Below are 288,358 nucleotides of genomic sequence, written 5' to 3' on the forward strand. Positions count from 1 at the left end.
CACACACATAGGCAGTCACTACCCATTTCTCCCTCCCCCAGCCCCTGACAACTACTAACCTACTTTTTGTGTCTATGGATTTGCCTATTCTGAACATTTCACAAAAATAGAAAAATTCAACATATGTCCTTTTGCAACTAGCTTCTCTCGTTTAGCAAAATGTTTCAAAGGTTCATCTATGCTGGAGCATGTATCAGTACTTCATTCCTTTTTATTGAAAAATGATGTTCCATTACATGAATATACTACATACTGTTCATCCATTTGTCAGTTGATAGACATTTGGGTTTTTTCTACTTTTAGCTATTATAAATAATGCTCCTGTGAACATTCATGTACAAGTTGGTGCCTAACTCTTTAGGCATTTGAATCTTTCCTGGCTGTGCTCCTGGGCAGATAAATGGACCTGCAACAACACGTCTCTTTTAGGCTCCCCTAGCACTTTCTTCTCCATCGTACTTTTTCAAGGAAACAGGTTCATGCTCTTTGCTGGTCTCCCTGCCTCTAAGCTCTCTCCAAGTCTAGTTCTCCACACATTTTGACATCAGGTATATTTTTATTGGAATTGATCTTTATGGCATCAATTCCATGCTCAAGAGCTTTGGCTAACACTCAAAGCCTAGAAGCCCCTGCCTCTTCACACCACTAATCCCTATCTTCATTCAATCTCTGTTTATCAGGAGTCACCTTGCAAATCTCTCTGCTATCTTATGCCCACCTCATCATTTCTCCAGCAAACATTACTGAATTCCTAGGCACAGTGCTGAGCACTGGAGGCATCAAGAGATGACTGGAAAAGATCCCTAGCCTTGAGTTTATTTTCTGGATCTGAGTGGAGTAGGGGGGGTGGGTGGTATTGGAAAGGGTGAGTAGACATGTTAACGGAGAACAAATAAGCAATATGCAGAAATGGACTACTGGTCCAGTCCTGTTGGTGACTCATCCAACCCTCTTAGAATCTTTTTCTAACTCCAGATGAAGTTTTTGATAAAACTTTCTTGGCACAGGATTTTTATACCTGAAATTTTGTGAACACTTTTTTATTGTATTTGCACAAAAATACAAAAAAAAAAAAAAGAGTAAGCAAGTAAGCAAGCCCCATTTGTCCCAAGTGATGCTGAGGCTAGAAAGTGGGAGGCATTCTCAGATTGCCCTGAACAGTCACATCTGCATGTTGTCAGGATTATCAAAATTGCCATGACAATGACCCAAAGGTTCTTCCTCAGATAAACCCTGCAAATACTCAGCAGATTTCAGCCAGACTCAACTGCATGCCCTTGAGGTTTGCAGTTTGCATGCTGTAAAAAAAGCTGGAAGTGGCCGTGGGAGGGTGGAAGGAGGAGGTAGGATGTGAAGCAAAGGGGAAGAGGCCAGCTGAGGCTGCACAACCTTGGAATAAAGTTTAGCTCAAATATGAAGAGAGCTTACTTGATATCCTGACTTTGTCTTTCTTTAGAAATGCTCAGGTAGAGCTTTAAGCAGCTTCAGGTCAAACTGTTAAGTGTCTAAAAGTCTCAGAATTCTTCCCCATCTATTGACCAGAGGAGGATGGACCTGTGAAGAGGGAAGATGTGTATAGTGTTTTGTTCCCCAGAGAGTCTTCCTTAGACCCTATACCTAGGGCTTGGCCCCTTGACAAACTGTGATATCATTATATTTTGTCTTCAGAGTCCTGGCCTCCAGTTTCTTGACTCTCCTAGCCTCATTTTCAGCCCTGATTCAAATGGAGACCAGTTCCTCTCACTGGATGAACACATTTAGGCCCAGAACATGAAGAGACTAAATGCTCTTCAGTTGGGGATGCTATAGATGAAATACTTTCATCAAAAGAAGGTTGGACAAGATGATCCCTAATTTTATTCCAGTCAAATGTTCTACAATTCTAAGATTTACCCAAAGGGACCCAGCTATTTTGAGGCAAAATTTGGACCAGATCCCAGGTCTCTCCCCTCCCAATCCAGAAGCCACTGAAGAATGAGCCCCAGTACATCTTTGAAGATGAGCTTATCACCAATTTAGATTTTTAGCTCAGATCTTAAACATCTGTTAAGTACCATGTAGACATTATCTTCACAATTTTCATGAGAAGGAGGGGGTGCATGGAGGGGTGAAAGGGGAACAGAGCAAGAAGACATGCAGAACTCCCTTTTTACAACTGATATTTTCCCTAAAAGCTGAAAACACAATCACATTCTGCAAACCAAATTCCATTTTCAAATGAAAGTTCAACTGCCCTATAAGTGGATATTACTGTGAGTTTTTATAAAGGGGGCAATCCTATCATTGTAAAGAAAATGACCACTCCTTAATGTATTCATGTAGGATATTCAGATGTTTGTGTTTGGTCTTGATTAAAGCTCTGCCCATATTCTTGTAGTCATTTTACCGTAAAATTAAGACAGTAAAACCAAGCTCCAAAAAGACGTCATGTCTTGTCCGAGAACGCCCTAAGACTAACTCCACACTATCATGACTCAAATCCCTTCCCTAGTCACCCAGTTCCACAGCCTAGATCTCTAAGGAACTAAGGGACTTGATCTGATCTCTTCACTTTGCCTACATCAGATCCGAGAGCTCCAAGTTGGGCATACCTCAAGATTTTTTTTTAAGCAAGGCTTTCAAACAACCTTGTGCTGGATACTGGCGTGGAAGCAGAGGCTCATGTCCCTGACATACAAAGTCACTCTGAGTTCCCCTAATTCCACAGCAATTCTCTGCCTGCTGGGTCTTATTGCTTAACAGGAACATAAGCTCCTCTGACACCAACCTGGACAAGTGCTGCATATTTGGGAAGTCAGGGGAAAAGGCAAGCACAAAACATCTTTGAGCACATTACTCACCTGCCTGATTTCTGCAGGCTGTTCCAGTGGCCTGACTCCCTACTCTGGATGGGGGACTCTTGAGACCACAGGCTCACAAAGCATGGGAGTGGTGAGCTGCAGAAATAAACTGCTCCTTTCCTTAAAACAATCAGCCGGTGGCTCATGCCTGTAATCCCAGCACTTTGGGAGGCCGAGGCGGGCAGATCACGAGGTCAGGAGACTAAGACCATCCTGGCTAACACTGCGAAACCCTGTCTCTACTAAAAATACAAAAAAATTATCCGGGCGTGGTGGCGGGCGCCTGTAGTCCCAATTACTCGGGAGGCTGAGGCAGGAGAATGGTGTGAACCTGGGAGGCGGAGCTTGCAGTGAGCCGAGATTGTGCCACTGCACTCCAGCCTGGGCGACAGAGCGAGACTCCATCTCAAAAATAAAAAATAAAAAATATAAAAAAAATCAGCCCTGCAAACTCACTCTTAGTAAAACAAAAGACATTACATTCTTATTGTTTTTCTTTTTTTCTCTCAATTTCCTTTAATATGATAGCAGCTGAACTCACTGCTCATTGACCAGGCCATTCATTTACTAATTAGGTACAGGTAGTAGTTCGGTTTTTTGGGGGGGGTTTTGTTTGTTTGTTCGTTTTTCTTTTTTTCTTTTCTTTTTTTTTTTTTTTTTGAGACGGAGTCTCACTCTGTCCCCCAGACTGAAGTGCAGTGGCACGATCTCGGCTCACTGCAACCTCCCCCTCCCAAGTTCACGCCATTCTCCTGCCTCAGCCTCCCGAGTAGCTGAGAAGATAGGCGCCCGCAGGTGGTAGCTCTTAAGTTGTTATCAGACCCTGATGGATTACCTCTTGTAAGAAATTAACCTCCTCCTACCTATTTGAATATTCTGTCTCCAAGTAGGCTACGTGTTCTCAGAAGACTGAGGCAGGACCATATAAGTCTTTGCTTTACCCACAGAAAGTCTTGCTAATGTTCGGAGTAAAGTTGGCACTCAGTAAACTCATTAATCTACAGATGATAATTTTTAAGTGCCAACAACCATTATGAATCTCAGTCTCCAAACTGGGATATGCCAAAACAATTCTCCCTCTTTATTTTTATTAAATCAAATTAATTTCCATTTTGAGTTCACATGCTCCTAGAACTTGCAGGAATTTCAATGTCAGGCATTTACAGGAGACTTCTTTCTCCTCAAGGTCTCCCTAGAATCCAGGGGGCTTCCACGGTGCTCAGAAAATTAGGGTTAGGGCCTCTATTTTCTTGTCCATCATAGTCATTGCTGCCCATGATGAACCCTGGTATCTCTCTGCTGATTAAAAATAAAAAAGTACCATTGGGAACACAGGGACCTAAGGTCAGGCCTCCCTAGGTTCACAATTCGCCCCCTCTCTGAAATCTTGCTAGGTTAACTAAGCACATTAAAGAGGGGACATAGCATCCTCCCACACCAAAAAAGAACACAGTACTATTACCAAATGAAGAGGATACTGGGTAGGCAAAACAACTAATGCCTATCACAAACAGAAGACAGCATTCCAGGTAACAAGTTGCCAGGAGGAGAGCAAAACATCCTCAGCAATATTATTTGATGCTTAAAATGAACTTGGAGCATTTGCAGATACAAATACCAATAACTGACTGAAGAAAAGTGATACAAGCATTAATATAAAGAAATGACCAACCCCACAGAAGACAGTGAGGGAAGAGAAAAGTATGAGCCATATCCTAGATAATGAAGATAAATGGGAAAGAAAACTGTAGAACAGATGATAAAGAGGACTGTTTTCTTAGGAATCAAGATTGTCTCAGTTATCTTGAAAGGAGCAACTTGAGATTTATTCAAGAATTCCACTTCAAAACCATATGTCACTGCTGTATAGAAGTATGTCTAGGCTAACAATGTAGCAAAATCTACATACTTCTCATAATAATGTGTGGGCTTAATTATCATTGACTATTTTTTATGGTCTTCAAAGTCCCTGGTTAAAGAATTCTTCCTATTATTAAATATGGATACCTTAACTAGATACAATTCCAGGAAAGATTCTTAGCACCAAGTAGGCAAAAACCAGCTAAGCTGTGCTGATTAGAGATGATGTCTCAAGATTTATTTCTCTGTGTGTGTGTGTATACTGCACATGGATTAAGTCTGAAGTGCAGAGTTTTAAAAACAAAATAGCTATGTCAGGGCACCATTTCCCAAACTGGTATCCCACAAATTAGCTCTTTAAGATTCTGTTTGAGGGAAAAAAAAAGGAATGAAGTTTTATAAGTTAAGGGGAGTAGAAATTAGAGACAGAAGTGTCCTATTAGAAGACCACTGAGGTAGTTCACTGGCCAGGCATTAAGGACTGTGATAAGGAAAAGTGATTATGGGGGCAGGGGAAGAACAGCTGAGTGAGGCATCCATCCAAGAAGTAAAATCATCAGAAGAGTGTCTAGTAATGACCCAAAAACCTAGAAGTCATAACCCTTTGTTGTTAACCATAAGCTTGTCTTTCCTCAAGAATAAGTAGTTCAGCAATGACATAGATAAATCTTAAAATAATTATGCTGAGTGAAAGAAGCCAGAAAAAAACGTGCATAATGTATGATTCAAATTATATAAAATTCTAGACTATGCAAACTAATCTCAAGTGAGAGAAAGCAAATCAGCGGTTGATTGGGGCTGGGAAGCTGAGATGGGTGGCCAAAGGAGGGCAGAATCACAAAAGGGCAGGAGGAATCTTTTGGGAGTGATGGATAGATTCATTTTCCTGATTATAGTGATGGTTTTACCTGTAGAGATGTCAAAAATCATCAAACTGTACGCTTTAAGTATGTACAGGTTATCATATATCAATTATACCTTTATATCTGATACAACTGTTGAAAGAAAGAAGAAAAGGAAAGGAAAGGAAGAAGGAAGGAAGGAAGGAAGGAAGGAAGGAAGGAAGGAAGGAAGGAAGGAAGGAAGGAAGGGAGGGGAAGGGAGAAGAATATGTACTCCATTGAATTTTATCTATAGCAGAACTTCTCAACCACAGCACTACTGACATTTTAGACCAGATAATTCTTTGTTGTGGGAAGGAAGCTGTCCTATGCATCTTAGTATGTTTGGCAGCATCCCTGGCTTTACCCACTATATGCCAGTAGCACGACCCACCAGCAGTGATGACCAAAGATGACTCCAGACACTGCCAAATATCCCCTTGTCAATAGAAAAGGAGAGAGAAATGCCCCCAATTGAGAACAACATGTCTGCAGGGATTTAGCAGGTTACTAGGAGGTTAAGGAAGAGAGTAACCTGAGTTCATGTAAGCCAGGATATCCATTCAAACCTAACAATTAGTGCTGAGGATGGAACAGAGCTGCAAGCTAGATGCAGAGGGAGGGTGCTGGAGGGCTGTGTGGCTCCTGACAGAATGCCATGCCATTCCTCTTCTACAGCAAAGCCAGTGCTGTAGAAAAGGAGGATGAAACTGTGGCAAAGCAAAACTCAAAGGAAAAGAGAGAAGTATTTAAATAATAACTTCAATTTGTTTATAGTTCCCAGAGTACTTTTAGTCATATTATCTTATGAGGTTTTTACAAAGTCCATGTGAGGAGGAGGGGGTAGATATTGCTCTCCTCATTTTTCAGATGTGGAAACCAAAACCTACAAGGAGTATCCATCAGCCTCTGAGTTACTAGGTGTCTGAGCACTCTGTTAGACTTCTGAGTCTCACCAGTAAAGGAGGGTCAGATAATCCCTCACCATGTTAGATCTTCCAGATAAAAGTTCTGAAGGGATGTGATTAAGAATTCTTCATCTCTGATGGCAATCCAGTAAGAAACAAGCTGTAACATTGCAAGTGAGGAATTTAGGAAGTTTGGCTTAAAGAAGTATTTCTGGGGTAAGTCTTGTCAGAAAAAGAATGTCTGATTGAGGGATATTGAAGAACATCCTCTTCTACTGCTTAAAAATAGGAGATACTTACTTCATTGGAATGATTTAAAGTCACTGATGGAGGGTAGGAGGGTAATCAGAAGACCATGCCCAGCCCCTTAATTCCTTACACCAATAAAAGGAAGGGAGAGAATTCAGAAGTGAGGGATGGAAGATCATTTGAATTGAGAATCTAGATTTAACTTCATCATGAGTAAGAAGGGGCTAGATTTCAAGTGTACCCAGACTCTCCTTCCTGCACCCTTTGTCCTTCATAGATATTTAAACTCTTCATTTAGAAAGACATAATCCTTTACATATAGTGGGAAGATCATGATGCCTCTCCTCAAACAAAGAAAAGCATTGCTCCCCAGAAAAAGAATCTCAGGCCTGTGAAGGAGGTAGAGAGAGATTTGGCAAAGGGGCCTTCATGAACCACACCAATATTCCAGTTGGAAGCTAGTTAGTTATCAGAATGTAGTGACTATCCGTGTGTGTGTGTGTGTGTGTGTGTGTGTGTGTGTGTGTGTGTCTGTGTACAATGCAATTATACTTTGATGGCCGTGATTGCATTTTGGAGTGTCTTTCTTCTAGAGGAGCTCAAAGAAAATTCCATATGGGTTTTTAAATTTTGTAATTATATATTTTAACAACTTTATATTGAACTATAAACAGAATCATGAAAAAAGAAAAAATCCAGCCCTCCTTAACACAAAACCTAAATGAGAATCAAGATACAATGGTCTTCCTTGCCTTAATATTGTAAGATATAAATTTTTCATAATTGCAATAAACATGCCTGTATTATTTTAAGGTTTTATTTCACTCAATATCACATAATCTATATTTTTCCATGTCTCAACTTCATTCACATATTTTTAAAAAGCAATGTGATATTCAAATTGTTAACGCACCAGATTATTTAACCAACTTGCTACAGTTTGATCATTCACATTGTTTTTCACTGAAAGAAAAAAAGTCTCAATGGAAGTATGATAGTTCTCTTCCATTATTTTGCTCATTCATTCATTCCTTCATGGAACATGATAGAATGAAAAGATGGAAGCATCCTGAATCCTTGGCAGTAGCTTATTGCCGTTATATCAATGCTAGACTGCCTACCTCCTAGACCCCTACTTATTTAAGCCACAATAGTCAATTTCCTGCTTCATGCAGCTAAGAGATATCCTGATACACCACTGAGGCATCCTTAGGTCCGCATCTCATTTCTCCTATGTTTGAAGGAGAGATGGCCCTCCTGCTTTTTGAACTAGCTCTCCACATGCATTCCTGACCCCATTTCCTCTTCTGCCTCCTTTTAGGCCATGTTCTTACAATCGTGTCCTTTCTTGTTTGCATACTCAATCTTTCCCTCCATTCTGGCTCTTTTTTATGTTCACTAATAAACCTGTTAGGAACTTCTTAGCCTAAAAAAAAGAACTTTTCCTTTGAAATATGTTTCAAAGTACCAAGCACACCCCTAAGTTAATGCTGTCTTGCTTGTTCTCCCTTTACTACCAGACTTCTTGGCAGACTGGCCTATATCTACTTACTCTTTTATATCTACTCAGTCTCTTTCAAGCTGGCTTTTACCCCATAACAGTGGAATCAGCAATAAGTTCACCAATAACCAACCTTCTAACTAGCAAGTCACATAAGCTTTCTCAGCCTCCATCTTCCCCCCACTTTCTGCCTAACACTTCTGATCACCTTCTTCTCTTTTAAACTTTATTAAAAAGTATAAACATATTACAGAAATGTTGAAGGAAAATTATTTTAAATAAAATAATTTATTTAAGTAGTTACTAAAATTTAATTTATCTAGTAAATGAATTAATTTAAATATTTATTAAATATTTTAATTTATTTTGAAAACAAATAAACATTGAAATGTAGCCATTTATTTCCTTTCCTTTCCTAAACACAACTAAAATATTTTTCTTTAAAGAATATACCCTCCCCCACAAAAAAGGAACACACCCAAAAGATAAAGAGAGAAAAAACAATCTTTGGTTGCCATGAGACTACTCATGCCCCTATCTATGGGAGTGGAATTGACCAAGGATCCCCACTGCTGGGCTCTGAAATCCTGCTACATCCACAGCTGATCTTGACCCAAGCCATGCTTCCCTAGGGCAGCTCCCAGCCAATCATTACTCAATGAGTATGCCAGGGAAATTGAGGCAGGTCCATTCCCAGGGTCCAACAGCCAGCTTTGACTCAAGCACTCTTGTCAGCCTTGTTGAACTTTCCTTAGACTGCTGTGTGGTCTAGGACATTTCCACTCAGCATTCGTTTCTTCTCTCCTTCATTCTCGTTTCAGTCTGATGCTTTCCAAGTCTTTTCTGGCTCCCCGCCACCCACCATTTTCTCTCACACAGGCAGTTCCCTAATAAAATCCTTGTACATTTAATATCATCTTCGTATCTGCCTCTTGGAGGACCTGAACTAACGCACAACTGTAGGTGAAAGATCTTAACAAATATTTGGAAGGTACGCAGACAGAGGAGCAGTAGTCAACGTAGCAGGATGGCCTGAAAGCCCTACAGAAAGAATTTGTAGGATCTGATAAGTGTTGAACTGGATTAGCAGAAAGTCTCAGGTCTTGGAGACTCAAGTTATCGCAATAAGGTAGGGGTAGAGTGTGGAGCTAAAAACAGATCTATTAATTGAAAGTCTGTATGCAGAGAGGTTAAACCAACAGATCCTTGCCCGTCCTCCACCAGCTAAGCTTCACCAAACTTCTGATCTACGGAAACTGTGGAGGCAAGTATTATATTTTTCACTATTAGCTTTTTTTTTTTAAGACAGGGTCTCACTCTGTCACCCAGGCTGGAGTGCAGTGGCATGATCATGGTTCACTACAGCCTTGATATCCCCAGCTCAGATGACCCTCCCACCTCAGCTTCCCAAGTAGTTGGGACCACAGGCTTGTGCCACCAGGCCCAGATAAATTTTTAATGTTTTGTAGAGATGTGGTGTCCCTGTCTTGCCCAGGCTGGTCTCAAACTCCTGGGCTCAAGCAATCCTCCTGCCTCAGCCTCTCAAAGTGCTGGGATTACAGGTGTGAGCCACCACACCTGACAATATTAGCTTTTAAAAACTATTTGGCTAGTTTTAGCATGAACATTGCTTTGGTGCAAGTTTTCATAAGTAAAAACTTAAACAGAGGTACTTTTATTACAGGGCTGTTAGAGTGGGCTTCAATAGCTGAGATTGTCTGAAACTGGGAGAGCTGGTCCAAGCAATCTGAGAAGGAGGTAAAAGGAGTGTGAAAGAACAGATGCTAGTATAAAGTACAGAGTCATAGACAGCATCCTAAACCAGACAAAGAGAGAAGAGTTGGGAAGAAGAGTTGGAAACCAAATCAACAAGGAGAGGATGGGATTTAGGACACTTACACAGCTATTTTGGCCATCTGAGCACCTTATAACTGCCAAGAATACCAGTTGGTATCCACGGCTTGCTTTATAGGCTACCAGGTAAATGGTACATATACTTAACTGACTTAAAGGTAGAAAATTGGGACAAGAAATTACTTTCCTTTTCTTCCTCAAAAAAACATACTTACATTATCATATTTACAATATAAGTTTTACTTAGTATTCTAAGTTTTTCAATATACAACTTTTTCTATATCTCTAAATTAGCCAAATTGTCATTTTAAATTTTTGCATACTTCATTAAGTGAATCATAATGTCATCGTATCACTGTAATGTTGCTGAGTATTCAGGGTATTTCAAATTTGTCATATAGATACTGCTATAATGAACATTTTCATTCTTATGGCTTATTTACTGTGTTCAGTTATTTTCTTTGGAAAGTTCTCAGTGCTAGAATCACTGGATTGTGGGATATACACATATGCCTGGCTCTAGATGGGAATTATCATATTGCTTTCCAAAAGGCTTAAATCATTTTAAATGCATGAGTGTGTGTTTTATAATTGTTTCTCTGCCATTTGGTGCTTCCTTTAAGTGACTTTTCTCTTGGCTAATTTAGGAGTAAAGTCATACATAAGGTTTTCTTCAATTTTCATGTCTCTAATTTCAAGGAGGAATAAACTTCTACTTTGTTTTCGCCTGTCCTTTGTATTGTTTCTTAGGTGGATGGTCGATTTCACTGCATATTCCACTCTCCTCATATCTCTCTGATGGCCCCTACTCCACCTTCTTCCCCGGCTCCTCCAATTCCTCCTTTTCCCCAGTGTGGGCACAGGCATTCCCATGGTGCCGTCCTTAGCCCGTTTTTCTTCTCCATGGGTTTCTCTATCAATGTGGAGAAGAATTTTCCAGAAGGCCCTTGGGGCCCCTTCTCCCTGCATAAAAGTCACCTCGGACACTTTTTAAATTCATGTTTCCTGTCCTGACATCAAGTATACAGAAGCAGAATCTTCCAATGCGCCCTCCAAATCCATCTCTTAAGGAACTTCTCAAAAATGATTCTTAAACTTTGAGAACCACAAACGTAGGATTCCCAAATTTGTCTCTCCCATCTTAGTGTTTCTCTTCCTTTACGTGAGCGTAGTTCAGCTGCCTCCTGAATCTCTCCAGGCAGATGTCACCTCAACTCTGCACATCCAAATGGCGCTTCTGGTTTTGATCACTCCCATCTCTCTCAGGCATGCTCAGCACTTCTGCAAATCAGCTTCTCCTTTTGCCGAAAGAATTCTCATTTCCTGAAAACAGGAGTAGTATTCTTACAGACTGTCAGCCCCACATGCACAATTCAGTACTGCCTGCTATTTCTAAACTATTCTTTGAAGGAGATTCCCCTTTTGATAAGGGCCTTACTAGCCGTAGGGTAATGACTGGCCTCTCTGTCTGCATGCCACATGATGTCCAAAAGGCATAATTCAATGTGACAGATATTATCAGCAGCAGGCCTTAAGATAATGCATCTCCAATAGAGCTGGCATCCAAGCAAGCAGCATCTCAGTGTGCCTGAAAGCAGACCGTATACAGGCTGAGGAGGAGGATGAGAAAAGGGGGCCATTGCATCCACACAAAGCAAGCCACTCCCCCTAATCTCTGGGTTCTGAATGCATCTGAGAGCAAGCCATATGTAGGGTCTACTTCCTGGCACAGCTTTGATGGGGGGAAGCTTCCTATGGGGATTCCTCCCTTCCCTCTAGAGGGCCTACCTCCTATGGTCTACGTATCCAGTATCCTCACACCACCCTGGGGTCTTCCAAACTTATTCTAAAAATAAATAATTCAGAAGAAGATACAATTGACTCAAAGTGCTCCCACCCTGTGTTGTATTTTCATTTCAAAAAGGAGCCTGGAAAGGGCAATGCCCTCAAGGAATATATTGATAACATTGGAATTTCTAGACCTTAAATATCTGGATTGAGGTATGGAGGGGAGAAGAATAGGGGTCCAGATGATCTTTCCTATCCTCACCAGGCCCACACATTAGTCTGCTAAATCGATACTAAGGTCAGCTCTGACCTCCAGATCAGTGAAGGGGTTCTTTGCCATAAAACCCAAGTGCCTGAAAATTTGTGAATAAGTTCATTTTCTCAAAGTGTATTCCCAAGTCAGTATTCTTAAAGTTTCTTAAAGAAACACCAGGTTGGTAGCTGGCAAGATGGCTGAATAGGAACAACTCCAGTCTGCCATTCGCAACAAGATTGATGCAGAAGGTGGGTGATTCCTGCATTTCTAACTGAGGTACATGGTTCATCTCACTGGGACTGGTTGGACAGCAGGTACAGCCCACGGAGGGCAGGCAGAAGCAGGGTGGGGCATTGCCTCACCTGGGAAGTGCAAGGGGTAAGGGGATTTCCCTTTCCTAGCCAAGGGAAGTCGTGAAAGTCTGTACCAGGAGGAACAGTGCATTCCAGCCCAGATACTGTGCTTTTCCCATGGTCTTCGCAACTGGCAGACCAGGAGATTCTCTCCAGTGTCTGGCTCAGTGGGTCCCACCCCCATGGAGCCCAGCAAGCTAAGATCCACTGGCTTGAAATTCTCGCTGCAGGTCTGAGGTTTACCTGGGACTCTCAAACTTGGTGGGGGGAGGGGCATCCACCATTGCTAAGGCTTGAGTAGGTGGTTTTACCATCACAGTGTAAACAAAGATGCAGGGAAGTTCAAACTGGGTGGAGCCCACTGCAGCTCACTGGGACAGAGCACCTGGGGGAGGGGTGGCTGTGCGTGCAACCTCAGCAGTCTTAAACATCCCTATCTGACAGATATGAAGAAAGCAGGGTTCTCCCAGCACAGCGTTCGAGCTCTGATGAGGGACAGACTGCCTCCTCAAGTGGGTCCCTGATCCCCTGACTCCCAGTGTATCCATACTGGGAGACACCTCCCAGTAGGGACTGACAGATACCTCATACAGGAGAGCTCTGGCTGGCATCTGGCAGTGCCCCTCTGGGATGAAGCTTCCAGAGGTAGGAACAGGCAGCAATCTTTGTTGTTCGGCAGCCTCCACTGGTGATGCTCAGGCAAACAGGGTCTAGAGTGGACCTCCAGCAAACTGCAGCAGATCTGCAGCAGAGGGCCCTGACTGTTAGAAGGAAAGCTAACAAACAGAAAGGAATAGGATCAATACCAACAAAGACCAAAGATAGATAAATCCACGAAGACGGGGAGAAACCAGCATAAAAAAGCTGAAAGTTCCAAAAACCAGAATGCCTCTTCTACTCCAAAGGATCACAACTCCTCGCCAGCAACGGAACAAAACTGGATGGAGAATGAGTTTGATGAACTGACAGAAGTAGGCTACAGAAGGTGGGTAATAACAAACTCCTCCGAGCTAAAGGAGCATGTTCTAACCCAATGCAAGGAAGCTAAGAACCTGGAAAAAAGGTTAGACAAATAGCTAACTAGAATAACCAGCTCAGAGAAGAAAATAAATGAACTGGTGGAGCTGAAAAACAGCACGAGATCTTCGTGAAGCATACACAAGTATCAATAGCCAAATTGATCAAGCAGAAGAAAAGATATCAGAGATTGAAGACCAATTCAATGAAATAAAATGAGAAGACAATATTAGAGAAAAAGACTGAAAAGAAATGAACAAAGTCTCCAAGAAATATGGGACTATGTGAAAAGACCAAATCTAATTTTGATTGGTGTACCTGAAAGTGATGGGGAGAATGGAACCAAGTTGGAAATTGCTCTTCAGGATATTATCCAGAAGAACTTCCCTAACCTAGCAAGGCAGGCCAATATTCAAATTCAGGAAATACAGAAAACACCACAAAGATATTCCTTGAGAAGAGCAACCCCAAAACACATAGCAAGGCAGGCCAACATTCAAATTCACGAAATACGGAGAATACCACAAAGATGTTCCTCGAGAAGAGCAATCCCAAGACACATAATCGTCAGATTCACCAAGGCTGAAACAAAGGAAAAAATGTTAAGGGCAGCCAGAGAGAAAGCTCAGATTACCTACAAAGAGAAGCCCATCAGACTAACAGTGGATCTCCCAGCAGAAACCATACAAGCCAGAAGACAGTGGGGGCCAATATTCAACATTCTTAAAGAAAACAAGTTTTTGTTTTGTTTTGTTTTGTTTTGTTTGAGACAGAGTCTCGCTCTGTAACCCAGGCTGGAGTGCAGTAGCGTGATCGTCACTCACTGCAACCTCTGCCTCCCAGGTCCAAGCAATCATCCTGCCTCAGCCTCCTGAGTACCTGGGACTACGGGTGTATGCCACAATGCCTGGCTAATTGTGTGTGTGTGTGTGTGTGTATTTTTAGTAGAGACATGGTTTCACTGTGTTGCCCAGCATGGTCTCTTATCTCCTGACCTCGTGATCTGCCTGCCTTGGCCTCCCAAAGTGCTGGGATTACAGGCATGAGCCACAATGCCCAGTCAGAAATGATTTTTCAACCCAGCATTTCATATCCAGCCAAACTATGCTTCAAGTGAAGGAGAAATAAAATCCTTTACAGACAAGCAAATGCTGAGAGATTTTGTCACCACCAGGCCTGCCTTACAAGAGCTCCTGAAGGAAGCACTAAACATGGAAAGGAACAGCCAGTACCAGCCACTGCAAAAACATACCAAATTTTAAAGACCATCAATGCTATGAAGAAACTGCATCGACTAGCCAGCCATGCATAATAACCAGCTAGCATCATAATGCCAGAATCAAATTCACACATAACAATATTAACCTTAAATGTAAATGGGCTAAATGCCCCAATTAAAAGACACAGACTGGCAAACTGGATAAAGAATCAAGACCCATTGGTGTGCTGTATTCAGGAGACTCATCTCACATGCAAAGAGACACATAGGCTCAAAATAAAGGGATGGAGGAAGATTTACCAAGCAAGTGGAAAGCAAAAAAAAAGCAGGGGTTGCAATCCTGGTCTCTGATAAAACAGACTTTAAACTAACAAAGATCAAAAGAGACAAAGAAGGGCATCACATAATGGTAAAGGGATCAATGCAAACAGAACAGCTAACTATCCTAAATATATATGCACCCAATACAGAAGCACCCAGATTCATAAAGCAAGTTCTTAGAGACCCACAAAGAGACTTAGACTCCCACACAATAACAGTGGGAGACTTTAACACCTCACTGTCAATATTAGACACATCAACGAGACAGAAAATGACCAAAGATATACAGGACTTGAACTCAGCTATGGACCAAGCAGACCTAATAGACATCTACAGAACTCTCCACCCCAAATCAACAGAATATACATTCTTCTCAGCACCACATCGCATTTATTCTAAAATTCACCACATAATTGGAAGGAAAACACTCCTCAGCAAATCTAAAAGAAAAGAAATCACACCAAACCATCTCTCAGACCACAGTGCAATCAAATTAGAACTCAGGATTAAGAAACTCACTCAAAACCACACAACTGCATGGAAACTGAACAACCTGCTCCTGAATGACTACTGGGAAAATAACAAAATGAAGGCAGAAATAAAGATGTTCTTTGAAACCAGTGAGAACAAAGACACAATGTACCAGAATCTCTGGGAGACATTTAAAGCAGTGTGTAGAGGGAAATTTATAGCACTAAATGCCCACAAGAGAAAGCAGGAAGGATCTAAAATCGACACCCTACCATCACTTTTAAAAGAACTAGAGAAGCAAGAGCAAACAAATTCAAAAGCTAGCAGACGACAAGAAAAAAATAAAGATCACAGCGGAACTGAAGGAGATAGAGACACAAAAACCCTTCAAAAAAATCAATGAATCTAGGAGCTTGTTTTTTGAAAAGATCAACAAAATAGATAGACTGCTAGCAAGACTAATAAAGAAGAAAAGAGAGAAGAATCAAATAGATGCAATAAAAAATGATAAAAGGGATATCACCACCAATCCCACAGAAATACAAACTACCATCAGAAAATACTATAAACACCTCTATGCAAATAAACTAGAAAATCTAGAAGAAATGGATAAATTCCTGGACACATACACCCTCCCAAGACTAGACCAGGAACAAGTCAAATCCCTGAAGAGACCAATAAGAAGTTCTGAAATTGAGGCAGTAATTAATAGCCTGTCAACCAAAACAAACTCAGGACCAGACCGATTCAGAGCCAAATTTTAAGAGAAGCTGGTACTATTCCTTCTGAAACTACTCCAAACAATAGAAAAAGAAGGAATTCTCCCTAACTCATTTTATGGGGCCAGCATCATCCTGATAACAAAACCTGGCAGAGACACAACAAAAAAAGAAAATTTTAGGCCAATATCCCTGAAGAACATCAATGCAAAAATCCTTAATAAAATACTGGTAAGCCAAATCCAACAGCACATCAAAAAGCTTGTGCATCATGATCAAGTCAGCTTCATCCCTGGGATGCAAGGCTGGTTCAACATATGCAAATCAATAAATGTAATCCATCACATAAACAGAACCAATGACAAAAAACACATGATTATCTCAATAGATGCAGAAAAGGCCTTCGACAAAATTGCCTTTCATGCTAAAAATTCTCAATAACTAGGTATTTATGGAATGTATCTCAAAATAATAAGAGCTATTAATGACAAACCCACAGCCAATATCATACTGAATGGGCAAAAACTGGAAGCATTCCCTTTGAAAACTGGCACAAGAAAAGGATGCCCTCTCTCACCACTCCTATTCAACATAGTATTGGAAATTCTGGCCAGGGCAATCAGGCAAGAGAAAGAAATAAACAATATTCAGTCAGGAAAAGAGGAAGTCAAATTGTCTCTGTTTGCAGGTGACATCATTGTACATTTAGAAAACCCCATCATCTCAGCCCAAAATCTCTTTAAGCTGATAAGCAACTTCAGCAAAGTCTCAGGATACAAAATCAATGTGCAAAAATCACAAGCATTCCTATACACCAATAACAACCAAAGAGCCAAATCATGAGTGAACTGCCATTCACAGTTGCTGCAAAGAGAATAAAATACCTAGGAATCCAACTTAAAAGGGATGTGAAGGACCTCTTCAAGGAGAACTACAAACTACTGCTCAATGAAATAAAAGAGGACACAAACAAATGGAAAAACATTCCATGCTTATGGATAGGAAGAATCAATATCGTGAAAATGGCGATACTGCCCAAAGTAATTTATACATTCAATGCTATTCCTATCAAACTACCATTGACTTTCTTCACAGAATTGGAAAAAACTACTTTACATTTTATATGGAACCAAAAAAGAGCCCTCATAGCCAAGACAATCCTAAGCAAAAAGAAAAAAGCTGGAGGCATCATGCTACCTGACTTCAAACTATACTACAAGGCTACAGTAACCAAAACAGCATGGTACTGGTACCACAACAGAGATACAGAGCAATGGAACAGAACAGAGGCCTCAGAAATAACACCACACATCTACAACCATCTGATCTTTGACAAACCTGACAAAAACAAGAAATGGGGAAAGGATTCCCTATTTAATAAATGGTGCTGGGAAAACTGGCTAACCATATCCAGAAAGCTGAAACTGGATCACTTCCTTACACCTTATACAAAAATTAACTCAAGATAGATTAAAGACTTAAATGTAAGGCCTAAAAACATAAAAACTCTAGAACAAAACCTAGGCAATACCATTCAGGACACAGGCATGGGCAAAGACTTCATGACTAAAACACCAAAAGCAATGGCAACAAAAGCCAAAATTGACAAATGGGATCTAATCAAACTAAAGAGCTTCTGCACAGCAAAAGAAACTATCATCAGAGTGAACAGGCAACCTACAGAGTGGGAGAAAATTTTTGCAATCTATCCATCTGAAAAAGGGCTAATATCCAGAATCTACAAAGAACTTAAACAAATTTACAAGAAAAAAACAACCCCATCAAAAAGTGGGCAAAGGATATGAACAGACATTTCTCAAAAGAAGACATGTATGCAGCCAACAAACATATGAAAAAATGCTGGTCATGAGAGAAATGCAAATCAAAACCACAATGAGATACTATCTCATGCCAGTTAGAATGGCAATCATTAAAAAGTCAAGAAACAACAGATGCTAGAGAGGATGTGGAGAAATAGGAACACTTTTACTTTGTTGGTGGGAGTGTAAATTAGTTCACCCATTGTGGAAGGCAGTGTGGAGATTCCTCAAAGTTCTAGAACAAGAAATATCATTTGACCCAGCAATCCCATTACTGGGTATGTACCCAAAGGATTATAAATCATGCTACTATAAAGACACATGCACACATATGTTTATTGTGGCACTGTTCACAATAGCAAAGACTCAGAACCAACCCAAATGCCCATCAATGATAGACTGGATAAAGAAAATGTGGCACATATACACCATGGAATACTATGCAGCCATAAAAAAGGATGAGTTCATGTCCTTTGCAGGGACATCAATGAAGCTGGAAACTGTCATTCTTAGCAAACTATGACAAGAACAGAAAACCAAACACTGCATGTTCTCACTCATTAGTGGGAGTTGAACAATGAGAACACAGGGACATAGGGAGGGGAACATCACACACCCAGGCCCTTTGTGGGGTGGAGAGCATGGGGAGGGATAGCATTAGGAGAAATACCTAATGTAGATGATGGGTTGATGGGTGCAGCAAACCACCATGGCACGTGTATACCTATGTAACAAACCTGCACGTTCTGCACATGTACCCCAGAACTTAAAGTATAAAAAAAAAGAAAAAGAAAAGAAACACCAGTCTCCTGCATACACTGTGGCCCTCTTGGAGATCCAGAATGCATATTAAAAGTTCTGAGAGGCCAGGCACAATGGCTCACACCTGTAATACCAAAACTTTCAGAGGTCAAGGCAAGAGAGTCGCTTGAGATCAGGAGTTCAAGGCCCACCAGGGCAACAAGCAAAACCCTCATCTCTACAAAAAAATAAAAAACTAAGAAAGTTAGCCAGGTGTGGTCCCAGCTACTTAGGAGGCTGAGGCTTCAATGAGCTATGATCACACCACTGCACTCTAGCCTGGGTGACAGAGTGAGACCCCAACTCTAAAGTAAAAATGAAAATAAAAAATGTTCTGGAAAACTCTTTAGTAAAGAACCTCGTTTAACTTTTTTAACCCAATTTTCCTCAAATTTCTTGAGTTTTGGTCCCTTTCCCCTAAATACTGCTAATTAGCCTGACAGAAAAACAGTATCCTGTGGTACAGGGATTCCCTAACCCCCGGGGCCTGGACCAGTACCATTAGGTGGCCTATTAGGAACCAGGCGGCACAGCAGGCGGTGAGCAATGGCCAAACAAGCATTACCGCCTGAGCTCTACCTCCTGTCAGATCAGCAGCGGCATTAGATTCTCACAGGAGCATGAACCCATCATGAACTGCGCATGCAAGGGATCTAAGTTGCATGCTCCTTATGAAAATATAATGCCTGATGATCTGAGATGAAACAGTTTCACCATGAAACAAGCCACCCACCCCATCCGTGGAAAAACTGTCTTCCACAAAACCAGTCCCTGGTGCCAAAAATGTTGGGGACGGCTGCTGTAACACACACTTTAATTAATTTGACACTGATTTTAAACAATCAAATCTTGTTTCTTTGTTGATTTATATCATCATTTCAGAAAACTTTCTCACTTTCCTTGTATTGCCTCTGTCTAATATTTTAGCTTGAAGTTTAATTGCTAAACCAAGGTTTCAGTAAGAGGCCTTCCCTAAAAGAAAAATGATATTTGGTAAATTATGCAACAAAATGCAGTTTCTCTATAAAGAGGAATAACGTGATTCTACCACACTACTTCTTTGTGCACTCATTCATTCGTTCATTCACTCATTTGACTTATTTATTCCCAGAAGTACGGTGATAAAGGCTGTCAGTGCAAAGGGGAAAAATTCACTATGGCTATAATGAGTCCTATGACAGAGATAAGAATAGAAAAGCCCTATTTCTCTCCTAACTGGGAAGGGATGAGAGAAGTTGGCAGGTTAAATAAAGTTGACAGCGAGGCTGATAGTAGAGATGAAGAATTTTGGTTGCAAGTGAGAGAGACTCAACTCCAACTAGATTAAGCAGGAGGGGAGTGTGTCAGCTTGTTACTTAGGAAGCCCAAGGGTAGAGCTGGCCTCAGGCATGACCAGTTCCATGAAGTCAAAGGACATTAACAAGACTGCTTGCTCCCTTCTATTTCTCATCTCTACTTTTCTCTAGTTGTTGCCAGCACAAATAGGCTTTTTCCATGAGACAAGAAGGACAGCAGCCCCTAATTCATTCACATCCTTCCAGCAACATGACCAAAAAGGCAAGGCCCCTTCTCCAACTCTCTCTCTCCATCAGCCTTAGAGTAGGATTCTCATGCCCCAGACCAATCATCACATTCCAATTACCCCCCCAGCTGCCTATCATCCTGCAGCTTCAAACTCCTCCTCAGGCCCACAAGAACCCCAGGGCTGTGTGGGAGGTGGCACAGATGATCACAGCTCTGATTTTACATTATGTAGACAGTGAAATGGAGATGAAATTTCTAAACAAGCAATAAAGAACTTGCATGAAATTTCGGAGTGTAACTTTCATGGATTGACTTTTTTGTTCTCCTTATTTTGTTTTGTTAATTTTTTTACCCCAGGTAAAAAGGTGAACAGCTCAGAGATGTAACTGTATTTTTCTTTTCTTAAGCAATTTTTTCTTCCTCTGCCTACATTCACCTTTTCTTCCAAGGCAAAGGTAAAATTACTGCTTTTAAGTGAGAAGAAATATCAGATATTATACTAACAGGGTATGTGTTCAATAATCAAAAAACCTTGCCTATTCTACTTAAGGTTTTAAAAATTACTTTGCTAACCCCATTACTGGGAACGTACCCAAAGGATTATAAATCATTCTACTACAAAGACACATGCACATGTATGTTTATTGCAGCACTATTTACAAGAGCAAAGACTTGGGACGAACCCAAATGCCCATCAATGATAGACTGGATAAAGAAAATGTGGCTCATATACACCATGGAATACTATGCAGCCATAAAAAAGAATGAGTTCATGTCTTTTGCAAAGACATGAATGAAGCTGGAAGCCATCATTCTCAGCGAACTAACACAGGAACAGAAAACCAAACACCACATGTTCTCACTCATAAGTGGGAGTTGAACAATGAAAACACATGGACACAGGGAGGGGAACGTCACACACCGGGGCCTGTTGGGGGATGGGGGGCAAGGGGAGGGAGAGCATTAGGACAAATACCTAATGCATGCAGGGTTTAAAACCTAGATGGTGGGTTGACAGGTGCAGCAAACCACCATGGCCCATGTATGTCTATGTAACAAACCTGCACGTTATGCACATGTATCCCAGAACTTAAAGTAAAAATTTTTTTTAAAAATTACTTTGCTAATGTCTTTCAACTCCAATGTGTTAATGTAACTTCAGGTGCTACTGAGTTTTGACCTAGGATGGCATAAAGAAAATAGATTCCATGATATTGCAACATTGCTCATTCCATAAATAAATAAATAAATTTCAGCAATATAACCAATTAAATAATTTTAGACATTTAAACACATGTACACAGAATATATTATTTCTATGCTTATACTTATATACATCAAGGTTTCTTTTAAGATGCATCAAAATTATTAGGCTTCATTCGAAGTTCTTAATAAAGATTATTGAGCTTTGTCTTCTTCAGGCAAATTTAATTCTAGAATTTCCATTTTTGTATTCCTCAAATTATGCTCCAGGACTACATGCATCAAAATTACATGAGAAAGCTTGTTAAAATGCAGATTATTGGACCCCACTCTATATCTATTGAATCAGAATCTCATGGGGAAAGTTCTAGGAATCTTCATATTTAAAGCTTTGCAAATGATATTTCTGCACCCTAAAATATGAGAAGCTCCATTCTAAAACTTTGGAGAGTTTTAATTGCAATTTCTGAGTTACGATGTCAGATACTATGTTTTTCTCTCTCTAAAGTAGGATAAAATATTTGAGAATTCTGTGAACTTTATTTTGTCATTAAGATGTAATTAGCAATCTTTGTGGGTCATGCTGGTTTGAAGTTCTCTGACAAAGTAGCTATAAGCATAGTTAATGAAACAAAGTCCTTTGGATTTAAAAATACTCACTCATAATGAGTATTAATGAATAAGATAGGTAAATTCCATTGTAACAAACTTTTGTGATTATAACAAATGAATCAATATGATTTTATTATAATAGTTACATTGCAAGAACTGATGTGGTAATTAAGATCCAACTGAAATTAATCTAGATAGTAAAATTTTATGAAAACTCATTACCGTTGTTAGCTTTCTTCCAAACGAACCACCTCAACTCCTCATAAACAGGATTTTATTTCCAATCCAAGACAAGTTATAAGAAGTCAATATATACAATCCAGTTCCTCCCACTAGCAATTCTATAGGAGCTGCTTAGAAAGTCCTTGCATCTTTAGAGCCAGAAGAGCCTTAGGGATAGTGAACTTCAACCCTTCTTCTTACAGATGAAGAGACTGAAGGGCAAATCTCATGATTGACAGCAGAAACAGAAGGAAAAGCCTAGTGTTCTGATTGCCTAGTCCTCCTACTGGAGTACAGAATTAAATGATTCTTCTGGAATACCTATCGTTATCAAAGATTCAGGGGTGGGTGGGAGCAAACTTTTTTTATATATAACAGGTATGCTACAGGGTTAAAAAAAAAAAAAAAGTCACGTAAAACATGAGACTTGAAAGAAATGCCATTCAGTCACCTTGAGTTATTCATTCTTTCTCTCCTTCCATTCAAGACACATGGTGAAAACGTTTAAAAATCCCAGTGCCTACCCCAACTTCCCTACCAAAATCTGACAAAACTAAAAGAGAACAGAGAACATGACACCCAAAGTCGTCATGTATAATTACTTTACACATATCCAGATAGATCCAATGTGGTTGAGAATAAAGCAAGTGAGGGTATTAAGCTCTTCTCAGATAGTTTACTGAGCATCTACTACAAATCTGGGCCTCACTTATTCACTCTATTATTCAACAGACACATATGGAACCTACTTGGAGCTAGAAGCTATGACATGCTCTGTTGATATTAAGATGAATAGAGAGGGGAAAGCAAGATTAAACCCACAATTACAGTGTGTTAGATTACAGGCCGTAGAACCAGGTATTATGGCCACAACTACTCAAATAGGATGACTCAGAGAAGAATCAAAGTGGATATGACATTGGGCTGAGTCTTGAAGGACAACTGGCAGTTCATCTAATGGAATAATTGAAAAAGAAGAAAAAACAGTGGGGACAGCCCATGCAGAGGTATTAAAGGGTGAGGAGTCATCTATAAGCAGTTGAAGAGAGGATCCAGAGAAGACAATATTATAGACATGAGCATTGTTTTTGTGCCATCTAGCACAATGTGGGCAAAACCAAGCAAGTTTTTAAAATAATAATAATCTATCCTCCTTGAGCAACAGACTGTACAATGGTGAATGAGGGAGCCCATCCTTAAGAGCTGGCTTCAGAATGAAAGAAATCTATTCTCATATTTCCTCTCTTTAAAGCCTTAGATGCCATCCCAGCTTTCAAAGTCCACCTCTTCCAGCAAAACTGCTAGGATTTCCAGAACCCAAACAGAATCCTTGGAAGGAAGGAATGATCAAATCAAAGAGGGGATATTACGCATCCCCATGATTACCATAAAATTTTGTCTCCTTTCTAAGTTCCTTGGTATGTAGATCATAGCAGTTTTTTGCATTGGTGAGAGATGGTAGGTGATAGACATGAGCTCCAGGTTTCACTACTTTAAACCCGTGTGACTTCAGGGAAGCCACATACCTCTTGGGACATTTTTCTCATCGTAAACACCCTGCTAGTTCAATGTGGAGCTTAAAGATGATGTGAGGCAGAGCACCCGTTACAAAGTCTAGCCTATCCTGGGCCTTCTATGGGGCAGCTGCTACCACTATTATGCAGTTTCATTCATTCATTCAACAAATCTTTACTGAGGACTTACCATGTAGAAGCCAGAAGGAATACAAAAATAAATCTGAATTGGATTTTGCTCTCAAGGACCTCCCAATCTATAGAAGAGATATAAGACCAAGCCAAATAGCTATACCATAAAGAAGAAAGCATTTACCACCAAGAGAAATTACTGGGGTAGTTGGGAGGATGGGCAGAGATTACTTGTAGAGTGGAGGGATTTGGTAAGAGAGAAGGGGAAAGGATTAGGGGTTGAGGATAAAAGAGAGGAGAAATGTCTGAGCTAGGCACTCTTACGCCTTCTGATGTGGGTATAGCGAGTATCCATTGGACCCTTTCACAAATGAAATTAAAGGGGTTCCGGGAAGTGTCACAACTCAACTCAGAACTCCCCACCTCTAATCTAAAACATTTGCCATTAAATCTCTTTACCTCCTATAGCTAGGGCCATTTGCAGATGGAAGGGGACAAGACAGGGGAAAGTAGCAGGAAGGAGGTCATGGGGTCACCGGGCACTGTCGCAGGTCAAGGCAGAGCAGACTCAGCGGGGTGCGCGGTAAGAGGGGGAGGGCAGGGGCGGGCCGGCAGGGAAGGGTGTGTGGAAGGAAGGGCAGCCAAGGGGCGGGGAGAGGGGTGCGGGCCACACTCAGAGGCCGTCCAAGACACTGGCAAGCCGCAGAAGCCCAGTTCGCCGGCCATGAAGCAGCGGTTCTCGGCGCTGCAGCTGCTGAAGCTGCTGCTGCTGCTGCTGCTGCTGCAGCCGCCGCTGCCACGAGCGCTGCGCGAGGCGCTCTGCCCTGAGCCCTGCAACTGCGCGCCCGACGGCGCCCTGCGCTGCCCCGGCCCCACGGCCGGTCTCACTCGACTGTGAGTACACAGCGCTCCCGTCGCGGCCCCCTCGATGCAGGACCCTCCATCGCTCTATGCTACCTTCCCTCCCTACTCCTTTGGCCCTCTTTCCCTGGAAGCTTGGAGAAAGACGCTTTGCCCTATCAAATTCCCCCCACGTTTTAGGGTGATGAGAACCCAAAGCTTGGTGGTTCTTTTTACCACCCCATGCCCCTGAGAGCCCCAGCCCCGCTCTTTCCCCCTGGTTGGGGCTGCGGCCGGGGGGGGGAGTAGAACTATTCAGGAGCCTCAGGGTAAGGCCTGCCCTCTGCCGCTGCTTGAAGGGAATATGGGTGTGACGCTCCTCAACTCCTCTGGCAGGGGTCTCTGCCAGAGAGAGAAGTCTTACAGGCCTTTGAGCCTTGGGCCAGCTACGTCAGGGAAGGTGAATGTGGGCTCTGGCACCCTGTGGTCCTCTAGGAATGGAGTGCTCAGGCCCTATGGCCAAGGGTGACCTAACCTGTCAACTGACTGCTGGCGGTCACACGGGCATCTTAGTGAGCATACAAGCCGCTGCTCGGCCGTGCCCAGATGTGCTTGAACTTCAGTCTCATGGTCTAATGGACCAAAGACCCTGTGCCCTGCCGCTGGCACCCGCGCACCACCTCCACACTCACAGGCCTGACTGAGGGATTGTATACATCAGCAAGCAGGTGGAGGGCGTTATTTCTGGAGTAATGGGGTAAAGAGGAGAAGGGGAGCCTTTAGTACCAGTCTATCAGGGTGTCATCAGGTCTCCTTTCTCCCATTTAGGAGAAAAAGTACCACGTATTTTACAATCCTATTTACATGAAATGTCCAGATAAACTGAAAGTAGATTAGTAGTTACCAGGGCTGGGGAGGCAGATGGGAGTTACAGTAGGTGACTACTAATCAGTGGGTATGGGCTTGGGGAGGTGATGAAATTTTTGTAAAATTAGATCGTAGTGACAGTTGCGTGTGAACATATTAAAAACCATTGCATTGTCCACTTTAAATTCTATAGTGTAGAATTTACATCTCAATACAGCTGTGAAACGAGAAAAGGAAAGAAAAGAAAGGGAAAAAAAGACAAAAGACAAGAGTATCTAAAAGGCTGGTAGAGGTCTTGATCATGTCCTAACAATTAGAGATGATGGAATTCTGTGCTGGGGAAGGAAGGAGACCACCCTCTCTGCCATTTCCTTTGAGCCCCCAACAGTCTGTCACGGGCCCGTTTCATAGAGGAGACTCACCCTCCCTGCCAGGCCAGGCTTCGTGTGGAAAAGTTAAAGGCCTTCTGGGAATAATTGTGGTTGAGAGATACAGTTTAAGGGTTGGGGGGTTTATGTTAATTAGTTTCCATTAATTATCTTGTCAGCTCCATTCCCTGAAGGAATGGACCATGCTGATAGAATTTGTTTCAATCAGTCCACAAATCCATGCAACAGGCCTTCCAAGTTCCAGCCCTGGTCCGTTCCCGACAAGCATGCCGTGTTGCTCTTAAGAATGACTGCACTACTAACAGACTTTCTCACTTGCCTGCTACTTATCATACAGATTAGAAGAAACTGAGATCCAAGGAGAAGGAATAACTTGCTCAAGGTCCCACAGCTATTGAGTAGCAATTCAGGATTTTATCTATTAATTATCTTTTTAAATTTGCTCGTCTTTGTAAGAAAAACTACCACTTTGTTAATAAAACACACACAGACACACACACAGTTTCTCCAAAATTAGTACTGAGCAAAGAACTTCCATTGGGGGCATAAATGGGTGGGCCAAGTCCCAGTTCCTTTTCAATTTCGGCTTTTCAGGAAGATCTCGCAAGGTCTGTTGCTGCCACATGCTGTTCTCAGGAGGGGACCCCCTTCCCTGGAAAAGGCTGAAGTTAATTTAAAAAAAAATCTTACTTTCTCCTGCTGCCTTTCAGCAGGGTTTCAAGAATCCTAGAACCCCTCAAAAATATTTGATAGGGCTGACCAGGTTTGGGGGTAGAGACCCTGAGCATCCACCACTAGGAACATCCTCTGCCAGTCATTTAGCGTCCTTAGCCAAGCGTGGTGACCCTCACAAGGTTTCATTTCCTGAGCACCAGATGGTTGAGAGATGCCCTCGTCTTTCAAGAGATGCCCTTGTCACTCTGTGGAGGTTGAGCCTATGCAGGCCAAAACAGGGTAACTTTTGGCACAACATAGTGACACCAACATCCATATGACAAGAGAGGTGCATGTTAAGCAAAGGGAGGGTTCTTACTTCAAGGCAATATTTCTCAAAGTATGGTCCTAGCCCAGCAGTATGAACATCACCTGGGACATATTAGACTGCATATTCTCAGGCCTCACCCCAACCTACTGAATCAGAAACTCCAGGGGTGGGGTCCAGCAGGCTACATGTTAACAAGCTCCTCAGGTGATTCTGATGTATACTAAAGTTTGAGAACCAAGGCACAGCTCTCCAGGGAGGTATCATCTTAGAGAGGAAAAAGTATATTTTAAAAGTCCTTGTGCCATACACTTCCCTTCCCCACCCACCCCCAAACATGCATAACACCTATTTATTGCAAAAAGGCATAAAATTAACATCCTAAACCCAGAGGCAGATGGAAAATAAGCAGAATTGAGGAAAGTTTTGGTTTTTTCCTCAAAGAGGACTGCAGGAAGGAATCCATGGAGGACAGACTGAAGATACAGGGAATGAGGGAGGAATGTTAATTGTCAGATCTCAGTGGGGGTAGGAGGAGAGCATCAGTCTAACAACATAGGGGAAAGATTAATCTTAGAAAGAATAAGAATACTTTTGAGTCCTGAGGGAAGAAGACCTATGGGTAAAGGAATAACTCAGTATTAAGACAAAGGACAGGAAAAGTGGACAGGTTCATACTGAAATCCTCTTTTCTTGATGATGAATGCATGAAATGATAAACAGTAATTATGAGACAGAAAACTGCCATGATGGCAAGTTATCAGTTCATAAAAAGAAAAGAAAGCTTAAATTATGAGGTAAGGCTTCCAGGAGGAGAGGATGTGGTCTTGCACTATGTTGTCATAGACTTTGCCTCTGCAGAGAGAAGGGGAGCACTCCAAATTCTCAGGGCTGGAGGAGGCAAGTACCACAGAGCACCTTAGGATTCAGCATTAGTCCCTCAGTAGATGTTAGTTTATGCTTTAGTCATTTGGGGTCCTAGTAAGCTTACCTTCTAAGACCTCCATCCGAAGTCCACTATTTGGTTTAAGAAGAAGAAAAAAAAAAAGAAGAAGAAAAAAAAAACAAGGTACATGGATTATAGCTGCTTATCACTGACAAGCCTGCTGCTTACAAATTTTGAAAATGGCATCGTTCAAATTTTTCCTCCCCTTCCATATTTTATGAAAAACATAGGTATTTAAAATCTAAAATGTGATACAAAAAATAACGTCCCACATTTCACTCATTTTAATTGGGAAAAAAATGAAAGAAAAAAATTGATATAAAAAATTTCCTTTCCTTTCTTGTTAGTTCCAGGCAACTGGAAAGAGGAGAAGAAAAAAAATCTCACCTTGCCCATGGTTACATAAAGATCTTTGTCTCTATGACAACAGAAAGGTTGATCTGCTTGATATGGAAACAGCTTTTGAAAAATCTGTTAGTAAGAAAATGCTAATAATAATTAAGGCAATTTATTTTTTGCATGTTGTCCCTACTGAACAGAAATTAAACTTTTAGACTTTGTTATAAGACATAATCCAGAGGCCTTGGCAAGATATTGGCTTGGTACAAAAGTAATTGCCATTACTTCAACGGCAAAAACCGTGATTACTTTTGCACCAACCTAATACAATGTTCATATCAATCCAGCATTACTCTTTCCTGATGCCTTTCTTGAGTGTCTTCCTCTTCCTCTCACTTGCAGTGTAAATCAGGGTCCAAAACAGTGTTCAGTGCCGTAGTGTCCTTGAGAAGCCCACAATCTAAGTGGAAACACACCCCCAAGAGACTGGTATAGGTGTAGAGAGAAAGACAACAAGGCTCTAAGGAATTCACAGAATGAATTAATTACTATGAACTGAAGTCTCCAAGGGAAGGCTTCACGGGCCAAGTGTTAAGAAGCTGAACTGTGAAGAAGGAAAGAGGGGTCCTGGTGGAAGAACCACAGGTTAAAGTCGACTAGAGATTCCTTGCTGAGAAGCAAGGAAGAAGGTTGAATAAATTCTTCCCAGGCTTTGGGGGGGAAATATTTCTTAAGAGAAGACATAAAGTTATTAGAGAGCTTTGACTACTCGAGTTTGCGCAAAAAAAAAAAAAAAAAAAATCCCAATATGTAGTTCTTGACTAATAAGCTTTCAATGAAAGCCATTATTTGATGATTGGTTGCAAAGGCATTAAGTGAAAACCATGACTAGGAGTCACTTCCCCATGAAGCCTTCCCTGATGCCCACTGCCCCATCCCCACTCCACCTCCAGCTTCCCCATCCACATACTCACTTCAATATCCTGGGCTTACATATATTTTTGTACATATCTCACCATAACGCAACCATTTGTTCAACATGTGCCTCTTCTGCCAGAGCAGGTTTCTAAATCTTAGCAATATTGACAATTGACAATTGGGGCCAGATAATTCTTTATTATGGGAGCTGTTTTGTACCTTGTAGAATGTTTTCCAGCATCCCTGGCCAGGAGCACTGCTTTCCCAAATTGTGACAACCAAAAGTCTCCCTAGACATTCGGCAAATGACCCCTGGAGGGGGCAGGGGGAAACTCCTCTCCACCCCTTGGTTTTGAATCATTGTGCTAGAGTAAGAACCACCTGAAGAAGTGTCATTCAACTCAGGGTTCCCAGAATTTCACATGTAGTGTAATTGAAGTGTTTACTGATTTTCATGATTAAACTGAGATAGCTGAATAGGAACAATTAACTCATGCAAAAAAGAAGCATGCCTACATTAGCTAGCATGTATTGCAGCTAAATGTCATTTTTTAAGTCTCCGTTTTAGAAAATGGGGAAGTGAGAAAATACTATAGGTTCTGAAGGGAGTTATTTGTGTTATGTCAGCATTCAGGTCCTATAACAGAATCTGTAGGCTTCCAATCTATCATTTGAATGGGAAATAGCAGACATATCAACTTCAGGGAAGCAAGACCTGAAGCTTACCTATATTAGTATATTCCATCTAGATTGTTTTCATTTTATATTTTTTAGACTCACTCAGTAGGGAAGAATCAATCCCCAGCCCAAGATTCCTTAATAAAAACAAACTGAAAACAAACAAAAACCGCCAAGCAGCCTGAATTGAGACAGATGGGCTCCCGGTGTAGGACACAAGGTAACAGCTCCCGGGAAAGAATCCGTAGACAGAAAGAGGACTACCACACTCTGGCAAGTAAGACAACTTGGCCCTACCCTCAGCTTTCCTAAATCTGGGCCAGCCAAAAAATCTCAGAATTAAGAAAGTTTATGTCCCACCTCCCTAGCCTACCCCCACCACCACCACAACCACCCCTAAAGAAACAAAGGCCCAAGGTTGAGGTTAATCTTGAACCTTAGTTCTGACTCAGCTCTCCCAGCCATGCCTTCAAGGCAACTCTTAAACCTGACCTTGCTGATACACAGGCTCCTCGGGAGAAGCTCAGGAAGGACTAGATTTTATTTGTTTAAAAATCACCCTGTTGGGGGAAGTGAATGATAGCCCCTAGCAAGACACTAAAAAACAAGCAACAGAGTTCCCAAAATCTCAACGCAAGTGTAGAGCCAAAAGGTTCACACACAGATCCCTTTGGCATTGGACCCAGCTCCCTCCTTGGAGAGCAATAATTCCTCGGGTTTTTCTTCTTTTTTTTTTTTTATTTCAAAAGCAGTACATCGGATTAATTCAGGGCTCCACTTCTGCTCTTTTGCCCACCTCTATCTTCTTCCTAAGCCCCTCAGTTGGCTTCTTTTCATGTCTTGAAATGAGGCAACAAAGGTCTCTTTCCAAAATATAATCTCCCAGAGTGGCTACACCAAATGGTGTCTTGGCCATGTGTAACTCTGATCTTATACTTGAGGTTTTAAAGCCAGTTGAGTCACAGTGGTGAAGAGAAGCCCTGCTGCTCACTTCCACAGCTGAGAGGGCTGGCTCCATGGGAGCATATGTGCTTTGTTCCGGCAGCTCCCCTTGGCTGCAGAAAAATCATATTTAATGCAGATTTTAGCAAATTCCCACCCAGCTTTTTTTCTTATGAAAGGAATTAAAATAATCCCTCCCACCAGGCAGGTGGGCTTTCTGACTTGGTGGGCAGCTTCTAGCTGCTTCTCCACAGGGTCCTCATTTACTCCCAGCCTCTGCCTCAGTGGGAGATGACACCACCTCCTGGCAAACCACTCACAGCTGCTCTCTATGTGGCCCTGAACCTCAGCTCCTTAATGCCATCTCAGCCAAATTCAGAAAAGTACAATTTATAAATAAAACTCAACTTTCAGAATGAGGATTTAATCCCTTGCTGCTGTTACATTTGTCCTTCACTCTGATGTAATGAGGTTACGCTACTCCTGGGTTCCTAACTGCACCTCATGAGTAGCAGCAGACAGCATTTCTGAGCCCACAGAGGTGGGGATGCTGTGGTGTGACAGGGTAGGGTCCAATGCAGTCCCCAAATTATTCAAACTGATCAACAGGACAGACTGGGCAGAACTGGGTTCTAGCACCAGGTCCCCTTTCCCTAATTTGCACTGTAGATATTGGCTCAATGATAAAATCTCTTTGCTGTCTGTAAAAGGGACATGATGATTCCTGTCCCTGAGTGGGACCAGATATAGTGAAGATAAATGAGATAAAAAAAACCCCAAAAGTATGGAAATAAAGTTTTCACATAGCTACAAGGTATTATTGTAATAATCTGATGATGCAGAGAAGACTAAAAAACCCACAGCCCATATGTGAGGTTGAACAGTAAATATCTGTCATCCAAGGGGCAAGCATGATGGAACAGTTTTGTTCCTGGGAGGTGTTAATTAGAGAAAATGACCCACTAGGTCTTCTCAACCTGGAAAGTGAGTAAGTTAGAATCCCAAAATAGCAGAGCTCATCATTGCCTTGAGTCTAATTTCTGGCCTTTTCAGCCCAGACTGAGCTGCCTCTGACACATACCTCCTAATACCTGATTATCAGTTGTTTTTGGTCCTGTCTGCCCAGCTACAGCATCCAAGCCCATTCTGGATCTTTTCCTCCCCGCTTTCCTCATCCCTAAGCCTCAGACTGGACACATAGAAAGCCTTCAGGTGAGACTTGTTGGCCCCTCAGGAACTATGTACTGAAATGTACAAGATAGCATGCAGGATCCAAAGACACCATCTCTGCCCTCCAGGAGCTTATAGTCTTCCAGATGTAGAAGAGTTATCTTCTTCTCAAATGACTACAGGGAAATGCAGAATATGACAAATGCTAGATAAAGATTACAAACAAGATAGGAGTTCAGAGAAGGGAATCATCTCTTCTAGCCAGAGGAACAAAGAGGCCTCACAGGAAGTGTCATTTGAACTCTGTAGTGTTTTAAGGCTCACTCTCTATAGAGGCAGCTGGGCTAACATGGTTATCCCCTAAGCTCAGTTCTGGCCAGCTTAGAGAGACCACTGAGGAATCACTATTCAAAGCCTTCGGTCCTCTCACTGAGCACCAGCATACGCCCTGTGTTATGGACTGTCCATAGAATAGTGGATTACTTCAACCTGGAAACCTTGGGTGGGGCTCTGGGTAAGTCTTTTTTCATTTGCAAGCACCAGAAATCAATTCTGACCATTTTAATCATAAGAGGTTAACTTAATAAAAGGATAAGGAGGTAGAAGTATGCTGTGAAGATGTAAGGAGAATATCTGGCATCTTAGCAAAAGGAGCTCAGGGAGCTTCTCCCTAGATTTACAAGGAGTCAGTTCCAAAAATGACTCTGCTCTGTCCCTCTTTTATAAACTTCAAATTCCCAAAAGGAGAATCTGACTGACCCAGGCACACCCAGCATAGAATCAATCTGCTCAGTCAGCAAGATTCTTCCACCATAATGTGGCGAGCTCTGAGGTACTGCCAGAGAAGGGGGCATTTTTGATACAGGCAACCTCATAATGGTCGCTACCAGAGGGGATAAGTTAGTAAAAAGTGAAGGCACACATCCCAGTAATTTCAGGCACTTCAAACCCATTCTCAGGCACAGTGGCTCACGCCTGTAATCCCAACACTTCGGGAGGCTGAGGCAGGTGGATCACTTGAGGTCAGGAGTTTGAGACCAGCCTGGCCAACATGGTGAAATCTTGTCTCTACTAAAAAATACCAAAAAATTAGCCAGGCATGGTGGTGCTTGCCTATAGTCCCAGCTACTTGGGAGGCTGAGGCAGGAGAATCCCTTGAACCAGGAGACAGAGGTTGCAGTGAGCCGAGATCGCACCACTGCCCTCCAGCCTCGGCAACAGAGTGAGACTCTGCCTCATAAAAAGAAAAAAAAAACGGTAAAAGAACAAATAATAATAAATAAAAGTATGTAGTATATCAGTTGCAACCAGCTTTAACACATTTACTTTAAAAAAAGTTTTTAAGTGTTGGGAAAGAGGTGCTTTTAATGACAGAGCTTCCTGAAGCATATCTGCAATGTCACTGCCTTGGCAACATAATATTCTCAGCTTCTGAAAAATATTTTCAAGAAATCATTACAGGTGATGCAGACATTCCCCAGGGAGAACCCAACATGTAGTTTTATTTACCAAAGTTATTCTTGTCATGTTATATTATTGCTAGACAAATTCTAGTTTAAGGAGATAGAGATTGGGTTATTTTGCTTTGTTTCTTTAGAAAACATTAAACGGGTTTTGAGTAAGGGCTTAGATATACTTACCATTTTCCTCTGAGGCTGTATATTTTTAATTTACTTGTTGCACAAATGACTTGAAAAATCCATTATCCAGGAATCTTCTTAACATCTTGGTTCACATGATAAGACATAAACTCCTCACACCTTCTTGGGTGCTCTGGAGTGGCTGTCTTAGAGGAGAGTCACTCAAATTGCACTTTCCAATGGGAAAGTTTCAACTGACTGATCATTAAAACAATCAATGCTCAAATGCAAAATCTGCAGAGTGGCTATCTAGAGTTGAAATATTTAATAGAAGGTTGTTCTTTATCACTTCTTATAAAGGCTATCAGACGAGGCCTAAAAGAGATATCTGAGCCCAAAAGAAAGATACCAATTGAGAGTATTTGTTCTCCCTCTCAGTTGTCCTAATCAGAGGAAAGTCAAGATTTAGGAACAAGCCATTGGCATGCTATAGAGTTCAAGGTGACTGACCCATGACAAACAGAAGAATCAATTCCAAAGTATGGAACTTATCCACCCCTACCCCCTGCCAAGGAAATAGAGATGTCATTAAATGTAGCCTAGGTGGCCTAAATCTTTCACAGTAAGCAGCTGTGAATTATTAAAAAAAAACACTTATTGAATCTTTATCTTGTACTGCATGCTATATTAGTATTAGGTAAACATAGTTTTTTTAGATTATACACATTTTATAGACGTGAAATGAAATTTTGATTTGAACCCAGGCTGGCTCCAGAGTGTGCACTCTTAACTACCACACTATGTGGCTTCAAGAGAGAAAGCAAGTGCCACTGGTGATGAAAACCCATTCCATAGAGTATGTAGTACCTGAGATGCACCTTTTTTTTTTTAACTTATACTTTAAGTTTTAGGGTACATGTGCACAATGTGCAGGTTTGTTACATATGTATACATGTGCCATGTTGGTGTGCTGTGCCCATTAACTCGTCATTTGACATTAGGTATATCTCCTAATGCTATCCCTCCCGCCCTCACCCCCAGCCCTCAACAGGCCCCAGTGTGTGATGTTCCCCTTCCTGTGTCCAAGTGTTCTCATTGTTCAATTCCCACCTATGAGTGAGAACATGCGGTGTTTGGTTTTTTGTCCTTGTGATAGTTTGCTGAGAATGATGGTTTCCAGCTTCATCCATGTCCCTACAAAGGACATGAACTCATCATTTTTCATGGCTGCATAGTATTCCATGGTGTATATGTGCCACATTTTCTTAATCCAGTCTACCATTGTTGGACATTTGGGTTGGTTCCAAGTCTTCGCTATCGTGAATAGTGCCGCAGTAAACATACGTGTGCATGTGTGTTTATAGCAGCAGGATTTATAATCCTTTGGGTATATACCCAGTAATGGGATGGCTGGGTCAAACGGGATTTCTAGTTCTAGATCCCTGAGGAATCGCCACACTGACTTCCACAATGGTCGAACTAGTTTACAGTCCCACCAGCAGTGTAAAAGTGTTCCTATTTCTCCACATCCTCTCCAGCATCTCTTGTCTCCTGACTTTTTAATGATCGCCATTCTAACTGGTGTGAGATGGTATCTCATTGTGGTTTTGATTTGCATTCTGAGATGGACCTTTAATCCAGGGTAGAATTTGACCAGCAGAGAAGGGAGATGTGCCAAACAGTAGGAACCATGAATGACATCAGGAAATTGTGAGTCAAGTTCAGGAAGTACAAATAGTTTGATTTGCCTAGGGAGGTGCTGTTCAGTAGAAACATAACGTGAGTCACACAAGTAATTTTCAATTTTCTAGTGCCCACATTTAAAAAGTTTTCAAAATGTGAAATTAACTTGAATAAATCATTTAGTCTAGTATGTGTAAAATATTCTCATTTCAATATGTTATCAATACAAAAATCACTGAGATATTTTACATTCCTTTTTCTTACCAAGTCTTCAAAACCTGGTATGCATTTTATACTTACAGCTCATCTCAATACAGACTGGCCTATATTTCAACTGCCCAGTGGCCACATATGGCTAATGGCTGCCATATGAGATGGTGCAAGTCTAGTGTATTGGTTACACGAGGGCAAGAGTGGGTGATACAACTGGTGAATAAAGATTGAGCCTTGAACACAAGGCTGAAATATTTGTAGATAGGTTGGCCAAGGGGGAGGCACAGAAGCTGTTTGACATGAGAATGACATAGCAGGAGTTGTCAGGAAGAGTAATCTAGATTGGTCAGGGAAAGCAACGATGGAGTGACAGGAAACCAATTAGGGGACTCTAGAATAGTCCAGGGGGAGAAAAGAATGGCCAAGAGTAGCAGTGGGTAAGGAATAAAGGGGCTGGAAGCAAGAGACAGTGTGGAAAGCAGAATCTACCAGAGACTGGGTGTTCAGTGGGAGAACAGAGGAAATGTTCACGCATGGCATCTGGTAAATTCTCAAATAATACTGAAGGGAAAAAAATAGTGCAGTAATTAAGTGTAGAGGAGGATAGAGGAAGAGAAAAAACATTCTGGTAGGCTCCAAAGCTTCATGGAGAAGCAGGGATTTGAGCTGCATCTGGAAACTGAGCTATGTCCTCAAGAAGCTGATGGCTCTTTTCAGGAGGCTAAGTTTTCACACAAAAAAAACAGGATCATGTAGTAGAGTGTATCAACAAACATCCAAATGAACAGTACTGATGTGACTTGATTGTTGGAGGACAACAGCACCAAACCAGGAAGGAAGAAACCAATGCTTTAATCCAGATCTGCCTCTGAATTGCCATGTGGTTTCAGAAAAGTCATTTCCCTTTTCCTAAGTTAAGATTCTTTCTCTGTAAAGTGAGGGGTTGGACCAAATGACTTTTAAGCAGCCCTTTCACTCTGACTCCTTGAGCCTAATACAATAACTGCAGGGAGCAGTCAACGATAATCAAAACCACCTGGATGTATTTTTAAAGCCTGTTCCAAAGTTTTCTGGTGTAAAGCTTAACATGTTGGATGTTCATCTATACTGACTTCACATTTCAGTTAACATTGAAGCCTCAGCTCCCTCTAGGTAAATGCTGAAGACAATAGGCCAATAAGTGAAGACATTCCCTGTAATGAAGCCACCAAATAGACCGATGCCTTTGAAAGCTCAAAGATTTAAAATCATTTGAAAGGAGGAAAGCTATTTTTATTTTATTCTAAGATGAAAGCAAGTTTATTATAATTGTGAGCAGCTTTGAAAAGAACACAGAACTTCTTAAGACACTGTTAAGTGTAGAACAAGATCTTAATGAATACAAAAACACCAAATTCTTTTGAATTTAAATAATTAAATAAACCTCCTCCCATTTCAACAAGTTCATTAGGCAAAAAATTTTAACTGTCTCTGATTTCTCTCTTTTTTCTCTTCATCTGATTTTGTAATGTTTTAGAATTTAGGATGTAGCTCTAGCAATAAACTCATTATCTGTGGAAAATGAATGGATGTTTGTAGCTTTCTTAAATCAATAATATAGTTGGCATTTTTAACAACAGTTGGAAGGTAGTGAATAAAAACACTTCACTTCTGCCATGTGTTGGGCAGAAGGAAAAGTAAAAGCTCTGGCAAGTGACCAAAGACCCTATACGGTCTTTGGAGAATCCAAATTGGTGCTGTATTTCTTCCCTGGCTCTTCTCTCCCTCTGCACCTCCTCAGCCTGAGGGCCTCAGAAGGCTGCCCTGCCCTGGAAAACATATTATACTCAAGCTCTGAAAAACCAAGGGGAGGTGAGAAACCTACTGTTATAATTTGCTTTATGCAATACCTGTCCTTAAAAAGAGAGAGTGTGTCAATTGAACTCTATTTTCCATTCACCCAGGGAGTTTGCTATTTAAAGCAACCCTGCAGTAAATCCGTCTATAGAACGAAGAAATCTTTGATAGTGCATATGTCTCCCAATTGATAGGTTTTTATAAGCAAGGATTTCCAGATATTTTTAAATTTTTTAGTACATATAGCATACAAAACAAATCTTCTGTTTTCTTAAAGGAGGACACTAGAGCCCTCCTGACTGAAGCTCTCCAGGTAACATTACTTTGAGGATTAGTTAACAAAAATTAAACTGGACAAATTGGCTCCTTCCAAGGCCATCTGTGTTATTAACTCAAAAGAAAAAAAAAGAGGGGCCCAAGCCCCAATCCTGGGTACCCAGGAGACATTAGAAACCACTAGGGAGGACATGATAAGGTGGCGTTATCTTCTTTAAGGTAATTAGATTTATCTGGGTGCTGTAAATTTTCCTGTTACTGGACTCTGACACAGCTGCACTGAGTGCTTGGCAATTGGATCTGGCTGGGAAAGGGATCAAGTCTGGGCCCAGGTAAGAATTGATAAGAAGAAGCTCTAAAGATAGGATGGTCCTTCTGAGTAGTCCCACCTGGAGGCAAGGGGGCTGGGCCTTTAGTCTATATACTGTCCAGTCATTGGATGAGGGCTGCCCCAAAGAGAAGACATAATCCTGGGTAAGGTAGCAATCTTGGTCTGCGTATTGGTCCATTCTCACACTGCTATAAATACCCAAGACTGGGTAATTTACAAAGAAAAGAGGTTTAGTTGGCTCACAGTTCTGCAGGCTGTACAGGAAGCATGGCTAAGGAGGCCTCAAGAAACTTACAACCATGGCAGAAGGCAAAGGGGAAGCAAGCACATTTTCACGTAGCCAGAGCAGGAGGAAGAGAGAGAGGAGAGGTGCTACACACTTTTAAACAACCAGATCTCATGATAACTCACTCACTATCAGAAGAGCAGCAGCAAAGGGGAAATCTGCCCCCTTAATCCAATCACCTCCCACCAGGCCCCACCTCCAACATTGGGAATTACAATTTGACATGAGATTTGGGTGGACACAGACCCAAATCACATCAGTCTGTAAGCATAATTCTAGGAGAGCAACTCAGCTGAGAGCTTCAGCCACCCACTCTTTCCTAGCAACTGGGGAGACTGGTGTGTCAGTACTAAAGAGTGATTTCAGTAGCCCAACACAGTATCCACTACAGAAAGTAACCCAACTCCACTGGGTAGTCCCAACACAGGATCACCATCTATGCCAAAGGGCCCAGTTTGAAAGTCAGAACTAAGCAGTAAGAGATACTAGCTTGATCCTAACCAGACAGCAACCAGGAACTGTTCTAGGGCAGCAGTGCTCCCTAAGGGGTAGAAATACAGGGATCAGGATCTGGTGATTGAGAAAAAGAGAAGGCAAGAACTAAGAGAAGCCCTACTCCTAGATGGATTCTGGGGAGACCAAGCAAGCTACAGAATAAGAAATCGAGACAAAAACAAACACCAGCATAGCATGTGAGAAGGCACTGCAGGTGCACTCCTGCCCTCCAAATATTAATATTATTGGGTCCAGTTTAGACGATGCACAATCTTCGCCAGAGTCATGACCAATCACAAGATCCCAGCACTAGGGTGAATGACTTAATTCCAGCCCTAAGGAGTACAGACTGTTTCGATTTCAACTTTAACCCACAACTAGAAGGGTTGGGGACCTGCAGATGAGATTAATGAGTAGATGGAGGTTCCAAGCTGATGAAGCTAATGCAGCCTTTGTAATCCAATTGAAGCATTTGTTTCGACATCTGTGGCAAAGGCATGTGGGCAAGGTGCCACCTAAGTTGCCTCATCAGTTTATTTAAAAACAAAAGTTCAATACTGCAAAAAAGACTGTGAAAATATAATAAATTTAAGTAGCTGCATAGTTCTACAGCCATATTTTTCCACAGCTGTCTCACCTTTCAAGAGAGAACTCTGCACCCTGCAAGTTTAACCTCATATTTGCCCAGTTACCCTAATTCTTTACCACCCATTTGAGGTGCATAGTTGTGGTGTATCACCCTCTTTTGCTGAGACAGAAAGGGCTCTGTCCTTCCTTTATTTTCTTTGTTTTATGCATAGCTTTCATTCCTTTTTTGACCCTGGACAGCAGAGCTGCTGAACTGTCCTTGCCTTCGGCATTTTTGTCCTCAGTTCTCCTTGGCTTCTGCTCTATATCAAATGATACCGACTAGACCTTTCCACAATAGTTCACAAAACTATTGGAATACAAGTATGCCTAACTTCAAAAAAAAAAAATGAAGGAAAGGAAAGGAAGGAGAGAAGAAGGGAGAGAGGAAGGAGGAGGAAGAAAGGTAAGCAAGCAGGCAGCCAATACATCCATTTTTTTTTTATTTTCCATTTGTCTCTCTAGTACGGAGGGTTAAGTTGGTCATATTTCTTCATTCAAGTAACATTTTCACTAGTCCATTCAAAGTCCCTCTCTGTTTTTAGTTATTTATTTTATCTCCTTCTCCCACTTCTGTTCCTCTCAACTCACCTTAGATAACAATCCTAGTGTATGTTCATGTGCAGGAGGAGGTTAATGTCTAGTGTTTCTTTTTTTTTTTTTTTTTGAGACGGAGTCTCGCTCTGTCTCCCAGGCTGGAGTGCAGTGGCGCGATCTCGGCTCACTGCAAGCCCTGCCTCCCGGGTTCACGCCATTCTCCTGCCTCAGCCTCTCCGAGTAGCTGGGACTACAGGCGCCCGCCACCACGCCCGGCTAATTTTTTTGTATTTTTAGTAGAGACGGGGTTTCACCATGGTCTCGATCTCCTGACCTCGTGATCCGCCCACCTTGGCCTCCCAAAGTGCTGGGATTACAAGCGTAAGCCACCGCGCCCGGCCATAGTGTTTCATTTACATATATTTTAATTCTGCAAACAGTATATTATATCTCAGTAATTTCTGGTTTCTCTCAGTCCCATGATTTGAAGATCCACCCATGCTACTCTGTGTGCCTTTAGACTCTCACTTCTACAGGCTCTCCTATTCAGTTAGGTGTGCACTGTCCAAATTTTACCTACTCCCTCACCTAGTAATGGGCACCCAGGTTGCCTCCAAGCCCCTGATGCCACAATGCTGTGAAGAAAATGTTTGTACAAGATTCCTTTAAGTATCAGTTTGAGAATTTTTCTCAATGTATACAGGAGAGGAATTGCATGGTTATTAAGATCATTGTTCACATTGCTAAAAGTTTCTGGCATCATGGAAAGAATCATAGATGCATCCACTAGAGAGTGGGGCACCTTCAAAGGGAGTACATTCAAACAGTTATCAACAAATCATAAACCTTATTAATAAATTCTGGAGACAGACACTTGAATGCTTAGGAACTGCTACCAATCAAAGATAAATCAGCAATGAAGATGTGACATTTCTGAAATAAAAAATATAAGTCAGTAGGGAAAATGGTTTTGGATTCACAGGACCACATTCTCTGTGTTGCCTCATGGGAACACATCTGTTGTGAAAAGCACAGTGCACCTGCCTAACCCCACCTATCTCCCCATTCCCTGGTCCCCAGGACTCTTTCTTGACCCAGCCATATCCACAAAGTCACCTGCTGTTCACTTGGTGTCTCTTTTATAGAGGAGGCTCTAGTTTCACTCTCCCCACTGCTGCCTCTCCTGCTCTGCAGCATCAACATCAACTCTGCAAAACTTCAGCTTGCACCAGGGCTGTTTCTGTAGCCACTGGAGACTGCCATTGCATGATCTACAGCTTCTTGCACTTCTGTCCGACCTTTGCTCCTCATCCCTCCTCCCTACATCAATCAAAAGCTCAGGCAACCTCCCTGGCCAAATCTGAACCAAACTGCTCCTCTGGGAGGCACACCATGCTCCCATTTGGAGGAGGAGGCTGCCTGCTGAGAGACTTCTGCTTCTGGGCTCCATTTGCATGAATGAACAGCTCTGAAGGGTTCTGTTGAAGCTTTTATGTAAACACTCTCCAAAATATGTTCTGCACTGCATTATCCCCAGCAATAAAGATTCTGGAATCAGAATTTGGCTGTCAGTTTTATTGATGCTGCAAGGGGTACAGTGGAATACGGCTTTCTCTTCTGGAAATTTATTGGTTTGGCAGTGCAGAGAGCAATAAAACTGTGTTTTTAATCAGGAAGCCGAGCGAACATGATTCCAGAAAAAATATAGGAAGCAAATATGCCATCACAAGAAGATTTCTCCCCACACTGTCCCTGTTCTTCTCGGATCCTTTGTTAAATAAGTTTAGGTGTTAAACAATGTCCTTGGTGGGAATGTCTTCGGGAATAGAATCAGAGACCAAAGTTGGATTACTTTCTCTGGGTTATATCATTTCTAAGAGATTATTGAGTGAAAACATTTTTCTGAAATGAAATTTCCTCCCCATTAGCACCTAGGGAGGAATGGCTGGTAAACTGCTTTGCGGAAGAAATAGAGCGAATGTGACATGCTTCCTCTCAGGAGAAGCAAGGTTGCAATGTCTGTCCCTCCACCTTGCTCACCAAGACATTGGATTAAGAATGACATGCTTTGGCCAGTATTGCACAGGGAAAGGATGTCTGGAGTCATTCTGCCTGGTTGTAACCTTGTTCAGGTTACTTAGTCTCTTTGTGACCCAATTTCTTCTGCTATGTAAGGAAATACGCACCTTACACCATTGTTGAGTGAGTAAAAGAAGGTCACAAATGGGTGTGTATAACTCACACAGCAGCTTACAACTGTACCAAGTCCCTTCTGGGACTGTAAGAAATCTTATTTTCATCTGCCCATCATGGAGGTGTTCTTTCCTAGCAGCTTAAAGCAGTCTGTGCTGCATAGACATGTTAAAAACAAGATAACTTCTCTCACCTTTGTTCTCATATTCCTGATACTCACATACTCACTTCCCACCTGAAATATTCTTGCCCACTCCCTTCCTCTCTGCCAGTCCTTGCGCCAAAACATTAAACCATTGTAGATACTCAATAAATGCTGGCTGCATGTTCATCCCTGCCTTGCAGTTGCTTTCTCCTGAGTTATCTTAAGCTCCAGTTCCTTTAGCATTCACACATCATCCTATACTGGTTTTGCATTTCTGAGTGTCAACCTTTTCTCAAATCTTAAGTACAGCATAGCTTTTATTTCAATTTCAAGAATATTTAGATTGTTCCTGTGGGCATAAGTGAATGCCTGAAGGAAATGATCTCATAGACATTCCCCCCAAATGACATGAGATGCCCATGTGAGTTAACCATAGGATCAAAGTTGTCTCTTTGGGATAATATTGAAATAGGCTACCTGGGAAAGATAGTAGAGATCAAGATGGGAGCATGGTCTTAATGAATCTTCTGTTTTCTTGCCTGCATAATTTCCAATTGTATTTTCACCATTAATTTCTCCACTCTATTCAACATAGTTTTTGTACATCTTCCCAACAAAGTCTATAGGATCACTCTACAACTATTTAACTATATACTTCGTGCCAAACCCTGTTCTTTACATGGATTATCCTAATTAATCATCACAATGACTCTGCGAAGCAGGAATTCTTATTGCAATTTTACAGACAAAGAAACTGAGCTGGAGGGCTTAAATAACATGCTTAGAATCACATAGCCAGGTAGTGGGACAGCGAAGATTTGAGCCCAGGTATGTCTGATCTCAACGTTCACAATCTTAACCACAAAATATTACACTCTTTGATAAAGACCAAGAATAAGTCATGGCACATCTCTTCATTGATTTAAGTTAGAATCCTCAGCCTGAATCCAGTTCTTGGGAACTCTGAAGTCTCTGTCTCTCACACACATACACATACACACTTTATTCATGAACTCAAAAGGCACTCTATCATAAATCTTAAACTCTTGGATTTCCTTTTTTCTTTTCTAGATCACTTGCCTACCTCCCTGTCAAAGTGATCCCATCTCAAGCTTTCAGAGGACTTAATGAGGTCATAAAAATGTAAGTAAGTTACTGCATATCAAAAGACATTCATAATTGGAATACTGAATTTTTTCTAAGAGAAAACACATTTGAAAGGGTATAATTTTTCTAGGAAAGAAATTGTGTTTAGGATACTCACATATTTTTATCTTTGTAATACAAATAATAACTAGAGACCTTTGAAGAAAAGGTATGATTTTTAAGAGTCATTAAAATCCAGACAATTAACCTTGCTTCAAAGAACTGAATGCATTTTATAAGTGATGATATATCTTTTAAGGGGAAAAAAAGATAGATTCCAATCATAAAAATTCTCCTTCTGCTAGAGCAGCTATTCCCTTGTGTCGCATTTTTAGATAACACCCACATAGGAAAAAAATGTGTTGGAAGTTTATTGTGCATCAGAAGATAATCTTTATATCTAAAAGATATGACAAAAACACGGTATTTATAACTATATTGATGAAAGGCATTTATCAAAAGTGTAAAGCACCTGGATAATGCAGTATGATCTCATGTTTGTCAGACATAACTTCGATCATTTGTCCCTGGGTTTCAGCTTCTAGGACCAAAGTTCCCATACTTGGAGAGAGAATGTTCTCAAGGGCCCAGTATTCCAGCATCTTTCTTAATATTCGCCTGAGTCAAAAGACCTCATCGCCATTGAGTTCTCACAGTGCATCTCTAATCTTAACAATCCACTGGACTTTGGAAGCAGATTTGCATCTCTAAAGAAGATGCTACAGCATCGATCTTAGCTCCTTTGAGAGCCTCCATTGCCCTTTAGGGTATTAGTAAGCAATTAGCATATTTAAAATAATTCCTCAAGAATTACTGCGTATTATAGGAAATTCACTGCAGGTTACAGACTTGTCAGTTTACTTGAGCTTAACCCACACTCTTCTGCTCTCAAGTTGGAATGTTAAGTTTTGATAACCTTTAATGCATTAAGACCTCCTACTGAGAAAAGAAGCTACAGTTAAATAAGCAAACCAACAGGTAGGAATAAGATGAATCAGCCAAGAACAATCCATTCCTGTGTTGTTCAGAAAAGACGTTAGCTACCTTAGGCTCTGCCTTTCTGTGGGCTAATGCTCTCATCAGTCTGAAGTCTTCAGTGAGCCTTAACCTTAGAAATAAGCAAATGTACAGTTCGTGAATTTGAGACTTTGTTTTCAACTGGCAGGAAATGGTAGCTTATGTTGGGATTTTAGGGTAACACTGGCATTACCTACATGCTTGCGAATCATATATGACAAAACTGGTTCCTTTATTTTTGTATTGTTTTCAAAAAATTCAATTATTCATTACTCCATTCACTTATTCATTCATTCATTTGTACTCTTAACTCTGTGCCAAGCAACATGAAGCCACCAGGGATTCAGAAGTGAATAGAATATACTCCTTGTCCTCAGTTTGCTCACAAGTGAGAAAATCAGTCAAGTAAGTAGGTGACTGTAATTCAGGACGGATACCATGTGCAGGAGTTGACCACCTTGCAATAGCCTCAGCACGAGATTTTGGGAAACCAAGGGTTAAGAGTTATGAAACAATTCAACCCATATTAAAGCCTCACTAGAGTGACAGAATTGGGACCCAGAGATCCAGATCCTAGTCTTGAACCTTACTATAAATACTATTTGCCTCTCCTCTCAGGGCCTTAATTTCCAGAGCTGTAAAACAAGGGAATCTGACTAGATTTTCTCAAAGGGCCTATACAGTTCTAACAATCTATGGCTCTGAGTCAAAGATAAATAAGAGAAAAACTTGTCACATAAACAGGGGCTACTAAAACTTGCATTTCAACTGCACCTGGGTTGTAGGTGCCCATCAGTGCTCCTAAAGGGAGATGTTAGCACTGTGTGATTTGGGGACAACTTGCACATCCTTGTTCTTTTCAGGGTGACACAGTGGTGTCCCCAGTTGTTGGGTCACACACTTAGCTCATTGTCATGCAGACACGGTCATTTCTTTCATGTTTCTTTCTCTTTTTCCCCCCCTCTCTTCCCTAGTGAAATCTCTCAGATTGATTCCCTGGAAAGGATAGAAGCTAATGCCTTTGACAACCTCCTCAATTTGTCTGAAATGTAAGCATCAGCTAATAGACAGTTTACTGCTGTACACTATTACCCTCGCTGGCTGGAGCCCACTTGGTATTTGTATTCAAGCATCCACTGCTAGGAATCCAAGAGGAAAAGACTACAGCAATTACTAGGTCTGGGCAGGCACTAATTTTTCTCACTGCAGTGGCCTGTAGGTTGCTATGGTGACAACTGCTTCTCCCTGGAAGCTGTATAAACTCCGAAACATCACAACACAAAGATAGAAATTAAAATTGACATTGTGAAGTCCTGCCAAGTAGCTCTTGCCTATGGAGGGTATGGAGTACTTGGGATAGTAGGAAAATTTGGAAAAGAGCTTAGAGATCATAAATTGGTTCATTGGGGGCTGTTTTGGCACATTCACTCATTCAGTAAATGTTTCTTGAATACCTACAGTGTAAAAGCTGTGTAATAGGCATGTGTGCGTTGGGCTTGTTGGGTTTTGTTGTTGTTATTGTGATGTTTTGGAATTAACTCTTAGAAACAACTCTTGCCAAAGTATCATTTCCCCAAAAAAATCACAAAAAGGATAGGAAAAGACTGGTTCCATTCTGTTTTCAAGTGATGAATCTGTGGCCTACAGAGGTTAACTTACTTGCCTGACATCACACAGCAACTTAGTGTCAGAACTGAAATTAGAAATCAATGCATATGACTTCTACACCACGCCCCCTACTGCTGCTTTGTGTGGTCCAAACCTGAGTTTCCAGAAAAGCACTCAAACTTTACCTACTTCAGAGTTTCAAAAGTTAGGGAAGGGGAAAAGTATTAGCATCAAACATTTTTTGAGCTCCTGTGCTTGGCATTTCTTCTATGTTGTGTCATTTAATCCTCACAGCTACCGTGCAGAGTGGGAGTAATTATCCCTTTTGTCCAGGGGAAGGAATGGAGGCTTGGAAAGGCACAGAAACTTGACCAATGTGACACTTTAGACCAGGGGTATCCAATCTTTTGGCTTCCGTGGGCCACAGTGAAAGAAGAATTGTCTTGGGTCACACATAAAATAAGTTACACTAACGATAGCTGATGAGTTTAGAAAAAAAAAAAACTCATAATGTTTTAAGAAAGTTTACAAACTTCTGTTGGGTCTCATTCAAAGCCATCCTGGGCCACATGTGGCACACAGACTGTGGGTTGGACAAGCTTGCTTTACACCAAGGAAGGACTGGGATTCAATCCCAGACTGTCTTTCTTCAGAGCTCCTGTATTTTCCACCACAAGGTCCCCCTATAAATGATTCAATGAATAATTACCGGAAGAGAATAATTAATTGGTAAGTACGTGAGCAACTACCATGTGTCCAATACAGGGCCAAATGCTGTTGGAATACAGAGGAGATAAAATATAAATGTCCACCATGAGATAACAGTGCAGCCAGGGAAGTGAGACTACTCACCAATTACAGAGAAATCCAAAATAATGAATAAGCACAAAAGACATAGTCTGGACTTAGCTGAGAAGGAGAATCACACGGGGGGCTCATTACAATTACAGATGACAGTCCTATCCCAGACCTGGAAAGCTGCAGTTTTAACAGACTTCCCAGGTAATGCTAAAACACAGCTTATATTGAGAACCACCAGGGCAGCTAATGATAAGTAAAGCTTCCCGTGATGCAAAGCAACATTCATCAACAGAAAGAAACATAAAGCACTCTCAGGGAAAGTTTATGGATTCCCAAAGAAGGTCCTAAGACTAGCATGCTAATTCCATGAAGGCTCTTTTTGCTTTGTTCACAGCTGTATTCCCAGCACATACAACGATGCTTGCCACATGTAGGTGCCCAATAAATGTTTGTTAAATGGATGAATGACTGGGCTAAGGTCAGGCCCCAAAATTCTTTTATTAAATTTCTTTTAATCTTTTTTTTTTATACAGGGTCTCACTGTGTTGCCCAGACTGACCTCAAATTCCTGGGCTCAAGTGATCCTCCCATCTCCTTGCCAAGTAAATGGGACTACAGATGCACGCCACCACACCCAGCCCAAAAGACCTTTAGAGATAAAAGTCCCTTCCATCCCACCCACATAAGGCTCTATATGGCCTATGATTGCTTGACCCAGTTGTTGTAGAAACAATTACAACAAAATATCACTCACATCTGAAGAATCAAAAGGGCTGAGAAGATGGAAACAGGCACAAGTGGTGGGTAACTGTAGTGTGGTGGAACAAGCACTAAACTGAGAGTCAGAAAAACTGGATCACATCCAAGTTCTGCTACTTCTCAGCTGTGTGACCGAAGACAAATCATTCAGCTTCCTAATTTCAGCAAGCAACTATTATAACTATCGTTAACCCTGGTTGAGGCCTTACTATGAACCAGACACATATATTTATTCCTCAAAAACAACACTATAAGGAAACCACGACACAGAGAACTTAAAGTGATATATCTAAGGTCATATGATTAGTAAAATCAGAATGAAAAACCAAGTTGACTCCAGAGCCCATCCTCCTAACCAGTACACTACATTCTCTCTATAGAACAAGGTAATTATTATTTCCTCAGGTGGCTGTCACCTGGATTAAGAAAGCCAAAGGCATTTACTGGCCTTTTATTGAATACAAAGTAGACAGGACTTAGCAATGGTGACTACTTTTTGTAGAGTCACAGTAATTAGGGGAATGAGGGAGTTGGGTGGGGAGGGCAATAACATCACAGTTGTGTATGGCTGTACTTTTATACTTTGCAAAGACCTGCCTCATATTATCTCTACCTATTCTATTACTTAAAACCTACTAACCCGTGAGGCAGGAAGACTATGTAATATTATTATACCAATTTTACAGAAGAGACACTAGCTCAGGGAAGTTAGGAGCCTGGACATCATGACACAGCAAATTATCTTCAGCATGAGTATAACATCCCCCAAATTCAAGCCTCTGGCTTTTGCCCTGTGCCATTCCACAGACTGGTGCCCCTCGGTATAACTGCTCATGTGATTGCCGGCCAATATGAAGAGGACGAGTTTGCTTACAAGGGAGAGTAGGTAATTTGCTCATCTCTCCTGAGAGGAATCTCTCATCACCCTCAGGGTCCACAGTGGGGCAGAATCTACTTGGCCAGGAGCCCTGGATGTCGGCGCTGTCTGTGGTGGGGGAGGGGGTGGGAGGGTGCAGAGACAGACTCCCTGCTCTGATCCTTATACCCGCCTCTTTAGAAGCTTGAGAGCAGTGCTTCCTGGAAATAGAGAACTAGCTCTCACCAAGCCATTTCCATCCCCAGAGTCGCTAGGGGTCCTCCCAAGCATATGAAGGTCACCTGCTTTTGCTGATACCATTTTCAGCCAGCGACTTCTGGTGACCATGATCTCACACATTTCAAACAATACACATCTATTAAACAGCAGCTTTTTTTCCCTCTCTCTTTACAGACTGATCCAGAACACCAAAAATCTGAGATACATTGAGCCCGGAGCATTTATAAAACTTCCCCGATTAAAATACTTGTGAGAAATTTTCCTTTTTAAGCAATTGGGGAGGGGAAGATGGGCATCTGATGAAAATCAAAACAAGGAAAAGGTTGGAAAGATTTTGTTTAACCATATACATGGCACTATTTACATGTTCCTCTTCAGCCTTCTGATGTAAATTTAATTGTCATTTCTCGTCAGCCACCGAGCTGGGTGCTTTTGCATACATGTAAGTGGTTCCCAATATTTTATCAGTCCTAAACACCTGGGAAGAACATCACCCCTTTGTAGTGATTTTCAAGGTTGACAGTGGGTATGGGAGATGGAGGTCATAACACTTTAAAAAGGGTAAATCAGAATCTCTGAGGTGAATAGAGAGTAGGTGAAAGTGAGAGTGGCAATTCTGATTTGACTCTCATCACTGGTTAAGAATTACTGACCTCCTTTATCTCATTTTTTTCATTTGTTCATTAAATGAAAACTTTTTAAGTATTGCCTTAAGGTAGACACTGTGCCATAAAAACTAAATCATTATTTTCCACTTCCCATTAAGTCTAACTAAGTCTATCAGTTAGCATTAGAAATTGAGTACCACTGTAGCCTGCCACAATCATTGCCTTGTCAGCAATACCAAAATTCCCGAAAGCTATGAATTTATCACTATGGATCTTCTCACATATCAATTCATCCCTATTCACAAAGAAAAATTTAAGTCTCCCTAAAACAGACATCCCTCTTTGTTCTTTAAATTTCATAAACTCCTCAGAGAATGTAAAGTCCACCTCCCATCACTGCCCCAAAAAAGGAAAACAGAGAGAAGGTACATCTCTCTGGTACTTCACGTCATCAGTCTTGCTCTGGGGCCTTCTGCAAGAGCTGCTACCGGAACTGGCATAGCTCCTTTGTTAAGTCTGACACTGAACAATTCCAGACTCAGGTGTTCTGTTTTTCCAAACCTCCAGGGTGTCTATAGGGCACATAAGCATACGGCAGCATCAACTACTTTGAAAAAACATAAGAAAATCGCAGAACCAAATTTGACCACTGCAGCCTCTTATTATCTAAGAATCATTGTCTTTATTAGGTAGCATTTTCATCCAAAACTGTGATATTCACCCAACCCAAGTACACATTGCAGTCTAATCCCACACTGCTATCCCCAGCTGTAGACAGAGCAGAGATCCAGTGTGACCTGGGCTTTTGGATAAGAAGGAGAACCAGAGAGAGCCAGAGGAGAAACCTGGCTTTGTTTCATTGTCACGAGGGTGACGGACAGTTCGCATTAGTTGTCCAGAGCCCATGACTGGTGAATCTAAAACTCCAGTGTGGAAATCCAGATGCATAGACTCTGAGGGAGCCCCATTCTTGTAATAAAATATTCTTCAATTTCACCTATCACTTAAGCCTCTCTCCTCTTCAGAAGCTAAATAAAAGGTGGGAGGAAAAGAAGAGCCTTGAATAGTTCGAAACACCAAAACAATGTTTAGTGATTTCAATGAGATGCAAAGAAGAACTTCCTGAATTGCGAGGTAGCTACATAAGGGAAGATTTTTTAATAATGAGCAATATGGATTTATCATAAAAGATTAATTTTCTTGAAGTATTTGAATCAAAACCTGCTCCAAAATTTAACGATGCTTTCTAGAACTATCAAGAGCATGTAATAAACTAATAACCAAAAGAAAGTGGAATGCAATACAGGAAAATGTGATTAATAAGAAAAGACAGGCTAGAAATATAAATTTAAAAGACCTTTAAATTTGGCCCCAGTCCCCAGATCTCTAAATAGGAGTCATTAGAGCATCTTCTCCCATAGCATGAGGGACTTCTGAATTGCAACAATCTTTCTCAGCTAAAAGTAGTCCTGATAACACCAAACTCAATATTTTTAAATTTAATGTGAAAGTTGTATTTGCAAAATGCCTTTGTACTCTCTTTTATCTTTCTGTCTTAATGACAATCACTTTTACCCACTCTCTGCCCACACCACTACCTTGTCCCTAATCACAGGAGCATCTGTAACACAGGCATCAGAAAGTTTCCAGATGTTACAAAGATCTTCTCCTCTCAATCAAATTTTATTCTGTAAGTACCGAGCTGATTGCTATGCATAAGTTTCCTCTTTGCACCTAAAATTTAGAAAGTAAATATTTCTCATTTCTTTCCTCAAGGGAAATTTGTGATAACTTACACATAACCACCATACCAGGAAATGCTTTTCAAGGGATGAATAATGAATCTGTAACACTGTGAGTAAACTCCCAGATTTGTGTTCTGCCATACAGCCTCCTGCTAGTCTCACTACTAGGTTGGGGTGAGCCTTTTCTCGTGTTTTACCACATTCCTCGCTCACTGGTGACATTCTTCCTAATCTAAAATGCTAAGGGTGAAGGGAGTTGTGTAAGATCACAGCTGGGTCATATGTTCACATGACAACCAACCAACCAATTCAATTTAACCAAACAGGCCCTGAGGATTTTTAGTGACTGAGTCTCAAACTTATGAAATTGTTCACTGCATTAATGAAGAATGCTCTAAGGCTAGGAAGACACAGTCTAGAGAGGAGTGGCTTTCCTGGCTAAAAAAGAGCACAGAAATTTCAAGATTTCAACAGAGAAGAGTTTGGAAGGATATTCTCCAAGTAGGAAAAGTAGTTGATCAATGGACCTTGCTCTGACTCTCTCATTTTCGCCTTCATCTTGGGTCCCTCTCACTTTGTTTCTGAAGCAACACTATCTATATTCATGCTCTCTATTCCTTAATGCTTAAAAATAATGTGTTTTTATTTGACAGTTACTCATCAGGTTACCAGGCTATCCCTTTCATGGTGTTTCCTAAGGCCTCACTATTCAAAGTATGAGCCATCATCTTCAGCATCTTCTGAGAGCTGGTATATAAGTCCATTCTCACATTGCTATAAAGAACTACCTGAGACTGGGTAATTTATACAGAAAAGAGGTTTTAATTGGCTGACAATTCTGCAGGCTTTGCAGGAAGCATGATTCTGGCATCTGCTCAGCTTCTGGGGAGGTCTCAGGAAACTTACAATACTGATGGAAGGTGAAGGGTGAGCCAGCACCTCACATGGCCAGGAGCAGTAGAAAGAGAGAGAGCAGGGAGGTGTCACGCACTTTTAAACAATCAGATCTCATGAGAACTCTATCACAAGACCAGCACTAGGGGGATGGTGCTAAACCATTCATGAGAAACCACCTCCAGGATCCAGTCACCTCCCACCAGGCCCCACCTCCAACATTGGGGATTACAATTTGTAATGCGATTTTGTGGAAACACAGATCTAAACCATATCCTGTAGTTAGAAATAGCTCACCACAGACCTACTAACTCAGAATATGCTTTTTACAAGATCCCAAGTGATTCACATGTACATTAAAGTTTGAGGAGCACTCCACTAAGATAACTCAACCCATGTTCTTCACAGGACACTTGCCAGACTTCCTTCCCTCTGGAATCCCTGCCATACATCTTCACATGGGAGCCCTCCACTGCCGTGCCATTCAGAAGCAGCATCCCAGGCAGCATATTTTATTTTACTGAAACTGAGTCTCACTCTGTCACCAGGCTGGAGTGCAGTGGTGCAATCTTGGCTCACTGCAACCTCTGCCTCCCGGGTTCAAGTGATTCTCCTGCCTCAGCCTCCCGAGTAGCTGGGACTACAGGCGTGTGCCACCACACCCAGCTAATTTTTGTATTTTTAGTAGAGACAGGGTTTCACCATGTTGGACAGGATTGTCTCGATCTCTTGACCTCATGATCTGCCCTCCTCGGCCTCCCAAAGTGCTGGGAATACAGGCATGAGCCACCACCCCCCGGCCTCATTTCTTTATACCTAAAGCCCAGTGACCCTGACTTAATTCTGCTCCTAAAATCCATATCCCTCTCACTCTTTCTGCTTTGGTTACAGCCCATGGCAAAATTGTGATGAGGCAATAAAGGAGCTCACCCTTAAAGAAAAAAGAGAAAACATGGATTGGAATGACTCTGAAATGAAGAGATAGATGTGAAGCAAAAGAAGAGATCATCTCAGAGGACTCTCTTTTATATCACTGGATTCTAAAAATTGGTATCCTTGGTGCACTGCCTTTGTATAGTACTTTTACTTTGTGTAGGTGTAATTTTACATGTATAATTGTCATGTTACAAAGCTGTAACCATGTAGCTTCATCTCAGATTACTGCAATCAAAAGAATACAGAGCAGCAACCAAAAATAATTTCAAAAATAACCCATATTCTTTACTTGCAACTCTTGAACACAGGGAAAGAGACTCTGTTGATCCTAGAAATATTTCTCAACAGTCTCTCCACTCCTGCCACTTCCCTGACACAGCACAGCTCTACCGGCTGCTTCTAAAGTGTTTTCAACTCACCACTGCATAATGGATCTGGAACTACTCATTCATCATGTCCCCCACCAAAAACAAGGTATTCAACAAACAAACTCCGAATGAGGTGATATCACATGACTTAGGATTTGGGGTCTCCCCACACGTCTATATCAAGAACACAAAAGACATAGGATTAGATTCATGTCCTCGAGAAGCTCATAGTCTCAATGAGGGGGGAAACATAAAATAATAAAATAATAATACAAGCTAGTAGATATTCACTATGAGAGTGTGTGGTACCTAGAAATAAGATCTTAGAGATGTCCTTTGGGGCTGGGGAAGTCAGAGAGGCTTTATAGTAGAGCCAATAGATTTGAATTAGACCTCATGGAATCAGTAACATTTATATGGGTAAATGTGAAAATAGCAGCTAATATTTATGTAGCCGTTATTAAATACCTGCACTGTTTTTAAGTACTTTTTAAGTCTCATAGCAACCTTATGAGATAGGAACTATCAATCCTACTTTTAGATGAGGAGACCAAGGCATCAAGAGGTTAAGTATCTCTATCTCAGGTCAAGATTTGGTCCCAGACAGTCTGGCTCCAGAGTCATGTTCTTAACCATTATGTGGTACCACAACAAACAGAGAAAGGCAGAGTAAGGAATCCAAGTGAAGAGATGGAAGGAGCAAAAGTATGGCAGGAGCAAAAGTATGGCAGGAGCAAAAGCATGGCAGGAGGAGAACAGGGTGAGGCTACTACTTGGGAGTAACCATGCTGTTTAAGGAACGGAAAGTGAGTTTAGATAGCTGGCTGAGATGGAGAGGACACTGAATTGCAGAGACCCTTAAGTGCCAGGACAAGGAGACATTGGAGGTAACTCTGGAAAAAGTAATAAAATAATCTATTCAATAGAGTAGGTTTTATTCAAAGATCACAAATATCCACGACTCCCTTCAACTTTGATCTAAACCTAAAAATAATCAGAGACCAATAGGTACTCCTCCCAGGTAAATGTACAATGATGGGAGTGGAGTGAAGTAGGAACGAAAAGGCAGAAGACACGGAGGAGGGTGAAGAAGAAAATCAATGATGCGATAATCCATAGGTAACTATGAGCTCACAAGACTGGGCCACCCCACCAGACTCAAAGAGTAACAAAGATTCCTTCTCACACATCATACTTCAGTATGTGCACAGAGAGCTTCATGGTTTTCTTATGACAGGGACATTAACTTATGTTGCTCATGATTTTAAGAAAAAGAGTGCATGCCAGTAGGGTGTAATTTCCCCACTCTGAAGTTAATAAAGATTGAGGCTCTGTCTCTGCCAGAGAGCCTGTGGGACATTGTAGTTCCATCCCCCTTCTCATTCTTGGCCCTTCATCTGGAAGGGGAGTGATTAGTCATTTGCCTGGCACTTGTTCTCTGCTGAATGGGCCCCTCTGTAAGCAAAGGATCGTGTGGAGCACCCTGCTGGAAAAAGGGTATTATGCTTAAAGAGGAAAGCCTTATTTTCTTAGCTATAAAGTTCAACTCTCTAATTAGAAAATAATGAAAGCAAGCCTTCTCTTTTCATTATTAGGGGTATTTGAGATTTTGCTTTTTGTAGAACCTGTCTTGCCCTCCCCCTACCCAAATCTTTACCAACTGTGAGCTCATTTAATGAAAACAAAACACTTCACTTGATGCTGGAGAAACTCAGTGGGACTAATGCTAAAACTATGCATTATGCTTTTATATCCCTTTATAGCCACTTTGGTTGTTCATTAAATCTCCTCAAGAGGCCACCTTGAAATGCCCCTCCTTCCCAAATTAAGCAGAATTTAGCTGCACTACCTTTAAAATATTCTAGGTGATTGGTCATACCAGTCTCAAAAAAAGAGACAATCTTGATTCATATCTTAACTCCACAAAGAAATGGAAAGGTCGTAGCAATTAATTTTCTAAGACCCTACAGAGAAGTGATGTCTGGAAAGGCATGACGATTCCAGGCTGCACCCATGACAAGCCACAGTAGAGAGACTGCTGGGTCTCTCTACTGTGTTGAAATAGGGAGTCTGGGCTTCAGTCCCGGCTCTGTGTCTAACCAGCCAAGCAGCCTTAGTCAGGTCATCCCACTTTGACATACCTCTGTCTCTGTCTATTCAAAGGGATTACTACCTCCTTGTGTGAATCAAATCACTTTGTGTCAACTACACAATCACCACAATTACAATTAATCACAGTTAAAACCTCATACTTAGAAACCTGGAGCAGGCCAGTTGTTTTAGACCATCTTGAAAACATCACATCTCATCATCTCCTTTTAAATGTTTTTTTTTTTTTTTTGAAATTTTTAACTGACAAATTGAGGCACTTTCCGTTTGTCTTTTAACTGACAGATGGAAAGAACAGTATGATGAACACCCTTATACACCTTATGTAGATTCATCAACTGTTAGCAGCTTGCCACACCCACTCTATCTCTATGTATGTGAGTATATACCACACACTGCCCTTTTGCCAAGCCATCCAAAAGAAGTTTATAGACATCATGATATTTCATCCCTAAATACTTGAGCATGTATCTCCCTAAAATATGGACATTCTACAGAACTACAATGCCATCACACCTAAGAAAATCAACATGAATGATATTATCTAACCTACAGTCCATATTCAAATGAAAATATCTTTTATAGATTTTTTAGAACTAAGAATCCAATCAAAGTTTATACATTGCATTTTTGCTACTATTTCCCTTTGTCCTCCCATCCTCACTACCCACATCTTCCCCCATCTCCCAAACTGTCCAGCTTCCTTCCTCTGTTCTGTATGACACAGGATCCTTTGAGGAGCCCAAGACAGTTGTCTGGATTCAGCGGACTATATTGCCATGACTAGATTCAGGTCAAATATTCCTACAAGAACACTGTAAAGGGGGTGCTGTGTCTCTCACACTACATCAAACCAGGAAGTACATTATGTCACACTGTCCCACTATTTGGCCGCTAGCTTAAGGCAGTGACTGCCAGATCTCTATTGTAAGAGCACATTTTCCTCTGTCATTAATAAGTAAACTATGGTGGTACACTTTGAATTTGTGTGACTATTCAGTTAGCCAACAACTTTTCATCCAATGGTTTCAGCCTCCATTGATTATTCAGTTGTTACAAAGGGAGTTACAAAATGGTAGTTTTTACATGCTATCATTCTTCTACATGTATTAGCCAACACCTTTCTATAAAGAAGATGCTCACTTTTTTCCCCCTTTCCCTGTTCTCTCTTGGTCTGTCTCTTTTTGAGTATCACTATAGAATGTGAATTTTTCAAAAACCTTATTCAACATTTTAGAATCCGTTTTTTTGGTTTTTGGTTTTTTTTTTTATTTTTGTTTTGTTTTGTTTTGAGACAGAGTCTCACTCTTTCACCCAGGCTGGACTGCAGTGGCGCTATCTCGGCTCACTGCACGCTCCGTCTCCCGGGTTCATGCCATTCTCCTGTCTCAGCCTCCTAAGTAGCTGGAACCACAGGCGCCCACCACCACGCCCGGCTAATTTTTTTGTATTTTTAAGAGAGACGGAGTTTCTCTGTGTTAGCCAGGATGGTCTTGATCTCCTGACCTTGTGATCCGCCCGCCTTGGCCTCCCAAACTGCTGGGATTACAGGCGTGAGCCACCGTGCCCGGCCTAGAATCCTTTATTGGTATCATTCTGTCTGATGCCTGTCACCCTTTTTATTATTACATATAGTAAAGACATATAAGTTGGCATGAACATGGCTGAGGTAGAAGGAAACATGAAAACTAAGTGCTGCTGAGAGACAAGAGGCACAGCAATACAGGGAGAGGGATCCATTGCTATAGAGACTATGAACCCCCAGAATTGGGGGGACCCTGATTCATAATTAGGGTTACAGCAGCACATAGTAGTAACCAGGTCACAGTTACCCATCTAACAACTGCCAGCATATCCACTAGAGAAGTGTCTTCATACATAAGGAATTATTCAGCTATAAAAGGACTTCAACAAAGTTCCACATAGGGAAGAAAGTGGTGAATTTAGGATTTCCTTTCTTTAGAATGCTGTTTGTATAGTCATTTGAAAAAAAAAATTTGCTTACAAATATACCACCATATTTTCTAAAAGATATCTTCTACAATGGTATGCTTTGCCTTTTAGCAATGGGTACACTTTTTTTGAGACCCTGAGTATCTGTAAACATAAATTAAGCTTTCTTCTTCGAAATCATCCAGAAACCAGGTGATCCAAAAGGAAACTGTAGAAGAATGTCTAATACCGTTAATATTAGAATCCTAGAAATGCTTTTAGAGCCCCAGGAATATTTGGGGTTCATTATAAAGCAGCATTCAGAATTAGAGTATCATCTGTGATTAATATCTAAAGCCCAAATATTATTTTGAACAAAAAGGTGCCATTCTGTCTGATTCACAATTACTGACATTTGAGTAGAGAACCTAGACAATGCTTTACAGTTAGGTACAGCTATTGTAATAGAGGAGAAGTTGGGGGAGGTGAGAAATCTTCGTTTTTGTGCCTGTGACAAAATCCTCAAAGTAAAGCAAAGGAAGCCTTCCTCATTTAATTCTGACACCATGATGTTTTGGAAAAAAGTTATCTGAAGTGACTCTCCAGATGTTTTTTTAAGGGCATTAAAAGCATTGTGCAAGACTGACAGCATGAGGTCTCCCACTCACATTTGTAATTTCTCCAAAGTAAGGAAGCTTCTCTTTTAATCACAACAAGGCAGCACATTCTATTGTGTGTGACCAGTAAGAAAAGAGACAAGAGCAACTGAAACAGTGGGCCACGTTGTTCAGAAAGTTGAGACAAGCAGGACTGACACTATTCAGAAAAAAAAAAAAAAAAAAGACATGGAAAATGTCTAAAGGCAAAAAAGTCCATGATGCTAGTACAGACCAAAGGTGTTTGAGAGCCTTCGGCATGTGAGTACATTTGGGGCAGCCCAGGCCACTGACCTGATTTGCTCTGCCCAGGAAGAGAAAGACCCCCTACTTTATTGGAGAAGGATGATAGTTTAATTAAACAAGATGCCCGTATTTCACAGAAATCCTGTCCAGAGCATGGAAAGGGAGATCCTTTACCTCTGTCCTGGTCAGAAGGCTGGAGGCTACTGAAAAATCTAATAATAATAATAATAATAAGACCAACACATTAAGTATTTATTGTATTCCAGAACCTACTTGTAAATGTTTAACATATATTTACATTTTTAGTCCTTACAATAGCTTTATGAGGTTGATACTATCATCATATTTTCAGATTAGGAAACTAATGTACAGAGAGGGTAAGTAAGTTGCCCAAAGTAATTCAGATTGTAAGCGGCAGAGCTGGGATTCAAGCAGTTGGGTTCAGTGCCTGCAGACTTAACCACAAGGGTACACTTGTGACACTGTGAGTCTAACAGAAAAGCGTAAAATCCTAACATGTATCAAACAAGGATCAGGGCAGCATGCAGCTGTGACGAGTAATGGGCATCTAGACAACTGTTGGCAGATTTGGTGAAAACAAAGCAAGGGCTATCTTTTCTTCATCTACTACACGTGTAGTGCGATCATCACTTAGAAGGTAGAGAAAGCAATTCAGGGACTAGACTCTGGACACAATTCTAAGCCAACGACCATCTGACTTGCCCCATGGGAATGATGAGAACAGTATCATCCTATGATAGACCCTAGGGCAAGGGTTCTCAAACTGGCATACTGAAGGCTCACTGGGAGAGCTTGTTATAAAAGTGCATATTTTTGGATACCACTATTAGTTTCTGATTTAGTAGGTCTGAGTCTGCATTTTTGACAAGCAACTCCAGGTGATTCTAATTCAGTGGATGGAGGAGAAAGTTTTCACAAATACTGGGTGAGAGTCTAAGAAATCAAACTTAAGGAAGTTCAGAAAAATGGGTGTGATTCCCTTATCTAAAAGAGACTGCTATAAAGGAATTCAACGCCTAAAATGGCAGGAGACTGCCAAAGACTAATATCCTAGGTGTAAAATTTTTAAAAATTCTGGTGAAATTGAGCTTCTAAGGAGGCAACAAGGTTGTGTATAATTATGCAAGACAACAGGCATCAACCCTGTACCTATGTTCTCAGATTCCACAATATAGAAGGGGAAGAAAACTACTGAGAGTGGCGTCCAGTAATCCAATATGGGAGAGCTAGTATGTGAAGCTGATTGGCTTTGCCTCCATTGCTTTATCATCATCTGACCCATGATTATATTTTATGTTTTTATTGTTTACCTCCTCCAGAGAAACATATCCTCCTGTATCTAGAACAGTGCCTGGCACCTGGGAGTATTACAGTAAATATACATTAAATGAATGGGATGACCAAATGAGAATATGTAAGATGAATTTCTTACCATAAATCATAACCAAACAAGTTTGAAGGCTACTGACTTAGATGGAAATATAAGTTATTTGAGAAAGGCCTGTGGTGTGACGTAAAGTTAAGCTCCTTGTATCTGCCAAGACCCTAGCTTCTCTTTGCAGGGTTGCTGGAAGCTGGCCAGGGACAGGCCGTGGGGTGTAACTTGAGAAGTGGTTCGGAAACATGCTTCAGATTCTACAATATAGAAGGGGATGAAAACTATTGAAAGTGGCATCCAGTAATCCAATATGGGAGAGCTAGTATGTGAAGCTGTAAACTCCGAAGAATCTCAGAAGAAAGCATATGAGAGCCTGGGAAACCATGGAAGCCTCTCCTTCCCGGGGAAGGGCAAAGCCGCTGCTTTACCCAGGCTATTGACTGAGCTAGGTACCAGGCATTCTGTGAGGCCCCGGGAGTTTAAGAAATGAATTAAATATGCTCCCCTGCCCTCTTTGAACTGAATCTAATGAGGAGACTTAAGAACTATTTTGTAATCTCATTTCAGAGTTTAAATATTATACTTCAATATGAGTCACACCTTTATTTATATATTGGTTTGTCTCGGATGTGTTATGGGTTGGTGGAACGAGACCATACATACATACACACAGAGTACATACATGTTGTTGATGTTACACACATACACACACCCCACAAAGTGAAGCTCCATGCTCATTTTGTTTAACAAAGACTAGAGAGGCCTTGCAGACAACAGCTACTTGGAGCAGGAACAAGTGAAGCATGTTTCTGAACCATTTCTCAAGTCACACCCCACAGCCTGTCCCTAGCTAGCTTCCAGCAACCCTGCAAAGGGAAGTTAGGGTCTTGGAAGATATAAGGAGCTTAACTTTACATCACATCACAGCCCTTTCTCATGTGGGTTTTACATCATCATTCACAAAGAATTTATACAAATATTTCTATCTAAGTCAGTAGCTTTCTATGATTTATGGTAAGAAATTCATCTTACATACTCCCATTTGGTCATCCAATTTATTTAATATATATTTACTGTAATACTCCCAGGTGCCACGCACTGTTCTAGATACAGGAGGATATGTTCTCACGGAGGAGGTAAACAATAAAAAAGTAAAATATAATCATGGGTCAGATGATGATAAAGCAATGGAGGCACAGCAAATCAGGGAAGGAGTATAGGGAAAGTGGGGGGAAACAGGAAATTGGTGTTTTAAATAGGGCAGCCAGTAAAGGCCCCACTGAGAACATGACATGAAATACAATCCTGCAGGAAGAGGATGGGTAGGCCATGAGGATATCAGCGGAGGAAAAGTAAAAAGAATCAGCAAAATTGATGTGCTGGATGTAGCCCCAGACAAAGCATATCTTAGTCCCATTTATGCCAGTTGTGGGCTTTAGACAAGTCACTTTCCCTCACTGAGCCTATTTCCTTCTTTGCAAAAAGACGACGTGCTGCTTGATTCCCTCTAGACTCCTTTGTGGCTCAAACGTTTCCCTGTACTGTGTTCTAAGGATCCTCTTATGTCTTATTCTGGGTAGAAGTATATATGTATGTATGTGTGTGTGTGTGTGTGTGTGTGTGTGTGTGTATTTATAGGTATATACCATAAAAAATGGTGGGATAAAATTTCATAAACATTAATACCCTAATTACTTACAAAATGCTCTAATACTTTTTATTTTTTCTATGTAGTTTTTTTAAAATGCTGGTTATGCCCAAGTAAATTGATTCACTATCCACTAATGGTCTTAAAGAACTGTTTATAGACATTGAAATCTTCTTGGTTGTGGAGCCAGATCTGACATCAGCAAAACCACATATTCATCCAAGAAAAAAAAAAAGTGGGCTCAGTGCTGGAGGCTTCCTCTGCCCTCAGCTTTCAACACCCAGAAAACCCATATGCCCACAAAGGCCTGCAAAACCAGAGGAAAGGCTTAAGTGTTAAACAGCTCTGGCCTTGGATCCCAGCTATGCCACTGTTTTCCTTTGACATTAAGCAAGCTACATAACCACACTGAGGCTTAGGTTTCTTGTTGGTATAATGGAAATGATGATGAGGATTAAATCATAAAATATACATAGAGTGGCTGATGAAGTATCTAGCACTTAATAGACACTTAATAAATTGATGGTGGTGTTGATGACGGAGAACTAGATATTATGAATGCCTGTAATAATCTTAGTAATATATGTTACAGGAGGAAAAATGTGTTTCCAAACTGTTTCAGTTTCTTCCCATTCCTAAACCCTCTCCTCCCTCCTTCAGCAAACTATATGGAAATGGATTTGAAGAAGTACAAAGTCATGCGTTCAATGGGACAACACTGACATTACTGTAAGTATTTGCTTATTTCCCCAGCTCACAAATAAAAATGAAATATTACTCCGGCTACAAGATCACACTCAATCTTCAGCAACTAACTCAGGGCAAAAATAAACTTTCAAGTGGCTAGCCCTCAGTGTTTCATGCATGTTACTAGGCAACTGGCTGGCTAGAAACCCCAGAGCACCCTGATTTCAAAGACAGATGCAGCCCGGATACATTGAAGTTGACAGTTTACTGCAATATTCAACACCCTACTTTATGCCTCCACCAACTCAGTGCCTCCCTCTCTAGCCCCCTCACTCAGGTTGATGGTGTGTTAGAGGAAGCAGAATTTCAGAAAGAAATTCTTCCCCTGGCCCCACTGCAGAGAAATCAGATAACACCACCATTTACCAGTCTAATCAGCCACAACAGACCCACTCAGAGAGTCCCATCTCTGTACTGCTAAAGTGGGAGGAAGCTCATTTTCCACAAGGTACGGAGCTTTGTGTCTTCACCACACCCTACCCAGTTCTTGATGTTAAAAGCCTTTAACTCAAGAAGAGCATCGCTACTGTTTCCCTCACTGTTCTCAACCTCTCTTTCCTTCTATGGATCCTCTTCTAAAAGACTGGCATATTCACAGAGTTGTGGGGCTGGGGACATTTGAACCATAGCAAGTACAGGGTGAGGTCACAGTCACCCTACAATTTGTGCATAATAAAAACCAAGAGCACACGAAAAGTTCAATTAAAGCCAAAATTAAGGAAAATAAACAGAAAAGGCTTTTAAAATAAATAAGTTTTATAAACCATGATCTATACTAATGCTTCACAAATTTTTACACACCTACGAAAAACCTGCAGATTGTTAAAACACAGATTTCTGGGTCCTACCCCCAGAAACTTGGATTCAGTGGATCTAGGTAGGGCCTGAGAATTTGCAATTTTAACAAGCTTCAGGAGATGCTGATGCTGTCAGTCTGAAGTTGGGTAGCACACTCTGAAGTTGGGTAGCAAAATTCTGTACAATATGCTATTTATTTTTAATTATAGATCTCTAACCAAAGCCTCTATTATATTGATACGTGCTATATAGTTTGGTGGCTAAAAGAATAGACTTCGGAGTGAGTAGGACTCAAACTCCAGTCCCACTATTTAACAGCTGGTATGACCTTAAGCAAGTTACTTAACCGATCTAAGCCACAGTGCCTTCATTCATAAAATGGACCCACTAATAGGCTTGTTTTGAAAATTTCATATCCCCAGTACTTAATGCTGTGCCTGGCATATAGTAGGTGCTTATTTATTATATACTATATAATAAAATTAATTATAAATAAACAATTAAACAAGATTATACTTTTGTGCGCTTAGCACAGCATAGTAGCACATACTAAGTGTTCAAGAAATTGTAGAATTTTTAAAGTTGTTCTCCTATCATGGGGTGAATTTGCTCTCATGTTCTTTTTGACTTGATGACTTAATGAAAGGTTCATTAACAAAAACCCTTAAGTTAATGAAGTGTTCACTCTGGCCAATTAAATCGATTTCTGACAAACTTAAATCAGAGGCATTTATATCATCTCCTGGCACAGTTCTCTCAGATGCCTCATTCCATTATTCACTCTACAAATGTTTACCAAGCATCAGCTGTGTTTGAAGAAACAGGCTATATTTTGAAGGGAAATGAAGATGATTAAGTCCTAGTGTCGCCCTACAGGAGCTTACAGCATAGGAAGAAGCATCTCCAAATGGTGTATAAACTGCACATTGAGTACTAACTAAAACAGAAGGCAAAGCATGAAGCCTCCCCAGAGAGAGGTAAAGTCCTCTGGCATTTCAAAAGAGGAGGAAAGGAAAGTATGGAAAGCCTCTGAGAAAGGTGGGCTTTGAGCTGGGCATAACTTAGGCAAAAAGAGAGGAAAAATGCCTTCCAAGCCAAGGACAGCCAGAAGAATGGTCCAGAGGAGGAAGTATAGGATGTGTTCATAGACCAGCAAATAGTACTGTCTAGATACAAGTTAGGGACAAAACAGGAAGGGTCTTAGATGCCATAGTAAAGAGTTTAGACTCTCTTCTCCAGAAAATGAGAAGCCATTAAAAGTTCCGAGATGGAAGTATGAGATGAGTGCTTAAAGAAGGTTCGTCTGTTAGCAGGAAGGACGGAAGGCTGGAAGGGGTAGGGCAGGGCTAGAGACACAAATGCCAGGGGCATCTGAATAGAGGGGATGGCTGAAGTCCTGTGTGGCTGAGGTCACCTGAACAGGGGGAAAAATAAAAGAACTGAATATTAAATTAAAGGGAAACAAGATGAGCAAGAGAAGCAAGAGCAAAATAAAACAGATGGGAGGAAAACCAACACAGTATGTCTGTGTGAGGTCAGGAAAAACAAATTTAGGAGGAAAGATTTCAGGTGGTCAGCAGTATTTCAGCTGTTACAGAGATGCCAAAATGGACATGAACTGTGAAAAGTTCAATTAGTCAACATTCTGTATACCCCGTATCTCACTGTTGCAAGAAAGAGGAAATCAAGAACATGAGTCAGTTTGCCAAGAACAAACTTAATTTCATTCAACAAACATTTATTAAGCCCACTGATATACTAAGCACTGTGTTAGGTACTGAGTCTGTGATGGTAGAGAGGTCACAGTCCCCGCCCTTGTGAAGTTTCTTTTCTATCAGAAGAGACAGACAAAAAAAAGCAAATAATAGATAAAATTATTACAAGGGTAATATATACTATGAAGGAAATAACCTGTTACTGAGATCTGAGAGAGTATGAGGGGTGACCAATTTAGGCAAGGTACCCAGGATGGCCTCACTGAGGACGTGATATTTAGGCTGAGCCTGAAGGATGACAAGGATTCCACTGTGTCAACAGTGAGGGAAGCACATTACAGAAAGAGGGAGCAGATGTGCAAAGGTCCTGAGTTGGAAAAGGAACTAAGTTGGTAAGTCCCAGGAATTGAGAGGAGGCCACTATGGCTGGAGGGTCTTTAGCAAGCGGGAGACTGGAGATGAGGGAGATGGAGCAGGATTGAGCAGCCACAGGAAAGGAGTCTGAATTCTCTTCTAAGGGCAAGGTCACCCATTAAAGAGTTTAAGTAGCAGGGGAGGAGCAGTTTTCAAAACTGTCAAGCAAAATTTTCAAACGATACATTCAGCCCTTCCTCATAAATAGACCTGTCCAAAGTTGTTCAGAACACAATGACACTGAAGTCCTGCAAAGTTCACAAACACCTGACTTACTAAGGCAGCACAGGAAAGACAGGGGCAGCCACAGAAGGTGGCCCTGAGGCACCTGAGGGGTCTAGGAGTCCGTCCCTACTGTTCCAGAGCACTCCAGCTGGGAAAACTGGTGGAGCTTGTGGGTTCTTCCACTGTGCTTCAAAAGGTCATCCTGCCTGTGCTTCTCACACCTGCAAGGTCACGTCATTGGGAGAATTCTCAAAAGTGACCCCCAGGAAAATGTGGGAAATTGATTTATTTTTTGACCAAGTTGCATAATACAGAGTTATCAGTATACAGAAAGATCTGAGTTTTAATAAAACATGTGAAATGCTCTGTCATGAAATTTGAACAATTAATCTGACTGGGCTGACACAAGAATAATTTGCTCACAGAGCCCAGTTTCAATGATTTATAACCATAACTGAACATAATTAAAACAAACCAAATCAGGAAGAAGAGCCATGGAGGTTTAGGAAGAAAAATTTATTTTGATTTAGATTTTAAACAGCAATTGATTCTGACAATCTCATCTCTTTGAAAGGAGAAATACACCCAGGGGATGGGACGATGGGAGACTGACAGGTGGATTCTGATGAAAGGGCTGAGGGTTTCCAAAGAAAATGCTTAGTAGAAATGTGGAAAACAGCCACCCAGAGAGTGAGATGCAGGGGTTTTTGCCGTTCTTAAATGGCAATGAAGGTAGGGAATGGGTGTTAGTATGTTTGTTTTGCTGTGTACACTGTAATGTGGTAAGAGAATCATGTTCCCACGCTTGAAATTGTCACATCAACAATAGATGCACACTGTTCCCACCATCCAGGGTTTTCCAGATGCTCTGTGAATCACAACCATTCTCTTATACAGAGGAAGTGCTCAAAAGAAGGCTGGCAGACTTGAGCCCAGGGATTCCTCTTCTAGCTCTCTCAACTACTCAAAAAAGGGCCTGTGCTTAGAGATACCAGTGTCAGGGCCCAGAAAGGAGGCTGCCTAGGAGGACCAGATTGTGCTGCTCCTAAGGAGTTTAGCCTGAACGACTTTGAGCTCAAGGCAGCAGAGCCCTCAGGGAGCTACTTCCACAGCAGCGTTTGGCTTCTTCCACAGCCTTGAGAGTAGTGGCCCTCAATACTTTTTCCGTGACACACACACACACCTAGCATTGATCATTTACACTGCACAGCCCCATGGGGCAATTTTCTACAGAGGCTGTAAGTCCTCCTCTTTCTCACCCACTGAGAAATGCACATCTGAAAGAAAAAGAATGCAAATTACACTACAAAAGGGATAACATTGAACAGACCCTACTTTTTCAAGTATTTGCAAACTTCATTGTATTACTATTAGCACACTCTGAGACCTCCAAGGTCACAATGACTGAGAGGCTAACAAAGAGTAGGCTGCACTTCAGCCCTTCAGTCTTGGCCTCTTGAAGCAGCATTTTCATCCTTACCCAGCTGTCTGGTGGTAAACTTTCATAACTCCAAGACAGGAGGGGGTGAGTACTTTAAGCTGTAGGACAAGAGTTCTACCAAGTGAGGGGGGAAATGGAAGAAAAAAGGTGTGGCCAACACACATGCCAGCAATTTCGTAATTTCATTAAGAACTAGCATGTCTTTTTCCCACTCTCCCTCCACTTACGCTTTTTCCCCCTTCTAACCCTATACATCATGCACATAGGTTAGTCTAAACGTGTATATGCAGCTATGAATGCTTACACATGAGGTACAAACTCCACTAAGGAAAATGTCCTTCCCCACAGGGAGCTAAAGGAAAACGTACACCTGGAGAAGATGCACAATGGAGCCTTCCATGGGGCCACAGGGCCGAAAATCTTGTGAGTAGAATGGTGCTGCCTCCCCTTCCTGCCCAGTGTACCCCAACAGGACTACTTAGGGTGTCCCTCCACATCATCCCCAAGCTGGTATGTGAGACATCAGCCTCTACGCCTGAAAAGGCTGCTGTTGGAAAGAGAAAGTGTATCACAGCTGCCATAATAAAGTACCCCAAACCCAGAGGCTTAGACAACAGAAATTTTGTCTTATGGTTCTGGAAGCTAGAAGCCCAAAATCAAGGTGTCAGCAGGGGTTGGCTCCCTCTGAGGGCTGTGAAGAAAGCATCTATTCCAGGCCTCTCCTAGCTTGTGCTAGTTCTTTCTGGTTGTGGCAGCATAACTCCAATCTTCACATGGTACATTGTGTATGTGTGTGCGTGTGTGTGTGTGTGTGTGTATCTCCAAATTGCCCCTTTTAATAAGAACAGCAGTCATATTGGATTAGAGCCCTCCCTAATAACCTCATTTTAACTTCATTACCTCTGTAAAGACCCTATCTACAAATAAGGTCTGAGGTACTGGGAACCTCAAGATACGAATTTTAGCTGGAGGATACAATTCAACCTGTAACACCAAATATGGGGGGTGGCCTCATGTGCTGGCAAAGAGGCTGGCTACCCACCTGGAATCCACTCATGGGAATCTAAGGCCAAAGATCTGGCATGCCCCTGGCACTTGGCTGGACAGGGCTGAGCTGCTGTCAGACTCTCTGAGGGTGCAAGGATTAGGGCCAGGCTCTCTCAGTTAAAGGGGGTTTAAAGGATACATGGGAAATTGTTTCCAAGACAGCCAAATAGGAACAGCTCCGGTCTGCAGCTCCCAGCGAGATCAATGCAGAAGATGGGTGATTTCTGCATTTCCAACTGAGGTACCTGGTTCATCTCATTGGGACTGGCTGGACAGTGGGTGCAGCCCACAGAGGGCCAGCTGAAGCAGGGCAGGGCGTCACCTCATCCAGGGAGCACAAGGGGTCCAGGGATTTCCCTTTCCTAGGCAAGGGAAGCTGTGAGAGACTGTACCTGGAGGAACGGTACACTCCTGACCAAATATTGTGCTTTTCCCATGGTCTTCGCAACCAGCAGACCAGGAGATTCCCTCCCGTGCCTGGCTCGCTGGGTCCCATGCTCACAGAGCCTAGCAAGCTAAGATCCATTGGCTTGAAGTTCTTGCTGGTAGCACAGCAGTCTAAGACAGACCTGAGATGCTGGAGCTTGGTCGGGGGAGGGATATCCACCATTGCTGAGGCTTGAGTAGGTGGTTTTATGCACACAGTGTAAACAAAGCTGCCAGGAAGCTCAAACTCGGTGGAGCCCAATGCAGCTCAGCAAGGCTGACTGCTTCTCTAGATTCCACCTCTGTGGGCAGGACATATCTGAACAAAGGCAGCAGCCATAGTCAGGGAATTATAGAGAAAACCTTCATTTCTCTGGGAAAGAGCACCTAGGGGAAGGGGCAGCTGTGGGCACAGCTTCTGCAGACTTAAACGTCCCTGTCTGACAGCTCTGAAGAGAGCAGTGGTACTCCCAGCACAGCATTCAAGCTCTAACAACAGACAGACTGCCTCCTCAAGGGGTCCCTGACACCCATGTAGCTTGACTGGGAGACACATCCCAGTAGGGGCTGACAAACACCTCACACAGGAGAGCTCTGGTTGGCATCTGGCAGGTGCCCCTCTGGGACAAAGCTTCCAGAGGAAGGATCAGTCAGCAATACTTGCTGTTCTGCAGCCTCTGCTGGTGATATCCAGGCAAACAGTGTCTGGACTGGATCTCCAGCAAACTCCAACAGACCTGCAGCTGACGGGCCTGACTGTTAGAAGGAAAACTCACAAACAGGAATAGCATCAACATCAACAAAAAGGGCAACCATACCAAAACCCCATCTGTAGCTCACCAACATCAATGACCAAAGTTAGATAAAACCACAAAGATGGGGAGAAACCAGAGCAGAAAGGCTGAAAATTCCAAAAACCAGAATGTCGCTTCTCCTCCAAAGGATCACCACTCCTCACCAGCAATGGAACAAAACTGGTCGGAGAATGAGTTTGACGAGTTGACGGAAGTAGGCTTCAGAAGGTGGGAAATAACAAACTTCTCCAAGCCAAAGGAGCATGTTCTAACCCATCACAAGGAAGCTAAAAACCATGAAAAATGGTTAGGCTAGTGGCTAACAAGAATAATCAGTGTAGGAAAGAACATAAATGACCTGACGGAGCTGAAAAACACAGCATGAGAACTTCGTGAAGCATACACAAGCTTCAATAACCAATTGGATAAAGTGGAAGAAACGATATCAGTCATTGAAGATCAAATTAATGAAATAAAGCAAGAAGACAAGATTAGAGAAAAAAAAGTGAAAACGAACGAACAAAGCCTCCAAGAAATATGGGACTATGTTAAAAGACCATATCTACGTTTGATTGGTGGACCTGAAAGTGATGGGGAAAATGGAACCAAGTTAGAAAACACTCCTGGATATTATCCAGAACTTCCCCAACCTAGCAAGGCAGGCCAACATTCAGATTCAGGAAATACAGAGAACACCACAAAGATACTCCTCCAGAAGAGCCATCCCAAGACACACAATTGTCAAATTCACCAAAGTTGAAAGGAAGGAAAAAATGTTAAGGGCAGCCAGAGAGAAAGGTTGGGTTACCCACAAAGGGAAGCCCATCAGACTAACAGCTGATCTCTCAGTAGAAACCCTACAAGCCAGAAGAGAATGGGGGCCAACATTCAACATTCTTAAAGAAAAGAATTTTCAACCCAGAATTTCATATCCAGCCAAATTAAGCTTCTTAAGTGAAGGAGAAATAAAATCCTTTACAGACAAGCAAATGCTGAGAGATTTTTGTCACCACCAGGCCTGCCATACAAGACCTCCTAAAGGAAGCACTAAACATGGAAAGGAACAACCAGTACCAGCCACTGCAAGAACATACCAAATTGTAAAGGCCATCGACGCTATGAAGAAACTACATCAACTAACAAGCAAAATAACCAGCTAGCATCATAATGACAGAATCAAATTCACACATAACAATATTAATCTTAAATGTAAATGGGCTAAATGCCCCAAATAAAAGACACAAACTGGCAAATTGGATAACAAGTCAAGACCCATCAGTGTGCTGTATTCAGGAGACCCATCTCACATGCAAAGACACACATAGGCTCAAACTAAGGGGCTGGAGGAAAATCTACCAAGCAAAGGGAAAGCAAAAAAAAAATCAGGGGTTGCAATCCTAGTCTCTGATAAAATAGACTTTAAACCAACAAAGATCAAAAGGGACAAAGAAGGCCATTACATAATGGTAAAGGGATCAATTCAATAAGAAGAGCTAACTCTCCTAAATATATACGCACCCAACACAGGAGCATCCAGATTCATAAAGCAAGTTCTTAGAGACCTACGAAGAGACTTAGACTCCCACACAATAATAATGGGAGACTTTAACATCCAACTGTCAATACTAGGCAGATCAATGAGACACAAAATTAACAAGGATATCCAGGACTTGAACTCAGCTATGGACCAAGCAGATCTAATAGACATCTACAGAACTCTCCACCCCAAATCAACAGAATATACATTCTTCTCAGCACCACATCGCATTTATTCTAAAATTGACAACATAATTGGAAGGAAAGCACTCCTCAGCAAATGTAAAAGAACAGAAATCACAACAAACTGTCTCTCAGACCACAGTGCAATCAAATTAGAACTCAGGATTAAGAAACTCACTCAAAACCGCACAACTACATAGAAACTGAACAACGTGCTCCTGAATGACTACTGGGTACATAACGAAATGAAGGCAAAAATAAAGATGTTCTTTGAAACCAATGAGAACAAAGACACAATGTACCAGAATCTCTGGGACACATTCAAAGCAGTGTGTAGAGGGAAATTTATAGCACTAAATGCCCACAAGGAAAGGCAGGAAAGATCTAAAATCGACACCCTAATATCACAATTAAAAGAACTAGAGAAGCAAGAGCAAACACATTCAAAAGCTAGCAGAAGACAAGAAATAACTAAGATCAGAGCAGAACTGAAGGAGATAGAGACATAAAAAACCCTTCAAAAAATCAATGAATCCAGGAGCTGGTTTTTTGAATTGATCAACAAAATAGATAGACTGCTAGCAAGACTAATAAAGAAGAAAAGAGAGAAGAATCAAATAGACTCAATAAAAAATGATAAAGGGGATATCACCACTGATCCCACAGAAATACAAACTACCATCAGAGAATACTATAAACACCTCTATGCAGATAAACTAGAAAATCTAGAAGAAATGGATAAATTCCTGGATACATACACCCTCCCAAGACTAAACCAGGAAGAAGTCGAATCTCTGAATAGGCCAATAACAGGTCCTGAAATTGAGGCAACAGTTAATAGCCTACCAACCAAAAAGAGTCCAGGACCAGGCGGATTCACAGCCGAATTCTACCAGAGGTACAAAGAGGAGCTGGTACCATTCCTTCTGAAACTATTCCAATCAATAGAAAGAGAGGGAATCCTCCCTAACTCATTTTATGAGGCCAGCATCATCCTGATACCAAAACCTGGCAGAGTACACCACAAAAAAAGGGAATTTTAAGCCAATATCGCTGATGAACATCGACGCAAAAATCCTCAATAAAATACTGGCAAACCAAATCCAGCAGCACATCAAAAAGCTTATCCACCATGATCAAGTTGGCTTCATCCCTGGGATGCAAGGCTGGTTCAACATATGCAAATCAATAAATGTAATCCATCACATAAACAGAACCAATGACAAAAAACACATGATTATCTCAATAGATGCAGAAAAGGCCTTCGACAAAATTCAACAGCCCTTCATGCTAAAAACACTCAATAAACTAGGTACTTATGGAATGTATCTCAAAATAATAAGAGCTATCTATGACAAACCCACAGCCAATATCATACTGAATGGGCAAAAACTGGAAGCATTCCCTTTGAAAACTGGCACAAAACAAGGATGCCCTCTCTCACCACTCCAATTCAACATAGTATTGGAAGTTCTGGCCAGGGCAATCAGGCAAGAGAAAGAAATAAAGGGTATTCAAGAAAAGAGGAAGCCAAATTGTCTCTGTTTGCAGATGACATCATTGTATATTTAGAAAACCCCATCGTCTCCACCCAAAATCTCATGAAGCTGATAAGCAAATTCAGCGAAGTCTCAGGATACAAAATCAATGTGCAAAAATCACAAGTATTCCTATTCACCAATAAGTAACGAACAGACAGCCAAATCATGAGTGAACTCTCATTCACAATTACTACAAAGAGAATAAAATACCTGGGAATCCAACTTACAAGGGATGTGAAAGACGTCTTCAAGGAGAACTACAAACCACTGCTCAACAAAATAAAAGAGGACACAAACAAATGGCATTCCCTATTTAATAAATGGTGTTGGGAAAACTTGCTAGCCACATGCAGAAAGCCGAAACTGGATCCCTTCCTTAAACCGTATACAAAAATTAACTCAAGATGGATTAAAGACTTAAATGTAAGACCTAAAAACATAAAAACCTAGAAGAAAACCTAGGCAATACCATTCAGGACATAGGCATGGGCAAAGACTTCATGACTAAAACATCAAAAGAAATGGCAACAAAAGCCAAAATTGACAAATGAGATCTAATTAAAGAGCTTCTGCACAGAAAAAGAAACTATCAGCAGAGTAAACAGGCAAACTAGAGAATGGGAGAAAATTTTTGCAATCTATCCATCTGACAAAGGGCTAATAGCCAGAATCTACAAAGAACTTAAACAAATTTACAAGAAAAAACAAACAAACCCATCAAAAAATTGGCGAAGGATATGAACAGACACTTCTCAAAAGAAGACATTTGTTCAGCCAACAGACGTGAAAAAGTGCTCATCATCACTGGTCATGAGAGAAATGCAAATCAAAACCACAATGAGATACCATCTCATGCCAGTTAGAATGGCAATCATTAAAAAGTCAGGACACAACAGATGCTGGAGAGGATGTGGAGAAATAGGAACACTTTTACACTGTTGGTGGGAGTGTAAATTAGTTCAATCATTGTGGAAGACAGTGTGGTGTTTCCTCAAGGATCTAGAACTAGAAATACCATTTGACCCAGCGATCCTATTACTGGGTATAATACTACTAAAGGATCATGCTACTATAAAGACACACGCACACGTATGTTTATTGCGGCACTATTCACAATAGCAAAGACTTGGAGCCAACCCAAATGTCCATCAATAATAGACTGGATAAGGAAAATGTGGCACATATACACCATGAAATACTATGCAGCCATAAAAAAGGATGAGTTCACGTCCTTTGCAGGGACATGGATGAAGCTGGAAAGCATCATTCTCAGCAAGCTATCACAAGGACAGAAAACTAAACACCGCATGTTCTCACTCATAAGTGGGAGTTGATCAATGAGAACACATGGACACAGGGAGGGGAACATCACACACCAGGGCCTGTCGGGGGGTGGGCAGCTCAGGGAGGGATAGCATTAGGAGAAATACCTAATGTAAATGACAAGTTGATGGGTGCAGCAAACCAACATGGCATATGTATACCTATGTAACAAACCTGCACGTTTTGCACATGTACCCTAGAACTTAAAGTATTAAAAAAAAAAAAAAAAGATACATGGGAAAGTTAGGAGGAATAGAACATTGAATCTGACAAACCTTGAAACATCCAACATGAAACATCCAACATCCTGCAGAGAGCTGAAGCTGCAGTCAGGCTTCAGGGAGAAATGCAACAGAGTTCCAGATACTGTGCTGCTCTCACACAGGGCGACCAGTTATCCCATCATACAGGCGGCAGTCCACGACACCCTACTCTAGCAGATGTTATTTATCCAACAAACATTGATTGAACCTATCCTGTGTACCAGGCACCGTGGTGAACAGACAGTAGTAAGTCAAATAGCCCTGGTCCTTGCCCTTAACAAGATGACAGTCATATAAGGGAGACAACAACAAACGCAAAGCAATAAACAGGCATGTCATTTTACAATGAGAAAAGTTCTAGAAAAATGGTGAGCAGGGTAACCCAGTTCATTTGTTTGTTTATTCATCCGTTTATTCACTAACTCTTATGAACCCATACTATGTGGTAGTCACTGGATTAGGCATCAGAGAAATGGCAGAGAATAAGAAGAGACAAACACTTCTGCCTTCATAGGATGGGGAAGACAGACAAGGATCGAATAAGTAAATAAGATATGTAGTCGTCCAAATGCTGTTGGTTGTAGAGGAGAAAACTCATTTGGTTGGGGGGAAAGAAGTTCTGGAGAGGGGGAATTACTATTTTAAAGGGGATGGTGAGGGAAGACTACCCTGAAAAAGTGTTGTTTGAATGAACACCTAAAGGAACTAAGAGAGCAAGTTACGTGATTATCTGCAGGAAAAGTGTTCCAGGAGGGGGAACAGCAAAAGCAAAGGCCTGAGACAGATTCTTGCTTTGTGTATTTGAAGAACAGCAAGGAGGCCAATATGGCAGAGTGAGCAAAGAAGGGAATCACAGAATATAAGGACAGAGACGTGACAGAGAGCTGGATCATGGCGGGGCCTGTGGTCACTTATATGGACTTTGTCTTTTTTTAAGTGAGATGGGGAGGTTTTGGGGTTTTGAGCAAGGGAAGGAAATGAGCTGTCCTGGTTTTTCTTCATACTGTAGATCCTGCCAAGATCAATTCATGGCTCTGTCTAATTTCTGTTTCCACCATTATAAAACCCAAAGTCTGTCTACTTCCTAGCTCCTGCCACTATCAGCCCTTCACTCTCTATTTCCTAACTCCTTCCTGCTATCCACTTTTGACTCTCTACTTCCCATTCCTGCCACTGTTGAGCCCTGACTATGCTAGTTCCTAGCTCCCACTGTCAACTCCTGATTTCACCTATTTCCTAGCTCCTGCCACTGTCCAGTTCTCACTCTGTCTACTTCGTAAGTCCTGCCATTATCGACCTCTGACTCTACTTCCTAACTCCCACCACTAAAATTCCTACATCTTTCTGCTTCCTAACTTCTGTCATTGTCAATCCTAACTCCCTCCAATATCCACTCAACCCCAGAACTTCTGTTTACTTATGATTTCCACTACCTTGTGGCTCCTGCCCACTGCTTTCTCTGCTCTCAACTTCTGGCAACTTTATCCTAGGGGTCTTTTTCTGCATGTCTCATATGCAAAGCATACCAGACTCCGAATCTTGTAGGTTGGCTGAATACTCTCCAGTTTAGCACATCCTGTAGGCAGAGCTGTTACAGCAAGCTGGCCATCTACTTGGTCACTAGGCAAACAAAGAGAGCTGCCTCTGGCTCAGATGCAAAACACAACCAACCCACTGTGTTCCCAAGACCCCTGCATGACAGTATTTGCTTGAAGAGCTGCTTGGTTAGCTCCTCAGAAGTGACTGTGGGCACTATAGACCCCTACACTCTCATGTCCAAAACACTAGCACCAGACCTAGGTCTCTTCCTTCCCAAGGGGTTGTTCTCATTATACCCCTAGGATTTGAATCGTATCTAAAAGCATCCACTCCACCCTTACTCAAAAAGTATTTCTCCCACTAGTCTGTTACTAAGACTGAAAACCCACTATCAGAGGTTCACTCCCTTGTAATGAGGCCTTACCATTTCTAAGAACCTAATTTTAAATGTACCCACTCGAAAGACAAACAAAAAAGCCACCAGATCTTCAAAGAGCTCAATCCCTAACATGTCTGAGATAAAAATCCTATAAAGCAGAATGAGAACCCTGGTTACCTAAATCAACAGGGACACAAAAGCAGGAAAGTCTGAAGCCCCTGAGACAAATTTTGCTGCCCTAATTTTTCCACTGAGGGCCTACACCATCATCATTCCATGTCGTCAATTTCATCTTCCATCAATCACCTATTGGTCCCCTCCCATGTGCTGAACACCAAGTCTTGGGAATGATTGCTGAAGGGAGCTGTGCTGCTGGAAAAGTTTTCTGAGGCATCAGCAGCAGCCACTTAGGAGATGAGCAGAATTGTTTAATTCCCATGGACTCTTTTCTCCTAACACTTAATGTGTTTGGAATTTTCTTGGACATTGCCTCAAGTCTAGTAAAACCAGAGTTCAGGACCCTGTTGACAAAGCCTGAGCTTTTCACACAGTTCGGCTTGCAAGGCTGAGTGTTTGCTTGCTTTGAACAGATGAATCAAGTTTGCATTAGAGAACATGCATTCTGCTTCCTAGGTAGATGATGGCTAATGCCACACAGCAGCTCTTAGTACGTAACCAGGCTATGCTTCATGAAAACCTCTCCTGCAGGGCTTAATCAATCAAAGACTGAGGCATCTGAAGCCCTGAATAATTTCCCCTGGGGTAGAGCACAAAAGTTGATGTAACTGCATGTGCTGGCTATCTCATAAAGCAAGTGGTTATTTCACTTCTGCTAAGTGGAGAGAAGTGGAGGAAGACAGAGGGTGGGGAAAAGGAGTTGGAAGAGGGGAGAGAGACAGAAACGCTAATAAATGTATGGTAAGTGCAAAGAGTTATACTTAACCTTGAAAAGAATAATGAGTCGCAGATGAGAAAAAATACAGAATCGCTTTTCTGAATTCAGATCTTAGTGAGAGTAATTGAAATGGAGAATTAGGGGGAAATCAAGATGGAGAAAAGATTCCTCAGAGCCTATAATGATAATATTGTTGAGGGGAGGTTTCATTCTCTGAATAAAATATATAAAATATGGCGGGGCGCGGTGGCTCATGCCTGTAATCCCAGCACTTTGAGGGGCCGAGGCGGGCAAATCACGAGGTCAGGAGATCGAGACCATCCTGGCTAACACGGTGAAACCCCCGTCTCTTAGCCGGGCGTGGTGGCGGGCGCCTGTAGTCCCAGCTACTCGGGAGGCTGAGGCAGGAGAATGGCGTGAACCCGGGAGGTGGAGCTTGCAGTGAGCGGAGATCGTGCCCCTGCACTCCAGCCTGGGCGACAGAGCAAGACTCCGTCTCAAAAAAAAAAAAAAAAAAAATGTATCAAATAAATAAATAAAAAGCATTTCTCCCCTTTATTGTTCAGGGATATTTCTTCCACCAAATTGCAGGCCCTGCCGAGCTATGGCCTAGAGTCCATTCAGAGGCTAATTGCCACGTCATCCTATTCTCTAAAAAAATTGCCATCAAGAGAAACATTTGCCAATCTCCTGGAGGCCACGTTGACTTACCCCAGCCACTGCTGTGCTTTTAGAAACTTGCCAACAAAAGAGTAAGTAAAAACCAAAAGGTAAAGCCTACCCAAGCTGTGGCAGAAATTCAGATTTCAAAATAGTCAATGAGTAGACAGCTCCACTCCCCTTCACTCCCTGCCTTCTTGGCCAGCTCCATAGACATGGGGTTACTTTCAAATAGATAAGAAGAAAACAAACTGTTCTGTTTCCTTGTGGAAACTGCTACCAAATAGTTGATTCACCCTGCAGCTAGAAGACCTTTGTAGCCAATTCTGGGTAAACTGAATTAGAGGCCATTTTAGCATTTGCAGAATGGAGTACAAAACTGGCATCTCAAAGAATTTGTTCTAATCCTTATCAGAAAGCATCATTTTTTTAAGTGGAGGAAGAAGCCTCAGGAGGGCAAAATTTACCTGATGTTTTAATCTTTAATTTAAAAATGGACACAAAATACTACAGAAAGTTTTCAAAACTATTTCTCTCCCAGTAGACGAGCATCTTCCATTTCAGAACAGAATTACAGCTAAAGATAAGCTTAGTATGGGAACAGAAAGGGAATGAGAGCCTGCATGATTTGCATCCAGTGGTGGGTATCTGATTCCGTTCAGTCCAGGATGGGGGACACGGTGGGAGAATTTCATTCTTTCCTCAGAGCACTGTTTTCCAGACTTTTTTGACTGAGATGCATAGTAACAAATACTTTTGTATTGCAACCCAGTACATGTCACATATGTAACTGAAATAAAGCAGAGTGATACTTAACTTTTTAATATGTAATATGCTGATATTTTCTTATTTTACTCTATTGTATTTTATGCTTTTTTTATTTTTAATGCCAGCCTTGATGCACTCTATTGTTTTCATGACCCACCAATGGGTCACACAACTCACAGCTGGAACAACACTGCCCTAAAGGGTTATTATTGCAGCCTAAGGAAGTGGGCTCCATTCAGTTAATTAGATAAGGCACTGAGAGAGTGACACCAGATGCTGCTGTCTTTGTTTGGAATCAACCAAAATGAATTATTTATAATTAATCAACCAGTATGTATTATTTGTACCTTGCATATAGGAGGTTCAGCTCCACCTGAGGCTTTTGGGGTAGCCGAAAAGACAAAACATTTGCTGTATTCACAGAGTCATGCACCATTAACTGAGCTTCCAAAACATTAACTGAGCACTTACTATGTTTCAAATACTGTGTGAAGGTACACAGATAAGTCACAGACAGCTGTATGGGGGCAACACACAAGAGAGCCAATATTTAAGTCCAACACAGCAAATGTTATGACAGATGTGAGAACAGAACAGAGTGTTCTGGGAGCACTGAAGAAGAGTTTGTTAATGGCAGCAGGGATTATGGAAGGCTTCCTGAGGGAAGTGATTTATGCTGAGTCTTGAAGAACAGGCAGGAGTTGCCTAGACAGAGTGAGAAAAAGTAGGCAAAGAAGACAGAATAGCTCATGTGAAGACACAAAGGCAAGTGATAGTAGGTGAAACTCAGAAAAATTGAAACAAGGACACATGGAAGAAGATGAGTAAGAAGAGGAAGCCAAGGAGATGTGGGCCATGATGGTCTGAGTGCCAGGCCCGATTGTTTAGAGAATGGGGAGCCATGAAGACTTTTAAGCAAGATGACTCAAATTTGCTTTTATAAAATACCACTTTGCAGCAAGGTAGAGGATGGTTTGGAGGTGAGCAAAGCTGGTGAGAGACCAATTAGGAAAATGACAGAGATACTGGTTTATGATAAAGCTGATTCTGGATACCCACATTTTTTGGCAAAGAAATCACATCCCTTCTGAAATTACTGGCATGTGAAAATTTTAGTTCAGGGATTTTTATTCCAGTAGGTGAAAGAGACAAAGTATTCCTGAGAGGAAAGTAAAAGTATTCCTACAAAGGAATACTTTGTCTCATAAGTATTGTAGAAGAATAATACATAGAAATGTCAATTTGAATTGCCTCATTTATCTTTCCTCATCAGTAAAGGTTGAGGCCCTCACAGCCTGCTCTCTTTTCCCATTTTTCTTTTTTCTTGGCGAGGGCGGGGAGGAGGTGTGGCTTATTTTCATTTATTGACCTGACTAATGGGTATGTAGGTGGTCATTCTGTGAGAAATCATTGAGCTATACATTCATGTTTTACCTGCTTTCTATGTGTGACAATTCAATTTTCTGATGTTTTACAAATCGCTATTACAATATAAGTCTATTTGAAACTTATGAAAAGGAAAATAGGCAAATGTCATATATCTTTTCTGGTTGCGGCCTTGCACCCCACTGCCCTCAGGGAAACTTGATCTGACTTCAAGTAGCCTTTTGGAATTAGTCCCTTCTGAGCCTGTCCTTTTCTATAATGTCCAAATGCTTAATGAATGCAGTTGATAAACCTTGTAATAATGTGTCAACAGCATGATACTTCTTTCATAGAATATGCATGAACTGTGCAGAAACAATTCATTGTCCCATCAGAGAAGATGCAAATTTCATTCTCTATGAAAACAAAGATGGACTGTCATGAGAATGCCATCAGGGCAGTGAATATGAGGAGAGAAGAAATAAGAGACAATCACGGGCGTTTGTAATTATGAAGAAACCACTGTTTTGTTTTTTTTTTTCTGTAGACCTCCTCTGTGGACAACCATTATTTTTTTGATTCAACTTTTATTTTAGATAAAGGGGGTACATGTACCAGTTTGTTACATGAGTATATTGCATCCAGGAAGTGAGCATAATACTCGATAGGTAGTTTTCAACCCATGCCTCCCTCCTTCCCTGCCCCCTCTAGTATTCTGCAGTGCCTGTTGTTCCCATGTTTATGTTCATATGTTCCCAGTGTTTAGCTCCCTCTTATAAGTGAGAAGATGCAGTATTTGGTTTTTTAATCCTGAATTAATTCACTTAAGATTATGGCTTCCAGCTCCATCCATGTTGCTGCAAAAGACATGATTTTTTATGGCTGCATAGAATTATATTGTATATATGTACCACATTTTCTTTATCCAATCCAGGCACCCACGTTGATTCCATGTCTTTGTTATTGTGAATAGCATAGCAATGACCATACAAGTGCACGTGTCTTTTTGGTATAATGATCTATTTCATTGGGTATATACCGAGTAATGAGATTGCTGAGTTGAATAGTAGCTCTGTTTTAAGTTCTTTTAGAAATCTCCAGGCCGGGCGCGGTGGCTCACGCTTATAATCCCAGCACTTTGGGAGGCCGAGGCGGGCGGATCACGAGGTCAGGAGATCGAGACCACGGTGAAACCCCGTCTCTACTAAAAATACAAAAAATTAGCCGGGCGTGGTGGCGGGCGCCTGTAGTCCCAGCTACTCGGAGAGGCTGAGGCAGGAGAATGGCGTGAACCCGGAAGGCGGAGCTTGCAGTGAGCCGAGATCAGGCCACTGCATTCCAGCCTGGGTGACAGAGCAAGACTCCGTCTCAAAAAAAAAAAAAAAAAAAGAAATCTCCAAACTGATTTCCACAGTGGAAATCCACCCACAGCGGATGAACTAACTTACACTCCCACCAACAGTGTATGAGCATTCCCTTTTCTCAAACTGTAAAAATCCTAGAAGAAAACCTAGGAAATACCCTTCTTGACATCAGCCTTGGCAAAGAATTTTTAGCTAAGTCCTCAAAAGCAATTGCAACAACAAAAAAAAAAATTGACGAGTGGGACCTAAGTAAACTACAGAGCTTCCACAGAGCAAAAGAGATCATCAACAGAGTAAACAGACAACCTACAGGATGGGAAACAATATCTGCAAACTATGCATTTGACAAAGGTCTAATATCCAGAATCTATAATGAAATTAAACACATCAACAAGTAAAAAAATAAATAACCCCATTAAAAATGGGCAAAGGGCATGAATAGAACAGCATTTTTTCATATGTTTGTTGGCTGCTTGTATGTCTTCTAAAGAAAAAAAGCTCATCATCACTAATCATCAGAGAAATGCAAATCAAAACCACAATGAGAAAAACAACAGATGCTGGCAAGGCTGTGGAAGAAAAGGGAATGCTTATACCCTATTTCTTTATTCATTTGTATCTCCCTTAAATTTCATCCCTAGGTAAGTGCTCCCTCAGGTGAGAACAGGCCTCATTTCATTTTATTGGTATTTCTCCCCTTTCCATAGGCTAAACTTCTTAGAGGGAAAGATGGAGGAGTAGGGAGCACCCACATATGTTTCTGCACATAAGAAAAAATAACCTGAAATTCACATCATAATGTCAGGTCCAGCATCTTCAAATCCTTACAAAAAAGATGCCCAGTTACAATTCAAAACCATGAACACAGAATGACTATTTGTTAAGGCCAATGTGGAAAGGAGAGTGGTAAGGAGCAAACCTTAATATATCATAAAAGTAGCTTTTAGTAATCATTGAAAAATCCTTGATTCAATATGACAAACTTAAGTTTTTTCATCTCTAGTGCCCACACAAAACGCTTAGTATTGAGAAGCATTTTATCTAAGCCGGAAGCACTCTAATGACAATTCAGAAGCCTTTACTCTCTCCTCAGGAAGCATTTCAGTTAGGACAATGGTGCAGAACAAGATGCTGGTGTAATAGGTAAAGAATTTGCATGAACAAAGCATAAATAGACGCACAATCAGGTTTAGCTTGAAGACCAAAATCTCAAATGCTTTTTTTAACCTCTTCTCTTTCAGACAGAATTTTTCACATTCCATTTCTGAAAACTTTTCCAAACAATGTGAAAGCACAGTAAGGAAACTGAATAATAAAACACTGTAAGTATTTGCATGCAAGGAAACTCAGAAGTCATATCTTGTTCTGTGTGCACCTTATTATCAGCATTAATTATTTTCTTTTGATACAAGTCTTGGTTGGGGAGCTGCTGCAAAGCATCTTTTAATAGTTTTAAAATGGGAATTTTTTCTTTGCAATTGGCATCAAGTTGATCAGATACGTCTTTCAACTGTTTAAAAAAACTATTTTAAAATGTTCCTTAATATTTATTCTACAATTATATTAAAGCCTCCTCAAAAATTAAAACTTTGCAGGTATGTTGATGTCACCAAAGGCTGATATAACTGATAGCTTCATTTGTAAGGATTTTCCCTAGTCACATGGTCAACATTCCACAAAGATTAACTAACTGCAAACGTAGCTTAAAAGTAGCCACTTCCCTTAAAGGAGATTTAGGCTACCTCGACAACTATGCTCCTGAGCTTAAAATTAGTCTTAATGCTATCGCTACCACATACACTGGATGGAAGCTACATTTCTGTTTTACTGACTAACTTTTAACACTTTTCTGCTATAAATGCTGGCTGCCTTGGCATTTCACTTATCTTCAACTGTAAAAGAGCATGCCTCAAAAGATAATCCCAGTGTCCCTATGGCACATTTACTAAGATTTAGAAGTTTTATTATGGCCCCATGAGTCCTCCAGACTACAAAACTAGATGTCCCTCGAAGATACTTTGCCAATCTCTTTCTGAAATTTTCTCTTCTTTTCTTTTCCTATCAATCTCCAAGTTAGACAGATGCTTCAGGGTGGTACGGTGGAATGACCCTGGACTTTGGGGTTCCATTCCAAGGATATGAATCTTTGAAAGTAACCTTCCTGTAACAATATCACTGGCAAAATTTATCCCTTTTGAGACCTTTCTCCTCATCTGTAAGGAACAGCAGAAATACCATTTGGCTTTCAGAACCATGAGAATGAAGGAAGTTGCTAAGCAATGCGACACCACCAAGGGTAAATAAATATTACTGTCTCCTTCTTTTCCTTTTCTCGCAGTAGGTCTGGCACCTATATCCTCCAGTGGCCTTTTCTTCACCCTTCCCACTCTTCTTGCTCAGTATTCTATCAGCAACCTTCTATGTAACTCTTTTGCAACCACATGACTTTATTCTTATCATCAAGAAAACATTTATGGATATAGTTAATAATAGCACCAAGGAGTGGTTTGAGGGGAAGGAAGACTTTAAACCATCCTCAATATAATCTTCACCAGTCCTCACCATAAACCTTCTCAAATGAGCATATACAACCTTAAGTTTGCTATGCTATCACTGCTTTAAGACAAGTCCCTAATCTCTAGCATCTCCAAAACTAACTGAAATTAACATAAAATCTAAGTAAAAACAGCATTCTCCTTGTGAAAGCATTTTATGATAAATCTGCTACCTCCTACCTCCCACCAGATAGCCATTTCTCAGTCCCTAGAGTTTAGAAATTCTAGAGCCAGCCACTAAGCCTTACCTATTCTCCCCAAGATAACATGTCCTTACCGCTATGGCTGGCCCTATTGCCCTCCTAAAATTCCCATCTTTTCTCCTTTCTTTCTTGTGACTGGAGCAGCGGTGCTACAGCCCTCCTTCCTCTGATTCAATATTACTAAGCCCATGCGAGTCCATTCATACTCCCTGCATAGCTTCTAATACTAAAGACAGCTCTGTGCTGGGCTTTGTCAATAAGCATGATGCTGCCCTCAGGAGCCATCCCAGGATACAAATATAAGTAACAGCAGGTGGGCATTTAGTCTGAAGACAAATCACCAGGGAGAAAAATTGCTAGACATATGCCCAGTAGGGCAAAAAAAGAAAGGACAAAGGACCAGACAGCAAGAGGAAGTGAGAAAACATGTTTGACCTCTTATAGATATAAATTTAATCAGAAATCATGGCAGAACTTTCAGAAGTTTTACAATAGTGCTTCTAACAGCTGAAGTAGTTTTGATAAGGGGAAAGGAGTAAAGGAAATCAGGAATAGCTGGACAGTTTTCATCTAATTTAACAAAGGCTATTATTTTGTAGGAATCATCCAGAGAACTTACTTAAAATGCAAATTCCTGTGCGGTGTCTCTAGAGATTTTTTTTTTTCAGGGTTTGGCGTAAAGCCAGGAGTCTGCATTTTAACAAACAGCCTGGTGATTCTGATGGAGCTGATCCAACGACCACACTTGGAAAAACAATGAGAGAGTGAAGTTAGGGGAAAGGTCTCTGAACTGTGATTATGAAGACCTCATGCTGCCACTGTCACTATCCCCAAGAGACCTTGGACAAGTCACTTACCTCCTTCAATCTTGGTTTCATTACTAATAAAATGAAAGGATTCAATGAGATGGTCTTTAAAAACCTTTTTTTTTTTTTTTTTTTTTACCTAGGTTGGAGTGCAGTGGCACGATCTCAGTTCACTGCAACCTCCACCTCCCGGGTTCAAGCGATTCTCCTGCCTCAACTTCCCAAGTAGCTGGGATTACAGGCGCATACCACCACGCCTGGCTAATTTTTGTATTTTTAGTAGAGACAGGGTTTTGCCACGTTGGCCAGGCTGGTCTCAAACTCCTGACCTCGGGTGATCTGCCAGCCTCAGCCTCCCAAAGGGCTGGGATTACAGGCATGAGCCACCGCACCTGGCCTTAAAACCTTTCTAATGCTAAGACATTTATGATCTATTTTCTTTAATAGTTCTTTATAACCATCTCCTCCCTTTAAAGATTAAAAAATGATAATTATATTGATGTCTGTGAGAAGAGGACAAACAAATGTGCTGGTTATAACAATATTTAATAATAAGACACGAGAGGTGCCTATGCAGTCTTCTGTACATAGCAGCAGCCCTTCTCTAGTTCCAAACTGGGCTCCACAATACTCTAACATATTTTCGGAGTCCCAGGTCACAGATTTTTTTTCTTTTTAAAAATCTGTGTTCTTTCCCTTCAGTATTGTATTCTTCCAATTTATTATCTCCTCCACTCACTGAACTAGGTATGCACTTAAAATACAAAACATAGGAAGTTAGCTTTTGAGAGTAGAGAAAAATATCCTTTTAATATGTAGGAACCATAAGGTTCCTCATGTATTACACAAAAATGTATTATAAATACATATATGTAATGGCCTTGACAGAAAAATTATGCCCATTTCTCCAGTTCCTAAGATTGTATTAGCAGAAGATGGTTAAAAACAAAAATGTCTGTTGAGCCTACATGCATCATGCTGTGTGTTCATTGTCCCTGTATCCTCTCAGTTCCTTTCAGAGCTAGAATCATCCTGGTTTAGAATTATTAACTCTACAAACATGTGTTGAATGAACACTCTGAGCCAAAACTGTGCTAGGCACTGAGATTTCAGAAATAAGTAAAACCTAGTCCTCTGTTTTCAAGAAGTGAATAGACAATTAAAGAAGATAGACACGCATCATCACTTAATTGCAATATGTTTTGATAATTGCAATTGTACTAAGTGCAGCTCTGGCAGGGGGATAAATAATACTTGGGTAGTATAATCAAGAAAGCCTTCATAGAAGAGCTTATCTTTACAGATGAGGAGGAATTCACCAGAGAGATGAGGAAAGGAAGAAAATTCTAGGCGGAAGTACGTACAAAGACAGAGGAGTGAAACAGTAGAACTTATTCAGAGAGCTACAAGTCATTTTACGTGACCAAAGGGAAGGTTGCCCAAGAGATCTGCAAGAGCTAATTTTAAGAATCCCTAATATTGATTGCTAGAAGAATTATTCTAAACATTCTACAGGTATGAATGCATTCAACTCTTAGCACAACTCTAACATAGAAGGTATAATTATTATCCCTACTTGGCAAATAAAGAACTTGAGGCACACAGATATTAATTAAGTCTCCTGGGATTACACAGCCTGTAAGAGTCGTGCTAGGAATGGATCCTGGCAGTCTTGCTCCAGAGCCCCTTCTCTGAATTCTGCAGCACTACTGCTTCTTAGAGATGAGGTTGGAGAGATAGGCAGAACCCAGAACAAGGAAGGCCTTGGAAGTCATCACAATGAGTTTGGATTTTATCTCATAGCCAATGAGAGCCTGGGGCATGTTTGAGTTCGGTAAGTGAAATTAGTAACTTTGTATTTAGGAAAGGCCATTCTAGAAGGAACATACAGAATGGACTAGGGAGAGGGCTAAAATTGGAGAAAGGATATCGGGAAGAAAACTAACTGCTCCATAAGAGAAGACAAAAACCTGGGCCGGGTGTGGTGGCTGATGCCCGTAATGCCAGCACTTTGGAGGCCGAGGCAGGCAGATCACGAGGTCAGGAGATGGAGACCATCCTGGCCAACATGGTGAAATCCCATTTCTACTAAAAATGCAAAAAATTAGCTGGGTGTGGTGGCATGCGCCTGTAGTCCCAGTTACTCGGGAGGCTGAGGCAGGGGAATCGTTTGAACCTGGGAGGCAGAGTTTGCGGTGAGCCAAGATTGTGCCACTGCACTCCAGCCTGGTGACAGAGTGAGACTCCATCTCAAAAAAATAAAAGAGAGAGAGAGGAAAAGACCCCAAACTCAGGAAGTATCAGCGGGGTTGGAAGGGAGTGGCAAAGGAAGGACTGTTCTTTCACTAGGGACAAAGTACCTCTTAAGCCTCCCTCTGTCTTTGACACATACCCCTAAAGAGCAATGTTTTCACCATCTCTTCCTATTGTCCACAACTATATTCTTCCTCTGCTCCCAAATTTCTAATAATCTATCCTTGGTTTCTATTTCTCGATTGGACTATTTGATTAGCTAGGGACTTAAGTGCAAACAAGTCCACCAGTAGCTAATGACTTTCAACAACATGAGCCTTCCAATTCCATTTGTGTTCTACTACATACAAACAGCTCGGTAGCAGTTTGGTTGGCAACTAAATGAGAGATAAATAGCTAAGAAAATGCCAAGAAAGGATTATTTTAGATTTACCAAGCATAGATTGTCTTTCTAAACTTGTTTTCCAAAGAAAGTCATCCTTTGTAAACAGCTTCATTAAGTTTTTGTATCAATGTTTTATATATATATATATATATGCATGCATATATAGTATATATGTGTATATATGTATATATGTGTATATATGTATATATGTGTATATATGTACATATATGTGTATATATGTATATATGTGTATATATGTATATATGTGTATATATGTGTATATATGTGTGTGTGTATATATATATGTATATATAGTCTAAATGGCTTTTCATTCCCTTCTTAAGGTACTCCTACATCAAATCAGAGTTCTCAAATAATTTAACAAATAAATGTAAGGCTGAGGCTATTATGGCTTTGTTTCCTTTTGTTTCTTTGGCTTTAAAGAAACAAAATTCTTGAATTTTTTCATACTCAGGGAAAATCTCTTACCTCAAGCCAATAATTCTTCTTACAGTTCTTCTGCCATGCCTGCTGAGAGTGAACTGAGTGGCTGGGACTATGAATATGGTTTCTGCTTACCCAAGACACCCCGATGTGCTCCTGAACCAGATGCTTTTAATCCCTGTGAAGATATTATGGGCTATGACTTCCTTAGGGTCCTGATTTGGCTGATTAATATTCTAGCCATCATGGGAAACATGACTGTTCTTTTTGTTCTCCTGACAAGTCGTTACAAACTAACAGTGCCTCGTTTTCTCATGTGCAATCTCTCCTTTGCAGACTTTTGCATGGGGCTCTATCTGCTGCTCATAGCCTCAGTTGATTCCCAAACCAAGGGCCAGTACTATAACCATGCCATAGACTGGCAGACAGGGAGTGGGTGCAGCACTGCTGGCTTTTTCACTGTATTCGCAAGTGAACTGTCTGTCTACACCCTCACCGTCATCACTCTAGAAAGATGGCACACCATCACCTATGCTATTCACCTGGACCAAAAGCTGCGATTAAGACATGCCATTCTGATTATGCTTGGAGGATGGCTCTTTTCTTCTCTAATTGCTATGTTGCCCCTTGTCGGTGTCAGCAATTACATGAAGGTCAGTATTTGCTTCCCCATGGATGTGGAAACCACTGTCTCACAAGTCTATATATTAACCATCCTGATTCTCAATGTGGTGGCCTTCTTCATAATTTGTGCTTGCTACATTAAAATTTATTTTGCAGTTCGAAACCCAGAATTAATGGCTACCAACAAAGATACAAAGATTGCTAAGAAAATGGCAATCCTCATCTTCACCGATTTCACCTGCATGGCACCTATCTCTTTTTTTGCCATCTCAGCTGCCTTCAAAGTGCCTCTTATCACAGTAACCAACTCTAAAGTTTTACTGGTTCTTTTTTATCCCATCAATTCTTGTGCCAATCCATTTCTGTATGCAATATTCACTAAGACATTCCAAAGAGATTTCTTTCTGTTGCTGAGCAAATTTGGCTGCTGTAAACGTCGGGCTGAAATTTATAGAAGGAAAGATTTTTCAGCTTATACCTCCAACTGTAAAAATGGCTTCACTGGATCAAATAAGCCTTCTCAGTCCACCTTAAAGTTGTCCACATTGCACTGTCAAGGTACAGCTCTCCTAGACAAGACTTGCTACACAGAGTGTTAACTGTTACATCAGTAACTGAATTATTGAATTGTTCTTAAACCTGTAAAAAAAAATTACCTGTACCAGTAATTTTAACATAAAGGGTTGGATTTAGGAAATTATTTGTTTTTAGGTACATTGGGCAAGAGACCTCTACCTAGTAGAAAGTGTAGTCTATAACCACTGCCATACTAAAAACTATTTGTCATTGATACATGGTATAAATACCGAAGTTGAGAGTGTTCAGAAATTTTTATAGAAATTTTGACACAGTAATTTTGTTTGATGAATCTTTTAAAAAACTGAGGAGGTATTTTGCATATCTTTTTTTCATTTTTGTAATTTGTATTGCATTCTATAAAAATATTAGTTCATAACAGATCAGAAATGTAAAATAACTGGACTTTTTCCTCAGGTAGTTTCAAAAACACACTCTAGAGATGCACTGTCCAATCCGGTAGCCACTGGCCACATGTGGCTAAATTAAAATTAAATAAAATGAAAAATGTAGTTTCTCAGTTGCACTAGCCACGTTTCAAGTTCTCAATAGCTACATGTGACTAGTGCTTACCATACTGGACAGCACAGACACAGAATATTTTCATCACCACAGAAAGTTCTATCTGTTCTATTATAGAGACTTTTATCTATCCCCTATCTGGATTCTACTTATTTATAATTTAAGGTAAACATCTAAAAGCACATTTCAGCCTATTTGCTTAGTGAAACATTAAGCTGTAGATTGTAAACTCCTCGTGAGTAGGAACCCTGTCTCAGTGCATTTTCTTTTCCTGCTTCCTACCTCAAGATCTTGGCAATGGTACACTACAAATGTGCTGAATTAGAATTACTCTGAAGTTATGAAACACATAATGAAAACAATTTTTTCTAGAGCTTAGATTTTTATTTGAATGAAATAAAATGTTTAAATATTTAAAAATAATTAAGTTTCATCATTTCTATCCTTTGGAGAGTATAGGAAAATACATTCAATATTTGCTGGAAGATATTTTTACTTATTAGAATTGTCTCTTATAGGACAACAAAACTATGATTTTAACTACAGTGTTTTTTTATGCTCCTTTGACTTTTTTAAAGTAACTCTTATTGAAAGCTAGTTCTATGCCAAACATCTTGAAAAACGTTATATAATGTAACCCATTTAATCTTCATAAAACTCTATGATGTAGATATTATTCACATTTTATAAGAGAGCAAAACCTACAATTTGTCAAAGTTCTCAAAACAAATAAAAGATCCAACTAATAGAATTTAAACTCAAAGCTCTGATTCAGGACCCCAGCCTCTAATCACTGTATTTTACTGACTCCCATATTGGTAAAACAGTCATCTAAGGGTTTAATATGCATTCAAAGTTCCTTAAATGTTTCCCAACATTTTATTATGTTTTCAAGTGTGCAGAAAAATTGAAAGACTTGTACAGTGAACACCCATACCGCACCACTTAGGTTCAATAATATTTTACCATATTAGATTCATTACATATGTATATAATTATCTATTATTTATCAATTCATCTTATTTTTGATGCATTTCGGAGTAATTTGTAGACATCAGTAATTAGCCCTAAACATTTTAGCACTCTTATTACTAACCAAGATATTTACGTTTCTAGATAAAATTTACATATAATGAAATGGACAAATCTTAAGCATACCATTTAATAAGTTTTGAGAAATGCATACACCATGTGACCCAAACTTCTGACCCAAACTTCTATCAAGGCATAGTAATATAATATCATCACCCTCAGAAAGTTCCCTCATACTCCTTGCCAGTTAATTCCTGACCCCCCGCCCCAGAGGGAAGGATGGTTTTTTATTTTTCTCCTACCAACTAGTTTGTCTGTTCTAGAACTTCATATAAACAGAATCATATAGTATATACTCTTTTGTATAAGACTTCTTTGACTCAACCCAATGTGTTTGCTACTTATCCATGTTATTGCTTGAATATTGCTGATTAGTATTACATTGTATGAATAGAACATTGTTTCTATTCTTCTATTAATGAATATCTGTGTTATTTCCCATTTTTAGCTTTGAGATTTTATTATATAAATGTATAGACATAACTAGACACTCTACACATCCAATCTGTTTTCGATCCTTATGCCACTGTGCAAAGTGATTCAGAGAGATCATAACATTATAAATTTTATAAAATCTCTTCTCTGTACTGTGTTTTTCACAGTTCTGATTTTTCTGCTGCATAACAAGTTACTTGTCTTTATTCAGATGCAGGCCTCTCTCATAAGCTAGTGTTCTAAAATTTGTCTCAGTAATATAACAGAATACTAATTAGTCATGTTGCTGTATACCTAACACAAACTTTCTGTTTCATATATAAATCCCAGAACCAAAACAGCTAAGTAAGCAAAAAAAGCACAAAGGAAAAAAAGGGAAATAAAATCTATTCTTGTGGAGAAACTTTAAATTACACATTCAAATGCAGTTTGAGACCAAGCTACTTGTACACATACTCTGACAATAACTTTCATGACCTTTGCACAAAAACCGATGTTTATTTTCTACATTATAAGTTTTAACACATGGAGTTACAGTTTATTGCCTCCCTCATTCTCATTCCCATATTCTTCAGTTGCTAAGATTTACCAGTTATTCTTTTGAATTGTCTTCTACACCAGTTTATATTCCAGGGCCAGGCATGGTGGCTCATGCCTGTAATCCCAGCACTTTGAGAGGACAAGGCAGGAGGATCACCTGAGGCCAAAAGTTCAAGATCAGCCTGGACAACATAGGGAGACCCCATCTCTACAGAAATTAAAATTAAAAAATTAGCCAGGTGTGGTGGCAACATGCCTGTAGTACCAGCTACTCAGGAGGCTGAGGCAGGAGAATCACATAAGCCCAGGAATTTGAGGTTGCAGTGAGCTATGATCATGTCATTGAACTCTAGCCTGGGCAACGAAGTGAGACCCTGTCTCAACAAAGGAAAAAAAAAAACTTCCCACGTAAATGTAAACTGGAAAAAAAATTGTATTCCTATTGCCACACCCACATCTCAGATCATTTTCCCCTTACTCCTGGAGTATCTCCCTAATTTTTATTCCTATCCAATCTTTCCCATGTCCATATGCTCATACCTACTACCACTGATTAATCAGCATAAAATCCTATTTCACCTTATTATATACCTGCAAAAAAATCCTGAGCAATTCATCAGACCTATAAACTTAAATTTTAGAGCTTAGCCTAACATTCAGAGAGCTCTAACTTTATTTCTACTGATCTACTTTAAATCTACTAACTTTATTTCCTGCTGATTTTCTACATGAAACAAACTGCTCTAATCACTTTTCCCTAGCCATGCCCTATGAATATCCATGCTGGAGCCCATGCCATTCTTACTGTCTGAATACCTTACCCCTTACCTGTCCTTCCCTGCATCCTTTAAGGCCCTAAAACAACCATAGGTTCATCTTTTGTATCTTTTTTCTTAAAAAAAAAACAAAAACAAAAACAACAACAACAAAAAAAACAACCAGAGTCTCACTGTGTAAGCCAGGCTGGAGTGCAGTGGTGCGATTAAGGCTCACTGCAGCCTCTACCTCCTAGGCTCAAGTGATCCTCCCTCCTTAGCCTCCCAAGTAGCTGGAACTACAGGCATGCACCACCATGCCTGGCTTTTTTTTTTTCTTGTAGAGATGGGGTTTAGCCATGTTGCCCAGGCTTGTCTTGAACTCTAGTCTTCAAGAAATCCTCCTACCTTGGCTTCCCAAAGTGCTGAGATTACAGGCATGAGCCACCATGCCCAGACTTTTTTATTTTTTAAAAATTAAACTCTCTTTATTTTCTCCTTAATCTACTATAGTCAAGACTTCCTCTATCCAAAATAAAGTAAGGCATAAATAATGTATAACCCACAATGGTCTCTCTCTTTGGACTTTTTTAGCATTTGTCCTCTGCATCACTCATTTGTCTCTTACCCTACACTGCTGGGTATTATTAATTATCTTTACAAGCACACCTCTTACCCACCTATGATAGGAGTTTTTTTAGTGATACACTCATCTCTGTTTCAGACTATATCTAGAGTCTTACACATCATAGATGATTAATAATTTTTTAGCTGATTCACTTTTATAACTGAAAATAAAATTGTCCTAGTTAAGAAGCATTTCCTATATGAGACGGTCTCATAGAAAACATGTGTATCCTTATTCTGTATAATCTCTCATACCTAAATCATAAAAATGCAATACTTGATAAATTTATATTTCTATTTTATATTTTTAACCAACATTTGATATTATCACTGGTAGGTTGAAAAATGGCTAAGAGGGGTTAATTCATCTGGAATAACTCATCTAAATTTACAAAATGATTTTAAAAGGCAATGGTATTTTTTCCTCCATTTATAACATTTGCTGTAAAAGGCATGATTTTGGTTTCCTCAGATTGTAGTAAGTCCACATGTAAATTAAGAATCTCTGTGACAAAGAGTTCAATAAATGTGTTTATAATTAGAAATAATGTTTTCCTCAAAATGAGCAATATTTTTATCTTTTTCCCCCTAAAATTTATTACCTAGGGCTTTCTACTTATAATTTAGCTGTCTAGTTATAAATCACAACATTCTCACCTGGCTTAGTGTGTATTTACATGAAAACCAGGATAATATTAACCTACTAATATGAGTCAAAATAAAATCTCCCACTAAATCCCCTCCCTTTTTACCCACCACAATTAACTGATGCTATTCACTCTAAAAGTTATTCTTTTTCCTACACAACCTAAGTGACTGAAACTGAGCATGTCAATTAGATTTCTTGCTGCTCTATGGAGACTGAGCTACAGAGGTGATTATTTACATATATTATAGCCATGACTGAGGTGTTCTGCACATCGAATAAAATAGGTAAATGTACCAGACAAGGTCAGTTGGTCAGTCCCTGAGAGACTAACTGTATGAACTCAGCAAGATCTTCTTAGTCTACAGAGAGAAGAAGAAAGTATGTAAGAAAGAGCTACAGCATAGGCCAGGCGTGGTGGCTCACACCTGTAATCCTGGTACTTTGGGAGGCCAAGGCAGGCAAATCACTTGAGCTCTCAAGTTCAAGACAGGCCTGGGCAACATGGCAAAACCCTGTCTCTACAAAAAATACAAAAATTAGCCGGGCATGGTAGTGCATGCCTGTAATCCCAACTGCTTGGGAGGCTGAGGCATGAGGATCTCTTGAGCCTGGGAAGTGGAGGTTGCAGTAAGCCAAGATAGCACCACTGCACTCCAGCCTGGGTGACAGAGCCAGACCTTGTCTCAAAAAAAGAGAAGGGGAGGAGAAAGGGAAGGGAGGAGAAACGGAGAGGAGGGGAGGAGGGGAGGAGGAGAGCAGAGGAGAGGAGAGGAGAGGAGAGGAGAGGAGAGGAGAGGAGGAAAAGAAGGAGGGAGAGAGGGAGGGAAGAAAGAACTACAGCATACTAACAAAAATACTTGAGAAATTCTCAAAGTATACTGACATAGAAATTTCTCTACCCATAAAAGAGCTTAGAAATGACATTTGCCAAGAGACTGCCTTTATAAGAACTTAAGAAACTTAGAGTATTTTGTTATAAAAATGCAATAGGAAATGTTTACCTTGGACATAATAAAGAGGTTCCTGAAAGTAAAAGTAGTATGATATCAAAGCCAAGTCTCAGGTAAACTCTCCTGACTTACAGGGCTTAAAGAATAATTTTTTCTTTTAAAATGAACTAGTGTCTCACCCTATCTTTACTACACAGGTTAAAAATGTAGGTAGTGAAATCAATTTAGTGGGTCAACACCATCAATTTTTTAATGAAACAAAACAGAATCAAATAGATGATGTCGGGAAGGCTATCATATGCTAAAGGCAGCATGATTTTCTGAAACCTTTGTTTCATTTGTGTTATGTGTGTCAGTAGACATGCAAATATATACTGAGTTGTTAAATTGTATTTCTTAGTGTAGATTCTGGCCAAAACATGTTAAAGTCACTGTTCAGATGTCTTCTCAAGAACTAGGATTTTTCCTAGCATTATCTGAGACTATTAAAAAGGTAACAGATCCAAAATAATTTAGTGATCTCTTAATTCTCTCTGTAGTCACCAATGAAACTATGTAATTGGTTTATGTTAGCATGTAAGGAAAATTATTATTGTTGTTTTGTGATAAGCATACATTTAAATTAATTTTTTGCATTTTTAAAAGATGAGGGGCATGAGGGCAAGCAGAGAAACAAATGAAACAACCATGACTTATTCTTTAATGATAAAGTATACTACACAAATAAAGAGGCCCAATATAATAACAGTATTTGTAATATACCATTTAAAAACTCACTTAATTAAAATGAGATTTTAAAGTTCACAGTGAAAAAGAGGAAAAGAATTTTAGAAACAAATATTATTGCCTCCCCCAGGCACTTGAACCAACACATTAATTCCCAGTTCCCAGGTGTGCACACCTTATCAATAAATTCAGCCCTTAATTTGCAATAAAATTTGCCTGGGGAAAATACAGAATGACTGGGTGGGCCTGAAAGAAAACAGGAAGAAGAAAGTACACTCCTCAGCCCTGGAGTGGGTACATTTCAGAGACAGATGCAAAGGGCTCTCTTTTTGCTTCCCATGTAGAGAATACAGACATTTCATGGAAGGCAACACCCTTGAAAAGAACCCACAGCTCCTGGGAGTTCTCAAGATCCAGAGAAGGATCTGGAATAGCACTGGTAATAAGGAAAAGGTCAATCACTCTAAGGATGAAGAGGGCCTAGTGGGAGAATACAGTTAGGGGACCAGCCCACTCACTAGCACTAACTGAATCCTCATGTAGCTGCCTACTTTAGGCCGAAGAAAATACCCCATCCACGTTGCCCAGGGCCCAGAGGAGATCCATCCAGATTTCGAGAAGATATACCAATAGCTGAGCCTTCTGAGTAGGACAGAAAAGTGTTGGAAAAAAAATTAAACTCCCCAATAGGGTTGCTTTCCAAAAAGATATGGGGAATTTGCCCTGTAACCAGTCAGATCCAGGCATCGAATCCTTAAGGAGCTTTAATAGGCCATAACTTACTCATCCCTGCACTGCTTTTTGTGTGACAGTTACTGTCCTTAAAAACACCATTCAGGGATAAAAACAGAGCTCCTAGACTTACAGACCATATGTGCCCCACCTGTTAAGAGCAGCAGAGTAATGGGGAAAATGTTTCTTTGACAGATGTGAATCTACTAATGAAAAGAGTATTATAGAATAACTTATCGGAATATTAATTGGCTTTGGTTTTTATTGCTACAGGAAAATGAGGGCTGTTTATCTGATGTGATTTCAAGACAGTTATCCAGTCCTCTATATCTCAAATGAGACTGCCAAAGCAGAAGTTCCTGAAAAGAACATCTCTTCTTGACTTTTGTTTTAGAAAGCCTAAAATCAATGAAGGAGATCCCTGTTAAGAAAAAGAGAGTGAGGTACTGCCTTTGAAGGGGAAAGCGTTTGCAAAGGGGTCTTCCACTGCACGAAAAACAGAAAAAGTAGGGAGAGAGAAAAAAAAAATCCACCATGGTTAGGAAAAATACAGAGGTATGAAATTTCAAGAAGTAGAACAGGAACCTAACCCACTTCCTCACAATTCCCCAGAAATATAAAGAAGAATGGCCTAGCCAAATGGTAAGTCCAGAGAGGCTGATCCTTAGCTACAGGGATCCTAGCCTCAGCAAAGATTTTCATGTTCAAATAATAGTATAGGCATCTGCCTCCAAGGGACTATCTGGGCTTAAACAATCAACATATTTCCAGTGATCAGTACAGAATTAAGTGGGGTGTGGGGACGGGGGAGGGATAGCATTAGGAGATACACCTAATGCTAAATGACGAGTTAATGGGTGCAGCACACCAACATGGCACATGTATACATACGTAACGAACCTGCACATTGTGCACATGTACCCTAAAACTTAAAGTATAATAATAATAAAATTTTTTAAAAAAACCCAAAGACGCCTTCTTGAATATCCCACTACTTAAAAGACTCCCAAGGACATTCTATAACATGGTTTGGTGAGAGGTGGGAGGAATGCTGATCTCAATCTAATAACTGATACTGACTTTACCATGGAGGGGAACTGAAGTGTGATTTAAATTTTACTTCAAGAAAAAAGAAATGTGATACTTCTTCACGTTCCATTATCCCGATGTATCTATGCTTTGTAATGGTACAGAATGAGAGTTTTAAAAAACCCTGTTAAGACACAAAACAAAATACATATAAAATTGTGTATTTGTATCTGCATCTGAATTATAATTTTATTAAATTCCATACAGTGAACTAAAAATTTGAACAGCTCTGTGCTGGACTATATTTAAAATAAAAATGAATTTCACAATATGCAATATAGTCCAACTGATGTTCACAAAATAGATGTACTGAGCTCACAAGGTTTACCACTCTGCATCACCAATGGCTTTTGCAAATACATAGTCTCTCCCTCCAAAACACATAACACCATCTTTCAAATAGAATTTCCATTTATTCTTGCTTCGATGAATCTGGAGGGAGAAAAGTAGTTTACATTAATTAATTTTACAAGTTAAAGAATCACCTGCATTTCTTTGCTACAGTAAATGGGATTATTCTCCCCCTAAATGTGAGTGCCTTAAAACTAAAACCTCCTCAAGACAGTTTATTCATCCCATAAACATTTGAGTTCCTATGTGTTGGACACTGTTTTAGGCACTGGAAATATATTAGTTTAAGATACATATATTTCTATACTGTATATATTATATATAAAAACACACATCCTGTATATGTAAAACCAAAAAAAAAATTCCCTGCCTTTTAAGAGTTTACATTTTAATAGGGAAGGAGAGAAACCTAATACACAAGTAAATTATATAGAATATTAAGCTGTCATTTGAGGTGACACTTGAGCAAAAACTTGAAGAAGGTAAGGAATAAAGGCAGGCAGATATTGACTCAGGAGCATTCCAGATAAAAGGAATAGAAGTGAACAGTCCTAAAGAGGGGCATGCCTGGATTGTTCAAGAACAGCAAAGAGTCCAGTATGTCTGCAAAGGAATAAACAGAGAAGATGCAGCCAATATTATCAGAAGTGAAAAAGTGATACTTCATTGTGAGGAAGAAAGTCACAATAAAGCACAGAACAAGGTCAGAATATACAGCTTATAATCTGTTAGACTCTGCTGGCTGTTTTCTAGATTCCATGAATCAGCGTAGACACAGACAAAATTAAAAAATAAGAAATTTTACTACTTCAAGAGGTAACAAGCCATAAAATCATTGCTACCTCTAGGTAAACTGCAAGTGACTATTTAAAAGCCCTAGGAATATATGATCTGAGATCAAGAGTAAAATTTAAACCTAGTTGTTGACTACAAATAGTCAAATCCAGGAACAAAGGCTATGACTGGTATTCAGATGCATTTTCTGAAGCATAAGAAAACACGCAGGATAAACCCCTATTTTTGTGGGGGGGTTTTAAAGTCCTAATGAATTTTTTCTGAGTTTTATTCCCAAATTGTCTTGCACAGGCACTTGCACATGTCTTAAACATCTCTTGGGAATACAACAGTGACAACAAAAATCCCAAACTCAGCACAGGTAATAAAATATAACCAGAATTAGGAGAACAGCAGAAGCCAACAACTCATTGTGGTACCTTTATCTAGTTACTATATTTTTTCTAGATATACAACAATAGTTCAAAGTTAGGAATTTATTAATATAAAAATCATATTACTTGAGTTACTGACAAATCATATAATCACCTCTAACCATGTTGAAAAAGTATTTAATAAAATATTTAGAGGCTGAGAGATGTGATTGCTGATGAAAGTCATACTGTGATCATATTGCACATAGCTCTACATTCTGATTTGGGGGATACACAGTATTTTTTATACTTAATAAAAATTTTAAAAATAAAAAACTATTGCATTTTAGATTTTTTAAAACTCAAGAAAAAAATATTAAAAGACTGTGTATTACACACACACACACACACACACACACACATACACATACACATACACATACACACACACACCCATCTCAGCCCAAAAGCCAGTGACACACTTAGTGGGAAAAACCCTGAAAGCATTCTCACTAAAGTCAGGACACAGACAAGGATATCCACTATCACCCAACTTCTTAAACACTCTACAGGTACTAGCCAATGCAATTAGACAAGAAAAAATAAGTAGAGATATAAAAATTGAGAAGGAATAGATTTATAAATACAGTGACTGCATGTCTCAAAAATCCAAAATAATCAATGAAAAATTACTAAGAATACTGATATAAAATTAATATACAGAAATAATTCATAGCCTTCATGCATAGAAGCAACAGAAGACATTCTAGAGGAATAAGCCAATTAATACCACAACCAAAGAGATAAATAGGAATAAACTGAAGAAATACATGACCTACTTGTAGCATTCAACACTCTGTCCTCTTTGAAATATTCTCCTCACTTGGCTTCTAAAACCCCCTGGTTTTCCACTCTCTGGCCACTCCTTAGTTTCCTTTACTGAATCCTCCTTATATCTCTTACCTCTCAATGTTCAAGTATTCCAGGATTCTTATTTTTGCTTATATTCACTTTTGGTGATCCTAGTCTCATGACTTTAAACACCATTTATATGCTGTTGACTCCAAAAATTTATGTCTAGCTCACACCTCTCCCTTAAATCCCAGATTCTCATTCAACTGCTTCAGCATCTCCTCCTGAATGTCAAGTAGATATCTGAAGCAAGTTTAAAACTATGACACTTATATGCTCTTCCCCAAACCTCACAATCTTCCCCATCTCACTGGGAAATGACCACTTATTCTTCTAAGAGCTCAAGTCAAAAATCTTAAGAGGTATTCTTTATGCTTGCTACTTACATCCCATATCCAGATCCATCAGTAAGTGTTAGTTCTACCTACAAAACATATTCATATTCCAAAAACTTCTACCACTTCCACTACTGTTACTCTTATCTCAGCCATCATCTCTTGCCCAGATGAATACAATAGCCTCATAACTAGTTCCTGTTTTTACCCTTGTTCCCTGATAACACCCACTTTCAGTCTACTATAAACAGGATACCCAGAGTGTCTGCTAAAAACATAAATCAGATGTCATTTCTCTTCTCAAAACTCTCCAGTGACTTCCCATCCAAAAACTAAAGTCCTTAAAATGGACTACGAGATCCTTCATTTTTCGTCACTTACTGCTCTGGGCTCTGCACTATTCCCTGAACAGACAGGCATACTCCTACCTCAGGACTTTTGTATTTCTTGTTCCTTCTGTCTAAAATGCTTACACCCTAATATCCTCACAGTTCATTCCCTTACCTCCTTCTGATCTTTACCCTATTACATTCTCAATAAGGCCCCCCTAGACACTCCGTCTAAAATTGCAATCTATTCCTCCCCAGCATCATTCAAATAACAAATGTTGTTAATTTAATGTGATCTCAATGAAAATACCAACAGGGTTTTATTTTGAACCAGACAAGTTGATTCTGGAGTTAATATGAAAAACGAACAAGAATATTCAGGAAAACTCTGCAAAAAAATTAGTAAAGAATTACTAGCCTTACCAGATATTAAAAATCTTAATAATTAAATCAGAGTAGCATAGACCTATGGACAGACAAACCAATAGAACAAAACAGAAAATCAATAAGTAGACCCAAATACATTTAGAAATGCAGTAGCAGATGATGAATCATTTCTTAACATTAGGGACAAAATAGATTTCTTAAAAAATATTAGGAAGATTGAGTAGCCACCAGGAAAAAAAAATAAAAAGTTGAAACCATATGTTACATTATACACCAAGACAAACACCAAATGAATCAAGACTTGAATATATATAGATATACAGATATAGATATAGATGATATATATAGATATAGATATAGATATAGATATAGATATAGATATAGATATAGATATAGATGAAATGCTCGAAGAAAACATGAGCTTCCCTTTAAAACTCTGAGGTAAGAAAGAACTTTTTATTCATGGCTCAAAATTCAGAAGACATAAAATTAAAGATTGACAGATTCAAAATCTGCACATTAAAAAGAAAAAGCAATGCAAATAACTGAGTAAAAAGTACTTCTGTGTATAACAAAAAGCTCATCTTCTCCAAAATAATATTGAGCTCTTAGAGATCACTAAATATAAGACCAAATAATCCAATTTTTAAAAAAGACAGAGGTTATGAACAAACAGTTCACAAAATGTAAATACAAAAGGCCCTTTAACATATGGAAAGCTAAAAATTCCAACAAAGTATCACTTTTCATCTTTCACAATGGCAAAATGCTTGTAGAGAGCATTTTGGGAATACCTAACCACGTACATTTGCCCTTTGACCCAGAATCCCATTTCTGGGGATCTAATAGATACATCTGCACACATTATGAAAATGTCTTATGTACATAGTAATTCAAATCAAAAGACTGAAAAATCACAAATATCCATCAGGAGAGGATTGGTTAAATAAATTTTAGTAATCCTACAATAGGATATTATACAGCCATTAAAATATCATCACAAAGAAAGCTTCCTTATATGGGAAGATCTAAGAGATACGTTGTTTAAAGAAAAAAAGCAAGGTACAGAATATAGTGTTATCTGTGCTATCTTTTGTATTTGCATTTGAATAAAGAAATTCTATGAAAACTAATATAACTACTTATTTGCATTCAAAACAGGAAAAGGAGCTACTAATAGAAAGCACAAATGGTGAAGGAATGTGAACCAGACTTTTCATTGTATACCTTTTCACAGTATTTTGAATTTTTAACCATGTGTATGCATTATCTATTCAAAGAAGGAAATGTACATATATACAGATTATTATATAGAGAGATATATAGATAAAGAGACTATATATATACACATATATACATATGTCTCTCTGTATATATAAAGAAACCATGCTACACACCTAGAAATTAATCATTGTATAGCATCTAAGGGATAAAGTCAGCTATAAGCAAGTCTGCTAAACTGTCAAATGAAAATATAGGATATTCAAATGGTTTCACATTCCACTATAAATAGGGTCCTATTTGTAGCACAGAACACCTCCATCTGTAGTAAAAGGTTTCATTTCACCATTAATTTTTCCCTATAATATCTTAATTATCTAAATCTTTATATTAATTTTAGACATTCTCGAGGCCTCTGAAACAAAATATCTATAACATTTAACTAATTCTCACCAAGTATGTAAACCAGTGGCCTTCATTTAGCCCTTTTCCACTGTACATATTTATATTTTCAAAGTTTTCCCCCCAATTGTTAACCTCTAAATTTTAAAGATAAATTCCATCTGTTAATCATATCCAAATAAAATATACTAAAGAAACCAAACAGTGCTTCTCAAAATTTAATAGTCATACAAATCATTTTGGAGTCTTGTTAAAATGTACATTCTTATCCAGTACTCTGGAGTGGGACTCAGGATTCTGCATTTGTAATACTTACCCAGAGGAACTGATACTACCTGCCTTTAAAACAAGCTGAGTAAGTTAGCAGAATGGCACAGCAAAAGCGTGCTAAGCCGATAAAACACACCAAATTAAGTAAAGCTCTAAAAAAGACTACTCAAAGTTCTTTCCATTCACTTGAGTTGTGTTACATTCAATACTATTTGAAACCAATCAACCAGTGACCAGCACTGGAAAGTTTTTCTTTCATAAAGATTCACTGTAACAGTGTTCCTCACCCCACTTTGACCTTATAGATACATTCTTTTGGCTATCTTCTGACTACATCACTCCCTTTTTAAAATGTTTCAATGGTTCCCCAATGCCCTGCCTTCCATTAATTTTTCACCACTGTTCTTAAAATATTCACTAAGTGTTCTCGGATACTAGATTTGTTAGCAGCATATATTTAATATCATCTCTATCTATTCCATAAGGCTATTATAAGAAACAAAAGATAATACATGAGAAAACACCAAAAAAATACAAAATACTACAAATTAATTACAAGCTATCTCCCACATTGCAGCAAACAAAGGATACCGCATCCATAATGGTCTAGAAAATTCTTCATGAGACTTTATGGAATGTATATATAATTAAGTGCCTTATAATTTTTTTAACAGAAGGCAATATATTGTTTATAAGAAACAAACAAGTTTCAAACTAAGAACTGTTCCTTTTCTATCCCCTATTCCTTCTTATGTTTATATTTTTATTCAGCATCTAAATTGCTGTTTTCTATTTGTATAAAATGTTATAGGGGAGAAAGTGACCTTATTTTCAGAGAAAAAGATTTATTTTTGCAGCAATTCAAAACATTATTCTTTGTTTCCCCCCAACTATATTCAAATCGTGACTGGAAAAAAAGGCTAAATATGTAAATATGCATTAGTTATCAGGGAAACACAAATCAAAACCACAATGATATACCATTTCACACTCATTAGAATGGTTAGAATTAGAAAGTCGAATGGATCATGGCCAGTGCTGGCCAGGATGTGGGGAAATTGAAACCCTCAAACACTGCTAATAAGAATGTAAATAGCACAGCCACTTTGGAAAATAGTCTAGTAGTTCCTTAAACTGTTACCACATGACTCAGGAATTCAACTCCTGAGTATACGCCAAGAGAGATGAAAACATATGTCCATGTAAAAACTTGCCCAAATGTTCATAGCGGCATTATTCATAGTAGCAAAAAGTTATCTATGGGGTTCAGAACACATTACCCCATATATGTTCTGGCATCCTGACATTCGAAAAAATGGCAGAAGCAGGTAAGTCTTTCTGACCTTGCCCTCGCCCTTCTCCCCTGAACTAGGCATAAAAGAATTATCTGACCTTCCTTTAAAGTAAGTCATAAAACCTTTATTACAGAGGTCCCTACCCTATACACAAAGGAAAATAAGTATCCTTATCTCTGAAGACACAGAGACACAAAAATTTGAACAAACAGGCCTTACAGTTTCCTCCAGTTTATTGTCATTAGGTCATATCCTTTTTCCCTCCTGTCATACTTCCGTATGACTGTCCAGAAAAATAGTGTTCCCTGTTTCTTTGTGTCTTCATTTCTAAAGATTCCTGTGTCAGCCAGGCGCGGTGACTCACACCTGTAATCCTACCACTTCCGAGGCGGGTGGATCACGAGGTCAGAGAGAGACCATCCTGGCTAACACAGTGAAACCCCATCTCTACCAAAAATACAAAAAATTATCTGGGCATGGTGGCAGACGCCAGTAGTCCCAACTACTTGGGAGGCTGAGGCAGGAAGATCCCTTGAACCCAGGAGGCGGAGCTTGCAGTGAGTCAATCTCGCGCCGCTGCACTCCAGCCTGGATGACAGGGCGAGACTCCATCTCAAAAAAGAAAAAAAAAGTTTCCTGTGTCAGTAAAATGTACATTAAAATAAATTTGAATGACCTTCTCTTGTTAATCTGTCTTTTTTATAGGTGCCTCAACCAGGGAAATAGCAATGGGTGAGGAAAAGGTCTTACTTTTTTCTCCCCTACAGTGGAAACAACCCAAATGTCCATCAACAGACAAATGGAAAAAGAAAATGTAGTATATCCATTCAATAGACTATTATTCAGCAATTTTTTTAAAAAACGAAGACCTGATATATGTTACAACATGGATGACTCTTGAAAACACTGTGCTAAGTGAAAGAAGCCAGTAACAAGAGACCACATATTATATAATTTCTTTCATATGAAATTCCAGAATAGGAAAATCCATAGAAATAGAGAGTAGATCAGTGGTTTCTTAGGCCTAGGGGCTTGGAGTAGGGGAAATGGGGAGAATACTGCACTAAGAATTAAAAAGTATGGGGTTTCTTTTTGAGGTGATAAAATGGTTCTAAAATTGACTGTGATAATTGTTGTACATATCCATGAATATACTAAACAAACCATTGAATTTTATACTTTAAATAGGTGAATTGTATACTACGTTCATTATATCTCAAAGCCACTTTAAGAATATAAATATTCATGAATTAAGGACAAAAACTCCCCATTTGACTACATAATCACAGCTGTAGTGTTTTTTAAAAAGCAGTATTTTTTTTAGTTGCTAGAGTTAAACTGCCATGAACATAATCTTTAGGCTGGAAACCTGAGAGACACCTTCAACTAAAGACCAAGTCCCACCAATTCTTCCATCATAACCTCTGACTTTTCCATGTTCTTACACTGCCATCCTCCATCTCGGCTCTGGGCACTTCATGTCTGCCCTACCCACTTTTACCATTTGCTTTTTCCAAATCAAACACATATAGCTTTTAAACCCAATTACAATTTTCTCAGTAACCTTCTCAGAAGGCTAATGTCCCTCAGACCAAGTTCAGATTTTTCCTGCTAGCATTCAGGATATTCTAACCTGCTTCCGATTCTGTCTCCCAATCAGCTTCACTTCCTAGTACTATACATCCAATAAGAGAACACTTTGTACAAGCCGCAGCTATCTCTTCGGTGTCCCTTGTACATACTACATCCATTCGTTTCTCTGCTTTTTACTGGGCTATCCTATTCTGATGCTTATTCTCCATATTTACCTGTATCCTAGAAATCATTCAAGGCCCATTTCAAAACCCCACATCACCCATGAAGGATTTGTGGGGAACTCCAACTACAAATGATTTCTTACATTTCCTAGCCACTTCCACAGCTTACTATCTGTGCTGCATATCTTAGCATTTGATTTACGTTCCACATATTTTAGCATTTGATTTACCTGTCACATATTTTAGCTGTTGATTTACCTACCACCTCATTGTATGTCTTTCTAGCTTTCCAAAAGAAACATCTTGTTTCAATAAGATCATTACTTCCTTAAGGACTATCACTTTTTCTGGTATCACTGAGACCACATAGCACAGTGCTAGATCCAAAATACACACTCAGAATTTCCAGAATTAAAATGCTGTTTTGATTAATTGTGAAGTATAACTCTTCATCTTATTTCTCATCATTTTACATACCTTTCTACTATAAATGCAGTTAATAAACCCAAAGTCCAAAAGGTAAATACAGTACCTTATCATACTGACAGACGATTACATTATCCGTGTCAAACAGGTCTGGCACATCCTGTTCACTAACATCATCTCCAGAATTTAAAGGGTCCTAAAGATGAAAGATGATCACATTAAGGAATTTTATGATGCTTTAAATTTTTTAAAGATAAAGAGACATATAGAAATAAAGGAACTTGGCTCGGCGCAATGGCTCATGCCTACAATCCCAGCACTATGGGAGGCCTAGGCAGGCAGATTCCTCGAGGCCGGGAGTTCGAGACTTACTTGGGCAACATGGTGAAATCCCATCTCTACCGAAAATACAAAAAATTAACTTGGCATGGTGGCACACACCTGTAATGCCAGCTACTCGGGAGGGTAAGGCAGGAGAATCATCTAAGCCCAGTAAGTTGAGGCTGCAGTGAGCTGTGATCGCACCACTGCACTCAAGCCTGAGTGACAGAGCGAGACTCCATCTCAAAAACCAAACCAAAACAAAACAAAGAAATAAAGGAATCTAGAGCAGCAGAATATAATTGTACTAAAAGTCAAACAGCCTGGGTTTAAATCTCTGTTTGAGCTGGGTGGAGTGGCTCATGCTTCTAATCCCAGGACTTTGAAAGGCCAAGACAGGAGGATCACTAAAGGCCAGGAGTTCGAGACCAGCCTGGCCAACATGGTGAAACCCCATCTCTACTAAAAATATAAATATTAGCTGGGCATGGTGGTGTGCCTGTAATCCTAGCTACTCAGGAGGCTGAGGCATAAGAATTATTTGAACCCAGGAGGCAGAGGTTGCAGTGAGCCAAGATCACACCACTGTACTCCAGCCTGGGCAACAGAGTGAAACTCTGTCTCAAAAAAATAAAATAAAAAATAAAAAATAAATCCCTGTTTGGCCATTTAATAATTACAAGACTGACCTTAGGCAAGTTACTAAAACTCTCCATATCTCAGTTTCCTTGCATCTAAAATCAGGATAGCAATAAGAACCATAGGACTTTGGGACTATTAAGATAAGGCAGGTAAGACTTAATATGATGCCTGGCACACACGTAAGGCTACCATAAATTATAGCTAATACTACTTACACACTTTTTGATAAGCACACTCTACCTGGATTTTATGACATTTATTAGAATTAGAACAGATACTACATGTTTCTACCCAGGCTGCCTTCTTTAACAGCCACTCCCATTCCCTAGATCACCTAGTACCTCTAGTCAAGACCAATACAGAAGCCCATCCCCAAATACTAATTATTGGTTTTAAATTATAGTTGAAGATTAAAAGTTTAAATCCAAGCATATAATAAGTCTTTTTTTTTTTTTTTTTTTTTTTTAACAGAGTCTTGCTCTGTCGCCCAGGCTGGAATACAGTGGCACTTCTTGGTTCACTACAACCTGTCTCCTGCAATTCTCTTGCCTCAGTCTCCTGAGTAGCTGAGTTTACAGGCATGCACCACCATGCCCAGCTCATTTTTATTTTACTAGTAAAGACAGGGTTTCACCATGTTGGCCCAAGCCGGCCTCGAACTCCAAACCTCAAATGATCCACCCGCCTCAGCCTCCTGAAGCGCTGGGATTACAGGCGTGAGCCACCATACCTGGCCCCAAATAAGTCTTATTTCAAAAGAGTAAAGAAAATATTAATCTTGCTATTCCTTTTGGTTCCAAAGCATAATAAAGTAGAAATGTTATAAATTAATAAAGAAAGTCTCAGCTCAAAAGTCATTCTCACCTCTTCCACAATATCTACTTGAGGGTCTTCATTATCACTACTGTTCGTGACTGAATCCTCATTTGAAATACTGTCAGCTTCTTCTTCAGGTACCTTCAGATCTCCCCCATCAATAATTCCTAGAAATTCATTCTCATCTACATCTCTTGTACTTCCTATTTCTTCTTTGGAAGATGTATCGCCAGTTCCATCTATTTGAATTATTTCATCAATATCATCATCAGTAACCTGAATGCTTAAATCCACCTGAGAATTAGAATCCTAAAAAGAGAAAAACAATAAAGTTCTAGTCAAATAAGGTATATAAAATATTGAATCCAAATTTAAAATTAACAGACATTCCACAAATGGTCACTTCAAGCAAATTTCTGTCTTATGACATTAAAATCTAACTTTGATTTTTAGAATAAGCCTAGCATTTCTATGTAACATAGGAATAATTTTTTAAACTATAAATAAAGTAACCCACTTACAATCATAGGGAGACAGCAAATGAGTTCATTACTTTCAGATAATATTTACCAGTTTTTACACATACCATCTTAAATTTATATAGTACCTATTAGGATTTTACTATTTCACTTGACTTTAAACAATAATTCAATGAAATAGAAAAGACAAATGTCATTGTGCTTAACGGATAAATAAAAATGTAAAGGATTACACTAAGTGAAATAAGCCAAACACAGAAGGATAAATCTTACATGATTCCACTTATATGAGGCACCTAGAATAGGCAAATTCATAGAAACAGAAAGTAAAATCGAGGTTACTACAGGATATGAAGAGGGGAATGAAAAATTATTGTTTAATGAGTACAGAGTTTCTGTTTGAGAAGATGAAAAAGTACTGGAAATAGAGAGTGGTTATGGTTGTACAACATTGTGAATGTACTTAGTACCCTGAAATGTACACCTAAAAACGGGTAAAATGGCAAATTTTTATGTTATAGATAATTCACCACAACAAAAGTAAAAAATATGTAAAGGAAATTTAGTAATCACCTGTGGTCACGTAGATGGCTATTATTTTATCATTACCTTCATCCAGCACAGTTAACAAATAAACCCCCCTGCTAAGTATTTTATAGGCATTTTCTAATTTATTTATTTTATTTATTTATTTATTTATTTATTTATTTATTTATTTATTTATTTATTTATTTATTTATTTATTTATTTATTTATTTATTTATTTATTTATTTATTTTACACTGGAGGCTGGAGTGCAGTGGCGTGATCTCGGATCACTGCAACCTCCAACTCCCGGGTTCACACCATTCTCCCGTCTCAGCCTCCCGAGTAGTTGGGACTACAGGCGCCCGCCACCAGGCCTGGCTAATTTTGTTTTTGTATTTTTAGTAGAGACAGGGTTCCACCGTGTTAGCCAGGATGATACAGATCTGCGGACCTTGTGATCCACCCGCCTCAGCCTCCCAAAGTGCTGGGATTACAGGCATGAGCCACCGAGCCCAGCCTGCACTCTTCACTCTTCAATGTAGGCTTCTATATTGGTCATACCATACTACCCACCCCAACCCATTAGTTTGTCATAGACAGGACAAAGATCAATAAAATGTCAAGTTCCTTAAGATCAGGGGCTGTTTTATATGATTATATATGCTACAGAATCTATAGCAGTAGTTCTTAACCTCTTCGGAAAAGTCAGAGGCCCCTTGAAAACTTGGTGAAAGCTCCAGATGCTATAACGCTGGTTGTTTTGGAAACCCATACATATATTGACACACATAATACATAAGCAACAGGTTACATTAGCTTTAAGACTGGAGTATAGAAGTGTAGCCCAAGCAAATGGAAAGGATGACTTTCCATCCTTTACAATCAGAAATATAAAGGTTATGGTGGGGTGGAGCCAAGATGGCCAAATAGGAACAGCTCCAGTCTACAGCTCCCAGCGTGAGCAATGCAGAAGACAGGTGATTTCTGCATTTCCATGTGAGGTACCGGGTTCATCTCACTAGGGAGTGCCAGACAGTGGGTGCAGGACAGTGGGTGCAGCGCTCCGTGCGTGAGCCAAAGCAGGGCGAGGCATTGCCTCACTCGGGAAGCGCAAGGGGTCAGGGAGTTCCCTTTCCTAGTCAAAGACAGGGGTGACAGACGGCACCTGGAAAATCGGGTGACTCCCACCCTAATACTGCGCTTTTCCGACAGGCTTAAAAAACGGCACACCAGGAGATTATATCCCGCACCTGGCTCGGAGGGTCCTATGCTCACGGAGCCTCGCTGATTGCTAGCACAGCAGTCTGAGATCAAACTGCAAGGCTGCAGGAAGGCTGGGGGAGGGGTGCCTGCCATTGCCTAGGCTTGATTATGTAAACAAAAGCAGCCAGGAAGCTTGAACTGGGTGGAGTCCACCACAGCTCAAGGAGGCCTGCCTGCCTCTGTAGGCTCCACCTCTGAGGGCAGGGCACAGACAAACAAAAAGACAGCAGGAACCTCTGCAAACTTAAATGTCCCTGTCTGACAGCTTTGAAGAGAGCAGTGGTTCTCCCAGCACGCAGGTAGAGATCTGAGAACGGGCAGACTGCCTCCTCAAGTGGGTCCCTGACCCCCGAGCAGCCTAACTGGGAGGCACCCCCGAGTAGGGGCAGACTGACACCTCACACGGCTGGGTACTCCTCTGAGACAAAACTTCCAGAGGAATGATCAGGCAGCAGCATTCGCGGTTCACAAAAATCTGCTGTTCTGCAGCCACCGCTGCTGACACCCAGGCAAACAGAGTCTGGAGTGGACCTCTAGCAAACTCCAACAGACCTGCAGCTGAGGGTCCTGTCTGGTAGAAGGAAAACAAACAAACAGAAAGGACATCCACACCAAAAACCCATCTGTACATCACCATCATCAAAGACCAAAGGTAGATAAAACCACAAAGATGGGAAAAAAACAGAGCAGAAAAACTGGAAACTCTAAAAATCAGAGTGCCTCTCCTCCTCCAAAGGAACACAGCTCCTCACCAGCAACGGAACAAAGCTGGACAGAGAATGACTTTGACAAGTTGAAGGAAGAAGGCTGCAGACAAATTACTCCGAGCTACAGGAGGAAATTCGAAACAATGGCAAAGAAGTTAAAAGCTTCAAAAAAAATTTAGATGAATGGAAAATTAGAATAACCAAGGCAGAGAAGTTCTTAAAGGACCTGATGGAGCTGAAAACCATGGCATGAGAGCTACGTGATGAATGCAGAAGCCTCAGTAGCCGATGCGATCAACTGGAGGAAAGGGTTTCAGTGATGGAAGACGAAATGAATGAAATGAAGCAAGAAGAGAAGTTTAAAGAAAAAAGAATAAAAAGAAACAAAAAAGCCTCTAAGAAATATGGGACTATGTGAACAGACCAAATCTACATCTGATTAGTGTACATAAAAGTGATGGGGAGAATGGAACCAAGTTGGAAAACACACTGCAGGATATTATCCAGGAGAAATTCCCCAACCTAGCAAGGCAGGCCAACATTCAGATTCAGGAAATACAGAAAATGCCACAAAGATACTCCTCAAGAAGAGCAACTCCAAGACACATAATTGTCAGATTCACCAAAGTTGAAATGAAGGAAAAGACGTTAAGAGCAGCCAGAGAGAAAGGTCGGGTTACCCACAAAGGGAAGCCCATCAGACTAACAGCGGATCTCTAGGCAGAAACTCTACAAGCCAGAAGAGAGTGGGGGCCAATATTCAACATTCTTAAAGAAAAGAATTTTCAACCCAGAATTTCATATCCAGCCAAGCTAAGCTTCATAAGTGAAGGAGAAATAAAATCCTTTACAGACAAGCAAATGCTGAGAGATTTTGTCACCACCAGGCCTGCCCTAAAAGAGCTCCTGAAGGAAGCACTAAACATGGAAAGGAACAACCAGTACCAGCCATTGCAAAATCATGCCAAATTGTAAAGACCATAGAGGCTAGGAAGAAACTGCATCAACTAACGAGCAAAATAACCAGCTAACATCATAATGACAGGAGCAAATTCACACATAACAATATTAACCTTAAATTTAAATGGACTAAATGCTCCAATTAAAAGACACAGACTGGCAAATTGGATAAAGAGTCAAGACCCATCTGTGTGCTGCATTCAGGAAACCCATCTCATGTGCAGAGACACACATAGGCTCAAAATAAAAGGATGGAGGAAGATCTACCAAGCAAATGGAAAATAAAAAAAGGCAGGGGTTGCAGTCCTAGTCTGATAAAACAGACTTTAAACCAACAAAGATCAAAAGAGACAAAGAAGGCCATTACATAATGGTAAAGGGATCAATTCAACAAGAAGAGCTAACTATCCTAAATATATATGTACCCAATACAGGAGCATCCAGATTCATAAAGCAAGTCCTGAGTGACCTACAAAGAGACTTAGACTCCCACACAATAATAATGGGAGACTTTAACACCCCACTGTCAGTATTAGACAGATCAACGAGACAGAAAGTTAACAAGGATACCCAGGAATTGAACTCAGCTCTGCACCAAGCATACCTAATAGACATCTACAGAACTCTCCACCCCAAATCAACAGAATATACGTTTTTTTCAGCACCACACCACATCTATTCCAAAATTGACCACATAGTTGGAAGTAAAGCTCTCCTCAGCAAATGTAAAAGAACAGAAATTATAACAAACTGTCTCTCAGACCACAGTGCAATCAAACTAGAACTCAGGATTAAGAAACTCACTCAAAACCACTCAACTACATGGAAACTGAACTACCTGCTCCTGAATGACTACTGGGTACATAACGAAATGAAGGCAGAAATAAAGATGTTCTTTAAAACCAATGAGAACAAAGACACAACATACCAGAATCTCTGGGACACATTCAAAGCAGTGTGTAGAGGGAAATTTATTGCACTAAATGCTCACAAGAGAAAGCAGGAAAGATCCAAAATTGACACCCTAACATCACAATTAAAAGAACTAGAAAAGCAAGAGCAAACACATTCAAAAGCTAGCAGAAGGCAAGAAATAACTAAAATCAGAGCAGAACTGAAGGACATAGAGACACAAAAAACCCTTCAAAAAATTAATGAATCCAGGAGCTGGTTTTTTGAGAAGATCAACAAAATTGATAGATTGCTAGCAAGACTAATAAAGAAGAAAAGAGAGAAGAATCAAATAGACACAATAAAAAATGATAAAGGGGATATCACCACCAATCCCACAGAAATACAAACTACCATCAGAGAATACTACAAACACCTCTATGCAAATAAACTAGAAAATCTAGAAGAAATGGATAAATTCTTCGACACATACACCCTCCCAAGACTAAACCAGGAAGAAGTGGAATCTCTGAATAGACCAATAACAGGCTCTGAAATTGTGGCAATAATCAATAGCTTACCAACCAAAAAGAGTCCAGGACCAGATGGATTCACAGCCAAAGTCTACCAGAAGTACAAAACTGGTACCATTCCTTCTGAAACTATTCCAATCAATAGAAAAAGAGGGAATCCTCCCTAACTCATTCTATGAGGCCAGCATCATCCTGACACCAAAGCTGGGCAGAGACACAACCAAAAAAGAGAATTTTAGACCAATATCTTTGAGGAACATTGATGCAAAAATCTTCAATAAAATACTGGCAAACCAAATCCAGCAGCACATCAAAAAGCTTATACACCATGAACAAGTGGGCTTCATCCCTGGAATGCAAGGCTGGTTCAACATACACAAATCAATAAATGTAATCCAGCATATAAACAGAACCAAAGACAAAAACCACATGATTATCTCAATAGATGCAGAAAAGGCCTTTGACAAAATTCAACAACCTTCATGCTAAAAACTCTCAATAAATTAGGTATTGATGGGACGTATCTCAAAATAATAAAAGCCATCTATGACAAACCCATAGCCAATATCATACTGAATGGGCAAAAACTGGAAGCATTCCCTTTGAAAACAGGCACAAGACAGGGATGCCCTCTCTCACCACTCCTATTCAACATAGTGTTGGAAGTTCTGGCCAGGGCAATTAGGCAGGAGAAGGAAATAAAGGGTATTCAATTAGGAAAAGAGGAAGTCAAATTGTCCCTGTTTGCAGATGACATGATTGTTTATCTAGAAAACCCCATTGTGTCAGCCCAAAATCTCCTTAAGCTGATAGCAGCTTCAGCAAAGTCTCAGGATACAAAACCAATGTGCAAAAATCACAAGCATTCTTATACACCAATAACAGACAAACAGAGCCAAATCATGAGTGAACTCCCATTCACAATTGCTTCAAAGAGAATAAAATACCTAGGAATCTAACTTACAAGGGAAGTGAAGGACCTCTTCAAGGAGAACTACAAACCACTGCTCAATGAAACAAAAGAGGATACAAACAAATGGAAGAACATTCCATGCTCATGGGTAGGAAGAATCAATATCGTGAAAATGGCCATACTGCCCAAGGTAATTTATAGATTCAATGCCATCCCCATCAAGCTACCAATGACTTTCTTCACAGAATTGGAAAAAACTACTTTAAAGTTCATATGGAACCAAAAAAGAGCCCGCATCGCCAAGTCAATCCTAAGCCAAAAGAACAAAGCTAGAGGCATCATGCTACCTGACTTCAAACAATACTACAAGCCTACAGTAACCAAAACAGCATGGTACTGGTACCAAAACAGAGATATAGAGCAATGGAACAGAACAGAGCCCTCAGAAATAATGCCACATATCTACAACTATCTGATCTTTGACAAACCTGACAAAAACAAGAAATGGGGAAAGGATTCCCTATTTAATAGATGGTGCTGGGAAAACTTGCTAGCCATATGTAGAAAGCTGAAACTGGATCCCTTCCTTGTACCTCATACTAAAATTAATTCAAGATGGATTAAAGATTTAAATGTTAGACCTAAAACCACAAAAACCATAGAAGAAAATCTAGGCAATACCATTCAGGACATAGGCATGGGCAAGGACTTCATGTCTAAAACACCAAAAGCAATGGCAACAAAAGCCAAAATTGACAAATGGGATCCAATTAAACTAAAGAGCTTCTGCACAGCAAAAGAAACTATCATCAGAGTGAACAGGCAACCTACAGAATGGGAGAAAATTTTTGCAATATACTCATCTGACAAAGGGCTAATATCCAGAATCTAAAATGAACTCAAACAAATTTACAAGAAAAAAACAAACAACCCCATCAACAAGTGGACAAAGGATATGAGCAGACACTTCTCAAAAGAAGACATTTATGCAGCCAAAAGACACATGAAAAAATGCTCATCATCACTGGCCATCAGAGAAATGCAAATCAAAACCACAATGAAATACCATCTCACACCAGTTAGAATGGCCATCATTAAAAAGTCAGGAAACAACAGGTGCTGGAGAGGATGTGGAGAAATAGGAACACTTTTACACTGTTGGTGGGACTGTAAACAGTTCAACCATTGTGGAAGACAGTGTGGCGATACCTCAGGGATCTAGAACTAGAAATACCATTTGACCCAGCCATCCCATTACTGGGTGTATACCCAAAGGATTATAAATCATGCTGCTATAAAGACACATGCACACGTATGTTTATTGCGGTGCTATTTACAATAGCAAAAACTTGGAACCAGCCCAAATGTCCAACAATGATAGACTGGATTAAGAAAATGTGGCACATATACACCATGGAATACTATGCAGCCATAAAAAATGATGAGTTCATGTCCTTTGTCGGGACATGGATGAAGCTGGAAACCATCATTCTCAGCAAACTATCGCAAGGACAAAAAACCAAACACCGCATGTTCTCACTCATAGGTGGGAATTGAACAATGAGAACTCATGGACACAGGAAGGGGAACATCGCACACCGGGGCCTGTCGTGGGGTGGGGGGAGGTGGGAGGGATAGCATTAGGAGATATACCTAATGTTAAATGACGAGTTAATGTGCACAGCACACCAACATGGCACATGTATATATATGTAACAAACCTGCACGTTGTGCAAGTGTACCCTAAAACTTAAAGCATAATTTAAAAAAGGAAGAAAATAATGGATTTGAACCCTAAATTTATACCATCTACCAAAATTAACTCAAAATGGACCAAGGAGCTAAAGATAAGAACTAAAACTATAAATCTCTTGGAGGAAAACACGTGGTGAAAATTTCATGACATTGGATTTGAAAATAATTTATTGGATATGACACCAAAAGCATAGGCAACAAAAGAAAAAAATAGATAAAATGGACTTCACGAAAATCAAAAACTTTTGTGCTCAAAAGACATTATTAACAGAGAGTAAAGGCGACTCATGAAGTGGGAGAAAATATTTGCAAATCATACATCTGATAAGAGGTGAATATCCGGGACATATAAAGAACTACAACAACAACAAAGCAAACAGTCCAATTAAAAAAAAAATGGGCAAAGGACTTGAATAGACTTCTCTGCAAAGAACATATACAAATGGCCAGAAGTACATAAAACAACGTTCAACGTCACTAATCATTAGGGAAATACATATCAAAACTACAAGATACCACTTCAAACCCCTTAGGGTAGCAATTATTTGAAAAAAAAAATAAGTGTTGGTGGGGATGTGGAGAAATCAGATGCTTGTGCACTACTGTTGAGAATATAAACTGGGTCAACCTCTATGGAAACTGTATGGCAGTTCCTAATAAGATTAAAAGTAGAATTGTCATATGATTTTGCAGTTCCATTTCTCTATATATATCCAAAAAAAATAAAGATGGGGATTTGAAGAGATATTTGTACACCATGTTTACAGCAGCATTATTCACAATAGCCAAAAGCTGGAAGCAACCCAAGTGTCCACAGACACTTGAATGAATAAACAAAATGCAATATATACATACAATGGGATATTATTCGCCTTAAAAAGGAAGTAAGTTCTGACACATGCTACAACATGGATGAACCTTGAGACATTATGCTAAATGAAGAAGGGCAAATACTGTCTGATTCCACTTATATGAGGTAACTAAAGTAGTCCGATTCATAGAGATGGAAAGTGGAATGGTTGTTTCCCAAGGACTGGGAGAGTGAGAAATGGGGTGTTACTGCTTAATGGGCATGGAGTTTGGGAAGATGAAAAATTTCTAGAGATGGGTGGTGGTGATAGCTGCACAACAACGTGAATATACTTACTGTCACTAAGCTATACAGTTAAAAATTCTAAAAATAATTTAAAAATAAAATAGCTAAACAGTTAATTTTATGTGTATTTTAGCACAAGAGAAAAATCGAATTTTTAAAAATCAGTAGTGATACACTACTATACTATGTGGCAAAACTGATCAAAGTACTGGTGGCAGGAAAAACTGGCACAACCTCTTTTAAAAATATTGTGGCAATGTATTTCAAATGCCTTAGAAATTTTCAGTTTTTTTACCTTTTAAAAAATGTATTTTAGGCTGGTCACAGTGGCTCATACACCTATAATCCAAGCACTTTGGGAAGCCAAAGTGAGACAAGTGCTTGAGGCCAGGCATTTGAGACAAACCTGGATAACACAGTGAGACTCTGTCTCTACACACTAATGAATTAATTAATTAAAAATAAAAATATATTTTTAAAAATGCAATGCAAATGAAGCTTAAAATAAGAATAAAAATGTTCCTGATGGCATTTTTAGGTACCATTTATAACAGCACCAAAAACCATGAAATATTTAGATAAAAATATAACAGAATATGTACAATATGTATATGCTAAAAACTAGAAAATATTAGTAAGAGAAGTCAAAACCCTAAATTTAAAAAAAACTTAGGTCCATGAATTGGAAGACTCAATATTGTGAAGACGTCAATTCCCCTTATGGATCTACAGATTCAAACAACCCAAATCAGTCTTAGCAATTTTTCTTTTTAGAAATTGACAAGCACATCCTAATATTTATATGGAAATATGAAGGAATTAGAATAGCCCAAACAATTTGGAAAAAAGAACAAATTTGAGAGATTCACACTCTCTGATTTACTACAAAGTTACCATAATCAAGACAGTGTGACTAGCAAAAAGATAGTCACATGAATTAATGAAACAGAATGAACCTTCAGTAATAAACCAACACAGATATAGTAATTTTCACTAAAGGTGAAGTGCTTTAGATACTTAATGTGCACAGACAGCTAACTCAGTGAGACAAGGCAGTCTTTTTAACAAACAATGCTAAAACAATTGAATATCCATATGTAAAAAAAAAAAATGAGCCGTCCAGGCACGGTGGCTCACGCCTGTTTCCCCAGCACTTTGAGAGGCTGAGGCAGGTGAATCACCTGAGGTCAGGAGTTCAAGGCCAGCCTGACCAATATGGTGAAACCCTGTCTCTACTAAAAATACAAAAAAATAGCCAGGCATGGTGGTGTGCACCTGTAATCCCAGCTTCAAGGGAGACTGAGACAGGAGAATCACTTGAACCCAGTGAGCTGAGATCACGCCACTGCACTCCAGCCTGGGTGACAGAGCGAGACTCTGTCTCCAAAAAAAAAAAAAAATGAACCTCCATCTAACATTGCACCATATACAAAACCAACCCAGAATAGATCACAGGCCTAAATGTAAAACCTATAACTGTACAATTTTTAGAAGTAGAAAATCTTTGCAGTCTTTGATAAGACACATGAAGCAGAAGTCAAAATAATAAACTAGACTGGAAGTCAAAATAAATAAACTGGAAAATAAAAATAATAAACTGTACTTCATCAAAATTAAAAACTTCTCCTTACCAAAAGATAGTGTTAAGTACTAAGGATGTGGTGTACCAACAACAAATCTTATACATTGCTGGTAGAAATACAAAATTCCACCATATATTGCTGGTGAAAATACAGCCACCTTAGAAATGAGTTTGACTGTTTCTCATAAGCATACATTTATCATCTTATCTAACAATCCCACTCCTAGGTATTTACACATACAAAACCTACATATAAATGTTTTCAGGACTGTTTCTTTTTTTTTTTTGGAGACACAGTCTCACTCTGTCTCCCAGGCCAGAGTGCAGTGGCATGATCTCAGCTCACTGGGTTCAAGCGATTCTCTCTCATGCCTCAGCCTCCCAAGTAGCTGGGATTACAGGCGTGTGCCACCATGTCCAGCTAATTTTTGTATTTTTAATAGAGATAGGGTTTCGCCATGTTGGCCAGGCTGGTCTCGAACTCCTGACCTCAAGTGATCCAACTGCCTCAGTCTCCCAAAGTGCTGGGATCACCCAGTGCCCGGCCCTTTCAGGGGCTTTATTCACAAATACCAAAAACTGGAAACAACCCAAATGTCAAACTGGTAAATAAATGTGGTACAACCATACAATGGAATATACTGATAAATGCAACAACATGGATGAATCTCAAACGTATTGTGCTAAAAATGCATGCTACATGATTGTGTCTAATATTTTGGAAAAGGTAAACCTATCCCAAAAGAAAACAGGTCAATGAGTGACCGCCAGGAACTGGGGGTTGAAAGAGGGTATTGACTACAAAGGCACATGAGGAAACTCTGAGGTAATGAAAATGTTCTCTATCTCAGGTAGGGTTGTATAACTTCATGTTTGTCAAAATTCATATTGTACATCGAAAAGCTACCTTTTAAAAGATGAATTTTATTGTATACATATCATGCCTCTTTAAATTTATTTTACTTTTCTTTGAGACAGAGTCTGGCTCTGTCACCCAGGCTGGAGTGCAGTGGCACGATCTCGGCTCACTGCAAGCTCGGCCTCCCAGGTTCATGCCATCCTCCTGCCTCAGCCTCCCGAGCAGCTGGGACTACAGGCGCACACCTGGCTAATTTTTTGCATTTTTAGTAGAGACGGGGTTTCACCATGTTAGCCAGGATGATCTTGATCTCCTGACCTCGTGATCCACCCGCCTCGGCCTCCCAAAGTGCTGGGATTACAGGCATGAGCCACCGCACCCGGCCTAAATTTGAGTTATTTTAAAGTCAATTAGTTCGAGACCAGCCTGGCCAACATGGTGAAACCCCCCTGTCTACCAAAAATACAAATATTAGCTGGGCGTGGTGGCACAGGCCTGTAATCCCAGCTACTTGAAAGGCTGAGGCAGAAGAATCTCTTGAACCTGGGAGAAGAGGGTTGCAGTGCACTGAGATCACACCACTGCACTCCAGTCTGGGGAACAGAGCGAGACTCCATCTCAAAAATAAATAAATAAATAAATAATAATAATAAAGTCAATTAGTATAAGATTTGTCCTAGGCCTAAACCATATGTTGAAATTGGCTTTTTGTTTGTTTGTTTGTTTGTTGTTTTTGAGATGGAGTCTCGCTCTGTTGCCCAGGCTGGAGTGCAGTGGGACGATCTCGGCTCACTGCAACCTCCACCTCCCAGGTTCAAGCGATTCTCTTGCCTCAGCTCCCGAGTAGCTGGGATTACAGGTGCCTGCCACCACACTCTGCTAATTTTTGTATTTTTAGTAGAGACAAGGTTTCGCCACCTTGACCAGCCTGGTCTCGAACTCCTAACCTCAAGTGATCCATCCGCTTTGGCCTCCCAAAGTGCTGGGATTACAGGCAGCAGCCACCGTGCCCGGCCTGGCTTTTCATTTTAATAGCAACAAGTACTAAAAACCTTAAACCACAAGATCTTTTGTTGAAAAATGAATCAGAGCTTCTGTGTTACTTTGCCAGATGAGGATAAGCTTATAAAGGAATACTGAAGATTCCAGGACTCTTATAGTTGAATTTACATAGCCTCATACCATTTTCCTTCAGTCAGTGAGGCCCTCTTTACTCTAGGAGAGGATTAAAATTACAAATCTAAATTTAATTTCAAAACAGCAAAAGAGTTATCATTCTCAACTTTTTTCTTCAGAAGCACTTACACCAGGCATTGAAAAATTCACATGATTATCTGACTCCAATCTCTTCTGAAGTGGTAATTTGACCAAAATAGCCAGGAGTTGTGTAGCAACATCCATAACTGATACCACAGGACCATGAAAAGAAAGATTTAAGTCTTTCACATAGCCAAACATCCACCACATAGATCATCAATGAACTCCTCTAGGTCAAACTGTTATGAGGGGGCTTTTGCTCCCTCTCAAAAGTAGGAAATGTCTCCCCAAGGATCAAGCAAGGGCTTCAAGCATTGCCCTTTGAAAAGCCAGAAAAAATCCGCATGAAGAATTTAATATTCTGCCTACATTTTTTGATAAATGTCTTGGGAAACACAATAATTCAAAACCTTGGCTCTAATATATTTGAGTTTTATGTCAGCAGATGAGACTTCTTTTAGAATTACTGGCTGTGTCTTAGCACTAATGCATGCCATGTGCTGAAATAGACAGCAATGCTTTCTTTACTAAAGCAGCAAAACCATGTTTGCCAAGCATCTCAGGAACTCCAATGGTATAGAGTACCAAATTTTACTAACCAAACTTTTCATTATTACAAAGATGTCAGTTTCCAATTTAAAAAAAAAAAAAAAGAAGTCACAACATAAAAATTCTTTGATGGTATCAATGTACAAATAATGATTAAAATCAGATGTTGGCAGCCCGAAGAAACACTGGTATTTTTAGTCTGTTGAATGTTAAAGGAAAGTCGCTGCTGATACTTCTATGAATTCCAGCCAAACGTGAAAGAAATGTCAACATTTCTAATGCAGATGATGTCATCTGACACAGGAAATGCTTCCTTTTTTTTTTTTTTTTCTCTGCTCTAAAACAAACCAGCTCAATAATGTCCAATATTCTCAGCTTAACCAAGGTGTCTTTGATTGTATGTGGTTTCTGTGACTCGGTAGTACAATAAGCAAGTAAATAGGATGCTTCATGATAAACCTTTGTTTGCCAAATCCAGCTTCCAGTCTTTGCAATTTAAGCTTCCCTCCAATGAAAGAACCGTATTTTTCCAATAGCTAGTAAAAATTTGCAGAACTTCATACCCACATGTGGGGATAAACATAAAACAAGATAAGCCTAATCTACAGTACACATTCTTTTCACATTTTCAACGTAAACTATACCAAATTCAGTGGTCTAAAATTTTAATGGCAGGGCATATTTTCTTTAATTATTAACAAGAATTTATTACAATATAGTAACAATGATAACTATATATTGCCTGACCACGTAGAGTAGCATCCCATGCCACTCCACTCTTATTTGGAATGAAATATACCTTAATATATTTTGACAGATATAAAAAATTATTTTGTTAAATTGGCTTTCTTCTTATAATGAAGAAAAAGTCACATATCTGGTTTAAACATCTCTGATTTTGATATGTTAATTTCACAATGGCATATAGAGACTCAAAAAGTATTTACTCAATTTAAATGAATTCTAAAGTCAATTATTGATAGGACATTTTATCTTTTGGAGGAATATGTGTGGACTGAGAAGAAAAATGAAAACTTTTTTTTTTGGTTTTTTTATTATTATTATTATTATACTTTAGGTTTTAGGGTACATGTGCACAATGTGCAGGTTTATTACATATGTATCCATGTGCCATGTTGATTTCCTGCACCTATTAACTTGTCATTTAGCATTAGGTATATCTCCTAATGCTGTCACTCCCCTCTCCCCAACCCCACAACAGTCCCCGGAGTGTGATGTTCCCCTTCCTGTGTCCATGAGTTCTCACTGTTCAGTTCCCACCTATGAATGAGAACACACGGTGTTTGGTTTTTCATCCTTGCGATAGTTTACTGAGAATGATGGTTTCCAGCTTCATTCCAGTTGATCGCATCTGCTACGGAGGCTTCTGCAATCTTCGCGTAGTTCTCGAAACTTGGCTTTCAGCTCCATCAGCTCCTTTAAGCCCTTCTCTCCATTGGTTATTCTAGTTATCCATTCTTCTAATTTTTTTTCAAAGTTTTTAACTTCTTTGCTATTGTTTTGAATTTCCTCCCGTAGCTCGGAGTAGTTTGATCGTCTGAAGCCTTCTTCTCTCAACTCGTCAAAGTCATCCTCCATCCAGCTTTGTTCCGTTGCTGGTGAGGAACTGCGTTCCTTTGGAGGAGGAGAGGTGCTCTGCTTTTTAGAGTTTCCAGTTTTTCTGCTCTGTTTTTTCCCCATCTTTGTGGTTTTATCTACTTTTGGTCTTTGATGATGGTGATGTACAGATGGGTTTTTGGTGTGGATGTCCTTTCTGTTTGTTACTTTTCCTTCTACCAGACAGGACCCTCAGCTGCAGGTCTGTTGGAGTTTACTAGAGGTCCACTCCAGACCCTGTTTGGCTGGGTGTCAGCAGCGGTGGCTGCAGAACAGTGGATTTTCGTGAGACCACAAATTCAGCTGTCTGATAGTTCCTCTGAAAGTTTTGTCTCAGAGGAGTACCCGGCCGAGTGAGGTGTCAGTCTGTCCCTACTCGGGGGGTGCCTCCCAGTTAGGCTGCTCGGGGGGTGAGGGACCCACTTTAGGAGGCAGTCTGTCCGTTCTCAGATCTCCAGCTGCGTGCTGGGAGAACCACTACTCTCTTCAAAGCTGTCAGTCAGACAGGGACATTTAAGTCTGTGGAGGTTCCTGCTGATTTTTGTTTGTCTGTGCCCTGCCCCCAGAGGTGGAGCCTACAGAGGCAGGCAGGCCGGCCTCCTTGAGCTGTGGTGGGGTCCACCCAGTTGGAGCTTCCTGGCTGCTTTGTTTACTTAAGCAAGCCTGGGCAATGGCAGGCGCCCCTCCCCCAGCCTCGCTGCTGCCTTGCAGCTTGATCTCAGACTGCTGTGCTAGCAATCAGCGAGACTCTGTGGGCATAGGACCCTCCAAGCCAGGTGCGGGACACAATCTCCTAGTGTGCTGTTTTCCAGGCCCGTTGGAAAAGTGCAGTATTAGGGTGGGACTGACCCGATATTCCAGGTGCCGTCTGTTACCCCTTTCTTTGACTGGGAAAGGGAACTCCCTGACCCCTTGCACTTCCCGAGTGAGGCAATGCCTCGCCCTGCTTCGGCTCACTCACAGTGCGCTTCACCGACTGTCCTGCACCCACTGTTTGGCACTCCCTAGTGAGATGAAACCAGCACCTCAAACAAAAATGCAGAAATCACCCATCTTCTGTGTCGCTCAGGCTGGGAGCTGTAGACCAGAGCTGTTCCTATTCAGCCATCTTGGCTCCACCCCCGAAAAATGAAAACTCTTACTTAGAAGTTATATATTCTCTTATCCTCTCACTCCATTTTTCACTCATACATTGATTCTGAGCTACATCAGTGGTTCTTAGCCTTGACTATATATTACAATCACTCCAGAAGCTCTTAAATATTGATGACTAACCCCCATTCCAGATCAATTAGATTTAAATCTCTTGGGGTAGACCTGCACTTTCTTTTAAGGCCCAATGATTTGATCATTCAGCCAGGATTGAGAACCACTGAGCCAAATAAACTAATTCTAGATCCTATCCTTAAAAGCTTATACTCTACTACACACGAGTGTGTACATATTCTTAGATTACTGCATATACAAAGATAAATGTACCTGTCAATGCAAAGGGAACATATCAATGTATCTTTGAACTACATTATGACAGACATGCTTCAGGCGACAAAACAGAAGAGCTACATCCAATTTAATAATGAAGGAAAAATCAGGTGGAGAAGTACTGAAGATTTCTGGAAGAAGTAATGAATAAGCAGGAATTAACCAGAGGAAAGGATGGTGGGAAGAAACTCCAGGCATCAAATAGATGGGATAACAAAAAGCAAAGAGAGAAGCAGGAAATAACAAGGTTAAAAACCAAGAATCACTCACAGTTTGGTGTTCCCAATAAAGTATATTCATGTGAGGAAGGAAGAGTAAATAGGAAACTTTGGCAGAGAAAGAAGGCGTAATATGCTTTGTATATGTATAGTAAGGTGCCTGAAGTTTATTTATTATAGGTGAAGGGCAGTCAGTGATGTGTTAAGTGGAGAAAAGACACAATCAGGCTGCATTTGGTACAGATCTCTGGAAGCCACCAGGAAGAGAGGGCTAACATGCACTGAGCATTTACCACGGTGCCAGTGTGCTGCTGAGCACTTTACATTGATTGTCTTAACTAATCCTACCACAATTACATGGTAGATACTATTATCCTTATTTTACAAATGAGTAACTTCTCTAAGTCATACAATTATTAAGGAATAGAGAAGGGATTCAAAACAATTCTGATCCCTGAAGCCTAGGCCTTTGACCTCTAGGATAGATGGATTGGCAGGAGCAGAGTAAGAGGTAGAAGAGACTACACACTGATAAATTAGTTAGATAAAATTATCCCACACGAGAAACAATTAGGGCAATGGCACTAGGAGTGGAGAAGAAGGAACAGATTCCAGGAATATTTACAAAATTTAAAAATTGTCAAACTCACATGATTCAGCCTTAAAAAGGAATGAAATTCTGACAAATGATACAATATCGACTAACCTTGGAAAACATTATACTAAGTGAAATAAGACAGTCAGAAAAGGGCAAATATTGTATGATTCCATTTTTAAAGAACCTAGAAGAGTCAAATTCAGACAAAGAAAATAGAACAGAAGTTATAAGGGGCAGAATCAAAAGCTATCAAGAATATATTTTGTGAAACAGAATGATCAAACCACATAGATCCTTACCTCTTAAACCTATAGATCCATAAACTCTCCAGTAGTTTACAACACAGGAAAAGTAAACAAGTAGAGTTGATTATAACCTGCTTTAAGTTACTTATAAAAAGAAAAACTACTTGTAAAGTCTTTGAAAATTAGTTCAGCATAAACCTACCAAACTGCTTACTATCTTAAAGGTAACTTACAATAAATAAATAAGCATTTTACATATACTCTTGTATGTTTGGATTTTTGTGTTTTAGATATAGACCTTTTTTAAAACTAACAAGTTACATGAAAAGTTACCCAATATATTACAAGCTCACAGAGCATAATAGCACTAATCTAAAGCTTACTATGGTGCCAGAAGCTTTAAATACTTCATATATATTATCTCTGATAATTCTCAAAATTAAAAAGTTGGTATTAGGGGCCAATTTAAAGACTAAAATTGAATTTCAGGGAGTAATGTTACATAGTTTGCTTTCAAGGAGTGAACCTAGAATTTGAAACTCCTGTGGTTTCAAAGCTTATGTTCTCAACTACTACCCCCTAATGAACACTTGATTAATATCCCTTAACTAATCTATTTCCCCATATCAGAAAAAGTACATGATGACATACAATACATAACAGTAGAATAAGTCCTTGACTCAATCACACCAAACATCTGCAAAATTCGCACAGAATCCAGGTAAAAAGTGCCTCCAAAAGTAGTAGTGATGAAAACAAACATTTCACATTTGTAGTTAGTTTTACCTCAAAACCAAATGTTTCATAATTATTAGTTTAGCCTACATTTATTTACCAAGTGTTAAATATTACGTAAAAAAAAAACATAAAAAACACTCAATAAAACATTTTAATACGAACACTTATAGCAAAACTAAAAACAGATTTGCTCAGAGATCTTGAACAGGTTTCAATGAATATCTGAAACATTCTAAAACAGGTCAAATAGTTTCTGATTGTCATTTTCTTTGTTCATGGCCTTTCACTATGCCCTATGTCTTTCCCTAACTAACAAAATTTAAATATCATGAAGATAAAATATTAAGGTGGTGCTTAACTATCCATTGCTACAGATTTGTACAGTGGCTCTAGATGATGGCTAAACCACTAGCTGGAGCAAAAACCTGTAAGTATTTTTCACATGTCCTGAATTGTATAAATAGAATTAGCCACAAGATGTACTTTATATTTGTAAAAAGGGTGCAATTTTTTTAATTTTTATAATCCAAAATTCTCCAGGAATCTTTCTGCCATTAGTATTACTTCCTTGAAAATTAAAAATTCAGACCTATTTTCAATATCAAAAGTTAACTAGAAGCTAATTTTTAGTGGTTTCAATACCAAAAGAAATTAAGTAAAACTAGTATTTTAGTAGGCAGGGAGAAACAAAATTACTAGCAACATAATCCCTCATGTAGGGAAAAGTTTCCATATAGGAATTCAGAAAAATTAGGTAGAGCAGGAAAAAAAAACTTTGTGGGCTTCTTTTGTATATTACATTTGATAATTAATTATCTCAAAACATTCCATAAACTACTGGTCTAGATTTCTGGGTCTTTTAATTTTTATCTGCAGACAAAAATAAGTTTCCCAATGTAAGAGACTGGTAAACAGATTACCTTTTAAAACAAACACATTTTCTCTGAAGAAGTATTCTAATTCATTTACTGAAATGAAAAATTTAGAAATGCTAAGCATGAATATTTTAAGAACTGATGGTTATATTAAAAACAACAATAAAGAAACAATCTTCTTGGTTGTACCACATGTGAATGTATATAACACTACTGACCTGTACATTTAAAAATGGTTAAGTTGGTAAATTTTATGTTACGTGTATTTTATCACAATTAAAAATTGTTTAAAATCACTAGAAAAAAGAAAGAATCTTCTAAAGGAAAAAACAAAATATATATAATTCTGATTAACATTACAGCTTGAAAATATTCAGGATATCCAATCACTGGCCACTGTCTGTCCCCTGATACCAACAAGTTGGACACAGAACTATACCTTCTCTGATACAGATATGTTGCTAGGTTCCTCTATATTTCTTGGTTGCTTTACAGAATCACATCCATACATCCTATTTTGAAGAATATGAAGCTGAATATCAGTCACGTGCTGGTGCAGAGCCCCATGAGGGCTGGTGGAGAGGGACTCATCATGTGGATTTTGAGCCATGCTAGCTGAACCACTGAGCACTGACTCCAAATTAGAATTTGTTTGAGAGACCTGTGGAGAAAATACAACACCTGGAAGACTAATATACTGAGAACTTTCCTGATGACACAACAAAGCTTCAGGCACGATTTTATGGTCATTTCCAGGAGATACAAGTATATCACTGGTGGCATTTTCTAAGTGTTTCCTATCTACTGGCCCAGAAGGTAGAATTGTTGGTTGCTGTAGCACAGTTTCAATTCTCTGTGATTTTTCAGTAGTTGCTTGAAGACAGCATGGATTCAATTGTGGAACACTAGTTTGTATTACTGAAGGCTGGCCAAGCTGTTGAAATACTTGCTGAATTGGATGCTGAAGAATACCTGCTCTTCCAGAAGTCTCTGTCACCATAATCGGTACATTGACTTCATAAAGGTGACCTTAAAAAGGAAAAAACAAAATTATAAGTATAATATAATTAAAATTTCCTTTGACAACCACCACAAAAAAAAAATCTCATCCACAAAGGCTGAAAAAAAATATACCAATATGTTAATGGTGGTTATCTCTAGGGGTTTTTCTTTTATTCTTCAGACATTTTTGGATTTTCTACAATCAATATATAAATTCTTATTTTTTTAATTACATATGTTTTGCTTTAATTCCAGACTTTTCCCACAATTGCTTATATGGCACATTTTGAGATACATAAAGGCCACCAATATTTAATCCATGAACCTCTTCCATTGTTTGATAAATTAATGTTATCAACCAAAAAACTGGATTTTAACAAACATAATCATGTAAAATATACTTCATATATTTAAAATATCATATAGCAAGACAATGCTATCCAAAAGAGAGTTAAATGATTTCAAAAGTAATCAAATTTCTTCTCCTTTCTTCCTTTAAAATAACACTACAAAAGAAAAAAAAAAGGCCAGGCGCGGTGGCTTATGCCTGTAATCCCAGCACTTTGGGAGACCGAGGCAGGTGGATCACGAGGTCAGGAGATCAAGACCCTCCTGGCTAACACGGTGAAACGCCATCTCTACTAAAAATACAAAAATTAGCCGGGCGTGGTGGCGGACACCTGCAGTCCCAGCTACTCGGGAGGCTGAGGCAGGAGAATGGCATGAACCCAGGAGGCAGAGCTTGTAGTGAGCCGAGATCGCGCCACTGCACTCCAGCCTGGGCAACAGAGCGAGACTCCATCTCAAAAAAAAAAAAAAAAAAAAAAAATAGGACTTATTTTTGAGTGTTGAGTTAGGTGCTTTACTTAAACTTTACAACAACCCAAAGAAGAGGTATGATCCTCTTCAAAATCAAGAGATGGTGCTCTGAAAAGCAGAGACTGGTTAACCTCCAAACTATTGGATGTTTTATCAGACCATGCAATCTCTAATAAGAAAGGGGGCAAAGGTTGATCAACCTAATCTTTAATCCGTAATTAGAGCTAGCAGGAATGCAGGTAAGTTATTTTATTTTGTATTTGTTAAAATTTAGAAAACTGACTCGAATTAGAAAAAATATATACAAAGAACCCCTATACAATGTTGGGAAAGAGAACTGGGAATGAAATACAGGACAGGCCTAGTACAGTGCCTTTTGTGGTAGATTGTCTCCATAACAATAAAAACCACCATTTATCATTACTTTTAAATCAATTTTATTAAAAGTTCTTATAACTTCTGGTATACGTTTGTTTAAAATCATGAAGCTTAATGTCCAAAAAATAGTACCAATGCTAAAAACAAAAATATTCTTAGAATATACTCTCACCAGATACAGTCTGTAGTGTCACACCTGCTGGTACATGAATGGGATAACCAGGAAAAGTAAAGTTTGCAGTGGAGTTTGAAGTGCCCTAGATATAAGAAATTTATGTTAGAAAGTTAGAAAAGGACTTTACTTTATTTACTTCCCTGATCTCACAGGGAGTCAAAAAATCTGATTCTGGACAATAGTTTGACAATACTTAACATTTAACATTAGGGCTGAGTTCTTTGAATAAAATAGCTTTTCAATATTGATCATCCCATTAAGGATCAAGAGGAATCCTATTCTACAGTTATTAGCAACGAAGCCAGTAAGTCCCAATGAACAGTATAAACATTGACTCGAAAAACTTGCCCAAGACATAGCTTTGCAGGGCCATTGGTTCTCAGACCTGCAAAAATTTGAAAGATTGATAACATCCAGTGTTGTTGAGAATGTGATAAAAATTGGTTCTCGCAAACCACTGTTTGTATGAATGCATATTGGTACAATCCTTTCGGAGGATAATTTTTGCAATATATATATACCAAAATTGAAAATACAAATGACCTTTGACCCACGAATTCTACTTTTAGAAATTTATCCTGATTATCACGCAAACACACAGACATATATACAAGCATAATCAATGGAATACTATATTAGAAAAATGCTGGAAATAATTTAAATGTTCACCAACAAAAGTTTGTTAATTAAACTATGTTACATCCACGAAGGCCAATTTGTACTAACTGAAATTGAAAGCAGTCCATCAGGCCGGGCGCCGTGGCTCACGCCTGTAATCCCAGCACTTTGGGAGGCCGAGGCGGGCAGATCACAAGGTCAGGAGATCAAGACCATCCTGGCTAACACGGTGAAACCCCGTCTCTACTAAAAATACAAAAAATTAGCCGGGCGAGGTGGCGGGCGCCTGTAGTCCCAGCTACTCGGGAGGCTGAGGCAGGAGAATGGTGTGAACCCCAGGGGGCGGAGCCTGCAGTGAGCCGAGATCGTGCCACTGCACTCCAGCCTGGGCAACAGCGAGACTCTGTTTCAAAAAAAAAAAAAAAAGAAAGAAAGCAGTCCATCTATATTACTAAATTAGAAAACAGAAATTACAGAAACAGTAAAAAGAGTATTCCTACTTTTTATCCCGAAAACTAATATAGCTTTCATGAAAGAAGTGTGGATGAATAAACATCAAACAGTTAAAATATTTATTCTTGCAGTATAAGACGACAGAACTCTTTCTTTTATTTATAAACGTTTTGCCTTTTTATTTTTAAGAGACAGGGTTTCATTCTGTTGCCTAGGCTGAAGAGCAGTGGTGCAATCATAACTCACTGTAATCTCCAATTACTAGGCTCAAGTGATCCTTCCGCCTCAGCCTCTCAAGTAGCCAGGACTACAGGCACACACCACCATGCTTGGCTAATTTTTTTTTTTAAATTTTGCACAGGCCGGGCACAGTGGCTCACGCCTGTAATCCCAGCACTTTGGGAGGCCACGGCGGGTGGATCACTTGAGGTCAGGAGTTTGAGACCACCCTGGCCAACATGGTGAAACCCTGTCTCAACTAAAATACAAAAAATTAGTTGGACATGGTGGCAGGCGTCTGTAATCTTAGCTACTCAGGAGGCTGAAGCAGAAGAATCACTTGAACCTGGGAGGCAGAGGTTGCAGTGAGCCGAGATCATGCCACCGCACACCAGCCTTGGGTGACACAGTGAGACTTTATCTCAAAAAAAAAAAAAAAAAAAAATTGTAGCCATGTGGTCTAGCTATGGTGGCCAGTACCTCAGTCTCCCAAAGCACTGAGATTATAGGTGTGGGCCACTGTGCTCAGCCTATTTTTACTTTTTATTAATACAAGCTTATTATTTATTTAAACAGGAAAAAAATATTTCTTTGAATTCCAAAGGCAGAGGTATTTCTTCATTGGTCTCCTATCAAAAGCAGCACCATTCTTTCCAAAAATCCTATTAAGGTGTGTGGTTTTGGCTGTTCTTAGTGAAGAAATGGAAATAACTAGCCCCCTAAGCATTTGCCGTAGAAAGGCAACCTATGGGCTGAAAGAAAATTAAAAAACAGTTAGTAGATTATATACTCTCAGTACCACGGAAGAAAGATAAAAGTGAAAAGCTGCTATTCTTCTCTACCTGAAAAACTACTTGATTTTCTATGTTAACTTGTAAATTTATCTTCTGCCTTCAAGTACTAAGGGGAAGAATATAAACAAGCTGTACTTCACAAAGGTACAAAATGACAAAAATATTCCAGTTTAATTAAAGTCAAAACTATGATGTTGATCCATTCTAGAGGGGAAAAAGTCAGTAAAAAAAAAAACCTCAAAATTATCTATTTAGGATGTAACCAGCATATAACATTATATAGTATATTAAAACCCCATACAACATAACTTCAGACATTTCCTAACCTTGTACGTATAGTCTTAGAAGATGCTAACAACTGCTCTGAAAGACAGGAAAACTTGGCAAGAAAATGTCAATTCTGGAACTTCTGAGTTTTATTACATCTATGCTATAGATGCTATTCTGTCGCCCCACTCTTTACCACATCTTTTTTTTTTCTTTGAGACAGAATTTCACTCTTGTCACCCAGGCTGGAATGCAATGGCACGATCTCAGCTCACTGCAACCCCCGCCTCCCAGGTTTCTCCTGTCTCAGCCTCCTGAGTAGCTGGGATTATAGGCGCCCATCATTATGCCCGTCTAACTTTTGTACTTTCAGTAGAGACAGGGTTTTGCCTGTTGGCCAGGCTGGTCTCAAACTCCTGATCTCAGGCAATCCACCTGCCGCAGCCTCCCAAAGTGCTGGGATTACAGGTGTGAGCCACCACGCCCAGCCACATCTTTTCACTTTCAGCTGGAGGGTAAGAAATTACATCTATGTTCAGCATTTTGCCACCACTCACTAACAGTGGGACATGTCTTTTAAAATATATTTTAAGTAAGCTACGTACCAGTTCTGCTGTGGTAAAACTTGGAAGAGTTCTACCAGCAGGAATAACTAATGATGCTGCATAGAAAACAAAATAAACATATATTCATTAGAATTTACCAATTTAATAAAATCACTAAATATAGCTTATTTTTAAAAAATATTTTCTATCACTAACAGGTTAAACCTTGGTGAATTCTAAACTTCCTGATTCCAAGTGAGGTAAAAAGTAATTACACTTTTTGCCACAACTTCAGATAAAGACTTTACAAATAAAATCCTTTAAATGCTGAAAGGAAATATCTCATTGTAATCAACTATACTGTACTTTGGAAATCCATAACGAAACACCTAGATTGTCCTTAGTAAGTCAAGTAATATTTATTAAATATTTATTAAAGTGGCACATTTCCGAGAGACTATAATATTGGGCATAAATATGTAGCCCAACATAAACCCATTCTAAATTGTATAGGTTCAAAATAAATTCCAATTCATTATTTTATGAAAAGTTATTTACAGTACTTTGGTCAAGTAAGCAAGCACACCTGAATAGTTTTAGGAACAAATGAATAAGAACATGTCTCCTCAAGTCTCTGCAATAAAACAGGTACAATTGCTAAAAATATATAAGAAAACAAATCCTCAGAATGACAACTCGACCTACATTAGACCTACAATCCCATATATCTTTCCTTTATTATCTACCAGTTTTCTATGCTAACCAGCCTTTCATTTACAATATATCTCAAAGATTGACCAGCTAACTGTAAATGTAATCTATCATTTAAAAATAAGCAAAGGAAAAATAATAACTAGAGGGATCCTGGTTGATCAATGTAACCGTATACCTTAGATACTCAAGGTTCATTTTACCTGAATATGACTAAATATAGCTGTTAGAATGTCACTTTCCCTCCTCTTTAATAAAAACACAAAGTTTAGCATGTTTATGTGTTAATGTAATATTTATTATGGCCTGTTTTTCACATACTGCATTAAGGAAAATTGCCCCAAAGATCTGTTCCTGACATTAGAATGGCTCCATCACATAAAACAAACAACTCATAAAAGCAAACATTTTTTTAAACTAACCATTCCTTCCACGTTAAAACAACAGAAGAAAGGCTACAGATTGATGGTTAATGAAGCACAGAATTATTTTTATCCTCTGTTCATCTATGACTTTGCTTATTAATAGGCATTATTTTAGAAAAGCTAAATTAGAAAGAATTGGACTGGCAGAAACACAATGGTATTAGTCCTCATTAGCAGAAGTGAGCAAAGTTTAAGCTGCTACAGCTTAAGTAATAGCCTGAGAGGAAACAAAAATCTGTTAACACATTGTCTAAAGCAATTAAATGAATTCCTTGAGAAAAAATAGCAACAATCATCCTCTTTTAGGTAACCTGCAATAAATCCTGTAAGATAATTCTCTATATTTAAATAAATCAAACAGTACTATAAAAGAGTTTTTAAAGTTTCTTTATAGACATTGGAATAAAAGCATTGAACAGTTTTATAATGAAGTTTCATGCAGCTCCTACTTAATTTTGATACAACTTTTATACTTGAACATATAAAAATAAGTTATTTTTATATGTTCACAAGTTATACCTCTAAATGTGAGTGAAACAAATTTTAATATTCAAGAAGGTTTTAATAACAAAGTACGTTTTAAATGAGTATGTATTTTTACTCAAACTAAAAGTGTCATAACTTTGGTCTTCACGTATATGTTCTAGAAATACTAATTTTTTTTAACTTTTATTTTAAGTTCAAGGGTACATGTGAAGGTTTGTTCCACAGGTAAACTCATGTCACAGATTTTACAGATTATTTTGTTGTACAGATTATTTCGTTATCCAGGAATTAAGCCCAGTACCCAGCAGTTATCTTTTCTGCTCCTCTGCCCCCACCAACCCTCCATCCTCAAGTAAACCCAGTGTCTGTTGTTTCCTTGTGTTCATGAGTTCTCATCATCTAGCTCCCACTTGTAAGTGAGAACATGCAGTATTTGGTTGTCTTTCCTGCATTAGTTTGTTGAAGATAATAGCCTCCAGCTCCATCCACGTTCCCACAAAGGACATGATCTCATTGTTTTTTATGGCTGCATAGTATCCATGGTGTATATCTACCACATTTCCTTTATCCAGTCTGTCACTGATAAGCATTTATGTTGATTCCCTGTCTTTGCTATTGTGAAAAGTGCTGTAATGAACATTTGCACGTGTCTTTATGGTAGAATGCTTTATACTCCTCTGAGTATATCCAGTAATGGGATTGCTGGATCAAATAGCAGTTCTGCTTTTAGCTCTTTGAGGAACTGCCATACTGTTTTCCACAATGGCTGAACTAATTTACACTCCCACCAACAGTATATAAGTATTTCCTTTTCTCTGCAACCTCACCAGTATCTGTTAGTTTTTTACTTTTTAACAACAGCCATTCGGACTGTTGTGAGATGGTACCTCCTTGTGTTTTTGATTTGCATTTCTCTAATGATCAGTAATATTGAGCTTTTTTTCATATCCTTGTTGGCTGCATGTATGTCTTCTTTTGAAAAGTGTCTGTTCATGCCCTTTACCCACTTTTTAGTGGGACTGTTTGTTCTTCTCTTGTAAATTTGTTTAAGTTCCTTATAGATGCTGGATATTAGACCTTTATCAGATGCACAGTTTGTAAATATTTTCTCCCATTCTGTAGGCTGCTTCCTCTGTTGATAGTTTCTTTCACTGTGCAGAAACTCTTAAGTTTAATTAGATCTCACTTGTAAATTTTTGCTTTTCTTGTGATTGCTTTTGGTGTCTTTGTCATGAAATCTTTGCCTGTTCCTATGTCCAAGATGGTATTGCCTAGGTTGTTTTCTAGGGTTTTTACAGTTTGGGGTTTTACATTTAAGTCTTTAATACATCTCGAGTTGATTTTTGTATGTGGTATAAGAAAGGGGTCCAGCTTCAGTCTTCTGCATATGGCTAGCCAGTTATCCCAGCACCATTTATTGAATTGGGAGTGCTTTCCCCATTGCTTACTTTTGTTGACTTTGTCAAAGGTCAGATGGCAATAGGTGTGCAGCCTTATTTCCTGGCTCTCTATTCTGTTCCATTGGTCTATGGGTCTGTTTGTACCAGTACCATGCTGTTTTGGTTACTGTGGCCCTGTAGTATAGTTTTAAGTCAGGTAACATGATGCCTCCAGCTTTGCCCTTTTTGTTTAGGATTGCCTTGGCTATTCAGGCTTTTTGTTAGTTCCATATGAATTTTAAAATAGTGTTTTCCAGCTCTGTGAAGAATTTCATTGGTAATTTGATAGGAATAGCATTGATTCTGTACATTGCTTTGGGTAGTATGGCCATTTGAATAGTATTGATTCTTCCTATCCATGAGCATGGGATGTTTTCCCATTTGTTTGTGTCTTCTGATTTCTTTTAGCAGTGTTTTGTAATTCTCATTGTAAAGATCTTTCACCTCCCTGGTTAGCTGTATTGCTAGGTGTTTTATTCTTTTTGTGGTCCTGGTTTACCTCTCTGCTTGGCTATTGTTGGTGTATAGGAATGCTAGTTATTTTTGTACATTGATTTTTGTATCCTAAAACTTTGCTGAAGTTGTTTATCACCTGAAGGAGCTTTTGGGCCAAGACTATAGAGTTTTCTACATATAGAATCACGTCATCTGCAAATAGGAACAGTTTGACTTCCTCTCTTCTATTTGGATGTCCTTTATTTCTTTGTCTTGCCTGACTGCTGTAGCTAGGACTTCCAGTACTATGTTGAATAGGAGTGGTGAGAGAGGGCATGCTTGTCTTGTGCTGTTTTCAAGGGGAATGCATTCAGCTTTTCCCCATTCTTTATAATATTGGCTGTAGGTTTGTCACAGATGGCTTGTATTATTTTGAGGTATGTTCCTTCAATACCTAGTTTCTTGAGAGTTTTTAACATGAAAAGCTATTGAATTTTATCTAAAGCCTTTTCTGCATCTATTGAGATAAGCATTCGGTTTCTGTCTTTAGTTTTGTTTATATGATGAATCACATTTATTGATTTGAGTATGCTGAGCCAACTTTGCATTGCAGTGATGAAGCCCACTTGATCATGGTGAATTAGCTTTTTGATGTGCTGCTAAATTCGGTTTACAAGTATTTTGTTAAGGATTTTTGCAGTGATGTTCATCACGAATATTGGCCTGAAGGTTTCTTTGTTGTGTCTCTCCCAGGCTTTGGTATCAGGATGATGCTGGCCTCACAGAATTAGCTGGGGAGGAGTCCTTCCTCCTCAATATTTTGAAATAGTTTCAGTAAGAATAGTAGCAGCTCTTCTTTGTACATCAGGTAGAACTCAGCTGTTTATCCATCGGGTCCTGGGCTTTTTTTGGTTGGCAGGCTATTTATTATTGATTCAATTTTGGAGTTCCTTATTGTCTGTTCAGGGAATCAATTTCTTCCTGGTTAAGTTCTTGGGAGGGTGTATGTGTTCAGGAATTTATTCATCTCTTCTAGGGTTTCTAGTTTGTGTGCATAGAGGTGTTGTTCACAATAGTTTCTGATGGTTAGTTTTATTTCTGTGGGGTCAGTGGTAACACTCCCTTCATTTCTAGTTGTGTTTATTTGGATCTTCTCTCTTTATTAGTCTAGCCAGCAGCTAGACTGATGGTTTAAGATGGTTATTTTTATTTCTGTGGGGTCAGTGGTAACATTCCCTTCATTCCTAATTGTGTTTATTTGGATCTTCTCTCTTCAGTAGTCTAGCCAGCAGCCTATCTATTCTATTAATTTTTTCAAAAACCATCTCCTGGATTCATTAATCTTTTGAATGGTTTTTTGTGCCTTGATTTCCTTCAGTTCTGCTCTAATTTTGGTCATTTCTTGTCTTCTGCTAGCTTTGGGGCTGATGTGTTCTTGCTTCTGATTCTTTCAATTGTGATGTTACATTCTTAATTTGAGATCTCTCTAACTTTTTGATGTGGGCATTTAGTGCTATGAATTTCCCTCTTAACACTGCCTTAGCTGTGTCCCAGAGATTCTGGTATATTGTATCTTTGTTCTCATTAGAAATAGTAAATTTAACAATAAATTTTAACATAGCAAGAATTCAATTCCACAAACATAATTTTAAGAATGTTATAATACACTAACATGGCATAACAATATCCACATTCATAAGTGTATTGTTTCTTATTCACCATCAAAAATTCTTTGATACATTGTGGCAGTTATAGTTTTATGATTCTTGGATCTTCTTTGAACCAATCCAAATCTTAATAATAAAATTACATGATTCAGGAAATACAGAAACAGGTGAATTTCTTCTTTGTGAATACTCATTAGCATAAAAGATGTCTCCTGATGACCAAACAATATTCTAACTCTCAAATCACCTAAAGAACCAACCACATTGCTGAAATTTTCAACACAGCTAAGTTCAAGAACAATCGGACATACAGTTTACACCTATACTTCAGGAGTTTTAATGCTCAAATATAAAAGCCACCAAAAACCTCTCAGTGTCCCTGTTCCTCCCTTCCCTTCCTTCCATCATGACTGATAGTATCATTTTAAAAAGATCATGTGACATGAAGACCAAATACAGAAGCTGACTTGAAGACCCCTAGAAAAAAGGTGACTACACATCCCAGTTTGCCCAGGCCAGTCCCAGTTTACAACTGTTATTCTGAGGTAATTATTAATAGAATCCTATTTGTCTCTCTTTCAAAACTAGATTATAAATTACATATAGTCACCCTACGTGCAGAACAACAGTTCTCGGAGTGTAATATACAAACCACTGAGGGTACCTAAGGCCATTTTCAGGGTGTTCATAAGGTCAAAACTATTTTCATAATACCAAGACAAAGTATGCCTTTTGCTCATTTAGTATTTTTATTTGGTTTTGCTGACATTTGAACTGATGATGAAAAAGCAATAACAAGTAAAACTGTAGACATCTTAGCATGAATTAAGTTAGTAGCACCAAACCTTGCAAGTGGTCACTTTATGCTCAATTGCTACTCACAGTTAAAAAAACACAACAGACAAAAACAGCAGGAACAACCACAAAAATATTTCACTTAAGAAAGTCCTTTGCATAATCTAAGAATTATTAATTATACTAAATTTCAACTAGCAAGTATACTTCCTTTTAATATTTTATGAGATGAAATAGAAGGATAAAGCATTTCTGCAGCATACAAAAGTACAAGGAAAAGCATTTGTGCCATTGTTTAAGCTGGGAGTTAATACAGCCTTTTTTTCCTAAGGTGGCAGATTAATGCCTGTTAGCAGGCCTCCACCATTTGGAAATAACAAAATAGTAAATAAAGATCAATGGTGTGAGCTTTAATTCAAGAAGGAAAATGAGAATCCAGTGGAATCATGCAGGATACTCCAAATCCCAGAGACGAGAATCCCGCCAAACAGCCACTGTGATGGCATTTGGCTGATAAAAGTAAGTGAAGCCCCAGTATATGAGAGAGAAAGACAGCCTCAATCAGTGACTCACCTTTCCACTGGAGATCAGAGCAACTCAGGCTGAGGGAGAACTTTTTTTTTCTCCCAATCCCTGAAGCTAACCTGGGGAGAGGGTTGGAGACGCTGTGAGGGAAAAACACTAGGAGAAGCTGCAGACACTTTCCCAGACAAAGGACCAAGCACAGGAGGCCATTTTTAATATGGGTGCGTACAAAGTCAGCCATTCTAGGCAACCCAGCTGCGTGGCCATACAAGCATTTTACTCTTGGGCCAGAGACAGAAGCACCTGCTCTGGAGCAGGGTAGTAGCCTCCACAGCCTTCACCACTTCTGAGGTGGAAAGCACCTCAGAAGTAGGTACTGGAATTATACTCTTCCCTGTTGCAAGCCTGGAGTGGGAGGAGAGCTGCTACAGTTGCAGTTTCTCCTGGGCAATGAGACTTGCAGCTAGGGCCAGCTTGGCAATCTGAAACTGAACTGCATGTGCCATCACTTGGTGCCCCTGCCTGCTCCCCTGGGATCGAGGTGAAGTGGGGTCCCCTCTGCTCCACCCCCAGGCAGAAATCCAGGCATTCAGGGCACCCACTTGCCTGAACCAGCAGCCTGAGCCACTCATCTTTCATGGACAGAGATCATGCTGCAGAAGGGTCATCTCCACTCCATGCCCAGGCAGATGTCCAGACCTTTGGAGCACCCACTCACCTTGATTAACAGCCTGATCCACTCCACCCTTCCTGTGCAGAGATCCTGGTGCAAGGGGGCCCTCTCTGCTACACACCTAGGCAGATTTCCAGGTATTCATAGCACCTGCTTGCCTGGTCCAGTAGCCTGAGTCATCCCACCCCTCCAATGCAGAGATCTTGTTGCAGGAAGGCCCTCTCCACTCCATGCCTAGGCAGATCTCCAGATATCTGGAGCACTCACTACCCTGGATTAGAATTTTTGGCTGCCCCTCATCACTGTGCAGAGAACTTGGGGCCAAGGAGGTTTCCCAGTTCCATGCCTAGATACACCTTTGGGCACCTGGTGGCTGCCCACTGGATTCTCCCTCAGCATCCGTGCTTGTACCTGCCACTGGGGGACCTGTAGATGGATGTGCCCAATCTAGCCCCACTCTTCGTGGCTCCTGCCCTCCCAGACTGTCAAAGGTCAATGCTAAAGAAAAAATCTTAAAGGCAGCTAGAGAAAAAGGTCAGATCATGTACAAAAGGAAACCCTTTAGGCTAAAAGCAGACGTCTCAGCAGAAACCTTACAAGCCAGGAGAGACTAGGGGCCTATTTTCAGTATTCTTAATGAAAAGAAATTCCAACCAAGAATTTCATACCTTGCCAAGTTAAGTTTCATAAGCACAGGAGAAATAAAAGCTTTTCCAGACATGTAAGCATTAAAGGAATTAGTTACCACTAGACCACCAGTACAAGAGCTCCTTAAGGGAGTTCTAACCATGGAAACAAAAGACTGATGCCAGCTACCATGAAAACACACTTAAGCCCACAGACCCTATAAAGTAACCACACAACAGAAACTACAAAGCAACCAGCTAACAATTTCATGATAGGATCAAAACCTCACATATCAGCCAGAGACACAGGGGCTCATGCCTGTAATCCCAACACTTTGGGAGGCCGAGGCAGGCAGATCACTTGAGGTAAGGAGTTTGAGATCAGCCAGCCTGGCAACATGGTGAAATCCCGTCTCTACTAAAAATACAAAAATTAGCCAGACATGGTGATGCTCGCCTGCCATCCCAGCTACTCAGGAAGCTGAGGCAGGAGATCTCTTGAACCCGGAGACGAAGGTTACAGTGAGCTGAGATTGTGCCACTGCACTCCAGCCTGAGTGACAGAGCAAGACTCCTTCTCAGTAAAAACAAAACCTCACATATCAATATTAACCTTGAATGTAAATGGTCTAAACATTTACTCCACTAAAAAGGCACAAAGTGGCAAGTTAGATAAAAAACAAGATGTACATAAAACACCCATAGGCTCAAAATAAAGGGCTGAAGAGTGATCCACCAAGCAAATAGAAAACAAAAAAAGAGCAGAGGTCACTATTATTACATCAGACAAAACAAACTTTAAACCAACAATAAAAAGGTCAAAGAAGGCCATTATATAATGATAAGCATTCAATTCAACAAGAAGGCTTAACTATCCTAAATATACACTCACCCAAAATTGGAGCACCCAGAATTACAAACAAGTACTTCTAGACCTACAAAACTCTTATACAGCCACACGATAATAGTGGGGGACTTCAACACCCTACTGAAAACATTAGACAGATCATCGAGGCAGAAAACTAACACAGAAATTCTGAATTTAAACTTGACCAATTGGACCTCATGGACATCTACAGAATACTCCACCCATTGACCATAGAACAATACTCTTCTCACCTGCACATGAAACATACTCCACAATTGACCACATGCTCAGCCATAAAGCAAATGTCAATAAGTTCAAAAAAATTATCATACCAACCATACTCATAGACCACAGAGGAATAAAAACAGAAATCCCGTTTTCCACCCACTCCTCCCACCCACCAAGCACTGCTCCAGCTGCATCATGTTCACTCTGATCTATGGAATCCTGCTAAGCCAGCACCACTGCATCTCCCTTCAGCTGCCATCAAGATTATCTACCCGGACCTTATCAGCCATGATGAGCTATTCTCCAACATTTACAATATCCGGGAGATTGCAGACTGGCTGTGCCTGGAAGTGGGACGGGGGGGTGGGGAGGAAGATGGTCAGTAGGACAGAGGGTAACATTGACAGAAATGCCTACACAGAAGGCCCTGAGGGTGAAGGTACCGAAAGCACATTAATCACTTATGTTGATACTGTCATGAACCATCACTTGCAGGAAACAAGCTTCACAAAAGAAGCCTACAAGAAGTACATCAAAGATTACATAAAATCAATCAAAGGCCAACTTGAAGAACAGAGACCTAAACAGTAAAACCTTTTATGACAGAGGCTGTGGAACAAACCAAGCACATCCTACTAATTTCAACAACTACCAGTTTTTTACCAGTAAAAACGTGAATCCAGATGGCATGGTTGCTCTACCATGAGGATGGTGTGACCCTGTATATGATTTTCTTTAAAGATGGTTTAGAAATGGAAAAATGTCAACCAATTGGCAATTACTTTGGCTGTATCACCTGTCATCACAACTGCTTGCTGCCTATCACCCACATGACACAATGACTTAAGATAAATTGGACTGATGTCATCTTGAGCTCTTCATTTATTTCGACCATTATATCTTTGGAGTGGAAGCATTGTTTTTAAGAAAAACATGTCGGCCAGCATGGTGGCTCACGCCTGTAATCTCAGCACTTTGGGAGGCCAAGGCTGGTGGATCACAAGGTTGGGAGTTGGAGACCATCCTGGCCAATATGGTGAAACACCATCTCTACTAAACATACAAAAATTAGCTGGGCATGGTGGTGCGTGCCTGTAATCCCAGCTACTCGGGAGGCTGAGGCAGGAGAATCGCCTGAACCAGGGAGTCAGAGGTTGCAGTGAGCCGAGATCACACCACTGCACTCCAGCCTAGTGACAGAGTAAGACTCTGTCAAAAAAAAAAAAAAAAAATTGTCAGGTAGGTTGTCTAAAAATAAAATGCACTTAAACTCATTTGAAAGAATCCTTTTTAGTTTAATATATGTTTATGCTAAATCCATCCTATAGTGTTCCTGGAGAGGTTAGAGCCTGGTTGTAAGCCACTACTAGGATGAATAAGACTATCATTAGATAACTTCTATAGAGGGAATTACTTCTGGGACTGGAATACAAAAAAGAATCAAGTTTTAATTCTCAGTTGAGTAAAGGAAAAGACCATGCTCATAGCAGTATCAATATCTGAAGTAGAGCCTTATACATTTTTATCACCTACAACAGAAGTAGTTAACTCTGGAAGACATTACCAAGAGAATAAAAAGACTAACATAGTTGGAAGCAAAAAACAACAACAACAAAAACAAAAACAAATCTATATCAATATTTCTCCAAATCACACAGTTACATGGAAATTTTAAAACTTGCTCCCGAATGACTTTTGGGTAAACAACAAAGTTAAGGCAGAAACCAAAAAATTCTTTGAAATAAATGAAAACACAGACACAACATACCAAAAATCTCTGAGATGAAGCAAAAGCAGTGTTAGGAGGAAACTGTATAGTACTAAATGCCTACCACAAAAAGTTGGAAAGATCTCAAATTAACAATCTAACATCACACCTAGAGGAACTAGAAAAACAAGAACTAACCCTAGAGCCAGATGAAAAGAAATAACTACAATCGAAGTGAAACACAACAAAATTGAGACCCAAAAATCCATACAAAGAATCAATGATTTTCTGACAGTGATCATTAAGGGGGAAAAAAAGAATCAGTGAAACCAAAAACTAGTTCTCTGAAAGGATAAACAACATTGATAGAACACTAACTAGATTAACAAAGAAAAAAAGGGAAGATTCCAATAAGCACAGTCAGAAATGACAAAGATGACATTACAACCAATCCCACAGAAATACAAAAGATCCTCAGCGACTATTAGAACACCTCTACATACACAAACTAGAAAATCTAGAGGAAATGGATAAATTCCTAGAAACATAAAATCTCCCAAGATTGAATCAGGAAGAAATTAAAACTCTGAACAGACCAATATCGAGTTCCAAAATTGAATTAGTAATAAAAAACCTACCACCCAAAAAAAGCCCCAGACCAGATGGACTCACAGCTGAATTCTACCAGATGTTCAAAGCAGTGTTGATACTACTCCAAATATGCTGAAAACTATTCCAAAATGTTCAGGAGAAGGGACTCCTCTCTAACTCATTCTATGAAGCCAGCATCGCCCTTATACCAAAACCTGAAAAAGACATGATAAAAAAAGTATAGTCCAACATCCCTGATGAACATAGAGCAAAAATCCTCAACAAAATACTAGCAAACTGAACCCAGCAGCACATCAAAAGTTAACTCACCACAACTAAATAAGCTTCATTCCTGGGATGTAAAGTTGGTTCAACATACACAAATCAATAAATATGATTTATTGACAAATACAATAAACAGAACTAAAAGCAAAAACCTATGATCATCTCAATATACATGGAAAAAGCTTTTGGTAAAATCCAACATGACTTCATGATAAAAGAAAAACCCTCAAGAAACTAGGCATTGAGGGAACATACCTCAAAATAATAAGAGCCATCTATGACAAACTCACAGCCAACATCATGCTAAATGGGCAAAAATTGGAAGAACTCTCCCTGAGAACCAGAAAAGACAAGGATGCCCAATCTCACCACTTCTATTCAATATAATGCTGGAAGTATAGAGCAATCACTCAAGAGAAAAAGAAAAAGGCATCCAAATAGGAAAAGAAGTCAAACTATCTCTCTTCGCTGACAATATAGTCTTATACCTAGAAAACCCTAAGGACTTCGCCAAAAGACTCCTAGAACTAATACATGACTTCAGTTAAGTTTCAGGATACAAAACCAATGTATAAAATTAGTAGCATTTCTTTACAGCAACAACGTTCAAGCTGAAAGCCAAATCAAGAACACAATCCCATTTACAATAGCCACACACAAAAATAAAATACCTAGGAACACATCTACTCAAGGAAGGGAAAGATCTCTACAAGGAGAACTACAAAACACTGCTGAAAGAAATCATAGATGACACAAACAAATGGAGAAACACTCCAAGCTCATGGAATACAAGAATCAATATCATTAAAATGGCCATACATCCTAAAGCAATCTACAGATTCAATGCTATTCCTATCAAACTACCAATGTCATTTTTCAGATAACTAGAAAAAAACTATTCTAAAATTCATATGGAACCAACAAGCAGCCTGAACAGCCAAAACAATCATAAGCAAAAAAGAACACAACTGGAGGCATCATATTACAGAACTTCAACCCATACTGTAAGACTATAGTAACCAAACAGCATAGCAACAGTACAAAAACATACACATAGACCAATGAAACAGAATAGAGAACTCAGAAATAAAGCCACACACCTACAGCCATCTGATCTTTGACAAAGTCGACAAAAATAAGCAATGGGGAAAGGACTCCCTATTCAATAAATGGTGATGGGGTAACTGGTAGCCATATGCAGAAGAATGAACTAGACTCCTACCTTTTACCACATACAAAAATTAACTCAAGATGTAACTGGGCATCTTAACTTCAAAATACATTTTAAAACTTTTTTTTCCTTTCCCTTTGGATTCAAGACCTAACCTTGAAGCAAACTTCAGAAGCCTTTTCCCTTAGCCTGAAAATAGACTTCATGTCCTTCCCTTTCTCACGGCATATACTCCCTTCACATTTATCTAACTGTATGCTAGTATCTAATTATGTGCCTAGTCAGAAGTTCTAGGGGCTAATCTTGAGACAAACAGACCAAGCCTGGGGACCCAGTTGCAAAACTGCAGTGATAAATGCAAGGCAGCTAGTCCACAACCTTGCCATTGTTGAGATGACTCCAGCCCATGCTCCAGGTGGACTGGAACCCAAGAAAGCCAACAGAACAAGACACACAGACATTGTACTCAGTACAATTCTTGCATGCCTTCCATATCAAGTTTTACCTTTTTAAACCCTTGCCTTCCCTCATCAAAATTCAAAGTGATTGCTTTGGACAGGAATCAAGCCACTTCCACCTTGACAGCTTTGGAAATAAAGTCACTTTTTTTTTTTTTTTGAGACAGAGTCTCGCTCTGTTGCCCAGGCTGGAGTGCAGTGACATGATCTTGGCTCACTGCAGCCTCTGCCTCCTAGGTTCAAGCAATTCTCCTGCCTCAGCCTCCTGAGCAGCTGGGATTACAGGCACGCACCACCAAGCCTGGCTAATTTTTGTACTTTTAGTAAAGACGGGTTTCACCACGTTGGTCAGGCTGGTCTCAAACTCCTGACCTCATGATCCACCCACCTCGGCCTCCCAAAGTGCTGGGATTACAGGCATAAGCCACAGCACCTGGCTGCAAAGTCACTTTCTTTCTACCACACCTCCCTCTTGTTAACTGGACTCTGCAATTAGTGAGTAACTGAACTTGCATTCAGTTACAAAGATGGGTTAAAGATTTAAATTTAAGACCTCAAACTATAAGAATCCTAGAAGAAAACCTAGGAAACACCATTCTAGAAATTGGCCTTGGAAAATAATTTATGACTAAATTCTCAAAAGCAATTGCAATAAAAACAAAATTGACAAGTGAGACCTAATTAAACTATAGAGCTTCTGCACAGCAAAAGAAGCTATCAACAGAGTGAACAGACAACCTACAGGATGGTAGAAAATATTCACCAACTATTCATCTGACAAAGTTGTAATATCCAGAATCTATAAGGAACTTAAACAATTCACAAAAAATCAAATAACCCCATTAAAAAGTGGGCAAAAGACACGTACAGACGCTTCTCAAAAGAAGATATAGAAGTGGCCAATATATGAAAAAATGCTCCACATGACTAATCACCAGAGAAATACAAATCAAAACACAAGAATATACCACCTCACACCAGTCACAATTATTATTAAAAAGTCAAAAAACAACAAATGCTGGCAAGGCTGCAGAGAAAAAGGAACACTTGTACACTGTTGGTGGGAATGTAAATTACTTCAGCCACTGTGGACAGCAGTTTGGAGATTTCTCTAAGAACTTAAAATAGAACTACCATTTGACCCAGCAATCCCATTACTGGCTATATATCCAAAAGAAAGAAATCTTTCTACCAAAATAACACAGGCACTCCCATGTTCATCACAGTACTATTCACAATAGCAATGACATGCAACCAATCCAGGTGCCCATCCATAGTGGATTGGATAAAGAAAATGTGGTATATATACACCATGGAACACTATGCACTCATAAAATCAAAGAAATCACATCCTTTGCAGCAACATGAATGCTGCTGGAGGCCAGTATCCTAAGTGAATTAATGCAGGAACAGAAAAACAAACACCACATATTCTTACTTTCAAATAGAAGCTAAACATTGAATACCCATGGACATAAAGATGCCAACAAGAGAAAATGGGCACTACGAGAGGGATGGGGGTGAGAGGAAGGCAAGGGTTGAAAAACTAACTACTGGATACTATGCTCAGTACCTGGTGGTACTATGCATTTGTACCCCAAACCTCCGAATCATGCAACATACCCATGTTACCAACCTGCCTGTGTACCCCTAAATCTAGAATAAAAGTTGAAAAGAAAAAAAAACATGGCGTCTTTTTTCAAGAAACACCATTTTTACTTGAAAGAATAACTGACAGCAACTATAGTTATTCAAACTGGGTATCTGGCAGACATTTTTTTAAACATAAACTAAGCATGCCCATCACTTCAAGAAAAACTGACAGCATGTATTTGCCAATGATAAAACTCAAGTTTTCAAGCAAAAATTTAATTTTGGAAAATTCATATCAACCACAATGGATGAGAGGCTTAGGTATATCAATGAATATGATTTTTTTAATCTTGTATAATGAACAATGTTTCAACTGTATGACAGCAAACCAATTTTTCCAAATAACCAATGTATGCTGTAACATTACATGTGTTAAAAAGCCATTCAAAGTGCAAGGTATACCAATAAACCCTAATGAAATATTCCAAAAAGTTCCTTGTGGTTCCAGATTCCATCATGCAGCTAACCTCTCAGAAACTACCATTTGTTGAGTTTTAGTGTAGTTATCAATTATCTGAAAATACTATTAAAATGCTTCCCTTTTCTCCAACTATGTATCTGTGGAAGGCTAGATTTTCTTCCTATACTTTCACAAAAACAACATATCACAACAGATTGAATTTAGGAACAGATATAAGAAATAAAGAGATCAAGGTAGTAATTAAAAACCTCCCAACGTAGAAAAGCCCAGAACCAGATGGCTTCATGGCTGAATTCTACCAAATATTTAAAGAGGATGAACTCAGTAAAGTTGCAGGATACAAAATCAGCATAAAAAATCAGTGGCATTTGTGTACACAAATAACTACGTATCCAAAAAAACATAAAAAACAATCTCATTTACAATAGCATCTTAAAAAATAAAATTCTTAAGAATATATTTAACCAAGAAGGTGAAAGCTATGCACACTCTAGGAGGCCAAGGTGGGTGGAATGCTTGAACTCGGGAGTTTGAGACCAGCCTGGGCAGTATGGAGAAACCCTGCCTTTACAAAAAATACAAAAATTAGTCAGATGTTGTGGCACGTGCCTGTAGTCCCAGCTACTTGGGAGTCTGAGGTGGGAGAATGGCTTGTGCCCAGGAGGTGGAGGCTGCAGTGAGCCAAGGTTGCGCCACTGCACTCCAGCCTGGATGACAGAGGAAGACCCTGTCTCAAAAAAAAAAGATATGTACACTGAAAACTATAAAACATTGATATAAGAAACTGAAGGACACAAATAAATGGGAAAATACCCATGTTCATGGACTGGAATAACTGATATCATTAAAATGTCGATACTACCCAAAGCAAAATATGGAGTCAACAAAATCTCTTATCAAAATTCCAATGACTTTCTTTATAGAAATACAAAAAAAAATTCTAAAATTCATATGGAACAACAGAACACATCAAATACCAAAGCAATTCAGAGGGGGAAAAAAACAGAGTTGGAGGTATCACATTTTCTTGTTTAAAACTATATTACAAAGCTGTAGTAATCAAAACAGTATGGTACTGACATAAAAACAGACACAAAGACCAGCAGAACAGAATAGAGAGCCCAGAAATAAACCCAAACACATATGGTCAACTAATTTTCAACAAGGGTGCTAAGAGGACACAATGGGGAAAGGATAGTTTCTTCAATAAATGGTTGCTGGTGGGAGAAGTGAATTTCCACACACAAAAGAATGAAATGGACTCTTATTTTTATACTGTACATAAAAATCCATTCAAAATAGATAAAAGACCTAAACATAAGACCTTAAACCATAAAACTCCAAGACCAAAACACAGAGGAAAACCTCTTTGACAATGGCCTTGGCAATGGTTTTTTGGATATCACACCAAAAGCTCGGGCTACAAAAGCAAAAATAATTAAGCCAGGCACAGTGGCTCACATCTGTAATCCCAGCACTTTGGGAGGCCGAGGCGGGAGGATTGCTTCATTCCAAGAGTTCAAGACCAGCCTGGACGACACAGCAAAACCTGGTCTCTACAAAAAATTTGAAAATTAGCCAGGCATGATACGGTATGCCTGTAGTCCCAGTTACTCATGAAGTTGAGGTGAGAGGATCAATTGACCCTGGAAGGTCAAGGCTACAGTGACCTGTGATTGCTCCACTGTACTCCAGCCTGGATGACAGAGCAAGACCCTGTCTCAAAAAAACAAAATAAAATAAATAAAATAAAATAGAGACATCAAATTAAAAAGCTCCTGCACAGCAAAGAAAACAAATAACAAAATAAAACAGCAGCCAACAGATTGGGAGAAAATATTTGCAAACCATATATCTGATAAAGGGCTTAATATCCAAAATATATTAAAAGATTTACAAAACTCAATAACAGAAAAACAAATAACCTTTTCAAAAATTGGCAAAGGACTTGAATAGACCTTTTTCCAAAGACAACATAAAAATAGCTAACAGGTATATGAAAAGGTGCTCAACATCACTATTCATCAGAGGAATATAAGTCAAAAGTGCATTAAGATATCAACTCACACCTGTTAGGATGGCTATTACCAAAAAGAAAAGAGACGACAAGTGTTGATGAGAGTACAGAGGAAAGGAAACCCCTGTACTCTGTTGGTGGGAATGCAGAATGGTCAGCCATTGTATAAAACTGTGCAGAGATTCCTAAATAAATTAAAAATAGAATTACCACGATTCATCAATCCTTCTTATGGATATATACCCAAAGGAAATTAAACTACTATCTCATAAAAATATCTACACTTCCATGTTCATTGCAAGATTACTCACGATAGCCAAGATTTGTAAACAACCAAAGTGTCTACAAATGGACAAATGGATAAAGAAAATGTGGTAGGTCTGTATACACACACACACAGAGACACACACACACACACACACACACACACAGAGGAATATTATTCAGCTTTTTAAAAGGGGGAGAGTCTGCCATTTGTCACAACATAGATGAATCTGAAGGACATTATACGAAGTGAAATAAGCCAGACACAAAAAGAAAAGTATTGCATAATCTCATTTATATGTTTAAAAAAAAAACCCACAGTCAAATACAGACATAGAGAATAAAACAGCAGTTACCAGGGGCAGGAAGGGAGAAAATGAGAAGATGTAGGTGAAAGGATACAAAGTCACAGATACACAGGATCAATAAGTCTAAATATCTAATAGATAACATGAGGGCTATACTTAATAATGTTGTGCTGCACTTGGGATTTTTGCTAAAAGAGAAGACTTTAGGCATACTAAAAGTACCTAAAATGAGCACCTATGTGAGACGACAGATATGTTAATTTGCTAGACTATACCAACGTCTTCACTATCTATCTATCTATCTATCTATATCAAACCACCATGGTGAACGCCTTAAATACATACAATAAAATTTAAATAAATAGAAATAGATAAGAATCCAGCTCATTTCTGCAGATCTCATTAAGCCAACATTAACAAGACTTGCAGAAAAGTAAAACAATGACACTCTTCTTACTAAATATTTTTGTTCTTGAAGAATTATTACTCATAAATATATGCTATTATGTTAACATGTAATTAAATTTTTAAATACACCAATATTTTTTAAATTTTTGTTTTAATTTCCAATATAGTAAATAGATACTTACAACCCACATTTTAAAAGCTATTTGGGGTCCTTAATTTTTATGAGCTTAAAGGGGGCCTGAGACCAAACAAAGTTGAGAACTGAAGATACAGGAAATTACTACACAAAAAACGAAGAACATATGATAGAGCAAACGAGTTTCTGGGTTTAGATTCAGGGGGTATGTGTACAGGTTTGTTATATGGGTATATCACATGATGCTGAGGTTTAAGCTTCTATTGATCCTGTCACCCAAATAGCGAACACAGTACCTGACAGGTAGTTTTTCAACCCTTCCCCCTTCTTTCCTTCTCTCCTTTTGGAGTACCCAGTGTTCTCATCTTTCTGTCTGTATGTACCCAATGTTTAGCTCCCATTTATAAGTGAGAACACGCAATATATGGTTTTCTGTTCCTGTGTTAATTCACTTAGGATAATGGCCCCAGCAGCACCCATGTTGCTGCAAAGGACATTTCTTTCTCTCTTTTTTAAGGTTGCATAGTATTCCATGGTACATATGTACCACATTTTCTTTATCCAATCCACCATGTATGGGTTGAGTTGATTCCATGTCTTTGCTAATGTGAATAGTACTGCAATAAACATACAAACGTGGGTGTCTTTTTGTTAGAACAATTTATTTTCTTTCAGGTAAATGCCTAGTAATAGAACTGATGAGTAATGGTAGCTCTAAGTTATTTGAGAAATCTGCAAACTGCTTTCCAGTAGCTGAACAAATTTACATTCCCACCAACAGTGCATAAGTGGTCCCTTTTTTCTGCAGCTTCACCAACATCTATTTTTCAGTTTTTTAATAATAGCCATTCTGACTAGTGTGAGATGGTATCTCATTGTGATTCTGACTGAGCAAACGAGTTTTAAGATGGAACAGACAAAGGCAAATGACTTATTGAATTATAGATTTAATTTGAACTTGTTATCAAAAGAGAGAAAAAACTCTCGAAGTTTAAGTTATTTTAATCAGGCTTTTAAAAGCATACCATGAGAAGATACAATTAAGAAGTACTTCAATTTTATGAGACTCTTTAAGAATCTTATTGTTTGGTACCTAAAAATGAAGAGAGACAGGAACAAGCCTATAAAGCACTTTTAAGGGATACATGTACTTCCTCTGAAACCTCTTCATTATAAATGATGTAGAAGAGAATAAGGAGAAAAACTATTTAAAATGTAATTATTTCTATTATTCTAACTGCTAAGATACAGAATAAGGTGCTGAGTAAAAACAAACTCGATACATTAGTTGCAAGACTATTTTGTTATTTAAATCACCGGTAATATTACCATCTTGCGGCAAAATCCAGTATTGCAATTTTGAATGACAGAATCTTAGAAGTGTTTGCCATGCTTTTTTTTTTTTTTTTTTTAAGATGGAGTCTCACTGTGTCGCCCAGGCTGGAATGCAGTGGCGTGATCTCAGCTCACTGCAACTTCTGCCTCCCAGGTTCAAGTGATTATCCTGCCTCAGCCTCCCAAGTAGCTAGGATTACAGGCATGAGCCACCATGCCTGGCTAATTTGTGTGTGTGTGTGTGTGTGTTTTTTAAGTAGAGACAGGGTTTCGCCATGTTGGCCAGGCTAGTCTAGAACTCCTGACCTCAGGTGATCCACACGCCTCGGCCTCTTTTGATAAAAGACAGTCAAGTATTTTCCTCTTCCATACCCACCACACCCACATGCCAACCAGAAGTTAAAAAAAAAATCTTTAGCATTCTGTAATAAATAAAACAGAGATTAAGAAAACAGAAGACCAAAGGAATGTTATTTAAACAGAGAAGGGGATGTCCCAATGAAATAGTAGTTTAAAATTAAGGTATAGCCAAAAACCCAACTGATGAAAAATGTTTCAATGTGTCAACAATTAAAACTGCCAAGACTAATTCTTACAGAGCAAGATTATACTTTATAAATGCAGTATTTGATAAAACTTGTATTTGGTAATTCAACATTCATTGTTAATTTATTCATTTTTATATGTTAGAATTGCTGCCACATGTAAATTCTCACACTTTGTAACAGAAGAAGTACAAGCATCCTTACAATGTTCTCTTCACCTTGGCCCATGTAATTTTCATGTGAATTTTCCCAAGCACGCAAAGAACTATCTACTTATTACTGATAATCTAATCCAAAATCTGCCCTCGCTTCTTACAGACTATTCTGCTGAATTTCAGCTAAACCCAGTAAAACTTGTTTCTACGTGAGTATACATTTATATATACACACGAGTAACATAAAGATAATAAGAATCAGAGGAGAAAGAAAGGAATCAAGCATACAAGGATAGAAAACTCTAAGTTTTATCCTTTATTAGCTAGTCCCTTCCAGTTTAAATTGATACGCATAATGTGGACAAACATTTCCCTTAAAAGCAGAAGTCTAGATTTGCTAAGTCCAAGAATAAAGATAAATGCACATGATCAATTTCTAGCCATCATTTTATATATCCAAAACAGTGAGGTAGCCTGAATAATCTCCATATTCTGAACTCTCCATTTTGCTCCCAATACATCAGATTTATAATACACACAAAAAATAAGAGAAAGAGAACACACAAACTTGCAAGCACTCACCTTTCCCTCTGCCACTTCTAATCCTTGACTAGACCCAATCGAATTATCTGAAATTACCAATGGGTGCTCCCAACAGCTGACAAACTATGTAACTTTCCTCTAAAGAAAAGCTTTATCATCTTTGTAAAATTTAATATTTAAAATAACAACTAGTTTGAATAACCTGAGTTTTTAATCAATAATTACATGGGGCAATGATTTATGCTGTGTTCATTTAATAGAAATGATTTAGATGTCCAAGCCTTCTCACCCTAAGAACATTACCCTGTCTAACTGAAAAACATTCCCAAATGAGAATTTGTTCTGAAAATACTAACAGTACTCATTTACTAATGGTATCCAACCTGTTGACGATTGCAATGTTTGGTGCAAGCTGTGTGGCACCTGAAGAGTAAACAGAGGTGATTGGATGCTATTTCTGAAGAAGTCTTTTGTTGCTTTAGACTGCAAAACCTTGGTTTCCCAGAGCTGCAAAGGAAAAAAAAAAAAAGTTTACTTTAAAAAATATATACATATATAATGATACTTCTCTTTTTTTCAGTTTCTTAAAAACTAACTTGTTATCCTGATGGCACAATGAATGGGTAAGTACTAAACTATAATTTGAGAGATCAGAACTATATCAGTTTTGTATGCTGAAAAAAACAACAAAAGACAGGAAGAAAAAGTTGTATCGGCTACAAACCTGCTTCAAGTCTTTTAAAACTTGTTCCTGTAGACCTTCTTCAGCAAATAGATTCCGAACTCTTTCAATTACATCTTCAATTACAGATCTGTAGAGTTGAGGCTACATAAAAGCAATTGTTAAAGTTTTATTTTATTGTTATTTATTTTTTGTTTATTTATTTATTTATTTTTGAGATGGAGTCATGCTCTGTCACCCAGGCTGGAGTGCAGTGGCACAATCTCAGTTCACTGCAATTTCCACCTCCCGGGTTCAAGCAATTCTCCTGCCTCAGCCTCCTGAGTAAGTGCGATTACAGGTGCATGCCACCACGCCCGGCTAGTTTTTGTATTTTTAGAGAGACGGGGTTTCACCACGTTGGTCAGGCTGGTCTCGAACTCCTGACCTCGTGATCTACCCACCTCGGCCTCCCAAAGTGCTTGGATTACAGGCATGAGCCACCACACCCCGCCTGTTAAAGTTTTGGCTTCTCAAGTTTGAACATATTTGGCCTTAAAAGATATGCAGTGTATACCTTCTAGTCTTCTAAAGTCACCATTAAAACTTTTACTATGTACATTCCTATTCCCAATATAGTCTTAGCTTTCCATAAATTGTGTTAGCTTCAGACCCATAGTCTCAGCCTATCTACAAGACTGAATTACAGGACTACAATAACATATGAGCTAATAATCTCAAAGACGTATGGTTACTGTCATGTTACTTGCCTTTTGTGTCAGTATTTAACCTCCCCAACTCCTTTTAAAAGGGAAATTAATGTAAGCCAACTAGAAATAGACCTTCTGTTTTCAATTTACCTTTTTATCAAAGTGGCCAAAGGAGAATTTTTTAGGGTTCACTATATTATTTCCACAAATATAAATAAACTCCGAGCCAGAAGACTGGGGTAAGCACTTAAAATAGAGCAATTAAAGCTCATCTCACTTCCAAAACACGTAAAGTCCAAAAAATATATATTCTGGACCATTGTCAAATACAACTGCTCCAAAACGGATTTCCTACCAGAACTTAAGAAGGGCATCCTTACCCATCCACAGTGTGCATACTGAAGAGAGGAAATAACACGTTCTAAAATACCTCCTAGTCAAACATGCCATGACAATGAAATTAAGCAGATTTCTACCCAGATTAAACACTAATTATAGCAACAAAAAAGAGGGTATGTGAAAAAACTCAGCCCTTCAAATCTATATAAACTATGCCCCCAGGCCAAAACTGCAACGCTATGTGCTGACAATATTGACTTAGTGGAAGTTCCACGGGCAAGAAACAGCAAAGCAGGAATTTAGTTGAGTTGCTCTTATTTCAAATTGCTTCATCAGGCCAAAATGAAAATTGTGGCACTCTAGGATTGCCATTTCACACTACCCACTAAATAAATACTCTTAAATATTCCTGTTCATGCCAAGAGTAGCTATGCTTTTTTTTAATTTTATTTATTTATTTTTTTTTTTTTTGAGACAGAGTCTTGCTCTGTCACCCAGGCTGGAGTGCAGCGGCACAATCTGGGCCCACTGCAATATCTGCTTCCTGGGTTCAAGTGATTCTCCTGTCTCAGCATCCAGAGTAGCTGGGACTACAGGCGTGAACCACCTCACCTGGCTAATTTTTTGTATTTTTAGTAGAGATGGGGTTTCACCATGTTGGCCAGGCTGGTCTCGAACTCCTAGGCTCAAGTGATCTGCCCACCTCGACCTTCCAAAGTGCTGAGATTACAGGTGTAAGCCACAGTTCCCAGCCCCTAAGAGTATTTAGTATTTAAAGCTATGCTTTAATCCTTCTAAAGACCCAGGGTAAGCCTATATGAATAGGCCAATCAGTAACATTTAAATAATGTTATTCACAAGCACATGCATTAAGACTAAATGCCCCTAAATTAGTTGCTTCTTCTAAAACAGTTTATCCTGATAAAGGCATACTAAATTGATGCTTCAGTGGTAGTCCCAGCTAGTGTGATCAGGCTTAACACCGAAGGAAAAAACTCCTAGGGCTAAAAAATCTTAACACAGCAGTAGTCAAAAAGTACCCATTAGAACACAATTTTTCAAAAATCAAAATAGGTATTGAACATATTTTCTCCTCTAGGACCACAGACTTTGTATTGCTTTCCCTGTTATCTTTATTAAAACTATGTATAGTCCATCTTAACTCCTCTATTTAAAACACAGACACTCCTTCATAGAATTCACAATCAGATAAATTGGCATACCTAGTAAGCTTATATTCAGTCAGAGCATAGGTATTTTATGTATCTTAAAACACACTGTCATAAAACAGATATAATTAAAGTAGCATGTCTCTAAAAATGGAGTTTTTATACTGCATATATAATACCCCGAACCCATAAAATTATACAGATCTGGACAAGCACATTGCCTTTCACGAAATGTGAAGTCTGTTGAGATGAATTGGTAATAAAGATGAATTCTTGATTTTTGTTCTTTGATTCAGGTTTTTATGATTGATGATCTCATAACTGCCACTGAGACTAGAAATTCTCACTGTGCAAATTAAGTGTCCGTTAGGGGTAGGAGGGTAATGTAGGTTGTACACTTAAGCATTAAGTTGTTAAAGGACCATGAAATAGGCGGGTAGGCAAAGACACTAAAAACATTTGGGGAGGTAACATGAGATATCACAGTGTTATTTCAAGCAGTAAATAATACAGCTTGGAATTAACAATGTCCACAGTAAAATTAACACAACCAAACTTGGAGGTTTTCTAGTATCTAGGAAACGGGCAGGGTTGAGGATGAGTTCCACCTCTAAACACCCCAACTAGATAGCCTCAGTTTGGGTGAAAAGAGAAAAAGGGCACTTGTTCTTTTGGCGGGGCTGACCCAACTTCCTGCTGAACTACTGGCCCTCATCAGCATCCTCCAACACAGAGGTGAGGAAGAGCCCCAGCCCCTAAGGAAGAGAGAGGGTTTATGACAATCTGTAAAGTGTCAGGGGGAAACAAAAGGGTGTGCAGGGTTCGGCCGCCGTGAACCCAGAGTCCCAGGGCGCTCCCTCTGCACAGAGCCTGAGGTCCTCCTTACCACCGGGTTGAGGTAGGCCATGACAGCACCTCCAGCACCTGGCCCTTTGCGCCTGCGCGGCACGCCGTGCACGCGGAGGGAAACACTGGGCACTTTTTGAACGATGTACGTCAGGTGCGCAACCGCGGAGAACGCCGAGGGCGTGGCTGGGCAGAAGAGAACGTTAATAGATGGAGCGGGCTTGAGTGGAGGAGGGGATCAAGGCGGAGAGGCGGTCGGCCTGTGTCGGAAAAGACACCCGCTAAAACGCATGGTTAGGTTGGGTCTAGCCGGCTTTAGCTCGTTCACAGGTTGTTTCCTCAAATCTGTGAAAGATGAAAATCGAGGAGGGGCAATGCAGGGGTAGATCTCTGTCTAACTTCAGCTTTGAAGAAGATGGGGAAAGAAAAGAGGGGAGACTAGTGATATCTGTCCTCTGCATTTACCAATTTTCATTCCTCCCCCTACACCCCACTCACAGCTGAACTCCATTTTTTGTTGTATAAAAATATAACGAGCTAAATTTTTCTAAGACTTGTCAGCGTGGTACAGCAGCATCAGCAGCATCTGGGAACTTGTTAAATATGCAAATGATGGGTCCCACCCCAGCCCTCCTGAATCAGACTGAAGGATGGAGCCTAGCATTCTGTAACTTTAACATGCTCTCCAGGTGATTCCAATGGGCGCTGAAATGAGACCCACAGACCTAAGACAAAGAGTCTCAATTTTCGGTGCACATTAAAATCACCCGGGGAGCTTAAAAAAAAAGTTTAGTGCCTGAATCCCACTCGGCAGAATCTGATTCTAATATGCAGCCAAGGTGGAAAACCACTGCTAAAATAAAGTCAGCAGCTAATATCTTCCTGTCTCCTTTTCCTCCTTAGGCAGAAATCACCAGCTGTCTACCTACAATAATTCTCTCTTCTGAAGGGCAGAGCATCTTGGGGCATACCTTACCTAGCTAGGGCTGAGGGAAGATGTAAGCATAGATAACCTGGAGGATTAGAAACGGGAAGAAGTCACCCTCTATTGCCACAACTCTGCCTTTTTTTTTTTTTTTTTTTTTTGGCAGGGTCTCACACTGTTGCCCAGGCTGCAGTGCAGTGGCATGATCACAGCTCGCTGCAGCCTCTACCTCCTGGGCTCAAGCAACCCACTCACTTCAGCCTCCCAAGGAGCTGAGACTACAGGTGTGTGTGCCACCACGCCCAGCTATTTTGTGTGTGTGAGTGTGTGTGTGTGTGTGTGTGTGTGTGTGTGTTTTGTAGAGACAGGGTTCCACCATGTTGCCCAGGCTGGTCTCAAACTCTTGGTCTCAAGTGATCCACCAGCCGCAGCCTCCCAAAGTGCTGGAACTATAGGCATGACTCACCGCACTTGGCCACAACTCTTCTAAACAGCCTTTATAGCCTGCAAATAGGTCTTGACCTAACCAGATGGATAAGTTATTTGATGATTAAAAACCCTATTATATTTAAAATTGGCTATTTATTTATTTATTTGTGCAAGTAAGTGCAGTAGAGCTGTTTATTCCCTACCACTCTGTATGTGATTTGCCTGGGTCAGGTACCTTATGGTTTGTGAATTTCAAGTAGCTGATTTATATGATACCCTTTAGAAAACTTTCCTACATTGAAAACTATAAGAAATTTCTTTTACAAAAAGCCAAGAACTATATATGGTAATTTTAATGGTTATATCTCTCTACCCGGCAATTTACTACCAGGAGTGTTCAAAGTGACTTATCTTTCACCCAAAGTAAGAAAGCTAAAAGCAGTCATTGATTCCTACTGATATTATAAAATCCAATTAAATTATTCAAGCTGGGAAATAAGAAAGCTAAAAGGGTCTCTTGTTTTCCATCTTTTTCATAGCAAGGTTTTAAAGCTTTATTTCTAAATGCTTAGGATTGGTAATCACCTAACTTTCTGTGACAGCATACTGTTTTACTTTATTATACATTCTACCCTTCTCAGAACTATACGTAGATCATATATATTTTTTAAATTATTCTTGGATCTTCGTACCCATAAAAAGTGTAACTAAAAGTTGAATTGTTATTTCTTAGTACACTCAGTATACTCAAGCTATGGAGAAGCTATGTAATGTTAGCAGAGAAATGTCAGCAAATTTCATTTGCCCCTTGCAGTCTGTCTGAATGGTCACTAGTCATTTCTTCCCAATAACAGGCAACGACTACTAGAGGAGGTATGCTTTAACACAAGTTCTAGGTAAATCCAAGTTGCAAATCTGCCACATGGACCTGTGGTAGCCAGTTTTCAAGATGGCCCCCAATGATCCCTGTCTCCTGGTATTGACCACTTGATGTTGTCCCCTCCTACCTTGTACCATGGTAGGTTTATTTTACTGGTAAAATAGCGAAGAAGTAGTAGCGTATCACCTTTGAGATAAGGTTATTCATAGCTGTGGATTCTTTCTTGGGCTCACTCTCTTATTTTGGAGGAAGCCAGCTGTCATGTCATGTCATGAGCTAGCTTATGGAGGGGTCTATGTGGCAAGGAACTGAGACTCCAGCCCACAGTCAGCAAGTATGAGAAACCTGCAGTCACATAAGTAAGCTTGGAAATAGATCCTTCCCCAGTTGAACTACCAGATGATTGCAGCCCTGATAAGCTTGACTACATATCTTTGAGTTATCTTGAACCAAATCTATCTTCTAAGCGTCTCCTAGATTCCTGATCCTCAGAAGCTGTATGAGATCATGAATATTTGTAATTTTATTTGCAGTTACATTTTGGGTAATTTGTTACACAGTGTGAAATAACTAAACCAGCGCCCATTCTCTGATTAGACTGTCCCTCATTGTAATCTCAAGTGTCTTGAGTGCCCTCACCAGTCACAAGAGCATTGAAAAGTATGTAAAAGAATCTTTTAACACATTTGATAGCTTATCAAATTATCATGAAACATGCAGAATATTATAGTTGTGATGATTACATTTCTTTTGTCAATTTTTTAAACTCAGAGAAGAAGTATGTTGCATACACAAACCACTTTTTTTTTTAGAGAGAGAGACAGGGTCTAGGTCTGTCACCCAGGCTGGAGTGCAGTGGTATGATCATACCTCACTGCAGCCTCGAACTCCTGGCCTCAAGCAATCCTCATACCTCAGCCTCCCAAAGTGCTGCCATTATGGGCATGAGTGACTGCATCCAGCCCACAAGATATTTTTGATGCTAAAATTGAAATTTCAAGATCCTACAGCCTCAGTGAGGCAATTTTACAGTGACTATTTTTTGTTAGTAAATAATGAATAAAAAAGAAATGCCGAAACTTAGTCCTTCTTTAAGTACCTATTCCTTTGAAATTATACCTCTGCCAAAGCATGAAGCTCCTCCTTAACTGGCCAACACAATTTGGAGCACCAGATTTTCATTTTTCTCCTACTTTGTTTAGAGACCATAATATACAATATATATATATTTATTACTGATAATCAATACCAGTTTTTGCAACATTTAAGCAAATCTTAATAATCAGATTAATTTTCCTCCCCATATGTTCTCACTACTTTTGCCTGGAGGTGTTAGTGATACTCTTCTGAAAGTAAAGAAATAATTTCACTTTGCTTATTGTGAGCAAAGGCCATATTTATGAAGTCCTTTTGTTGGATAAAAATGTAAAGAAAGGCCGGGAGTGGTGGCTCACCCCTGCAATCCCAGCACTTTGGGAGGCCGAGGTGGGCAGATCATCTGAGGTCAGGAATTAAAGACCAACCTAGCCAACATAGTGAAACCGTCTCTACTAAAAATACAAAAATTAGCCGGGTGTGGTGGTGCACGCCTGTAATCCCAGCTACTCGGGAGGCTGAGGCAGGAGAATTGTTTGAACCTAGGAGGCAGAGGTGCAATGAGCCAAGATCATGCCACTGCACTCCAGCCTGGGAGACAAAGTGGGACTCCGTCCCAAAAAAAGAAAAAAAGTAAAGAAAAATAATTTAGAGACAGCCCATTATTTATTACATATTAAACTTTACAGTCAAATACAAAGTATTTCAATAATTGTATAGACTCTAAATAATTATTTATTGGTGATTAAAATACAAGTTAGTATTTGAGCATATGACTTAAGGCAGCAAATATTCATAATTAACTTCTGAACATTTTGCAACCAATGCACTAAACCCAGCAGTATTGTGTTTCTCTGACCCTGTTTCATCCTTTGCATCTTACAGGAAATGAAAATCCACATAATCTCTGCCTCACCCCGTAACTTTGAAATGGTTACAGTGTTGGCAGTTCTGATTTATTTTATACTCTGCACTTTTGTAACATTTTCAATGTTCTAATACAGCTCCAAAATCAACTTGCTTTATTTGAATATCAGATTCTATTCCACCATGATAAATTCCTCCTCCCACGCCAACAAGATTTCAGTTAAAATTACCGTGTGACACAATGCAATGGAACACTGTTAATGAGTATATGACTGCCTACTTCAAAATATTTTAATATTTGAGAGATGTATATGTTGTACACATATTACCAATTATAATTAACTCATAAAAGGTATGTAGAATGACTTCAACACAATTTTCCTCATCACTACTTTTTCAACATTCTCATCAAGGTCTTGATAAGGATTCAGTAATTTCCTAGCTAACAAATGGTTATGCTTTCATTTCTTTAATCATAATGCGTATAATCATACATGTAGATAAAATATGAGCAATGATAAGGTTTATTGTCTCCAGTTAATTCTCCAACCTAGACAAGGTGGAGATAAAGACAAATAATTTGAGCTTAAGGCTATGACCTGCAGAAAACCAACCAGCTTTGTTCCCTCGATAACTGTGCTTTTCTTTTCTCCTAATTTGTCTCATTTTATAAGAGGTAAGTGGCAGCATCTTGACTGTTCTATTCTATTGTCTTAGATGCTTCAAATGTTGGGAGAGGCAGGGACAACATAAAATAAACACACTTCTTCCTATTCATTCTGCTATGAACAGCTAAAATGTTATATATCTAAACAAACATAAGAAGACTCTGAAAAGTGGGGAGAATATGGCAGGCCAATTATGGACCTTGCAATCCCAGGAGACACATAGCAGTGAGTTCTCTGATTTTCTTTTTGCCTCCCATATCCTAGATTGGGTGCTGGAGAAGCTGGCAACCCAGAAATACCAATGGTCAGAGAGGAAACGTAAAAAACCTTGTTTTTTCTAGCCAAAGGACCAAGACAGGGTCATCAAGACAGAAAACTTTTACACAATAACCACTGTATTCTATCCAAACAGCACAGAAAACTGCTGTGGCCCCTTTCCTACCGCTATCATCCCTACTTGTGATTGCATTTTCTTTCGGCTTTGAAAGTGGCAACGTCATGGTCCCATAAATTTAAGTACACTGCAATTTGTTCAGTTTCATTTATTCCCTAAGTTGTAGTACCTAGGATTGTATTGGCCACATAAAAGGTTCCTAACAAACATTTGTGTTTGCTTATATGTGTTTACATGGGATGAGCTAGTGAATGATTCTTTATGTGAATGTTTTTCATTTGAAGTTACATTTTATTTACGTGGACAGATCAAGGAAATTAAGCACGGGATATTGTTTCAAGTACAAGAAAAAAAGCCATGTACAGCCACACAAGGGTTCCAAGATACCTTTAACAAGAGAGATGTTTTCATTTCACGATGAGAAATAACACTCCTTGGCCGTGCATGGTGGCTCACGCCTGTAATCCCAGCACTATGGGAGGCCGAGGTGGGTGAATTGCTTGAGTCTGGGAGTTCAAACCTGACCAACATAGTGAAACTCTTTCTCTACTAAAAATACAAAAAATTAGCCAGACATGGTGGTGCATACCTCCAGTGCTACTTGGAAGGCTGAGACACAAGAATCACTTGAACCCGGGAGGGGAAGGTTGCAGTGAGCCAAGATCAGGCCACTGCACCCCAGCCTGGGAGACAGAGCAAGACTCTGTCTCAAAAAATAAAAATAAAAAAAGAGAGAGAGAAAAGTAACACTTCCTTTATAAGTTGCTGGGTATTAAATGAGAAAGCACAGTCCCAGACAATAGGTACTAAAAAGCTAAGGGTGCTTCCTCTCCGCTTTTACCAGCTTTCAAAAACAAGATTAAATCAAATTTTAAAACAAATATTTTAATATTTTTCAACTCCTTGTATATGTGTGTGTGTTTATTTTTTTAAAGGACATTTGCAACCATAAGTGTAATAGATTTTAAATTTCTTGAGGACTTAGGCTGTGTATTATTCATTCTTATATGCCCCTTGAGTTCCTAGCATAGTACCTCAAATATGAAAAACATTCATTAAAAGTCATTGATATGAATTTATTCTTAAGCTGTTATAAAATGGAATTTCTAGCCTATAGGTGGGAGAAAATTAGGGATTAAAATGCAACTGTCATAGGAAGAAAAGTAATGCATTTATCTAAATTGATCCGATCATTCATTTATGTAGTGTTTCTTATTGAACACATAGGTCATAATCTCTGGCCAGGGGATTAGCCCCCTATCACTGGCATTGCTCCTACCATCACATACCACCACCCCTGCAGATGGTGCTCTTCCCAGAAAAAGAGAAATAACTGGGCAGAGCCACCACAGTCAAAATCCCAAAGAGGGTGGGCAAAAAGAAAAAGATGGAAGTAATTACAATATAACAGGTTTAGTACCAAAAAAAAAATACCTGTGAGGTTCACCTAACCTGAATGGGGAGGGCAAGGGAAGGCTTCTTAGAATTGGCCCCCTAAACTGAGGTCTGTGGAATGAGTAGGGGACAGAGGAAGGGGGCAAGGAAGAGTATTCCAGGGAGAGGGCACTGTATCAGCCAAAACTTGGGACTTGAGAACATGCAGCGTTTGAGAACATGATGGGTTTGAGGAAATGAGAGCAGTTTGTTTGGTTTGGCTAGAGGATAGAGAATAAGGCAAGCCATGGTGAAAGCTAAGGCTCACTAGTAAGCAAATGCAAGATAATGTGTCCCTTCCTGACTGCAGCACAAAGGGTGGACTGGAGGATGGAGGACAGCCACATTGAAGGTAGCGAAGCAGTTAAAGGTCTGTGGGGTTTGGAGGAATAAGTAGCTCCATTGGAAAAGCCTGCAGCAGAAGAACACCAAGATCTAAGTTACTGACATCTACCCTTCCTTGGCACTCAATCATATAAAGCAAAAAGAGGGAGGTGGGGAGACCCTAAAAGCCTTGAGGAGGTATGGGGGAAGGGACTGGAGCATCACTGACAGAGGAAGAGGCAATAAAAAGAGGGCTACAAACATCGTCTAGTTCACAGTCTTACCCAAGGCCATCTCTGATCCCAGTGAGAGTTTAATATAGAATGTGTCCTTTTCCACAATGAGTACTTAGCAAAGCCTTTGAAAAGTGTTTCACAATATCTCAAAATTATCCACTGGAGAGGCAGGCTCTTGGCATTTAACAATGCCACTGTTCAAAGATGCTCTTTCCTTGTCCTTTTCATGGCACTTGAGGACCTTTGGGTGGAATTCTCTCTGAGCAGTGTGAAAATATCAAAATAAAACTCTACAGAAAAGGACAAGCACTGCTCCCAGGCGGCATCTCCCACCCCCACCCGGCCACTCACAGCTCTATAGCGTCTCTCTCAGAGATGAAAAGCAGAAAAAGAAACTGAACTCTAGAGTGCTCATAAATATATTTCCCAAATCAGAGCTGCCTTAACCATTTATTCCCTGTTAGAGGGAATTGATCATCTCAGTTCCAAAATCACAATAATGTCCTAGCGTAGTACCCCAAATATGAAAAACATTCATTAAAAGTTATTGATATGAATTTATTCTTAAGCTGTTATAGAATGGAATTTCTAGCCTATAGGTGGGAGAAAATTAGGGATTAAAATGCAACTAGGAGCAATAGACCATACTGTATAGCTTAGGTGTGTAGTGGGCTATACTATCTGGGTTTGTGTCATTAAATTCTATGATGCTTGCACAACAACGAAGTCTCCTAACAGCACATTTCTCATTTTGTACATTTTCCCATTGGTAAGTAATGCATGACTTACCTACAAATCTAATAGTTTGGCAGACACTTTGAGAGCTTAGGCCATGGCATGACTGCACTCTGTTGAGTTGCTTCCCCGAAGATCGTGAGCTCCAGGTATGGCAGGACTACATCCTGTTAGCCTTTGAGGTCATCTCCGAAGCCTCAGCAGCAACACCCACACTCTTGCATGGAGGGACCTCCTGTGTCTGCATGGATCTCTGTTGTGTTGGTCAAGCCATCTCTCCCAAAATCCTCTCTTACACTCATACCTCACACTTCAACTAGCTTTCACTTTCCATAGAGCCTCCATTCATCCTAATTGAGCAACTAGACTTCAGTAATTTTGGAACTCATTCATTATATGGTTAATGTACTTCATCTATCGAGTGCATTCCCTATGAGATTTGTTCTTGTGATTCTTTCCCTCTTTAAACATCATGGAAAAAAAATCCCTGTGTATGACAATAAGCCGTGTGAGTCGTGAAATCATATTTTGATCACCTCCTTATTTTAACCATACAAAACAGCTTTAAAATAAATAATGAATCAAAACAATAAAATATCCCACTAATAGTATGATTTCACAGTTGCCTAAATTGTACCTTTCACAGATACTTTAATTTTATTAAAACTCACTTATTAATTACTGGACAAATATTTACATAGAATATTACTATATCAACTATAATAAAGAATCAAAGTTCAAACTATTAGGTAGATATAAAAACAATGAATAAATAGGTGTGCTTTTTTTATCCTGCAGGAACTTTGTAGGCATTCTTAAGATTATGAAACCAGCAACTGGTTTATAATTATTCTGAATTTGATAACAAAATTTGAAGTGGGATTACCATCCTAATATGAAATGACATTGACCCGGTAAAATTCAACCAAGAAAAATTGTAAAACAAAGCAGGATGTGATTGAAGCAATGGCTAAATTTATTTTAAAATATGTAATGCCTACAACACCACACATAAACAATTAATGAAAATTCTGAAGAAATACAAGCTGGCATAGTCAAAGCACCTATGCTAGAAACAGCAAATGATTCAGATGATGTGGGCTAAAAGATACCAAGGAATCATTTTCTATAAGCATTAACAATAAGGAAGAGAAAAACTTTTAGCAAGAGTCAACATCAAGAAGATAAAAATAATAGTAATGACAAAGAAAGAGCCAGAGAGCAGACAAAGTATCAACACTTGGGTCTTAAGGGATGTCAGGGAAGTATTAAGATCTCATCCTCCCCAGCCACTGTCCCAGTGTTCATATTGACAGCACAACTCCTCAAAAGAGCTGAAGGGGGTCAGGTGTGGTGGCTCATGCCTGTAATCCCAGCACTTTGGGAGGCAGAGGCGGGTGGATCACCTGAGGTTAGGAGTTTGAGACCAGCCTGGCCAACATGGTGAACCCCTGCCTGTCTCTACTAAAAATACAAAAATTAGCCGGGAGTGGTGACACACACCTGTAATCCCAGCTACTTGAGAAGCTGAGGCACAAAAATCACTTGAACCTGGGAGGTAGAGGTTGCAGTGAACTGAGATGGCACCACTGCACTCCAGCCTGGACAACAAGAGCAAGACTCTATTTCCAAAAAAAAGGGCGGTGGGGCTGAAGGGATTGATGCCATCCCAAAATATGCTGTTTTGGCATATTGATTATTTTAAGCTGAAGGCACTTGAGAAACAGCTTATGCAGAAGGGCTCTGATATGGTTTGGATGTGTTTCCCCTCCAAATTTTATGTTGCAATGTGACCTCCAGTGTTAGAGATAAGCCTAGTGGGAGGCGTTTGGGTCATGGGGGCAGATCCCTCATGAATGTCTTCATGCTGTCCCTGCGATAATGAGTGAGTTCTCACTCTGTTCATTCATGCAGAGCTGAGCCTGTGAGCTCCTCCTCTCACTCCTGCTTATTTCTCACCAGGTGACATGCCTACTTCCGCTTCGCCTTCTGCCATAAGTAAAAACTTCCTGAGGCCTCACCAGAAGCCAAGCAAATGCTGCTTCCACGCTTGAGCAGCTTGCCAAACTGTGAGCCAATTAAACCTCTTTTCTTTATAAATTACTGAGTCTCAGGTATTCCGTTTTAGCGATGCAAAACAAACTAACACAGGCTCTCTCACCTCCTCATTTCTACCTAAAAACCGATCATAAAATTTTCCATGAAAAAGGTGCCTTCCCTGTACTAGGAAGAGAAGAACATTCTTATCACCGGAGACTAGGAGTTGATGCCGAAATGGACCTCCACATCAAACTACTAAAATGACCCTGTCTTTCGTTAGTTTCCCCCATGTATTTTCTAGGCACTGTCCTACAATTTAATGCCCCGAGTCCAAGCCCCTTTGTCTTGTCACATGCCCATAATTTATTGTTCTTTTCGTGAAATGTATATAAGCTTCATGGCCTACTGACTTCCTAGACTCTTCATTTCCCTTTTGAAGACTGCCACGTCCATGTAAAAATATTAATAAAATTGGTATGCTTTTCTCCTGTTAATCTATCTTATGTCAGTTTAATTCTTGGACCAACCACAAAACTGAAGAGGGTAGAGGGAAATACTGCTTCCCCTGCAAAGCCGTTTTACTCACTGGGTCCAAACCTGCTTGAGTTTGCTTCCATTGCTCTCACTTCAATGACACTTTTTCTGTCAAGGTCACCATTTCCATGTTGCTAGATCCAGTAGTCAACTCTCAGTCCTCATCTTACTCTAGCAACAGCATTTGAGGAAACTCATTACCTCCTTTTTCACTTGACCCCTGGAATGAATACCATTCTCTTTTTTCTTCTACTCCAGCTACTCTTCCTCAGCGTCCTTTATGGCATTGCCCTCATTTTCCTGACGTCTAAACTCCAGGGAGCCCAAGGGCTCAATTCTCAGCCCGCTTCTATTCTATATTCACTCCCAAGTGATCCCAATTAGTCCCATGGCTGAACGTGCTGATATCTCTAAGAGGCGCATCTCTATCCCAGCCCTCTTTCCTGCCTTGTACATTCAATTGCTACTTGCTGTCTCCACTGGACGTCTAGTAGGCATCTCAAAGTTAACACATCCAAACATGAATTCCTGATCTTTCTCCCCAAAACCTGCTCCTACAACACTCTTCCCCTCCTCCATAAAATCAACTCCATTCTTCCGTTGCTCAGGCCAGAAATCTGGCAGTGGTTTTTTTTACCTTCTTTCCCTCACACCCCACATCTAATCCATCGGCATATACTGTTGGCTCTATATTTCAAATATGTTCTGAATTCAACCATTTTTCATCTCCTGTCACCACTCTCAATCACCATCACCTCTCACCTGATGCTATCATCTGAATATTTATGTCCCACGCAAAATTCATATGTCGAAACCTAACCCCCAAAATGATGGTAGTGAAAGGTGGGGCCTTTGGGAGGTAATTAGGTGTGAAGGCTCTGCCCTTATGAACGGGATTAGTGCCCTCATAAAAGAGGGTTCAGGGAGCCCTTTTGCCCCTCCTGCCATGTGAGGACACAGCAAGAACATGCCTACTCTGAGAAACAGACAGGCACTCACCAGACACTGAATCTATTGGCACCTTGATCTTGGACCTCCCAGCCTACAGGATGGTGAGAAATTTCTGTTGTGAGAAATTTCTGCTGTCCCTCAGTCTCAGGTATAGCAGCAAGAAAGGACTAAGACACCTGATATATTGCAATAGACTCTTAACTACTTTCTTTGTTTCTGCCTCTACCTCCTTTTTATGTCCACACAATCATCTTAACATGTAACAAAGTTCTACCCCTCCTCTGCATAAAGCCTTCCAAGGGCTCCCATCTCACTCAGAATGAAATCCATGGCCCATAAAACCCCAGGTGGTCTGCCTCCCCCACCTCCCCCACAGTCTCTCTGATCTCTTTCCACCTCCATCCCACCCTCTTGCTCACTCCGATATAGCCATCTAGCAGTCATCTTGTCCTCTGTGATGTTAGCAGCCCCTGAGTCCTGCACCTGTGCACTAGCAGAGCCCTCTGCTGGACACACTCTTCCCTGGGGAGCTGGGTGGCACTCTACCTCATTTCTTTCAGGTCTCGCCGCTAGAATGTCATCTCATCAAAGAGAACATCCCTTACCAACCTATCTAAAATGGCACGCTTCTACCACTCTTTATTGTTTTACCCTGCTTTATTTTTCTGCATAGCAACAATCACAACTTGATATTTATTGTCTGACCTCCCCCACTATTATATACTCTCTATAAGAGCAGGAAATAACTGTTTTTGTAATTACTTATCCCTAGTACCTAGAAAAATGCAGACATATAGTAAGCACTTAAAAAAGTTAGAATGATCAGCAAGATGATTATTTGGAACGAAGGTCACATAGCATTTTGAGGTGACTTAGAGTGCCAAACTGGCAGCCAATGTCTTTAGTAAGCCTTCTGTACTTCAGAAGGCTTTGGGAATGCTGCATGCGTTCAGCTGCACTCATAGACTTACTCATGATATAAGGCTTTTGGAAAGAGAGTGTCCTAACTGGCTTTATAAAAGAATGACAACATCCACCCAGGGAGATTTCTGAGAGAAATACAGAACCCATCTTGAAAAGAACAATGTTCATTACTGCTTTCTGAGGACTGAAACAGTACCAAGGCTTGTCCCTGAGTCAAGGCAGCATGAAATATTCTCCTGAAAGCATATATCTTTGCTTGCTCTTACCTAAGAAGCTGAAAGTACAATCCTGGACTGGAGATTTTTAGAGATCACATTGACCTTGACACATGCCAAAGCAGGATGAATTAATTACAATATCTTATAAATCTTTTAAAGAAAGAAGATTTTGAGTTTATTAACTCTCATTAGAAAAATTTTGTTTGAAACCTGCAGACAAGGAAGACACTGTTTTTCTTTCTCTATAATAGTTAGAAATGTTTAGAGATAAGCGTAGTATTTTATGCTTATCTCTAAACATAGATTTTAAATCTTTTGGATGTGTAAAATTGTATTCGACAGCATTTTGAGTAAGCATTAAGAATACTTTAATGTGTTTGTCTATTGTATTAATTTTAATTATGCTCCACTGGACTCACAATGCTTTGAAATGCTTTATTAAATGCCCCCAAGATCTTGTACTAATCATAATACAAGCACCACCAAATTTAAATGCTTACGTTTCTAGCGCTGGGTAGTATCAGCTTGCCCGAGAGCACCCTCTTCTGTTTCAAGAATGTACGGCAAATTACATTTCATGGAGTTCACAATTCTGGGTTCTACAACACGCACAATCATATTATTTAAAGAAGCCACTCTTCCCTCTGAAGTTTGGAAGGCTGTGCGAGTGCAGATACGTGAAGGGGAAGCAGCAAAACCCAGAGTCTAATGATGCTGTGCCTTTCTTCCCCAGGAAGTCTCATGGAAATGAACTGAAATATTTTAAAACATGGGGCAATTAATCTAATCAGTTTTCCTTTTCCTTACAGAGGAAACATGATTTTAAAGGCACAATACTATCTGTAGCCTGTATCTACGGTTTTTTGTAATTCAACTATTTGCTTCTTGACTAGCAACTCTGTCTTCCTTTAAAAATTAGTCAAATTCATATTCCAATCCCATTTCTAAGCAGGATAACAAAAAAGGCTTGTATCATATGACCCAGGGAAATATGTGGATAATTAGATTGAGCCCGTGAAATTCCCATCAAGAAAGGTAAATATTGGCAATTACATATGATTCAACAGAATACACATAACCCTGTGTTTTAGGGCCCTGGCTAAAGGTATAAGTTCCTTGGAATACAGTAGTTGCAGAGAATGGGGAGGGTCTAGGAGAGACAACATCAAAATCTACCCTGTGTCTACACAAAAGCAGTGGGACAGTCTAGACAGAGTTGAGACAAAGCAGGAAAGAATTGATTGGTGGGATTTTGAGGACTGTTGTTACAAATAAGGTCAGTTTTTGCCAATCAATCCTTTTGTTGTTCCTGAAGAACTAGGGCCAAACCTTGTGAGTGCTAGCAGTGGCTAAAATGTGCTTCATTCTCTGTCTTCTATGAAGTACTGATGCCATTTTGAAATATTAAATTTAGTAGCTAAATAAAAATTTAATTTCAACACAAGGCAGATTTCTTATAAAAAGAAGGGTGGAGAGGTTGTTAGGTTCGTCCTTTGTAAGCACAGATTTACCTTCATATCTCCTACGGCCTCCCTCCACTCCCCCACAACTCCCCTCCACTCTCCCCAACTCCCTACCACCCACACGTATACCTTACCTGAAATATATTCTGTACAATTATGTAAAACTGGTTTTCTAAACTTTAAAAACATGGTTTTTAGGTGCACATTAATTCTACAGGACTACTCTGCAAGTTGCCAAAGTTTGAAAATTCCATGGAATTCTGTGGACAAAGTTTTTCCTGTTTTCAAGGAAAAATTGTGAAAGGCTTTGAATAGTGGTAATCTTACGCATGTATTCCTTTCATATCTTTCTTTTTTTTTTTTTTTTTTTTGAGACAGAGTCTCACTCTGTCGCTCAGGTTGAAGTGCAGTGGCGCGATCTCAGCTCACTGCAAGCTCTGCCTCCTGGGTTCACACCATTCTCCTGCTTCAGTCTCCCGAGTAGCTGGGACTACAGGCGCCCGCCACCATGCCCAGCTAATTTTTGTTTTGTTTTGTTTTGTTTTGTTTTGTTTTTTGAGACGGAGTCTTGCTCTGTCGCCCTTTTTTTTTGTATTTTTAGTGGAGACGGAGTTTCACCATGTTAGCCAAGATGGTCTCGATCTCCTGACCTCGTGATCCACCCGCCTCGGCCTCCCAAAGAGCTGGAATTACAGGCATGATTATACTCTATTTTTAAAATCATCCTTTATAACATTATCAGCTATACTTTGATGATGTCATTTTTCCAGGATATGCCAAGAGGTCATGGTCACTGACTCCTTAGGAGTGGAGCCTGACATATGCCTGACAGAGAGTCAATTGTTTAAGTTTATTGAAATTGATTTCATACCTTAAGAAAAAAAAATAGCCCCAGGTCTTGCAGAAGAAGATATAAATTCACAGCACAGTAAGAATAGTTTGAAATACATTTTTAATTTTTGAAAAATCAATATGTAATCTACAAAATGTTTTGTTACATGATTATTAAGGCTCAACCTGTTTTATATTTGCATTGACAGAATATAAAACTGTATTTTAAGTAAAACATTATAATAGTCATTGTTAAGGAAGGCCTTCTAACTGAATTTATAAGAAAAGGGGCTGTATCACAAGCACAGCTCTGGAATGAAGGGAACTAACATCCTAGAACTGTCTAATATATACATCAGGTTGTAAAATTCCAGCCTTTATTTATGTGCTGGAAAGTATCTTTTTTACATATCTTTTTTTAATGGATAAACTCTTATGATTCCCACAGAAAAAGGAAATGTCCTTAAATTCAGATCTGCACAAATGATCTACCCGTGAATTCATTTACACAGTTAATATGATCTTGTAACTGGAAAGGTGACCAGACTAGTCACAAACTGGTCAACTCCTTGGAAGTCTGCTCATTTGACTCCAAAATGGTCAAACTCACAATGGAATGATCTAAGCAAAATGAATGCTAGAAAGGAATATTTCCTCCCTCATTCCTTTCCTTCCCCGCTTCCCTCCCTTAAAAGCAAGGGTTTTTTGAAGATCGCTATTCTGGCGAGGGCAGTTCTACTTAATTTGAACCCTACCTGATTTTTCACCTAGAGTTCTGTAGTCCCGTCTGACCTCCTGACAGTTCTGTGGTCAGAAGAACTGAATAAGCCTCCCCTCCCTACACAGAATGTTAATTTAACACTAAGTAATGAATATTTAAGGATCCTAATAGATGCGCGAATTAACAATTATGCTATAACACCCTGCTGTTAATGCTATCAGCCTCTGCATTGCCACAGACACTCCATTTGGGCTTTAGTCCAGCTTTTGCTATTATATTGTCAAGACTGAATCTTGAGATGTCCTGAAGGCCCGGTGGCTTGTGAGTGAATAACCTGGGCAGGAAAGTACCCACAGATACTAGTGGACCTGTGAAGCATGAGGGGAGATTAAGTGAACCCTTTGCTGAATATATTTTGAGGTGTAAATAGTCATTAAGTTCATCCTAATCAGACCGCGAGTTATTTGTGGGCAGGATGCCATAAAACACACTTAGAAAGGAATGGCAGTAATTAACCCACCTAACTTCAGTGGGACTGTGGGCAGCATCAGTTTCGTCCTGCCTCCATATTCGTTCTGAGCAGACTGAAGTCACTCTAGAGTGCGCCCACACCAGATGATAAGGAAAGATGGTGGAATTTTTTTAAATGACATACACACACAGATTTGCCCTACTCTACATCAACAGTGAGCCTCAAGCATATGATATTATAAGCAAGGCATCAAATGAAGTTAAAAAGAGCAATAGCGGCCGGGCATGGTGGTTCACGCATGTAATCCCAGAACTTTGGGGGGCCGAGGCTGGCAGATCACCTGAGGTCAGGAGTCCGAGACCAGCCTGGCCAACATGGGGAAACTCCGTCTGTACTAAAAATATAAAAGAATTTTAGCCGGGCAGGGTGGCTTGTGCCTGTAATCCCAGCTACGTGGAGGCTGAGGCAGGAGAATCCCTTGAACCCAGGAGGCGGAGGTTGCATTGAGCCAAGATCACACGACTGCACTCCAGCCTGGGCAACAGAGTGAGACTCTGTCTCAAAAAAAGTAAAAAATAAACACAGCAATAGCAATTCCTTTCAACCAACCATCACCTATTGCATTCTTTGCCTTTACAGTAAAATAATGAAAAGCAATAAAATCTGCTGATTGATACAGACCATCATAAATGTTTGTCTTAATCTGTTTTTGAACAGATTTCAATGAATGTAATATAATATTAAATATTAAATAAAACACATGAAATAAACTCTGTAGGCCAACACATAATGTTTGGAAGAACATTAAATCAGTTTTGACTCAAAACAAATCTAGCAAATAGAGAAAAATATCTCCTAATTATGTTTAAGATTCAACATAAATTGAAGGTATATTAATACCACATGGAGGAGTTTGTTTTTCAGACTAAAAACGATACCTGGAATATAGATTTCATAAATTTTAAAATTCTCACTTTTCACTGTAAATGCTAAAAGGAAATTATAAACAGAATTATAACTGCTAATGCTATTGACTTTTCATTAGAAATCAAACTATTATAGTCATTTACCTGACTCTGAAGAATAAAAATGTTGCCTCTTAGAAATCTGGGTAAAATACCAAGTATCTTTCACTTTGCTCACCTTGTAATGAAAAATACTCTAAAATAAGCAGAATTAGCATAAAACAGCATGATAGCAGAACTAGTATAAAATAATCATAATGTGATTTAGACTTCTACTCAAGAGAGGCTTGTGTTCATTACAAATAATACTTTATCAAAATATGTCCTTAGAATCTGTACTTTTGGAAAATAGTGTTTATAAGTTTTAAAAATTCATCTTTAATATACAAAAATATTTTAACTAGTGTCTAATACTCAGATTCCATTTTGAAAAGAATCCTGCCAAGTGAAAGGAAATATGTCTTAGTGATTTATACTAAAATATGTAGGACAACAGAAATAGCTTCTTTGCAGCACACACCAGAAAACAAACACATTTTGAAAATGACAACACAGTAGGAGAGAGACAGGTACCAAATATAGCCAATTATTATTTAGCAATGGTAAGAGGACAGGTAAATAAGTAATTCAAAAGCACAGATACTTCCAGATCTACATTTTAGCCTGTGGTTTCAACATCATTCTACACCTAGCCATATTTCAGAGGCAAGAAAGAGGGAAAATAAAGCATTTCGGTTTATGTCTCCTTTGATTCCCTTACCCTCTAGTACAGGCACTAACCAGCAAGAAGAGATGGGAAAAAATAAAGACGGCACCTCAGTAATCCAGGGAGCAAAACGATCAGCCACCGAGTAATCAAAAATCAAACTGGCTGTGGGGTCACACAACGAGTAACAGTGCCTTTGAGTTTCAATAGGAAGCAAAACATCACACAAATTATAGAAACATTTTAGATCAAACCCCTAGGACGAAAACATATGAAAAGCATAAAATACAGATTGTTCAGTTTTAGGTCTAAACTTCTCTAAACACAGCCATCAGACCTGTCCTAAAACCGCTATTCAGAAGTCATTTCCACTCTACAGTAGCAGGACTTGGTGTGGTTTCGGTGAATTACATATTTGACAAGTGGGCTGTCATCATAAACTCTTGCTACTCCTACTGAGTTATGCAGTCACCAATTTTATCTGGGTCTTCTCCATCGATTTTAATCCACTTCTTTTCTATTTCAACCTGTTATGCAAAAGCAAAACACAGATAGCATTAACAAATGCAACACAGCACTCACACCTCTTCAGTCCTATTTTATACATGCGGCACAGACTGCACAAACTTCACCCTTTGGACACAGACACAGCCCTCTACCCTCCTACAGTAGCTTCCAAGTGAGGCACTCTGCTCTCCTTTTGAACAACAGAGCCCCCCAAATCCTCCCCGCCAGGGTCAAGTCTTTAAGAGCACCGAAACTGTCTTCTAAGTCAAACGTAGTTTTTATAAAATGTATACAGGATACATATATTGAAAAAAACATTTTCAGATCTGACTAGACATATGATCAATTATCCCTCTACCTGAATATATGGCTGTATCATGTATCTAGCCATTGGCCCCGCTAAGATTTATAATGCACCCAAAATTATCTAACTGACACAAACCAGCTGACAAACTATTAGGTTGCTGTAAAGCAAATGGCAAAAACCGTGATTACTTTTGCAGCAACCTAATAGTAAACCATCTGCTCTTCATCATTTTTGTCTCAGCTCAAATGTCACATCCTCCCGGAGGTCCTCCAGGACTACCCCAGATAAAGCCCTCCAGTCACTCTCTATCCTGTTACCCTATTTTATTATCTTCTTAGAATTTGTTACTAGTTGAAGTCATATGTATTTATTTATTTATTTATCTACTAACTATTTTTCGTTTACCCCCACTAGAAACTATGCTAGGACAGGGACTTTGTCTCTCTTTTCACACTGCTGTGTCCCTGCATGTGGAGCAGTATCTGGCAACAGATAATTACTAAATGGAAGAAAACATTTTGAAACTGCCACCAGGTGCAGATCAACTAGCAAATGCTACTAAAGCTAGAGATACTTTGTAAAGTAATTTTTAATTGTCCACTAAAACTGCATGAACCTGGCACGTCCTGTGAATAGGAAAGTAAGCGTAAACACAGTCTCCATGCGCACTTGACCCACTTTTCAGTCACACATCATACATATATACCTAGTGTTATAGGTCAGGTTCCCCAAGAAATAGACTCTGAGATGGAGATCTGTGTGCAGAAAGTTTACTGGAGAGTGCTGTTGAGTTCAACATTCATCGGGGAGTGAGGCAGGAAATGAAGCTAAATGGGCAGAGAGAAGCTGGGCTGCAATGTAGTCAGAATGAAGGCTTCTGCCCACGCGCCTGGAGAGCTGAAGCTGGGCGGACCTACAGAGTTAGCCCAAGTTGATGCAAAGGGGCCTATACACCCCTGCATAGCTTCCAGGAAGGAGGCATAACCTCAGGGAAGGCAGCTATCTTCAGCCGAGGCAATTCCCACCTGCTGGGGAAATACATCCTTCAGGTCTGAAGGGGCTGCACAGGACAGCACTACCTATCATTACTTTTATCAGTAGAAAAAGGTAACTGGACCCAAACATAGACTTCTAAACAGATAGTCCAAAATAAAGAAAAATCCTGACTCACATTACTATAGTGTAGGAAACCCAGTTGATATTAGCAATGTCATGTATAATATCACTATTTTTAATAGAAATAAGTTAGTAGAAAATCAGAATGGCATTAATCATTGCTGCAAGTCAAGCAATACATAGATTTTAAAATGCTATTCGAGGGGCATATGTTCTCAGGACCTCCTGAGGGCTGTGTAACAGGCAAAATATAAATTTTTAAAAATAAAATAAATGCTATTAGAAATTATAAAACGTAGCTCATGTGAAAGACAGAAGGGAAACATGAATTCTAAACTAAACCACCTGTCTGTAATGCAGTTTAATTTTTGTGATTTTTGAAATATTTTCTAGTTAAAAAATACTTTTAGGTCGGGTGTGGTGGCTCACACCTATAATCCCAGCACTTTGGGAGGCCGAGGCAGACAGATCACGAGGTCAAGAGTTCGAGACCAGCCTGGCCAACATGGTGAAACCCCATCTCTACTATAAACACAAAAAATTAGCCAGGCGTGGTGGCAGGCACCTGTAATCCCAGCTACTCAGGAGGCTGAGGCAGGAGAATTACTTGAACCTAGGAGGCAGAGGTTGCAGTGAGCTGAGACTATGCCACTGCACTCCAACCTGGGCAACAGAGCAAGACTCTGTCTCAAAAAAAGGAAAACCTTTTAAACAAAATCAGCAAGATGCATCACCATTTCAAGATACTGCGGGAAATATGTGGCAGAAGACATCCATATATCTACTAAACTTGAGGATAAGAAGGGAAAACGAGTTTACAAACAGATGTAAGTGTATGTCCTCCTTTAGTTCATCTGCCTAAGAATGCAGAAGAGCTGATGGCAAACATTTAAAACTACCATAATACCAGGCTGGATGTGGTGGCTCACGCTTGTAATCCCAGCACTTTGGGAGGCCGAGGCAGGAGGATCACTTGAGACCAGGAATTTGAGACCAGCCTGACCAACACAGTGAGATCTCATCTCTATTTAAAAATTTAAAATAAAACTTTGAGCTACCAATAGGCTAGGCATGGTGGCTTACGCCTGTAATCCCAGCACTTGGGGAGACCGAGACGTCAGATCACCTAAGGTTGGGAGTTTGAAACCAGCCTGGCTAATATGGTGAAACCCAATCTCTACTAAAAATACAATAATAATAATAATAGCTGGGTGTGGTGGTGGGTGCCTGTAATCCCAGTTACTTGAGAGGCTGAGGCAGGAGAATAGCTTGGACCCAGGAGGCGGAGGTTGCAGTGAGCCAAGATCGTGCCACTGCACTCCAGCCTGGTTGACAGAGTGAGATGCCATCTTAAAAAAAAAAAAAAACTGAAAACTACCATAATAGAGTAACTCAGCATTTCCTAAAGCATGCTCTACAGAACACCATTCCACAAGATAGGGATAAGTGTTTTACATAAACATACTCACACAGACAAGACACAATAGCCAATGAGTCGGGAAAAACTGGGTTAACTAAGTTTAACAAGTTTCCTTACTGCAGGACTTCTTGGGGGCCTTTATTTAACATTAATTTACTATATGGCATTCCCCAACTTATTTTTTTCTTGGATAATTATATGGGACACCTGTTCTGCAGCACATATTTTGAGAAATGGTGTTCTAACATCATAATTTTTATTATAAATATGCTTCTAAAATGTAGATTCATTTTTAATGTCCTGTTTTTCATTGAGAGCTAAATTATTAAGTGTTCCCAACATTCTCCAGAATGGATAGGAAGAACTAAGCTCAATGGTGGCCATCAAGTTTCCATAGCTGAGATCCTCTCTAGGGCAAATCTCACCACACATATACACACACACACAACACATACGCGATCACAAAAGACAGCAAAACAAGTATTTAAAGCCAAATCAGGTCACAGTTCTAGAAGCTTTGGGATGTACCTGGATGTTGTAGCAAGCTCGCTGCTGAACATGTTTCTGTGGCTGGACGTCACTCTCCACCCCCAGAGACCTGACCTCTGTCCTTGAGGCACAGGTGTCAGGCACGGAAAACTGAACAGTAGCAAATGGATACCAATCAGAGGGAATTTCTTGGTCTGATCCAAGCTCTAATTTGTATGACAGACAATGGGGATGATCAAGACCTTGAGGGAAAAAAAACCAAATAGTCAAAGTATTTTAAGGGCCATTGAACATTTCTCTTGAACAAAAAACGCACTCATCTCTCTCCTTAATAAGGAATTTCATTAGCACTGCAGCAGTGCAAATTCCATTTAAACAACATACCATGAAAATCTACAATTTTGCACCAACTAGGGGGAAAGCTGTCTGCCATTTTTAAGTACTAGCTTTAAAAACAAGTAAGACTTTATTACTATTTTGAATAAGAATGGTAAAAATTTAAAAATAAAAAATATATTACTATATGCAGGCACAGATGAACTCCTAAAAATGTTTTCAATTACAAATATTACTATATTTAACAAATTATATTAGTATATAATATAACAATATAATTACTATATTATACTAATATAATTTGCTAAATATTTATTTTAAGCAAATTTTTTAATATTAATGTTTAATTTATATTAAACAATAAAGTAATATTATTAAACTTAATTGTTTTCCTTAATTAAAAGATATGAGTAATATTTATATTAAACATAATTATTTGGCTACAATGTGCTCAAGACCTGTACAAGCCTCTTTCTCTTAGACTGAGTAATGTCTTATAATTATTAATTTATTCATTCCCTTACCATCTATTTACAGATAACTCAAAAATAAACTTCAGCCCAAATTAAGTCATATTATTTTAAAATTCTGATTTTTAAAATTAACTTTTCAGAAAATGTTCCAGGCCAAGAATTCCTTTTTCAGTGGAACAAATTATTTTTCCCTACTGTTAATTCTCACTCATCCTTCCAAAATACTTTGACTGGAACATCTATACAGAGTAGAGATGGGCATATTGGCCTTTAATATTTTAATCTAATATTGGTTTTCACTCAATTTGTCACTTATTGAGCATCTGTGCTGTGCCAGGCCAGGTTCAGGGCCAGACCCAAAGATATTGGATATATTTCAAAGATTTTAGATGGAGTCATATAGTGCGTGTGTGTGTGTGTGTGTGTGTGTGTGTTTGTGTTATAAGGAAATGAAAAATATTTCCATTGTAATCACTGTAGCAGCTTTACAAACATTCTGTGATTCTGTTGCATTGTTCATAGCATCTCCATATCCAATGTGGCTGTCTTTACTTAAATAAATGTATGAGATAAAGAGTAATTTCAAGAACCAGATTAAATTACTGTAACACTGACATAGCTGGAGAAAGAGCATTTCCATCAGAATATAGCTTTAGGCACAAAAACAAGGGTTTAAAGGATTTCACTTAATTCTTAAAAGATAAATTACCTTTCCTTCCGTACAACCTGTTTCTTGTAGGGTGACTAATAGAATTCTAAGGCTGTAAAAAGCCTTGAGAAGTCATCAATCAATTAACCAACAGATGCTCATTAGCCATCTCTACCACTTACAGGAAGGGTAGGACAACAGTGGCCTCTGAGGTGCTCTTAACAACCGGATCACTGCAGGCAAGTGATAACTTCATTCTCATACACACACACCCAGAGAGACTGCATACTCCATTACTCTTTCTAGTCCTCTGTCTGCAGTGAGGATACAGTAAGTTCATTTACACTTACTGCAGGCACTCTTCAGTCTTGTTATGGCAAAGTGATTAAGGCTAGGGTTACAAATTGCTTATCTCTCTGGGCCTCAGTTTCTCCATCTAAAAATGTGGATAATGAGGATAACCTGAACCTTATAAGGGCTGTTGTGAGGATTAACCAGTTCATATGCATACAGCACTGGGGCAGTAGTATTCTATAGCAATGTAGATGAGCTAGACATATTATTTTGCAAAGTGCTGTTCAATTATAAAGCCAGTAGTATTTAATTACTATAATTTTGCTAATAAAGGGACTGCGAATGCTACACAGAGTTAAAAATTATACTAGACATGATCTGATTTGACACACTTTATAAGAAAAAATTATTTGGGGAAATTTTATGATGAAAATTGAAGAACTAAACGCAAATTGAAGACTTAGTGTTTACAAAAAATGTCAGAAACAAAACCTTTCTACCTGCTTTTCTTTAAAAATGGTAAAAGCCTTTTTCCTTTCAAGTTTTCTGGCTTATTTTTTATGGCTTTTGAAAATGCTAAATGCTCTACAATGTTTAGTAACACACTCCATCTTCAGACTTTCTGCCCCACAGGGACAGGTGTCATGTCTGTCCTTAGCACAATGTCTGTCATGTTTGGGGCTTAACAGATTATTTTCAAATTTACCAATTAATGAATAAAAGATAGAGGAAAATCATGTTGTCTCAGTGCTGACCACCAGGGGGAACTGTCCAGCTTTGGTCATTGTTCACTCAACATAATTCCTTTTCTTAGGACGGGAAACGTAAATCACAAAATCTTAGGTCTAGTTAATATCCAGTCCCTCTTGAACCAAAATATTTTACACCTGAAACTGAACTGTTAGAGGGCTGAAGGGAAAGAATAGCAAGAGGATGACAGAAGTGGAGGAGGAGAGAGCAACCAATGTGCTGATGACAGGGCAGAAGAAAAAAAAGAAAAATCGAAAAATTGGGAAGTTAGAGGTAGATATATTTAATTGATCCTCCATCACTCTCACTCCCCTTAATAATTCTGTGCCACCATATACACCTCCTCTGGCTAACCAGCATCCTCATTTGTCTTCAGCTGTCTTTCTCTTTCTTCCTTTCTCTTTCTCTCTCTCTCTACCACCCCAACAAAGCCTAAGCTCCTCTGCTGTCATTCACACCTTAGTATGAATGAAGTCTGTGAGCTACTGCCTCAGGCAAACCTTTGTTGCAAAATGAAAGACCTGCCCACTGTTGAAGGAATACTAAGCATTGACAAGCTGGTTAGAAGGGACATTAAGGGACCAGCAGCCCTCCGCACCTTTCCAGAAATCACAGGTGATTTCCCCGATAAAAAAGTTCAATCCTGATCCCTCAAATTCCCAGGAAGGAAAAAAAATAAAAAATAAAAAAGTTTTATAATTAGAGCATAGTAGACTAGTTTCTATGTTCTTACCAGATGCGGTAGCTTATACCTATAATCCCAGCACTCAGAAGGCCAAGGCGGGTGGGTTGCCTGAGCTGAGGAGTTCGAGACCAGCCTGAGCAACAAGGCAAAACCCCATCTCTACCAAAAATACAAAAAATTAGCCAGGTGCGGTGGCACGTGCTGTGGTCCCAGCTACTTGGGAGGCTGAGGTGGGAGGATGGCTTGAGCCTGGGAGGTAGAGGTTGCAGTGAGCTGAGACCTCGCCAGTGCACTCCAGTGCTATTCATTCAGTTTCCATTTTCAAAGTATCTTTTCAAATAATGCAAAGTCTTCAGAAACTATCTTGAAAAGGATAAAATTTTAAAGAGCTTTTTAAAAACTTTATGTTCTCTAAATACACAACTGATCTAAAAGTCATATAGAAAAATGGAGATGCATTCTGGGATCCTGCTATTCTAAGCGTGTTCCTTGGGCCAGATGCATTGGCGTCACATCAGCACTTGTTAGAAACACAGTATTCCAGATCCCACTTGCTCAGTCAGAATCCACATTTTAACAAGGTGATTCCCGGGCACACAAAAGTTTGAGAAGCACTGCCTTAGGACAAAGATTTCCTCTCTGCTCCAACCTTATTATTACCATACTTCTCAAGAGGCAAATTAGGTTATAGCCTGCCTTGGCACCCTCTCACTCTCTGCATTGCCCTCCCCACCCCCTCAACGGAGAAGCTTGGGGCAGGGCCCTGTAATCCCAGAAATGTCCTGCCCCAAGCCAGGCCCACAGCTGCACCATGCCCTCTGGACGCCACCTGGCACAGCCCCACTGTGTTTTCCCTGGGCATCCTCTTTGTGCACAGACCTGATCTCAATAAAGCAGCTGTGATCCCAAAGGATTTGTTCAGTGAATTATCACTGTGTAATTGACTGAAATGCCTGTAAAATGTTGTCCTGTGTGGGCCTGGTGATATGACGGTTTTACAAAAGAATTCCTGAAGACCAAGATCAGGTCCAGCCAGTTTCCCTGGAAATGTCCATTCTTGTCATTGTTCTTGGTGAGCTCCACTGCTAATAAATACTCATGGGAGGCCGGGCGCAGTGGCTTATGCCTATAATCCCAGCAATTTGGGATGCCCAACTGGGCAGGTCACGAGGTCAGGAGTTTGAGATCAGCCTGGCCAATATGGCGAAACCCCATCTCTACTAAAAATACAAAAATTAGCCAGGCGTGGTGGTGCGCATCTGTAGTCCCAGCTACTCAGGAGGCTGAAGCAGAAGAATCTCTTGAACCCAGGAGGTGGCGGTTGCAGTGAGACTGGGTGCCATTGCACTCTAGCCTGTGTGGCAGAGCGAGACTCTGTCTTATAAATAAATAAATAAATACTCATGGGAGAGCAATAACAGAGCTCTAGAAGACACAGGCATGTGCAGAGCAGGGAGAAGTGATCTCTGCCTAGGGGATCAGGTCAGTAGTTCTCAACCCTGGCTGCATGAGCCTTTATAAACATCAGTACCTGGGCCTCCTCTTCACAGAGCCTGATTAGTAGGGGATGGGGCCCAAATATGGGTATGTGTTTGAAGCTTTAATGATGCTAACATGTGGCCAGGGCTGGGAAACAGAATTTAAAAGGATAGATGATGAGAAGATCCCAGGCTATCTTGGCTAATGGCACCATTGCCCACCTATCCACCAAAGCCAGAGCCCCTGACCTTGTCCCATTCCCTCCCTTTCCCTCATGCCCATAGAGAATCTGTCATCACTTAGGGGCACCTCCCCTGAATTCGCTCACCCATCTCTTGCCTCTCTCTCTGCCACTGCCTTTGCTCAGCATCCCTCACCTCCTCCCAAATTCCCTGTGTCTATAATCTACTCCTAAATCTTTCCTCTGCACTGCATGCCAGCCTTTCTGAAACAAGATATGATTCTGTAGCAGTCATGCCTGAAAACAACCCCGAGGCCCTGTTGACAGATAAACTTCACACCCCACAGCATGGCCCACAAGGTCTTAATACACTGGTCTCTTCCCCCACCACTGCTTCAGCCCCAAAACTTAGGTAAGATCCCCCACCCACACACCTGTGCTTCTGCTGTTTCTTTCTTTGATGGAAACTCTATTGACTCTCCCAGCCATCAGCTCTTCAGCGAAGCCCTCCCTAGTCCCCAGACAGTTTATCACCCTTTCCTCTGGGATCCCTAAGTGCATATGTTTGTCCAAGCCTGGAACTATGCACTTTTCCACAGTGCGTTTCGGTAGCTGCTTCAGAGTCTGTCTCACCTTCTAGACTGTTAAGTTTCTGGTAGAGTAGGAATCATGTTTGTGTCTGTATCTCCTAAACACTCAGCACAGAACCTATACCTAGAAGAAATTTAGCAGATGTTTGTGGAGTAAATGAGTGAGCCTCCTTCTCAACAAATTCTTGTTGATTGAATCAGTTAACTACACCATTTACTCTGAAAAAAATGCAGTGTTATAAACAGTATCATTTTCACAAAAAGCTTCATACATGTCTGCACTCCCAAAATTAGAAAAGATGATTGGCATAGTTTCTCAATTTGAAAAATAAGTGTGGTTAGCCTGGCCAGGCTTTAGCCAAGCGCTTATTTCCTTCAGGGCCTCCCGGAGCACCTGCTCTAAGTAGAGCAATAGGAATGGACTACAAATGGGGCCTGTGCTCTTGTCCCTCTGACACCACGTGGACAAGCCCACAGCCTGAGCCTATTGTGCTTCTCTCAAAAGCATAATTACCACTTCAAGTCTATGCAAAAAATGCTTTGGACCTTTTGTTCCAGTCCTCAAGACCATCTCTAGGATCAACGGAAAACTACAGGAGTTAATCACCCAGATTTCAGGGGAAACCTGCAGATCCAGGAGGTTCCAATAGGCATTCCAGCCTGCCTGACTTTCTGCCTGCCTCTCTTTCCCTTTTTGTTTAGCAAAACAAAAGCTAATACTCTGATTTTGTTTAAACCCTCTAACCTAAAACTAGCACAAATATCTTTTAGAACAGACCATTCGGAACCCTGTATGAAGACCTTAAAACTGGTTTCTCTGGCATGCCTCTCTAGCCAAGTTATAAAAGAAAGCAGGGGCCAGGCACGGTGGCTCACACCTATAATCCCAGCACTTTGGGAGGCCGAGGCGGGTGGATCACCTGAGGTTGGGAGTTCGAGACCAGCCTGGCCAACATGGTGAAACCCCATCTCTACAAAAAATATAAGAAATTAGCCAAATGTGGTGGTGTGGGCCTGTAATCCTAGCTACTTGGGAGGCTGAGCCACTACAATTGCTTGAACCCAGGAGGGAGCGGTTGCAGTGAGCCAAGATTGCACCACTGCACTCCAGCCTGGGCGACAGAGCAACACTCCATCCAAAAAAAAAAAAGAAAGCAGGAAACATTATCTCAGTGGATTATATCATAGAAGATACTGACCTTCCCTCCCATCACAGCAGAGTTGATCAGAATGTGCTGTTTGAGACCATTCACTGTGACCACGCTGCACCATCACCACCTCACTCTGCCCTAAGCCTGAGCTACCCTTGCTAGTTTGGGGGAACTGAACATAATTAATCTGAGTCTTGAGAACGCTGTGGGGTGAAAGTTGGCATTAATGAAGAAGGGTGTGGGGTGTCAGGAAGAAAGACAATGTAGGAACTTCCCTTCTGCACGGGGTCCTGGAGCTCCTCAGCTCACCAGGCCTGTGTCTCTCACCTGAAGGATCCTGCCCATAGCTCAAGCTCTCATCAGTCAACAGATGTTAAACCAACAAACAGAGAGTCATGGACAAGGCGGTCCCATGGCCTCCAGGGTGCAGGCAGTGCTGCCCCTCAAGTCAATTGTAGTCTGGGGCTTGCTCTTCTGGTTCTACAACTTTACAACACCTGGAGAGCAGTGTTCTTCCCTCTGGCTACACCTTATCTCTGGAGAGATCTTCAAATACTTGGATTCTGGCTCCGCCCCCCCACCCCTGCCAGAGATTCTGATTTAATTAGCATGAAATGAAGCCTGAACATTGAGATTATTTAAAAGCTTTCAAGTTATTCTAATATAGTCAGGTTTGGCCAGGTGTGGTGGCTCACACCTGTAATCCTAACACTTTGGGAGGCCAAGGCAGGTGGATCACTTGAGGCCGAGAGTTCAAGACCAGTCTGGCCAACATGGGAAAACCCCGTCTCTACTAAAAATACAAAAACTAGCCAGGTATGGTGGCTCACTCCTGTCATCCCAGCTACTCAGGAGGCTGAGGCAGGAAAATCACTTGAACCTGGGAGGCAGAGGTTGCAGTGAGCTATCGCACTGCACTCCAGCCTGAGCAACAGAGTAAGACTCCATCTCAAAATAATAATAATAATAATATAGCCAGGTTTGAGAAACACTGCCATAAGTCCACCCCAAAGAAAAATGCTTCCTCTGAAGTCCACAGCCTGGAGGGGCCTAGATGAGCTTAAATTTCTCTGAAGGACTACAGCAGCTGTGAGCCATCTGGAAACAGGGATCATATTTTTATTTATCTTTATCCCCAGCACTTGATGTGGCACTTGGTGTACAGTAAGTATTCAGTAAAGATTTGGATGGATGGGCCGGGCGCAGTGGCTCAAGCCTGTAATCCCAGCACTTTGGGAGGCCGAGGCGGGAGGATCACAAAGTCAGGAGTTTGAGACCACCCTGGCCAATATGGTGAAACCCTGTCTCTACTAAAATACAAAAATTAGTCAGGCATGGTGGTGGGCACCTGTAGTTCCAGCTACTCCAGAGGCTGAGGCAGGAGAATCACTTGAATCCGAGAGGCGGAGGTTGCAGTAAGCCGAGATTGTGCCACTGCACTCCACCTGGGTGAGAAAGTGAGACCCCATCTCAAAAAAAAAAAAAAAGAAAGAAAAAAAGATTTGGATCAATAGATGGATGGATGAAACGATGTATGGATGAATGCATCAACTCAGGTCCCCCAACCCCACCCCCAATTTAACTCTGGAGACCAGTGACCAGTGCTCTGCTAGGGGGAAAAAAAAAAAAAAAAACCAACAACCCTTAACTAAAATAGGGAAGAGCTCTAATTTTAAAATTTGGTTTTTGACTTTATTATATTATGCCCACTGCTACTTACTACTCCAAAATAAATGTGGTACTATAACTGTCTTTTCAAGTTCTGACTTCTAGATAATTTTTTATTTGCAAAATTTTTAAAAATTAACTGAATTTTTAACACTCAAATGTGTCCACCTAATTCTAAAACAACCAGTTTAGGCCAGATGAGGTGGCTCACATCTGTAATCCTAGCATTTTGGGAGGCCAACGTGGGAGGATCCCTTGAGCCCAGGAATTCAAGATCAGCCTGGGCAACATAGGGAGACCCCGTCTCTACTAAAAAACAAAAAATTAGCCAGGCACGATGGTATGCATCTGTAATCCCAGGTACCGAGGAGGCTGAGGCAGGAAGATCACTTGAGCCTGGGAAGTGTAGGCTGCCATGATCCTGCCACTGCACTCCAGCCTGGATGACAGAGTGAGATCCCACGTCAAAAACAAAAACAATACAAGTTGAGAAAATGGGTGAATTCAGTCAACAAAAATCAATTTGGGTAAAAATGAAAGCAGTCTTATTTCAAAGAGCAGGGAGCAAACCTAAGGAAGAAGTGTTATCGGCTGAGAATGCAAAAAAGTTCAGGTACATTCATGGATAACAGATCTTTAAAGATTAATTAGGGAATCTCAGCTATATTAGAAATATTTTTAACATGTGAAGTTTATGGGTTAATCTCAACCATAGATATCAATGAATTTTCTCTTAGTGTCACCATCTACAACAAATTGCTAGCCTAGCATGGTATTTCGTATGATATTTTAAAAATGTTCAACAGTTAAACTTATCTGGTAGAAATAGGTGCAAAAGAAAACAAATAAACCAGCTGTTTAGCTAAATGTTCCATCTCCCACCCCAAAGCACGGCCTCAGCTGACAAATTGCCATCTGTCTCTACCTGGTTTCAACCCAAGGAGAAAGGTGAGAATATTTAAGCTATTTCCCATGAAAATAAACTTGGGGTGTTGAATATTTACTTGAATTTTTGTCTGGAAGCCGATCTATCTTCCATAGTACTGCCTGGTAGGCACTCTCATATTTTGCTGACCCCACAGTGACTTGAATGACAGGTTCAGATTCAAGTTCATGTAAACTCCCCAGACATGCCCGGCGGTTCATTTTGGCTTTCAGAGACTTCTGCCTCTGGAGGTTCATGGTCCAAAGGGCCTTGATCCACTGCGATGGGACAGGAAAGTGTATCATTATATTGTCACAGGACCTTAAGGAGCCAGCATAGGATGACTTCTGCGCCAATGGGGCCATGTTGACAAAAGCCTGAAGTTCCACGTATGCTCCCTGGACAACCACTACAGACTTCAAGGAAAAGGGAAGATCATCCCCATTATACAAAGTCTTGAAACGCATCAGCTCAAACCGGCAGGCATCCAGAGGTACAAACTTAATGATTCTTGATTGCTCAAATTCTTGTACTTTCACACACTTACGAAAATGGTAGTCAAGAATATCAATCCCCTTTTTTTCTGAGTCCTTCTCATAATAGGATTCATCTCGCTTCGGCAGCTCAAGGTCATTCAAGGTTAAAAAGCATTCCAGGTTCCCATTCACAAAGCAGAGGCAATAAATTTGAGTTATCACAGCACTTTCAACCAATTTTCCTTCTTTTGTGACTTTACCCCAAAAGTTGTCCACAATTTCCAAGGAAATTTCTTGCTCCTCGTAGTTCTTTTTTGGTTTTGAAACAGCTGGCAACTTCATCAGCTCCTCCTCCACAGTAGTCAGAAAGTCAAGGAAGTCATGGTACGATGTGGACCCCAACTTCAGCATCTGCTCTATGTCTGGTTCATGAACTACTTCTGTCTTAGAATGGTATTTCCTTTTTTCTGTGTAAGACACATGTTCAATCTTCACAGTGTGGATTTTTCCTGCTACACTGAAGTTCTCAACCTTGGGTTCAGAAAGCCTACAATATGGATCAAGCTGTATCTCTTTAAATGGTTTTTCTAATCCCTGTTCATAATACATCTGCAAAATTCCTCCAGGCAAAACTTTCAGAAAAATCGGTCCCCATTGCCGGGAAGACATCATATTCTTCTTCTCAGGAATTCTCAGCATGAAAGACCATCCAGCTTTTGGCTGACTCCTGAAGAGTGTGTGGGGGACAAAGGAAGAGGCATTTTCTTCAGCACATAGACAGTGCATAGACAAACTTCTAAGTGAGTCTTGGTTCTCAGCTGACTGGAGATGTTCAAGCTTCTCACAGATATAGTTGAGTGAACACTTATTTAGGCTTTTTTGATCAATAGGCATCTCCTTGTCTCTTGATGAGAACATCTTTTTGCTTCCTGGTGGGTCAAGGGTGAACTGGGAATCACTGCCTTCATCTTTCCAAAATGGACTTGAAAAAGCACAGTCCTCTCGAAAATACTGAAACTGGGGGAGATCATCACTTTGGAATCCTAGGCTTTCAGCCTGTTGAGGGTTAACTTCATCTGGAAGACTTACTTTGGGAGCTGGATGTGTACATGAGTGGTCACTGGGTAACAAGGCATGGGATAAACATGTTGGTCTGGTAGGCAGTAAGGAAGATTCTCCTCCTGATATTGTGAGTGGGCTGTCTGAAGATGATTCTGGAATAGGATAAAGCACATGAGTCCCTGATTTGGGGATGCCAGGAAAACCTGGGAAGTCTTTGGTAGGTGTAGAAAGAGGAGAGTTACTTGGAGGTCCTGGACTGAAATAAAAGTCTACAATGGGGGAGGAGAGAGGGGTGCTGCTGGTGGAGGAAGATCCACTGGGAAATTCCCTGAGGCCAGGAAGGTTCAACTTCAGTCCATTTGGTCTACAGACACCTTGATTCTCCAGAGGAAAATTCTTTGACTTTTGAGAAGACTGAAAAGCAGGATCATCATCAAAGGTGACCCAGTTGCCTGGGTTTGTGGAGCACATCTTTGGGATCAGATTGTGGTCTTGTCAAGAAATCAAATAGGTTGTCTCTGTTAAAAAAATAAAATAAAGAGAAAATAGGTATATAAAATGAAGGGGGGAATCATTACTAAATGTCTTTAGTTCTGATAAATGCTTAAAAATTATAATTCTGTTGGTGGCTAAGTGGATTAAAAAAAAAACATGATCCAACTATATGCTGTCTATAAGGAACTCACTTTAGATTTAAGGACACACATATGCTGAAAGTGAAAGGATGAAGAAAGATATTCCATGCAAGTGTTATCCAAGAGAGAGCAGGAGTAGCCATACTTAAGCAAAATAAACTTTAAGTCAAAAACTATCATAGGAGACAAAGAAAGACATTATATAATGATAAAAGAGTCAATTCACTAGGAAGACATAACAATTATAAATATATATTAACCCAGCTGGGAATGGTGGCTCACAACTGTAATCCTAGCACTTTGGGAGTCCGAGGCAAGGGGTCACCTGAGGTCAGCAGTTCGAGACCAGTCTGGCCAACATAGCAAAACCCTGTCTCTACAAAAAAATACAAAAATTAGCCTAGCATAGTTGTGGGCACCCGTAATCCCAGCTACTCGGGAAGCTGAGGCAGGAGAATCTCTTGAACCTGGGAGGCAGAGGTTGCAGTGAGCTGAGATAGTGCCATTGCACTCCAGCCTGGGTGACAGAGTGAAACTCCACCTCAAAATATATATATATTTATATATCCAACATCAGAGCACCCAAATATATGAAGCAAACATTAACAGAACTGAAGGGAGAAATAGCCACTCACTAATAATTGGAGATTTCAACACCATACTTTCAACAATACACAGAACATCCAGACAGAAGACCACTAAAAAAACAATAGACTTGAACACTATAAACTAAACTAAACTGCCAGACCTATACAGAACATTCCACCTAACAGCAACAGAACACATATTCTTCTCAAGCACACACAGAACATTCGCCAAGGCAGATCACGTTAGGTTACAAAACAAATCTTAACAAATGTGAAAAGATTGAAATCACACAAACATTTTTTCTAACCACAGTGGAATAAAACTAGAAATTAATAATAGAAGGAAAACTAAAAAATTCACAAATATTTGAAAATTAACATACTCTTGAACAACCAATGGATCAAAGAAGAAATAAAAAAGGAAATTAGAAAAATCTTGAGACAAATGAAAATGAAAACACGGCACACCAAAATTTATGGCATGCAGCAAAAGCAGTACTCACAAGGAACTTTATAGCCACAAATGCGCCACTGCACTCCAGCCTGGGCAACACAGCGAGACTCCATCTCAAAAAAAAAAAAAAAAAGAAGAAGAAGAAAGAAGGCTGGGTGCAGTGGTTCACATCTATAATCCCAGCACTTTGGGAGGCTGAGGAGAGCAGATTACCTGAGGTCAGGAGTTCGAGACCAGCCTGTCCAACATGGAGAAACCCCATCTCTACTAAAAATACAAAAAATTAGCTGGGCGTGGTGGCGTACGCTTGTAATCCCACCTACTCAGGAGGCTGAGGCAGGAAAATCGCTTGAGCCCGGAGGCAGAGGTTGCAGTGGGCAGAGACTGCGTCATTACTCTCCAGCCTGGGCAAGGAGAGCGAAATTTTGTCTCAAACAAAAAAAAAAGTGATGTTGAAAAAACTTGATATCCAACGCAAAAGAGTGAAACTAAACTGTAATCTTACACCAGAGATGTCCAATCTTTTGGCTTCCCTCAGCCACACTGGAGGAAGAAGTATTAAGGCCAGGCACAGTGGCTCACGCCTATAATCCCAGCACTTTGGGAGGCCAAGGTGGGTAGATCACTTGAGGTCAGGAGTTCAAGACCAGCCTGGCCAACATGGCAAAACCCAGTCTCTACTAAAAATACAAAAGTTAACCAAGCATGGTGGTGGGTACCTGCCCAAAAATTAGCCAGGCATGGTGGTTGGCAGGAGAGCTGCTTGAACCTGAGAGGAGGAGGTTGCAGTGAGCTGAGATCGCACCATTGCAGTCTAGCCTGGGCAACAGAGAGAAACTCTATCTCAAAAAAAAAAAAAAAGGAAGGAGGAGAGGAGGAGGAGAAGCAGGAGGAGGAGGAGAAGGAGAAGGAAGAGAAAGAGGAGGCGGAGAAGGAGAATTAGAATTGTGTTGGGCCACACAAAAAATACACTAACACTAAAGATAGCTGATGAGTTAAAAAAAGAAAAAAAAAGATCTCATGTTTTAAGAAAGTTTACAAATTTGTGTTGGGCAGCATTCAAAGCCGTCCTGGACTACATGTAGCCTGTGGGCTGCAGGTTGGACAAGGTTGTCTTATATCATACACAACCATCAACTCAAAACGTATGAAAGAGGCTGGGTGCAGCGGCTCACACCTGTAATCCCAACAACTTTGGGAGGCCAAGGTGGGTGGATCACCTGAGGTCAGGAGTCCAAGACCAGCCTGGCCAACATGGTGAAACCCTGTCTCTACCAAAAATACAAAAAAATTAGCCAGGCCTGGTGGCATACACCTGTAATCCAAGCTACTTGGGAGGCTAAGGCAGGGGAATTGCCCGGGAGGCAGAGGTTGCAGTAAGCCGAGGTTGTGTCACTGCACTTCAGCCTGGGCGACAGAGCGAAACTCCATCTCAAAAAAAAATAGAAAAAAGACTTAAACATAAGACTTGAAACTATAAAACTCTGTTTTTTTGTTTTGTTTTGTTTTTTTGTTTTGTTTTGTTTTTTTGTTTTGTTTTGTTTTGTTTGTTTTTGGCCAGGCACAGTGGCTCATGCCTGTAATCCCAGCACTTTGGGAGGCCGAGGCGGACAGATCACCTGAGGTCAGGAGTTCGAGATCAGCCTGGGCAACATGGTGAAACTGCGTCTCTACTAAAAATACAAAAAATAGCCGGGAGTGGTGGTGCACGCCAGTAATCCCAGCTATTCAGGAGGCTGAGGCAGGCGAATTGCTTGAACCCAGGAGGTGGAGGGAGCAGTGAGTCAAAATTGTGCCATTGCACTCCAGCCTGGGCAACAAGAGTGAATCTCCACCCCTACAAAAAACAAACAAACAAAAAACCTTTGTTTTTTTCTTGAGACGGAGTCTCGCTCTGTCGCTCAGGCTGGAATGCAGTGGCCCGATCTCGACTCACTGCAACCTCCGCCTCCCTGGTTCAATCAATTCTCCTCAGGAATTGAGCCTCCTGAGTAGCCGGGATTACAGGCACGCACCACCACGCCCGGCTAATTTTTGTATTTTTAGTAGAGATGGGGTTTCCCCACGCTGCTCAGGCTGGTCTCAAACTCCTGACCTCATAATCTGCCCACCTCGGCCCCCCAAAGTGCTGGGATTACAGGGATGAGCCACCGCGCCTGGCGAAAACTATAAAACTCTTAGAAAAAAATGCAGAGGAAAATCTTCATAACATTGGTCTTGGCAACGATTTCTTGGATATGACAGCAAAGCACAGGCAACAAAAGCAAAAACAGAAAAGTGAGACACCATTAAAAGTTTCTGCACAGCAAAGGAAACAATCAACAGAGTAAAAAGGTAACATAAAGAATAGGAGAAAATATTTGCAAACGGTATTTCTTTCTTTCTTTTATTTTTTTTTTGTTTTTTTTTGAGATGGAATCTCGCTCAGTCACCCAGGCTGGAGTGCAGTGGCGCGATCACGGCTCACGGCAAGCTCCGCCTCCCAGGTTCACGCCATTCTCTTGCCTCAGCCTCCAGAGTAGCTAGGACTACAGGCACCCGCCACCATGCCTGGCTAATTTTTTGTATTTTTAGTAGAGACAGGGTTTCACCGTGTTAGCCAGGATGGTCTCGATCTCCTGACCTTGTGCTCCGCCCATCTCTGCCTCCCAAAACGCTGGGGTTACAGGCGTGAGCCACCGTGCCCGGCCTGCAAACGGTAATTCTTATAAGGAATTAATATCCAAAACATATAAGGAACCCAATAAACTCAACAGCAAGAAAATAAATAACGCAATTTAGTAATTGGCAAAGTACTTGAATAGACATGTCTCCAAAAAAAGACATACAAATAGCCAGAAAATATATGAAAAGATGCTCAACATCACTAACCATCAGGAAAATGCAAATCAAAACTACAACAAGGTATCACCTCATACCTTTTAGAATGGCCATTATTTTCTTTTTTAAAAAATAAATAAATAAATAAAAATAAAAAGGATAATATGACCAGGCACAGTGGCTCACACCTATAATCCCAGCACTTTGGAAAGGCAAGGCGGGAGTATCACTTGAGGTCAGGAGTTCAAGACCAGTCTGGCCAACATGGTGAAAACTAATCTCTACTAAAAATACAAAAATTAGCTGGGTGTGGTGGCGGGTGCCTGAAATCCCAGCTACTCAGGAGGCTGAGGCATAAGAATCACTTGAACCCGGGAGGCAGAGGTTGCAGTGAGCCAAGATCCCACTGCAGTGAGCCGAGATCCCGCTGCACTCCAGCCTGGGCAACACAGTGAGACTCTGTCTAAAAAAAAAGGGGGGGGGGGGGGGACAACAAATATTGGCAAGGATGTAAGAAATCGGAACCCTTGTGCATTTTTGCTGGGAATGTAAAGTGGTGCAGCCATTATGGGGAACAATATGGAAGGCCCTCAAAAAATTAAAAATAGGGCCAAGTGCGTGGCTTACACCTCTAATCCCAGCAGTTTGGGAGGCCAAGACAGGTGGATCACCTAAGACCAGGAGTTCAAGACCAGCCTAGCCAACATGGTGAAACCCTGTCTCTACTAAAACTAAAAAATTAGCCGGGCGTGGTGGCGCACACCTGTAATCTCAGCTACTTGGGAGGCTGAGACAGGAGAATCGCTTCAACCCAGGAGGCAGATGTTGCAGTGAATGGGTATCACGCCATTGCACTCCAGCCTGGGCAACAAGAGCAAAACCGAATCTCGAAAAAAAAAAAAAACTAAGAATAGAACTACCATATGATCCAGCAATCCCACTTCTGGGTATTTATCCAAAAGAATTTATTCATTTATTTATTTATTTTTTTTTTTTTTTGAGACAGAGTTTTGTTCTTGTTACCCAGGCTGGAGTGCAGTGGCGTAATCTCGGCTCACTGCAACCTCTGCCTCCCGGGTTCAAGTGATTCTCTCCTGCCTCAGCCTTCTGAGTAGCTGGGATTACAGGCATGTACCACCATGCCCGGGTAATTTTGTATTTTTAGTAGAGATGGGGTTTCTCCATGTTGGTCAGGCTGGTTTCAAACTCCTGACCTCAGGTGATCCACCCGCCTTGGCCTCCCAAAGTGCTGGGATTACAGGCGTGAGCCACTGCGCCCAGCCTATCCAAAAAACTTAAAACAAGGTCTTCGAAAAAATATTTGCACTCTCATATTCACTGCATCATTATTTACAATAGTCAACGGATGGAAACAACCTAAATGTTCATCGATGGATGGATGCATAAAGAAAATGGAGTATACTCATACAATAGAATATTATTCAGTATTAAAACGAAGAAAATTCTGGCGCAGGATGCAACATAGATTAACCTTCAGCACATTATGCTAAGTGCAGTAAGCCCATCACAGAAGGACAAATCCTACATGACTCCTCTTATACGAAGCATGTAAAGTAGTCTAACTCATACCGCAGAAAGTAAAATGGCGTTTGCCAGGAACTGGGAGAAAGTAAAACTGGAAAGTTGCTGTTCAGTGGATATAGTTTCAGTTATGTAAGATGAAAAGGTTCTAGAGATTTGCTGTACAACAATGTGCATACCATTCATAACACTGTTTTTAACACTTAAAAACTTTTAAAAGAGTAGATTTCCTGTTGTGTAGTTTCATTTACCACAATTGAATAAAACTGGAATACATTTGAATCAACTCAATAAATCTTTATTTGAGCCATCACTATGTACCCAGACCTGGTTAGTATTGTGAAAAACACAGGAGGAGAAGATTAAAAATCCGATTTATAATGAACTTATAAGCCACTGACAATCCAAAAATATGGCAGGTTTATAGTTTAGAAGCATTTTCAAATTCACGACCTCATCAAAAAGACCCTGTGAAGCGTATTATTATTCCTGTTTCATAGCTGAGATGACTTGGCTTTAGGTTCATTGCCTAAAGTCGCCCAGCCAATAAGAGGTAGAGCCAGAATTTTTTAAATAAAAGCTTTATTGAGATATAATTCTTATACCATGAATTCACTCCTTTAAAAAAGTGTCAATTCAGTGGCTTTTAGTATGTTTAGTATGTTAACAGAATTGTGCAACCATCACAACTATCAAATTCCACAACATTCTTTTTTTTTTTTTCAGACGGAGTTGCACTCTGTGGCTCAGGCTGGAGTGCAGTGGCATGATCTCGACTCACTGTAACCTCCGCCTCCAGGGTTCAATCGATTCTCCTGCCTCAGCCTACCAAGTAGCTGGGATTACAGGTGCACACCACCACACCCGGCTAATTTTTGTATTTTTAGTAGAAATGGGGTTTCACCATGTTGGCCAGGCTGGTCTCAAACTCCTGATCTCAAGTCATCCACCTGCCTTGGCCTCCCAAAGTGCTGGGATTACAGGTCCGAGCCACCGCACCTGGCCAAATTCCACAACATTCTTAACACCCCAATAATAAACCCTGTATACTTATTAGTAGTCACTCCACATACTCCCCTCCCGACAGGCCCTGGAAACCACTAAACTACTTTCCGTCCCTATGAATTTGCCTATTCAGGACATTTCATATAAATTGAATCATACAACATATGGCTTTTGTGTCTAGCTTCTTTCACCTAGCATAATGTTTCCAAGGTCATCCATGTGGTAGCACATATCACTGCTTCCTTCCTTTTCAAGGCTGAAGAGTAGTCCACTGCAGGGAAATATCACACTTTGTTTATCCATTTATCAGTTGATAGACATTTGGTTTGTTTCCACTTTTTAGTTATTTTGAATAATGCTGCTCTGAATATTTGTGTATAAGTTTCGTGCGATCCTTTTTCTTCAGTATATACCTAGGTGTGGAAAAACCAGGATTTGAATACAGGTTACTTCAGCCCAACCTGATACAACAAATTACTGAAATTATTCTAATGACACCAGAGGCAGTGAAGTGTAAGGACCACAACACTGATGTGGGGCTTGGGTAACCCAAATTCTGGGCACTGCTCTGTCACTCACTAGCTGTGTGCACAGCCTCTCCAGACATTCAGTGATTACACTAGAATGAGCTCTGTGGTCCTTTCCAACTCCAAAGTGATGCTATGGCAGCTGACATCCAGTGGAAAATGTTGTCAAAGCAGAAATTGTATTACCACTAGATAAATGGGCTTTAGTGCTGGGATATTTATTTATTTATCTTTCAGAGGTGGGATCTTGTTATGTTTCCAAGGCTGGTCTCAAATTCCTGGGCTGAAGTGATCCTCCTGCCTCAGCCTCCCAAGTAGCTGGGATAGGGCAAACGGTCCAAACTGACAGAAAATGAAAGTCCCTGAGATCTACTGATGTAAAAATGCAAACCCTGCTGGAATCATGCCCATGGGAAAGGCCTATTTTTCTCCCTCCAGCCCACTGTCTTGCCTCCCCTTGTGCATAATGAAGCTTCAACCCATGCAGTCATTCAACCTTGGAAACCAGCCAACACAAAGAGTGAGAGGGCCTGGGGCTCCGCTAGGGACAGAGCACTCACTGTTGTCATTTGCTGCATCCACACATTCCTGAGGGCACAAAAACACACAGCAGAGGGCAGCCCAGGCTGCTGGCTCTCTGGAGGCCATTTCACTGTCACTGCCCTTAGGCTGAAGTTGCTGTGAAGCACCTTCCCTCAGAGCAGGGAGAGCAGGGTTTCGATGGGACCCACGAGGAGGCTCAGAGGTGGGAAATCAGCAGCACTATTTCTCCATCTCACCCTCTTCAGAAGGCCAAAATAACTCCTCCTATAGGGGTGAGAGCTCAGGAAAATATTTACTTTAGTTGGGTTTATTAAAAAGAAAAGAAAAAGAGGAAATAATTCCGTTTCAGACTGAATACGATTCTGATGTATGCCAAAAATTTCACCTCATCAGTTTTCCGTGTAGCTTCAAAAATTGCAACAGTGGTGTTGGTTTCTTCAGTTTTTGCTTATTATGAGACAAATAAACTGATTTCCATAAGCAGGACAAAAGAAATCAAGCCCATTACTTTGTAAGCAGCCCTGAATTTTTTAAAAGCAAACCTTACACAAACATATCCTACCTTGAACCCCGGATCTATGCAAAGTGCACTCCTACCTCCTCACTGTCCACCTTTCACTCCCGTCCAGGACTCTTCCATAGGAGGCACTCAGCAAATACGATGTGAGTTTTATTCAACTAAATAGAACTTCATATGGTGCCCAACAGGAACCCAAACCTTTGTCCTGGAAGTTTAATACTGTTCTGGAGTCAGCAGCTCTGATTCCCCATTGTCGAGGGGAGGCCTGCTTCCCACTGCCCTCCTCTTCCTCCCCTCTTCAATCTCTTGCTGTCTTCCTTTATTAATCCTTTTTGTTTTTTCCCAAGATGGAGTCTTCCTCTGTCACCCAGGCTGGAGTGTAGTGGCATGATCTTGGCTCACTGCAACTTCTGTCTCCCAGGTTCAAGCAATTTTCCTGCCTCAGCCTCCCAAGTAGCTGGGATTACAGGCGCCCACCACCGTGCCAGGCTAATTTTTGTATTTTTAGTAGAGACAGGGTTTCACCATGTTGGCCAGGCTGGCCTTGAACTCCTGACCTTGTGGTCTGCCTGTCTTGGCCTCCCAAAGTGCTGGGATTACAGGCATGAGCCACCGTGCCCGGTCTATCAATCCTGTTTATACTTGCTTCCATTTCTCTCACCTCTTTCACCTGATCCGTCTATATGACTTCATCTTTCTATTCTGGTCTCAAAACCCCCACCAGCCAGGTGGCACAAAGTCAACAACTAAGATCAATTTCGTGCAGCACCTTCTTTCCCTTTCCTTCCTTCCTAATCCTCTCATAGGAAAGGAGGCCACACCCTGTCCAGAGCTTTGGTCTGTTAGAAGCCTATTGGGTCTCTGAGAGATAAGAAAGCTCAGAGAAGTTTAGATGCATTTTCCTTAGTCATCTGCTACTTTACCCTATGCACTTTGAGACACTGGAATCCAAGAGTATTTAAGGGGCAGCATCTATGTAATTTCAGTTTTGTTTTGTTCCTGCATTACGAGTAGGGTTGGTCTAGATATGTACCTGTTCCTCCCAGAAAGCCCTTCCCAGGCAATGTCTCATTTAAACTGCATGACAATCCAGAGCAGACCAGAGCATCTGGGCACTTTCCCCAAAGTCTCAAATCCAGTTAGTGCAGAGCTGGGAACCAAAGACTCCTGGCACCAAGTCCCCAGCTGCCTTCTTGTGAAGCAAAGATTCCTCTATTCTGATTCCCTGGCTTTTCCCTCAGCTGTGGATTCCATCCCAGCCTGCATGCTGCATAATTTTCAAAGGTCTGTTTTCAATGTGGAATACCCTGCAAACTCCTAGAGGACAATTCCACACAAAATTCAGAGACAAGGCCAGTCACGGTGGCTCATGCCTGTAATCCCAGCACTTTGGAAGGCCGAAGTGGGCAGATCACTTGAGGCCAGGAGTTCAAGACCAGCCTGGCCAACATGGTGAAACCCTGTCTCTACCAAAAATACAAAAATTAGCTGGGTGTGGTGGTGCTCCTCACAGCTACTTTGGAGGCTGAGGCAGGAGAATCGCTTGAGCCCAGGAGGTGGAGGTTGCAGTGAGCCAAGATCACTCCACTGCACTCCAGCCTAGGGGATAGTGCAAGACTCTATCTGGGGAAAGAAAAAACAAAACAAAACTCAGAGACCGTTGAGACATCAAGACTCTGAATGAGGCCCAGAAAGAAAAGGAGAACGTATTATGGCAAGAATTTCTAGAAATCCATTTCTGAGGTTCGAAGGTTTCTAGGAAAGTGTTTGCTTCCTCTTTAGACTATTAGACATTTTCTTCAGCTGTCTGTTTTCAAAGTACTGAACTCAAGAAGAAATTAAAAGTAGGCACACATGCCAATTCACACCAGGAATAACAAGGATCTAGGATACAATGGTTTGCGATCTTAGACCTCAATATGTGTGACAAATGGCATTCGAAAGCCTAGCACGTGCTCTTGGATATACCCAGAATTTAGCACTCCCCATATTTAGGGAAGCCCTGAACTAAATAATTGTCCCTACCATTTTAAGTGGTGATCAGCAATAGGAGGGTTCACATAAAGCATGAACAAAGGTTGCACTTGCACACAGTTTGTACACTCCACCCCTTTCTCCCACTTAAGAAATCATATTGGAATTCTTTTTTTTTTAATTTGAGACTGAGTCTCACTCTGTCACCCAGGCTGGAGTGCAGTGGTGCAATCTCAGCTCATTGCACTTCTACCTCCCGGGTTCAAGTGATTCTCCTGCCTCAGCCTCCCGAGTAGCTGAGATTACAGATGTGCACAATCACACCTTAATTTTTGTATTTTTAGTAGAGATGGGGTTTCGCCATGTTGGCCAGGCTGGCCTCAAACTCCTGACCTCGAGTGATCTGCCTGCCTTGGCCTCCCAATGCTGGGATTACAGGCATGAGCCACCATGCCCATCCTGGAATTCTTGTAAGAGTATTATGGAGATTATCATGAATTGACTCTAAATCGTTTAAAAATACATCTTTCACAAACAGCAATACCTTAAATATTATTACAAATTGATTATCTCTAATTCAAAGACACAAAATCTGAAATGCTCCAAAATTCAAAATGTTTTGAATGCCAACATGACACTCAAAGGAAAAGCTCACTTGGGCATTTTAGATTTGGGGATGCAAATATTCCAAAATCCAAAAAAATCTAAAACACTTCTGGCCTGAGCATTTGGTGTAAAGGACACTCAACCTGTAACAATATTGCAAATTACTTGCAACAAGCCCTATAAATAAGAAGCACTGGTTGGAAAAACAATCTCACTAAAAGGAATTTAAAGATAAAATCTTTCAAGCCATCATAGGAAAAAATTCATATATTCTTTGAGAGTCAGACTGAAGCTTTTTCAAGGAAAGAGCATGTCTCATTTATTAAGACATTTTCCACACTGTCTACAAATGCCTGACACAAATACAGAAAGCTTAGTACATTTCTGATTGAATAATTTTAAAAGGTCTTTTCGCTTTTCCACAAATTAAATCTCTCTACTTCCCTCCCCAGTTCAAAGAATCACTGGATTTTAGGGTTAGGAAGACATTGAAGGCTTTCTGTTCAATTAACCACACTAACAAACATTTATCAAATAACTATGTGTTCGTGGGGTGCTAACGGCTGTAGGCTGTATATGCACGATCTCATTTAATACTCACAATCTCATGAAGTAATATTATCATTATTTGGTAGAAAAGGAAAATGAGTTCGGAGAAGTTAAGCTACTTGCCTAAAGTTGCCCAACCAGTAAGACGTAAAACCTAGACTGTGACCAGGTCTGTCCGATCCCAAAGTCTACCACCCTGGAGGTCCAGAGAGATCCAATGCCTTGCTGGTGTCAGGGGTCCTGCCTTTTCTGCACCTTCCACCACCCCACCCTTCACTAATGAAACAGCACCAGGGTAGAGCCACCACCACTTCCTGAAGCCAGGAGCTCCAGATTGGAAGGATGCTGTTCTCACCTGAGAACAGCCTATTTCTCCAGCAAGCCCACCACACATATCTGCCCCTTGGACATCAGGCTGTGGGAAAAGCAGACTGTGATAATTTTCCCCAAGGTTGCTCAAGAACAACAGCTCAGTACAAATTTGGGTCATTTCTGAGAATGGCTTTCATAACTCAGCTCGCCCTATTTCTTGCCCCTTCTTGACTGCATCAACTGGCTGTCCTACCCTTAGTGATGGACAATTTCTCAGAATTGTTGTCTAATAAATAGATTTAGGTGCCCCGCCTCTCTTTTAGTGGCAATTCCGGTATTCTGTGTAATTTTCCAAATTTTGTGTAACTCCCTGCAAAGTCCATCCCTCCCACACCAGCATCCCCTACTCCGCTCCAACCTCAAGAGTCTACTTCTGCCGTTCTTTGCAGTTTTCCTCTACTTTTCTTCATAAACCACTCAAATAAAACGTAAATATGAAGTTCTACCTTCTCCTGTAGATTGTTGAAGTCAGATTAGATGCATGTCACAGGTGAAACAGCAATCCAGGTCATTTGCAGCTGAAGACTTTGTCCCCACTTCAGTATGCATCTGTGGGGAAAAGCACCCCCCAATGTGGTCCCTAATGTCTGGCTCCTCTGTTTCTGCTAGATGTCGGGGGAGGACTGATGCCGAGGAGGTATTCAGCAGAGCTCAGGAAGGCATCATCAACACCTCTCAGTAGCCTCCTGGTATCAGCCCAACCAAACTGTCCCTGTTGGGCCAATTCCTACTCAAGCCTCAGGAACACCCTCTCCTTCAGCAGAGGGCTGAATTGAGTCCTTTATGCCTGTGGCTTTTCTTTGCTCTGTAACAATGCTGCATGATCTAGAGAAAGAATGTCTTAATGTCAGTGTGGCTGTGCGGTTCCATTGGCTGTTTTTCAAATAAGGACTTCTCAGACTCCCTATAGCGCCAGACTCCTCAAGAGCAACATTGTAACTAGACTTTAGCAGCATTTCCAAACCCTCAGTCTGTTTTTGTATGATTGGAGGGCTGCAATCTAGCTACCGTACTTTCCAGAAACAACTGTACATCCTGGAAACAAAGCCAAAGTCAGGGACAGGCCAATGTGTTAACATGCAGCTGTGAAGAATTTTCTTAAGGGCTTGTTATGACAGTATTTAAAATATCATTCCTGGCCAGGTACAGTGGCTCACGCCTGTAATCCCAGCACTTTGGGAGGCCGAGGCGGGCAGATCACCTGAGATCAGGAGTTCGAAACCAGCCTGGCCAACATGGCAAAACCCCTTCTCTACAAAAAATACAAAATCTAGCCAGACGCGGTGGTGCACGCCTGTAATCCCAGCTACTCAGGAGGCTGAGGCAGGAGAATCGCTTGAACCCAGGAGGCGGAGATTGCAGTGAGCTGAGATCGTACCATTGCACTCCAGCCTGGATGACAGGGCGAGACTGCATCTCAAAAAAATAAATAAATAAATAAGTAAAAATAAAATATCATTCCTGTAAAAGGCTTCCTTCTAAAGGGGAAAGCAAAAGTTTGGAACAAAAAGGAATCATCAGAAAACACAATAACTTCAGGAAAATTAAAAAGTCTCACCTTCATCTTAGGTCATGGGAGAAGTGCCCACAGGCTGCATGAACCACATTATTAGCACATATGTTCTGCAGCTCATAATGCTTACTCGCAAACATGTGTGGTATTTAGTTCAGCTATGTGACAGGGAATAACATTTGTAAAATATTAAACCACAGCAAAACCTAACCATGCCTTCAAATATTGCCAGTGCTGGTTCCAGCTCAATTCCCTAACACTGCCCCTCCCCTATGGCATTTAACCTTCATTTTTCCAGCATAAATTTGGGTGCCAACTTTTTTTCTTACCTTGTTCTAATAATCTGTTCATTTCCTAAATTTAGAGAATAGTGACATAGATTCTTTCTTTGACCAAATTCTAGCCAGGCTTGGAGCCTGCTTCTTGAATAGGCCTTTCAACTTCAGCCTGTAACGACTTGAACAAACACTAATACAGCTTCTAATGGCTCGAGGCCACACCACTACACCAGCCCCTCTTAAAGTGCCTGCCTGAGAAAACACAAGGCTGCCTGAAAAATTGAATGTTTGTTTCAATCAACGCCTGAAGATAGGGTCCCTGCCTTCCAGCCTCAGTGGCAGAGTAGGAGCCTAAATTTGATAAATGCCAGTTTGCAAATCCAGATGGATTTCACATGCACCAACCCCTCCTTCCCACTTTTTGTAATTTTTCACTTCCCTGACTCCCTTGAGCTCATTCTCCCTTTAAAATGCCCAGTCACAGGCCGGGTGCAGTGGCTCACGCCTGTAATCCCAGCACTTTGGGAGACTGAGGTGGGCGGATCACCTGAAGTCAGGAGATCGAGACCAGCCTGACCAACATGGTGAAACCCTGTCTCTACTAAAAATACAAAAATTAGCCAGGCATGGTGGTGGGCACCTGTAATCCCAGCTACTTGGGAAGCTGAGGCAGGAGAATCACTTGAACCTGGGAGGCGGAGGTTGCAGTGAGCCAAGATGGTGCCACTGCACTACAGCCTGGGTGACAGAGTGAAACTCCATCTCAAAAAAATAAAAAATAAAAATAAAAAATAAAATGCCCAGTCACCGCTGTACAAATGGAAATTGAGTTTGGTTCAAGCTAGACTCTTTTCCCTGTTGCAATAGTTATTACCAATTAAAAATCTGTTCTCACCACTTTAACGAATGTCCAGCTGTGTTTATCTTTGACAGTAATATGAACAGAATCCAACCCAAACTGGCTAGTCCCAGAAAATGGTCATTACATGAACAAAGAAAAGATTTGGAGTTGGGTGGGTATTTGGATTTTAGAATTTTATCCTTATTATCATGACATTTCTATGATGTATCCACACCATGTTCATGTCACTGCCATAGATGCTATAGAAATTTGCTAAGCAGGTCACTGAGCCACAGTTTCCTCATCTGTAAAATGGTAATATTAATTTTACCTCATATGTAAATTGCCTCATAAAAGTACTCGATATATGTTAGTTTTCCTTTCTCCTCCTCTGTCCCTACTCTAGCCTTTAGAACACCTGCTTTCTCCAGTCAGGAGGAAGCTAAAGAGGCCCAACTCTGGGCCTTGGTTTACCATCAAGACAACTTGCTATGAATCTTTTTCTAGAACTGTGTCTCCATTCTGCCTAACTTATGACCATGCCTCTATTCTGCCCTGTGGATCCAATCATACAATTCCCTGTCTTAGATCCCTGTGCCCAATTCCCTGCTCAGGGATCCTCCTTTGTTATGGGCTTAATGTTTGTGTCCCCACAAAATTCCTATGTTGAAACCTGAATCCCAATGTGATGATATTTAGAGGTGGGGCCATTAGAAGGTAATGAGGTCATGAGTGTAGAGCCCTCATGGATAGGATTAGTACCTGTATAAGAAGAAGCCCGAGGCTAGGCGTGGTGGCTCACGCCTGTAATCCCAGCACTTTGGGAGGCTGAGGTGGGTGGATCACGAGGTCAGGAGATCGAGACCAGCCTGGCTAACAGGGTGAAACCCTGTCTCTACTAAAAATACAAAAAATTAGCCGGGCGTGGTGGCGGGCGCCTGTAGTCCCAGCCACTCGGGAGGCTGAGGCAGGAGAATGGCGTGAACCCGGGAGGCGGAGCTTGCAGTGAGCCGAGATTGCGCCACTGCACTCCAGCCCGGGCGACAGAGCGAGACTCCTTCTTAAAAAAAAAAAAAGAAGAAGAAGAAGCCAGAGGGCCGGGTGCAGTGGCTCATGCCTGTAATCCCAGCACTTTGGGAGGCTGAGGCAGGCAGATCACCTGATGTCAGGAGTTCGAGACCAGCCTGCCCAACATGGTGAAACCCCGTCGCTATTAAAAATACAAAAATTAGCCAAGCGTGGTGGCGCACACCTGTAATCCCAGCTACTCGGGAGGCTGAGGCAGGAGAATCACTTGAACCCGGGAGGCAGAGGTTGCAGTGAGCCAAGATCGTGCCACTACACTCCAGCCTAGGTGACAGAGTGAGACTCCATCTCAAAAAAAAAAAAGAAAGAAAGAAAGAAGAAGGAAGAAGAAGAAGAAGAAGAAGAAGAAGAAGAAGAGAAGAAAGAAGAAGAAGAAGAAGAAGAAGAAAGAAGAAGAAAGAAGAAGAAGAAGCCGCAGCCATGTACAACCCTCACCAGAACCCAACCATGCTAGTACCCTGATCTTAGACCTCAGCCTCTGGAACTGTGAGAAATAAATCTCTGTTGCTTATAAGCCACCTGGTCTATGGTATTTTGTGATAGTAGCTCAAACTTGAAGACATTCTTGAAGATACCATCCTCAAAATGGAGAAAACTTAATAGGTTTGTGGAGAAAATACCCATGGTCAAATGCCTTTGAGAAATCCTTATCAGAAAGGGCTTACAGATTTCTTCATGGCAATCCTTCCCAGAGCCAGTCACGGACCTCTAACAGGAGGGAGAAACAGGTAGTTTTCCTTAAGAACCCACATGGAGGGCAGGCGTGGTGGCTCACACCTGCAATCCCAGCACTTTGGAGGGCTGAGGTGGGTGGATCGCTTGAGTCAGGAGCTCAAGACCAGCCTGGGCAACATAGTGAGACCTCATCTCTATTTAAAGTTAAAAAAAAAAAAATTAGCCAGGCATGGTGGCATGTGGCTATAGTCCCAGCTAATTAGGAGGCCGAGGTGGGAGAACTGCTTGAGCCTGGAAGGTTGAGGCTGCAGTGAGCCGAAATCACACCACTGCACTCCAGCCTGGATGACAGAGTGAGACCAAGTCTCAAAAACAACAACAACACAAAAAAACAAACAAACAAACAAACACATGGAGGGTGTGCCTCAGAACCCTCGGGAGCATGCTGAAGACACAAGAGTCTGAGACTACAGAACGCACAGTCCACTTTTACCTCTGGACACCTCGGCCTTTTGTATTCTGTTGCCCACTGTCTGCTATGACCATGGGTACTGACTCTGTGCCTATAGCAGCTTCTTTGACTTAGCAGGGTCTTAGCATCACTCAGGACAAGTAAGAGCCACAGATTCTTTCCCTGGGACACCAGCAGTCTTCGTAGGAGGACATCCTTGCCTTTGCTTTCTCAGACAGCAGACCAAAGAGCTTCCACATAGACCATGACTGGAATGAGCTCTTGCTTTTGACCTTGGCAAACATGTGAGGGCTTTCTTCCCCAGAGCATCCTCTGGGCATTGAGAATGGCACCTGGCAGCTCTCCTCACAGCCCCTCTGACTGTCAACACTCAAGCCTCCCACCCATAGGCCCCAGGACTCTCCTGGCTAAGGTGGGGAAATCAGGGGATTTCCCATGGGAATGGGTGTCTGCAATGCTAGAGGATGCCCAGTGTGCACTCTGCCTAGGGCCATGGGTCCACAGTCTGTCTCCACTCAACCTTACCATGTCACCACTCCTGGTCACCTGCCCTTCACAGGCCTCTGGGAACCCTCCTCAGTTTCCCACTTCAGAGGGCGAGGTCAGTCAGTCTCTCATCTACAATTCGAGTAAGTAGCACTGAATTCTTGGGCTGTTCTCTCTGGGGAAACGGAGCACCCAGTGTGTTGTTCAACCAAGTGTTGTCCAAGTTATCAAGGAGGAAGCTCCCTTAGTGAGGGCTTTCCCTGTGCTGGACACAGTGCTGGGGCTCACGGTCTCAACCAGCCATCTGTCTGGCCTATAGTTCTGCTCTCCACCCACAGAACCTGTAGGTGTCAAGATGGGCAACTTCTGAGCCGCAATTAAAAGGAGCTCCTCCTTCATAGGCTTCTGTGCTCTAGCCACAGCAAACGCTCAACCCAAAAAAGCAGAAGAGCACAGAGATTTAGCATCACCGGTTTTCATGCCAAAGTCACCTGGCCTCTCATGGCGTTTCTTCTACTTAGCATCTCTGAGGCAGTGTTGCTTCGTATCTTTTGGCTTCAATTTCCTCTTCTGTAAAGTGAAAATAAGTAACACCTACTTCACAAGGACCAAATAAATTAATGTTAGCAAAATTATGCAGAGTAGGCACTTTAAACAAATGCTTGTCGCAAGTATGGGCAGGGTGTTCAAATCAGCATTCGCCATTGCTGCAAGCCTAGGATCCCTGAGCAGCAAGGCGGTGCCAAACCTGCAGGTGTCCCCACTGAGAGTTCTGAGGTTTCTGAACAACTCTGAGTTGGTCTCTCATTCTCGAAAAAACAGAACATCAAGGTTCAATCCCAGTGTGTTCTGATTTGAAAAATGTGTAAAATGAAAGGAACTAATTAATCAAGCAACTCAGAACAGCACCTGGAGATGTCAAAACTAACTGGGAAAAAGACTAATCAAAAGTAACATGAGGTCAGGCGCGGCGGCTAACACCTGTAATCCCAGCACTTTGGGAGGCCAAGATGGGTGGATTACCTTAAGGTCAGGAGTTAGACACAAGACTGGCCAATGTGGTGAAACCCCGTTTCTACTGAAAATACAAAAATCAGCTGGGCGTGGTGGCGCACGCCTGTAATCGCAGCTACTCGGGAGGCTGAGGCACAAGAATCACTTGAACCCGGGAGGCAGAGGTTGCAGTAAGCTGAGATTGCACCACTTTACTCCAGCCTGGATGACAAAGTGAGACTCTGTCTCAAAAAAATAAAAAATAAAAGTAATGTGGGAACTTCATACATGTGGCTGACGACTGAAAGGTGAAAACCTGAAAACCTGAGTTAATATTCATTACCCACCACCCAGGACTTAGCATTACTCTGTACCAATGGGTCTCTCAAACAGGAGCAAGTTAACTCCCCAGGAAAAATTTGGCAGTGTCCGGAGACATTTTTCATTGTCACAACTAAGAGTCAGGGATGCTACTAGCATCTAGTAAGTAGGGGCCAGAGATGCTGCTAAACATTCTACAATGCACAGGGCAGCCCCACAACAAAGAATTTTCCAGTCCAAAATGTCAAAAGCATGGAGGTCAGTGAGCTGGGATCCACCCTTCTGTATGTGTCTACTTTGTAGATGATGAATCAGAGGCTTCTATTTGACGGTTTTCCTGAGGTTCGCACAATCAGAAAATGATGTTATCAAAGTTGAACCCTGTCCATAGCCCCAAATTCTGCACTTTGCCCTATAGTATACTGACTTCCGAGATGGAAATCGGAAGGCAGAAAGGGCAGGTAAAAGAATATTTGTAAAGCCTTGATGGGACTTGGACACCAAATATAATCTAGAAAACAAAGGAGAGTGGGGCATCCGACCCTTGGACTAGTGGAGCCACAGGAGAGACAGGACAGGGAGCTGGTTTTATGCATATTGGTCAGGTCTGAGGTACGTCCACATGGAATTCTCATCCAAGAAGCTAGACACAACAGGCAGTATCCAGAGAGAAAACCAAGGGCTAGAGGTATAGAGTGGAGGTCTTTCAGGGCTAAGTGAGAGCTGAATGCAAGACAATGGGAAAAGCCCCAGGGCTGGGTCACTTTACAAGAGGAGGAAATGAAAAGGAGAAAGTAAGACACACCCAAAAAGGCTAAGGTGCAACCAGGAGATGGAGGAGCCCCCAAGGCAGAAAAGGTTCCTCACGGGCCCCTGAAGAACAGCAGAGAGCAGAGACAAGGGGAGACTTTGGGGCTTGCTGATTAGGTGGATGGGGATAATAAAGTGGGGGCCAATTTCAAGGAGGCTAGGCTGCCAGTCTGGAAGCAAGGGAGCACGTGGCCTGCTTGCCCAGCATGGATGCTGGGGCCCGGGGCAGAGGCCTGGATCTTAACCCCCACCCTCTCACCCAGCTCCTGGGTTTCTGCAGCTGTGCTCACTGCAGCTGTGGAGCTGTGTTGTTTCCTGGGTGGACTGGTTTCTGGCAGCCCTAGCAATGGCTGCCTCTTCATACCCTACCTACCTTCTGTTCTCAGGAGCAGCACAAAGAGGACCCCTGGGCTTCCTACTCTCCAAAAAATGTAGCCCACCCCTGACCTTCAGAAGGAGGCAGACAAGCAGCCTTCGTTCAGGCAAAGACCTGCAAACAAGGCTTGCTTTCAGGGCTGTCTGCTGGCATCTGTGTTCCGTGGGCTCTTCAGTGGAAAGGGCAGGGCACTCAAAGACAAATGAGAAAGGGCATTATCCCTAAGGGGTCCCCAGGGTTGGGCTGAGGTGCAGGACCCTGTGGTCACTAGACGGTGATGCCTGAATTTTGATCCTGAATTCTCAAAGGAAGCTGGGGAAATGATGTGAGATAAAGTTAGCTGAAGGGCGTTTGGCTCAGATCACACATTTTAAATATGCAAATTTCCTGCTTCTCCTCTCCCCCGCAGGCCCAGGGTCCTTCCTGAAGATAAGGAGAAAGTCCTGGAAGTTTAAAGAACTACAAAAAGGATCTCACTCAGGTCTTAACATTCAGTGGGGGGATAAGTGAAACCAATCACTTTGCTATAAAAATTGGTCATGTAATTTATCTTAATTACCATGTAATTGCTTTTAGTGTTTTGAGAGGAGACAGGTAACTAAATGGCCCAGAAAGGATATTTAATACCCTAAAATGTAATTCCTTCCCACACACTAAACAAGCTGCATTAAGATTGGAATGGCCTGTATGAGAAGTGAAGGACCACTATCTGCAGAGAGTCACCTAGGATCTCTACCATTGGATGCTGGGCCTTGGGGAAATGTTGGCCAAAGGTTCTGGTACAAATTCTTGTATCACACATTCCCTGCTTATTCATTTAGCGAAGACCACATCCCCTAAGTGCTGGGTTCTGAGTTAAGCACCATGGAAACCGCAAAGGTCTGATTCCCTGGTGGTATGGTAGGAAAAGGGCTTAGAAGTTAGAGATTTGTGTTTGAATCCCAGCCCTGCCACTGCCTAGCAGTGACATGGAGCAAGTTACTTCAATTCCCTGAGCCTCCGTCTTCTTAGGTGTGAAGCAAGGATAACATTAGTTAGGTTTATGCTCTGGATGTTTATGTCTCCCAAAATTCATATGCTGAAACTTAATCCCCAATGTGACAGTAGCAAGAGGTGGGCCCTTTGGGAGGTGATTAGGACATATGGGCTCTGCCCTTGTGAACAGAATTAGCATCTTTATCAAAGAGGTCCCAGAGAGCTTGTTTGTCCCTTCCACCATCTGAGAACACATAGAAGGTGCCATCTGTGAGGAACAGGACCTCACCAGACATCACGTCCACTGGAGCCTTGATATTGGACTTCCCAGCCTCCAGAACTGTGAGCAAGACATTTCTCTTCTTATAAGCTACTCAATCTAAGCTATTTTTTGTTATAGCAACCTCAAGGGAGTAAGACAGTTATGTTAAAGGATTCTTGCACATACTAAATAAAGTAACATCCATAAAACGCCAGGTACATGGGGGAGATGTTAAATAGAAGCTCTTGTTACTACAGGTTGAATATCCCTTATCTAAAATGCTTGGGACCAGAAGTGTTTCAGATTTCAGATGTTTTCAGATTTTGAAATATTTGTATTATACTTACCAGTTCAGCATCCCTAATCTGAAAATCCAAAATCCGAAATGCTCCAATGAGCATTTCCTTTCAGCCTCAGGTCAGCATTCAAAAAGGTCCTAACTTTCGAGATTTCAGATTTTGGATTAGGGACACTCAACATGTCTAGGCTCCTGCTCCTAAGGCTTTTAAAACCTGGTAGGAAAGGCCAGGGAAAACAACAAATGAAAGATAAAATGTGCTCATCCTTCTCTGCTAAAGTGCACTGGGAGGTTAGGAATGAACAGTATCACATGCAGCCCTGGCTCGGGAGTAAGGAAGGCTTCATGGGGAAGGGACATCTGCTTAAGTAAAGACATAGGGCAGCAAACCAGCCATTCGCCACTATACCCTCTGCTCATGTTTCTGCTGATTTGAGTTATGTGCCAGTTAACACCAGTGTAAAAGAATTTCTCCCACCTGGCTTTATTCACGCCAGTAAGCAGGTACAAAATCCAATTACACACACTATGATCATAGCTATGGCAGATCTCTTCTCTGGCTGCCTAAACTGGGCCACAAGCCACTGAGCAGAGATTAGCAGTATTGTATGTGTGCCACAAAATCAAATGCATATTGGTTTGTCCATGGCCAGTCCTAGGCTGTTGCTGACCATCATGTTCACCTGGAAATGTCCACATCACTGTGCACACACGCAAGTACTGCTGAATTACAGATAACATAACAACAGCATTTTTGCTTCTATTCCTCTCTACTTCCATGGAATTCCATTGATATATATGTGTATAAATATGTAACAACTTGAACAAAATTTCAAAGATTTTTTGAAAAAAATCTTTCTCTATTTTGAGACAGACAGAGTTTTGCTCTTGTCACCCAGGCTAGAAGTGCAATGGTGCAATCTTGGCTCACTGCCACCTCTGCCTCCATGGTTCAAGCGATTCTCCTGCCTCAGCCTCCCGAGTAGCTGGGCTTACAGGCATGTGCCACCAAGCCCAGCTAATTTTTGTATTTTTGGTAGAGACGGGGTTTCTCCATATTGGTCAGGCTGGTCTCGAACTCCCGCCCACCTCAGCCTCCCAAAGTGCTGCGATTACAGGCATGAGCCACCGCACCTGGCAGATTTTTTTAATTCTTTATTAAGGTCCTAAATACAAACCAGTTATAAAACATTGGCATTTACTTTAGTAATGTCTTAGTCTCAAATGCAGACTTCAGCACACAAAAAATAATATTTATGTCTCTAAGTCTATGGGGAGTGCTTGCAAAGTACTTGTGAACGTTATTGAACTTCAAAGACTACCAAAGCCTTTACCAAAAAATTTTGCACTTAAAGTTTGAGTAGAAACGCATATGTGGGAGCCAATGACTGGATGTGCCAACTGACATTCTCAACATTAGCCTATATGTAAATTTACAGATCTCTAAGTCTCAACCTTGGGCGCTTGAGCCCCTGGCAGGCTAACCTCCTTTCTCCCAACGCTGAGTCCAATTTAAAGAAGTAAAAGACTGGGCTCAATGGCTCACGCCTGTAATCCCAGCACTTTGGGAGGCCAAGGCGGGCAGATCACCTGAGGTCAGGAGTTCGAAACCAGCCTAGCCAATGTGGTGAAACGCTGTCTCTACTAAAAATACAAAAAATTAGCTGGGCGTGGTTGTGCATGCCTGTAATCCCAGCTAGTTGGGAGGCTGAGGCAGGAGAATTGCTCGAACCAGGGAGGTGGAAGTTGCAGTGAGCCGAGATTGTGTCATTGCCCTCCAGCTTGGGCGACAGAGAGAGACTCTGTCTCAAAAATAAATAAATAGATAAATAAATTAAATAAAGGAGTAACACCCAGCCTCCTCAGGAAGCCCAAGTCATCTCAGGTGCCTCTGCACAGCCCAGCCCAGCGAGGCACACTAGCTCCCAACAGATACAGCCCAGCAGAACCAGGGGCTCACATCACCTCTAAGGTGATGGCTGGTCTCCACTGGACACCACCTAGGGCTCTGCTCTCTCCCCACACCCATCTCTCCAACAGACTTCGTATTCCTGCTCACAGCACACAGGAAGTCATTTGGGTGAAGTCCCCACAGCTATTTGCCTGGCCTGGGAACCACGAGGCCAGTATTTAGGTTTTCTTCTAACTCTGCTTCTCTCTGCCTTTGTAAGTTTGAACAAGTCACTGCTATCAAGCAGTTTCCAAGGTCCCTTCAAACTCAAACAATCTATGAGGATCAATTCTCCTAAGAAGGGGTCTACGGCCAGTCATGGTGGCTCAAGCCTATAATCCCAGCACTTTGGAAGGCCGAGGCAGGTGCATCACTTGAGATCAGGAGTTCAAGACCAGCCTGGCCAACATGATAAAACCATGTGTCTACTAAAAATATAAAAATTAGCCAGGCATGGTGGCGTGTGCCTGTAATCCCAGCTACTTGGGGGGCTGAGGCAGGATAATCGCTTGAACCCAGGAGGCAGAGGTTGCAGTGGGCTGAGACCATGCCATTGCACTCTAGCCTGGGCAACAAGAGCAAAACTCCACCTCAAAATAATGAAAGAGGAAAGGACAGGGCAGGAAAAAAAAAAAAAAAAAAACGAGAGAGAGAGAGAGAGAGAAAGGGGAAGAGGGAGGGGAGGGGAGGGGAAGGGAGGGGAAGGGAGGGGAGGGGAGGGGAGGGGAGGGGAGGGAATTGTCTACAGAGAAGTATGTGCCCCCTGAAGCCGCCTTTCTGCCAAAACTCTTGAGCCTTCAGGCCAGAGGTTTTCCAAGGCACAGCAACAATATCTTTCATCCCCTGCTCTTCTGAAATGTCACCTTGCCCCTCTTCCATCAAGAGGAAGACTCTGTTTCCCCTCCTCTTGGATCTGGTGGGCCCTGTCACTGCTCTGACCAGTATAATGTAGCAAACATGATGCTGTGACAATTCTGGTCATAGCCCTGAAATGACCCAGAAGCTTCTGTTTCTGACTTGTCAGAGTCTGAGATGCCATGTAAGAAGTCCAGCTACTTTGCTGGATAGAGAAGCCACATGGAGAAGCCACTCCATGGCACCACCTTGGATGTCCATTTGCCATCAGTCTGCAACTACACGAGAAACCTCAAGCAAGAACCACTCAGCTGAGCCCAGTCAACCCACAGAACCAGAAGAGAAAATATTAAATTGTGATTTTCAACCTCTACATGTTTTCCGTGATAAAACATACATAAAATCTGCCCTTTTAACCATTTGTAAGTGTACACTTTTATTTAGTTATTATTTGTTTTTTGAGATGGAGTCTCGCTCTGTTGCCCAGGCTGGAGTGCAGTGGCGCCATCCTGGCTCACTGCAACCTCCGCCTCCCGGGTTCAAGCGATTCCCCTGCCTTGGCCTCCTGAGTAGCTGGGATTACAGGCACTCGCTACCACACCCTGCTAATTTTTTTTGTATTTTTAGTAGAGACGGAGTCTCACCATGTTGGCAAGGCTGGTCTTGAACTCCTGACCTCAGGAGATCTGCCCACCTCAGCTTCCCAAGTGCTCCCAAAGTGCTGGGATTACAGGCGTAAGCCACCGCGCCCGGCCTGTAAGTGTACACTTTAGTGGCATTAAATACCTTCACATTGTTGTGTAACCATCACCACTACCCATCTCTAAAACTTTTTCATCTTTCCAAACTAAAACTCTGCACCCATAAAACACTTACTCCTCATTCATCTTCTCTCCAGCCCCTGCAACCACCATTCTACCTTCTGTCTACATGAATCTGTCTACTGTAAGTACCTCATATAAATGGAATCATACAGTATGTGTCCTCCTGTGTCTGGCTTATTTCGCATAGCATTATGTCTTCAAGGCCCATTCATATGGAAGCTTACATCAATATTTCATTCCTTTTTAAGGCTGAATAATATTCCATTGTATGGACATGCCCCATTTTGTTTATCCATTCATTTGTTGATGAAAACCTCAACAGTTTGGAGTAGCTGCTCTGCAGCAACAGATCACTGGAGCCTCAGGCAATGCAGCCACGGAAAGCAGAGCTGGGTTCCCATGGCAGATGTCAGGACCTGGAGAGTCCACCCAAAACACAGGACACCAGGAACTAACCCTCAGAGTAGGGGAAGTTGGTGACTGACCAGGAATCCAGGTTGGAGCTCCCAACAGCACTTGTCACAGTGGGCTGGGTGTCTCCTCAGGTCTCTAGGCTGGGAGCAACTCCAGCACAGGGGATGATAGGATCTTATTCATGCCTGGGTTCTCCGCCCTGGCATAGGTTGAGGGTCTGGAGTCCAATCAGTGTTTGGCAAATGTACCTGACACTTCAGCCAGGTTCTGACTCATCCCAGAGTTTTTTACGTGCTCTTTGCAAGGCAAGAGCCATGCCAAGGAAAGTGCGGGAGACTAGCTGCTTCTGGCTGGGAAAGAAAGGGAGAGGAAGCAGCAAAAGGACATTCTATCAGAGAAAAATTCACTGCCAGACAGCTCAGGATCTCCATCAAAGCGCCCCTGCCCCCAAATTCAGGCAGGCAGCCACAGGAGGCAGAGGCTTTACCATCTGAAGGTTAGGAAGATATCTAGGGCATCAAGCTGAGCCAACAGGACAAGGCCAGGGGTGGGGGCAGGGGCAGAGGGGCTTGGCCCTTGGTCATGGCACAGGCCATGGAAAGTAGGGAAGGGTACCATGAGCTCAATTGCATACCCCAGCCCTGGGAGCATTGGGGCATGACCTTCCTTCACTGCAGCAGGACTCAGATTCATTGCACTATGTCCCCAAGCCTCTCACCCATAACAAACTTACCCAGGAAACACCCATCTATAGCCCAACCCATTCTCCCTGTTGCAACGTTCCACTTGGCCACATAACTAGGGTGCCTGACACAGGTCAGGACACACCAGAGCATAGATGTTAATTCCTGGTTTAAGAAGAAGTTGTTCTTGATTGGCTTAGGGTGAATGCCACCCAGGTAAGAAACCTGCACATGTACCCCCCTAGATCTAAAATGATCTAAAAGTTGAAAAAATAATAATAATAATAATAAATACAGAAACCAGTAAAAGAAAGAAAAAATAGTTACAAAAAAAATTTTTTAAGTAAAAAGAAAAGAAAAAGAGTGAATGCCAACGATACAATTGTTCACTTGGAGGTTGAACAAAAAGGATTCAAGTTGAATTTCAGTTATGTGTTTAGGTTTTCCAGTCCTAAAGATAAAGTAATGCCTTGAGCAATAACTCTGAAGGTGTTTTTCTCTATTTTCTTTCAGGCATACACCTTGAAATTTAGGAACTGCTTAACATGTGGAAAGCAGCTATAAACACCTGTGAAAGAATTCAGAAAACAGGAACTTTGGACTTTGAGCTAACCAATTATCATCCTTGAGCCTCAGTTTCCTAATCCATAAAATAGAGAATAATATGTATTCCCATGGTTTGGTTATGTGCATTAAAAAGAATAAATATAAGATACATATGTGTGTGTTTGTGTGTGTGTGTGTGTGTGTATACACACATATATATTCTCATAAGAAACACCATAAATATGTGGGGTTTTTGTTTGTTTGTTTTTTTTTGAGACAGAGTTTCACTCCTGTTGCCCAGGCTGGAGCGCAATGGTGCAATCTCGGCTGACTACAACCTTCACCTCCCAGGTTCAAGCAATTCTTCTGCCTCAGGCTCCCAAGTAGCTGGGATTACAGGCATGCACCACCATGCCCAGCCAATTTTTTGTATTTAGCAGAGAAAGGGTTTCACCATGTTGATCAGGCTGGTCTCAAACTCCTGACCTCAGGTGATCCACACCCCTCAGCCTCTCAAAGTGCTGGGATTACAAGCATGAGCCACCGCACCCAGTATATAAATATGTTTGAGATATATTTATATTCACTGAGTGCTTGTTGATAGCTGCTGAATAAATGACTGAATAACTTAAGATTCTGACAAGACTCCCATGTGGGGAAAGCAAGTCTTGCTCCACACTTCAGAATCCCCAACTAGAGCATCTACTAGATCCCAGAAGCCACCTCACTGCCCAGGGGGCCACTGCCCTGCTGTCCCATGTCTTAACAACTGGTTTCCCAAGCCAGCACTCTTCCCTCCTGTCTGGACTTATATTCTCCCAACCTGCTCAGCTGGAGCTGGCCTGATCTTGAGGACAAGAGTCAGCCTCACCACCCCACCCACCCCCAGCCAAGTTCCTACCTCCAAACCTGGAACTAGGCTGCTTTTTTTCTTTTTGAGATGGAGTCACTCTGTCATCCAGGCTGGAGTGCAGTGAGGCGATCTTGGCTTGCTGCAACCTCTGCCCCCCTGAGTTCAAGCCATTCTCCTGCCTCAGCTTCCCAAGTAGCTGGAATTACAGGAGCCCACCACCACACCCGGGTAATTTTTGTATTTTTAGTAGAGAAGGGGTTTCACCATGTTGGCGAGGCTGGTCTCGAACTCCTGACCTCAGGTGATCCGCCCTTCTTGGCCTCCCAAAGTGCTGGGATTACAGGCGTGAGCCACCGCGCCCGGCCTAGGATGCTTCTTGAACCACTGACAAACCAGAACCCTAGGTCTGTCCTCAGGGCCCCCACACCTTTGATACCAGATGGAAACAACTCATTCATTCCCTTTCCCTGGTTTTCTGAAGCATTGCTCCATGGAAGGTTTGTGGACCAGCAGCCTCCTCTACCCACCCCAGGCCTGGACTCCGTCCTTGACCTTTACTTACAAAAGGAGGCTCCTATGGGTTCTTCTACCTTAAGGTGCTTCAGGGAGCATCATGTAAGGTGACGGACTTGAAAGTTTCTTTGAAAAATAGGAAGCACTTGATAAATTCTGCTGCTCTTGTTACTCTTTTTAGTTTACTTCAGTGTGGTCTTACTGAGTCTGTGGAGGCCTGGGATTTCTTCCCGGATAAATTCTTTGGTACAATGACCACACAGAGGGAAAACAGCTTGCTGCTCTTTGTGACTCCAGTGCTATTAGCAAATGTACTGTGTTCTCCAAGACAGAGGCTGTGAGGGAAGTCCAGAAATCTGGGTTCCGGGCTCATTGACTCTGCCAGTAAATTAAGCAAGTCACTAACTTCTCTCGGCATTTTTCTTCATGTGCACAAAGGAGCTTAGAAGCCGCCCACATTCCTATTCACTCAGATACCAAGAGGGCCAAGAGTTTGAAAAGAAAAACACTGCGCAGTAAAAATGTTGTAGTATTCAGTGGGCATGGAGAGTTGAGAAAGAAGAGATAAAAAAGAAAAATGAGGCCGGGCATGGTGGCTCACACCTGTAATCCCAGCACTTTGGGAGGGTGAGGCAGGCAGATCACCTGAGGTCACTAGTTCAAGACCAGCCTGGGCAACATGGTGAAACCCCCATATCTACTAAAAATGCAAAAATTAGGCGAGCATCCTGGTGCACGCCTGTAATCCCAGTTACTCTGGAGACTTGGGCTTGAGAATCACTTGAATTCGGGAGGTGGAGGCTTCAGTGAGCCGAGATCGCGCCACTGCACTCCAGCCTGGGTGACAGAGGGAGACTTGTCTCAAGAAAAAAAGAAAAAAAAAAAAAGAAAAATGAAAGAAGAAAAGAAATAAAAGACAGAGAAAGCAAGCATTTGTGGTAAACTATGAGGCTCCTGAGAAAGCAAGAATGGAATGCCATGGAAGTTCCCAGTACAGAGCCTCAGAGTCAGTGTCTAGATTACATTTACCCCAGGGTCCCCAGCGGACAAAAGTGGAATGGAAGGAAAGGGAGTCTCCCATCACCTGAGGTGGCTTAAGCACGTACCAGAAGCAGCTGAGGCTCAATGCTATGTGCTTTTACAGCTCAGCTCAGAGCGAGAAAATAGATGAGGAAATAATAAATGAAGTCCACTACCTGTAAAAATTGTGTCATGTCCCTAGAAAGGCCCTGGCCAAGCCACATCCTGGCACATGAGGTCCCATTCAAGGAGCTCTGCTTTAAGGGGGACAGTCAAAGACTAAAGAGTCACCAAAGGCTGGTCACCAGGACATAAGGGCATACTGAGATCATTTCACAAACGGAAGGGCTACGGGACCTGAAAGTGTTTACCTAGAGTTGAATTGGTAAGGACGTGATAAGCAGAAAAAAACTTTAAAACACATCTAGTCCAACCCTCACAATTCAGGAATCCCTAACAACGTCCCTGATGAGGAATTACCCTGTGCTGCGTAAACTCTTCCAATGAAGGAGACCTCATTACTGTATAAGTGAGTTCATCTCATTATCATGTAGACAAGATTAAACTCTTCCCCTTCCTATTAACCACAAATTAACCTCCTCCTGGCTTCTATCTATGCTCCGGGAGACATCAACTAAATCTAAACACTTTCACTTAGCCATCCTTCAGATAACTTGAGACAAACAGCTGGCATTGACGGCTTGCACTGAGATTTCTGGAAGTCTTCCCTGAGAGCAGGGCACATTTTCAGCACATCCCTGAAAGCACATATCCCTGCCCAGCCCACTTTCACACTTGTTTCCTGGTGATCTCAGGCCAGCTTTGACCCCACACTGCCATGGGACACTGACTGCTGTCCCCACCTCAGGGCTTCTCATCCTGGCCATGCCCTGTAGCTCTGTGTTTGCTTAACAACTAGGTATTGGCCTCCTGCCTCACTTTAGGCAAACGCTGGTCCATCTCTTGGTCTCATCTTTGCAGTTCTTCCCAGTGCTAAGGGCCTGTCACGAACACGCTCCATGGTGAGGCCTAAAAATCAGAGTCCCAAATTCATGCCACTTAATGTAAAGCACTGGTCATTTGACTTTAAGCCTAATAATGATTTAAGTTAGAATGTTCAATGAGCATTAAATATTATCTTTTCTAACATTTCATTTGAGAGATGAGGAAATAAGAGTCCAGAGAGATCAACTGATTCATTTGGAGTAACACAGCTGAGAAGACAAACATGAGCTCTAATCTTATTTTCCAGCCCCATATTCTTTATACTGTAGTTAAAAGGAAGTAACGTTACATTATGCCTCTCTTCTGAGTATATTTTGGAGTAAATTTTCCATAGTTTGTGTGGATCTGCATTCATTCTTTATTTGACTCAACGGAAACTCGCTAAGCACCTACTATGTGCTTTGTAAATATTCTCAGTAAGATTTGAAGTAAGCTGTGCATTGGGACCTATGTCTTGTGTTAATGCAGTGTGGTGAAAGGTGTGTGTGAGTTGATTCTTGTATGGCCAGGCACAGCAGCTCATACCTGTAATCCCCGCACTTTGGGAGGCCAAAGCAGGAGGATTGCTTGAGGCCAGGAGTTTGAGACCAGACTGGGCAACATAGCAAGACCCCCCATCTCTAAAAATAATAATTCTTCCATGCATTCATTCAACAGCAATAGCAATAACTGAGAACTCTTTATGCTACACACTGCTGCAAGTAAAAACACATCATAGTCCTTTAGCTTAGGGCATTTTCTGTCTAGGAGACAATTCTGAAGTACTTTGTTCATATGAGAAAACCAAATCCAGTGTTCTGTGTGACACAAAGCCAGATGCCTAATCAAGATTGGCAGGAATGATGGTGGCAAGTGTCCATAACTGTGATGGGGGGACAAAGCTGCAGGTCCTGGAGAACTCCAAAGACCTCATGGAAACATGAGCTTCAGAGCTAAATCTTGAAGGCTGATATGCTCAGGCAGAACAGAGTGCAAAGAGCTGAGTGTGTGTGCAAAGACAGGGAGGCAGGAGAGAGCCTGACTGCAGGGAGACAGCCAAGCTGGAGCCAGAAGTTAATGCAGGTGACACAGGGAGAGAATTACAGGCAAGTGAGGTCGAAGAAGCCATTCTGTCTCATGATAGAGCTTGATTTTATCCAAAAGAAAATGAGGATGCAGTGAAAAGACTTAAAAGAGACAATAAAAAGGGTCAAATCAGAATTTTAGAAAGAGTGAAGGACAGACCGGAGGATGGCAAGGCCAACGGCAAGAATGTCAGCTAGGAGGCTATGGCAGGAACTCAGGTAAGACATGAGGGTTGAAACCTGACAACTCTGCCCCTACACATTTATTTTTTAAGTATGAAATATAAGAGGAGAGAAAGAATTGTTTTTCATATACATCTCTCATGGCGTGGGGAAATTTCCCCAAAGCTTTGTAGAACTGCAACATCACCCTCATCATTCTCCACAGTGACTTGGTGGCCCCAGAAAGTAATGTCAGCCTTAGCATCACGACCAATTGTGATATGTAGGTACCTGAAACAGAGCAGCTGCTCATTAAGTGGGGGCTGAATGCATGAGCCACATACATCACAAAGGAGTGGAGGTAGAGAAGTCCTAAACAAAGTGAGGTCAGTGCCGGGAAGGAACGAGAAGTCAAGTCCAAGCAAAGTAACAAATCAGAAGACAAACAGAAAAGTTCCAGGAAGGATAAGGTTAAAGGAACTAGGTGATACATAGCCATGGAGAGTGAGGAGCACAGGCAGATGAGGAAACCACTAAAGGAGCCAGTGCCTGTCTGGTGAGGAGATTCTCTGTGTCTCCGTCTCCAAAGGCAGAGAGTGACTGAGGCAGCCCTTGATAGAATGATGGCAAGATGGCCCCTCTGGTTAGACAGCAAGCCAGCCGCTAGGGGCAGGAGTTTGTAGCAGGGACACATGGCTGGTCCGGGGTTTGTGCGCCCGTGCGAGTGCACACATGTGAGCAGTTAAGTCAGAACATCTGGCAGAGATGGGAATATGTGGGTGAGGAGGAGGCCAATACCGACAAGCAGGGGCTGTTGAAAGCTGGCAAAACCCCATCACGTGTGTTATAAAGCCATTCTCACTTGGAGTTTATAGTCAGATGATTGATAAAGATGATGTCAGATGCCTAAAACGACAATTTTCTGCCTTACTGAATAAAAACGTTGACCTAGGCAAGTCCGGGCCTAGCAGACAATTCCCAGGAAAGCCTGATCACATTTTTTTAAACAAGGTAATTTTTTCTGAAAATCAGCAGCACCTGACCACCAGTGTTCTACTAAGAATGACCTCAACTAGGCACCTTCTGCTGCAGCCAAGACAAACAAGAATCACCGGGATTTTCACAAAATGTATAAGGCTCTGCCTCAAGCCACAAATGAGCAACAGACGTGGAGCTGCACTAGGAGGGATTCCTGGTTGCAAAGGATTGAGATTAAAATTTTTCTCTACGTTCGTGTTAACACTAAACTGAGGCCAACAAAAACAAGGTTTGTAGTCTCAAACCTTATGGCCGGGCTCAGTGGCTCACACCTGTAATCCCAGCACTTTGGGAGGCCAAGGCAGGTGGATCACTTGAGGTCAGGAGTTCAAGACAAGCCTGGCCAGCATGGTGAAACCCCCGTTTCTACTAAAAATAGAAAAACTAGCCAGGCATGGTGGTGGGTGCCTGTAATCTCAGCTACTCGGGAGGCTAAAGCAGGAGGTTTGCTTGAACCCGGGAGGCAGAGGTTGCAGCAAGCCAAGATCAGGCCATTTCATTCCAGCCTAAGCAACAGAGCAAGACTGTCTCAAACAAAACAAAACAAAACAAAACAGAAAAACGAAAACAAACAAAAAAAAACTTATGGCCTTATCATCCCTCCAAACTGTCCCTGAATATGAGTTACCATAAGCTAGGACGAAAACATTGAAAGGTATAAACAGAGGCCAATGCATCAGCCCTTAATCTGACTTTCTGGGCCATAGCTGTTTTAAATTAGATCATCAATGCTCAATTTCTCATGAAACTCCTGACTTAGCTCTGCAATGGAAAAGCTATTTTTGTGCTCTGAGCCACAAATATTTACATGAAGGCAAATCCATAAATCCAATTATGTTTTATTTTCATGATAGTCTTTTCCTCTACTTAAGAAGTCATGATCAGAGATCTAGACAGACACACACACACACACACACACACACAAAATCCAGAGGAAAAAAAAAAACAATAGTCATAGCTATCATCATTATTATTTCTGATTAGACACTTGCAAAAAGCAACATGCTCTGAGCCAAATACAGATTCCACAGGGCCCAGATAAATGACTGTTGTAAAACAGGCAGATTTTAGGTCTTGTAAAATTCTCAAAAAGATACCTTCAGTTCTTCTATCTCCTCCAGCCACCCGTTGTTGATTCCCTACCCCCACCTACTCCTCAATCACTTGGGGACTTCATGATCCCTCCTGGGAAAACCTAGTCCCAGAAGTGGATCTAGCTTATATTTACATGTTACATAGTCTCTCTGGGGTCTTTTCATTTAAAATGTTATCGTTGTCAGGAGCGGTGGCTCACGCCTGTAATCCCAAAACTTTGGGGGGCCGAGGCGGGCAGATCACCTGAGGCCAGGAGTTCAAAACCAGCCTGGTCAACACGGAGAAACCCCATCTCTACTAAAAATACAAACATTAGCTAGGCGTGGTGGTGTATGCCTATAGTCCCAGCTACTTGGGAGGCTGAGGCAGGAAAATTGCTTGAACCCAGGAGGCAAAGGTTGCAGTGAGCCGAGATCCCACCACTGCACTCCAGCCTGGGTGATAGAGCAAGACTCCATCTCAAAAAAAAACAAAAATAAAAAGTTATCTTTAAAAATGAAATAAAGAGTTTTTATCTCCTAAAAGGCAGGAGCACCAACAAATGAGGCAAAGAGATATTTTTGGTTAAGAGGGACATGGTTCTTAAGTAACAACATAGCTACTCTATAGAAAGATCCAGCAATAGGCTGAGAGGGCTATAACAGCTGGTACAGAAGCAAAATAAACTGACTGTCCAAAAAGTTTCAGGAAATTCACCCAAAATAAATCTAAATTGATTACCAAAAACATCAAGATATGGCCAGGTGCAATAGCTCACACATGTAATCCCAGCACTTTGGGAGGCCCAGGCAGGCGGCTCACCTGATGTCAGGAGTTTGAGATCAGCCTGGCCAACATGGTGAAACCCCATCTCTACTAGAAATACAAAAATTAGCTGGGCATGGTAGCGGGTGCCTGTAATCCCAGCTACTCAGGAGGCTGAGGCAGGAGAATCGCTTAAACCCGGGAAGCAGAGGTTACAGAGAGTGGAGATCGTACCACTGCACTCCAGCCTGGGCAACAAAGTGAGACTCTATCTCAAAAAAAAAAAAGTCAAGATATTAGGAGTAACCATGGCCACTCCCCAAAAGTGTCTCTGATTAGACCTTCTTTTTTTTTTTTTGAGACAGAGTCTCACTCTGTTGCCCAGGCTGGGGTGCATTGGTGCGATATTGGCTCACTGCAACCTCCACCTCCCAGGCTCAAGCAATCCTTGTGCCTCAGCCTCCTGAGTAGCTGGGATTACACGCATGTGCCACCATGTCTGGCTAATTTTTGTATTTTTGTAGAGATAGGGTTTTGCCATTGTTGGCCAGGCTGGTCTTGAACTCCTGGCCTCAAGTGATCCACCCACCTCAGGCTCCCAAAGTGCTGGAATTATAGGCTTGAGCCACCACGCCTAGCCTGATTAGACCTCCTGAAGCACAATTCTACTTTGAAAGAATAAGAGTAGGAGAGTGGAGATAATGGGAGGAAACTAACATTTGTGAGCATTAACATAATGCTTATAATAAGGTTATATTATTTCCAGTTATCTCACTTGATCTTCAGAACAACCTTTTGAGGTGGATTTTGTTATTACTGTTTTATAAAGAAGACAATTTAGACTCAGAGGTGTTAAGTAACTTGCCAAAGGCCACATATCCGATTAGTGGCAAAGCTTGGATTCAAACCCAGATCTGCTTGACTCCAAAGCCCATTTCTTTCCCATTGTCACTGATAGAGGGACACTGATAAAGCTGTTAAAAGGGCCAGAGGAGAAGGCCAAGGGCTATGGGAAAATATCTTTGTGTAGACTGCTTTCAGCATTATAAATAGGCTCCACTGATATTGATCAACATTCCCAGAGATGGAATCAGCCACAAGTAAAGAATCAATTGCTCAATGTAAACCTCTGCACTGTTAGAGACACACGTACACATGCATGCCCAGCAGAAACAGAACATCATCTTCATATCCAAGGACAACAGGAACTTTTCCACATGTTTTTTCTTTTCAACATAGATGTGAGTTAAGATGCTAGTTAAGCATGAGGTTTCGATCTACTATAGAGAATCTAAAGGACAGCATTTAGGGACTGGAGCAGCATGGCTGGGAAATTCAGATCTCTTCTGGACTGAAAACATTGGCCAGATGAGAGTGAGACACCACAGTAAGGGTGCAGGGTTCCAGATGGTGGCAGTGGCACACGGTATTATTTATTCAGAATTCTTCTCTGCCGCATTCTCTTAGTAGCAGGAGATTAGCAGGAGATTTCACATGCAGGAGCCAATGTACATGTATTTACTTTGCTGTATTCTGTTTGTGTGTGTGTGTGTGTGTTTTTTTTTTTTTTTTTTTTGAGACGAAGTTTCACTCTTGTCACCCAGGATGGAGGGAGTGCAATGGTGCAATCTCGGCTCACTATAACCTCCATCTCCTAGGTTCAAGTGATTCTCCTGCCTCAGCCTCCCAAGTAGCTGGGACTACAGGCGTGCACCACCATGACTGACTAATTTTTTTTTTTTTTAGTAGAGACGGGGTTTCACCATGTTGGTCAGGCTGGTCTCGAAGTCCTGATCTCAAGTGATCCGCCCGCCGTAGCCTCCCAGAGTGCTGGGATTACAGGTGTGAGCCACTGCACCCGGCCTACTTCGCTGTATTCTATTTTACATATAACAAAATAATTTTTTTTTTTTTTTTTTGAGATGGAGTCTCACTCTGTCTCCCAGGCCAGGGTGCAGTAGCAGGATCTCAGCTTACTTCAACCTCCACCCCAGCCTAGGTTCAAGTGACTCTCCCGCCTCAGCCTCCTGAGTGCTGGGATTATAGGCATACAACACCATGCCCAGCTAATTTTTGTGTTTTTCGTAAAGACAGGGTTTCACCATGTTGGCCAGGCTGGTCTTAAACTCCCCAACCTCAAGCGATCTGCCCGCCTCAGCCTCCCAAAGTTCTGGGATTACAGGCGTGAGCCACTGTGCCCGGCCCAAAATAAACTTTTAAATTAGGAGTTAAGAACCTGTCAGTATGACGGATTGGGTAGAAATATCCCTCTGTATAGGAAAAACTCTCTAACCATGTTTTTCCTCTACTCTCACACCATAATAATAACCAACACAGAAGAAGACTTTTTGTGACCAAATGTGTGGGGGCTTTTTCCAAATACACCAAGCAACAGACACCAGCTGGTTGTCTTCTAATGAACGATCTACTCTGAGATAGTGTCAGATCTCATAGGCTGAGGGCTCAGTTCCCAAGACTGCGCCTCCCCACATGCCAGTCACAAGTCTGAGCCTCAGGAACTTCTGACTGACCCACTTTAAGTGGAGGCTCAAGAGCAACGTCTTTGGGTTCAGCGAATTTGCTTGGAGCAGCTCACAGAACTCAGGGAAAGTTACTTAGTAACTTTACTAAGAAGTTTACTATAAAGAATACTGGGAAAGAAACAGATGAGGGGATGTGTAGGGCAGTATGAGGAAAGGGGCACAGCCCTTCCATGCTCTGCCTGGGTGCACCATCCCCCAGGAACCTCCCTGTGTTCAGCTATTCAGAAGCTCCATGAACCCAGTCCTCCTGGGTTTTTATGGAAGCTTCACAATGTCAGCATTCCTTCCTCCAGGGCATTGGGTGCAACACTCTCACAGGCGGAACATTAGAGTCCTGCCTTGGGGTAAGGGAAAGGAGGGCAGAAGGTCAGAGGGCTGCCTCTGAGGCCTAACACATCCAATATTATAACAACAAAAACTGTAACAAGGGCTGTGGGGTGTTATGAGCCAAGAACCACGGACAAAAACTAGTATATATCATAACACCACATCCTCCCATCCAAACACTTCAAAACACTGAACAAAAATATGATAACAAAAATATCATCTAAAATCTAGATAAAGTAGAAATGTCCAGGTACCAGAAATAGAGGGAAGTGAAAGTTAGGTCAATGCATGGAAGCTGAGGCCAAGGGGCTCACAGAGAAATCCACAGCAGCAAGAGGCCTGAATAGCTGGGAGCTGGGGCTTTAATGACCATACATGCAGTGAGGGGGTCCAGGAGATGGTCACCTTACACCATGAGCTGTTAGTGAGGTACTTAGAAAAAGCTGGAGGTCATAAAAAGCTGCTCCATATGTGAAATAGGTCTAGAGGAACATCATTTACTAATCTGAGAAAACAGCCAGAAAGCTTGTCATCTGCTTCGGCAAAGAGTAGAAAATGAGTGGCCTATAAAATTTGAAATCAGGCTTACAGTACATGCAAGAAATAAGGTTAAATGTATACAGTGGCTCACGCCTGTAATCCCAGCACTTTAGAAAGCTGAGGCCTGTGGATCGTTTGAGCCCAGGAGCTCAAGACCAGCCTGGGCAACATGGTGAAACCCCGTCTCTACAAAAACACCAAAATTAGCCAGGCGTGGTGGTGCATGCCTGTAGTTCCATCTGCTTGTGGGGGCTGAGGCTGGAGGATGGCTTTGAGCCGAGGAGGTCGAGGCTGCAGTGAGCCAGTAAGTCATGATCACACGACTTCATTCCAGTCCAGCCTGGGCAACAGACTGAGACCCTGTCTCAAAAAAGAAAAAAAAAAAAGGGCCAGGCAAGGTAGCTCATGCCTGTAATCCCAGCACTCTGGAGGCCAAGGCAGGTGGATCACCTGAGGTTGGGAGTTCAAGACCAGCCTGGCCAACCTGGTGAAACCCCATCTCTACTAAAAATACAAAAATTAGCCTGGTGTGGTGTCATGCCCCTGTAGTCCCAGCTACTGAGGAGGCTGAGGCAGGATGATCGCTTGAACCCAGGAGGTAGAGGTTGCAGTGAGCCAAGATTACACCACTGCACTCCAGCCTGGGTGACAGAGCAAGACTCCATCTCCATCTCAAAAAAGAAAACATATATCATAACACCACACATGGGTTAAAACTCATATGATGTAGCTAAAGCAGTATTTAGAGGTAAATTTATAGATTCAAATAAATTTACTGAAAAACAAAAAGTAAGCTAGGCATGAATTCAAGTAGCTAGAAACAGAAGAAATGTAGATAAAAGTAAAAATAATGAAAAACAAAAAATATAGATAAGAACAAGCTGTTTATTTGAAAAGATTAAGTAGTAGACCTCTATATTAATAAAGAAAAAGAGAGTTGGCACAAATAAACAATATTAAGAATAAAAAAAGGGCAAGGAGTAGTGGCTCATGCCTGTGATCCCAACACTTTCAAAGACTGAGGCAAGAGGATCACTTAAGGACAGGAGTTTCAGACCAGTCTGGTTAACATAGCAAGACCCCATCTCTACAAAAAATACAAAACTTAGCTGGGCATAGTGGTGCGCACCTGTAGTCTCAGCTACTAGGGAGGCTGAGGCAAGAGGATAGCTTGAGCCCAGGAGTTTGAGGCTGCAGTGAGCTATGATGGTGCCGCTGCACTCCAGCAGTGGGTGACACAGCAAGATCCTGTCTCTAAAAAATAAATAAATAGGCCAAGAGCAGTGGCTCATCCCTGTAATTCAAGCATTTTGGGAGGCTGAGGCAGGCAGATCACTTGAGGCCAGAAGTCCAAGACCAGCCTGGCCAACATGGCAAAACTGCATCTCTACAGAAAATACAAAAAAAAATAGCTGGGTGTGGTGGCGCACACCTGTAATCCCAGCAACTCGGGAGGCTGAGGCAACAGAATTATTGAACCCTGGAAGTAGGGGTTGCAGTGAGCCGAGATCGCACGACTCACTCCAGCCTGGGCAACAGAGTGAGACTCTGTCTTAAATAAATAAGAAATATAAGCTAGATTCTCAGCACCATAGGAAAGGTAATAAAAAAATTAAAAAACAAAAAAGATAGAGGCAATATTTATAAAACCCTAGGAGAAAATTACGAAAAACTATGCTAAGAAGCCTAAGAACACATGAATGGATCATCTAAACTAAATTATCAAAACTGAATCAAGAAGGAATAGGAAACCTAAATTCATCACTAATCATTTATGAAACTGAATCACCAAAAACTTGACCCATATGCCCTTTATAAGTGGTTCAGATGATTTCGTAATGAGTTTTACCAAATTTTAAGAAACAGATAATCTTTATCTCTTACAAACTAGTTAAGAAAAACATATATGCCAGCCAGGCATGGTGGCTCATGCCTGTAATCTCAGCACTTTGGGAGGCCGAGGCGGGGATATCATGAGAGCAGGAGTTCAAGACCATCCTGGCTAACACGGTGAAATTCTGTCTCTACTAAAAATACAAAAAATTAACTGGGCCCACATAGTGGCACGTGCCTGTAATCCCAGCTACTAAGGAGGCTGAGGTGAGAGAATTGCTTGAACCCAGGAGTCGGAGGTTGCAGTGAGCCAAGATCATGCCACTGCACTCTAGCCTGGGAAACAGAGCAAGACTCTGTCTCAAAAAAAAAAAAAGAAAAAGAAAGACATATACTTATGATTACTTTATAGGGCCAATACAAGCTTGATACCAAACAATATAAGAACAATTTTCTTTTTTTTCCTTTCTTTTTCTTTTTCTTTTTTTTGAGATGCAGTCTTGTTCTGTCGCCCAGTCTGGAGTGCAGTGGTACAATCTCAGCACACTGCAATCTCCGCCTCCCGGGTTCAAGCGATTTTCGTGCCTCAGCCTCCTGAGTAGCTGGGATTACAGGTGCATGCCACCACGCCTGGCTAATATTTGGCATTGTTACTAGAGATAGGGTTTCGCCATGTTGGCCAGGCTGGTCTTGAACTCCTGATCTCAGGTGATCCACTCGCCTCGGCCTCCCAAAGTGCTGGGATTACAGGCATGAGCCACCACACCCAGCCAGACCAATATTTTAAAAAGAAAATTCTAGAACAACTTCACTTACGAACATTTGCAAAAATCCTAAGTAAAATACTAGCAACTGATTCCCTACAGAATAATATACCTGTATATGTATATTTATGTACACATGTTTCAACATAATTAATACCCTCATCACAATGTAATATCAAGAAAAAAATGATCATCTCATATAGTTACGAAAAAGATGTTAAAGCATTAAGTAAAATCTATACTGTCATGATATAATTTTTACCTTGTTAAAAAATATTAAGAATAGAGCAAAGTTCTTAATTTAATAAAGACTATCTACTGAAACCTTAAGCAAACTTCACACTTAATGGAGAAACTTTAAGAACAGTTAAAGTTAAAGACAGTAAGAAGACAAGGGTGCCTGTCATCACAGTTCTATTGAACACTGTACTGGACCATCTACCCCAATGCAATAAGGTAAGAAAAAGATGTAGGAGTCACAGAAATGGAAAAGATAAATTATCGTTGTTTTATGATTGTCTATATAGAAAATTCAAGAACTATCTATATGCAGACTATTAGAACTAATAAGAGAATCAGCTGGGATGCTGGGTAAAGAAACAAAATTCAAAAATCAACAATGTTTGTTTCTATGGGCCAGCAAGTAAACTAGAGAATATACTAGGACAAAAGATATTGTTTAAAATATCAACCAAATCTATAAGAAATAAATACAGCAAAAGTTGTGGAAGACATTTACAGGGGAAATCACCAGTAATCATTCACCTGAATAAAAGGAGAAGATAGGAAGAGCCAGCATTGTAAAGATGTCAGTATTAATTGAATGCAATTTCAAAGAGAATCTCAACAGGATTTTCTGTGTGTGTGCAACTAGACAAACTAACGTTTATATAAATTGGTCAAATCCAAGATGGCCCAGAAATTCTGAAAAAATAAAAAAGTAATAATAGCTAACAATTTTTGTGTTCTTCCTTATATAGCAGGTACTATTCTAACATTTTCTTTCTTTTTTTTTTTTTTTTTTAAGATGGCATCTCACTCTGTCACCCAGGCTGGAGTGCAATGGCACGATCTCGGCTCACTGCAACCTCCGCCTCCCAGGTTCAAGCTATTCTCCTGCCTCAACCTCCCGAGTAGCTGGGATTATAGGCACCCACCACCACACTCGGCTAATTTTTGTATTTTTAGTAAAGATGGGGTTTTACCATGTTGGCCAGGCTGGTCTCGAACTTTTACCTCAGGTGATCTGCCCACCTTGGCCTCCCAAAGTGCTGGGATTACAGGTGTGAGCCACCACACCCAGCCTATTCTAACATTTTCATGCACTATCGCTTCACAATATCTTTGTAATAGATACTATCATTATTTATATTGCATAGATGAGGAGACTGAGAGAAATTGGCAACTTGCCCAAGGTCACACAGCTCACTGGGTAATCACAAATCCTCACAAATTTGTTTTTTAGGTTTTTTGATTTATTTTTTGAGACAGGGTGTCGCTCTGTCACCCAGGCTGGAGTGCAGTGGCCTGATCTCAGCTCATTGGAACTTCTGCTTCCCCAGCTCAAGTGATCCTCCCATCTCAGCCTCCCAAGTAGCTGGGACCACAGGGCACACCACCATGCCCAGCTAATTTTTATATTTTTTGTAGAGGCAGGGTCTCATCCTTGTTGCCCAGGCTGGTCTCAAACTCCTGAGCTCAAGCGATCAGCCCGCCTCAGCCTCCCAAAGTGCTGGGATTACAGGCATGAACCACCGTGCCCAGCTACACAAATTTGTGTAATCACAAATGCTCACTGACTGCTGGGTAGGATAAAATTTTCTAAATCTATACCTAGACAAGCCTGTGGAACATTTTAGAGAAAATTTTAAAAGCTACCAGGGAGAAGGCAGATTATAATAAAATGACAATCATTTGTGATCAGACTTCTTGTCCTGACCTCAGGTGATCCCCCCGCATCGGCCTTCCAAAGTACTGAGATTACAGGCATGAGCCACCGCGCCCAGCTGAAAGCCTTCTTCTTAAGGCATGTTTGTTATGTGATGGGCCAGGGGCTCTAAGAATGCTGATCCTTCTGGGGATCTCAAGGTACCTTCCACAAAGAGAATGGATGAGTGACCCCCAGGAGCTGCTTGCCTGTGAGGGGACATGGTAGTACAGGATGTGGGCATTTTTTCCCAGAGCTCTCCCCAGAATCACTCACACTAAATATTTCCGTCTCAGCCAATCAGTCAAACTCACCAATGCATGGGATCATCCACATAGGCAAGCTTTCGAAAGATAATTTATTGTTGTGTTCTCATAGTAACAAGCATCCAGCAATGAGGTTTTTTTTTTTCTCTTTCTTATTCCATGGTAAACCCTTGACTTACCCTGACATTCCATGTAACACACAGGTACATTTGAGCCTGGGTGCTTTCCCTGGGTCTTTCTACCCATCACACTCTCCTGACTCTGCAAAGAACAATGACACCCTGTAATCTGCCGAGCTCTGAAGACATAATTTGCCTGATCTACTTTAAAAATCTTGCCTTGTACTGAGGACTGCTCCAGAACCCCATAAGTTTCCTGGAATTCCAGGCTGGCCAGGAAGTCTCCATGGAATTCTGGCTTCTTCTTGTGAGTAGAACTGGTTTGCAAGGAAGGGGTGAGCTACCTCTAAATCTGGAGCAGTTACCAAAGACTTCTAAAGAGAAGTGACTGGGGGAGCCGGAAGAGATGGGAGGCATTTTACATTTTACGTATCAGTGTGTTTTTGTTTTTGTTTGTCTTCCCCCCCCCCACCCCCCCTTAGGAGACAGGGTCTCGCTCTGTTGCCGAGGCTGGAGTGCAGTAGCGCGACCATAGCTCACTGAAGCCTCCATCTCCTAGGTTCAGGTGATCCTCCCAGGTCAGCCTCCTGAGTACTTGGGACTCAGGCATGTGCAACCATGCCTGACTAATTTGTGCCACTTAGACTTGAACTCCTGGGCTCAAGTGATCCTTCCACCTCAGCCTCCCAAAGTGCTGAGATTATAGGCATAAGCCACTGTGCCCATCAGTTCTTACTAAAGCATGAAACATTTTCCCTTTCCTTTTCTATTTATTCCTTACAATTAAAATAATAATAATAATACATGTGCAGGGAGATGGTAGACAGTAGTGATAGAGATGCGTAGACTTTAGCCACCGACCTGAATTCAACACTTGATTCCAGCACTTAGTGGCTGTGTGACCTTGGATGAGTTACCCTTCTGGTTCTAGTTTCTGAAACTCCATAATGAAAATAATAGTAATATTTACCTCAAAGAGTTTTCAAATGAAATACCATATGTAAGTGCTTAGTTCTCAGTAAATGTTAGCTATTATTACTATAAAAGTTGAGAAATGCAAGTACGAAGAAAATAAAAAAACAGCTATACTCTCACCATCCATTTTGATGCACATAATTCCAGTATTTTCTGGATGTATTTTCAAAGAGTAAAATTATAGTGCTTTCTATTTTATAACTTGCTTTTAAAAATTAACCCCAGGCTGGGCGCAGTGGCTCACACCTGTAATCCCAGCACTTTGGGAGGCTGAGGCGGGCAGATCACCTGAGGTCGGGAGTTCGAGACCAGCCTGACCAACATGGAGAAACCCCATCTCTACTAAAAATACAAAATTAGCTGGGCGTGGTGGCACATGCCTGTAATCTCAGGTACTTGGGTGGCTGAGGCAGGAGAATTGCTTGAACCCAGGAGGCAGAGGTTGCGATAAGCCGAGATCACGCCATTGCACTCCAGCCTGGGCAACGAGAGCAAAACTTTGTCTCAGAAAAAAAAAAAAAAAGTCCTATGTAATTCAACATTCTTATACAACATGATTTTAAAAGGCCAGAGTATTCCTTTGGGTTATTTTACATCTTTTTTCTCTTTTTTTTTTTTTTTTTTTTGAGACAGAGTTTTGCTCTTGTTGCCCAGGCTCAAGTGCAGTGGCACCATCTTGGCTCCCTGAAACCTCCATCTCCCAGGTTCAAGCGAATCTCCTGCCTCAGCCTCCCGAGTAGCTGAGATTATAGGTGCCTGCCACCACACCCAGCTAATTTTCTATATTTTTAGTAGAGATAGGGTTTCATCATGCTGGCCAGGCTGGTATTGAACTTCTGACCTCAGGTGATCCACCCGCCGTGGCCTCCCAAAATGTTGGGATTACAGGCATGAGCCACTGAGCCCGGCCTACATCTTTTTTTTTTCTTTTCTTTTCTTTTCTGAGACGGAGTCTCGCTCTGTCACCCAGGTTGAGGTGCAGTGGCGCAGTCTCAGCTCACTGTAACCTCCGCCTCCCAGGTTCAAATGATTCTCCTGCCTCAGCCTCCCGAGTAGGTGGGATTATAGGTGCCCGCCACCATGCCCACCTAATTTTTGTATTTTTAGTAGAGACGGGGTTTCACTATGTTGGCCAGGCTGGTCTCGAACTCCTGACTTCATGATCTGCCCGCCTCGGCCTCCCCAAGTGCTGGGATTACAGGTGGAAGCCACCACGCCCGGCCCATCTTTTTTTTTTAAGAGATGGGGTCTCACTTTGTTGCCCAGTCTGGTCTTAACTCCTAGCCTCAAGTGATCCTCTGGCCTCCACTTACCACACTGCTAGGGTTATAGGCATGAATCACCACACCTAGCACTTCACAGGCACGAGCCGCTGTGCCTGGCCTTTTCCTTTTTTATTTATTTGTATCATTTTGCTTCTTAACCACCTCTGCCTTCCTTGCTCTCCATTGGTCCCACACTTCATGTATTGATATTTCCAACTCATCTGACCTGTCCAGATGATCAGTGGCTGCTTTCTGTGGCTGTCTGGGGATGTAGCCTTCATCTCACCATACAGACCACCTGCTCCTTAGGTCCAGGCCCCGTGGCCTTCATTACATCCCCAGCCTCTCCTCGGACTGCTGGGCAGACTCTTGTGCCCATGGCAAATCATCCAGTCTAACAATATTTCATGAGGTAGTGCAAAAGCTGGACAAAGCAGAAAGGCAACTTTTCTCTAAACAGTATAAGGTTGACTTACAGGATATTAAATGCACTATTAAAAATTCTCAGGAAGAGGAAGAGACTGAAGATTTTTATCTGAGCACAGTACATTGTTTTTCTAAGCAACAGGGCCAAACAAGCTCAGAATTTATGGACTTACTTTTTTTTTTTTGGTTTTTTTTTTTCAGACTTACTTTTTGAATGGAAATCACAGTCACAACACTTGCCTATCAATTATTGTTTTTTGTTTTTTTTTTTTTTTTAGACAGAGTCTTGCTCTGTCACCCAGGATGGAGTGCAGTGGTGCGATCTCGGCTCACTGCAACCTCCACCTCCCAGGTTCAAACGATTCTTCTGCCTCAACCTCCCAAGTAGCTGGGAATTACAGGTTCCCGCCACCTGGCCCAGCTAGCTTTTGTATTTTTAATAGAGACGGGGTTTCATCAGGTTGGCCAGGCTGGTCTCGAACTCCTGACCTCAAGTGATCTGCCCGCCCCAGCCTCCCAAAGTGCTGGTATTACAGGCATGAGCCCCCATGCCCTACCTTAATGATGTTTTGAGACCACAATAAAACCTAACTGATTCATACCAATGGGGAACTGTCAAACTGAATCAGTGGAGAGAAGTGGATTACATCCTTTTTAACATAAACGCTTTTATTTCCAGTAGAATTCAAATAAAATCTGTATTTCCAAATGGTTCAATACTTGGACCTGTTTTTTAAGGGGTTGTTCAGAATCTGATCTACTACATTTGTTACAACCACATTTATTGTTTGTATAGAAACAGGAATGGCTAAAGTTTTGAGAAGTGTGTTCTTCCTGAAAACGTAAAACATTCAACATCCCCCAGCAACCATGCTCACACAGTTCGCTCCTTGGTAGAGCTTTTTCTTCCCAGATCATGTGGAAGAAAACTCCAGCTCAGGCTGCTCCCGGCTGCTCTGGTTCTGAGTGAGTGTGCAGAGGTTTGCAATATCAGCCCAGGTCAAGCCCTGAAAAATCTCTCCAGACTGCAGACTTGATCTGTCCAGACCCATCCGAGAATTAACAGGCTCCCCATCGTGCCCAGAGAAGCAAGCCTGTCATGGAAACACTGATTCAACCATAATAACTACTGACAGAAAAACCACACAAATGAACTAAACATTTCTTCCACCCAATCAGAGTCCAGGGGAGTCCACAGCTTCAGGATTAAAATAAGTAGGGCTGTTTTTATTATGTGGTCCAGCTCGTTTGAGCCTCTCCCATTGCCTTGTTTTCACAGCTCCCTTTTATAAGAAAGAAAGTGGGGGTGGGGGAGTTGGGAGGGAGACTAGAGCTATGCAGACGGGAATGCCAGGCTGGGAATACCAACAAACAGTGTGGTGCATCTCAGGCAAATTAAAACTTCTAGCCTGGAGGAGGCTGTAATCGTGTTTGCGGTTAGCCTGAAAACAAGCTACACTGAACTTTTATCCCCCAGGAAAACAGTCGAGTGTGGACTGAAGTAAAAAAATGAGTATTTTTAGCAAGCATTCTCTCTCTTCCGTTTGTTTTCTTCCTTCTTCTGTCTTTAGATATTAGAAACGCTAATTACATGAAGTATCATTATTATTCGAAGAAAGCACAGTTAGAAGAGTTAAAAATAAAAAAATGCCAAACCAACAGAAGCAGTACAATCCTAAGGAGGAATATATTTTAATTTTTCCCTGTACCCACGAGTTTGTGGGTCCAAGGGACCCAACCCCAATACCCAGTGAATGGTCATACCTGCAGGAAATATTTGGGCCAGTGTGGTGGCCCCCGCGGCTGTGGCCCCGTGGCCTGACTCCTTGCCTTCCAGGGCAGGAGGGGACTCCGGGCTGCAGGCACCGGCTGAGGTCCGAGCTGAGGTACCAGGGAGCGGGGAGGGGCAGCAGCCCAAATAACAGCAGTCAGAAGGAGGAGGGAGTCCGGGAGCGGGAGAGAGACACAGAGGCCCCGAGGGAGGCGTGAACGGCGCAGAGCTGGTGGCCCGGGTCCGAGAGGTCGAGGGACCGCGCGCGGGTGAGAACGAGCCCCGGCCCCCGCCCACGGAACTGAGTCGATATTCCTTCTTTTGCTGTTTGAGTTTTCTCTTTAGAGTCGGACCCCGGTCCCAGCAGCAGTCTCAGAACAGAGTGAAGCCGAGGAGTCCCTGCCGGGGGCCACCCCTCTGCGGGCCCCAGGGCGCCCCTGGGGGCGGCCAGGGCGGGCGCGGGGAGATGGGGAGGCGCCGAGCGGCCCTGGAGATACCCGCGTCCCGGGGCGTCCGCAAACTTTCCCAGAGACGGCGGGAGGCCCCACTCTGGAGAGGGGCGTCCCAGGCCTCCCGTCTCTGTCCCCCGGGGCTGGTCACTCACCGGCAGCGCGGTTGGGGCTCCGATTCTGGCCGCAGCCATCCACACCAGGAGGAGGAGGAAGAGGAGGGGGAGGAGGGCCCGGGGCCGCCGAGTGGAGGGCGGGGAGGGGCGGCCGCGGCGCAGTGACTCCTCCCGCTCCAGCCCCCGCCCCTCCTCCCCTGCTGAGCCTCCCTTCTCTCTTCACGCCTTCTTTCTCACCCCGAATCCCCCAAAGTTTTTCTGGTGTCCGACGCTCCATTCTCTTCCCTCCAGCGAATCTTCTGTCCCCGAGTCTCCAGCCTCCCAGAGGAGGGGAGAGCGCTCCCTCCTGCAAAAGTCGGGGGGCAGGGAGGGGTAAGTATATGAGTTACGTTTCGATGCCCTCTTGAAGCAGATACCTTGGACCCTTGGAAGGTCTGAAGCCACCCAGCACCCCCAGACCTTGTCCTCACCTCTGGGTGGGGATGATGGAGGGCCTTTGCTGTCGTGCTTTCTAAGTTGCTTCATGGAGTTTTGTTTTGTTTTGTACCCCCCGCCTCACCCCACTCCCACCCCCCACCCCCCACCTTGTAATTAGGAGGACTAAAGAATTACTTTTGAAAGGTAAAGATGAAGCCCCACCTTCCTGGGTGAATCAATCACAGCAGGAGGAAGGACACAAGATAGCTTAGTGAGGGCCAAGCTGTGAGGGTGGGGAAGAGGTAAACGCGTCCAGATGCCTCCTCTGTGCTGCCTCAAGAGTGCATGGAGAGGGAGAAGGGGCGTTGTCCTCCCAGGAGAGGCTGCAGGGTGGGTCGTAGTCCCTATTCCATCACCTGCTGGCAAATGACTCTAGGCAAGTCACTTGGCATCTCAGCCTCTTCCTCCAGTGGGGCTGCCTCACTAGGAGCCAGTCAGAATGAAGGCACCCTCCCCACCCCTTTACCCTGGAGGGACACCAAAACCCAGGATGAGAGACTAAGCTGAGTTTGAACAGGCTCAGAGGGGAGAGAAGAGGGCATTTTAGGCCCCATGGCATGGTGCTTTGGAGGTTGGCAAGACTGGAAGGCTTAGGGGTAGTGGGCAATGTTTAGATGGGAAGGTGGAGCTGGGCATGAAGCAGAATACAGGAAATCTCTGAAAGTTTTCAAGCGAAGTTGTACAGTAGGCACCCAGTGAATCCTTGAGGATTCGAAATGGCAAATAAGAAATACTGGTTTAACAGTCCTGCAGAATGGACTACCTGGGAAGAAAGGGGTTGCATCCAAAGAGAGGGGTTAGGAGGCCCCGGTGAGCATCTCAACTTGAAGTACTATGCTGGAAGGTGGAAAGGCAACGAATTTTTTTTTAATCATAAATTTCCTTGAAGAGCTGGGCTAACTCATAGGCAGTGCACCCAGAGTTAGTGAAAATGAGTGAACACTTCCTTGTATTTGCATAGCAGTGTAATTCTTTTTTAAATGTTCTGTCAGGTGTAGCCTTGTTTTTGACGTTGGAGTTCCCTGGTGAAATGGAAATATAGTCAGTACCCTATTTGACCCCCAGCCAGTGTTAAGAACCTGCCCTCAGGGCTTTAAGGAATGAAACTTGACATTCCCAGAGGGCACTCCTCAAAAGCCTGAAATCACACAGCCAGGATCCATTTAGGATACTTTTATTCACAGATAAAACTACTAATTGTGCTTATGCTTAATATATCCTAAACACAGAAAAAGGCACTGGTTTCTCCTCAGCTTCTCATTTCCTCCAGCTACCTTCCAGTAATGGTTGAGTTGAGGAAGGGCAATTGAGCCTAGGGAATAGGAAGTCAGCTGACTGTCTGGTTAACTTGTCAGAGATTGTTCCATGGAAACAGACAGGTACTAGACCCTAGTAAGTCAGGCTTCTGGTAAGGAGCTGAGAGAAGTGGAGCAAGAAGGACACAGAAAGCAGGAGGAGGAGGAAGGGAAGAAAAAGAGAAGTGGCAACTCTTTGTTGTCCTCATGCTTTGACCGCAGGCATTTTGGGGTCCCCAAATTGAACCCCTAAATTGAACCTTTTTGGTCCTGTGTCCAGCCCACCTTTCACCAGTGGGTCTTCCACAGAGGCCAGCTCATCTCAGAAACTGCCACAGCTAACTGGAGACAGGACTCATGCAGGAAGCAACGACACATTTGACAAACAGTAATCATCATTGCATTTACAGAGTTCTGATGCACCTTTTAAATTCTGTCATCTTTGAAAGAAGCAGTATGGCCTTTATTAGTGGGTAGCCACCTGGTGAAAGAAATCTCTTTTGGAAACTCTGACCCTTCTGCAAAGCAAGGAGGCCCATAATTTTCTAAAGACTAAATACAGTTGGTTGCAAACCATTTTGTGTTTTGCAAAGGACAGGCCTTCCTCCTCTGCGTGATTCAGCATTGCCCCAAAGGTTGCCAGTTTCACGAATGAAGATTTATTTCTTGCAACTCCACCACGTATTTCCAAAGGATCCTTTCTGGTAGTGTCCCTTTGTATCAAAATCTGGTGGTAAACAGCTTAGCCTGGCCTCAATAGCTAAGCCACCACAGCCGTTCATCACAGCTGTGACCTCATTTTACTCCAGTACTGTTCTTTCTCTTGCTTTACAATAAGTAGACCCTCAAACTATGTCATTCTCCTTTTTATTAGCAGATTGCTCTTTCCTGGCAACTTTTTCATGGAAATATTTAGAACTTCCCAACTGTTTAACAAGAGATCCCCAAAGTATCTGTAGATACGACCTAATAGATTAGCTTGGAATTCCTCAAAACTCATGTCAGCTGAAGCTGTCAGGATCATTTAATATACATCCAAGGGGAGGGACACGCTGAGAACTAAATGCTTCGTAGGAACATTCCTCTCTCAAAACTTGGCAACAGCAAATCTCTGTTTACGTTATAACACTCATTCAAACTACAGCTTTTTTGCTGGGCACTGTGGCTCATGCCTGTAATCCCAGCACTTTGGGAGGCTGAGGCGGGCAGATCACCTGAGGTCAGGAGCTCAAGACCAGCCTGGTCAACATGGTGAAACCCCATCTCTACTAAAAATATGAAAATTAGCAGGGCATGGTGGCAGGTGCCTATAATACCAGCTAGTCAGGAGGCTGAGGCAGAAGAATCACCTGAACCCAGGAGGCAGAGGTTGCAGTAAGCCAAGATAGTAACACTGCACTCCAGCTTGGGCAACAGAGAGAGACTCCATCTCAAAATATATATATATATTTTGTATATATATATTATATATTTTTATATATATCTATTTTATATTATATATGTATTTTTTTTGAAAACCATAAAATCTCCCAGTGGATGGCTTCAACAATAGTTAAAATGAAATCGAAAAAATTTAAAAATCACCATCTTGAGTACATGATGCATTTTGCTCTGATGTTTGAGAAACACACTGTTTTTAAATGATTTTTTTTTTTTTTTTTTGCTATAAGTAAACCCAAATACTCTGGATGGAAAATTCCAGAGATAAATAAAAAGCCCACATCTTCACTGAAAATGCCAAATGAAATCAGTGATACTTAGGAGTATGATAATCAGTTCAGAATGACTCAAGATTGACTGTCCTTTGTCCTAAAGATGGGATACTCTTGAGTGTAGTTGAGCCACATTGATCGTTGCTACAGCTGGCCAGTCCCTTGGCTTGATTCCTAAAATGTATCCAGTTTTCATTTATTGAAAACCTCCTGTGTACAAGACATTCTTCTAGGCACTGCGGAGGAGTAAGTATAAGGCACAGTTCCTGCCTCACAGCATCTATTGCTGTTCAGGAAGATGGCATGCATGAGAATAACTACATGAGATATGTTGACAATTTACCACAATACAAGAGGTCTCCTAAAGAAATATAGGAAAGCTGAAGAAAGGGAGAATATTCTCCACCATCTCAGCAAGATGTATGTGAATGACATTTTGTTCTTAGTTAACTGATCCAGTGCTATTTCTATTTTTGGGCCTATAAGATGTCACCACTAAGCTATTCCACTACTATCCGGTGTTTAGGGAAGCAGTGGGGTTGAGCTGAGAAATAATTAAAGCCACTGGTAAAACAAACACAAAGGTTCTAAATGGGGAGATACCTTTTGAGGCCCCTATACCTGAAAGCAAGCCAACAGATTCCAGCATGTTTCCATCTACCAGTCGATTCTTTCGATTCTTGTAATTTTTTGTTTGTTTGTTTGTTTTTTGTTTTTTGAGACAGGTTCTCACTCTGTCACTCAGGCTGGAGTGTGGTGGCGCACTCTTGGCTCACTGCAGCCTCAACCTCCCCAGTCACAGGTGATTCTCCCACCTCCACCTCCTGAGTAGCTGGGACCACAGGCACACGCCACCACACCCAGCTAGTTTTGTTGTTGTTGTTGCATTTTTAGTAGAGGCAGGGTTTTGCCATGTTGCCCAGGCTGGTCTGGAACTCCTAGCCTCAAGTGATCGGCCCATCTCGGCCTCCCAGAGTGCTGGAATTACAGGCATGACCCACCACGCCCTGCCATATTCCTCTTCCTATGAAGAGTTATCCTAATGCTAACCTTTTTTTTTTTTTTTTTTTTTTTTTTTTTGGAGATTTGGAAGAGCTATAATGGGTTTTCCTGCTCCAATGCTTTGATTGCCAGTTAATTTCCTAATTTGGAGCTAACTACTAAACTGCTTAAAAATTTAAGACAAAGAGGCAACCGCTTACTGACAAGATTTCCATTTATTGCCATGGTATCTGAGGACATGGCTCTTAGCCGAGAACAGAAGCTTCCTCTTCTATCGTAAAACAAACTATTCCCTTGTTAATATGGCTGTGCCAGATGTTTTCATAGCCATCATCAACCAAATATGTTGCTATCTTCATATGTAAAAGTAACAGAAGGGTTTGAAGCCTTTTAAGATCTGAGAGCAACTTCCAGAGTTAATGCTACATAAAACTATAAACTGCACGTTTTTCTTTCTGAATTCTTATGTTCTTTATGAATTATAAAGGCTTAAATTCATAGCCATTTGGACAGAGCCTTTTGTTCCAACTCTTGGTGGCTTTCTCAGCTAACTGCGTCTTCAATTTTTTTTTTATACCTTTGTTTAGAAATGGTGTAGCTGAGTTCTGTTTTGTTTTGTTTCAAAGGGTAATGAACTTAGAAAGTGGGCATGTTGTTAAAAAGTATCTGTGTTAAGCTGGGCATGGTGGCTCATGCCTGTAATCCTACACTTTGGGAGGCCAAGGTGGGTGGATTGGGCAGATTGCCTGAGCTCAGGAGTTCGAGGCCAGCCTGGGAAACACAGTGAAACTCCGTCTCTACTAAAATACAAAAAATTAGCCAGGCATGGTGGCACCCGCCTGTAGTCCCAGCTACTCAAGAGGCTGAGGCATGAGAATCCTTGAACCCAGAAGGTGGAGGTTGAAGTGAGCTGAGATTGTACCACTGCACTCCAGCCTGGGTGACAGCGCAAGACTCTGCCTCCAAAAAAAAAAAAGTATCCTTGTTAGTTGAACTGATACAGTTTCTTACCAAAAACAGTGGAGAATCTAGTTGTATCAGCTTTGCAAATTGAGTAGTATTGCGTGTAACAACTAAATGCGGGCGGGGGGAATGGTGGCCCCGAAAGATATGACAACAAAAAGGCTTTTTATCAGTTTCTTAAACTGTGCCTGGAGGCTCTTACCCCTTCAACCCAGGATCGCTGGGTTTGCTATTGAACACAGTGTGAATGGTGCCCTCCAGAGATGTGCAACCAGGTAATTTACTCCCCCTCTTCCTATTAAATTTTTTTCTCATTTGAAATTTTTTTTTTTTTTTTTGAGATGCAGTCTCCTTCTGTTGCCCAGGCAATCTCGGCTCACTGCAACCTCCGCCTCCTGGGGTCAAGCAATTCTCCTGCCTCAGCCTCCTGAGTAGCTGGGATTACAGGCGTGCGCCACCACACTCAGCTAATTTTTGCACTTTTAGTAGAGACAGGGTTTCACCATGTTGGCCAGGCTGGTCTCGCACTCCTGACTTCAAGTGATCCACCTGCCTCAGCCTCCCAAAGTGCTGAGATTACAGGCATGAGCCACTGAGCCAGGCCTCATTTGAATTTTTTTTTTTTTTTTTTTTTGAGACGGAGTCTCACTGTCGCCCAGGCTGGAGTGCAGTGGCGCAATCTCGGCTCACTGCAGGCTCCGTCCCCGGGGTTCATGCCATTCTCCTGCCTCAGCCTCCTGAGTAGCTGGGACTACAGGCACCCGCCACCTCGCCCGGCTAATTTTTTGTATTTCTAGTAGAGACAGGGTTTCACTGTGTTAGCCAGGATGGTCCCGATCTCGGGACCTTGTGATCCGCCCGCCTCGGCCTCCCAAAGTGCTGGGATTACAGGGGTGAGCCACCGCGCCCGGCCCTTGAAATTTCTTATAACACAATTCCAACTTTTTTTCTCACTCGGAATTTCTTGTAACATAAGCCCAACTTTAATTAAAAACACATTTATATATGCAGGAAATAAAAGGCAGGAACAAGCAAAAACATTAATATCTAAATCTCTGCTCCTGATTCTTTTCCTCATTTTACAAATTTTTTAAAATGTTAATTTTTTTTTAATAGAGATGGGATCTCCCTATGTTGCCCAGGCTGGTCTCAAACTCCTGGGCTCAAGTGATCCTCCTGCCTCTGCCTCCTAAAGTGCTGGGACTATAGGTGTAAGCCACCGCACCTGGCCCAATATTCCAGATTTTTAACAATGGGAATGTAATATATAATCAGGAAAAAGCAGGAAGTTTTGTTTCAGTCAATTTTGAAAATTCCATCTTCTCCAGAAAGCAATGAATGATTTTTTTTTTTGAGACAGTCTCACTCTGTCACCCAGGCTCGAGTGCAGTGGTGTGATCTTGGCTCACTGCAACCTTTGCCTCCTGGATTCAAGCAATTCTCATGCCTCAGCCTCCTGAGTAGCTGGGATTACAGGAGTGCACCAGCAGGCCTGACTAATTTTTATATTTTTACTAGAGACAGGTTTCACCATGTTGGCCAGGCTGGTCTTGAACTCCCGACCTCAGGTGATCTGCCTGCTTTGGCCTCCCAAAGTGCTGGGATTACAGGCATGAGCCACAGCTCCTGGCCCACAATGAATGATTAATTAAAAGAAAAGTCTTTCTTTTTTTTCTGGTTTTCACTCCTATGCAGATTTCAGTCCCTACTCTGTGCATAGACTGAGAATCTCCTCTTTTTTTAGGAGGTGGGGGGGACAGAGTCTCACTCTGTCACCCACGCTGGAGTGCAGTGGCATGGTCTCAGCTCACTGCAACCTCCACCTCCCTGGTTCAAGCGATTCTCCTGTCTCAGCCTCCCGAGTAGCTGGGATTACAGGTGCACGCCACCACACCCAGTTAATTTTTGTATTTTTAGTAAAGATAGGGTTTCACTATGCTGGCCAGGCTGGTCTCGAACTCCTGACCTCGTGATCCGCCTGCTTCAGCCTCCCAAAGTGCTGGGATTACAGGCGTGAGCCACCATACTCGGCCTCTTGTTTTTGGTTTTTTCGGTTTTTTTGAGATGGGAGTTTCACTCTTGTTGCCCAGGCTGGAGCACAATGGTGCGATCTCAGCTCACTGTAACCTCCACCTCCCAGGTTCAAGCAATTCTCCTGTCTCAGCCTCCTGAGTTGCTGGGATTACAGGTGCCCGCCACTATGCCAGGCTAATTTTTTGTATTTTTAGTAGAGATAGGGTTTCACCATGTTGGCCAGGCTGGTCTTGAACTCCTGACATCAGGTGATACACCCGCCTCAGCCTCCCAAAGTGCTGGGATTGACAGGTATGCGCCACCACGCCTGGCCGAATCTCCTCTTTCACTTTCCATGTCACAAGAGGCCCAGACAAGGAGATATTTATTTCAAGAGGTGGGCTGTAAAACACAAGTAGAGGGCAGTCACTAGAAGGGCTCATGGAGTTGAGAAAGGGTTGTTTAAGGATGAGAGACACTTGATGCCCAGGATATTGAGGAAGGCAGATCCCAAGACAACAGCAGTGATGCCAGCCCACAGATCAAATGAGACAGTCTGGAGCAGGTCAGATGGTTCTGGGAGAGAATTCCTGAAGAAGATGGAAGTTGGCTAACACCCAACTGAATCTGACCACACTGCAAGGAGCGTTATACACCTGGGAGTGAAGTTAGGAATAAACTAGTGATAAGTACCATAGAAAATGTAGTAAATAATTTAAAAAAAAAAAGACTCCAGGGAAAACAGTTGTACAAGAAAGGAAAAATAATCATAGTACATTACATGACTCAGCTATCACCAGTATTTGAATAGTCATAATGAAGTATATGCTGAATACTGACCCAGTCCAAATGTTTTTGGCTTTTTGAGATGGAATCTCACTCTGTTGCCCAGGCTGGAGTGTAGTGGCGCAATCTTGGCCCACTGCAACCTTTGCCTCCCAGGTTCAGGTGATTCTCCTGCCTCAGCCTCCCAAGCAGCTGGGATTACAGACACACGCCACCATGCCCAGCTAATTTTTGTATTTTTGGTAGAGACGGGGTTTCACTGTTGGCCAGGCTGGTCTTGAACTCCTAACTTCAAGTAATCCACCCATCTCGGCCTCCCAAAGTGCTGGGATTACAGGTGTGAGCCACTGTGCCCAGCCTTTAGTTTTATTTTTTTGGAGACTGGGTCTCACTCTGTTGCACAGGCTGGAGTGCAGTAGCACAATCACGGCTCACTACAGCCTTCAAACTCCTGGGCTCAGGCAATTATCCTGCATCAGCCTCCCAAGTACCTAGGAGTACAGGCATGAGCCACATGGCTAGACCCGAATGTCAGTATAACTAGTTTAAACAGTGAGGGTATGCATGCATATGTGAGGGTATGCATGCGTATGTGAGTGATGCAAAGGGGAGGCGGATTAAACAGACAAATACTCATCTTCCAACTGTAAATCCAATTAATAATGCCTAACAAGAAGAGCAAAGGTAGCATGCCATTTGGAAATACAGATAACAAAATAGTGAATGAAAGTGGTTTTTCTGCGGGGAGCATGAAATGGCGGGAGGATCGGGGGTCTGGTTTTTTTTGCCTTATTTTATCTTAGTAATAACTGTTTAAGAGCAGCCTAACTCAAACTAAGTTCAAAACTTAATTTAAAATACAGATACGGGCTGGGCGCGGTGGCTCACGCCTGTAATCCCAGCACTTTGGGAGGTCAAGGCAGGCGGATCACCTGAGGTCAGGAGTTTGAGACCAGCCTGACCAACATGGTGAAACTCTGTCTCTACTAAAAATACAAAAATTAGCCGGGCGTGGTGGTAGGCGCCTGTAATCCCAGCTACTTAGGAAGCTGAGGCACAAGAATCACTTGAACCCGGGAAGCAGGGGTGCCACCAGAGATGGCGCCACTGAACTCCAGCCGGGGCGACAGAGTGAGTCCCTATCAAAACAAAAACAACAACACAAAAATACACACACACATACACACATACACATATATTTATACAGATACTACTTTAAAAAGCCTCCATATTTTTTTGTTTTTGTTTTTGTTTTTCTTCAGATAGAGTCTCACTCTGTCGCCCAGGCTGGAGTGCAGTGGCACAATTTCAGCTCACTGCAACCTCTGCCTCCCAGGTTCAAGCAATTCTCCTGTCTCAGCCTCCCCAGTAGTTAGGACTACAGGCAGCCACCACGCCCAGCAAATTTTTGTGTTTTTAGTAGAGATAGGGTTTCACCATATTGGTCAGGCTGGTCTCGAACTCCTGACCAGTGCTCTGCCTGCCTTTGCCTCCCAAAGTTCTGGGATTACAGGCGTGAGCCACCACACCCTGCCAAAAAGCCTCCATGTATTATCTCTTCCTTATTGCTCTGAGATAATCGCAGGACAGGATGAACAAATGAGTTCGTGATTATAATTTGCGTGTCCACTCCCTTGTCTCACTAAAAAGAGGCTGTAAGCTCTTCTCAAGGGCAGCCAGCACGTCTGTTGTGCGTGCCACAGCCTGCTCAGCACTAAGGACGCAGCAGGCACTCGGCACACACTTGCCAAATGAATGATGACACGGGTAAGACAGGCTCCCATCTTTACAAACACCCGCAGAACTGAAGTATTTATAGACGAAATGACCCAGTGTCCGAGAATGGCCTTAAAATACGCTAGAAAAAAAAGAAGTGTGGAAAAAAGATAAAACAAGATTGGCAAAATGTTCATAAGGAGTGATGGGGACATAGGGCTTGTATGAGTCTACTTTTGTGCATGTTAGAAAATTCCCATAATAAAACAGCAACAACAAGAATGTTTACACAGAAAGAGGACCAGAATGAAGGGATGGCATCATGGCATAAATATATAAAATTCAGAATCTGGTGTTCAGCAAGGCTGGTGTAACAAGGAATATGTGAATAAAAATGAGGGATCAGGGGAAGAAAAAATTACGTCAAAGGCAAACCATATGCCAGGGACTTTAAATTAGCTCAAGAAGTTCACTAAAAGCTGACTGAAAGGAGGCACAGGGGTACTTAGTGAAGATGTAGAAAGGGGATGTTGAATAAAATATTGCTGGAATTGCTAAGAAATTTAGTAACTTTTTCTTTTCTTTTTTTTTTTTTTTGAGACAGGGTCTTGCTCTATCACTCAGGATGGAGTGCACTGGTGTGAACATGGCTCACTGCAGCCTTGACTTCCTGGGCTCAAAAAATCCTCCTGCCTCAGCCCCCCGTGTAGCTGGGACCACAGCTGTGCACCAACACCCCTTGGCTCACTGCAACCTTTGCCTCCTGGATTCAAGGCTGACGCAGGAGAATCGCTTGAACCTGGGAGGCAGAGGTTGCAGTGAGCTGAGATTGTACCATTGCACTCCAGCCTGGGCAACAAGAGTGAAACTCCGTCTCAAAAAAAAAAAAAAAAAAAAATTTTAAAAAAACTTTGTAGAGATGAGGTCTCACTCTGTTACCCAGGCTGGTCTCAAACTCCTGGGCTCAAGTGATCCTCCTGACCCAGCCTCCGAAAGTGCTGGGATTACAGGCATGAGCCACTACACCCGGCCAAAATTTAATACTTTGTCTTCCAAATATACAGTACCTGAAGGAGTTGAAAGCCCCCAATTTAAAAGGCTCATAGCACAGTAGTGAATAATGCAAGCTGAGTCAGGCTAGACTGGGTTTGAATCCTGGCTCCAACAGGTACTGTGTGACTGTGGAAAAGTTGCTTAGTCCCTCTAAGCCTTGGCTTTCTATCTGTAAACTGGGGATAGTAATAGTATGTATGAAATATGGTTGCTAGGAAGTCTAAATGAAGTAATACATGTCAAGTCATACCTATGCCTAACTTATGGTAAGTGATTAATAAACAGTGGTTATCATATGCCTTGGGAGATGACCGCCAAGAGAGCAAAGATCTAAGTTAAGTCAGAAGAGCACAATTTTGCCAGGGATCCAACTGTGCCCTCTGCAGTCCTGCCCTATCTCTCAGCCCTAGGAAAGCTCCCAGGGAAACTGTCCCCTACAAAATGGCCAGGCAGTCCACAAGCACTGCCTCAGAACCTACAGGGCCACACACCATGCAAGACAATGGAGGTGGCTGGTCTGGGAGCTCTTTGACAGCTGTCACAGATGGTGGGAGATACAAGTCTCAGCCACCAAGGCAAAGAGGGAAACAATCCCAAGATTCACATTGTCTCTAAGGGAAAAACAGGCTCATTGCTCAGGAGACATGAAACTTTCCTGATCCAGAGGTCTGAGAGGTTTTACTGTAAGCAGTAAAAGTAGAGGGAGGGTACACTGTGTATATGGAAGAGAATGAGGAGAAAGTGAGCTAAGCAAGTGTCACATACACACTACTACTAGATCTTGCCCAGCAGACAACAAGGAGCCATTGTGAAGGCTTTCCATCTGGAGAATGGCTATGGCACAGATATGTTTTAGAAAGATGGCCTAGCTGGGTGTGGTGGCTCACGCCTGTAATCCCAGCACTTTGGAAGGCTGAGGCGGGTGGATCACCTGAGGTCAGGAGTTCGAGACCAGCCTCGCCAACATGATGACACCCCATCTCTACTAAAAATACAAAAATTACCTGGGCATGGTGGCAGAAGCCTGTAATCCCAGCTACTTGGGAGGCTGAGGCAGGAGAATCGCTTGAACCTGGGAGGCAGAGGTTGCAGTGAGCTGAGATTGTACCATTGCTCTCCAGCCTGGGCAACAAGAGTGAAACTCCGTCTCAAAAAAAAAAAAAAGAAAGAAAGAAAAGAAAGATGGCCTGGCAGAAGGGGTGGAAGGACTGGAGTACAGGAAGACAAGCAGTCCAGACAACTGGTATTTAGGGCTCAATTTAAGGTACTGAATAAGGAGAGATCAGAAGTGCGTGGTATTGCAAAGGCAGGAAGATTCAATAAGATGACCGATGAGATGTGCGAGGTGAGGAGGAATCAAAAGTGATTCCAGGTCTGCGGCTTCCATTACAAACAGGTGGAAGCTACTTGCTCCTCCCTCAATCCTCCTGCTCAGTCAAGTTTGTTTAGGCCAAAGCCTTTGGCTTCATCTTTGACTCCTCTCTTTCGCTCACACCCCAAATCCAGTCCAATCAACATTCATTCAACAAATATTCACTGATGCCAGACAGTATTCTAAGTACAGGGAACGCAGCAAGACAAAAACACCTGCCTTCCTGAAGCTGCATCTAGTGAGAGAAACAGGTAATAAATAAGATAAATAAGCAAAATATATGTTAGATTATAAATACTAAGGAGTAAAATAAAGCAGAGAAGAGTAATAGAAGTGTAGGGGAAAGGAGTTGCAATCTTGGATAAATCTGTCAGCAAACTGTATCAATGGTGGCACAAACCTATAGTCCTAGATACTTGAGAGGCTGAGGCAGGAAGATCGCTTGAGCCCAGGAGGTCGAGGCTGCAGTGAGTGTGATCACGCCACTGCACTCCAGCCTGGGTGACAGAGTGTGACCCTGTCTCAAAAAAAATTAATAAAGTATGGGGTAAGTTCGGTCTATTTGGAAGCTGAGGGAGAGGACATCAGTAGGACGAGAAATTGAAGATCTAAAAGTGAAAAAACAAGCACTAGAAAAGGTATGCCATTAAGAGCATCAGAAATACCGTAGCTTTAAGGGTAGCAGAGATGCCTCTGCCTCTGAAGCAGGGGAGAACGGGAAGCATGGGTAAATATACGAAGCAGTGGGGCAGTTGAGAAGTGTTTTTGATGGTACAGATGGTACAGATCCTAAGAGTGAAGGGGGGCAGACCTTAAGGAGAGAAGTGGTGTAGCCATTATTGAAATTTAGAATAAAAATGGACTAAAAATACCCAAAGGACTGTCCTGGAACAATGAAAGGCTGGCAGGGGCTGAAAACCCTAAGTTCTTGACAGAGCTAATTAGGATGGCTCTTTTTTTTTTTTTTAAGACAGAGTCTCTCTCACTCTGTCGCTCAGGCTGGAGTGCATTGGTGCTATCTCGGCTCACTGCAACCTCCATCTCCTGGGTTCAAGTGATTCTCCTGCCTCAGCCTCCCAAGTAGCCGGGATTACAGGCACATGCCACCATGCCTGGCTAATTTTTTGTAGTCTTAGTAGAGATGGGGTTTCACCATGTTGACCAGGCTGGTTTTGAACTCCTGGCCTCAAGTGATCTGCCTGCCTCAGCCTCCCAAAGTGCTGGGATTACATGTGTGAGCCACTGTGTCAGGCCCAGCATGGCTCTTTGATGTTTCCCTTGCAGTGTTTGGGGGCCTACTCACAGCTGCAGTGAAAACAGCTGGCTGAGTAGATAGAAAACTGACAATGGACAGGGCAGAGAAAAGAGAAAGGGCAAGGGGGCTAGGGACATGAAGGGCTGGGAAAAATGGAACTGAACCAACCCAGAGATCCCCCAACTCAGGATCCGAATGCTTTCAACTGTGGTGAAGACTGGGCCTAACAGCCAGAGTCTCTCTGTATGGCAGGCAGCTAAGGACTTAGGGCAGAGGCCAAGGAGTTGGCTTTTGTGCTGAGCACAGAGGGAAGCCGGTGATGGGCTCTCAGGTAAACTCCGGAATAAAGCATTTTAGAGGGTGACTCACAACTGTCTAGAGAGTAGTCTCAAGAGAGATGGTGCCACAGGCGGAGAGGTAAGGAGAAGGGGGTTTCAGGAACCCCTCAGCTAATCTGGAGACCTGGACACGGGTGAAATGGGCCTGTGTAAGCAGTTCAGAAAGGAGTAATATATTTAGTGCCTCGGGAGCAGGTGGTGGCAGAGCCACGCCTGACACTGATACAACACAATGTTTATGATATAAGCCAAGGGGAGCCTTAAAGGACTCAGGCTCTTTGCTTGAAGTGTGGTTTAAAGTAGCTTTCAAGGCAAAACTCAAGAGCCTTACTAAAGGATTAACTGTAGAATTATTCCAATTTGAGGTATCCGAGGATTACACCTAAGTCAGGTGGCATTTGATGTTTTCTGAAAGTCGACTTTAATAGGGTTCAGTTTATCAAATTTTCATAGAGAGACTGAAAGTGTGATATAAGTGTGAATTTATTGACATGAACTTCCTTTAGCTATTACTCTAACACAGGGTATCAAAGAGCGGAAGATAATGATACTAAACCCACAGGATCTGAAGTTTGCAGGGCTCCCTCCCCCTCAGAGAGAAAGAAGAGAGACAGAAAGAAATAGAGAGAGAGAGAGAGAGGGAAATATGAACAAATCTTTTAAAAAGAATCTGGAGAATGCCTTCAACTATAGTAAGAAGTAATGACAGTTTGACAATTTAAGCATTTTTTTCCAGAAACATGTATCTATTCCATAGATACCAAATCGATTACCATATAATTGAGTTTGAAAGTATACAAAATATTTGTTGTTCTTACATACTGAAATTAAAACCAAATTTTAAAAAGTGCACAGTAAAAACAGCATAAGGAAACCTACAATATCCATGATATATGTATTGTTTTCCATTTACTGCCGACATCAACTTCTGTATTTGCCTCGCTGGTTACAAATATGTTTTAAATACTTCAAGGCCATTTCCAACACTGACTAGTTTACTAGGTCCAACAATACTTTAGCTTCCTGAAGGCAGCCAGCATGGACGTGGTCTCAGCCCTGCGGCTCTGTGCAGCAGGAGCAGGTCTGGAAAGAACAGTCGCCAACCAGCTATTTCAAAACTATCGACTCTTGTTCTTTTTAGAATTCCCCTGTGCAAAGAAAAATATCAACAATAAGAACATAAACATAAAAAAAAAAAAACTCACATAGTTTATAAACCAAGCTGTCTGAAAGCCATATTTCACTTTGGAACACTTTAGCTTCCAAAAGGGAGAATAGCTGATAACCTTGCACTGTTAACTTTTATTCAATAAACACAAAGCAGTTTGTTATACTCTCTCTCCTCTCTGCTTCCACAGACCCTATCCCTCTCAGGGCTGAGGAGAGGAAATAAAGAAAAGAAAGCTACTATCTTGGATTTATCAAAACTACAAACATTCATTTTGTTCCAAAGACAAGAGAGTCTAAGATTTCAAGAAGCTGAATAAAAAAATGTTAGCCTAAATCCCAGCATTTTGGGAGGCCGAGGCGGGCGGATCACGAGGTCAGGAGATCGAGACCATCCGGGCTAACACAGTGAAACCCCGTCTCTACTAAAAATACAAAAAAATTAGCCGGGCGCGGTGGCGGGTGCTGTAGTCCCAGCTGCTTGGGAGGCTGAGGCAGGAGAATGGCATGAACCCGGGAGGCAGAGCTTGCAGTGAGCCGAGATGGCGCCACTGCACTCCAGCCTGGGTGACACAGCAAGACTCTGTTTCAAAAAAAAAAAAAGAACATGTCTCATCATTGTTTAAATAAACACCTTTTCTTTTAAAGGTCTTAATAGGTAATAACTCTGAATATGTGCTAACACCCAAACAGCACTGATTATCTGTCAAAAGTCAGCTTGGATACTGGCTGAGAACAAATCAGAGGGAAGATAACTTATTCCATTTCGTCAAATATGGAGATTTGGATTTTCGAGTTTTGTATAATTTTTCTTCTTTCTGGAGAGGCTCCCTTCTTGGGAATACATTTTAATTAAATTCCTGTATTTAACTCTTAGGCATAAATACATTTTCTTCATGAAAGAAATGCTTGCAGAATATAAACACTAAGAGCAAGATCATTGCAAACAAATGGTTGAGGATGTTTACTTTGTATCCAATGGAGACAATGTCAGTCATAAGATGATGCTATAGCAATGTAAATTACTAAATGGGGGAAAAGCAAAATACAGGATTACAGAATGATCAAAGACGGGTTAACGACATAAATTCACATTGAAGAAGGGTCTCTTAGAGTTTTATTAATGGCTGGTATTTTAAGGAAAAGATCAACAAGCTCTAAGATGCTGTGTGCTGTGGTTCATGCCTGTAATCCCAGCACTTTGGAAAGCTGCAGCCAGCTGATCACTTGGGCCTGGGAGTTTGAGACCAGCCTGAGCAACATGGTGAAACCCTGTTGCAAAAATACAAAAAAAAAAATTAGCCAGGCATGGTGGTGCATGCCTGTAGCCCCAGCTACTAGGTAGGCTGAGGTGGGAAAATCGCTTGAACCTGGGAGGTGGAGGTTGCAGTGAGCCAAGATCTCACCATTGCATTGCAGCCTGGGTGACAGGGCAAGACTCCATCAAAGAAAAAAAAAAAAAAAGTCAGAGGAAACTTGAAAATTCCCTAACTTCTGAAGTAGCTGCAATCCAATTACCTTCAGGACAATGAGCTTTGCTGTACTCAACATGTACCCTTCTCAATTCAAAATCAAATACTTCTGAAGTTCCAGAGATTGAAAAGTTTTCAAAAATTATTGCTACTTCTTTTCAAATTTTAGGTGCTAAAACAGGCTTTCTCATACTACTACACTAAAACAAATTATACATACCATGAGAAAACCCAAAACACGACCTCTTCAATGTGTGTGTTTTCTACCACTACTAAGAATATAACTGGTGAATTAGATATTGCTCTGCTGGAATATGGAATAACAAGAAACCAAAAGGTTAAGGGAGGCTTTCCTTAAAAGGACCAGCCCCCCACCGCCAACTCCCTTACCCCCAAGCTCAAGTTTCCTGAACCACAAGCAACTGGAGAACAATAATGAGAACCATATTGGGTGATTATAATAATCACAGAAACAGCCCAGAAAAGCATCAGAGACAGCCTCCAAAGCAGCAAGCAATCAATGAATATCACGAAACTATGTTGATAAACTCATATAATGCAGATTCCAATGCATTAACATGATATATTCTCCAAGAAGACCCTAAATGAACAGAATCCTGTCCTTATACCAATAGCAGATGCTAAAATAAAGCCATGGTTTCTTCATCTCTATTTCTCCCCAGTGTACACAGCAGGAACTCAATAAATGCCTGCTGAATCACAAATGGGCAGCAGCAGATCTCAAAAGAGTGCAGGCTGGAGATGGTAAATCCCAGCTGATGGTGGTATAATACTGAGTTATGAAAATGGGCTAAGCACATGAGATGATGCCAACTAAGTGAGCCTCTGGCCTCCCAAAGTTTACCTTTCATAGCAAAACAGTATATGCATTGTTACAGTAATAAAGACACGGTATGTGGATATGCATTTCAGCCTAACATATTGCCCAACATCTACTATCTCAGTTTGGGCAAGCAGAGGGATTATGGGAAAGGAAATCTAGTTAAAAGGGTAAGACATTCCAAGATTATATTAATATTTATGAGAATAAATTTTCTGAAGTTTACTCTTCAACAGTACCATTTTAGGTCTTACATAAATAAAGAGCAATCCCTTTCCTAAAGCCCTTTGTGAGTCCCCCTAACCTTTCTGCAACAGTAGGAGAAATGCCAAAAATGCCAAAAAGCAGCTGATACAGTATTAAAGCCTTAGAGGCCAGACTTTCTCAGCTTTCAGTTCAGCCAAAGACACTTAATACTTTTGGAAAAAAGGACAAATGATATTAAGGAAAATTATTTATAGATACTTTTTTTTTTTCTTTTTTAGAGACAGAGTCTCACTCTGTCGCACAGGCTGGAGTGCAGTGGCACAATCATAGCTTGCTGTAACCTCAAACTCCTAGGTTCAAGCAATCTTCCCACCTCAGCCTCCCAACTAGCTGGGACTATAGGCGCAGCCCCTCATGCTTGGCTAATTTTTTCATTTTTTTTTGTAAAGATGAAGTATCACTATATTGCCCACTCTGCTCTCGAACTCCTGGCCTCAAGGGATCCTCCCACCTCAGCCTCCCAAAGTGCTGGGATTACAGGCTTGAGCCACTGCACCTGGCCCTTACAAACACTTTAAATCTTATGTCTTCTTGCTCCTGAAATGTATAACAATAAAATACCTCACATTAAATATTATATTACAGAGAGACTACCTCACCTCACCTCACATACCTTACTGGACATCTTTAGTGTGTCAATCTCTTCTCTCTGTTTAGATAATGTCTCATTCATGCTGCACAGGTGGTCACTCATCATACTTAACTGATCCTCGTAACTCCTCTTGGTAGTTGTCAGCTCATCCTAAATAGCAAAGAAAAAGAGAAAAATCAACATCCCACGAGTCATACCACTCTGAAGCTTTTTTAATTCACAAAAGAAAAATGTGGAGTAGGGAAATTATAGTTTCCCAATAATGTACTGTATATTTCAAAATAGCTACAAAAGAAGAATTATTACGTTCCCAACACAAAGATAAATGTTTGAGGTGGTGGACATCCAAATTACCCTGATTTGATTATTACACACTGTACAAAGGTATCAAAATAATCAAAATACCACGTCCCCCCCAAACATGTACAACTATTTACATCAATTTTTTAAAAAAATTCTTTTAATTGTAAAAGCAACCTATCAAGATGGTCTAGCTGATCAATTAACATGCAGGTTAAGGCACAGGCCTAACAAGAGAACAAAGTTAAAAGAAATGGGAACGGCCGGGCGCGGTGGCTCAAGCCTGTAATCCCAGCACTTTGGGAGGCCGAGGCGGGTGGATCACGAGGTCAGGAGATCGAGACCATCCTGGCTAACACGGTGAAACCCCGTCTCTACTAAAAAATACAAAAAAATTAGCCGGGCGTGTTGGTGGGCGCCTGTGGTCCCAGTTACTCGGGAGGCTGAGGCAGGAGAATGGCGTGAACCCAGGAGGTGGAGGTTGCGGTGAGCCGAGATCGCGCCACCGCACTCCAGCCTGGGGGACAGAGAAAGACTCCGTCTCAAAAAAAAAAAAAAAAAGAAAAAAAAGAAATGGGAACAAGTTTTTCTCAGCCTTCAAAATAGGTTCATAATTTCTTTGCAAAAATTTAAGGGTTTCTTTCTATGCCAGGTATAAAATTATAAGAAAAGCCATATGGCCTCATTATCTTTCCAAATTCCCTCAGGTTTTGCTGAGCCACAGGTGAGGCCTACGACACATTGCCTCCATCCTATGCCTCAATGGCCTACAGCCCTCCCAGCAGCACCATTCCTGAAAGAAGCACCCTGCATCTCTCTTCCCATTTCTCATGCTCTCTCCTGCTGCCTAAAGTCTAATCCTGTGTGCCTAATTAATCTGATAAACGAATCTAAAGCAAAGAGGAAGTGGGTGTTGCTGTAGTGCTGTGTTTTTTCCTTGCCTGGCATCATGTTTTTATTAGCAGAGGCTTTCTGAAAACAAAGATTTAAAACCAGGCAGTGAGTAAGAAGGAATATGTTATAGCCCCACCTTTCAGTTTAGATCCGTTTTATGAAACAAGAAAGAAAAGGAACAGAGTAATATGTACAGAACAAGCCTACAGCTCACCATGATGAGTATGTACAAGGAAGGGGAAAGAAAGATTCTGGGTAAATAAGTGTTATTTAAGCAAATGCCGCCTATAAAATGATTTACGATTAGAATCAAGTTGGAGAAACAATACAACTACTTTTTGCCTTACATAAGTAAGATGTTATTTTTAAATGAATCAGAAATACAGTGGTTATCTTAAAAAGCGTATCTAGAGATCAAATGCCTTTGGAAAAGAAATGCTGCTTTGCTACCAAAGAACTTTCAATGAAAAAACATTAAAACCGTTTAGGTAACACTTAACTCACCTGAAGTCTGCTGATGTTCTGACTGGCAAGTTTCATTTCTTCTGTCAATGCTTCCTTAGACTTTTCAGCCAAGGCCAGTCTTTTAGAGAGTGCTCGGCACTGTAAAATCAGAAAACATTCCATTACTAGAGGGAGCATTTTCTAAAACCAAATTTGCTTTGGGAAAGGTTGTTAAAAACACTTCTCAAAGCCAAAGTTATTCATTCCACAAATAATCTGTTGAATATCTATAGGCATTGTATCACACATTAGAGTACACGTAAGAAAGAAGTGGCCCCCAGCTTTGTCATTTCAGTAAGGGGAAAAAAGTCTACCAACTTAAGATCAATGTTTTTTTCTTCACGCTAGCCTGATGACCAGTGGTTATATATAATACATAAGAACTTCCTTTTTTTTCCTTTTTTTTGAGACGGAGTCTTGCTCTGTTGCCCAGGCTGGGTTGTAGTGGCATGATCTTGGCTCACTGCAACCTCCACCTCCCGGGTTCATGTGATCCTCCTGCCTCAGCTTCCCGAGTAGCTGGGATTACAGGCATGCACCACCACACCCAGCTAAGTTTTGTATGTTTAGTTGAGACGGGTGTCACTATGTTGTCCAGGCTGGTCTCAAACCCCTGACCTCAAGTGATCTGCTCACCTCAGCCTCCCAAAGTGCTGGGATTACAGGTGTGAACCACAGCACCCGTTCTTTACATAAGAACTTTCTACATTTATCTAGGATTCATTTATATTTATACTAGATAAAAAAAAAAAGTGATTATTACAAAAGTTATCAGGAGCTTCTGAACATGCACTATGGATCCTAAGGTACTTTTCTTGTGTTTTAAGTCCTTCATTAGAGACCACATTATAGGAGCAATAAAAGCTTTACCATCCTACCCTACAGATTACGCACTACTTACAAGGGAAAAAATGAACACAAGATTGCAAAAATTCCAGGCTGCTTTCTTTAGGGGTTCTACCAATCCTACTCTATCCAGAGAGTGTGTAGATCAAAACGATAAAAGAAAAATCCTATTTCACAATATTGTTCCAAGAGGGCATGAGATTAAAGGGCTCACTAAACTTTCTGATAAGGTTACTGACAAGGAGGATCTGTTGAGACACATGCAAATGCTATGTCAACATAAGGCACTCAGAGCAGTAAAGTCATGTGGGGGGGTGGAGGTCACCACTTCCTGTTTACCAATAAGGAAAAAGTAGGACAATTTAAAAATTCTTGAATCACAATTGCACACAAGATATTTACTAAAATAACCAAATCTCTTGGAAATAAAACAGCCTAAAAAAAATTCCTCAGCTACTCATTTCATTTCTCACAAAATTTTAGGGCAGTTCAGCCAACCAAATCAACTGCCTCCTATTAACCAAACATCTACTCTGTGCTCAGCAATGAACCTGACAAAGAGGAATATAGGCATGCAAGGCACAGGTCCTTGTGAAAAGGACAATCAAGTCTGAGACACTAACTCAGAACCAAACAATGAGGATCCATGCCTGCTGGACTGCCGGCTTAGTGATTCAGCTTTTCCACTGCTAGTCATTCAGTTTGCTGTCCTCCCCCTTTCCTGCATTCCAACAAGCTGTCACTACTGATCAGCTTATCAAACATGTATTCGATGGCTGCTTGTGAACAACACTGAGCTAAGCACATGATTTATTTTAGCAAGAAAAAGATGCAAAGCCCCTCTTCACTTTTAGCAACTGGCCTCCTATCAACCTCTTCAACTCTAGTATAAGAAAAAATCAAAAAGTCAGGTCTCAATAAAGAGTTTATCTTTCCTTTTTCAATTTCTTTAACAACTTTAAGCATTATAATTATCTGCCATCCATAAATGACTTTTTAATATAAAGTTTCAAGTCAGAGACCTTGAAGGCATTCTTTTATGTTGAGCAGCATCCATTCTACCTTACCATTTGTTTCCTACTCCTTGGTATCTCTACTTTCTATCTTCATTTCCCCCCTTAATTCTATGAATTGTGTATAATTTTATAGATGATATTGCATAGTGCAATGATTTTTTTTTTTTTTTTTTTTTTTTAAGGCAGAGTTGTGGCTGGGGGTGGTGGCTCACGCCTGTAATCCCAGGACTTTGGGAGGCTGAGGCAGGCAGATCACCTGAGGTCAGGAGTTCAAGACCAGCCTGGCCAACATGGTGAAACCCCATCTCTACAAAAATTAGACAGGCATGATGGCGGGTGCCTGTAATCCCAGCTACTCAGGAGGCTGGGGCGGGAGAATCGCTTGAACCCAGGAGGCGGAGGTTGTAGTGAGGCAAGATCGTGCCACTGCACTCTAGCCTGGGCAACACAGCAAGACTCCATCTCAAAAACAAAACAAAAAAAAGGCAGAGCCTCACTCACATCAGTCTTACATTTATTGAAATAAAGATTTTTAGTTGGTATACAGACTAGTCAATATGAACTCCAGGCCAGGCGAGGTGGCTCACGCCTGTAATCCCAGCACTTTGGGAGGCCGAGGCCAGCAGATCATGAGGTCAGAAGATCGAGACCATTCTGGCTAACATGGTGAAACCCCATCTCTACTAAAAATACAAAAAATTAGCTGGGCGTGGTGCTATGCACCCGTAGTCCCAGCTACTTGGGACACTGACTTCTCTCTTACAGTGAACAGCAGGAAAACAGGACAGTGTCCTAATTCGTGCAGAGGTTAGGAAAAAAACCACCAATCTAATTAAATCTACACTCACCTCAGCATAAAAATGTACTGACTTACTGTCAGCCAGCTGCAACTGAGACGTAAGTTCCACTATCCTTGCCATGTAGTGATTTTTAATTAAGTCTTCACGAGATTCCACATCTGGAACCTAAATAGAACACAAATACACATAAATAAACAAGTGCCAGTGAGATGAAGCATTTCTAGAAAAAAAAAAAAGACAACATTTTGTACATTTTCACTTGAACTTTGATGGGGAATCACTGTTTTCCTACCCCTCGAAGAAACTTCAGACATAGCAGGGAAGTGCATATTCCAAATTTCTTTTATTTAGCATCTTTCTATTTCAGAATGAGGTTATGGCTTCAAGAGAACAGAACTGAAGTAATGGGAAGCCCACTGGAACCATACCTCTCCATCCAGCTTTTATTAGCCACAAACCTGCCTTTCTTCTTTTTTTTTTTGGAGACAGAGTCTCAGTCTGTCTGTCACCAGGCTGGAGTGCAGTGGCATGATCTCGGCTCACTGCAACCTCCACCTCCCGGGTTCAAGCGATTCTCCTGCCTCAGCCTCCTGAGTAGCTGGGATTACAGGTGCGCACCACCACGCCTGGCTAATTTTTGTATTTTTAGTAGAGACAGGGTTTCACTATGTTAGCCAGGATGGTCTCAATCTCTTGACCTCGTGATCCTCCTGCCTTGGCCTCCCAAAGAGCTGGGCCACCGTGCCCGGCCAAACACAAACCTGACTTTCAAAATGTCCATCTGTCTGACTCCTATGCCCTCCTCTAATTGGAAGAGGGCAGGGGAAAGGGGCATATTTATTGCAACCACTAAAATCCAAACATTATTGTTTTCTCCAAAATTATCTTAAGACAACTCTAATGCTCTTAAACATACTAATAAATTTTTTTTTTTTTTTTTTTTTGAGAGGGAGTCTCGCTCTGTCGCCCAGGCTGGAGTGCAGTGGCGCAGTCTTGGCTCACTGCAAACTCTGCCTTCTGGGTTCACGCCATTCTCCTGCCTCAGCCTCCTGCGTAGCTGGGACCACAGGTACCCGCCACCATGCCCGGCTAATTTTTTGTATTTTTTAGTAGAGACAGGGTTTCACTGTGTTAGGCAGGATGGTCTCAATCTCCTGACCTTGTGATCTGCCCACCTCGGCCTCCCAAAGTGCTGGGATTACAAGCGTGAGCCACCACGCCCGCCCAACATACTAATAAATTAAACTATTTCTATATTGAACAGTTTGTGGCCTTTGTCCCAGACTGGTATTTCTACTAGTTACTCAAACAATGACACCCTGTTGAGTTTAGTTTAAAAATAGACGCAGAAGTTCATGATTATCTATATTACAAGAATAAATACAGAAATCAAAGAATCTACTAGCTTACTTGAACTATATTAACCAGTTTGCCATACTGAGTGGTAAGTTGGATGACTTCAGTGTTTATTTATAAAGTTACATCTTAAAGTGGCCAGGCACAGTGGCTCACGCCTGTAATCCTAGCACTTTGGGAGATCAAGGCAGGTGGATCACCTGAACTCAGGAGTTTGAGACCAGCCTGGCCAACATGGCGAAACCCTGTCTCTACTAAAAGTACAAAAATTAGCTGGGCGTGGTGACATGCGCCAGAAGTCCCAGCTACCTGCGAGGCTCAGGCAGGAGAATCACTTGAACCCAGAGGCAGAGGTTGCAGTGCGCTGAGATCATGCCACTGCACTTCAGTATGGGTGATATAATGAGACTCTGTCTCTAAATAAATAAATAAATAAATAAAGTTACATCTTAGAATATTTCAAAATTCAAAAGTGTAAAGCTATCTGACAGGCCAAATCTGACCTGGGTTCACTTGCTTTGTGGGCAAGAAACAGCTACCAAGTACACTGTACTTGGTCAAGGCCCTAGATAGCCCTTGCTAGGCCGTGCTTTCCTGGCTGCCCACTGCGAGGACTAACACGGCTCTCAGCCTCATGTAGTATGCCAGTGAATGAAGGCCCAAGCAGGAGCCACACCTTGTCAAATCTCCATGGCAAGTCACTCAACAAGGCAATTACAAAAACAGGCTATAATTTGTTGGTGACCGTCAAAACATAACCAGAGAAAAGCTACATGGATCCATACATGAAGGTGGAAAACATGGCTCCCCATTTGCTAGAAGTGTCAGGAAAAAACAACAATAACAATTAGACAAAGATGGCTTTTGCAGGACTTTGTCAACAAACATGCTGCCAGATATTTACTAACAAACAACATGATGACAAGCACATGTTACCTCACTGTCAGATGTCCTGGTTAAAGTCCCAATCTAGAACATAAGGGGAAAAATCTTTTAGAACAAAATGTGTACATTTCAAGCACAATAGATCAAACACATGTCATATTTTCTCCTCTCCGTTCACAGAGCATTGAGGGTACAGAACTAGAAGATCATCCTTGGACTGTCTTTTACTACAAGGACATGAAGATAGGTAACTGCATTTACTATTTCTGCCATGAGGCAGTAACCAATAATGATCATCACTAAATCTTCTATCAAAATGCTGATTAGCCATTCTCACTGAAACCCAACAAATCGTCTAGGAGAGAGGAGAAGATCGGCTTTTAACCACAACTTGCCATTTCTACACCTATTCCCAAAGCAGTAGCCAAGAAGGGGTAAAGACGGTTTTACAGTGACCGTAATAATTAAACATTCCAAACAGAAAATGCAAATAATAAACTCTAGTTGAAAGCTCTAAAGGAGAAGAAATATACTTTTGATATAACGTTATTATGACATAAGCATAAATTTCAGATTTAAATTAATAAAAACAAAAATGTAATTTTAAACATATTAAAATGCTGCTAGATTTTTTTCTTTCTAATTTTTTTTTAAGACACAAGGTCTCCCTCAGTCACCCAGGCTGCATTACATTGGTGCAATCATAGCTTACTGCAGCGTCGAATTCCTGGGCTCAAGAGATCCTCCGTCTCCAGCCTCCTGAGTAGCTGAGATTACAGGCATAAGTCACCATGCCTGGCTGCTGCTAGATTTTTTAAAAGTTTGTTTCTATAGTTTAAGATTTCAAAAACAGATGGTCATGATTTCTGAATTCTGGTTATTGTTCAAGGTGGAGGGGCATGTGCTTGGGCACAATGACAAGGAAACTACTGGAAACTCAGTGTCAATGGATTCTGTAAATAAGATATTACACTCAATGAACAGTTTTGTTTCTTTGTTTTGTTTTGTTTTTGAGACAGAGTCTCACCCTGTTGCCCAGGCTGGAGTGCAATGGTGCGATCTAGGCTCACTGCAACCTCCACCTCCCGGGTTCAAGCGATTCTCCTGCCTCAGCCTCCTGAGGAGTGGGATTACAGGTGCACGCCACCTTGCCCAGCTAAAAACAGAAATGTGTATTGTTCTGTGCTTTTACTTTAAGGCTATTGCTATCTTTTTTTAATAATATATAATAGGTGGCTGAATATTCAAATTATAATACTAGGTATCTTGCTAAAAATAACAAGCATTTAACTCTTGAAATGTTACAGAGTCAGAAATAAGTTTCTAGGCCGGGCGCCGTGGCTCGCGCCTGTAATCCCAGCACTTTGGGAGGCCGAGGCAGGTGGATCACAAGGTCAGGAAATCGACACCATCCTGGCTAACACAGTGAAACCCCGTCTCTACTAAAAATACAAAAAATTAGCCGGGCGTGGTTGCAGGCACCTGTAGTTCCAGCTACTCGGGAGCCTGAGGCAGGAGAATGGCGTGAACCTGGGAAGCGGAGCTTGCAGTGAGCGGAAATCGCGCCACTGCACTCCAGCCTGGGCCACAGAGCGAGACTCTGTCTCAAAAAAAAAAAAGAAAAAGAAAAAGAAAAAAGTTTCTATCTGAGGTTACTTTTCTTTTTCTGCCTCAAAGTGTCTGAACCAAAATAATCTCCCTGTAGGATGAGCTTCCTTTGTTAATCAATTAACATTGAAATGGGCACATACTTGCTCCCAACACCCAAGAGGAAGAAGACAGAAAATACACAAAGACACACACACATACACAGCCACACACTTAGTTCCCTTAAGGTCACTTAAAGGGCATGGGGGTAAAAAGAAAGGCTGAAAAGTAGAAACATCAAGGAAAGCAGAAAACTCCATCTCTTTTTATTTCTATTGTGCACTGTGTGCAAGGCAAGACTCCAGGTTATTTTTGGCAGAAATCTGCTGTTAGTAGTTAACCTGTCTTTTGTTATAGGAGTGCTGGCTGTGACCCTCATGATGGAGAGAAAAGGTATCAGGTCCTTTCCACCCCTACACTAACGAGTTGATTTAAACAGCAACCTCTAAAGTCACCAAACCCAACTAAGGTCATTATCACTCATGGCCCAACAGTGTTCAGTACTAAAGATTTTTCATGTCCCTCCCTAGAAATTTTTTTCACTTACATATGTAAGAATAAGGTTTTCCATTGAAAATGTTCAAATAAAAAGATAATCCAAAACTTTCAGCAACTGACATTAACAACTCAAATATACCAGCATTGTGCTTGCTTCAGCAGCACATGTACTAAAATTGGAACGATACAGAAATTAGCATGGTCCCTGCTCAAAGATGACATGAAAATTCATGAAGCATTCCACGTTTTAAAATTTTTATTAATTTATAAAAAAAATATATGCCAGTGTTACCAATTCCAGCACCTCAGTAAGGCAAGCGGTAAGCAAATGAGTTTATTTGATTTTTGTTTTTTTGTTTTTGTTTTTTTTTAGAGTCAAGGCCTCACTCTGTTATCCAGGCTGGAGTACAGTGGCACAATAATAGCTCACTGCAGCCTCAGATTCCTGGGCTCAAAAATCCTCCTGCTTCAGCCTCCAGGGTAGATGGGACAACAGGCGTGGGCTACCACACCTGGCTAACAAATGAGTTTATGTCAGCTAATCTGTTTTCTGACATGGATCAGACACAAGGCCATCTTGGTTAAGAGGGCAGGGCTTGGGATGAGACATCCCATCACTTATCAAGTGTGTGACTTCGTGTGAGTTATTTCTCTTTGGTCCTTGGTTTCCTCAATTATAAGATGGAGTTATGACAGTACCTACAATCCCATGTGAGGACTGACTGACTAATACTTTGGAAAGTCCTTAGACCTGCGTCAGGCACACGATTTCTATAATCACAATGTCACTGTCAGCAGCACCCTCCCTGGTCTAGTCTGGCCACTACCAACTCTAAGAAGAAGGAAGGAATGGATACAGACAAGGAGCTAAGGAGAAGAAATCAGACATAATTAACAGTCTGACCCCATCATTTGAGACAGACACTGAAGGAAAAATCTAAAGGCAAGGGAGTGGGGGCAGTTCTTAAATGCTATTTGGATGGATGTTGGAATTCTTTTGTTTGTTGAATGTCCCTCTCATTACCTCATTTATACCCTGTAGCTAAATGCTAAACCACTGATATGGAGGTAAAGACAGTCATCTTGCCCTATCAGAGGCAACATGCAGGACTTGTGGCTGGAACAAAGACTTGCCTTTGGTGAACACTACAGGATTGTCCTGTGAGCATGGCGACCATTCAAGGTCACCATGACCATTGGTCATGAACATTCATGGTCAACAAACTAGTAAGGTTTTCTTTTTGGTTTTTTTTTTTTTTTTTTTTTTTGTAGAGACGGAATCTCGCTCTGTTGCCTAGGCCGGAGTGCAGTGGTATGATCCCGGCTCACTGCGACCTCCGCTTCCCGGGTTCAAGCAATTCTCCTGCCTCAGCCTCCCAAGTAGCTGGGACTACAGGTGCAGGCCACCACGCCTGGCTAATTTCTTTTGTATTTTAGTAGAGACAGGGTTTCACCTTGTTGTCCAGGTCTCGAACTCCTGAGCTCAGGCAATCCGCCCGCCTCGGCCTTCCAAAGTGCTAGGATTACAGGCATGAGCCACCACACCCAGCCCAAACTAGGAAGTTTTTATTTATTTATTGCTTTTCTAAAAATTTTAATTCTTGTTGTTGTTTTTGGGTTTTATTTTTATTTTTAAATTGTTATTATTTTCTGTATTTTGCTTTTCTAAAAATTTTAATTATTGGGTTTTTCCCCCCATACCTCCCAGAACAAACAATAATTCTTTTTTTCTCTTCTATATTTTATTATGAAAAATGTCAAACATGCGGAAAAGTTGGGGGTAAAAAGTATAGTAAACATCTGTATATCTAGTATCTAGATTCAATAATTGTTAGCATGCCCATTTTGCTTTATTGATCTGTGCGGATGTATTCTTTTGTAAACATGTGAGCGTAAGTTGCAGACATTTTGATACCCTACTCTAAGTTCACTGAAATCCATCTCTAAAAAGTAAAGATATTCTCCTAAATAATAATATCATTACCATACCTAGGAAAATTCACAATCATCTGAGGTTCTGACACTGTTTAGATGCAGTAAGGTCTGAAGATAAAATCTGGTTTGTATATTTAACTAGCAGGTATGCTCTGAATCAGGTGGAAGAACCATGACTTGCTCTTCAGTAGCATCAGTGAGCTTCAGGAGTAAAGTCAGCAGAAAAGCACACACCTTAGGACAGGGTCTTCAGGAAGCACCATGGCTCTCAAGCTCCTCAAGCTTGTAAAAAAAAAGTTTGTTAAAAAAAATACACCTAAAAGACTCCTTTGATTATGAGGGTTTTTCCTTCCTGATTTCTTTTTCTAGATTTTCCTAATTTTTTACAGTGACAGAATAGTGTAATTAGAAAACATTTTTTAAAGTAACTTTAAATTCTCTAACAGCAATAGAAATGTTTTTCACTTTCTAAATCACTGTAATTATCAATAAAGCAAGAAATACAAAGGTGCAAGATAATGTGCCAACAATCTGCCTCATGAAAAAGAACCTGATGGGTTTCTACAGTATTTGTATATTATAAAGCTTTATACTCTCTAGGAATATATCATAGAAAGTTGGGTAAAAATTGTATTTGTGGTTATTTCTTTTTTATTATTACTTGTTTTTGTTTTATTTTACTTCCGGTAGAGACAGGGTCTCACTATGTTGCCCAGGCTGGTCTCAAAGTCCTGGGTTCAAGTGATTCACCCACCGCAGCTTCCCAAAGTGTTGGGGTTACAGGCATGAGCTGCCACTCTCGGCTTCCTGTGGTTATTTCTATTAAAGAATTAGGCATTTGGTCCTTTGTTAGAAAAATAATAACCCCGTATTACAAATGTTTTTATGGAAAAACAGAATCATCTTAAATTTAACTTACTATATCTTTTCCAGGAACATAGTCCTCACCATGAGGAAGTCTCATGTAAAATCACAGGGAATTTAATGGTTACTTTTTGAAGGAGAAATCCTGCTTACTAACCAGCTTTTTTCTAGAGTACATAGATCACTCCTGTTATGAACTGATGTGTAATTAAGATGGTTAATGTGGCCTGCGTGTTTGTGTCCCCCCCACCCCCAATATCCTATGTTGAAACTCTAACCCTCAAGGTGATGGTATTAGGAGGTAGGGCTTTTGGGAAATAACCTAATAGGATTAATACCCTTACAAAAGAGACCCCAGAGAGCTCATCTGACCTTTCTGCCATGTGAGAACACCATGAAAATGCTGCTGTCTATGAACCAGGAAACAGACCCTAACCAGATAGTGAATCTCCCAGCACCTTAATACTGAACTTCCCAGCCTCAAGAACTGTGAGAAATAAATTTCTGTGATTTACAAGATGCTCAGTTTATGGTATTTTGATATAGCAGCCTGAATGAACTAAGACAATGGTTAATGTTGAACATTAGATCCTTACCAATTAGGATTTAAAAAAGAAAACTGAGGACAACCAAGAAGACACTTACTAGACTGGTGCTCTGAATGGGCTCCAACACAGCCTTAGCTGTGGCTTTATCCTGGCCAGCAGCATTTGACATGGCAGCATTTTCCTGGGCCAGCCCAACCAGCTGGGCACTACCTGTATTCTTCAGCTTATCTGCAATTCGCTGGTTTTCTTTCTCTAGCTTGATTTTGGCTAATTGTGCTTCCAACATCCAATGTTCTTTTTCCTGCTCCAGTTTAGAAATCTTTTCCAAACTCTGTTGAACCTTGAAAAGTAACAGTGTTGTATCTTAGAGACTAATACAGATAAACCTTAGTGGCTAAAAAACCATTTTACAGAATGCAAACCAAAACTACCCCACAGAGGTAAAAATATAATAATAAAGCTTGACCCTAGAATACGGAGAGATTTATTAGACACGATACAAAAAGCACAACCATAAATCGAGAAATTAAACTATAGTAAGATAAAAAAAAACTCTACTCACTGAAAAACATCAAGAGTGAAAAGAAAACTCAGAATCGAATTAGAATCTGTAAAGAATTTATCCAACAGAGATCCAATAACTAGAACATACAAGGAATTCTTGCAAACCAATAAGATAGACAACTCAACAGAGAAAAAGGCAAAAAAAAAAAGAAAAAAAAAACCCAACAACAAAAGACTTGAACAAGACTATAAACAAATTAAAAGGTATGCAATGTCACTAATTATCAAAGCACAGCAACTTAAACCATCCACTTAATTAAAATATAAAAAGCAGAAAATACAAAAATGGTCATGTTTGTGAACAATTAGAACTATAGGTTGGTGCTGGCCGGGTGCGGTGGCTCACACCTGTAATCCCAGCACTTTGGGAGGCTGAGGCAGGCAGATCATGAGGTCAGGAGATCGAGACCATTCTGGCTAACACAGTGAAACCCCATCTCTACTAAAAATACAAAAAATTAGCCGGGCGTGGTGGTGGGCACCTGTAGTCCCAGCTACTCGGGAGGCTGAGGCAGGAGAATGGCGTGAACCCAGGAGGCGGAGTTTGCAGTGAGCTGAGATCATGCCACTGCACTCCAGCCTGGGGGACAGAGTGAGACGCCGTCTCAAAAAAAAAAAAAAAAAAAAGAACTATAGGTTGGTGCAAAAGTAATTGTAGTTTTGCCATTTATTTAAAAGTAGTATCAACAACCACAATTACTTTTGCACCAACCTAATACCATATACTGTGCTGAACACAAGCCAGACCTGAAAGAGCATAATTGCATTTAATAAAAATGCAATAACAGTATCAGAAAAAAAAAACTAATCTATGGTGCTAGAAGGCAGGAGAATGGTTACCTTTGGGGGAGAGGAGAGCAGTAACTGGAAATGGGCATGAGGAAGGCTTCTAATGTCCTAGTAATTTTTAAGGTAAACCTTTGCTATGAAAAACTCTCAAATCGTTTTTTCTCTGTTCTCACACCTTAACAATCAACACAGAAGACTTCTGTGACCCCAAAATATGTGGGGATATCTCCCCACCAACAAACAAGTAGTCAGTTTTGTTGTGGACATCAGCTGGGTGTCCTCCCATTTAATTCCACCACTATCTACATGGAGATAGTGTTAGATCCCACAGATTGTGAGCTCAGTTCCCAAAAATGCCTCCCCTGCAGACAGCAGTCACAAGTGTGGACCTTGAGAACTTGTGACTAACTGGCTTTAAGTTGAGGTTCCCATGACTCCCTTTTTGAGTTTGATTAATTTGCTGGAGTGGCTCACAAAAGTCAAGGAAACATGTTTACTGGTTTATTACCAAGGATACAGATGAAGAGATTTAGAGTGAAGCAGAGGAAGGAATGCAGAATTTCCATGCCCTCCCTGGGCATGCCACCCTCCAAGAGCCTCTATGTGTTCAGCTATTCAGAAGCTCCCAAACCCTGCCCTCTTGGGCTTTTTATGGAGACTGCACTGGATAGGCATGATTGACAACCATGAAGAAATGTGACTGGATCTAAATCCAACAAGCTCCACTGGGCGCAATGGCTCACGACTATAATCCCAGCACTTTGGGAGGCCAAGGCAGGGGGATCACTTGAGGTCAGGAGTTCAAGACCAGCCTGGCCAATGTGGCGAAACCCTGTCTATACTAAAAAATTAGCCGGGCATGGTGGTATGCACCTGTAATCCCAGCTACTCTGGAGGCTGAGGCAGGACAATCGCTTGAACCCAGGAGGCAGAGGTTGCAGCGAGCTGAGATCACGACACTGCACTCCAGCCTGGGTGACACAGTGAGACTCCATCTCAAAAAAAAAAAAAAAAAAGAAAAGAAAAAAAGAAGAACACAAAACCCAATAAGCCCTGTATTGTTTAGATTCTTCTCTGTACAGCAGCATTTCTTCCTCTAGGGTATGGAGCAAGACCTCCTCTAGAATGAGGGTCTTATGCCCTATAATGCGGTAAAGTCAGATTAGAGTCCTGCCTTGGGCAAGAGAAGATCAGAGAGAGAGATTCCATTTACTGTAACAAGGACTATGGGAGTTCTGAGCCAGCAACTATGAACAAATATATACATATTTTTTTTTCCTTTTTTTCTGAAAAGGACAGTGCCTCCCATTCCCACCCACTCCCCAAACTCAACTGACTACTAAATATTGCACATTTTTCATTCTTGCTCCTTTAAGAAATGAAAATAACTCAGAGTCACTACCTCTTGCCCCCTCTTATACTTTAGTATTTCAGACATTTAAATCTAGTACCTAAAAAAAAAGAATTAATCATCATGGCCAAAGTGTGGTGATATTACTTTAGTTCCAATTATAACACCAACTGAATCAAGATGACTTAGAGTGTCAACACGTTTTTCAACAAATTATGTCTATTTGCTTTTTAGTATGTATTAACTATTCACTTCACATGTTTATTTAGGCAGACTTTTGAATCATTCTACGTATCTTAAAAACTTTCTTTGGAGGATTTAACATTTCTGTTCTTTAACAATTTCTGTAATTTTCCCAGTGCCATACTTGCTGTGCAAGGCCTTCTCGACTTTCAGTAGAGCTGAGAAGGATGCGGCGGTTTGCCAGTGCTTCTTCATAAGGCACAGACTCCAACAGGGGCTATGATAAAAGCATCATAAGAATTAAAGAAAAAATATTGTATCACCCCTCCCCTGCATCCAGCATACACAAAGAATGCTAAACGAAGTGTGACAATAAATTCAGATGTATGTCAAAGTAGACTATTTTCTTTAATACACGTGAAAAGAAAGATAATTTTTTATTTTATTTATTTATTTTTTTTTTATGATTATACTTTAGGTTTTAGGGTACATGTGCACAATGTGCAAGTTTGTTACATATGTATCCATGTGCCATGTTGGTTTGCTGCACCCATTAACTCGTCATTTAGCATTAGGTATATCTCCTAATGCTGTCCCTCCCCCCTCCCCCCAAAAGAAAATTTTTTAAAAGAAAAATAATAGGCCGGGTGCGGTGGCTCACGCCTGTAATCCTAGCACTTTGGGAGGTCGAGGCGAGCGGATCACGAGGTCAGGAATTCAAGACCAGCCTGGACAATATGGTGAAATCCCGTCTCTACTAAAAATACAAAAATTAGCCGGGTGTGGTGGAACGCGCCTGTAGTCCCAGCTACTAGGGAAGCTGAGGCACGAGAATCACTTGAACCTGGGAGGCGGAGGTTGCAGTGAGCAGAGATTGTGCCATTGCACTCTAGCCTGGGCAACAGAGAGAGACTCTGTCTCAAAAAGAAAAAAAAAAGAAAAATAATAAAGAACTTAAAACAATTATAAATGGTCACTGACTTACCTTAGTTCGACTGATGACTTTACAATGGTGCAAAAACAATGCATTCAGTAGAAATCATGCTTTTGAGTACTTATACATACAACCATTCTGTTTTTCACTTTCAGTACAGTATTCAGTAAGTTATATGAGATATTCAACACTATTATAAAATTGGCCGGGAGTGGTGGCTCACCCCTGTAATCTTAGCACTTTGGGACACCGAGGTGATGGATCGCTTGAGGTCAGGAGTTCAAGACCAGCCGGGCCAAAACGGTGCTACTAAAAATACAAAAATTAGCCAAGTGTGGTGGCACACACCTGTAATCCAAGCTACTCAGGAGGCTTAGGCAGGAGGATCCTTTGAACCCCGGAGGCAGAGACTGCAGTGAGCAGAGATTGCATCACTGCACTCCGGCCTGGGCGACAGAGTGAGTGAGACTCCATCTCAAAAATAAATAAATAAGGCCGGGCATGGTGGCTCATGCCTGTAATCCCAGCACTTTGGGAGGCCAAGACGGGTGGACTACGTAAGGTCAGGAGCTCGAGACCAGCCTGACCAACATGGTGAAACCCCGTTCCTACTAAAAATACAAAAACAATTAGCCGGGCAAGGTGGCAGGATCCTGTGGGAGGCTGAGGCAGGAGAATCGCTTGAAACCAGGAGGCGGAGGTTGTGGGGAGCTGAGATCACGCCATTGCACTCCAGCCTGGGCGACAGAGCAAGACTCTGATTCAAAAATAAATAAATAAATAAATAAATAAAATAAAATAGCCTTTATGTTAGGTGACTTGCTCAAGTATAGGCTAATGTAAGTGTTTTGAGCACATTTAAGGCAGGCTAGGCTAAGCTATGACGGTTGGTAGGCTAGGCACATTAAACGCATTTTTGACATTTTTTTTTTTTTTTTTTGAGACAAGGTCTCATTTTGTCGCCCTGGGCTGGAGTGCAGTAGTAGTGTGATCACGACTCACTGCAGCCTTGACCTCCCAGACTCAAGGGCTCCTCCTGCCTCAGCCCAGCTTCCCAAGCATGCACCTGGGACTACAGGCATGCACCACCATGCCAGGCTGTTTTTTTGTTTGTTTGTTTGTTTGTTTGTTTGTTTGTTTGTTTGTTTGTAGAGACGAGGTCTCCCTATGTTGCCTAGGCTGATCTCGAACTCCTGGGCTCAAGTGATCCTCCCACCTTGGCGTCCCAAACTGTTGGGATTACAGGCGTGAGCCACTGCACCCGGCTGCAATATTTTCAACATACAATGGGCTTATCAGGACGTAATCCCATCATAAGTCAAGGAGCAACAGTATAAGCTACACTAACTAAAACCATATGGACTTGCACCAAAATAGACAGATGAAGAACAGAATAAAAAATCCAGAAACAAACAAAAGCATACATAAAAATTTATTATGTGGCAAATATTGCATTTCTAACTGAATGGAGAAAAGATGGACTAAATAAATGGTACAAGGACAACCAGCTAATTATTGAAAAAATAATAATTATTTAGATCCTTCTTTGACATCTTACATCAGAATTCTGGATGAATTAAAGATCCAAATCTAAAAATTTATTTATTTATGTATTTTTTTCCAGCTACTAGAGGCTGCCTGTCCAAATGTAAAAATTTAGACTGTAAAAATGCTGGAAGAAAATATAGGTGAATGTTTCTACTTTGGAAAGTAACCCCGGCTAAGAATGATCACCATGAAGAAAAAGACCTATTTGATGATACAAAAATAAAACCCTCTATTTTGAAAAACTACTACAGAAAACTAGGGAAAAAGATTTCCCACATAAACACAAAATTAACATTCTTAATATAGAGAGAGCTCTTTCAACCCTAATTAGAAACATTTATTTAAAAATAGGTAAGGCCGGGCGCAGTGGCTCACGTCTGTAATCCCAGCACTTTGGTAGGCCAAGGCAGGTGGATCAGGAGGTCAGGAGATCGACACCATCCTGGCTAAGATGGTGAAACCTCATCTCTACTAAAAGTACAAAAAACTAGCCGGAAGTGGTGGCGGGCGCCTGTAGTCCCAGCTACTCGGGAGGCTGAGGCAGGAGAATGGTGTGAACCCGGGAGGTGGAGCCGAGATCATGCCACTGCACTCCAGCCTGGGTGACAGTGCAAGACTCCGTCTCAAAAAAAAAAAAGGTAAATGACCTAAAGAGAGAATTTATACAATAAACACAAGTGATAACTATGAAAGGATGTTCCACCTCATTAACAAGCAAATATATATATATGAACCAAAACAACAGAAAGAAACCTCTCCTGAGATTGACAAATACTATATGCATGGGTTAAATTCGTATTTCTACTACTGGCAAACTATAAATAGGTAACCTTCCTGAAGTATAGTCTGGAAAAACATGCCAAAATTTGAAACACTCACAGACTTTGAACCAGCAATTCACATAGGGAGATAGGTAGCTTTTATACTGTGGGAAGTATCGTTCAGAGTGCCCATTTTGAAGGACAACTGGCAACTACTATTAAAACTTAAAATGTACAAGCCACATGGCCTACAACATTCTACTTCTCATATTCCACCCATGTGCCCAAGGAAACATTTACAAGGCTATCCATTGCAGTATTATTGTAACAGTAAAAAAGTGGAATTAACCTAAATGCCTACCAATTAAGGGAAACCTAAAGAAACTATGGAACATCCATATTATAGGATTCTATGCCGTATCTAAAAGGAATATAGTGAGTTCCACATGTAACGATATAGACAGTCTCTAAATCATTATTTCAAACAAAAAAAAGCAAATTGCACAATGAAACATGCATTTGGGAAGAAAAAAGGAGAAAAGAACAAAAGAAAAGTCAAGGAAGGAAGGAAGGAAGGAAGGAAGGAAGGAAGGAAGGAAGGAAAATTCTGTGTATTGTTTATAGACTGCATGCTTATAAATAAAGAGCCTGAAAGGTTACATATCAAACTGATAATTATGGTTACCTCTAGAGAGGAACTGGAATTAGGGATTATAATTTACCTGTAATGATCTAATTTAATATAAGAACGTGTTTATGCACTGCATAGTTAAAACGTTTAAAGAAATGAAGAGAAAAAAGTAAAATCCACAAATTGCAGGTGCAAGAATATCCACTGTAGCACTCCACTGTAACAGTGAAAAACAGGCAACAACTTAAATATCTACCAGCAATGAATTCATTAAATTATACATTTACAGAAGGAAACACTATAAATAAATGATGACAGCTGGCAGCTCTGGGTGCACTGTCTATAAGTTAGTCCTGCTCCCCAAAGAGCAGCTAAAAAATAAAAAAAATAGTAATTTATATTTTATATTTTATTATTCCTATTTCTTTCATTCTTTTTTAATGATGTCCCTTGAGTCATGTATTTTATAGATACAATTTTTGAGATATATATAAATATATCCTCAATGCATTAAGAGAAAAAATTATTCTAAAACAGTACATGCACCTAAATACATTCCGCTTTTTATAGTATGTGTGTGCATGTGCACTCAAACATATAATAACATTTTTTGGATATAAATATATTGTTTTCTAAAAAAAGTCAACTATAGCTACATTTGGGTGGTAGGATTACAGGTGACCACCATTTTCTTCTTAATGTACTGCAGTATCTTCTCTTTTTTTTTTTTTTTTTTTTTTTGGCAACAACTGCATATTCTTCTTCAGAAAAAAATCACACATATATTTCTTTTTTTTCTGTTTCTACAAGTTTAAGAGTTTCTGAAGTTCAATATTTACTGTTTGCCTGGCTACCTCACCCCAGGCGCTCTATCATGCACTTGGGACATGCATCCAACATGGCCTACGAATATAGGCAATGCTGCTTATCAGGTAAAGTCTGGGTCCTGTCACCTCCTCTTCCCCAGAGCCCTCCCCCAACACCCACCAACAACCTGCACCCCAATATCGTATAAAAAGTCAACAATATAAACTGCAGAAAAACTCTTGCCATTCTCTAGAATGACTCCTGATGTTTCCTCTGATTTAAATATTAACAGCAGTTAACAAACCTTTTGCAAAGACTTCATATAGGCAGCAGCTTTTTTCTTATACTGTAGCATGCATTCAGCTGAAAGAGGACTAATGAATCCACTCGCTGCCTTAGGTCCATAGCTCAGTGAAGCAATGAAGTAGTCCAAATTGTTGCTGAAGAAGGATGCAATCTAAACAAAGTGTAACAAGGAAATAGATTATGTTTTCCAACAATATATCTAAAATATGTATCTAATAGTTTTTGCAGCAAAGTTTAAAGATGTTGAGAATGGAAATGGAAATGAAATTTCAACACCTGCCCCGAAGTCCACATTTATTTATTTGAGAATACCTAGGCAATGGTTTATAATAAAAAGAGGACACAGTATAAATAGTCAGAACAAATTTCTGACAAGTCCTTTTCTAGACAATTTCTATTCTTCCTGAAAAGCAAGACTGATACTCATTTATTCTGTAGGTGACTTTCATGAGCTCTTTACCTCATTGATTTCTGCCACTGTTATCAAAATATCCATGTTTGGATTTCTAGATTCCATATTTTAACTTTGAATACTTCATATTCTAACAGAAGATATAACATAGTATCTTGAATATGTAACCTCCATTTAAATTTAATTCTATAAATCTCAATTTATAAATTACAAATATGGAAAAAAAAGACTGAAAATTCAGTAGACTGTCATTTACAGATTTAACATTTGTTAATTCTATGTAAGCAGACACAAAGATCTATCACTTTCAGAGCCATGATTTTGAATCTATAGCGTTTGGTAATATTTGTGATAATGCTACCTCTGTGGTTTTGCATCTTAACAAGTACTTTAAAGTGACTTCAACATGTGTCTTTTCATTGAACCTTTAATAGTAGGTCATGATCATCTGGATCATTAAATACTTAATTTCACTGCAAACTGACCGAAGTGCAGTTTCTTTTTTTTCTTTTTTTTTTTTTTTTTTGAGTCGGCGTCTCGCTCTGTTGCCCAGGCTGCAGTGCAGTGGCACGATCTCGGCTCACTGCCACCTCTGCCTCCTGGGTTTGACCAATTCTCCTGCCTCAGCCACCTGAGTACCTGGGATTACAGGTGCCCGCCACCACATCCAGGTAATTTTTGTACTTTCGTTAGTTTGAGACAGAGTCTTGCTCTGTCACCCAGGCTGGAGGGCAGTGGCACGATCTTGGCTCACTGCAACCTCCGCCTCCTGGGTTCAAGCCATTCTTCTGGCTCAGGTATCCCACTAGCTGGGATTACAGGTGCGCACCACCATGCCCAGCTAATTTTTGTACTTTGAGTAGAGACGGGGTTTCACCATGTTGGCCAGGCTGGTCTCAAACTCCTGACCTCGTAATCCTCCCACCTCAGCCTCCAAAAGTGCTGGGATTACAGGCGCGAGCCACCACACTCAGCCTAATTTTTGTATGTTTAGTAGAGACAGGGTTTCACCATGTTGGCCAGGCTGGTCTCAAACTCCTGACCTCAGGTGAGCCACCGCGCCCAGCCCAAAGTGCAGTTTCTTTAAGAATCCTTTGATAAGCCAGGTGCAGTGGCTCACACCTGTAAGCCCAACACTTTGAGAGACTGAGGCGGGGGTACTGCTTGAGCCCAGAGTTCAAGACCAGCCTGGGCAATATGGCAAGACCTCATCTCTTCAAAATTGAAAAATTAGCCAGGCATGGTGGTGTGCGTCTGTGGTCCCAGCTACTTGGGAAACTGAGGTAGGAGGCCTCACTGCAGCCTCAACCTCCTGGACTCAAGTAATCCTGTTACCTAAGCCTCCCAAGTACTTGAGACCACAGACGCACACCATCATGCCTGGCTGATTTTTTAATTTTGTAGAGATGAGGTCTTGCCATGTTGCCCAGGCTGGTCTTGAACTCCTGGGCTCAAGCAATAAATATTCCCACCTCATCCTCTTCAGTGCCATACGAAATGCTGATATAAATAAAAATGTCTGGCTAAATGCTTTAGCCAGAAAAGTTACAGTCTTGTATACATTAAAGAATATTGTATTTTGATAAATTTTAATAAGTAATCTGTAAAACAGAGTATTCTACTTTGGCAAAAATTGGTCAAAAATTAATCACTAATGGTCTGAAAGGTTATATTTTTCACTGATATTTTACTATATCAAATGAAATTCTATGTTAGGTAGTATTCAATAAAGTAAGGATTCCAAAAATCATGAGCTATATAGTCCTTGTGAATGACATGGATTCACACAGTGTTTGCATTTGGATCATTGTGAGGTTTATTTTCTTTTTTCTAATATTTCTACATTTTCCGAACTTTCTTTAATATGAATATACTACACTTTCCTACCGGGTTCTTAACGGAAATTACAAACTGTAAAATTAGGTTAATCAAATCATATCAGCTAAGTATTTAATATTAAGCTGACACCAATGAACATTAGTTCAAATATTTTAGTTGAAAACCATTTATTAAAATTCCAGAGTGAAGATCAGATACCTTTCCTTGAGATGACATTTTACGGTTTCAGGCAAAGTAAAGCTAAAATAAACTATGACGTATGCAAGTATTTAATTATTTTAGAGTTCTCAGGAGATCGAGACCATCCTGACTAACACGGTGAAACCCTGTCTCTACTAAAAATACAAAAACAAAATTAGCCGGGCGTGGTGGCGGGCGCCTTTAGTCCCAGCTACACGGGAGGCTGAGGCAGGAGAATGGTGTGAACCCGGGAGGTGGAGCTTGCAGTGAGCTGAGATCATGCCACTGCACTCCAACCTGGGCAAGAGCAAGACTCCAACTCAAAAAAAAAAAAAAAAAAAAAAAGTTGGCAAATACAGAGACTCATAAAATACCAACATTCTCTCTTTTCAGAATTTTTCTTAACTGAATCAAAGTTAGGATTATCCTCCGAAGACATCGGGCATGCCATGGATGAAGGAGGTGAAAGAGGAGGCAGTGGGGATGGTCCTCTGGCTCAGGAATCCTTTCCACATAGATCTGTAAGCTGACAGAACCTAAAGATAACACGTTTTAATCATGACCCCAAGCTATAGCAAGTGGTCACAAGGCCAGTCCAACTTTGGAAAATATGACACTGAAATGTCTAACATGATCTATGATCATTTCTGACTACTGTAAATCACTTGAAGAATATTTGTTCCTATTATGGTCAACCTGTCAGAATCAGAATAGTATATAAAGACAGACACAGAAATAAGCATTTCCTTTGGAAGTCATGCTGAGTCTGCTGCAATAAATGAGCTAAGATAGTTCTGAATACAGTCCTTTTGGTTTTATACATGTAGGATGTTCTCAGAGAAATCTTAATCATTAAAGTTGTTGATGACAGCCACATGAACGCACACTCTGCAAATATAACTTCTGCTGAAACAGAAATATCCATGATCAAAACATTCTTTTTTTTTTTTTTTTTTTGAGATAGGATCTTGCTCTGTCACCCAGGATAGAGTGCGGTGGCTCAAACATGGCTCACTGCAGCCTCAACCTCCTGGGCTCAAGCAGTCCTCCTACCTCGGCCTCCCAAGTAGCTGGGACCACAGACGCACATCACCATGCCTGGCTAATTTTTTAATTTTGTAGGGATGAGGTCTTGACATGTTGCCCAGGCTGGTCTTGAACTCCTGGGCTCAAGCAGTACTCTCGCCTCAGCCTCTCGAAGTGCTGGGATTACAGGTGTGAGCCACAGCACCTGGCTTATCAAAGGATTCTTAAAGAAACTGCACTTTAGTCAGTTTATAGTGAAAATTAAATATTTAATGATCCAGATGATCATGACCTACTATTAAAGGTTGAACGAAAAGACACATGTTGAAGTCACTTTAAAGTACTTATTAAGATACAAAACCACAGAGGTAGTATTATCACAAGTATTACCAAAAAAGAAACATACAAAAACACTAAGAGGAAAAAACCACAATATTAATGGAACATATATTGTGGTGAGTTTGTTTTCCTTTTTTTGTATGTTCCCAGTGTTCTATATGGCAGACCCTTCATATACACAAGGATCTATACTGAGACTACCTAGAATCTTCTAATCATCCAATATTGCATTAAAACATAAACAGAGAGTGATCTACACACTCAAGGCAAATGCTAAACAGTCACTGTCACATTGCTTTAAACATTAGGTAGGAAAGCAGCATGCAGTGCATGTGCCTATAGTCCCCGCCACCCAGGAGACTCCCCTGAGTCCAGGAGTTTGAGTCAAACCTGGCAACATAGTGAGAGATCCCTCTCTTAAAATAATAAGTCAGAGTAAATACTGGGTAGGAAGCAGAAGAAAGGGAGACAACTTTATTTTACAGTAAACCCTTATATTACAAAATCCTTTTACAGATCCATTTTCCTATGTCCTTCAGAAAAAAAGCACATGTTTAAGAATTTTAACATCAATATACGCCAGAAGAGAATTACCTTTCCTGCTCCATTTGTTAATGCCACTACTGATGACAGGATACAGTCATTAGTTGTTATCAGCTTCTGTGTTGCTGTTGGAAGTTCATGCTCTATTGTAGCTTTTTGACTATAATGCTTGGAAATATCTATAAAAGCAATTACATGAAAATTCATTATTATCTATATATAAGTCACATACAGATAACCGGCCCATTCACTTCTCCTATCTACTCTTCTAAATTTATAAAGTAAATTTGACAAAGAATGGTCTCAAGTGTCAGGATTGCACTGAATATCAATTAGGTCACAAATCTACATGGAAAGAACAGAGAGAAGTAAGGATCTCTGAACACCATCTTGGCTATCTTTACTACAGCCACCAAGAACTTCTCATCAGAGTATTAATTCTAACATTGGGTAAATGATCCTGACCAGTATCTACCAGTTAAAAACCACTGTTTTGCTAGTGTAACAGGCATTAAGGAGAAATTATCTTGTATTTATATAAACAACCCATGAGGCTGGAAAGGAGTAGCCAACACAACCACAATGTCTCACAGTCCTTACTGGACTGTAGCTAGTTTTCTAGGCACACCCTAACTAGCAATGAGAAATATCTGCACGGCCAAATACGGATTGGATACTCCAGTGCCTGACTTCCTGTGCAACCGTCTCTAGTCCAAGAATAGTACAATAAAGGCCTGTGGTTAGGAAAGCATAGAAGAGGTACACATATATACACATATGTATTAATTATATTATATATAATTGTATATATTAATAAATTACATAAAACTATATATAATACAATTATATATAGTATATGCAATTGTATATGTTAGTTTATATATAATTATATATATTTATATATGTCAATCACAAAACATGAAAATTTTTATAGCAATTCTGTACACAGAATATCATTAATTTAGAATCAAGAAATTTTGTTGATTATTTTAGACTATAGATAATTAATGGAGGAAATAAGACTATTTGGAAAGAAATAGTATTTGAGATTTAACCTGAAGTGATCATGATATTTTAACTCAAAATTACTATGGTCCATGAATGAGATTATTTTCACTAACATTTTAAAACTAGGGAATTTAAAGATTATTAATATATTCCTATATTTATATAAACTTGTATAAACGCACCTTTAATTTAGGATAGTTTTAGACTTATAGAAAAGTTATGGAGTTTCATTACACCCTTTAGCCAATTTTTCCTACTGTTAACATATTACATTACCATGGTACAGTTGTCAAAGAAAAGGAACCAACCAATTGGCACATTACTATTACATTCAATATATTTTTGAAAAGAAATGATTATCCTCAATATAGTCATAAGATGTCCAAGTGTATAAAAATTCAATTAGGATGCTGAATGCTTTCTGTTTTTTTTTACATTTTATTTTAGAGGCAGGGAGTTTATGTGCAGGTTTGTTACGCGGGCATATTGTGTAATACTGGGGTTTGGGCTTCTACTGAGCCCATCATCCAAATGGTGAACATAGTAGTGGGATTGTTAATACCCAGTAGTGGGATTGCTGGGTCGAATGGTAATTCTATTTTTAGAACTCTAAAAATGAGAGAAATCTCCATACTGCTTTCCATAAGGGTTGAACTAATTTACATTCCCACCAACAGTCTATAAGTACTGAATGCTTTTTGTATACTGAACTTGCTCATCCCTAACAGACATTTTCTTTCTACACATCACAGACAGTTTTATTCAATATTTTACTGGAAGTATACAATGTTATAATAATACAATTTGGTTGGTAAGCAATCTTGCTTGATGGTAATTGAGGTACTTATGAAAAAAAGTACAATACTAAGAACAATGCTATTGTGGCTTGATTATAGTCATTCTCGCAATCAAAATGTTTACTCTTGGTAGGATGCAGTGGCTCACGCCTGTAATCCAGCACTTTGGGAGGCCGACGTGGGCAGATCACTGGAGGCCAGGAGTTCAAGACTAGCCTGGCCAACATGGCGAAACCCCGTGTCTACTAAAAATACAAAAATTGCTGGGTGTAGTGGCATGTGCCTGTAATCCCAGCTACTTGGGTGCTAGAGGCATGAGAACTGCTTAAACCCAGGAGTGGGAGGTTGCAGTGAGCCAAGATCATGCCACTGCAGTCTAGCCTGGGCAACAGAGCAAGAATCAGTCCAAAAAAAAAAAAAAAAAGTCTATTCTTTATTTAGTCCAAACATTTTAATTATTTAGAGTGTTTCTTGACATTAAATTTTAACTCCAAAATGTACAAAAGAATCATGTGACTTAGACCATAGATTTATTTTTCCTTTTATGTTTCCTATGAGTCTACCAACTTTAGACCTCCGAGACTAAAGATCAAACAATTCTCACTTAGAATATGTTCCTTGAAAGGACTGTATTTGCAACGCGACCACCAAATGCTGAAGGAGCCGAGAAATCAAAGGAGGAGGCAGGCAAATCCAGTTTATTGGTATAGGATGATTTATTAGGAGGAACTTACAGACACAAGCATGGTCTTGGGTGACTGCAAAACAGATCTCTGCATGGCAAACCCCCAAATGCAGGGTTTGTATCTTGGGGAAAAAGTATGCGTGCTCTGGAAGGAATGTGTGGGTGGCTACAGGAGTCACAGCCTATGATTTTTGTTATAGCGTCAAAGTTTGTTTTGAAGGAATCTTACAGTGAATAGGTATTCCTATATAAAGAGTAATACATTAGGCTGGGCACGGTAGTTCATGCCTGTAATCCCGGCACTTTGGGAGACCGAAGCAGAAGGATCACTTGAGTCCAGGAGTTTGAGACCAGCCTGGGAAACATAGAAGGACCCCACCTCTATAAAAAAGAAATTTAAAAAATAAAAAATAAGAAAGAGTAATACATTAAATTGACATTTTGGAGGCATTCCCAGACTCAGGGTTAGTCAGAAGTTACATGGTGGATTAGCATTTAAAATAAAGACACTCTTGGCCAGGCACGGTACCTCACGCTTGTAATCCCAGCACTCTGGGTTGGAACAATGTGTACTCTGTTCTGTTTCTCATTGTGCATTACAAGGAAGAGGGTAGAGAAGGGTAAAATACTATGTGCACTACTTTGCTAAATGAGTTTATAAAGCAGTACAAGTCAGTTAATGTGATGCCTCTAACTTTATGCTTTGTGCTGTTTGCTTTGGCTATTCAGGCCCCTTTTATGGTTTCCTATGAATTTTAGGATTTTGACATTGGGTGACAGAGCGAGACCTGTCTCAAAAAAAAAAAAAAGAAAAAAAAGTATCTTTATTTTATAGAAAATGTAGCACATATACACCATGGAACACTATGCAGCCATAAAAAAGAACGAGATCATGTTCTTTGCAGGTACATGGATGGAACCAGAAGCCATTATCTTCAGCAAACTAACGCAGAAACAGAAAATCAAATACTGCATGTTCTCACTTGTCAATGGAAGCTGAATGATAAGAACACATGGACACATGCCAGGAAACAAGACACACTGGAACCTGATGGAGGGTGGGGGATGGGAGGAGGGATAGCATCAGGAAGAATGGCAAATGGATGCTGGGCTTACTATCTAGTTGATGGGATGATCTGTGCAGCTAATCACTATGGCACACATTTAACTATGTAACAAACCTGCACATCCTGCACATTTACCCCTGAACTTAAGATAAAAGTTGGGGGAAAAAAACGTCATCTGATGATGTGTATACATACTAAACTTTGGGAAACATTGGTCTATATATTTTCATAATTACAACTACAGACTATAGTCACTTTAGAATAAAGTCGACGTCATAAAAAAAAATAACAGTGTCTTTATTTTAAATGCTAATCTGCCATGTAACTTCTGGCTGACCCCGAATCTGGGAATTCCTCCAAAATGTCTAGTTGATATATTACTCTTTATATAAAAACATGTATTCACGATAAGTTTCCTTCAAAATAACCCTTGATACTGTTATAAAAAATCATAGGTTGTGATGCTATACCCACTTACACATTCCTTCCACAGCACATGTACTCTTCCCTCAAGATATAAGCCCTGGGCCTGGGAGGTTGCAGTACAAAGACCTTCCTGTCTTATGACTGCCCCAAGACCATTCTTCTGTCTGTAAGCTACCCCAATAAATCACCCTATACCAACAAAGTGGATTTGTCTGCCTCTTTCTTCGGTTTCTCAGCTCCTTTAACATTTGGAGGTAACTTTACATATACTCCTCTTTTACAAAACAACATGCCACTTGTTAAATAATTGAGTCACTCCTGTTTTAATTCTATGTAGGATACATATTTTTAAAAATCCCTCTGTTTACACTGAGACCAACCTATCCACCAATAGATTAAGAACCCCTTATCCAAAAAGCTTAGGACCGGCAGTGTTTTGGACTTCAGATTTCTTCAGATTTTGGAATATTTGCATATACATAAGAAGGTATCTTGGGGACAGGATCCAAGTCTAAACACGAGATTCATTTATGTTTCATACATACCTCATATTTATAGCCTGAAGGTAATTTTGTACGATACTTTTAATAATTTTGTGCATGAAACTAAGTTTTGACTGCAACTTTATCATGTCACGTGAGGGTAAGTGTGGAATTTTCCACTTATGGTGTCATGATGGCACTTGAAAAGCGTAAGATTTTGAAGCATTTTGGATTTCAGATTACCATATTAAGAACGCTCAACCTGTATTAGCATAGGAAAATTTATTATTTTTTTTATTTTATTGTTTCATTTTGTAGAGACAGGGTCTCCCTATGTTGCCCGGGCTAGTCTCAAATTCTTGGGCTCAAGTGATCTTCCCACTTGGTCTCCCAAAATGCTGGGATTATAAGCGTCAGCTATTGCACCCAGCCAGCAGAGGAAAAATTTTAAAACAAAACTAAAAAACTTGTAGCCACAGAGCTACTTGTGGTTTCAACCTGGTTCTGCGTTAAGTAAAGTTCTGGAAGACAGGACTACAACTAAGTCTTCGCTCCTCAAACCAAAAGCGACACAGGAAAAAAGCACCATCTCTTGGATTTTTCTATAGACCGAACTAAATTCTGCAGGACTGGAGTTGAATATTGTTAACTGCCACCCATACTGCCTATCCAAGTTGTGATTTCTGAAACCAAGGCTAATTCTGTAGTACAGTGACTTTCAAAGTTCCTTATAATTGGTGCCAGGCCCAGTGGCTCACGCCTGTAGTCCCAGCACTTTGGGAGGCCAAGGCAGGTGGGTCACCTGATGTCAGGAGTTCAAGACTAGCCTGGCCAACATGGCGAAACCCCATCTCTACTAAAAATACAAAAATTAGCCAGGCATGGTGGTGTGCACCTGTAATCCCAGCTACTCGGGACGCTGAGGCAGAAGAATCACTTGAACCCAGGAGGCAAAGGCTGCAGTGAGAGAAGATCGCACCACTGCACTCCAGCCTGGGCAATAAAGCAAAACTCAACCTCAAAAAAATTATAAAGTTCCTTATAATGGAATACAAGCCACAGAAAGGCCCATACTCTAGACTGAATGGTAAACTGGTGCTTGGTAATACTGCTGAGACTAAGAATGAATCCCAGTGCCTTAGATTAGGTCCCCCAATATATCCCTCTTATCCATGTTATGAAATGCAGCTTTAGGTTTTTAAAAATTATTCTCTGCACAATTAGTAATTGGTCACTGATTGTTAACTAAAAACAATGAATCATCCAGGCACCTGGACTATTTCCAATAGTCCTTAATAGATTGTTCCTGCCCCTCTCCTCCTTTCCCTGCTTTCCCTACCCCAACAGTCTCTAAAAGGAAAAGAAAGGGAAAAAAACCTAGAAGCAATTGCAAAGTTGTAGATTAGTCAGGACTCAGAATCACACGCTAGGAAGCATATGAAATGCTTTAAAAGGTTCCCCTCAGCCTTTCAGCAGACTACATTTTTAGGAGCACAGAAGCAATTGAAAACTGACCAAAATGCAAAACCAGACTTTCATTTCTTAAGGCTATGCCAAACAAGACAGGGCTTTAAAAGGTATTTAAAACATTAAAATGCACAGGATGGTGGAAAGTTACTGTATTCCTTCTGGGGACTTGAAGCCTTGGTTTCCTCAATTCCTTTGTGCTTGGGCTCTAAGAAGCGCAACATATTTTGCAAAAGGCCTCTGAATAGCATGTCTGGTTTTGTACAATTCACACACCTGCCTAAAGTCAGTGTAATGTATTTCTGGCTAAAGTACTGCACACAAGAATTTCTCTTCAGCCCTTTGTTTACCTCTAGAAATAAAGCAGATGGGAAAAGCAGAAGGCAGTGAGTTGTGCACTCAACATAAGCCAAATGCTACCAAGCCTTTATCTGGGGTCTATTACCCTTGGCAGTGTTTGTTTAAATCTTATTCAGGCAGATCGAAGAAAGTGGGGCAAAGGTTTTAAGCTTACGTTCTTTTTCAAGGCCTACCTTTCATAACGTCATGAAATCCATGCAGAGCAGCACCAACATTTGTTAACACAGAACTGTAGTTTGTCCGAAGGAGTCCATCTGGCTCTGTACCTAGGAAATCAAAATCACAAATCTAAGCATTTTCCTGAAAAATGGACTGCCCACTGTATCCCTCTACTTTTGGGAAGATAAAGAATGAAGATTGCTTGTAATGTGCTAGAAATAATGGCTCTTAAAACCTTGGCAGATACACTCAGACATAATGGTGATACACATAAGCACATCTAAATGATTTGCATCTCCTATGTCCACAAATATTTTTTAATGGTTGAGAAACAAAATTCAGTTGTTAAGCAGGATTAAGTCTGTCATGATTCTTTGTAAAACGAAAGTCTTTGTGAATTTTTACCTTGTTATATAACACATTTTTCATTCCCTACACATTATTTGCTGAACATCGCTAAAACACTCTTACCCAAATATCACAGAGTTCTGCTTCTGCCACGTCAGCATGAGGAGCTCTGTGGACCTGCTTGCCCTCTGCAAAACTGGTAAAATTTGCAAAAAGGACAATCACTTAAAGTCTCTGGAAATGGTTCTAAGGGCAACACAGCACATGATTTACTCAAGAAAATCTGTAACAACTCAGTAATAACAGTGAGAGTCTATGGTATTTAAACCAAGAATCACTACCTCCCTCCCACAGCTCAGGGAGACAGAAACTCCATTCCCAATAGGTATAGCCAAGAACACAGGACTTCCTCTCTCCCAACTCCTAAAGAGGTCTGGATTTCTTCTCTTGCTCCCAGCTACCTGTTGCTGAAGCTGAATTCTGAGCAAGTGTGGACAGAGGCGGGGAACGTTCCCCTTCTTTCACCCAGCCGCTACTCCTAAGACGGAGGCTCTACCTTGGGCATGGTGCTGCCAAGAAAAGTGGGGCCCTGATCACCCTTGCCTCAGCTCATCAACAGGAGTTCCGCCCTGAAAGAGGCAGACCAAGGGGACCGGGGACTGCTGCCTACCCCCTCCACTAAGTGCTCAGTTTCTAACAAGGGGGTGTCACTTAGAGAAAAGTATGACCACTGTCCCTAGCCCACAGAGATTTAGCCCAGGAGATAAGCAAGCCTTAAAACAAGAGCTCTGAATCTCTTCTTAAGGAACTGACTTAATTTGTAATACAGTGTGGAGAAGTTCAAGCCTAAGGGTGTACTCTAAAAAATTATGGCTGTGGTGAAAGCAATGAAGAAGAAATTGGTAGATTAGCGATATAAGTTAAACTGTGGGCTGCCTGGTTTACCAGAGAGAACAGGAAACAGAAAGAGCTAAGAAGAGCCCTCCTGGGGTCAGAATGAAGCCCAAACACTGATCTCAAAAAACTCCACCTGCTAGGTGTACACTAGGTCTATAACTATACCTGTAAAAGAGCCCAAACTGAATTAATTCTCTGAATAGACAACTGATGCCCCACGGCATTTTGAAAATGAGAGCAATCAATCAGCGGAGCTTAAACCTGGGTGTAATCAAGGAAAGAGACAGTGAAGGAGAGCCCTGCCACCATCGTCATCCCAGGGTGACTGTGTGCATGCCCAAGGCTGAATCCTTGAGAAGCAACATCATGGCACAAAACTTACATGCTAAAAACTAGAAGATGTGTTTAAAGAAAGTAAAGAGCTACATAAATGGAAAAACATACTACGTTCATGAATCAGATGACTAAGCTTAGATGGCAATACTCCCTGTATTAATTTCCTAGTGCTGCTGTAATGAAGTACCACAAACAAGGTGGCTTAAAACAACAGAAATTTATTTTCTCACAGTTCTAGAGGCCAGAAGTCCAAAATCAAGGTGTTAGCAGGGTCACACTCTCCCCAAAGGCCCTAAGGGAGAATTCTTTCTTGCCTCTTCCAGCTTCTGTTGGCCCTAGGTGTTACTTGCCTGTGGCAGCAAAACTCCAATCCCTGCATCTGTCTTCAAATGGCCTTCCCCCTTGTGTCTCTGTCTCCAAATTCTTTGTGTCTCTGTCTCGAAATCTCTCTCTCCTTATAAGGATCACATTCATTGGATTTAGGACTCTCTTTAATCCAGTATGACCTCATCTTAATTTGATGACATCTGCAGAGATTCTATTTCCACAGGAGATCATACATACGGGTACTGACAGTTAGAACTTCACATATTATTTTGGGGGACACAATTCAACTCACAACCCTCTCCACAATGATCTACAAGTTCAATGCAATCCCTATCAGAATCCCGACTGACTTCTTTGTAGACATCAACACAAGCTGATTCTAAAATTCATATGCGATTGCAAGGGACCTCAAATAACCAACAATGTTTAAAAAAAAAAAAAAAAACAAAGTAGGAGGGCTCACGCTTCCTGATCTCAAAATTTGCTATAAAGCAACAATCATCAAGATATGATGGTACTGGTGTAGGACAGATCAATGAAATAGACCTGAGAATCCAGAAATAAATCCATATATCTACAGTCAACTGATTCTCCACAAGGGTACTCAGACTATTCAATAAGGAAAAAATAGGCTTTTCAGTAAATGGTGCAGGGACAACTGCACAGGCACAGGCACCATATAAAAAAATTAAAATGAGGTTGGGCGTGGTGGCTCATGCCTATAATCCCAGCATTTTGGGAGGCCGAGGCGGGCAGATCACCTGAGGCTAGGAGCTCGAGACAAGCCTGGCCAACAAGGCGAGACCCCCATCTCTACTAAAAAATGCAAAAATTAGCTGAGTACAGTGGCACACATCCGTAGTCCCACCTACTCGGGAGGCTGAAGCAGGAGAATCACTTAAATCCGGGAGGCAGTTTGCAGCAAGCTGAGAGTGTGACACTGCACTCCAGCCTGGGTGATACAGTGAGTCTCTGTCTAAAAAAAAAAAAAAAAAAAAAAAATTAACTCAAAATTAAACATAAACCTAAGTGTAAGAGTTAAAACTATAAAACTCTTAGAAGAAAACATAGGGT

At 41.0% G+C, this 288,358-nt stretch overlaps 4 protein-coding genes, 1 non-coding gene and 1 pseudogene across 10 annotated transcripts in view; 3 read left to right on the plus strand and 3 right to left on the minus strand.

The window, feature by feature from the left end:
* The first annotated feature begins 24,736 nt into the window (after window positions 1–24,736).
* LHCGR (luteinizing hormone/choriogonadotropin receptor) lies at window positions 24,737–89,520 on the plus strand. Its single transcript, XM_032176387.2, has 11 exons — window positions 24,737–24,959; window positions 43,410–43,481; window positions 45,476–45,550; window positions 48,940–49,014; window positions 50,989–51,063; window positions 51,150–51,227; window positions 61,967–62,035; window positions 66,995–67,069; window positions 77,139–77,324; window positions 81,971–82,051; window positions 87,446–89,520. Exons 1-11 carry the CDS (start codon window positions 24,790–24,792, stop codon window positions 88,596–88,598), a joined length of 2,109 nt encoding a protein of 702 aa, XP_032032278.1. The 5' UTR covers window positions 24,737–24,789; the 3' UTR covers window positions 88,599–89,520.
* A 7,317-nt stretch (window positions 89,521–96,837) lies between these two features.
* GTF2A1L (general transcription factor IIA subunit 1 like) lies at window positions 96,838–156,401 on the minus strand. The gene is made up of 9 exons (XM_032176391.2): window positions 156,361–156,401; window positions 153,320–153,421; window positions 152,979–153,102; window positions 131,780–131,835; window positions 128,821–128,905; window positions 126,889–127,478; window positions 107,353–107,613; window positions 105,632–105,721; window positions 96,838–97,124 (listed from the first exon to the last, which is right to left on the minus strand). Exons 1-9 carry the CDS (start codon window positions 156,379–156,381, stop codon window positions 97,017–97,019), a joined length of 1,437 nt encoding a protein of 478 aa, XP_032032282.1. The 5' UTR covers window positions 156,382–156,401; the 3' UTR covers window positions 96,838–97,016.
* LOC116483703 (translationally-controlled tumor protein-like) lies at window positions 138,880–141,439 on the plus strand (annotated as a pseudogene).
* Window positions 156,402–171,372: 14,971 nt separating the features above from the next.
* Window positions 171,373–236,513, minus strand: STON1 (stonin 1). Of its 2 annotated transcripts, XM_058428747.1 has the most exons (5): window positions 236,338–236,513; window positions 235,727–235,843; window positions 187,232–189,208; window positions 178,011–178,213; window positions 171,373–174,659 (listed from the first exon to the last, which is right to left on the minus strand). In XM_058428747.1, exons 3-5 carry the CDS (start codon window positions 189,159–189,161, stop codon window positions 174,585–174,587), a joined length of 2,208 nt encoding a protein of 735 aa, XP_058284730.1. In that variant the 5' UTR covers window positions 189,162–189,208; window positions 235,727–235,843; window positions 236,338–236,513; the 3' UTR covers window positions 171,373–174,584. The 2 variants fall into 2 exon arrangements, with proteins under 2 accessions (XP_058284730.1, XP_032032279.1); XM_032176388.2 differs by lacking the exon at window positions 235,727–235,843.
* Window positions 236,514–250,745: 14,232 nt separating this feature from the next.
* PPP1R21 (protein phosphatase 1 regulatory subunit 21) overlaps window positions 250,746–288,358 on the minus strand; it is a 74,540-nt gene continuing 36,927 nt past the window's right edge. For all 5 annotated transcript variants that reach the window (XM_032176393.1, XM_032176396.2, XM_032176395.2 and 2 more), the window contains exons 13-22: window positions 285,391–285,483; window positions 278,977–279,104; window positions 274,585–274,737; window positions 269,784–269,876; window positions 266,810–267,052; window positions 261,272–261,304; window positions 259,028–259,144; window positions 256,318–256,416; window positions 254,641–254,769; window positions 250,746–251,428 (exon numbers count right to left, since the gene is read on the minus strand). In XM_032176393.1, the coding sequence (XP_032032284.1) occupies window positions 251,399–251,428; window positions 254,641–254,769; window positions 256,318–256,416; window positions 259,028–259,144; window positions 261,272–261,304; window positions 266,810–267,052; window positions 269,784–269,876; window positions 274,585–274,737; window positions 278,977–279,104; window positions 285,391–285,483 (1,118 nt within the window). In that variant the 3' untranslated portion in view covers window positions 250,746–251,398. The remainder of the gene's footprint in view (window positions 251,429–254,640; window positions 254,770–256,317; window positions 256,417–259,027; window positions 259,145–261,271; window positions 261,305–266,809; window positions 267,053–269,783; window positions 269,877–274,584; window positions 274,738–278,976; window positions 279,105–285,390; window positions 285,484–288,358) is intronic.
* Window positions 263,512–263,615, plus strand: LOC116484318 (U6 spliceosomal RNA). The gene has a single exon (XR_004252501.1). It is a non-coding gene; the product is annotated as a U6 spliceosomal RNA (small nuclear RNA).

Source organism: Hylobates moloch, unplaced genomic scaffold (genome assembly GCF_009828535.3).
Source record: "Hylobates moloch isolate HMO894 unplaced genomic scaffold, HMol_V3 SCAFFOLD_15, whole genome shotgun sequence".
Lineage (NCBI taxonomy): Eukaryota > Metazoa > Chordata > Mammalia > Primates > Hylobatidae > Hylobates > Hylobates moloch.

Bases quoted from the DNA above. Each gene is read 5' to 3' on its own strand.
- STON1 (XM_032176388.2), bottom strand. From the start codon at position 189,161: ATGTGCTCCACAAACCCAGGCAACTGGGTCACCTTTGATGATGATCCT. The intron at 178,214-187,231 runs GTAAATATTCAA...TTTTCCCTCAAG, and splicing joins GCTTCCAGACAAAAATTCAA to GTCTTGATCATCCCCATTGT. The intron at 174,660-178,010 runs GTACATCCCAAA...TTTGCATAACAG, and splicing joins GAGCTTGCTACAACATCCAG to GTTGAAATAGAAAAGAAGTG.
- GTF2A1L (XM_032176391.2), bottom strand. From the start codon at position 156,381: ATGGCCTACCTCAACCCGGTG. The intron at 131,836-152,978 runs GTTGGATACCAT...TTTTCTATGCAG, and splicing joins AACATTGCAATCGTCAACAG to CATCATTAGTTATTCCTGCT. The intron at 128,906-131,779 runs GTACGTAGCTTA...TCTTATATCTAG, and splicing joins GTTTTACCACAGCAGAACTG to GGCACTTCAAACTCCACTGC.
- LHCGR (XM_032176387.2), top strand. From the start codon at position 24,790: ATGAAGCAGCGGTTCTCGGCGCTGCAGCTGCTGAAGCTGCTGCTGCTG. The intron at 45,551-48,939 runs GTAAGCATCAGC...CTCTCTTTACAG, and splicing joins CTCCTCAATTTGTCTGAAAT to ACTGATCCAGAACACCAAAA. The intron at 67,070-77,138 runs GTGAGTAGAATG...TTTATTGTTCAG, and splicing joins GCCACAGGGCCGAAAATCTT to GGATATTTCTTCCACCAAAT.